The sequence below is a fragment of the Prionailurus bengalensis genome, chromosome D4, assembly GCF_016509475.1.
Source record: "Prionailurus bengalensis isolate Pbe53 chromosome D4, Fcat_Pben_1.1_paternal_pri, whole genome shotgun sequence".
NCBI lineage: Eukaryota > Metazoa > Chordata > Mammalia > Carnivora > Felidae > Prionailurus > Prionailurus bengalensis.
In genome coordinates, this window is record NC_057359.1 from 10,883,846 (window position 1) to 11,172,203 (window position 288,358).

The 288,358-nt window shown below is 45.1% G+C and overlaps 2 protein-coding genes across 3 annotated transcripts; one reads left to right on the forward strand and one right to left on the reverse strand.

Annotated features, from left to right (window-relative positions):
- The first annotated feature begins 38,633 nt into the window (after window positions 1-38,633).
- On the forward strand, window positions 38,634-220,397 carry PGM5 (phosphoglucomutase 5). 2 transcript variants are annotated; one of them, XM_043566588.1, is made up of 11 exons: window positions 38,634-38,973; window positions 59,330-59,492; window positions 66,224-66,370; window positions 69,806-69,931; window positions 73,733-73,923; window positions 74,529-74,683; window positions 148,331-148,446; window positions 165,487-165,622; window positions 169,563-169,746; window positions 184,655-184,789; window positions 218,914-220,397. In XM_043566588.1, the coding sequence occupies exons 1-11, from the start codon at window positions 38,713-38,715 to the stop codon at window positions 219,001-219,003; spliced, it is 1,704 nt and encodes a 567-aa protein (XP_043422523.1). In that variant the 5' UTR covers window positions 38,634-38,712; the 3' UTR covers window positions 219,004-220,397. The 2 variants fall into 2 exon arrangements, with proteins under 2 accessions (XP_043422523.1, XP_043422524.1); XM_043566589.1 differs by lacking the exon at window positions 184,655-184,789 and having other exon boundaries at window positions 38,651-38,973.
- A 4,908-nt stretch (window positions 220,398-225,305) lies between these two features.
- On the reverse strand, window positions 225,306-230,355 carry TMEM252 (transmembrane protein 252). The gene is made up of 2 exons (XM_043566590.1): window positions 230,016-230,355; window positions 225,306-226,197 (listed from the first exon to the last, which is right to left on the reverse strand). The coding sequence occupies exons 1-2, from the start codon at window positions 230,291-230,293 to the stop codon at window positions 225,972-225,974; spliced, it is 504 nt and encodes a 167-aa protein (XP_043422525.1). The 5' UTR covers window positions 230,294-230,355; the 3' UTR covers window positions 225,306-225,971.
- Between the last annotated feature and the right edge of the window lie 58,003 nt (window positions 230,356-288,358).

Consider the following 288,358-nt stretch of genomic DNA (forward strand, 5'->3'; position numbering starts at 1 on the left):
GTACTGCGACCCCCAGTCCGCCTGCGGGCCCGCAGCCGCCGCCCCCTCCCTGCCGCCCGCCCTCGGCGGTGGAGGCAGAAGCATCGCGGCCCCTCGCTGCCCCGCCAGCCTCCGTTTCCTCTCGGGAATCTTGACTCTGCGCTCCAGTTCGTGCCCCGCGCCCCGCACTGGATCTGGACGGCGCGCAAAAGAGTCCTGATGTGGCCAGGATGCTGGGCGGCACCTGCCTGGGGACAGGCTAGGGAGGGGTGGGGAGGCTGGGCTGGGGCAGGACCAGCCCTCAGTTCACCCTCAGGTCAGAAGGTCCGGGCCCACTGGCCTGGGAGTGAAGGTGGGGGCCCCTGCGGGGAAGGACCTGGGGACTGGCGACCCGGGGACTGCGGTGGCTGAACGCGGCGGCCGGCGAGCCTACACGTGTGTCCCTCGGTGGCCAGCACGCCCCGCCTACACGGGTGCGACGAGGCACGTCGGCGGCGGTGACATTCTCTGCGCCCTGGCCCTGCATACTTGGGGTGTCCACAGTGTTTCAAAATATTCATGGGAATGTAGCTAGTGACTGGCTTTCATCTCCAGTCTGCCTGAACCAGAGGCCTCTGCTCCTTTCGTTCGACTTAGAAGCAGTCAGGGCAGAAAGGCTAGAGAAACAGCAGAAACTACGAGAAAAGGAGTAAGATGGAAGCGCGAGGGGACTCAGCTCTCATCCCCTCCCCTCCTCCCCACCCCCAGGATTTAGAAAGAATGTTCATGGGGCGGCGCCTGGCTGGCTCAGTCGGTTGAGCTTCCGCACAGGTCATGATCTCATGGCTCATGAGTTCAAGCCCCGCGTCGGGCTCTGTGCTGACAGTTCAGGGCCTGGAGCCTGCTTCAGACTCTGGGTCTCTCCATGTCTCGGCCCCTCCCCTGTTCATGTTCTGGCTCTGTCTCTCAAAAATAAATAAATGTCAAAAAAAATTAGAAAGAATGTTCAGAACTGCCTCCCCACGTGAATATCTGATTCCAATCCGAACTGTGATCTTACTCTGCAAATGCCCACCTACCTGTAATTTCGACAAAAAGTCGTTTAGGCTTAATGGCTGTTTTTTTTCATATCAGAACGGAAATTATTTAAATGTGTTTTAAGTACTCATTGATTCCACATACACCGCTTGGTTCAAAGGACTTACATAGGTGATAGCTAATAATACCAACATTTGCCACCCTCCTGCCCCAACCCCCCAAATAGACAAGAGAATCCAGTTTGAAACTCAGTTCAAGGCCAGTTCCCTGTTGCCCAACTACTTTCACACAATCAAGGTTTATATGTCAAAATGGATGCTTGTAAGAGAAATACCTGGGTATAAACCTCATTTCTTACACTGCAGGAATATATTTATTGAAATCAGTAATTTTTAAAAAAAATTTTTTTAACGTTTATTTATTTTTGAGACAGAGACAGAGCATGAACGGGGGAGGGGCAGAGAGAGAGGGAGACACAGAATCGGAAGTAGGCTCCAGGCCCTGAGCCATCAGCCCAGGGCCCGACGCGGGGCTCGAACTCACGGACCGTGAGATGGTGACCTGAGCCGAAGTCGGCCGCTCAACCGACTGAGCCACCCAGGCGCCCCTGAAATCAGTAATTAAGAACATTTGGGGATAGTTGTGGTTGATTCAGCTAGCAAAATGGCTTCTATTCCCAAATACAGGCAACAGAACAATGAGATTAAGTTAAATTTAAAACATTTCCTTTTCTTCAGTTACTGTTATTTTCTATGTATAGCCATGTCCATATTTATAGACATATTTATGACCAATAGTTCTTAAAATTAACATGACTATTAATGTTAATCGTCTCTTGTATAAGAGACATTGTGCCATATTTTAAGCAGTATCTATTTTTCCCTTAAATTTTACATCTTTTTGAGATATATACAATGGAAGCTTCCTAACGTACACAAAGTTAGAGAGACTAGTATAATTATCCTCCGTGTACCCCTCCGCCAGGCCAACCTTATTTCATCTTTAACCCTGTCACAGTCCTCTTCCTACTGGGTTATTTTGAATCAAAACCCAAATATCCCATCATTTCACCCATAAATATTTTTGAACATTTCTCTAGAAGATAGGAATTCCCTCCGTGTACCCACAATCCCATTCGCACACCTGAGTGACTCACTAATAGCATCAACATCTGAATTGTCTCAAAACTTGGTTGGTTGCACGCTAATTAGGGGCCAAACAATGATACAAATTAGGATACAAACGCGGGCTGTACCTGATGGTCAATACCATCTCCTGTGTCAGTGAGGTTTTTCCTCATTGTAGTACATTCTTGTTGTTGCAGAAACCGGACAGTTTGTCTTGAAGAACTGGACCTTCAGGGTCTTGTGGTTACTGGCAACATCTTTCTGGTAAGGTCTTCTCCAGCATGTCCTTATTTATGTAGACTTTCGAATGTTAGCAGATAATAGTATTTGTAGAGGGGCAGGGAGTAGTCAAGATGCCTTGAAGAGTCAGCTGTTGAGAGAATACATTTTTATTAGGGGAAGCATGGGTGTGGGAAAGCTTATGGGAAATTTTGCTAAATCTACAGTTATTAAAAAAAAAAAGAGATTATTTTCTGCGGTTGCCTTAGCTGGCTCAGTCGGGGAAGCATGTGACTCTTGATCGCGGGGCCATAGGGTTCGAGCCCCGTGTTGGATGTAGGAGATTGAGTACTTAAAAAGAAAATCTTTTTAAAAAGTACATTTTCCGTGTCCTTAGAGAGGTACAAAATTACCAACCAAATATTTCTAAATCTAAAATTTCAGTCTTAAAAATTTGAAGCCGGTTTTCTTTTGGCACGAATGGAGTTCTTTATGCCTTCAAATTCCAAAGGCATTTTATGCATCAAAATTTTATGTTCTGTATTACTTTGTATTTTAGAATGAAAAGGGGATAACATTCAGTGAGGGCCAGGATAGATATATAATAGAGCGTAGGTTCCGTGCTCATGAGAAGAAAATTCACTTTGGGAGAGTTCTCAATTAAAGGGACTTGGGATGTCAAAGATATTAGATTGGACAGGGAAAAAAATGAATAAGTAAGTTTAATAAAAATGGAAAGTAACCATCTTTTTGGGGGGTTCCTATTACTTTAATAAGTACACACACTAAATAAAATTTCCATTTCTATTCTTCCCTTGCATTTTGAACTTTTATGATCTCATTTGTCTCATTCTGCAGTTATTTGCAGAGGTTTCTGCTTTATGCACTCTCTGGAACCCCTGTGAAGATACAGACCAAATCTTATCCATCTTTATATCTCAAACAACTCACAGCACATTGTCAAAAATACATGTAAAATTAAATCAATTGTATCTATAATATTGATAAGTGTGTAAAAAGGTGTTCGTGTATGGGCATACATTTTTTAATGTTTATTTATTTTTGAGAGAGAGAGACAGAGATAGAGCACGAGCGAGGGTTTGGCAGAGAGGGAGACACAGAATCTAAAGCAGGCTCCAAGCTCTGAGCTGTCAGCACAGAGCCCGACACCAGGCTCGAACTTGGGAACGGCGAGATCATGACCTGAGTCAAAGTCAGATGCTTTAACCGACTGAGCCACCCAGGCACCCCCTGTTTTTTGCCATAATTTTTAAAAAATGTTTATTTTTGAAAGGGTGTTCATATATTGGACTCTGAGCTTAGGTGGAGCTAAGTATTCAAATTACCAACATTGGTTGAAAATTATTATTCATTTAGAATAGATAAGAGATTTTAGGTAAGGCTAGGTAGATCTGTATGTTTGAATACCTTAATTAGTAGGTCGCGTTTCCTAACCATTTGTTACCTGCTTGGTAAGCAGTTGGTGTTTTATATAATGCTGTTGAGTATTTTTTGTTTGCTTCAATTTCCTGATTCATTGCATGCAGCACTTAATATGATATAATATATTGTATCTGTATATGTACTTTGCATTTAATAGTTTTGGAACTGTAATGCTGGAATGGATTTCCAATGGCTACTAAAACCGTTTAAATAACTCCTGCAAGGAAACAGCTTTTGTTTGTTTAAAAAAAAAGACAAAAATTAAAAAAAAAAAAAAACCACCAAAACACCCTAGACTCCTGTTTTCTCAAGGACTAGTTGAGGATAGATGTCTGCGAGGACTGGGGTCCTTGGATGAAATGGATGTTGGTTCTGCCCCTTACTCGCTCTGTGATCTTGGGCAAGCAACTTAACCACTCAAAGACTCAATTTCCCTGTCTCTCCAGTGGTGGCAATTGTAGATTTCATTGTGAGGGTTACCTGAAATAATGCATATATAGTGCTCGGTACAGTGCTTGGTGCATAAATGCTCTAGAAAGGTCAGCTGTTACTGGGTGGTGATAATAACTACGATGTGCCCCTGAGTATTGGTGGAATTTTGCCTGGCATTTTCTTTCTTGTGTCGTGACAGTCTTCACATGGTGGGCATCCTTTATTGCCTGCCATGCATGGGTGGTGTACCTGTTTCTTTCCTGCCAAGAGGTGCCCCGATGCAGGGCTCCTGCCACTGGGGTTCAGCCTTCTGGTGTGAGGAGCAGGCCATGTGTGCCATCACTTCCCAAGGACAGACGTGGTCAGGGACACCCTTTGGGCGAGCTCTCCCTCTTTACATAGAGCGTTGCCCTTGTCTACCCCTTGAGGCCGGCATAGTAACAGGAAGTAACCACAGAACCCCTCAAATTAGAATTCGCGCCTGTGGAGTAAGAGGAGCAAGCTTCTGTTGAATCAGTCACGTGCTTCGTGGCCGCCCGGCTTCATTTTCACTGGATATGCAGGTTTATATTTCCCTCATGCGTCCAGAAAATACTAATTGAGCAGTTACTCCGCGTGTAAGTCTTTTGCTGGGAGCAAGGGATATGGTGATGAGGACAGGCGAAGCCCCGCCTCCAGGAGAAGCCCCGCCTCCAGGCCTCCCAGTGCAGCCGAGGCCACAGACAAGGGAGCGGGCAAGGACACGACCGCGTGACGGGGCACTGTGGGTAAACCTAAGGTGTTATGAGAACACGTAAGAGGCATGAGGGCACGTGTGCAGCCCTGCAGAGGGCGTCAGGTCGCTGCCATCGCTGCCATCGGAGGTGGGGCGACCCACGGGCTCTAGTTTGTCCTCAAGAGTTCCAGTTGGTTCTGGTGGGTTCCAGTGTGTACTTGCCTTTCCCCCACTTCGTGTGCAGCCTTTCTTCCTGTCCGATGGCTCCGTCAGGCTGCGGTAACTTCCAGCCACCACCACCTGCTCTGGACTCCTTCACCGGCTCTCATAATTGCATAAAGTCTGGTCTCTGTAAGAAGTCCTTTCTTCCCAGGGGCTCTGCTTCTCTGAATCCCAACAGATACACACAGATACACTCCCTGATAAGGGAGCATCAGGCAGGCTGACGGGCTGCAAACAACACCTCCCCCTGCCTCCGGGGGATTTGTGTGATATTCCTCGGGCACTCCTGGCTGCCCAAGAACAAAGGAAAGGGGTAAACAAATGGTTAAACTGACTGAGATCACAGTCCTGCAGGACCTAAGTGTCCATCACCCCTCCCTAGTGATGTGGGGAACAAAGGCAGAAGGAAAAGGCAGATAGAACTCAATTTCCTTCTAACCTGCAGCCCATTGACAAATACTTAAGGCTGGCAGAGTACAAAGTTCTCCAGGAACGCCTTACTGTCTTTTTAATGCTTTGCCGGAGGGAAGAACCTTCACCTTAGCTTGACAATAGCTAGGCCTCCAGTATCCTGGGAGTCTTCTTTGGCTGATGAAAATCTCACTGGAAACTTCCCCTGGACTTTTCCTCCTCCCAGCCCAGCCCCATAGTTTAAAAGCAGTCTCTCCTCACGGTCCCGGGGCAGCTCTTCCTGCCCACGGGTCCTGTCCCCATGCTTCAATAAAGTCACCTTTTTGCACCAAATACATCTTCAAGAATTCTTTCTTGGCCCTTGGCTCCGGACCCCACACACCCCACTATCACCCGAAAACCTCATAAACTCCTTATGGAAATGGACCATAAGGAATCCTTTTTCCTCTGGAACCTAGACCAGGGGTCATCAAATCTTGTTTTAGGCATCGTGGGCCATATGTCATCTGCCACTTTTCCTTTTCTTCTTCCCTCCCTCTTTCTTCTCCTCCCCTTCACAACCTTTCAATATGGGAGGCCATTCTTAGCTCACAGAACATGCAAATGCAGCCCAGGGGCAGGCCATCGTTTGCTGCCCCTGGTCTATTCTAGACCGATAGTTATCAAAGAAATGGAACCTCACTCAGGGAGTGATATTTTGTTTTTTGGGCACAATGATTGGGAGGCATTACTGACATTTTTGGGGGTGATATTTAGGATTGAGGAACATCCTGAAATAGACCAGACAGTCCTGTCCAAGGAAGAAAACCACATGTCGTATTTGATTTGAAATCCCCAGTATCACCCCTCCTGCAACGCTCTGCATTTTAGCTGTCACTGTCATGGTGTTTTACAGGTTTAAATGCAAGCATCTGACTAGTTCACTGTCTTCTGTGTCAGTCTTACCTGAACATATGGGAAAATCTTAACCGTATTTCTGAATTTTTTTCTGTGCCTCTTCCCTCCAGGGATTCCAAATACAAAGATATTAGGTTGCTTAAAGTTGTCCCATGGCTCACTGATGCTCTTAATTTTATTTCAGTATGTTTTTCCCTCTGTGTTTCATTTTGGCTGATTTAAAATTCTTTCTTATCTTTCTTCCTGCAATGTGTGATCTGCTGTTAATCCCATCCCGTGTGCTTTTCACTTCATACATTATAATGTTCATTTCTAGAAGGTGCATTTGGGTCTTTTTCTAGATCTTCCATGTCTCCAGTTACAATATTGAGTCTTTAGGTTCTGGAACATATGGAATACAGTTGTATCACTGTTCAAATGTACTTGTAGACTAACTCTATAGTGTAGGTCATTACTGGATTGTTTTTTTTTTTTTTAATTTTTATCCTCACTATGTGTCAGATTTTCTTGCCTCTTCACGTCCCTGATAATTTCTGACTGGGTGACAGGCATTGTGAATTGAACTTTGTTGGGTGTCACAGACCATGAGTCTGGAGTTCTCTCTTGTCCAGCAAGAGAGCAGATGCAGGATTGAATACGAGAGAGGCCAATGTCCAGGAGGAGACAAGAGCCCTGAACAGGGGGTTCATATCCGCATTTATCGAGCGCTCAAGATCTTACACATGTGGTGAGTGTGCAAGAAACAAGATCTTACACACGCAAACATGGAGAAAGCAATCAGACAGTAACCGCTAACTTGTGTGTGTAAGAAGCAGAGGGTCTGGGGGGCAAGTGGAATTCGTGATCTGAGTACAATCGGATATCGATGTCAGATGGGAAGTAATTTCCTGCAGGTGATATAACAAGTTCTCGTGATCCCATTATAATACCTTGCTAGCTAACCTTGGGTGCTTGCGCCCCATGGTGGCAGCTTTCCGCCCTAATCTTTTTTCTAGCCCATTTATGTAAGTAGAACCTATCTCCCCACAGTTGGGTGCTTGATAGTTGTGTATGTCTGTAACTATTGCTGAGGTTCATTCTGTCACACTGTTAAGCTACTTGGAAAGGGTTTGATCTTCAGCTCTTGCTTTATTGGGCACCAAGAAAAGCACCTGATCTGGGGCTGTTTTGCCCCCAACCCGAAGGCAGAATCTATTTGAGTACTCTGCCCTCAGCCTCATGAATGGAGGCTTTCCACTCTGGCTGACTGCAACAGGCACTATTCCTGACCTCCTGTGAACATCCTGCGCTTTCCCTTTAATCCTGCGTGGTTCTTTGCCCAGGCTCAGGCCGTCTTCCCACACGCATGCTCTCATCAGTACTCTGCAGGATCCTGGAGGGGAGGAGTATTCTGGCCACTCTGTGCCGTGCTCCCCTCCCCACTACCTCTGCTGTGCACGGTCTAGCCACCTTGGCCTTCCTGGACTCCCAGCTCTGTCTTCTCGATACGGGGAGACCTCTGTGTGATGACTCCACCAGCTCCCTGTGTTGCGGCCAGAAAACTGCCATGAGACAGTAAGCGAGGACAGTGGGAGGGCTCCCCTATTTGTTCCCCCGCCTCTGGGGGAATCACTGTCCTTTGTCGCTTGGTTCTAGTGTCTGGGAGACTGTTGCTTCATATATGTTGTCTAGTTTTCCAGTTGTTTCAGGTGGGTAGGTGGAGGGGTAATTTTGGTCTCTTTTGCTCCCTTTTGGCGAGAGGTGGAATCATTTACCCAAGCCCTTGTACACCAAAAGACATGCCATTTTATTTTAAGTTACTTTCCCTTTAAATCTCATTTACCTTCCCTCTGGGACATTTACATTGATTGTTTAGAAATTCCATTCTTTTCAGGTTCTATCCTCAATTCTGTTGAAGTAGCCTATGTTAAGCAAAGGGGAATTGGGTGTGAGGAGTAGAATTGCAGCTGTCACACATAGATTACCTTACCATTCACTGTGTGTAGGGAGATAGTTTGGGGAGGGAGAGGGGGTGCTGTTAATAATTACATCAGGATCATGGTCCAAACGGGACTGTCCCAGGCAGCCTGGGACAGATTGGTACCCCACCTCTACTCTATGTCCCTATGCATCATCACTTAATTCCACAGCCTTTACTGAGCCCGCTCTGTGCCAGGTGCTGGCATTACCAAGATCAATTAGGCTGAGTCCTGCCTGAAGCAATTGACAAAGAGGGAGGAAGCAGTTTGTACGATCTGCTGTGATCTGTGCTCTGAGAGAGCACGAGGCACTGATGAAGGCCCAGTGGAGGGAACGTCTAACTCCAGTAGTGGTTAGGGCAGCTTCTGGAGGAAATTAATTTTTTTAATGTTTATTTATTTGGAGAGAGAGAGAGAAAGAGAGAGAGAGAGAGAGAGAGCATGAGCGGGGAGGGGCAGAGAGTGAGGGAGACAGAGAATCCCAAGCAGGCTCCGCGCTGTCAGCACAGAGCCCGGTGTGGGGGCTTGAACGCCCGAGCTGTGAGATCATGACCTGAGCCGAAACCAAGAGTCGCACGCTTAACGGACTGAGCCACCCGGGCGCCCCAGGAGAAGGGTCTTGAAGTCTGCTCACTGGGTACTAGGGATAAGAGGTCGGAGGGAAACAGTGTTCTATGTGTTGAGGCCAAGAACCAAAGGAACTCATGTGTGATTAGAGGGTCATTCTCATTGGCCACATGCAGGGCCGAGAGGAAAGGGGGGTAGAAGGCAGTACTTACAGAAATAGAGTTGAGGGGCGCCTGGGTGGCGCAGTCGGTTAAGCGTCCGACTTCAGCCAGGTCACGATCTCGCGGTCCGTGAGTTCGAGCCCCGCGTCGGGCTCTGGGCTGATGGCTCGGAGCCTGGAGCCTGTTTCTGATTCTGTGTCTCCCTCTCTCTCTGCCCCTCACCCGTTCATGCTCTGTCTCTCTCTGTCCCAAAAATAAATAAACGTTGAAAAAAAAAAATTAAAAAAAAAAAAAAGAAATAGAGTTGAGTATTTAGTGCTCACTTACACCATGCTGGATGCAGTTCTGGGCGCTTTAAACATTACATCTTTACAGCAACCCAGTGAGCAGAGGTACTATTATTATCCTCATTTTACAGAGGAAGAGTCTAATCTGAGATACAGAGAGGGTAAGTACCTCACCCAGGGCCACACAGCAAGTATACGGTAGATCTTGGAACTGAATCCAGAGTCCCTTCACTCGAAACTCCTGAAAGCCAGATGCTGAGAAGCTTTATTATTCTAAGCCAAGCTGTGCTAAAGACAGTCCTGTGGGCAACCGGAAGCTTCCAAAGCATTTGAAGCTGGAAATTGCTTATCTCAAATTGGTATAAGAAAGCTCTCCCCTTGGCGCGCCTGGGTGGCTCAGTCGGTTAAGTGTCTGAGAGAGACAGATCAGGACTGGAGAGAGAGATAGGAATAAAGAGATTCCCCCCCCCCAAACGGGGGTTGTCTTGAACATGTTACTCTGCCAATAAATGGAGCCCTAGGGACGGAGTGGTTAAGGTTTCCGGTCTGAGAGCAAGGAATTAATTTTTGGTGCGAGCCCCAAGGGGCTGGAGCCCAGGTGGAGGGTCCGGGGTGGGGGGGTGGGAGGGGGCGCGGTCAGGTTCCAGGGCGGAGGGGACACAAAGCTGGGCGGGATGAAGCGTGACAAGGCAGCGTGTCCGTGCCTGTTGGAGGTACTCAGTTAAGCGAATCAAGAGCACATGTCGAAGTGAGCAGCTGAAACGACAGCTTGTGAGGCGAGTCCTCCTTTGTGGGGAGAGGATTAGTTCAGGATTCTGGCCACGGGAGCCCAGAAGAGGCGACGGGGAGTCTGTTCGTGCCTGTCACACGGGTTTGGGGGAGCAGTTCCAGCATCCACCAGGAGAATGGGGGAATGGGCGAGGAGACCAGAGGGGGGAGCCCGGCCCTCAAGGGTGCCAGGCCCTGATGGGAGACAAGTCTTCACCCAGCGCTGTTGTGACTTTCCGGGTCATAATGGTCCTAGATGCGGCAATCCTGGGGAGTCGTTATGGCAGAGGGCGGAGGAAAGCACCAAGCCCCAGTGCTGAGATGTGAAGGGGCTTCTCTGAGATACCCCAGGTCGGGTAGGGCTGGTGGAGGCGGGTGGAAGAAGCCACCTGCTCCTTCCAGGTCGGCAGGGACTTGGCTTCCTGGAGAGCCATCTTCAGCAGCCTTGGGCTGCAAGCCTGGGCCAGAGTCCCGAGGACAAACACCGGAAGTGAAAATCACAGCCACCCGTCACATGACAGCCTCACAGGTGTGCTGGGGAGCCCCTCCGGCCTCTCTTCTGCTTCAGCTCCCCTCTGCCCCTTAGTCTCAGAGGCCAAGGAGCCAGGAGGTGGGAGGAGTAATTAGTCCCAACGAAATCTCTAGTGTATTCTGTCCATCCCACGGAGGGAAAAGCTGAGAACAGCGTAAGAATCTTCTCAGAGCTTATTTCTGCCACATCAGTTTGGGGTTCCTAGGAAGGAGCCTTTTCTGCATCAAACTGTTTCATTGTTGTGGGGATCCTGGCCAAAAATCTGAGCAGATGAAAGCCACTGTAGGAGACTGGAAACCCTAACCCTTGATTGGTGTAGAGCAGCTGAGCCCTGCGTTTTGACACAGGGATTTCCAGGAGCTCTCTACGCCGAGAACAATGGTCCCCCACCGGGGGCAATTTCGTCCCCCAGGGGACATTTGGCAATGCCTAAGGAGATTGTTTTTCCCTCCTGTTTTTAAAAATCATGGCAAAATCCACATAAAATTTAGCATGTTGACCCTTTTTCCGTGTATCGTTCGTGGCATTAGGCACATGGACCCTGTTACGCAGCTGTCACCACCGTCCATCTCCAGAACCTCCTCCAGAACCTTTTCATCTGGTCCCTTTTCAAAAATGACTCCACATTCCTTCCTCCTCTCCAGCCCCTGGCAACCACCATTGTACTTTCTGTCTCTATGCATCGGATCACAACCGGGGAAGGGGTGCTGTTAACACCCAGAGAGTAGAGGCCAGGGACGCCCCTCTGCGATGCAAGGGACAGCCCTCACCGCACAGCATCATGCAACCCCGAGTGTCACTGGTACCGTGGTTGAGAAACCCTGAGATCAAGTTCTGTTCACAACTCACAGCTGTAGCATATCGGTCAGCAGGCATCAGTTTTGCCGCAGAGTTTCACCCAAAAGGGTTTGATTTTTGCTCTCACACGAGGCATCCTGAGTCAGCAACCCAGGCGGCCAGAAGTGTGTGACTGTAATGCACGTTTTATGGGCCCCATCAAGTCACATGCCCATGCCTCATTCCAGAGGAAGTAAGGAAGTGCATTTTTATTCTGGGCCCATCGGAAAGACAACCACCACGAAGTCCTGGCAGTTAAAACGAAACTTCCTGGTGTTGCCGTCTGCTGGGTGTGCCGGTGGGCAGCAAGCCCTCCACGGAGTGCCCGGGCTGTGGGTCGCCGGAAGCTGTGGCTGCAGGCGCTGGGCCCAGGGTCCTTGGGCGGCTCCCTTCCTCCACATCTCATGTCTTCCCGTCCTGCTGTCAGATTGGCCTCTGCTCTCCTTCCAGATTTTCTGTTTGCTTCTGTTCCAGCTCCCGTTTGGAGCCTCAGTTGATCTTCTTCAACTGAAGACCCACCTCTTCTTTTAGGCTTGGGATTGTCTCCTTTTTGGCCTCGCATAGTCAGGTCATCCGGGGGGACTATGTTTGGCACATCCTGGTGCTTCCTGGGAGCTCTGTCTTTGCCACTTTGGCCTAAAGGCTTTTACATTACACTGACTTCCTTTCTTTTTTCCATCTTTCTTTCTTTCTCCTTTCTTTCTTTCTCTTTCTTTTTTTCTTTCCTTTTCCTTTCTTTTTTTCTTTCTCTTTTTTCTTTCTCTTTCTTTTTTCTTTCTAACTCTTTCTTTCTTTCTTTCTGTTTCTTTTTTTTAAATAGACTATTTTTTCAAGCTGTTTGAGGGTCACAGCAAACTTAAGTGGAAAGTACAGCTATTTCTCATATACCCTCTGCCCCCCCCCCCCCCCCCCCCCCCCCCCCCCCCCCCCCCGCACATGCATAGCCTTCTTTACTATCAACACCCCCACTAGCATGGGACATCTGTTACACTGGTGAACCTCCACCAGTTAACGTTATCGTTATCACCCAAAGTCCCTAGTTTATAGCGGGGTCCGCTCTCGGTGTTATATATTCTTTGGGTTTCGGCAAATATGTGATGATACGTATCCACTTTATAGTATCATAGAGAACAGTTTCACTGCCCTGACAGTCCTCTGTGCTCTGCCCTACTCATCCCTCCCTCCCCCAACCCCTGGGGACCTCTGATCTTTTCATTGTTTCCACAGTTTTGCCTTTTCCAGCATACGGTGCAGTAGTCTTTTCAGATGGGACGGGCGTCTTTCTCTTAGTCCTATGCATTGAAAGTGCTTCCTTGTCTTTTCCTGGCTTGACAGCTCCTTTCTCTGTACTGTTGAATCCTATTCCATCACCTGGAGGTACTGAAGTTTTCCACTCACCTGCTGAAGGATGACTTTGTTGCTTCCAGGTTGTGGCCACTTTTCAGAAAGTGATTTAGTAACAACAACCCTGAGGCTCAGGCGATTTGGAGGACATTTCAAGTATTTAAAGGAGTAGGTTCTTATCCTCCATCCAATAGGTCATTGTTGGTTTGGTTGGTTGGTTGGTTTTTAAAAATTTTTTTTAATGTTTATTTATTTTTGAGACAGAGACAGAGCATGAACAGGGGAGGGTCAGAGAGAGGGAGACACAGAATCTGAAACAGGCTTCCAGGCTCTGAGCTGTCAGCACAGAGCCCGACGCGGCGCTCGAACTCCCGGACCGCGAGATCATGACCTGGCTGAAGTCGGACGCTTAACCGACTGCGCCACCCAGGCGCCCCTAAAAGATTCTTTTTTTTAAAAAAAATTTTTTTTTCAACGTTTATTTATTTTTGGGACAGAGAGAGACAGAGCATGAACGGGGGAGGGGCAGAGAGAGAGGGAGACACAGAATCGGAAACAGGCTCCAGGCTCTGAGCCATCAGCCCAGAGCCTGACGCGGGGCTCGAACTCACGGACCGCGAGATCGTGACCTGGCTGAAGTCGGACGCTTAACCGACTGCGCCACCCAGGCGCCCCTAAAAGATTCTTAAATGCAGGTGTAATTGACATAACATCGTGTTCGTTTCAGGGGCACAGTGTAATGATTCGATATTTGTCTATGTTGTGAAACGATCCCCGCAATTGTCCCATTGATATCCACCGCCATGTGTAGGCACGTCTTTTTTTTTTTTCTTGTGATGGTATCTTTTGATTCTTGACATCAGCGCATGAGACTGATATTAGCGTCTATGTTTTGCAGCCCAGGAAATGGTGGTCTAGGAAGGCTGAGCAAGATCACATAGGTTGTAATTCGCAGACTTGGGCTTCAAAGCCCCATCCAAAAATTCAAAACTCTTTTTATTACATCCCGCAGCATAAACTTGAGGCAGTTCAGCACAATTTGGAGTCAAGATTTTCCCGCCAAAATAGAAGTACTCATGTTTGCATTTCTGAGCAGAATGTTTATGGCTTCCTGTTTACTCATCACCTCCAGGAGCATTTTGGGCCCTCTGACAGCAGCCACGTACTGAGCCATGACGTTCACTGGGTGATAGTTCTTCCAGGCTTCCAGCTTCCCTAACCCTAGTCTATGCTGTTTTAGCCTCAGAAGGCATATCCCTGATGAGGTTATTTCAGATACAACTCTAGAAAACCCTTCACAGGAAAAAGTGTTAACTATTATGCCCTGCACTTGTATTGAGGGATAGCCTCTAACAAGGTCCAGGGGCAAAAAAATATATGAATGAAAGAATGGGTGTTCTTCAGAGTGGGCGTGAGAGTGATTTTCAGAGGAGGGAAGGAGGAGGCTCACGTGCCAACTTGGGGCAGAATAATAAGGAGCAGGACTCAGTAGTGGAGACCCCAGTGGTGACTTCAGACTTTGGACAGAAAGGACGGGGGCTGTGGGTGGTGATTTGGTATAAAGGTTGGAGGGTTGGAGGGTAGAGGGTTGGGGGGTTGGGGGGTAGAGGGTTGGAGGGGAGGGGGTTGGGGGGTTGGAGAGTTGGGGGGTTGGAGGGGAGGGGTTGGAGAGTTGGGGGCTTGGGGGGAGGGTGTTGGAGGGTAGGGGGTTGGAGGGTGGAGGGTTGGAGGGTAGGGGATTGGAGGGTTAGAGGGGTTGGAGAGGAGGGGGTTGGAGGGTAGGGGGTTGGAGGGTAGGGGGTTGGAGGGTTAGGGGGTTGGGGGATTGGGGGGAGGGTGTTGGAGGGTAGAGGGTTGGAGGATGGAGGATTGGAGGGTAGAGGGTTGGAGGGTAGAGGGTTGGAGGGTTGGGGGGTTGGGGGTTTGGGGAGTGGTCTTGGAGCTGTGTTTGCATAGCAACCATACCATTTCCACTCCCATCATGTGTTTATTTTGGGTGACCCTGGGAACAGGTCACCAGAGTCTCTTTGAAGTTTGTTGGGGTTTCTCTTCTGTTGACGATTCTTTTCTGATTTTCTTTTTCCTTATGGGCTTATGTCATTAAAAAGTCCCCTTCACGGTTTTGGATCCAAGGAGACACAAAGAGTTGTGTTCGGTCTCCCACGTTTCTCCATAGGACTTAGGAGTCTTTTGGTCCTGCTTTGTATGTGGATATTTGTTTATTTCTCTCTCTCTCTCTCTCTCTCTCCTCTCTCTCGGCAGAAATGCCAGTCGGGCCTTCATGGGATTGTGTTGCTGACATCAGGAATGTTTGGACTGGGCTGGAGTGGCCAAAACATGACATGTTCTGAGAGGTGAGTGCACCTTGTTAGGAAAGGGGAGTGTGCACATCACTTAGAGTCAATGGGGCTTGAACAGGACACAGAGAATGAGGTCAGGGACAGATCAAGGACAGATGCCTGAGGAGAGTGAGGCCACAGAGTTCAGGATCCAGATACCATAACCACATCGAGCACCTCAGCGACTCCTGTGCATGGCCAGCAGGTATGGAGTGAGTTCAAGGCTCAAAGCCAGGCCACGCTGGTTTTAAGTCTTGAGGCTGGTGTGTATGTGAGTGGAGTCCAAGCTTCAGGGAGATGGGGTTTGAGGGGAACCACCACACCCAGCTTACTCTAAGGATCAACTCTAGCAGCCTTTGGAGGACTCTGAAAAAGCTCTCAGTGGATTCGTTTTTGGTGAAAACTGTTTGGTAGAATTAAAGCAGGTTGGCTAGTTGGCTGCCTCTGCCCCAGAAGCCCTGTGCTAGGGAGCGAGCTGGTCTCCTTGACTCCCAGCGGTATGATTTTCTCGGGCATCCGACTGGTTTATTTGCAGTGACATGTATCTCCATGTGGCCAAAGGGCCTTGCTTAGGTTTGAATCAAAGGATGTTAAAGCTGAAAGAAATCTAAAAAAATCTTCTAGTTGAGGGCTGGCAAACTGGATTCATTGTGAAGGTCGTCTCTGACAGTTGGTAGGAGCTGCTGAGAGCACGCGGTGGGGTAAGACCCTTGAGTCTCGCCTAGATGAGAAAAGAACCATGGTCTAATTACTGGCGAATTAGATGCAAGAAACACGGCTTTGCCAGGAATGGAAGGAAGTTACGCTAAGGGTGTGGGGGAAGAAAGATCAGACTGTCATAGACGTGGCAGGATGCAGGTGTCCCAGCAAAGTTGGTAGGAGAAGTGAACAAATAGGCAGAGCTAGAAAAAGGATCCCTCGCAATGTAAAATACCATAGCTTTCATCTGAGGGACCTATTTCCTGTTAGGTCTCCACCTCCCCCCCATGACCCTGCTCTCAGCTGGGTCGCTGGGGTTTGTGCTTGCCTCCTGCCTTAGTCGGTTTGAGCCGCTGAAACACAGTCGGTGGTGTAGCTTATCAGACGTGTATGTCTCACAGTTCTGGTGGCTGGGAATTCCAAGATCAAGGTGGATTCAATGTCTGGTGAGTGTTCTCTTGCTGGTTCATAGACCATCCTCTTCTCGCCGCTTCATATGGCGGAGGGAGCTCTCGGGGGTCTCCTATAAGAACACTAATCCCGTGCATGACGGCTCGGTCCTCGTGAGCTCCCCAAAGCCCCGCTTCCTAATGCCATTTCATTGGGGGTTAGGTTCCAACAAATGACCCTCCTGACCTTATGATGCAGAGTGGCAGGAAGTGCCCAGGTTTTACTCCCTGGCAAGGGGAAAGGGCGGAGGCGGGCCTGAGGGACAAGAGGGTAGTTCTTTGGGACAACTGGTGTATAATCTGTTGGACCATCTGTGAAGTTCAAGGCCATGCGACTCTTACTATTTATTGAGCTTTGCCCTTGTTTGCCAACAGTGGTACAGGGATTCGACTTCCTCTGATCTTCCTGAGCCCCCTCCCCCACCATCTCCCCTGGGTTCCACCTGCCGCATTTCCTGTTACTGAATGTCAGTTTGTTTTTAAATCTCATGCAGATTCAGTTTCCACGACCTGCCCTGCCCCCACCACACTGTGGACCCTGAAGTTAATTTTCAGATAGACAATCTGGAACTGCCTTTGCATTCATTCAAAAAGAGGACCAGGTCGGCTTCCAGGCCTTTGTAGAACTGTCACATTACGCCTTGTTTTCAGCCAGGTTGCTGCGCTCCGAGGATAGAAAAATAAATCCGGTAATAGAAATAGCAGTCTTTTTTAAAAAAATGTTTTTTATCTATTTTTGAGAGAGAGTGGGGGAGGCGCAGACAGAGGATCTTAAGCAGGCTCGGTGCTGACATGGGGCTTGAACTCATGAACCACGAGATCCTGACCTGAGCTGAAATCAAGAGTCGGATGCTGAACCGACTGAGCCACCCAGGCGCCCCTAAAACTCTTAATAACTCACATTTATTTATCATGTATCAGCTACTATCTAAACCTTTAAATATAATTCAAACATAACTTTCACTAAGATATATAATGTATATACTTGCATATATCATTTCATTCAATCTTTACGATAACCCTTTGGGGCCAGGACTGTTGTTAACTCTAATCTACTGAGCCTCGGGCCCATTAAGTAGCCAGAGGTTGAGTAGTTTGTAAGCAATGGGGTTCAAAGTGGAGCCCTGTTCTGAGAATGTGCACGTTGGGGACGGTATGGTGAAGTCAGTGTGGCCACAGGAGAAATGAGGAGAATTGACAGGAAGAAAGAAGCTTATACTTAACAGGTCTTAGAGAGGGGCGGGGTCACTGCATGCCGCACAGAATCATGGGACAACCAGCAGGGTCAATTGGGGGGCAGAAGACAGGAGCAAGGGGAGAATGTAGGGCATATCTTTTTTGTTTTTAATGTTTGTTTATTTGTGCAAAGGAGAGAGAGAGAGAGAGAGAGAGAGAGAGAGAGAATCCCAACCAGGCAGCGTATTGTCAAGTGCAGAGCCTCACATGGGGCTCGAACCCATAAACCATGATCATGACCTGAGCCGAAATCAAGAGTCGGACGCTTAACCGACTGAGCCACCCAGGTGCCACTAGGGCCCAGCCTTTACTGGGATTTCTGGTGGACGGGCAAGGCAGCGCACAGTAAGCAGTTTGGGTCTGGCTAATTTGAATAATTTGGGGGGGGGTGTTGGGCTCTAGACTGGTCCCCAGGTGTCTGGTACCTGGCCCTGGGATGATTAAGGCAGAGGAATATTGTTTCCTGGGGTGTAAGAGCTACTTCAAGGAAGGACGGCTCTGGGCTGGTTAGTTTGCAGTCCAAAGGTTGGGCCCTTTGCTATCACTAAGAATTGATAGGACCTAGGACAGGCCCAGGCGCTCTCCTTAGTTAGCATGGCTTTTGATGAGGTCAAAACATCATAATATTCGGGAAGCAGAAAGTACACACGATACAGACCTCAGTTGTCTGGCTGCAGGTCTGGAGACTAATCTGCCTTCGATGCATCCCAGGAGGGTGGCCTGGGTGCGCACACGCTCACGGGGCGGGGGCCTGCCGCCCTATAGACCATCAAAAGCGCCTCGATGGGGCGCTCAGTTGCAGAACGAGGGGAAAGCTTTCTAATCAGGACTGAAGATTTTTGGAGCCGACCCGGAGCTCCAGCAGGCAGATGCTGGCAGGTAAAGGAAGGGCATTCTGGGCAGACTAGCGCCTCCGGGTCTGGGTCAGGGAAGGGCTGAGAGGCCTGGAGAGTGTTACAGGGGGTGAGGAGGCAGAGAGAAGCCTGTGGGCTGGGGTAGGGGAAGGGGGTAGGGGACTGTCACTGAATGCCAGGTTAAAGAGTTTTAGTTTGTTCTGCCTGTCAGGAGGAATAATGCAAGAATGGCACACCCAGAAGGGGCACGAGCGAGAAACCTGGCTCATGCTTCTGCTTTCATACAGGGGGAAACCGAGGCCCAGGGTCACACGGGTGACAAATGGCCACCGTTGCGAATCCGTGTACAGGACGGAGTTTGAGGATCAGGCGGGCCCCTGTGATGACCACTAGTGGGCAGGAACTGGGGACCCATGGGGGATCCAGACTGGGACCAGGAGGCTCATGGGATGCCATTTGGAACTAAGGAAAGAAACTGAGGCAGGAGCTGTGTCGTACCTGGTTGTATGAGGACAGCGAAGGCAGAGGCCCTGGCGGCGCAGCCGGGGAAGACAAGACAAGAGACAGAAGAGATTGAGAGCATGTGGCCCCAGAGAAGCCAAGATGTAAAGGAAGGCTCGAGGAATTTCAGAGTTTGAGCTGGTGGCTCTCATTGCTGCAGAACACCTGACTGCCAGGGGTTGAGGAGAGGAGGGAGGAGACCACACAGGGTGGGGGGGGGGGCGCAGACAGAGATCTCTGGGTGTTGGCGGGAGTCCGAGAGGAGAGGGAGCCCCTGGAGGGAGAGGCAAGTCCAGGACTGTGTCTTCAGGAGGGAGAAGTGAGTCTTGTTCGGTTTGGGGGAATGAGCTCATCTTGCATAATGGGGTTAAAGTTTTCTTTTGCCTTCATCCCTGATTCTTCCTGTCTTTTATCTTTGAAACAGGGATCAGAAAGAATTTGTCGTAGGTTTATGAGGATTAATGGGAAAATGCACTGGGTAATGCTGAGTACGGTGCCTGAAACATTAGAAACACGTTAGTTAACACAGGGTAGTCATTTTTAATATTTTATTGCTGCACATTCATGAAGGGCTCACTCCAGAATCTTGAGAAAAACACTGCTTACCTTTTAAATCCTGGTATCTTACGTTTATCACTTTACGGGGGTACGGTTGATAAATAAATAGGATTTCACATGTTTTGAAAGATTGGGCTGGAAAGAGGCCCCAAGAAGCATCCTTTTTATCGCTCCTGTACATGTGGAAATTATACACTTTAATAATTAAGGGCTATCGTATGAGCCAAATTCCCTCCTCATCGGCGTTGGTGGGAGTTTCCCTCTTGGGAGAGAGAATTTGGTTTTGGGCTTAGTACTCACATCTGCAAAAGGAGTTGAGAGGAGCTAGGACAGGACATTCTCTGATAAGCAATTTGTTTTTGTTTCTGTTTTTTTTTTTTTTTTGTCTGTAATCTGTAATCCAAGATTAGGGTAACTTTTGTTATTTATTTAAAAAAAAATACTTCTCCATAGACTGGAATGATCTTGTTCAAGCAAGGATAAATCAGAGATGACAGACGTTTCTATTGGAGTCGTCCTTCTCTGTGCTTTCTGGTGCAAACTCCATGTCAAAGGGCTGAGGGGCGCCTGGGTGGCGCAGTCGGTTAAGCGTCCGACATCAGCCAGGTCACGATCTCGCGGTCCGTGAGTTCGAGCCCCGCGTCGGGCTCTGGGCTGATGGCTCAGAGCCTGGAGCCTGTTTCCGATTCTGTGTCTCCCTCTCTCTCTGCCCCTCCCCCGTTCATGCTCTGTCTCTCTCTGTCCCAAAAAATAAATAAACGTTGAAAAAAAAAATTTAAAAGGGCTGAAAAAAGGGGGTAGGAGTGAGGTATGGTCAGGAAACCAAAGGACAAACTCTTTTTCTTTTTAAGGAAGACACCTGTGATGCCAGCTAGTGAGCTCGGCCACATGGGGCGGAAAGGAATTAGTTACAGTCCTAAAAGAGGGATAAATGCATCTGGTGTCAGATTAACTCCCAACAAACAGTCTTGCTTCGTCCCAAATGCTCTGACTCAAAAGCATGCTGATTTCAGCGCGAGAAACAGATGCGTGAAGACGACGTCTCCATAAGCAAAGTGTGGTCGTGCATCTTAGGTGAACATAAAGCAACATCGATAGGGCTTAAAAACACGATGGGGAGTGCAAGGATAAGAAAAAAAAAAGACTTATGATAGGGTGCTGTTATTTAATTTAAAGCCACACATGCATGTGCGATAGCCCTACCTATTTTTTTTTTTTTTAAGAAAAGGGATTTAAAAAATTTCTTTTAATGTTTATTTGTTTTTGAGACAGAGACAGAGCATGAGCAGGGGAGGGGCAGAGAGAGAGGGAGGCACAGAAACTGAAGCAGGCTCCAGGCTCTGAGCTGTCAGCACAGAGCCCAATGCGGGGCTCGAACTCACAGACCCGCGAGATCATGACCTGAGCCGAAGTCGGACGCTTAACCAACTGAGCCACCCAGGCGCCCCGCCCTACCTATTTCTACAGAGACACATCATTTAAGGACATCTATGTAATGTGTGAGAGAGGTTGCCTACGAGGAAGCGGGGGAGGGGTGTGGGGATCAGAAATAAAAGGAGAATAAAACGAGAGAGGGGCTTTGCACAGACCGATAATGATAACGTGCTGTGGATTCACTCTGGTTTTATTTTATTATTTTTTTAAACTGTGATTGTAAAAAAGACAACTCTTGTAGCCGGTGGTCTTCTCGTTGTGGCCAGAGAGTCAGTCTGATGCAAAGGTGAAGAAATTTCAAGCAGACGTGCTGTCCTAGTGGCAACGGGTTCGAGGGATTCCTCAGAGCCCTTTGGGACGGCTTCCAGAGGAGAAACAAAGGAACTTTGGTTTCAGCCAAACGTCAGAAGCAGGGCACCGCGTGCAGCGGAACTCCAGGGGGCGCTCGTCACACAAGCAGGATTGGCTTCCTCCTCCGCCTGGGCGAGAACCCTGGGCCGCCTCCTGCTTTTTCGGGGGCTGTTTGGGAGATTTTTACCACTTCTGTTGAGACCTCGTTCTGGTGGAAAAGTTATTTTGTGAGGATGAAAACAAGCGAGGTGGGAACTACCTCATGGCATTTTTTACATGGAGATATTTCACAGGTGAAACACCTTAAATATTTTGGAACTCAGTTTTTTAAATTTTTCTATCCTTAAGATGCTGGCTTCAACCACAGCATGTATATTGGCCTAGGAAAGTTCTTCGAGTGAGTTTCAGCTTTGATCTCCTGAGGACCCTCTTGCTCCCAGGGATTCCCCAAATGTGGTCCTTGGACCGGCAGTACCAATATGGAACTTGTTAGAAGTGCAAATTCTCAGGCCCCACAAGGACCTCTTGAACCACAAATTCTGGGGCAGGGCCCGGACCATCTGTGGTCTAGCAAGCCGTCCAACTGGTTCTGAGGCAGTCAGAGTTCTAGAACCACCGATCTAGACCCCTGTTTTATAAACTTGGCTGTACGGGCTTTCCTCGTTGTAACCCGCCAGCTTTCTTGTAAGCTGAGGAGTTTTTAAAAACTCCTGGGCCAGTTTAAAAACTCCTTACCCAGAATCTCTAGGAGGTAGGGTCCAGATATCAGTATTTTTTAAGTTTCCCCAGATGGTTCGAGTGTGCTGCCGAATTAGAGAACTATTGGTCTACACCTCTCAGGGCTTCTCAACCCTTAACGCTCAACTTGGATCAGCTAAGATCGTGATAAAATGCAAGTTCTGATTGAGTAGGCCTGGGGTGGGGCCCAAGCTTGTGCGTTTTTTTACAAGCTTCCAGGGTATACGGGATGCTTCTGGATTGTCATCCACGCTTGGAGAAACAAGGATCTAGGGAGCAGAGGAAAGGGCATTAACTGAGAGTTAGTAGATCCGGTGTTTGAAGGTGGAGGAGGGAGGACAGTCTTCCCACTGAGATGGCATTTTGAGACCAGAGGACAAAGCAGGCGACTCCATACGGCACACACAGGGTTTTGTTTTGGATAACTTAGAGGGAGGATGGGGCCGGTGACAACCCAGAGCTATACCACTGTTCTCCACAAAGACTGGACCTTGGTCCACAGATTTTATAGGACAAGGGGAGCTGCAGAAGGGAGGGGTAGTGGGTGCACAGGGTTTATGTGCACCTAATTGTGATCTGTGGCACCATCTCTGTGTCAGGAAGAGGCAAGGCTGTGTTATTTTTAACAAATTTATGGAGGGCCAAAGGAAGACTTCCCACCCCCCATCCCGGCCTTTGTGGGTATTTCTAAGATATGTACCTTAATCCCCAAGCGGCCCAGAACAAATAGCCCCAAGAAAGGACATGACCAAGACGGAGGGCCAAAGATGGGGTTGGTATGGGGTGCCTGGGTGGCTCAGTCGGTTAAGCGTCTGACTCTTGATTTCGGCTCAGGTCATGATCTCACAGTTTGTGGGATCGAGTCTCACATCAGGCTCTGCGCTGGCAGCTAGGAGCCTGATTGGGATTCTCTGTCTCCCTCTGTCTCTCTCTGCACCTCCTCCGCTCATGCTCATGAGTGTCTGCACTCTTTCTCTCTCTCTCCCTGAAAATAAATAAACTTAATAAAAAGATGGAGCTGATATTGTCAGCACTCCTGTACCTGGCTTCCCAGTCATGGTTTGCCTTTATCTGGCCGCCATCTTGCTTGGACTGCCACTTGGTTCTCTGGGTAGGTTCTTACCTACCTCAGAGGGATGTTGAGAACACTGAATGAGTAACGCAGAGTTGTTTCCCAAAGTGAGTGCCTGTACCCCATGCATTTAGAGAGAGTGTGGATAAACATTTTAACTCGTTATTATGAGTACCTAGAGCAAATGATCCTGGCCTTCGTTGTATAGTAGCAATAAAGCTACCTTTTAAAAGACACGTCTCTGCACTTAGAAATTGAGACCATTTAAGTAGATAATAGTAGGGGTCATTGACAGCAAAATTACTGAAGGTACGGAATGACTCAAGTTTGGGAAAATGCTGAGAAAGCAGATACAGAAAAAGCAAAGAAGGCTAAAAGAGAGAGAGAGAGAGAGCCCTTGATATTGATGGGTGAAATGAGATTACGTGTTAGATCATTTATGGGGTATGGATTCTGCAACACTCATGTTGCACTCGGGAGTGATAGGCTCAGTATTCAAAAAATATTTATTGAGTGTTTGCTCTGCCCTGGATACTCTTGTGGTCACTGGGGAGAGAGACAGAAACTAATCATTCATGGTCCACAGGGAAACTATCGGAGGATAAGAGGTCATGAAATAAACCAATGTGTACTTTTGAATTTAACATTTCATTATAAAATATGAAAAAAAAGGTCTCACTCACTAACAGCGAGGAGAGCTGTCCCAACACAATACTTCGTTCATGCACAAATCAGAATCAGGGAAAGTCAAAAGTCTCAATTCTGGCCGCTTCTAGTGCATTGGCCACGTTTACCAGACATAGGGAGAGGAGCCAGGCTCCCATACGTGGGCCAATTTCTTGAACTCAGTAAATGGTCTTTGTGTAGTTAAGTTATAAGGATGCTTTTTGACACTCCCTGAGGACAGATGCTCAATGAACCTGAAACAGAAAAGCACTGACTCTGACTCAAAACAAGAATTTCTAAGATTCCTAGAGGAAGAGGCAGGAATGAACCGTAATTCAACCATACCTTATGGCCCTCGGCCTCTGCCCCTGAACATGGGTGGGAATTATTACGTGGCCATTTCCTGTTTTATTTATTTAAGACTTTCGGAACAAATGACTTAACTCTGTCTGGGCTTCAACGTCCTCACCCAGGAAATTAGAGGACCGGGCAGTCGCCAGATGCTCTTTAGATATGACATCTTAGTATCTGTGATATTAAATTTGAGGGGGGGTTGTCTGATGGAGAATATAGGGGGTCGGAGGAAGGGCACATGGGGGGAAGAGGTTATTAAAAGTCTCGTTAGACACTGAATTCTAAGAATGGCATTTTATAATAATATATGTGGGCAAGGTTTAGGATCTTACCTGACTGTAGCACCTGGTGGAATGGGTGTGTTAAAAATAAAAATGAGATCGAGGTGCCTGGGTGACTCAGTCGGTTAAGCGTCCGACTTTGGCTCAGGTCATGATCTCACAGTTTGTGAGTTCGAGCCCCACATCGGGCTCTGTGCTGACAGCTCAGAGCCTGGAGCCTGTTTCAGATTCTGTGTCTCCCTCTCTCTTTCTGCCCCTTCCCCACTCACGCTCTGTCTCTCTCTCTCTCAGAAAGAAATAAACATTAAAAAATTCTTTTAATTAAAAGAAATGAGACCAAACAAGACTTTATTTGAACTTATTCATAATGCCGATTCTTCTCTTCAATTTGAGTGTGTTAAAGCCGTTGAAAATGTGCCCTGAATTGGGTCTGTCTAGGCAAAGTGGAGGTGGAGGCCGTGTCTGATGAATTTAAATAATGTAGTTAATTCACAGAGTGACTTCCTTCACCAATGCACGTATAGGAATGGACAAAGACAAATTCTCCATTTTTACATTGTAGGGTTTGGGGAATTGAAGTGCAGCCATATTTGCTTACACTTCTCCTCTCTGGCTTTGCTGTAACACAGAGGCATGGGGAGGACTTTTCCAGGCTAAGCTCCCTCGCCAAGCCTCCCTCGCCTGTAGCCTGCCATCTGGAGACAGAGGTCTGAGATTTATCTTCCTTTAACCAAGAAGGAGCCAAAGGGAGGATGCAAGTCCGATGGCTTTGTTCCTCCACGTGGAAAAGAAGCAGACTGGGTGAATGTGTGCATGATCCCTGAGGGGAAAGGGTATTTCTTTTTGACCTGGAAACCCTGCCCGCTAGTCAGTTACAAGTTGGAAGAGGCAGTTCGTAAGGTCTGGATTTGTTGGGGTGTTGGGGAGAGCCTTGATTAGAAAGGAAGAAACACTTTATTTATATACACCCGATGGAATGCAGGGTTCCCTGGTCTGTCTTTCCAGGCACCACGAGCCTCCTGATGAAAATCAGTTGTCTCAATTAGGAGTCATTCCTTGTTCCGCAAAACTTGATATTAACATTTCCTCCCCAGGATTTGCTGGCATCTGTGCGTTCCCTTCAAGTGATGACAGACTAATTGCACTGGCTTCCTGTCACCAGCACAGTCTTCCTGCAGAGACGGTGTGGTGGGTGGGGCTGGGGCTCCGGGAGGGGGAGGGGCGGGGAGGTCAGTCTTCCGGATGAGCCAGGTTCCCAGCTGGCTTTTCTTTGCTGACAGGGACGGACTCCGCTGCACTTAACAGCTCTTTACTGTGAGTGGTGCTGTTGGACCATTTTCCTCGTGTGCACTTGCAGTCCATGCCTTCCGAGGCTGATCTGGTATCGAAGGACTGTTCCTTTTCACTGCTCAAATCAACTGGTTTCCTATGATACTCCCTTCCTCCTGAGACTACGTGGACGCAGCTCAGACTCCTTCTAGTTTGCAATCCTGGGTTTTCTCATAGATGTGATAAAAGGTGAAGGCAGTGTAGATGATGTATGTAGTGATGCCTTCTGCACATGCCTGTCTGTTTAAACCCGAGAGGGAAGCTGAGGGTCTTGAGGATTGCCCGGCGGCCGTGGCAGCCAGCGTGTAAATAGTATAGGAGAAATGGGGGAATTGCAGAAAGTCGATTATCATTTATATATAAAACAAGTAAAAATGAAAAAAAGGGGGGGGGGGGAGGGAGCCCAGAAAGGTGCAAGAGAAGGAGAAAAGAAGACTTGCCTTGATGATTAGCTGGAAAGATCATTATGGGCTGGTTAGCTGTGTAAAAGCCATACTTTAGAAAAATTTTTGTACGTATGTACATATTTTATTAAAAATTTTTTTTTACGTTTATTCATTTTTTGATAGAGACAGAGCATGAGTGGGGGAGGGGCAGAGAGAGAGGGAGACACAGAATCCGAAGGAGGCTGCAAGCTCTGAACTGACAGCCCAGAGCCCGATGCGGGGCTCAAACTCACGAACCGTGAGATCATGACCTGAGCCGAAGCTTAACTGACTGAGCCACCCAGGCCCCCCAAAGTTTATTTATTTATTTTGAGAGAGAGAGAGAGAGAGAGAGAGAGAGCAAGCGAGTGCGGTCAAGAGCAGGGGAGGAGCAGAGAGAGAGGGAGAAAAAAAATGAGAGAATCCCCAGCAGGCTCTGAGCAGAGCCTGACTCAGGGCTCAAACTCACAAACTGTGAGATCATGACCTGAGCTGAAACCAAGAACTGAACGCTTAACCAACTGAGCCACCCAGGCGCCCCCTGTGGGTATTACTTTTATAATCAGCAAATAGATTTACTTCCTTTTCTCTCAGGGGCTCCTTCCCTAAGTTACTGACCCCTGGCAGTCCCATTTACCTTCTCCCTCTTCCCGGGAGGGACTGCAGGATAGACTGCTGAGGTTCATGATCCTGGTCCGGGAGGGTTATGCTGTGTAAACGTTGGATCTCTAAGTAGCTTGCTGTCAGAGAACGTGTGTCACATTTTTAAACTTTGTATTCTCTAGTGCTTATTTCACAAGAATATGAAATAAAGACAAGACATTGGACTTGTTAGTATTGTTTCTTTTCTCTGGAGGAGTGAGCCCAGTGGTGGACATAATGGATAAACTTGTTTTCCTCCAGAGCCATCAGTCAGGGTTCTGTGGCCTGAGTATCAGGATGGATGACGAGTGTGGACCAGCATCCCCTGCATAACATACCTGGATCATAAAATCCATACCTGGATTTTTTTTTTTTTTTGCAAGAGCTTTGGTCTGGGGCAATCTGGCAGGAGAGGCCTGGCTACTCCGTTTCCTTGTGTCGCACTTTCGGTGAAATGAATTAGACTTTTAAATCAGGAAATTCGGTGAGATGAGCTAGATCTTTGCACAAGAGCAGTGGAGGATTGCCAGCTGGTTGGGGGTATGCTATGGAAATGTCTTGCTAAATCGGGGTCTGCTGGAACGTCGCTCTCCTGGCAGGCTGTGTTTCTTGCAGGCAGGCTGTGGGCTGCATACAGAATGGAGCGAGCACAGAGCTTAAGCGATGTCTTGCTTGTGGGAAAACCTGGGAATTCAGATGGTTTTCATTAGGAACTGGTTGTGGGCTTTTTCAAGTTAGACTAAAGCGGCATTTTTTTTTTCTTTCTTTTTTTTTTTTTTTTAGTAGGAAAAGCCTCCTCATTCTGTGCCTTTTGTTTCTGGATACTCTTCATCAGGGAGGCAGGCTTTTAGCAGAAAGGGTTGTTAATGGTGGGCTTTGTGCAGCCAAAACCCTACATGGGAAAGATGGTTCAGCCGTGGACTTTAGCACTTTTTACTTGGAAGCTGTTGGTTTTACAATAAGCAGCCAAGACAAAGGCCTTCACTCTGCCTGAAAATGTTGCCTTCCCTCCCAATTGCAGATAACTCAGTGCTGAGACTCACACAGCAATATATATATGTATATATATATATATATATATTTTTTTTTTTTTTTCTAATTGCTGAGTGCTTTTCCTGGTTGTACAAACAACACCCAAATTATCAGGCAAATATTTATCTCAGAAGCAAATATTTTAGGCCATATTGAGACAATCACCCGCGCTCTCCACCCTAAGGCCTGACTTCTTTTTTCCCTCCGTTTGTAATTTCTGTTGGGACCCGCTTCCTGTTGGTTCCATGGATTGGCTCTGATATAACCTGAATGAAGCTCTTAACAGCCTTTTTAGACAAAAAACACAATTTGGCTCATTGTTTCTGAATTCACATATGGCTTTTCTTGCCCGTGGATGCCAGGGACTTTCTTGGATGTGGCTGCGTTAAAGGCTTTGCCATATCAAGGGCTTGAGACACGGGCGGTGGGGGGTGGGGGGGTGGGGGGTGAGGCAGGACAGCCCGGGACTCAGGGTGCAGGCTGGCAGGTGTTAACACGGGTGATCCTGGTTAACTTGAACCCTTCAGATTCCCACGTGGGAGAATTAACTGCCCGGCGGTGCCTGCTCTAGGATAAGAGCAGACCATGCTGAGATCCTAAGTAAAAATCTGAAATGCTGGAATTTCATATGACAAGGGGAGACAGTTTTGGGCAACTTAACTTTCCAAACGAGCCTGAGGTGGGAGTGCCTGCTTCTTCAGATCCTCAAATACGCCCTCAATTTAGTAGATTCATTCCTCTTCCACTTTTCCCAGTATTTGGGACAGTACACGTCGGGGTTAGAATTGAATCCGAGTTTCGCTATTTACTAGCTGTGTGACCTTGAGCAAGCCACGGAGTCTCTCTCCAAACCTCAATTTCATCCTGTGAAATACGAATGATAATGGTATCTTTTCAAAGAGGCTTTGAAGGAGTTTCTGTGAACTTCAAACGGGGCAACACACACACAATGTCTTTGTTCTCATGCATATAGTATATTTTTAGGGATATTAAAAAATCTGGAAATAGTTGTTTGCCTCTAGGGAGTTAAGCCGGGGCAGAGATGGAAAACTCCTCATCGTATACCTTTCTTGACTTTCGGCATTTTGAACCGTGTGAATGTGCAAAATATTAAAACATCCCTAAATAAGTTACCAGGAATTTGATTAAAATAAAGAAAAATAGCACCTTGCTGGTGGCTCTCTTACTTAGTGTAAGCCGCTGATGAGGGCTTCCTAGAATTTAATGACTTAATCCTCGTGGAGTACTGGGTGAGGAAGATGCCCTTGAAGGATTCACGGTTTGGTAGCAATCTTATGTATATGGGAGTAACTTTAAAAGTGTTTTTGTTATACAGTACTTCAAACAAAAGGGAAAATAGAAGTCTTCTTCTATAATTATTTAGAATGTTCTCAAGTGGGGGGCACCTGGGTGGCTCAGCTGGTCGAGCGTCCAACTTCGCCTCAGGTCATGATCTCGCGGTTCGTGAGTTCGAGCCCCGCGTCGGGCTGTGTGCTGACAGCTCCGAGCCTGGAGCCTGCTTCTGTTTCTGTGTCTCCCTCTCTCTCTGTTCCAACCCCGCCCACGAGATCTCTGTCTGTCTCAAAAATAAATAAACATCAAAAAAAAAAAAATGTTCTTGAGGGGTGGCCATGGAACTTCGCATCCACACTGGGGTTGCTGTGAGAGAGAATTGAAGATCAGACCGGGGTAAACAAATGTAAACTCAATGGCCTCCGGCAAACTGGGTCTTGACTGTCCCTTGGAAATCAAGCTTTTCCATAGCTGCTCAAGTCCCCACCTGTGCCTCCTTTTGGCCCATGTTTCCCTGCCCCCCACGGCAGCCATGATCTTGATGTAGATGCACATGCTCTTCAGGGTCTGTGCACATACTACCTAGGTGGATGTCATAAACTGTACAGACTATTCCTTTGTGTTTCGAAATCTACATAAATGGCATCCTGTGTTGTCTCTTTCTTTTTTAAATCAGTAAGGCATTTTTCCTCCTGTTCCTCGAAAATGAAAGGAACTGGACCGGGGCATAATAATATATTAGCTAAGGGTCTTTTGACTCAAAACAACGGAAACTAGTTCTGGCTTGCTTAAACCATGGGAGGATTTATTTTTTTTTTATTTTTATTAAAAAAAAATTTTTTTTACGTTTATTTATTTTTGAGACAGAGAGAGACAGAACATGAACGGGGGAGGGTCAGAGAGAGAGGGAGACACAGAATCTGAAACAGGCTGCAGGCTCTGAGCACAGAGCCCGATGCGGGGCTCGAACTCACGGACTGAGAGATCATGCCCTGAGCCGAAGTCGGACGCCCAACTGACTGAGCCACCCAGGCGCCCCATCCATGGGAGGATTTAATGAAGGATATTGATGCGTCTTAAGTATCTATCCTGCGACTAGAAAAGGGGAGGTTTAGGCCAGCTCCTGGGACACGAGGGACAGGTAGCTATGAGTGTAATCCTCCCCTTGCACGTTATCAACATGGCCAAGCCACAGTGACCCCCAGTCTCTCTATGTCTGGATTCCAGTATTCAAATTCCAGAGACAGAGAATCCAGCTGGGCCAGACATCCTTTCCTGGGCCAGGAATGCAGAATTCTGTAGTAAGTTCGTAACCACTGAGAGCCCATTTCACAGTCCTGGGGCTATTCCCAGAGGAGGGGAAATTTTGAGCTGGGCCCCTGAACCATCAGCGAGCAGGGGAAATGTGGAGATGAGAAGGAGAGCTCTGTGTTTGTTGATCATTGTTTCTGAAAGGAACAAAGGGAAAGGGTTCCCACGTGGGAATTCCCATCTGGCATATCTTGGGACATTTATACGGACTCCCAAATTCTGGATTCTGAGAAAAATCAGCTGAGAAATCAGGAAAATTGGGAGAAGTGTTATGATTCTCCCATGAGAATTAAAGCTCAGTATCCATGTAGAGACCTTACTGGTTTGAAGAAATCCACTGACTCAAGTCGAAAGCAAGAGCAGGACGCACTGACCCATGGAGTCGAGGGTCCAGGTTGATGTTTCTGGGACCCAGGATGGGAGCCATGGGGCTTTTTGTATTTGCTGCTGTAAGTGGGCGTTCAGGGCCCTGTTGATACGAGTCAGTCTTGCTAAGAAGCGTTAAAAAGTTTATAGGCACAATACTTTTTTTAAAGCTTATTTATTTATTTTGAGAGAGAGAGAGAGGGAGAGAGAGAATCCCAAGCAGGCTCTATGCCGTCAGCGCGGAACCCAGCGTGGGGCTCAATCTCATGAACTGTGAGATCGTGACCTGAGCAGAAACCAAGAGTCAGATGCTTAACCGACTGAGCCACCCAGGCCCTCCTAGTCACAATACTTTTTACATGTATGGTATTCTAAGAAATGTCAGGTTTTGGAAGCAAAATATGTCCTCAAATCACCCATTCTAACATTTACCTCTCTGTCATACTCTTAACCTTGCCAGGAGATCCGAGTATTATATTATTGGAATTCTATAGGAGAGAACAGGTGATGCTTTGTGGGGCTAAAATTTTCATTTAAAGAAATGTAACATTGCACTATTTTGGTATGACCTTCTATTTTTTAAATGATTTTTATTTACCATTTATTTTGTGTGCTTTGTAAAAAATGTTTACTTTTGAGACAGAGAGAAAGACACAGAGTGCGAGTGGGGGAGGGGCAGAGAGAGAGGGAGACACATTATCCAAAGCAGGCTCCAGGCTCCGAGCTGTCAGCACAGAACCTGATGCAGAGCTCAAACTCATGAACTGTGAGATCATGACCTGAGCTGAAGTCGGATGCTTAACTGACTAAGCCACCCAGGTGCCCCAACATTTATTTTGTATTAATGTTCATTTCTTTTGAATGTTTTCTATTACCCTGCACTTGTATTAGGTAGAAATCATTTTTATGTTATTGGGTTTCATAATCTTGCCACAATGTATTGGCTCATAGTAATAATAAGCATGTACTTGTCATTATATGTTTTTTAAAAAGGAAGACCATAGAAGCCTTTCATATAATCTGTTCTAGAAACATCCTGCTATGGAAATAACATATATATGCCACATCTTCTTTATCCATTCATCTTCTTTATCCATTCATCCGTTGATGGACACTTGGGTTGTTTCCATAGTTTGGCTATTGTAATACAGTATTTCACTATTAGCTGTGCAAATTCACCCAGACTACCTGGCTAAAAAATCCATTCATAAGACAGGAATACTGGCTTACATGACTTACTTGATATTTAGCCCTATGATGTAGATGGATAAAATAGCTAAAAAAAACCTTTACATAAGAATGTTAAATATTTATTCAGAGATTGGCCATACATTGGTGGTGGGGGGGGGGGGGCTCCTATAACCCAAAACATAAAAAGCACCCAAGAAAAATTCCAAGTAGGCTATGACTGCAAATAACCGTTAGAATGTAATTTTAGTGAAATATGGAACATACATTTCCTTTATAATAAAGACCTAAATTGTGTTTCTTTTTGAAGCCTTAACAACAAAATCCAACCATTGAAAAAGTACAGAGATAGCTTTAGAAAACTTTTTGCCTTTTATAAAGTAAAGGACTTTGATAAGATTTTTTTAAAGTTTATTTATTTATTTATTTATTTTGAGAGACAGAGAGAGTGTGAGTGGGGGAGGGGCTGAGAGAGAAAATCCCAAGCAGGCTCCATGCTGTCAGTGCAGAGCCCAAGGTGGGGTTGGAACTCATGAACTGTGAGATCATGACCTGAACTGAAATCAGGAGTTGGCCACTTAACCCCCACAATTTTTTTTAAAAAATTTTTTTTTTTCAACGTTTATTTATTTTTGGGACAGAGAGAGACAGAGCATGAACGGGGGAGGGGCAGAGAGAGAGGGAGACACAGAATCGGAAACAGGCTCCAGGCTCTGAGCCATCAGCCCAGAGCCTGACACGGGGCTCGAACTCACAGACCGCGAGATCGTGACCTGGCTGAAGTCGGACGCTTAACCGACTGCGCCACCCAGGCGCCCCAACCCCCACAATTTTTACAAGTTGGTCAATTACCATTAAATGCTTTTCAGAGTTGGGGCCAGACCTCTCTCGAATCAGGAAACCACACCTGCGTGAGTTTTCCGTCAACTTCTTGTGCTGGCCTCAGATTTGTAACCTCACTTCAGTATTCCTAGGTGGCCTGTGACTACCTTTAAAAACAAACTCCAGAGGAACTGGAGTTTGCATGCATTAGGCTGATCGCCCTGCTTGCACAGGTAGTTACAAATCATTTAAGGGTCAGTAAAAATAAGTTCTTTTTAGTTTTAAAAAATTTTTAATGTTTAGTTATTTTTGAAGGAGATAGAAAGAGAGAGAGCGAGAGCAGGGGAGGGAAGGGGCAGAGAAAGAGAGAGGGAGACACAGAATCCGAAGCAGGCTCTAGGTTCCAAGCTGTCAGCACAGAGCCCGAGGCGGGGCTCGAACTCACGAACGGTGAGATCAGGACCTGAACCAAAGTCGGACACTTACCCGACTGAGCCACCCAGGCGCCCCAATAAATTCTTTCATCCTTAATACTAGTTCGCTAATTTGCATGTGATGTCATGTTGGATGTTGTGCTGAAAAGGTTAATTAGACATCTGTTCCTGCCTTCAGAGACAGCACTGTCTGAAACAAGGTTAAGAATCAGTATTATAGTAGTTATGATAATATTATTTTACTAATTATTATGATAGCAATAACTGTTTTAGTGATAGAAATAATAATCACCTAATAATTCCAATAAGCTCTTAAGTTCCAGGCACCGTGCTAACCAATTTGCACACATTAGCTCTTTGAATATGATCATCACCCGCGGGAGGTAGGTAGCCTTATGTCCATTTTACAGATGCAGAAACTGAGCTTTAGAGAGGGTAAGCAACTTGTGCAAGGCCACACAGGCTGTCGCCTTGTTGAAGGTGGGACACTGAGTTTTGAAGCTTGAGATGTAAGAAGATAGAGATAAATTACACCTGAGTAAAAAAGACACGTCCCTTTCTGTCACTTTGACATCCCACTTGGTGGCCTTCTAGTGAAGGCAGTAGAGAAGAAGCAGGTTCTGTGGGAATTAGTCTGTGTTATTTCATTTGTTGGGGAACAGAAAGCTTAGTGGAAGGTCGTGCATTTCAGGAGAAATCTATAATTGACTTTCCCCGTGGCCGGAAGCTGTTTGGGCAGATTCACGAGGGAACTGGTGCTTCCTTGGACGTCCACCCATGATGTTTTCTACCTGCTTTTCAGCCTCTTCTCCTGTAGTTTTTGTATTTTTTTCTGCTCTTAGAGTCAGTGAGTCCAGAGCATGTTTTTCACACTCCCTGTGTACACCGAAGTGAACCCCGGCTAAACAGGAATGTGTAACCATCACGGGCCAAATATGGGTGCCAATCTTTCCTGTTAGCGGGGGGTCGGGGTGGGGGGTGGGGTGTATGGAAGAGTAGAACGTATAAAATAAAATTATATATAAATATATATAATTCATTTTAAGTCTCAAGATCACTCAAGGGTATTTTTTTTTAATTGGGCAATTTTACCTGTTCCCTTTTGCACGTTCTGATAAGTTCGTAAATGGAAGAGCCTGATAGAAATTAATCTTTTAAGGCCTCACAAGTAAAAGGAAATTATAGAATGATGTAGCTGGAAGGGACCCCAGAGATCTAAAGTGTTTCATGGAATATTCATGTCCTTGATCCGTTAATAGGTGTTTTGCAAAAGGGCCCCACGGTCAAGTGAAATTTGGAAATGCTAGGTTAAAGTTAAATAGGTTTCTTTCCTGTGGAACTTCACAGTCTCTTTTATTTAAAAAAGTTTTTTTTTTTTCATGTTTATTTTATTTTTGAGAGAGAGAGGGGGAGGAGGGGCAGAGAGAGAGGGAGACACAGAATGCAAAGCAGGCTCCAGGCTTTGAGCTGTCAGTACAGAGCCTGATGAGGGGCTCGAACCCACAAACTGTGAGATCATGACCTGAGCTGAAGACAGACGCTTAACCCACTGAGCCACAGAGGTGCCCCCTGGAACTTCACAGTCTTTAATATGCTAATGTGCTTTGTGAATCTACAAGATAAAGTGTAAAGTGTTTCAACACTTGCTGGACTTCCAAATTCTTTTTTTGGAGGGGGGGGGGGCAAAGGCGGGTCTAGCTGAGGCAGCTAGGGTAGTTGCTATATGAAGTTGGCAGCTGACACCTTTTTGAGAGCAAGGTAGTCCCAAGGGGAAGGAAGGATAGATCAGTTGTTCCTGTTACATGCCTGGGATTCTCAGGGAGATGCCTTTCCCCAGAGGCTCAGAGAAGTCTGAAAGGCGCCTCTAGGCAAATAGGGCTCCCCTTCCTACAATGCAGAGAAGCTCTGAACTCAGCCCAGCGTGGTGACAAGCCCCTTAAAATCAGGGAAGTGTAGGGGCGCCTGGGTGGCGCAGTCGGTTAAGCATCCGACTTCAGCCAGGTCACGATCTCGCGGTCCGTGAGTTCGAGCCCCGCGTCGGGCTCTGGGCTGATGGCTCAGAGCCTGGAGCCTGCTTCCAATTCTGTGTCTCCCTCTCTCTCTGCCCCTCCCCCGTTCATGCTCTGTCTCTCTCTGTCCCAAAAATAAATAAACGTTGAAAAAAAAAAATTTAAAAAAAAAATCAGGGAAGTGTCTTTATCCCTGGACCTAGCCCACTGGGGACAGAGGAAGGGGATGTGGGGGCTGTCGCCAGGCGGTGGTCACAAAGCTAGTCTGAGTCTCTCCCCAGACAAACTGGGCCCGGGAGCTTAGGTCAAGAAGCACCCGCTGAAAAGCTCTCAGAGGTTTTAATGTGAAAAGGTGCCTTGTGACGCTGCAAGAACAAGGCCAAGCATGCAGGAGTTTTAGGTAGCCTGACCATGCAGCTCTGCGTGGCATGCCGGAGGCCCTGGCGTTCGGAGGAAAGCCCTTTGGGAAGCGCTGATCTTATCCACACTGTAACACTTTTATTGGATCCAACTTGCCCGACTCTGCGGACACCTTTGAAGAGATTTCTTTAGTTCCTAGACCCTTTGTGTAGGTTTCAAGGGCAAATTACTCTCTGTATCTTGTATTTCCACTGTCAAAAACCACAGGACAATTCAACCAACACGTATAGAGTATCGCCTATGTCCAAAGACCCTTTACGTTCAGTGGTGGTCTACGAAGAAATACACTAGCTCTTGCTCTACGGGACGTGAATAATAATAGGCAATGGGATGCTGATGGCGATACTGGGAACATCTGACGTGTATTGAATGCCTTTCTGTTCGTCAGGCGCTGTACTAAGTACTTCAATCTTCCCAACAGTTAGTGAGGTGAGGATTATAATAGTTCTTGTTTCACAGTGAGGACAGGGAGGCCAGGAGAGGTTAAGGAATTATTCTAAGGTCGCATACGGCTGGAGGAGAGAAGGCGTCCATGAGAAAGGTGTAGCAGCACATGAAACAAACATTCCTTATAAGCGATGCAAAGAGTCGTATGCATTCAGTGAAAAGAAAAACAAGTTTTCAGTGACTTGATCAGTGAAAGTGTCCGTTCTGTGGTGGACGGTTATGGTTGGTCACCCGTCTCTTGTCCCTCTGGGGAAAAACACCCCCTTACTTTGGAGGCACTGTTTTCATTTTCACTCGGGTCTGGTTATGTGGTTGTACACGTTGCCTTGAGCTGCACCGGTCCGCGTCTTTGGGAACCTGGAGCTTAGAACCAAGGGAAGAGGGTTTCCTCTTGGCTGGTAAAACCGAAGCTTGTCGGAGATGCCCATGCCTTGTCCTCAGCCCTTGGAAGGAGCTGGACTTTGGTAGGAGAAACAACTCTGGCGGTGGAGACAGGGAGCCTTGTAGATCTCCTGGTCGACTCTGAGGCTTGGAGGCTGAGTCCTTCTCTTCTGTACTGGGGCGAAGGACTTACTCCTCACTCTTCTTCTGGGAATGATACAACCCTGCTTGCAAAATAAGCTGTTATTAGACAGTGATTTAAAAAAAAAACCCACACCATAGACATATACATAGATCCTTAAAGGGTTGACGTTCTGTCTGGTGCTACAGCAGAATGGACTCTTGGGGACCCAAAGAAAAAGTAGAGGTGGAAAAAAACCCCTCAAAACAAAAAACCCCAAACAGCAACCCAACTTTGGTATGTAAGGGGACAGCGGTAAAGTCCCAACGGGGTTCAGTTGATGGCTTCAGTGGTTTCCCCGTCACACTTTAATGATATTCATAAAAATGGGAGGAACCATACAAGGACTATTGCAGATGCCATCTCAGCCACTCCCTGGATCTCACAGAAAGCCTCCCTTTTCTCATCTGTAAATTGGGAATGATGTGAATGCCATTCCTCCTTCTTTTGTTTTGAGCCATCAAAGATGCAAAGCTTTTTACCAACTGCAAAACAGCATTAAGCGTGAGCTACTGTTCACAGTTTTTCTCACTAGGATCAAACACTTTCTAACCCTGCAGCAAGTCAAGCTTAGCCCTGGGGCTAAGTGGACAGTATTTGGGGAGGACAAGACGCAAGAGATTTCAAGACAGTAGGTTTAGTGCATGCAAAAGTGCTTGGAGGGTGAAAGGTGATAGAAGCAAAAATAACAAGTGTTCTTCCCTCTTTGGGTTTTATCCTTTTTGTCCGTTCTCCCTTCACTTCTATTTTCTATGGGGTGTTTCTCGGTTTTGGATTTCGGGTGGGCTTTACGGAGGCAAAGCACACCATCCCTAGCCCCCACAGAATGAGAAGAAGCATGGAAAGGACCCGGAACAGTTCCTGGTGCCGCCTTCTGGTCCATTTGAGTTTATGCATTCATTCCTGTGGGATATTAAGGGCTTTCCCCTCCTCCTGTCGAAAGTGATGAATCAGGGTAGGAGCTCAGCTGTGTGGACAAATAGTGTGGGACAAGCCTGTTTCTAAGCAGGAGCGAGGCTCGGGAGGGTAAGAAGAATAAAGAAACACATGTCTGTGTTGCTGTCTTTGCAACCACCACAACAAACAAGAAAAAACCCAACACTTTCCACACTGCAGATTGTGCTGCCTTGAGAGAGCCCAGGGCAAAGTGTGGATGGCTGGGTGGGTCCTGCCTGATTGAAGGGCCTGACAGTATGTGATTCCCTGCAACAAATGGTAGTGGTGGGGTGCACACACACACATACACACACACACACACACACACGCACGCACGCACGCACGCAAGGCTCAGCCTCCAATTTCAGCGCTGGCAGAAGATAACAATTCTCAGTTCGCCTTTCCAGGGTTATTTTTGGCTAGGGCTGTTCGCTGGTGGCAAAAGGTTCAGCCCCCTCCCAGCTCCCTCCCTCGTCCTTGTTCAAAAGAGAAACTTGTGCTCCTAAACTGCCCACTTGCAGGGAGACCGGGAGACAGGGCTGCGGTGGGAGGGGAGAGAGGCTGGGGGGTCTCGGAGAGGTCCCCAAGTCCTGCTCAAGCTCTCACCGATCCCAGGCTGTTTTCTGGCGGAGGGTGTGATCCGGGGAGAAGCGATCGCCCTGGGGGGAGGCTTGGGCCGGGCGCGCGAGGAGGGTCGCCGGGGGCCGGGCTAGGCGGCCCCGGGGAGCGGACTTGGGGACCCCCCCGAAAGCGACTCCAGCTGGGGCACGACACTGCCAGCGCCTCCGGAGCTCCGGCCCAAGAGGGAGTGGGGCAGGAGCAAACTTTCTTGGGGGGTGGGAGCCGAACTCTGCCGGGGCGGCGCGGGGAGGGACGGCTGTCGGTGCCGCCGGAGGGCGCAGGGCCGGCGGCGGCGGAGGGGGGGCCCGGGGCGCGAGGCGGAGCCCGGGCGCGCCGCCAGGCTGGTGGGGAGGGGGAGGGGGGGTCCGGCGGGCGGCAGATTCCCTCCGGCTCCCGGGAGCCGAGGCAGGACCGGCCAGTAGGCGCCATGGAGGGGAGCCCCATCCCGGTGCTGACGGTGCCCACGGTGCCCTACGAGGACCAGCGGCCGGCGGGCGGCGGGGGGCTGCGGCGGCCCACCGGCCTCTTCGAGGGCCAGCGCAACTACCTGCCCAACTTCATCCAGAGCGTGCTGTCGTCCATCGACCTGCGCGACCGCCAGGGCTGCACCATGGTGGTGGGCAGCGACGGCAGGTACTTCAGCAGGACGGCCACCGAGATCGTGGTGCAGATGGCCGCGGCCAACGGGGTGAGTGACCCGCCCCGGGCCGAGCCTCGCTTCCCTTCCGCCGTCCCCCCCCCCCCCCCCCTCCCCATCCCGGGTCCTCTCCTCCAGCGGCCCGCAGCCTCCCCGCCTCCGGGACGCCCCACGGTGTCAGCGCCCACCGCCCCAAGGCCTTCAGGGTTCTGCCTCCGGGGACCCCGCCGCGTCGCCCTGACCTCACCCGGACTCGGAGTCCCGCACCTGCCCGCGGTCCGGTTGGGCCTTCTCCTCCCCAGCCCTTCACAACTATTTGTTCTGACCCGCGTCCACTGCCCTTCCAACCCGCGCTTCTTCCCTAGGCCGGCAACGCAGTGTTTCCCCCCCTTTTTCCTTCTTTTTTTTCCCCCCTCCCGTGTTCTATCTGCTGTCCCCTCCTTCCACCCTAAATTTTGGCTCCGCCAGAAATTGAACGGGAGTGTTGTCTCAAACACACCCGCGGGTACACACACACACACACACACACACACACACACACACACACCAGCGTTGATCCCTGACGCATTTGGCAAGAGTGCACCCTAAAGTTTTTTTTTTTTTTAATATAAGTGGTTTGTGAACCCAGGGGAATTACTTCACTGTTGACTTGATGAGGGTAGGGATGGGGTGGAGATCAGTTTGATGCTCTACAGCCTGGGCTCGCAGTTGTGTCTGTGGGGGTAGCTCCGAATGATCGGAGATGAGGCTTACGATGCCTTCCTTGAAGCAATTCCTAACTCCTCTGCAAGAAGCTCTTTGGCGTTTGACTGCGTTTTGTGTCTCTTCCCCCCATTCTGTGTCCCTCCTGATTTCCTCTCTGTTCTCCCACGACCTCTGCAGGCTTCTTTTGCCATCTGAGTTCTCAGACCTTGGGTTTTCCCTTCTTCTCCCTCCTCCCTTTCTGTCCCACAACTAGAAACACCTTCTGGCATCATCCCATACCCCAATTTCCTCCTTCCGCAACCAGGCAGGGCAGCTTTCCCACCGTGTCTGCAAGAGGGACCCCTCACTGCAGGGGTCTCTGTGGGAAACATTGTCTAAAAGAGTAATTTCAGTCTTGGTGATACGGTCGGGTGCACGTACATAGCACATTTAAGTGAAATCTCTGCCGATGTGTATGGGAGTGTGAACATTAAAAAAAAGAAAGAAACTGAATGGAGTGCCTGGGTGGCTCAGTAGTTAAGTGTCTGACTTCAGCTCAGGTCATGAACTCACAGTTTGTGGGTTCGAGCCCCGCGTCGGGCTCTGTGCTGACAGCTCAGAGCCTGGAGCCCGCTTTGGATTCTGTGTCTCCCTCTCTCTCTGGCCCTCCCCACTTGTGCTCTCTCTCTGTCTCTCAAAAATAAACATTAAAAAAATTTTTTTTAAAAAGACACTACATAATTATCTGGCATTTGGACTCCCTTTTGCCTTCCTGATCCCCTCTGTTTAGCGTTCTCAATTTCTTTCTTTTTTTAATCTTTAGGGCTGTCCATGCTTCATTTTGTCTACTATAATTCCCCTCGCTCAGTGTTTTAGGGATGACGGAAGTGGATTTTTTTTTTAAGTAAAATAACCCAAAAGCAATTAGGAGAAAAGAGCCGAGGGGTGTGATGGGTAGTGGAGACGATGCTGCTGAAGATTCAAGACTTGTATTTCTCTCTGGTTCCGTACTTGGGATTGATGGAAGTTGGCTTGAATCGGGGAGTTGGAGACAGGTTGACGAACGGTCTTTTACTCTGTCGGACACAGCTGTTCCCGTGGAGTGATGGAGAATAATGGGCCTTGGGGGAGCTGTGGCAGCTTTCATATTCTTTCCCGGGCCACTTTTTCCGGGACATGAGAGAAATATCCGCTTATTTATCGCGGGTGAGATTTGAGAAGCTACAGTTGTTGATTTGCACGGGCAAATTATTATGAAGCTTTCTTATTTCTTGGCACGCTTGATGATCAGGACTCCACGACCTCTTCAATGGGTCTCCTCTGATAAATACATTTCATTTACGTTAAGGGTAGAGTTGATTTTAGGAGATAGTGTATGTTAATAAATGGTTAAGATAGAGTCACACTTAACCTGGTGGTTGTTCCGTGGGACAGAATGACAAGTTAAAATACACATATAAGCACCATCTGTTAAAGTATCCGAAAACATTATTTCTAAAATCGGTGGGTATGGGCGAAGGGAATGGTCCACATTTATCAGTGTTTCAGGCAGCCAGTTTTAACCTATTTTTTTCCTCATTTTGTTCACCTTCTTGAGGGCTTTTGCTAAAGCCAATGAATGACCTGAAGGCTGGCCTTCAGGAGAACGGGGGTTTACGAAAAGCCAGATTGGTCTTGAATGATGGGTAATTGATGAGAAGGAGCTTGCCCCCTGACTTGGCCTGCGGAGTTACACTCAGGAATGAGGAGTTTTGATTCTGAAAGCTTTTGATTCTTGCCTTTTTAAAAAGCGTTCACGTTAGACATTCATAATAGGCTAGAAAGATTGTAGAAACATACAATGTATTCTCTTGGAACTGACTTGGATGTGACTGTGTGGGTTGCATTCTCTGTATCTGAAAAATCTTGGTTTTGATAGAAAAAGTTAATTTTACTATACAGTTTAATGTTAAAAAAAAAAACCCAGCAGTTGCTCTTCGATTATATAATTGCTGAAGGGGAACAGAAGTTTGGAATCTCCAAAATGGTGGATGGCACTACTTGTGTTTTAATATACCATCGAGTTTGAAATAGCTTCTCAGACATATACCTATTTAATTTGGGATAAAATTTTTTTTATTATAAAATTATGAAAATTTCAAACTTTTGGAAAAGTGGGGAGAATAGATAAATGACATCTGTATGCCCATACCCTAGATTGTTCACATTTTTTTTCTATATATGTTTCATCTTTTTTTGAGGGCTATTGTACTTTAAAGTATATTAAAGAAAATGACATTTTATCCCTAAATTCAATGTGGATCTGTAAAAACTGAGAACCATTTTCTTGATAGTTACAATATCATTATCATCCCAAATAAAATAAAACATGATTTCTTTGTATCGTTTATTACCCAGTACACATTCAGATCTCCTCAATTATTCTGAAATGTTTTTCATAGCTATTTTTTCAGACTAGTTTCTTCTACTCAAGGAACACACAGTGGATTTGGTTATTTGTCTTAAGTCTCTTTTAATCTAGAAATTACCTCCCTCTTTATTTTTATTTCGTATTAATGAAACTGACTTGTTGAAGAGACTAGGTTGATTGGTTGTCCTGTAGAATGCTCCTCTCCGCCCCCGACCCTTACTTGAATTTTCTGATCTTTTTTTTTTATGGTGTCATTTAACTTTTCACTATATTTCCTGTGTGTGTGTGTGTGTGTGTGTGTGTGTGTGTGCGCGCGCACGCGCGCTAGAAATTAGTTCAAAAGGTTTCATTAGATTCAGGCTCAATATTTTCTTTTTCTTTTTTTCTTTTGCAAGACAGTTTTATAGGCACAGATGTATATTCATGTTATATCTTGTTAGGAAACATTTTCTGGTTGACCCATTATTCATGATGCTGAGATGATTATAGGGCTATTGTGGTGATTGCCTCTTCTTCCAGTATTTTCCCTCTTGAAACTAGCCAGTAGCCTGCAGAGTGAACTTTGTACCATGTGAATATCCCTTTCCTGTCAACTTTTATCTGATGGTTTGAGCATCTGTTAATGATCCTGGCTTGAGTGGTTTATTTCATTAGGGTTTTCAAAATGATTTTTGAATTCTCTAATTCCATCTACATGCATTTAGCTGCATTTTCTTATGAACTGGGCATTTTCCTCACTATTGGGCTATTTGGTTATTCTGTAATATAGTTCCTTCTGGAACAGCAGAACACATGTTTATCTTTCTCTCTTTCAAAAATGTTTATTTTTGAGAGAGAGAGAGAGAGAGAGAGAGAGAGAGAGAGAGACAGAGACAGAGGGAGAGAGAGAGAGAGAATGGGGGAGGGCAGAGAGAGAGCGGGGGACAGAAGATCCAAAGTGGGCTCGCACTGACAGCAGGGAACCCTAAGAGGGGTTCAAACTTGGCAACTGTGGGATCATCTGAGCTGAAGTCAGATGCTCAACCAACTGAGCCACCTCGGTGCCCCTCTTTCTCTGTTTAAATCACCACCTTTCAGAATAAGGATTTGGTGAAATAGCTACTTCTGCTGGTGACACGTGAATTTTGTTTTGCTTTTCCTCTTTTGAATATCACTATGGACTCTTGAATTTGTATACGATGAATTTGAGTGGATTAGTAAATAAAGGAGAAGAGATTTTTTTTAACCTGTTTTTGTAATTTTTATGTGGCTGTGTGAACTTATCTAAAAAGTCCCCGGAAGTATTTTAATTCTCTTTTAAAGATACAAACTGTGTCATACTATATAGAGCAAAAGAAAAATACTAAGTATGAGGAGTAAAGAGCATCATTTAAAAGAACTGGGAAACTTTATTGCTAATTTAAACTTAGTTTGTAACTAATTGATCTTTTATCCTATTTCTTTTTCCATCTGCTTCAGGTACTCTGCAGGGGTTTAAATTCTCTAGGTGTCAATTTATTCTAATCTCATGAAGATTTCAAGAGCTAAATGCAACTAATGGCTACATTATGAATAAATGCCTTTGCCTTCCTCTGGGTGGATCCATGTGTGACTAAGGGCGTCTCTCTCTCTCTCCTCTTTGTTCTAATCTTTTTTTTTTTTTTAAGTCCTAAAATACCTTTAATACTGGACAGATGGCAGCGCTGTGTCTGCCTCAAGACATTTCTGACTTTTTCTAAAGTCTTCTGTCTCTGGAGATGACACTGTGTATCATCGCTGTCCGATAGAACTTTCTATGGTGGCGGAAAGGTTCTGTAATCTGTCCTAGCCACTAGTCACATGTGATTATCAAACACTTGAAATGCACCTGCTGTGACTGAAGAACTGAATCTTACGTATTATTTAATACTGAAATTTAAATTTAAATAGCTACAAGCGGTTAATAGCTATCATACTGGAGAGCACAGCTCTGTCACTTAACATTTGTTTATTTTTATTTTGTTTTTTTATGAATATAATTTATTGTCAAATTGGCTTACATAGAACACCCAGTGCTCATCCCAACAAGTGCCCTCCTCAGTGCCCATCACCCAGTTTCCCTCCCCGCCCCCCATCCCCAGCCCCCCCATCCACCCTGTTTATTCTCTGTATTTAAGAGTCTCTTATGGTTTGCCTCCCTCCCTATTTGTAACTATTTTTTCCCCTTCCCTTCCGCCATGGTCTTCTGTTCAGTTTCTCAAGATCCACATATGAGTGAAAATATATGATACCTATCCTTCTCTGACTGACTTATTTCACTCAGCGTAATACCTTCCAGTTCCATCCATGTTGCTGCAAATGGCAGGACTTCATTCTTTCTCACTGCCATATAACTTAACATTTAAAATCTAGTATTTTTTTCAGCGGAGCCAGACCGTTACAACCAAAAGCAACTTGAAGTTAACTAAAGTAGGGCACCCAGTGCTACCAAGGCATATTTGGCAAACCCAAACGAGATTTCGTCCTATGATAACCACACTCTCTTTTGACTTTAGCCTGGGAGACAATGAGGTATGGTGGAAAAATCACTGTGCCGGCAGCTGGAAGGCTCACTTTCTTTTCCTAGCTCTGTCGTACAAGTTGCAGACCAAATGCTTCAGCCTCTTGAAATACCTAGAAACCACTTGTTTCCTCATCTATAAATTGGGTATGACAGCATGGCTGAATTATCCTGGGAATCAAATGGAGAGCTGCCACCAAAAGCATTTTGTAACATCCGTAGCTTTAAGAAGTGTCAGGGAATATTATTGCGGCCCGTGAATGCATCTCATACAATAATGATTTGACTGCATGTATTGAACCGAACGGCATAGAGCTCTGTCGCACGTTTTAGTCGAGAGAAAATCCTTTTGTTGATCGGCCACACACCGTACTGGCTATGGGATAATCGCCAATGGTAATGGTAATGTTAGCAGTACCGTTCAGCTTACAGAATTCAAGAACTCCTCGATGCCTTGTGAAGTCTTTTAGGGGTAGAAGTTGAAGGGCAGTGGTATGAAGAAGGCTGGGTCAGCAAGGGACTTGGGTGCGGCTTCGAGAAGGTTGCTTACACTGGTTGTGTTTGATTCTAAAAGGTGGTTGTTTCAAAGAATGGGAATGCACCTGCCTTGACATTTCTTAGAACTGTCTGGGTTACAAATTTTGATGTGGCCCCAAAGAAAAAGGAAAATAGATTTGCAAGGGAGGCAGGGTGGGATGTGGCGGTGTGTGGGATGTCCAGAGGGAGGCAAGCCGGTGTCTCAACACCGAAACCTTCTTTCCTGGAATGGATCTGGAAACCTGGGCTGGGCCGGCTTCAGGTCTTGTCTCCAGAAGGGAAACAGAACCGGATGGTGACTGCTCTGCATTTTCCGGTGTTCACTACAGAATAGGTGAATGGAATGAGCTGCTGTGGCCCAGACATTAGGAAGAGCGGGTTTGGGATACACAAGAAAGCCCTCAAGAGACTGCTAGAACTTTATCTTGCTTCCCCTCCCAAATCCCCATCCCTGGGTTTTGGAAGTGGCAAGTCTATTATATGAGAAATAGTAAATTTTAGGGTGTCCTTGGCTCCATCCATCTTCCTGTTCAGTCAGTTCATCCTTGAATCTTTTAGCCTCAAGTCTTCATTCACTCTTTTTTTTTAATGGGGAAGGAAAAGGAATGGGAGAGGTTTTGTGAACAGCTGGGCCCTCCCAGTTGCTGGGGTGGGTTATTTTAAGCTTTGTTGAATGTGTCCAGAGACCCAGATGACATTTTTAACTAAGCTACTTTATTAAATCTTGGGATAAAGCATAATGATGTTTATTGAACACGCACACACACTCACACACACACACACACACACACACACACACACACACCAGCAACATTATGTGTGAAACTTGCCCTATGAATTTTCTATAAAACATCTGTTCTCTCTGAGCCCTTCGTGAACTATGCAAGTTTGGTAGTTTCTGTTAAGACTTGAGGGATAGAAGTTGGAACCTAGTTTTGAGGAATCTAAGCATAGGTATTGGCTTCACTAACCTTAACCTCTATCTTTTGGGCCCTAGCCACTCTTGTGTTAGACAACAGTAAGGTAAGCGAATCCTGTAATAGGATTTGAACAGGATTATTTGAGAATAACAGGCAGGGGGATAAAAAAGTCTGGATTTCCCAGGGATCTTTAAATCGAAGGTAGAAAGCTCAGTGTCCTTTGTTAGCCTACAGCTTTGACAGTTAATTGCCAGCACTCATGATTTGCCCAATATGCCTTTAATGTTTACACTTGCATAGCCAAAGGAAAAGCTTTGGGTCCTTTTATCTGACTTGACTCTCACTGATTACGAATAAGAGGATATCTGGAATATACACAAGGCTTGTTAACATCCACATTTTCTTAAGCTTTAAATACCTTTCATCTCCTATATTTTTAGTGATGTCAAATTTCGGAGTGATGCTTGTATTCGTAGGAAGAGAAAATTTTCAGGAACGCTCAATCTCCAAAGAAATCCTTTCCCTTGGCATAAAGTCACAGAAATTTTCTTTCCCTTTCCAAGTCTCTACCTATAGGTGTTTTGCAGAAATATAATATTTAATTGTTGCCCTTCTATTATTTTCCTCTAAGAAGAGTCCTCTTTTGTGGCTAGGGGTATCTGGTTTTGTTTTTAGGGCTTTCTTTTTTTTTTTAAATTTTTTTTTCAACGTTTATTTATTTTTGGGACAGAGAGAGACAGAGCGTGAATGGGGGAGGGGCAGAGAGAGAGGGAGACACAGAATCGGAAACAGGCTCAAGGCTCTGAGCCATCAGCCCAGAGCCTGACGCGGGGCTCGAACCCACGGACCGCGAGATCGTGACCTGGCTGAAGTCGGACGCTTAACCGACTGCGCCACCCAGGCGCCCCTGTTTTTAGGGCTTTCTAATGGAAAGAGAAAAGTTGAAATCAGAAGACCACAGTTTATTCTATTTGGCAAAAGATGCCACAGAATACTGGGAGGAGAGTTTTATCACAAATGGTTAATATACGTAGCGTATGAAAAGCTTTTCCAAGTTAGTAAAAAAAATTCAGAAAATTCAGAAGAACCATTGTCAACTACAACGACAAACGCCTGAAAAGGACATCCTCATTAATAACTGAAGAAATAGAAACAAAAAAAAATCCATCAAGATGAAAAAAATTGAAAGCACTCAGGGTTGGCGTGAATGTTGGAAAATTGTCATGTTAAATCGACATGTTAAATTGTCATGTTAAATGGGAGTTGAATCGATAAACCTTTTGGCTGGGCAGTTTGGCAGTGTGTGTCAAAAGTAATGGACTATTTATCCAATAATCCAAGAATCCCTTAATCTAAGAATCTATCCTGTAAATTTCCTGATACGAATGTGGAGACGTCTACGTACAAGAACACTAAGAACACTGCCGCTTTTGCAAAAGAGAAACGTGTAAACATTTATATGTTTAACAGGAGAGAACAGGTACATAATTTGCGGCACGGTCACACCATGGATGCGTTAAAATGCATGAACAAAGGAGGTGGACCTATATGGACATGAAAAGGCTGTGAATGATCGTTTATATTCAGTGAAACAAATTAGTAGGGGATCATGGGTAGCATGATGCCACTGTTGGGTAGGCATAGAAAATAGGGTTGGAAGGACATACTCCAGCTAACAGGTAACAGTGAATACGTCTGGGGTATGTGGGTGCATATGGCGGGAGAAGGAGAATCTTCTCCCTTACTACGTCATATACTTCTCTTTACTAAACGATCATCCATGGATGTGCATTGCTTTGGTCATTCAACACATCAGTAAAGAATAACAAAGCAAAAAGGAGAAGCTCTGAGTTTGAATGATGACACCTCCATTTGTAACTTATATGACCGTGGAGAAGTCAGCTGGCCTTCTGGGATTTGCTTCCTCCTTTATCAAAATAGGGAAGGTAAAACCACTTTCTGCACATCTTCCAGGGTGGATGGGACGATTGAAGACGGTAACGGATTATTAGGAGTTATTTATTCACGTAACACAATTATCACCAAACTCTTTCCCTCCGAATAGGATAAAAGGACGTGTGCACATGTACATTTTCTTTTAGTCTCGGTAGCTTTACGGATCAGAAAATGCCTGTTGCTGTGGAGATCACAGTTCTTTGGTAAGGCTTCTACTGGACTTTTGGTACTCCGCCATGCTGCGGGCTAAGGCTTGGGCGGTGACTCCTGAAGTCACCATCCCGTCCCCGCTCCTCGTGTGTGCATACGCCACACACACACACACACACACACGCGCACACACACACACACACACACACACACACACACACACACACACCCTGCCTCGGACATCGAGGTGGCAGCAGCTGTTCTGGCATGGACTTGAACTCAAAGGATTGTTTTTCTTCGCAGGGTCTGTGCATTATTTCGTGTTACGAATTAGCCGAGTCTGGGCCAAGCTTTTCCACACCTTAAACCTTTCTGAGGCTCGCGCTGTGTTAAAGCAGAACACCCCTCTACCGAAGCCAGCTCTTAATCTGCTCGTTTCATGAGGATTTTCCAGCCTAATGGACTGGGCCACGTGAGAGATTACTGAGAGGAACAGACCAGGCAGAGGCTAAGAGACTCCACGCTAATCTGCTGAGGCGTCTGAAAATGCACAGCTGTAGGCACTAGAGATGCGTTGAAGTGTTCGGTCAGGATGTTTGTCAGGGGTGCCTGGTCCTGCAGCCTTGCTGAATGTTTGGTTAGGAGGCATAATCTTTTTTGGGACAGCATCTCCCAAACGTAAAGTGACAGATGCAGACGCGGAATATAATACAGAAGACCCAGCCCTGCTGTCATAAATAACCGTAAATTGTTGAATCTTGCTGAGTTGTAAATCTTTTATTGCCGGGGGTCTTTAGGTCACTGGAACAGAGTATAAGGAGTGGGGGCTCTTAGCAAATGGCCTGTGATTATTTCCCAACCAGACAGAAATGGGTCTGATGGAATTTATTTAACAAGCCACATAAATGCATTTTAATGGATTGTGACAACTACTCTGAAAAAAAAAACCCACATGGCTATAGAGACTGAGTTTTGAGGGGAACATATAGGCACATATACGTGTGTGTGTGTGTGTGTATCTTCATGTATATATATGTGTGTGTGTATATATATACATATATATAATTTTTTTCTGTCTACCTATAAATGTGCCAGATGGAAAGTATTCTTAAGCATTTAGAAAGTTTATCAAATAGCTTATGTGTGTGCACATGTGCACAGAACTCCCCCTCCTCCAAATATGTGTCTTCTTCCCTGGATGTATTCAAGAGGAGAGTAGACCAGATTTCAGAAACATATGAAGCCTGCAGAGACCCGAAGGAGGTGACTTAATGTTCCCAAATGATCTATGTTTCTATGATAATGAATAGAACTTGTGCTGGAGTTGGATGGGCTGAAAGTAAGAAATATAAGTAATATAAATCATACTGTTCTAGGCAGGAATCTGTCTTGCAGGGACAGCTTTCTGCAGTGAGCTCAACACCACGGGTAAGTTAGGAGATCGGCATAGCACATAGCAGGAGACAGTACACGTCAGAGGCACAGACAGGGGCAAGGAAAGAAAAAGATGAAGGTCACGACAGGGGTACAGACATGGTCCTGTCACTCCTTACCACGGGCGTCAGCAGCTTCTCAGTCAGGAGGCCTGGCGGTCGAAGAAAAAAGACTTTGTACTTACGTAGGCAGGTTACAACTAATTTGCTATTTCATTATTGGCAGGCTACATTCGGTTTACCTGATTTTGTAGCGTGGTTTTAGTCCTCAAACGCTTTTTAGTTTCGCATCTAAAAACCTCGGGTGGAAGAACGCTTTTATATTAGTCTATGAAGGACGGTACATTTAAATAATGGAAGACTATATAGACGCTAAAATCGCGTTGTGGAAGAATACTCAGTGACCTAGAGACACAGACGGCAGGGAAGGGCTGCGTATATTAAGTGAAAGATGTAGGTGACAGAAAATCCCTTCTGCAAAAATATGGAACTATGTAAATGAAAGAGACAGAGAGAGAAAGAGAAACGGAGATACCAAGATACAAACAGTACACACAGAACGTTAACAGTGTTCATTTTTAGATTTACAGATCACTCTTATTTTCTTCTTGCTGATGTGTTCTTCCTAAATGTTCAAAAAAGGAATGTATATAATATATAAGTAATTATATATATTTACTGAATTATATATATTTATTATATATTGTATATAATTATATTATATACAACATATATAGTATATAATTATATTATATTATATACAATATATATTATATATACTTAATTATATATATTTACATAAATATATGTAATTATATATAAGTGTATATATAATATATATGTATATATATTATACACTTATACACACACATATAACACATATAACATATCTACACATATATGTTATATACAATGTATATTATATACATATAATATATACATGCACATGCACACATAACACAAACATGTACACACACATGTTATATATTACATATATACATGTTACATATGTATACATACACACGTGTAATATATAACATATGTTATGTGCATATGTGTATGTATAATATGTATATATAATATACATTGTATATAATGTATATATGTATATATATAGCATATGTGTTATATATATTTGTAATTAGAAAACCATTGTAGGTTAGCAAAACGACAAATTCATTCAATTGCTATGAATTACGGAATTCACACCTAAGAATTAAGAAATGGTACGAGGAAGAGGAAGGAAAGCAAGGGTAGGGCCCTGAGTATTTACTTGGTGTCAGACACTGAGCTGCAGCTTGCTTACATTACCTCCTCTCACCCTCCATCCGTTAGATAATAAAACCAAGAGACAGAAGCACCTTGCCCGAAGCCACATAGCTAGCAGGTGGTGAGGCAGTTTGTATCTCCTTTCTTGTTGGATCCCTAAATCTCAGATCATCTCTGGGCACTCAACTCTGCCTTCTTGACCCAGGTAGATCCAGTGGTTCCTATCCTGGTCTTCATTTGGATTGATCACTTCATAAAACAGCAGCAAATAGACCCTTTCTTATTTTATTTTTTAAACGTTTATTTATTTTTAAGACAGAGAGAGACAGAGCATGAATGGGGGAGGGTCAGAGAGAGGGAGACACAGAATCCGAAACAGGCTCCAGGCTCCGAGCTGTCAGCACAGAGCCTGACGCGGGGCTCAAACTCACAGACCGCCAGATCGTGACCTGAGCCGAAGTCAGACGCTTAACCGACTGAGCCACCCAGGCGCCCCGACCCTTTCTTATTTTAGTGAGACAAGTTCTGTACCTTAAGGTGAAGATTTCAGTATTTTCCAAGCACTGAATTACCTAAATACCAGAAGGGACAGAAGTTCTAATGTCACCTCCCCCATATTGCACCTGAGGAAGGCTAGATGGCCTGATTCTCAATGAGCTCTTGAGAAATAGAACTTGGCCCAAACTTCTGGATGCCTGCAACCTCTCTGCACCTGTCCGGAAGTTAGGGACTGAATGCGAAATCCATCTTGGTTCGATTCTAGTGGGCTCTCGTCTCCCCTTCCAGCCCCTAAGTGTGTGCATACAGACTTCCAGGGGGACGGGAAGCTGAGGATGGGCTGTTACTCCCATCTGGTCTCCATGTAACAAAGCCTGTAACTGCATAATTATCCATGTGCAAATGGAGAAGTCCCTTGATGTTTGGATAACCACATCCATGTCTTGAGTTTGTTATTTCTCGAAATTCCACTTAGCCGTCTCCTGCTTCCTCATGTACCGCACTGCACAAAGCCTGGCGGCCCTCCCTGGCAGCTGGGGCTGAAAGGCGGAAGGACGCCCTGCCATCATGGCAGCCTGGCTTTGGCCTTTCTTCATGGGTTTTGGTTTTTGTTTAGCCGAGAAGACAGGAAATATGTCTTTGTGTATCTGGCTTTCCATGCACTCTGGAGATGGCCGTGGCGGTGGCTGTGTGGTCCCGCACAGCACTCGCTCTGTGAACCATCAAGGAAGCTTCTGTTTATTGCTCTTTTTGTGCTCTGATTGCTTCGGGAATTGCAGGGCTGTGACACTGCGAGTGGAGAATATTGAGGAATGTCATGCTTACTTTTTCTTTTCTCGCTTTGGGACTCTTTTTAACAAATGACTTATTTAAGGCTGAAAGGAAATCATCCGGGGGGAGGCATAGTTAAGGGAGTTCGTTCACACATGAAAACAATCCCGTACTCATTAGTGTTACGTGACCGGGGAAAACTCACGTGGCGTCAAAATTCTGCCCCTGCTCTGAGATCCTCGCCTGCGGCTTTCAGCTGCACAGCGCTGCTCTCTAGGACTTTGAGTTAATTAGAAACTGTGAACTCGCGGCTAAATCTAATTTAGGAGAATCGTCGTCAGCGACGATGCTATGCCCATGCAGGGGTGCAGCAGTCCTGCCGCGGTCCAGGTGAGGTTTCAGAGCTGATGGGAGGTACTGACAGCAAGTTAGGAGAACGGACACAGCGAGATGGGTTAAGTACCCGCAGCCGGGAAATGTGGCTAATTGCATGCTGCCCCCTGCTCCACCCTCTCTGTCCTAAGATTTTAGGAGTCCCGGCTCAGTAGGAACAAGTTCATGCCGTGTCTGTGTCTCTGTGTGTCTGGGAAAGCGTGTGTCTCTCGTTTGTCCGTGTGACAGTGTTCACGTGGCTACCTGGGACCCGTACGTGGGTGCCACCTGTTGCGTGTGTACGTGACCGTGCACTCGGGTCCACTTTGCCCCTCTTTCCAAGCGGGAACAGAAGGACGTGTTCCTCGGTGGCAGGAAAGCCCACCCTGGTCCCCCCTCCTCCAGCCAAAACCAGATCACGTGGAAACTGGAGAAAGCCCCGCGAGGGGGGGGTCAGGAGGGAGCAGCAGAATGCCTTGACGTGGACCCAACCCCCCGGGCTGCGGTCTGGGTTTCAGTCGGGAATACAAGTCAGATGCTGCCTCAATGCTGTAAACAAAGCCAACGCTGCTTGTGTAAGTAGACTGACTCCTTGCACTGCAACGGTCTGCTACATTGGCCCGGGGGGATGGGGAGCATTTCTAGGGCTTCTGTTGGAAAGTGAAATGGTAGTTTAAGGGATAACCTGTTGTCTGAAAGGGAATTTGAAGTGTTGGAGGAGGGGGATGCAATTCGGGGGAGGCAGGACTCCCATCTCCATCTTTTAACTTTGAAAGTGAGTGCTCTTTGCTTCAACAACAGGGCTTCCGAAGGCTCTATTTCTTTGATCAATTACTAGCTCTTGAAACCACGTTTTCCCCAATGATGTTTGTCTTGGGATGACTGGTAGAGGCAGAGCTGACGGAAGACGAGGAAACAAACAGCCACGCAGAGCAGAGGGTGAGGTGAAGAGGAAGGACAGAGATGGCGCGATGCGGCCGCCAACCCGGGAATGCTGGGCGGCCACCAGAAGCTGGTAAAGGCATGGATCAGATTGTCCCCTGAAGCCTTCGGAGGAAGGGGGCCCTGCTGGAGTTCAGACTTCTGGCCTCCAGAACCACGAGAGACTCACTTTGTCTGGTTTTTAAGCCACCATGTTTATGGCAATTTGCTACATCAGAGCCTCAGGAAATGAATATAGATTTTACATTTGTTTAGAGATTTTTGGTTTAGTTTCTCACGGCTGCTGTAACTAATTGCCATTAACACGGTGGCTTAAAACAACAGAAATTTCGTCTGTCACAGTTTAGAGGCCAGAAGTCCGAAATCCAGCAGGGCCGTGCTGCCACTGGGGGCTCTAAGGGAGAATCATTCCATGCCTCTTATGGCTTCCGGTGGCTCCCACATTCTTTGGCATTCCTTGGCTTGTGGCCACTTTCCTCTGATCTCTGCCTCTTCCTCTGGATGTATCTTCTCTCCTGTGTCTCTCCTTCAGCGAGAACCAAGTTCCTTCCCCACCATTATGGAACTGGTCCAAATGCAATCAACCCGCCACCAGCTGGTTAGCTGATCACCTCGGGAATGATGCCATATTGGGAACTCAGTGTTGGTCTCTACTCCTGGCAGATCGCACGCCCAGTGGTGGCCGTAGCCAGGTTGGCTTTGGCGAGAGGAAATCTATGTTGCTGAGCCCACGTATAACCTCCCTTCTTGCCACTGTGGCTGCTTGGTTCCTGAGCCCGTCGGTCAATGACACGAGTGGCTGGGGTAAGAAGCTGACCGGTATTCACAGAACAGGTCATCCTACCCACTTGATTTGTAAAGTCACTCCCTGCTCAAGTCACTTTTTAGTGAGCATTCGCAGGGGATGCAAATATCTTCGTGATTTCCCGTGTCTTACCTTAGAAGCACTGTCACTTACTCTCATGTATCTTCTCCAGCCCTTACCGTGCCTCAGATGCCCCCCAACTAGATTTATATTCAGCGTACAGCCCTACCCCATTTTTATGGTATCGGTGGTTTAATGAGCAGGGCTACCTGGGTAAAATTTCCAGATAATCCGAACTTAATCTTCTGTTAATCAGTGATAACCAGAATGTTAAAGGGTGAATTTTTATTCAAGTATTTTTTTTCTCACATGAACGTTCTTAAACAGAATATATAGTACCTTTTCAAAAAAGAAATCATTGAGATTCATTTCAGATATAAAGTTGGTCTATAATCTTGACTACTTAACAAATGAGTTGTACCTATTTATTTTTGTATTTTTTCCAAGTCCTGGTCACAAGGCATATAGAACTTTACATTGTCGTAATAGCGTAACACTTACTTTGTATTCGGCGTTTTTGATTTAGCATTAAAGCATTGTCTTTGTTCCTTCTATACCATTTAAGAAAATGTCATTTGTTATAGCAAGTAAGCCTTTTTAACAGTAAACAACTTTTATTGCCTTTAAACACAGTGGAGAGTTATGTCTCACCCCTGTCAGAGGGTTTTGGCTGTTGAGCAAAGACTCTTGGCTTCCATCTTGTGGCTCTGTCTCTCCTAGAGCCGCGCGTTCACCTGCACGGAGTCTGTGGAAGAGGAACTAGGCACATGAGGTAGATCTGTTTCTCACCATCTTTGGCCCAGAAGGCACAGGCGTTACTTCTGTTCCCTTCTCTTGTTCGTTTATCGTCTGCTGTGAAATTAGTCGTGTGGCCACACTAGATGCAAGGGTGGTCTGGGAAATGTAGCCCCTGGCTGGGGGCTGGAGGGGGGTGCTATTCAGTGACACGTCTGTCCTGTGGAAGCGGATCATAACGTTTTGTGGGCTGTGAACCAAGTCTACCACAGCTGCACAACCTTGGTAATTACCCTTTAAAATGGCTGAGGAATATTCTATATGTTGGTGCATCACGCTTTACGTGATAGGTCCTTCATTATTTATTCTCTCTTATTTATAAAGATTGTTTTTAATTTTTCACTTCTAACGAATACCACTGTAAGAATACACACACATTCCTCTCCCCGCCCCCCCCCTTAAAGATGGTTTCTTTACGAGCAATTCTAAAAAGGTGGGAGAGACAGAAATTTGCGAGCAAAGGTTACAAATGTTTTTCAGAGTCGTGAATCTACAGACTTATTCCTTGAGGGCGGTGACTAGTGTGATTATTGTCCCTGTGTCTTTCCCATCTTGATAAATGACACCATCACCCATTAAGTTATTGAAGGTAGAAATCTGGGAGTGGATTCTTTCCCTCACTGGCCCTTGTATTCGTCGTTCATTGCTGTGCAAGAAATTATGACGCAACTGATGGCCTAAAATGATCACGAATCTTTATTTGGCTCACAGCTAGATAGGTGAGAATTTGGCTCACAGCTGGATAGGTTGTTCTCACCTGGGGACTCTCATGAGGTCACAGTCACATACTCCTGGGGTCTTTGTCATATGAAGGTTTGACAGGGACCGGAGGATCCTTTGCAAGATGATCCACTCGCACAGCTGGCTAGTTGCCGCTGGCTGTCAGTTCCTCTCCCTATGGGTGCTTATGCAGGGCTCCTTGCGTGTCTTCATGACAGAATGGCTGGTCCCCTGTAGAGTGAGTCAACAATCCAAGAGAGCAAGACGGAAGCGACAGTGTCATGTATGGCCTCACCTTGGAAGCCACACACTCTCAGTTCTTCAGTGTTTTACTCACCACGCGGTTCTGCCCTGTTGGTGTGGGAGGGTCTGCGCAAAGACCCCACTACCAGAAGGCAAGGGTCACTGGGCGCCATCTTGAAGGCTGGCTACCAGCGTTCCGTATTTCATTCCAACTACATGTTCTTTTCATTCTCCCTCTTCCAAAATCTCAAATAGAATCTCTTCATTTCATTTCTCCTGTCTCTTGCCTGGTCCAAGACTATCCATACTCAGCTCTGCTGTGATAGCCTTCCACCTGATCTTTCGGCTCATCACTCTAATGCATTCTTCACATAGCAGCCGTTCGTTTTTCCAGTGAATTAATTCAACATATTAATTGTGTTCTTACTACATAATAGGTTTGTTCTAGATTGTCAGAATATAGCAGTGAAGAAAACAAAGACCTTAGAGCTTCTATAAAGCAGGGAAATAAATGAATAATAATGGGAAGTATTAGGTGGTAATATACATACTACAGAAGATTAAAACAGGCTAAACGAAGGAGAGGGCAATAGGAAAATTAGGAATGTGTGGGTGCTGTATTATACAGGTCTGTCAAGGGTGCTGTCTCTGATTAGTTGACATTGGGACAGAAACCCCAAAAGATAGAAGGAGGCAGGCATGCAAATATCTGGGTAAGAGAGTTCTAAGCAGAGGGAAGAGCAAAGACAAAGGCCCTGATCATGCTTGATGTGTCTGAGGGATGGTAAACCAGCCAGTACGGCTAGAGCAGAGGAAGGAGGACAGCGGAGGGCATCAGGTGTTGCAGGGCTTACAGAGGACGTTGACAACTTTGGGTTTACTTTGGGTTGGTGCAAAAGTCATTGAAACCTTTTGCTGACATGATACAACTTGCTTTTTATTTTTTATTTAAAAAAATTTTTTTTTCAACGTTTATTTATTTTTGGGACAGCGAGAGACAGAGCATGAACGGGGGAGGGGCAGAGAGAGGAGACACAGAATCGGAAACAGGCTCCAGGCTCTGAGCCATCAGCCCAGAGCCTGACGCAGGGCTTGAACTCACGGACTGCGAGATCGTGACCTGGCTGAAGTCGGACGCTTAACCGACTGCGCCACCCAGGCGCCCCCCAACTTGCTTTTTAAAAAGGTCGTTTGGACTGCTCGTTCTGTGATCTATTTATTTTTTTTAAAAATGTTTATTTATTTGTTTTATCCCAAGCAGGCTCTGCATTCAGGCGTGGAGTCCATCGTGGGGCTCCATCTCGTGACTGTGAGATCATGACCTGAGCAAAATCAAGAGTCAGACGCTTAACCCACTGAGCCACCCAGGCGCCCCTCATCCTGTGACCTTTTAAAATGTAAATGATATCAGGTCACTTCCACTGCTTAAAGCCTTCTAGGAATTCCCATTGCACGGCTATTATGATCGCCATGTTTATTGCTATTATTGAAATTGACACCCCACTATTCTCTATCACAGAACCCTGCTGATTTCCTTCCTAATACATATCTGACTAGCAAATATTATTATTAGGCTGTTTTGTTTATGGTCTGTCTCCTCCACTTGAAAATATGTACTCTGAGGATGTTGTGGGTCTTTCTATACTAAATCGTCCCAGGACTCTGTTGTTCTTGGAGCTCTTGTGTTTGTTCTTTGCACATTTTTTTCTGTGTCTTCCCTCATTGTCATATTTGGTCGGTGACCTACTTCTAGCAATGCTAGAGTTTGTTCGCAGTTCTATCAAGCTCACAGGTGGTGCCCATGCTGCTGGTCCCTCGAGTAACAAGGGGGTTTGATCACCAAGCTCAACTGAACATTGAAATCACCTGTAGAGCTTTAAAGACTATGAAGCCTTGACCTACTCCTAGATAGGCCAGTATAATTAGTCTGAGATGCCGTCTGAATATTGGTAACTTGAAGGCTTCCTTAGGGATTCTGAATTGTAGTAACATTTGAGAACCACGGGATTAGATGACATTGGTCTCTATTTTAAGACAAAGCATACCGAGTAATACTCTGTAGGGCTATGTGGCTTTCTTTTTTAAAATTCAGCTTAGTAGCTACAGAAAGACTCTGGCCACACCCATGGATGACTTCCAGATCTCTGCCTAGCATGGCCAGATAGTTTCTCCAGTGTCCCAACACACACTGTCAGTGGCAGAAATAAAATTCTTGCCTTCATAAGAGCGGTTGTTCTGAGTGCATTCAAATACACCTGCTGACTACAAGGCTATAGGAAGCCAGGACTCTTCTGTATGAATTTGTGCTCAGGCAGAGAGAAGAAGGGGATGAAGCAGAGAAAACCTACATTTCTTTTTTCTTATAATTTCTAGCATGTTCATGTGCAGAGTTTCTAAGCCAGTAACAAACTAAGAACCTCTTGTGTAGAGGAACCTTCATGAAGGTTCTAAGGTTCTAAGAACCTTCATGCTAACCCTTTGGTCATCAGAACTGGAGGGGCACATGTACCCCAATGTTTATAGCAGCTCTTTCAACAATAGCCAAATTATGGAAAGAGCCCAAATGTCCATCAACTGACGAATGGATAAAGAGGTGTGTGTGTGTGTGTGTGTGTGTGTGTATATATATATATATATATAAAATGGAATACTACTTGGCAATGAGAAAGAATGAAATCCTGCCATTTGCAACAATGTGAAGGAACTGGAAGGTATTATGCTAAGTGAAATAATTCAGAGAAAGACAGATATCATGTTTTCACTCCTATGTGGAACTTGAGAAGCTTAATGGAGGACCATGGGGGAAGAGAAGGGGCAAAAACAATTTCAAACAGAGAGGGAAGCAAACCATAAGAGACTCTTGAATGCAGAGAACAAACTAAGCACTGATGGTGGGGGCGGGAGAGGGGAAAATGGGTGATGGTCATTGAGGAGGGCACTTGTTGGGATGAGCACTGGGTGTTGTATGTAAATGATGAACCATGGGAATCTACCCCCCAAACCAAGAGCACATTGTATACACTGTATGTTAGCTGACTTGACAATAAATTGTATATAGATATAAAGTGGATGTTTCAAACTACTAAAAATCAATGGGGCAGGTCCAATTTACAGCTTAATAGTTGGCTGCTACATGTGGGTGCCCCAACTGGTGTTGGAGATACTGGGAAGGAGGCAATGCCAGAGCTCTCCTTTACCCCTTAACCCAAAGCCCACTCTATGCCTTTTGCAAGTGATTGTGTGTTAACAGAGCCTGGGGCACTTCCCATTGAAATGCCTTTGATCCCGTGTAACTGGATTGATTTTTTTCCTTGGCTGATCTAGATTGGACGACTGATTATTGGACAGAATGGCATCTTGTCGACACCTGCTGTTTCCTGCATTATCAGAAAGATCAAGGCCGCCGGTGGAATCATTCTAACAGCCAGCCACTGCCCTGGGGGACCAGCTGGAGAGTTTGGAGTGAAGTTCAATGTTGCCAATGGAGGTATGTAGTTTAGAGGATACCTTAATCTTCACGGTTTCTGTCCTCTTAGGTTATTGTAGTCTTACAATGACTCTCTGATGGTAGACGAGCAAGGTGGAGAGGAAGTGGCTCAGAAAGTTCCAGTGAGGGATCTGTCTTAGGGTTCTCCAGAGGAACAGAACCAGTAGGCTATAAAGAGATTTATTATAAGGAATTGGCTGGGTTCCCGTTCAACATGACAATGTAGGAATATCTGGTACTCACCTCCTCCCATGGACACACCGAATCTACCGATATATGGAACAATTGCCTCTGAAAACCAAAAACCAAAACCTAAAATCTAGCACAGCAACCCCTTTCCATAGGGCAAGTGAGAGGGAAACCACTTCGAAGTGGGTTGAAGAGGCTGGGACAGGGGCACCTGGGTGGCTTGGTCGGTTAAGCGTCCGACTTCGGCTCAGGTCATGATCTCACGGCCCGTGAGTTTGAGCCCCGCGTTGGGCTCTGTGCTGACCGCTCAGAGCCTGCAGCCTGTTTCAGATTCTGTGTCTCCCTCTGTCTCTGCCCCTCCCCTGTTCATGCTCTGTCTCTCTCTGTCTCAAAAATAAATAAACGTTGAAAAAAAAAATTAAAAAAAAAAAAAAAAAAAAAAAAAAAGAGGCTGGGACACAAACCCACCACCGGTGAAATGATCCACCCTCTGGAGAGAACAGAAAACCTAGAGAGTCTCCCCAAGAAAGGGAGGGTTTGTACTCTACTTTGGGCACCCCACCTTTTAAGACTGGTACTCGAGAGATGCGCCCCCCAAAACATCTGGCTTTGAAGACCATCTGGCTCGCACCCTCAACCTGAGGACTATGACAAACTGAGGGATGGCTCTTAAAGGGCCTACCCACAGCCACACCTGCCCCGGGCCCAGCGAGGGAGTTAGCTCACATGATTATGGAGGCTGACAAGTCCGGAGACTGTAGACCCAGGAGAGCGATGGCAGAGTTCTAGTCTGAGTCCCAAGGCCTGAAAAACAGCACTACTGATGGTGGAAGTTCCAGTCCGAGACCAGGTTCAGGTTCAAAGGCAGGAGAGAACCACTGTCTCAGCTTGAAGCCAGACAGGGAGAGTGACTTCTCCCTTACTCAGCCTCTTGTTCTGTCCAGGCTCTCAGTGGGCTCTCAGATGAGGCCACCGGTAGTGGGCACTTTACACAGTCTCCTGGATGCTAATCTCTTCCAGAAACCCCCTTACAGACACACCCGGGATAAGGTTTCACCAAATATCTGGGCACTGTGGGGCTCAGTCAGGTTGACATATAAAACTAACCCCACAGCGCTTGAGGTGGCCTAATGAGATCTCGAACCTATTTGGTGTTTTGCGCCTCTGTACTTCTTAGCACAGTCAAATGGTTGAATAATTGGTGCTTATCTGATGTGGAAGGGGTCTGGATTAAAAAAAGAATTTTTTAATGTTTATTTATTTTTGAGAGAGGCAGAATGTGAGTGGGGGAGGGGAAGAGAGAAAGGGAGACAGAATCCAGAGCAGGCTCCAGGCTCTGAGCTGTCAGCACAGAGCCCAACGTGGGGCTCGAACCCACAAGTCACGAGATCATGACCTGAGCCAAAGTCGGATGCTCAACCAACTGAGCCACCCATGCACCCCTAGAAGGGCTCTGGAGTTTAAAGTAGGAACTTACTCTAAGTCATTTAGACCATTCCTGTTATTTGGCAGATGAACAAATCAAATCCCCAAGAGGCTCTTGTTCAAGTTCACATGGCTCCTCAAAGCCAGACAAATGAGTTTTTAACATAACTCATAGACTTCCTCTTTCCTATAGCGTTGACTTTGTCTCACTGAAATGCTTATGATCGTTCCACTTTTTTCTTATATTAACAGAAATTTATAGTTTGGAGGTCTTTGTGGGGTGATTTATATGTAGGGGTGAATTAGAAGAACAATTTTAATTTTTTTTAATGTTTATTTATTATTGAGAGACAGAGACACAGAGCATGATCAGGGGAGGGTCAGAGAGAGGGGGAGACACAGAATCCAAAGCAGGCTCCACGCTCCAAGCTGTCAGCACAGAGCCCGATGTGGGGCTCAAACCCACGAACTGTGAGATCAGGACCTGAGCCAGTCAGTCGCCTAACCAACTAAGCCACCCAGGCGCCCCGAAACACAATTTTAAACACATATTAAGTTAAGGAGAATAATAAATGGGTAGCTTGTGTCCATTATTTGTTTTTCCATTTTGTGCTTTTTTTTCCCCTAAAAGATTTTAAGGTAAATTAGAGCATGAAGACATTTTACACCTAGATATTTCTGAATACATCTCTTCAAAAGAAAGACCTATTCCTACATAACTACATTATCAGGCCTAACAAAAATAACACTAATTCCCTAACATCCTCTAAAACGTAATCTATATTGAAATTTTTCCAGTTGCCTCCAAAATGTTATTTATAGCTGTTTCATCCCAGAACAGGATTCATCCCAGAACAGGATTCATCCCAGAACCATGCCTTCCATCTGCTCATCAAGTCTCTAAATTTTAATCTTGAACCCTGAGTCTGCTATTATAGGTGGGTAGGAGCTGATTTTTAACCAACAGCAGTTACTTTTATGAATCTGAAGGCAATATTTATTATTTCCCCCTCCCTACAGCCATTTGGGACATTATCCAAGCAAAGGAACTTCACTCCCATCAAGTGTTTAAAAAAAAAAAAAAAAAAAAAAGACCCGCAGAACACCTTACAAAGTGTCCCGTGATGGGAGAAGCTCTCCTTCATTAAAAATCACACCTAGGACCACATCTAGTCTTGCAACAGGTACTGAGAATTTCAGGAAAAAACAGGCAGTATTCAGGTATTTTATATGCTGTTAACGCAAGAAATCGAATGGGCTCAGAAAATGGGAGTTTGCAGAGAAATACGATATGTAAGTTGCCAAACTAAACAATGGATTTCAAGTAAGCATTTGGAATTTATGTTTGGTTTCATATCTTGTAAGAACACCTCAGTCATCTCGATGACATCCTGTGCGGCATAAAGGGAGAAGATATTATTTAAATACCCATTTTGTAGACTAAATTACAGGAGGAAGTGAGACCTACTCAGCCATAGAGGGAGGGGATTGAGTTTATCATTTAGCCTTTGACTCTATTGAAAGTCCCTCTCTTACACTTAATTCTTCATGTTTCCATGCCTTGGCATCATTAACGAAGCTCACATTCCTGATGGCATAGAGAGATTCAGTTGGTTTCTTCCCACTCAAAGTAGAATGAATTTTACCATAAGTTCTTTTTCGGGAGAAGCATTCACCTCTTTTCATTGTGTGCCATACAGATACATTTTATGGAATTAGTAGGCGCATTCAGGGAAATGGGACGCATCTGGAACTATGTTGTTTTTATTTTATTTTATTTTATTTTATTTTATTTTATTTTATTTTATTTTATTTTATTTTATTTTATTTTACTTTACTTTACTTTACTTTACTTTACTTTACTTTATTTTATTTTATTTTATTTTATCTTATTTTATCTTCTTATTTTATCTTATCTTATTTTGTGTTTAGTTATTTATTTTGAGAGACAGAGCATAAGCAGCAGGAAGGGCTGAGAGAGAGAACCCCGAGGAGGCTCCGTGCTCAGTGCAGAGCCCAACGCGGGGCTTGAACTCATGATGGGGAGGGAGATCATGACCTGAGCCGAAATCAAGAGTCTGACGCTTAACTAACTGAACCCCCCAGGCGTCCCTGGAACTATGTTGCTTTTAAAATGGATTTAGAGCACAGGACCATTGTGAGCATGTTTTTAAGTATAGGGGAAGATGCTAGAGGGGAAATGGAATCAGTAATAAAAATACTGGATGTTTTTTGAATCTTACCATGTGCCGGGCACCATAGTCCGACCTTTACATGCATTGTCTCCCTTAATCCTCCTAACAGCCCGATGAAGTGACTGAGGAATAAACTGGTTTCAAAAACTTAACGCCATGTCACAGAATCAGTAAGCTGTGGCGCTCAATCAGAGCCTAGATTCGGAGAAGAGGGCAGAACATTTGAATAAGAAGGCAAGGAAATGGGGAAGGAAGCAACTCTGAGGGGTGCAGAATGGAAGTCTGGGGAAATAGTTCCTAGATCTATGCAAAAAGAAAGTAAGAAGAAAGGTTGCCTGCTCAGATCATGGGACAAGGATAAAGAAGGGACTTGGAACATATTTTGTAAAAGGTACTCTGGAAAATTTGTTGAGAATTCGTAGGAAGTTGTGCAGTGAAGCAGCCTCATTCTTAGGGGCAAGCAGTCGGTGTTATTTTGTAACTGCCCCCAGCAATGTGTGGGAGTCTGGGAATGGCAGCAGTGGGGGAAGGTGATGGCAATGTCCCAGGGTTGGGGAATGGCAGCGTGGGCTTGGCACGGCCTCGGGGGGGCTTGTACTCATTACGGATGTCTGAGCTGCCATCGGACTATTAGGATTCAAAATCCAGCCTCTGTTAATTACCAGTGATGGGACCTTGGTTAAGGGTCTCGCCCCTTCTTCAAATTTCAGTTTCCCCATTTGGAAAATGAGGATAATAAGAATTCTCCCTTCATCTGCTTTTTGTGAGTGCCCAATTCCATATAAAGTGTAAAATGCGGTATATGTAAATTTCAGTAAAGGTTGGCTCATGTTATTATGCTAACAAAGGTATGGCTCAAATGGTGGACCAGAGAGTCTTGCCTGGGATAAGAGACCACGGAAACTAGAATGGACCACTAGCCTGTGATTAATCAGGTGATGACGAGCATTAGTATAGGAATGAGCAGGTTCAGCAGAGGTACAGAGTAGGGTGGCTGGCAGATAAGGAATTTATGGGCTGAGGACAACCAAATTTGATATTTTTGAAAGGATTTCAAGCGACAACAATACTTCAGGTATGACTCTGCCAGCCATTGGCTAAAATGAAGAGGAAAAGTCATCGGAGTAGATGACGTCAAGGAACTTGGAAGTTGTCAGCAGCTACAGAGGTTGCTGATGAACTGTGAGGGTAACAATGTGAGTGGCTGATAGGCATCATAGAAAACCAACATTCTAGGGGTGCCTGGGTGGCGCAGTCGGTTAAGCGTCCGACTTCAGCCAGGTCACGATCTTGCGGTCCGTGAGTTCGAGCCCCGTGTCTGGCTCTGGGCTGATGGCTCAGAGCCTGGAGCCTGTTTCCGATTCTGTGTCTCCCTCTCTCTCTGCCCTTCCCCCGTTCATGCTCTGTCTCTCTCTATCCCAAAAATAAATAAACGTTGAAAAAAAAATTAAAAAAAAAAAAAGAAAACCAACATTCTAGAAGCTGTTTTCCTTTTGAAAACAGGTGTGCTTTGTCATTAAAATTTGGACTGTTTAAAAGTGAGGGACAGAGCTGGCTATTGTATTAGACAGTGTAGCTCTAAGGATTAGGATAGAAAAGAAATTATTTCTAGATTTCTCTTCAGTTGAAAGTTATAATATAGTTGGGTAATTCATACACAACCCATCTATTGTCTATCGTTTATATTTTAGATCTCAGTGTACTCATTTGATTTCCCAAACTTGTTGCAAAAAATCTAAAGTGACTTGCATTAAGATGTAAAAATTAAAAAGAAAAGAAAAACAGAGGATGAATTGTTGATTTTCTATTCATTTAAAGTGTATCACAACCTAATTGTCCTTTTGATTTTATAAGGAAATGGATCAAATATTTTTTGTTTAAACCTCATTTCATTTATTTAAAAAAGTTTTTTTAATTTTTAAAATATATATATATATATATGTATATATATATATATATATATATTTATTTATTTTTGAAGGCGAGAGAGAGACAGAGCATGAGCAGGGGAGGGGCAGAGAGAGAGAGGGAGACACAAAATCCGAAGCAGGCTCCGGGCTCCGAGCTGTCAGCACAGAGCCCCGATGCGGGGCTTGAACCCACGAACTGTGAGATCATGACCTGAGCCGCAGTTGGACGCTTAACCAACTGAGCCACCCAGGCGCCCCTATTTAAAAAAGTTTTTAACTTTATTTATGTATTTTGAGAGAGGCAGAGTGAGTGGGGGAGGGACAGAGAAAGAGAGAGACCGAGAATCCCAAGCTTAGGCTGTGCTGCCGGTGCAGAGCCCCATTTGGGGCTCAAACCCACAAAACCATGAGATCGTAACCTGAGCCGAAACCAAGAGTCAGAAGCTTAACCGACTGAGCCACCAGGCACCCCGCTTTAACCTCCTTTTAAAAACTTGGAAGTCACTAGAGAGCACGAGTTGGGGGAAATAGTTGACCCTGGTAAGCTGCCTCAACAAGGCAGCAGACCTGGGAGTAGAAGCCATACTTTCTTTCTCTAGATGCACTTAGGAGGCTGCAGTTTAAATCTGGGATCCCTCACTTGTGTCAAGTGCATATCCCATTGATGTCTCATATCCTGAATAAAGCAGATTACATAACCGGGTCTCCCTAGCAGGTGTGAAACTATTTTTAGGGAAGATGTATCATTACTCAGAAGCGGATTCAGACAAACAAACATGTGGGTTATTAGCCTACGTAGAACAGGTGAGGCTGACCAAATTTCCTCCATCATGGATGAATACAGCATAAGGAATACAGAGGCTAACCGAACTGTGAACTGTTTGTCCACTGTTTGGAGAACAAATGCACCTTTCTTTTGCTTGGCGGTGAAGGAGATGACATATCTCTGATTGAAACTGCAGACACCTTTTAAAAAATTTCTTTTGGGTGACGCTCTATTTTCACGTGTTAGGTCCTGCCCCAGATGTGGTCTCCGACAAAATCTATCAGATCAGCAAGACAATTGAGGAGTACGCCATATGTCCTGATCTTCGAATCGACCTATCTCGGCTTGGAAGACAAGAATTTGACCTGGAGAACAAATTCAAGCCATTCAGAGGTAATAGATTATATTTTGAAAAAGAATAGCTCCGTGAATGGGGGTGACTCTATCTTCTGCAGGGGAGGGCACACATTAAAGCGTTTGGATTGTCCATTTGGGGATTGATTTTTGAGAAATAGATGTACCACGACTGTGGTGCACCGAGAAGTCAGAGCAGCCACGATCTTCAGAACTGGCAACTTTCGAAAATGACTTTCTAAACCCAAGATCACTTTCAGTAGAGGAAAAATGTCATGGCTGACTCCGTTATAGCGTTCCAAGGATAGTCTGTGAATTGCCAAAACATGTCTTTGCTTTTCTAATCAATTAAGGCGAAGATGCTGGAATGCCTTAAACAGTTGAGGAGAGACTCAACAAGGTAGTGGGGTTCTTAAAATGGCCCATGGAAGGTAGGCATTTCTTTTCCAAGCCAGAACCATGCCATTCAACTTGATTCAATGCACAAGTAGTCACCTATTCTATAGCAAGTACTGCATTAGGAGATTTTACAAAGGAACTCAGTAAGTACTGAATGGAGTTAGGCAAAGAACAGAATGAAATTGCCCCAGATATCCTATACGGTAGAGTGACTAAAACTTCTGGAGTACTCAGATTATAACCTTTAAATCTGTGGGTTAATATTGAACCGTATAATACCATCAATATCATATATACGCATATTATTATTCCCCTCTCTTTTATCTTACTGCTTTTGCCTAGAAGGCATACAATTAGCGATAAAGCCAACTATTTACTCCTTTAGTGCCCTATAAGCTTGACTACAGTTTGTGTTAAGGTGTTGTCTTTAGTTGACTTAGCTAAAAGGATGAAATGCCTGGCTGACAGGCACATGGCATTTGTGGGACAGAGAAAACCTTGAAATGGACTGTTGCGGGTCACACTGTTAAGCTAACACGACTCCCTTTTTCTTGAAGGATTTTGAGTCCATTGCTTGCTTAGCCAATCGGCAGACATTGACTGAAAGCCACGTGATACTGGAAGCCATGGGGCCTCCTTTTGTAAATCTAGCTGGGAGCGTGCACACGCACACACACATGCACACGCGATGTCTTGACAACTATCGACAAGAGATGTATTACGTGACACAAAATGACTTAAACATGCTTGCGTACATACATTTGGGAAAACTGGACATGGAAGTGACTGGGAAAAACCAGGCGTTACCGTCAGGAAGCAGTTGTTATTGATTTATTGATTTTTGGTTCCTTCACGATTTTTATGGTTGTTCCAGAAACCCCCGTGTCTTTGGTGAGCTCAGAGTCAGGCAGTTGCTGCAGCCCCATTGCTAGTGTGCTGAGTTTTCTCAAATGCTCCGGATACCAGGAGGTGGGCAGAAGAATTCCTTGGCTTCCAGGAAGAATTTGGGGATGAGTGTTTGGGATGATCTATGTGCTGTGTTCTTGCTGCTTTAAATGTTGAGCAAGGCTTGAGTTAATTGGAAACACGTTCATTCCTTGGCATTTCCCCTTAAAGGGTCAAGAGCATGAACTACTTGATGCGAACTTTCAGTTTTCACTGAATTCTACTTCCTTGTTTTTACATTTCTGTTTACCATGTGTTATCTGCTATGAATACCAAGTATATTTGGGCAAGCGGTTCAAGAATTAAAGAACCGGAATGAAACTGCCAAAAATATTCTCGTATCTTATAGAGTGAGTAAGACTTCTAACGTATTTAGGACATAACCTTTTGTTTTATAAATTATTATTTTTTTATTGTGGTAGAATATACATAACGTAAACTTTTCCATCTTAACCATTTTTAGGTCTACATTTCGTATAAATCCTTGATTTATTGTACAAATTAATATCCCCCTCATGTCAAAAGATTAGTCATTGCTTTATTAATTACTTAGTTTATTGTATAATTAATATCCCCCTCATGTCAAAGGATTACTTAAAAATTTTTTTTTAATGTTTTTATTTATTTTTGAGACAGAGACAGAACATGAGCAGGGGAGGGGCAGAGAGAGAGGGAGACACAGAATCCAAAGCAGGCTCCAGGCTCCGAGCTGTCAGCACAGAGCCCGACGTGGGACTCGAACTCACGGAGCGTGAGATCATGACCTGAGCTGAAGTCGGACGCTTAACCAGCTGAACCACCCGGGCGCCCCAAAGGATTACTTTTTAGTGAACACAAACCATTTTGTGTTCATTGAAAAATAATTACAGTATATATGAATGGGCACGCATACTACATTGATTTAAGTGCAAGGAAAAATATTTTTAGATTTGTATTTGACAAGATGATGAGACAGTTTCATATAGAATATTAAAATTCCATCCATTAGGGGTGCCTGGGTGGCTCATTCAGTTGAGCATCTGACTTTGGCTCAGGCCACGATGTCACAGTTTGTGAGTTCGAGCCCTACATTGGGCTTGCTGCTCTCAGCACAGAGCCCACTTCAGGTCTTCTGTTCCCCTCTCTCTCTGTCCCTGCCCTGCACGCACTCTCTCTCTCGAAAATAAATAAAACACTAAAAAATATTTTTAAATTCTATCCATTAAATGTTATGCCTGGATTTACTGAAAATTGTTAAAAGGCGGATTGATAATATCTTACCAGGTTTAATATTTCAGAATTTGAAAAATTTGAAAGACAACATCCATACATTTCAACATAAGTATGAGTTTAAAAGCAGGGCTTATGGACAAATTTTAGTGCCTAAAGAGTCAAATATTTACGATTCTAGGGAAAGTACTTTCTCAGTATTAATTACATGCTGATGGCCAAGTCTGAAAAATGTAATGTGTATCTGTCAAATAACTGGAAACGACTAGTTTTGGATTCCTGGTCATCGGGTGGTAACAGACATTGAAGAACATTCGTGTTTAACGAGGACTTCTAAGTATCTGGCATTCACCCTGAAATTGGGACTGGACTGGGCACACGAGAGACTTCACACAAACTCAAGAATATATCCTTCGTCACCAATTCCAACCCTGGATCTGGTGGTCACAAAGGCATTTAGAAAATAGGGATCACTGAAGTCACTCCTTGATTTGTTCCAAGCCTGCTGAGTCATTATTTGGCTAACCCCCACAGGAGAGGAACAGGGTGTGCCCAGGTGCCTCTTAGCATTGGGGTGTGTGCATTTTTTGGGGAGGAGGTGTTAGAAGGATGGTGGGATAAGAGGGCGTAGTTTTTATCCGAACGACTTTATTTTGTGGTTGATTTTTCGTGTGCAAAGAAGGACGTATAACTTGTACTATTTATACCCAATAATGGCCTGAAAAGTGTGTAGGATCTTGATTGTGCCTTAATTTGTGACTTAGCCTACAAATGGGCGCTTGGCTTCCCACATGATGTGTAGGGTTCTGATGGAACTGTGATCGGAACTTCATGCTTTTAGGGTAGTGATTCTTCTTTTCGTTCCCAAGTATACTTTGTGGCTATGGTCATTGACGTTTCCTTTTGCTTTTCTATCCTTAGTGGAGATAGTGGACCCAGTAGATATCTATCTCAACCTCCTTCGGACCATCTTTGACTTTAATGCCATCAAGAGTTTGCTGACAGGGCCCGGCCAACTGAAGATCCGAGTTGATGCGATGCACGGAGGTAAGTTCGTGGTCTTCTCCCAACTGGTGGCCAAGAAATGTTGAAGAGGCCTCTACCCATGTTGGGTTTCTGAGATTATGAGGAAGATTGGGTTCATGGATATTCACACAATGTGTGTGTGTTCAGATACGCTAATTATATCATCATTTTGGTAAGATTGGCGTCCAGTGTCTACACTATCATAACTCTTAATCCCCATACTCTCCCAGGATCTATATCTTCTCACTTCATGTTCCTGGAGATCTCTGATGTGCTCCCCTCTGCACTGGTTGCTCTCTGAGTTGTTGTTGTCCTTATCATCATTCTAGTAATTCTCTTTACCCCTTTCTCATGTTGACTCTCCTTATGTCCACATCCTTTGTCTTCCATTTTTGTGATTTACCTCCTTGTTTTGGAGGAACAGATTCTCCAGGAGCTCAGAGAGAAACCTGATGGGAACTGAATGTGTTGAGTCATTGCATATCTGAAAATACCTTTTTTTTCTTCTTGTTCTCACGGGATATTTATTTGTCTAGATATAGAAATTTAAGATGGATGTTACTTTCCTTCAGAAGTTTGAGGGCATTGCTCCATTGCCTTATAGCCAATTGTATTGAATTTGAGAAATCTGATGCTATTCTGATTTTTAATCCAGGTATGAAATCTTTGCTTTTTCTTCTCTGGAGGCTTTTAGGGTCTTTGGCTTATCATTACTCTTCCTACCTTTTGTACTGATGGGTCTTAATGTGGGACTATTTTCTTCTATTGTGCTGGGTACTTGGGAGATCCTCTAAATCTTGAAACTTGTATCCTTTAATTCTGGAACATTTTCTTAAATTACTTCTTGAGCGATTTCCTCTATTATTTTCTCTTTCCTTTCCTTCCAGAATGGTTATTGTTTAGGTATTAGACCTAAGGGACTGATTCTTTAGTGTTCCTATTCTCTCCTCTACACCTCCCCCGCCACCCCTGTTTTCCTTTTCTTTGTTTTGTGCTACTTTCTGGGAGATTTCCTCAACTTTTTTTCTAAGCCCTCCCATTAAGTTTTTCAGTTCCACTATCATATTTCTAATTTCCAAAAACTGTTTTTTCATTTCCAAATAATCTCTTTTAAAAAATAGTGGGCCTATTCATGTTTCCTGAGTGCCATACTTTTTAAATGTCAGGTTTACTGATTTATACGTGGTAAAACTGACATCTTTTAGGCATACAGTTTGATGAAGTTTGACAAAAGTAGATAGTCATGTGATGACTATGACAATCAAGATATAGAGAATTTCCCCCACTCTAGAAAATTACCTTGTGGCACTTTGTAATCATACCCCTTATCCTAACCCATAGCTCCTGGAAATCACTCATCTGCTTTTGCCCCTATAATTTTGCCCTTTACAGAAAGCCATGTAAATGGAAGCACAAAATATATACCCCTTTATTTTAGGCTTCTTTCACGCACGTAAAGTTTTGGAGACGGATTCGTGGTGTTGTATATATCAGGAGTGGTTCCTTGTTACCAATGAGTAGGATTCCATTGTATGGATGAACCACAGTTTGTTTATTTATTCACCAGGTGATACGGTTAGGGTTGTTTCTAGGTTTTGGCTTCTACAAAGTTCCTATCAACATTTGTGAACACATCTTTATGCGTTACTTGATTTCATTTGTCTTAGATCTGAGATTTCTGAGTCATAGGACAAGTGCATATTTCTCTTTATAAGAAACCACCAAACTGTTACCTAAAGTGGCTGTGCCATTTGCACCACCATCAGTGTATGAGGGCTTCACTTTTTCCATGTCCTCTCTTGGTATTCTCAGTCTTTTTAATTTTAGCCATTTTATCATATCTTATTAATCTCTGTTAAAATATTGCTGGAATATATTTAAAAATTTTTCTTCTCCTTATAGTTTCTGTTTCCTCCAGGTTTTTCTTTATGCTTTTTGTTTTGATCTCATGTTAATTGCATTTTCCAAAAGTTCGGTGATCCTTGGCTGTCTGGCATGTTTAAGAATGAGGCACTAAAATTTTTATTGGGAGATCGGAGCTCATGTGGAGAGCTCGTCCTCCATGGGCTTTACTCTAAGGTCATTTGTGTGGGCTGTTTAGTTCTTTCTTATTGGGCCAATCATATTCCCCAGAAAAAGATCTTTCAGGTTCTTGCCCTAGCATTCATTATCTGGCCTAGAGGGAATACAGCTTCTCTTTCTAAATAGTTTGAATAATATAGCTGGTTTTGAGCCTCATTGCCTAGGTTGCACTATATGTCCATCTCTGAATCAATCACTGTGGATGGAGGGCATTGATTGGGCACATCTAGGTCACCTTCTCAGCCTTGGGGGAAATGGAATTTAGTCATGTCTGTATTATAAGAACTGAGATGGGGAAAGGATTGGTTCTCCAAAGGAAACCTAAAATGCAAAGTCAAAAGATGTTCACTATTTGACGTTTGCATCTTATCAGTGGAAAATAAATGGAAAGCAATGCTTTACATATATTTCAGCCAACAGGATTGCATGCTGGTCCCCAGATGTGCTGTATGTGTGTGCTCTGGCTCTATTCCCTTTTTTATAATATCATTTCCATTTGGATGACATCCCCAGCCCCATCTCTATGTTCTTTCTTCAAGTCTTCTTGGAAATGCTACCTCCTTCTTGAAACCTTACCTGTGGTTGTTTCTTCTAAGCCGTTAGATCTAATTATTTCATAAGTATACATTGAATAGCACCAGTCTCACTATTGCATTCACTCACCTGTCGATTTCACTCATCCCACCACTGCTTTAAGAGCCCAGTAATGTAGGGACTGTGTGCTTTGCACCCCTTGAATATGTTGCCTTCCATTCTTTTTTTTTCTATTATAATTTTTTTTAAAGTTTCTTTATTTCTGAGAGAGAGAGAGAGAGAGAGAGAGAGAGAGAGAATGAGTGGGGGAGGAGCAGAGAGAGGGAGACACAGAATCCAAAGCAGGCTTCAGGCTCTGAGCTGTCAGCCCAGTGCCTGATGCGGGGCTCGAACTTGTGAACTGCGAGATCATGACCTGAGCCGAAGTCAGATGCTCAACCGACTGAGCCACCCAGGTGCCCCACTTTTTTTTTTAAGTTTTTTTAATTTTTATTTTTGACAGAGGTACAGTGTGAGCATAAGTGGGGGAAGGGCAGAGAGAGAGGGAGACACAGAATCCAAAGCAGGCTCCAGGCTCCGAGCTGTCAGCACAGAGCCCAACGCGGGGCTCAAACTCATGAACCGTGGGATCATGAGATGGACCGAAGTCGGATGCTTAACTGACTGAGCCACCCAGGCGCCCCAATGATGCCTTCCATTCTTAACATTGGGATTCCATGGTAGGCACTCCATAAATGTGTGTTGAACTGGAAAACACCATCCCTTAGCACTTTTTTTGTAAAATATCTTCGTTTTATATGCTACAGTGGTTTACAGTGTCTAATTATATACTTGACAGAGTCAAAGTGATTGCAGAGACAAAGAACATCGTTGGAGCCTTTTAGTGCTTTTGCATATATTTAGCTCAAGTTTTCAGTACATAAAAAGCTGCACACAATGGATCATTATTAAGCAGTTGATTTCTTTCTGGCAACATATTAGAAAAGTTTTGGAGAAAAATATTATGTAACTGCCCAGCATAGTCATTGGCACATATTAGGTGCTCAGTGAATGTCAGCTGACGTATTCCTCTGTGTTGTGTCTCGAAAAAGCTTGGCGAATTTATTTATTCTGTGCTCTTAAATTGCCCGTCTTGTTTTCCCCAGGATAGAAGACATTTGGGGGTTTCTTTAAAGATTTCATATTGCTGCGCGTATCTCTTTTCAGTTATGGGACCCTATGTGAGAAAAGTCCTGTGTGACGAGCTGGGAGCCCCAGCCAATTCTGCGATAAACTGTGTCCCCCTGGAAGATTTCGGGGGGCAGCATCCGGACCCAAACCTGACATACGCAACAACCCTTCTGGAAGCTATGAAAGGAGGGGAATATGGATTTGGAGCGGCATTTGATGCTGATGGGGTAAGTAGGAAAGTTCTCTGCCTGCTCACCCTTTTGCCATGTAATAAGCCCGCCCCTGGAAGCCGGAGAATTCCTGGGGCCGGTCGACCTATGGCGCATTTGAACCCTAACTGGGCTCTGCATCTATTCTTCCGTTTAGTGCTCTTCCATATTGCAATTAAATAGCTTTTGCTTTTCCTAGTTCTAGGTTAGCCTTATGCTGTGAAAAAAGGTTATGTCTTAAAAAAAAAAAATTCATGCAATAAATCTCTCTGTATGGTTGTTTTCGTTGAAAGCGCCACATGAAGGCAACAGCTATTTCAGCAATAACTGTCGTTCTCCATTGTGTTTTGGGGAAAGTGTGAAATAAAGCACACGGGGGCTACGGAAGCTCAAGGTCGTCATCCACAGTTCACCAGGTTGAACACATTGCTAGCTGGCCAAGATCACGGGCCCTCCAGGACTCAGGAATTTAAAAGGTTTCTCATGCCCCCTGTAGCCTCATTCAAGTTGTTGGAGGTTGTTTAAATATAGGAGGGCAGTAAAGAAGCTTGTGCTGCTGGTGGGAACGGGCTGCTAGCAGCAGATGGCTCTGTCTCATCGTTTTCACACATTCTTTCCCACAGGACCGTTATATGATCCTCGGCCAGAATGGCTTCTTTGTGAGCCCTTCTGACTCCCTGGCCATCATTGCTGCCAACCTCTCTTGCATTCCATATTTCCGGCAGATGGGGGTGCGAGGGTTTGGGAGGAGTATGCCCACCAGCACGGCCCTGGACAGGTAAGCAAGGATGTCACCGTGGAAAACGTTACGGTACGCTTCTGACGTCACTGTCCCCTTTGTGGGTAACTGTCCCTCATTCTCCCCTACTCCGGCGGGAACTGATGGAAGTGGGGGAACTTAGAGACGCGTGTAGTGTGCTTGATAGGGACGTGAAGCATCAGGTGGCCTGAACTGGATTCCCGGTTCTGCCGCTGCTTAGCTGCGGGAACTTGACGGATGGATCCGATCCCTGTGTCTCACTCTTTTTTGTCAATCTCTTCTACTTTGGCAATTCCAGTGAGTGCAAAGTATCATTTCCTTTTTTTTTTTTTTTTAATTGAAGTGTAATTAACATATAGTGGTATATTAGTTTCAGGTCCACAATGTGATTCAACAATTATATATGTTACTCAGTGCTCATCATAATTAAGTATACTCTCAATCCCCTTCACCCCTTTCACCCATCCCCCCACCTACCTGCCCTCTGGCAACCACCAGTTTGTTCTCTGTTTTTAAGAGTCTGTGTTTTTTTGTTTGTTTGTCTCTCTTTCTCTCTTTCTTTTTTTGTTTTGTTTCTTAAATTCCACCTATGAGTGAAATCATATGGTATTTGTTTTTCTTCAGTTGACTTATTTCACTTAGTGTTATATCACATTGTAGTTAACATCTGAGGAATATTCCATTTACATATATGCCCTTTCTTCTTTATCCTTTCATCTCTGGAAGGACACTTGGGTTGTTTCTGTATCTTGGCTGTCTATTATAAATAATGCTGCAGTAAATACAGGGGTACAGATATCATTTCAAATTAGTGTTTTCATCTTCTATGAGTAAACACCCAGTAGTGGAATTACTGGATCATATGGTAATTGTATTTTTAATTTTTTAAGAGCCCTTCATACCGTTTTCCACAGTATCTGTATTAATTGACATTCCCACCAACAGTGTGCAAGGGTTCCTTTTTCTCCACATCCTCACCAACACTGGTTATTTCATGTCTTTTTTATTCTAGCCATTCTCATAGATGTGAAGTGACATCTCATTGTGGTTTTGATTTACATTTCCACGATGATCCGTGATGTTGGGCATCTTTTCATGCGTCTGTGGCCATCTGTATGTCTTCTTTGGAAAAATGTCTGTTTAGGTCTTCTGCCCACTTTTTTTTTTTTTTAATGTTTATTCATTTTTGAGAAGGAGAAACAGAGTTGAAGCGGGGGAGGGGCAGAGAGAGAGAAATAGACAGACAACAGACAGACAGAATCCCAAGCAGGCTCCAGGCTCTGAGCTGTCAGCCCAGAGCCCAATGTGGGGCTCGAACTCACCAACTGTGAGATCGTGACCTGAGCCGAAGCCGGACGCCTAACTGACTGAGCCACCCGGGTGCCCCTCCTGCCCACTTTTAATTAGATTATTTGTGTGTTTTTTTGTGTGTTGAGTTGTGTAAGTTTTTTATATCTTTTGAATATTGACCCCTCATTGTATATATCGTTTGCAAATATCTTCTCCCATTCAGTCCATTGCCTTTTTATTCTGTTACCAGTTGCCTTTGCTGTGCAAGAGCTTTTCTTTGGGTGTAGTCCCAATAGTGTAGTTTTGCTTTTGTTTCTCTTGCCTGAGCAGGTGTATCTAGGACACAGTTTAATGCCTATTTGGTTCAGTATCCTCTAGAGAAACCAGTCCTCTGTTGCTTCTATCCTAGGAATCTTTGTACCCTTTGACTCTAAGCAGTCCTTGTGTCAAGACCCTGGTTGAGTCAGCAGCTTGTTGAGAAGCAGATCTTTTAGCAGAGAGAAACCAAAAGCAAGATCTGCTGGGGTGGGGTGGACAGACATCTCTTGAACTGAAGTCACTCTGAGTCTCCAGTCTCCTTGAGTCTTTGCTGTCTGTTCCTACGAGTAGCTGGTTATTTGTGGTTTCATTCTGATGAAGGGTGAGGGGGAAAGCCCTTTGCACAGGCTTCAAGTCAGAAAGATACTGTAGTCCTTAAAACAAAAGCCCCCAATACACATTCACGTCCTGGGAGACTCCTGCCAAGGAGTCCTTCTGTGCGTTGAAATTTTCTCTTTTCTTTTGGTTTAGATTTGCATCATTGTAGTAACTAGTGATGTTGAGCTCATTTTCATATGCTAAGTGTATCTGTTCATTTAAAAAATTAGGTTATCTTTTGTTATTAATTTATAGAAGTTCTTTATAGAGTCTGGATCATGTTTTTTTTGTCAGATGTATGTATTGCAAATATTTCCTCCCTGCCTGTTGCTTGGCTTTTCATATTTTTAATGGTGCCTTTTGATGAGCTGAAGTTTTGATTTTCTTAAATTTTATTTATTTAGATTCAAGTCAGTTAACATACAGTGTAGTATTTTTTTCCGGGGTAGGACCCAGAGATTTTTTGCTTACATACAACACCCAGGGCTCATCCCAACAGGGGCCCTTCTTAATGTCCATCCGCCATTTAGCTCAGAAGTTTTAAATTAAAAAAAAATTGTTTTTAATGTTTTTTACTTTTGAGAAAGAGAGAGAGACAGAGTGCGAGCAGGGGAGGGTCAGAGAGAGGGAGACACAGAACCCGAAGCAGGCTTCAGGCTGTGAGCTGTCAGCACAGAGCCTGATGCGGGGCTTGAACTCACGAACCGTGAAATCATAACCTGGGCTGAAGTGGGATGCTTAACCAACTGAGCTACCCGGGCACCCCTTAAATTTTGATGAAGTTTAGTTTATTAATACTTTCTTGTATAGTTAGTTTATACTTTTTGTCCTCTACAAGAAATATTTGCTTACCCAGAGGTCAGAAAGATGTCTTCCCTATGTCTTCTTCTAGAATCATTGTAGTTTTAATCTTCACATTTCAGTCTATGAAGATTTTGAATTAATTTTTGTGTGGGTTGAAGGCAGAGGTCAAAGTTAACTTCTCCCCTATGTCCTGTTGTTTCAGCCTTGCTCATTGAAAAACAAGTTTCTTTCCCCTTGGTGCCTTGTTAAAAAAAAAACAAAAACGTTGACCATATCTGTTTGGGTCTGTTTCAGGATTCTCTATTTTGTCTCATTGATCTTTTTGCCTATTCTTATGCCAATATTACACTGTCTTGATTATTAAACTTTTAAAGTAGGTATTGAAATCAGGGGAATCCCCCAGTATTTTTTCTTCTTGGCCAAATTAGAAAAATGATATAGCCTTGGTCCTTTGCATTTCTATACCCATTTTATTTTATTTATTTTTAATGTTTTTATTTATTTTTGAGAGAGAGAGAGAGATAGAATATGAGTGGGGGAGGGGCAGAGAGAGAGGGAGGCACAGAATCTGAAGCAGGCTCCAGGCTCTGAGCCATCAGCACAGAGCCTGACGTGGGGCTCGAACTCACGAACCGTGAGATCATGGCTTGAGCTGAAGTTGGACGCTCAACCGACTCAGCCAGAAATCAGACTCAGAAATCAGCTTGTCGATTTCTACCAAAGCCTCTTAGGGTTTGAGGAATGGGTAGAATCTATAGAATAATCTGAGAAGAATTGCATTTTACGAATATTGAAATTTCCAGTTCACAAATGTGGTTTATCTCTCTCTTTACTTAGCAGTCTTTAATTTCTCTTACATACTTGGTAGTTTAACTTCTCTTATGTATGTTTTATCGTTTACTGTAGAGGTCTCACACTGTTTTTGTTAAATTCATTTCTGAGTAAAATTTTCTATGTTTTGATGCTATTATAAGTGGAAGAGGTTTGTAAGTTTAATTTGCCAGTTGTTTGCTGCTAGCAATTAGAAATACAACTGATTTTTTTGTCACTTGAACTTGGATTCTTCCACCGGGAAGAGTCTCTTGGATGCCCCCCATTTTATTTCTCTCCCTCAGGGGATATTGATATCAAGCCCATGATGATAATCTAAACTCAGGGCCTAGCAGTACCAAAGAAGAGGGTGTATTATTCCACATTCTTTCCCATTTACCTTTGCTTATATCCTTCCTTAAAAGCGGGGGCAGGGGGGAAAAAGGATTCAATAAAACTGTAGAGAACAAGGCAAAATGGAACCATCTTTAAACACTAAGGGCTCAGCGTGTAATTACAGAATCCTGATTGCTATGTAGGTTACTTAATACTATGGGAGTGTATTTGATAATATCACCTTCCACTTATACATAATCTTATAATTTAGAAAGAACCTCCGTACATTTGATTTCACTTGATCTTTGCACAAATTTAGTGGGTAATTGGGTAGGCATTACTCTCGCCATCTTAAAGATGGTGAACCAAGTATCAGAGAGGTGAAGTGACTTGTACACGGTTATACAGCTAATCAGAAAGCGACCCAGGATTTGAAACTAGGTCTTCTGGTTTGTGATTGCATCTGCCCAGTAACTACTCCTGGATCAAGATGGTCCCTGAGAAACTAGTTCAGAATATTGCCCAACTCTCCTGGGGGATAGCGAGCAACTTCCCAAACCCTGGCCAGGAGAGGCAGGTTTTTTTCTGGCAACAAAAACCATGTGTCCTCTTTTCTCCCGGATATTTCCTGGTGGTTCTTGATTTCACTTGCTCCCCTCCATCCCCATAAAACTCTGTTTCAGTCAGAAAGGAGAGGCCTTGCTTAGACATTTCACAAAGGGCCTGTTCTGATATGTAAGTGACCATTTAAAAGGATTATTCATGCTTGCTGGTTGGGATCCAGAATTCTGTGGGGCTCTGACGTGGTGATTTGTTTTGGGTATTTGATCTGCTGTGCAGTTCCCAGGTGGATTCTCATAATGGATACTTAATGAGCTCCTTTCTTCTTAGGTGAAATAAATACAGTTTCAAATTTTTGTCTTGGGCAAGGTTTGCCATATAGTTGGTTTTTTTTTTTTTTTTTTTTAATGAATAAAGTCATTGGAATGTGCCCATAAGTGCCAGGACCAGGAAGAATGACAACTGAGTAGCTGAGACCTATTAAATGATGCACTTGCCTAAACTCTTGGCATTCCAGAATAAGGGGAAGGCCTGGACCCTCGAAACTGATGAATTATTCAGGCCAGATTTCATTGTTCACAGATAATTGTTGTTCCCTGAGGGAAGAGTTTCAATGTCTTTAATGTCTACTCTTCCAGTGTCACTAAAACAAGGATTCCATTGACCCCGGAATAATACAGTTTCAGCCTTGAAAATGGCATTCTTTTGGGGCGTTGTCATTCTGAATGTGTCTGATTTGTAGCCGCAGATGACTCTCTGTTGCTGAAATGGTTTTGGTTCCAATGATTCGAGAAGTAGAGCACATTCAAAGTATATTTGTGGCCCGAGACCTGTCTCCACCCTATGCAGAAGTATTAAATAAGCTTCAGTGTCATCATCCTTCACTAATATTTACGCAGAGCCCATCTGTGCTTGGGACGGTGCCGAAAGCCGTGCAAAACAAGGCAAACACACGCAGACGTGAGCCCTTCTCATCAGAGATATTTACAGCCTCACACAAAGCCAGCATCCTTGAATACACGGCGAGGGATCCAGGACTGAAAAGTGTGTTTTGACTACAAGAGAGGCCATGTAGGGTCCACCCCCCATAAATGTGGTGGTGCAGGGAATTCATCCTCCTCTACCTTCTGTTGGCTAAGCCACCCTTGCTGTTCACCATTTACTCACTTAAAAATTAGTTGTTTTGAGAGAGAGAGAGAGAGAGAGAGAGAGAGAGAGAGAGGGAGGGAGAAAGTAGGGGACGTACAGAGAGAGGGAGAGAAAATCTTAAGCAGGCTCCCAACTCAGTGCAGTGCCCGACGCAGGGCTTGATCTCACATCTGTGAGATCATGACCTGAGCCAAAATCAAGAGTCAGACGCTTAACCGCCTGAGCCACCCAGGCACCCCAAGAATTATTTATAAAGGGCCTTTGGTGTCCTAGACATGGTACCTTGCCGTGGGGGAGCTTCTAGCCTGACGGAGAAGACAAGCCATAAGAAGTAAAGAGAAAATTGGGGCGCCTGGGTGGCGCAGTCGGTTAAGCGTCCGACTTCAGCCAGGTCACGATCTCGCGGTCCGTGAGTTCGAGCCCCGCGTCGGGCTCTGGGCTGATGGCTCAGAGACTGGAGCCTGTTTCTGATTCTGTGTCTCCCTCTCTCTCTGCCCCTCCCCGTTCATGCTCTGTCTCTCTCTGTCCCAAAAATAAATAAACGTTGAAAAAAAAAATTAAAAAAAAAAAAAGAAGTAAAGAGAAAATATAAATACAAATGGTAACACATGCTCGTGGGAAACACACTTGGCTCGGTAATAATTGGCAGGTAAGGAGAATGCTGTTTAGATGGGAGAGCCAGGCGAGAACTCTCCGAGGAGGTTATGGGTAGGGCCAAAATTAGAAACATGCAGCTTGACCTGGCTGTGATGCTGGCATTAGAAATAGTCCATGATACATGTGAAAATGCTTATTTTTCAGAAGGTAGTCTACAGATATTTGTTGCCAGTCCCCGATCTGAAATATGTACTGTAGCTTTCTCTTGAACGTATTCAGCGGGTTGTTGCAATCCAGACAGTGTTAATCCTCTAAGTATGCAATTATCGCCTCATCTACAACGGTCTTGGTCTTTACTGCCTCCTTTAAATCTGTGCTCTTCTGTTTCTTAGATCAGTCGTGATGCACCTCAGTAATGGGAGAGAGAGTGATCTGAGCTAATGCCTAATTATTCAGTCTTCCACACGTTGTTTCTGATACAGAATGATGGGAATTATTTTGCTTCAGCAGTTAAATATGTTCAAGTCTATCTCGTATTAAAATAAAAGGAAAAAAAAGGGGGGCGGAAATCCCTTTATCACAGGAGCTATTCCCCTGAAACTCTCGAAAACTGATTTCATCAGGGTCAAGGCAGAAAACAGATGGCGTCCTTGAAAGGGGGATTACTGACGAGAATTTATTAATAGTAAGTTAATAACTTCATGCAGAAGTGTGGACAAATTAAGAAAGCAACAAAACAAAACGAAACAAAAAAACAAGAAGAGATGAGAGGCTCTCCATGACTCAGGACAGTAGAAAGTTGTTAGTTCTCCCAGGACTGAAGCATCAAAGGGAGGGATGAGGGTAACTGTAGCCTCGTGAGGTCTGGGGTTATGGAAGGTGGGCTATCAGACAGGAACTGAACTTGTCAGAGGGGTAGAAATACCCCACCTTGTCTCTTTTTCCACCCTCCAATCTCCTGCTAATGCCTTCTCTTGACCAAACTCCCTGGAGGCAGGAGCACAATCTGTGGCGTTTAGCCTCCAAAGTAGGGCAGACATGGCCATAGAATGAAATGGGTCCTCCATTGGACAAATGATGAAAAGATTGTTCAAGGATGAACATGATGAACCCCACCCGATGCCTGGGGTCCAAAAAGGAGGGAAGAGGATGAGCTGGGGAGTTAAGCAAGTAGAGATTACTACAAAGATTGGCCAGTTGGCTGGTTATGCTGGTTACTCTTGCATCCAAAAGTCCAATTTCCCACTGCTATTTTCAGTTTTCACATCTCATATTACTAGGGAGTTTGAGTGTTTCTTCATATGCTTTGGAGATTTGAGGATTTTCTTTTTATTAATTGCCTGTTCCTGCCCTTTGCTCATTTTTAGAATTTGAGTTCCTCTTTTTTATGGATTTATAGGGGGTCATTACATATTTTAGGTAGTAGATCCTTGTCAGTTTGAAACACTTCTAATTTTCACTTTTTTTCTTCACGCAAAATTTTACCGCTGAGTTCCATATCCAGTTTTCTGTCAATAGATAGCTCTATTATAGGCAGCTCAAATTTAATGAGTATAAATAGCAGCTTTCCTGATTTTCCCTAAAAATTGTTCTTCTTCTTTTTTTTTTGTTTACTCTCTGTGTGAATCACCTATCACCCAAATTATAAATCTTGAAATAATTCTAGACTTATACGTCTTCCTTATTCCCAAAATACCATTAGTCATTGAGTTCTGTCAGAAAAGCCACTTCAATGTTTCCTGAACCGTCCTTCTCTGTCCCTACCTCTACCTTGCTAGTTCAGGGTTCTCATAATCTTCTGCTTGAACTATTGCAAAATCCAATGAACTGTTTTCCCCGCCTCCAGGCTTCCTTGCCTTCATTCACATTCTGGACCACCCCAGTCACAAAGCCATGCGTCTCCTATCCTGGCTTAAAATCTGTTGGTAGCCCCAAATGACTGCACAATGAGATCTCATCTCTGGATTCTAAAGCGTGCGTAATTTCCGGATTATGAACATCTCACTCCTGCCTATATTTTTTTTACCCCACCCCCTAGATGTGTTATGCTGCTTACAGTTCCCCAAATTCGATGACCTCTCACACTGCTGTGCCTTTGCACATGCTGCTGTCTTTCCTTGAGATGTGTTCCCTTCGCTCCACCCATCCCACTTGGTCCTTCCTTCCTTTTCAAGGCTTGAGTCAGGTAACAGCTTACTAAGTCCACCTTGGTACTGTGTTCTCTCCACCCCAAAGCAGGGTATAGAACTTGTTCTTCACAGATGACTTTATCACAGTTGTCACAGGCATGGAAAGCCCATACTTGTCTGTCTTCTGATATCCAGTGAGCCCGCTGAAGGGCAAACATGTTATCCAGTGCCTGGCACAGAGTAGTTCCCAATAAACGCTTCTTAAATGAATGAGGTTCTTTTCCTTTTGGATCCCTTTTATCTGAGAGAAAAAAATAACAGAACTCCACAGATCTAATCACCCAGTTCTCAAAGTTAAGTACTGGGAACTGCCAACACACTTCTGACTTTCGTGCAAGATAAATTCGTTGATGCTATCACCGGGTGGCACAGGGAAGTGTATCTGAACGATAAGAAGAAAATAAACGATGTATAATTACACAGCCTTCTTCGGGTGCAATAGAACTGTGCCTGATTTATGGTTTTCATTTACATTTAGGTAAATTTGCAGTGAGCCAGATTTTTAGCAATGATATAAGGGTATCGATTACAACTTCATCAAGGTGAGATCGAAGGAAGCCACCACCTAGCGGTTATTTCCTACTCACTAATTAAAAACTCACCACAGCCTGAAATTAAGCTCAGGATTATTTATTTCTTGCCCGAGCGAGTAGGATGAGCAGTGGGTTTTTTTCCTAGGACGTTTAGAGGATGCCTCCTGTTACCTTCCTCTCTGCTTTTTGCGTTCACTTACCGGAAAGGAGGCCGACAATGATTGAAAGCTGTTTTTCGGTGTTTCTATGAGTTGATGTCTGGTAAGCACATGATAATCATGTCTACATTTAGTAGAGGGCGTTTATGAATTGGTTGGCTCAAGGGAGAGGAATACGTTGTTAATAGGTTAAGACCGGAAGCTGCCAGAGCTTCGGGGATGGCGGATAAACCACGTTTTGTTCAGTTGTTCAGAGCCATCTCTGGTTTCTGCTGTTTGAGTTGGTGAGAAAAACAATTTGGAACCCGAGTTCCAAAATACACAGTCCTCATCACCCTCCCTGGTGAACTGAAAGACAAGCCACTTTTAGGAGTCAGCTCTCTCTTGCTGTCCTTGCAAGGACTCTTGCCCATTCTTCGGCTTCATCTCTAGAAAGGCACGGTCATTGCCAAGGGTATCCTGCGTTGCATCTTCAGCCCTCCCACCGGCTTGGTTCCCTGTGGCCTTTGGCAGGTCACTTTGACTACTGGTGGACTCAGCAAGTGTTGAAAGAAGCCCCCGTTAACCCCTGGCTCGGTGATTGGAGGCTTTAGTCAAAGATCACTTTAAGCAGGGATTTCACTGCCGTCTCGTCTGGACCATACAGCTAAATGCCATGCAGTTGCGTTGCAAGGGGATTATGGAATTCATGGCCTGCCTTCATCCATACTCTCGATTTTGGTTTTTGGAAGGTGTGTGTGGCTAAATAACCTCATTCCCTTTTCTCCCCCGTGGCTTAAAATATCGATACAATTTTAAAATCAGTCCCATGTATTTCTACAAAGAGGCATGAAGCAACTATATATCTTCATTACGGTAGTATACATACATCATTATACAGCTATATAAATACGTCAAGGCTCTCGGGACTTATAAATTAAAATCGATGAGTTTTATTTTATGTGAAGTATACCTTGATAAAACTGATTAAAAAAATACTCAAGCCCTAGTTATTTCAAAACAAAACAAAGCACTGCCCTTGGATCTTCCTTTACAACCGGGGTCAGAAGTCAACTGTACTTCGCGACATCGAAGCCGGTATTTGCCCTCCTGGCCGGGTTCACGTGACTCAGTGGCCTCGGGAATCTCTGTCCACTGCTTTTCTCTCTGTGGCGAGCCAGAATATCAATGTGCTACCCGCAGTTCTTGTCCTCTTTGGAAAAGACTTAACTCACGTTTAGAGTTGGAGGCTCTAAGATTTCCAGGTCATCGTTCAAATTTATTGGCATAAGATATATATAAGGAAGATGGGATAGCCCAGCATCATTCCGTGCCAAATGCTTTGCCAAAGCTGCCAAAGAAGCCTGACAGTTGGCAACGACTTTAAATGAACGGGGATAATGATACATCATCCTAGGCCTGAAGACTCTTGTGGAGTTCATGCGCACGTACTTTTTGTACGGGCTTTAGATTTCGAAATGGATTTTGTAACGCTAACCAGAAAACGCAGCGAGTTTTAAAATGGGTTTTTAAACCTCAATCTCACAGGATGGCATTAAGCCTGGCCTGTCAGAATACTGCTTATGTGATGGTGAAATATCATCGGTTTTACCGTACCCATCAGGCCAAAGGAACAATAGGATCCAAGAAAGCTGCCCAAAAGTTTTGTCAGCTCAGCAAAGAGTAAGGGGATAAATGCATTTTTATTCCCAGGGAAATCTATGATAGTATTTTATTCAGTTTTCACCAGACCCTCAGAAGTATTTCTCAGGTGCCACTATTGACATTTTACTTATAGGAAAAATAGCATGTTGGGAGGTTAAGCTTCTTGCCTAACGTCACCTATCAAGAAAGAAGCAGTGAAGACTGCTACCAGATTGTCTAGTTTCACATCTCCTAATTTCCTTACTGATCCTTATTATTGACAGCAAGAAGGTAGTCTGATTGTATCTTGAGTGAAAGCCATTTGTGCAGGTTAGGGGGTGTGTTTGGGGGGGGGGTACCGACATTGCCCAAAAAGTAGTAGGTGACATGGACAAGCATAATCAATTTCAACCCCCAACTGTCTTGTGTTTTTGACCTTGAACATCCCTACCGTTCAGTAAAGTTCTGGAAGAAGCAATCCCTGGCTTTAACTTAAGACTTCCAGGAAAATGTTGACTGGAGTTCAAGGTAAGGTTTGAATTTTATACTCTTGCCTCAGGATCTGCTGGAAGTAGTAAGATCAGCAGTGGCCACGCAAAAAAAAAAAAAAAAACTTTTATCAGGTCTCAGCAGCTTTTCTCTGTTACATTCTCTACAAAGTGGGCTAAGTAGATACAGTTCCTTCTGTCTTTGAGTTTTTATCTCACACAGACAACACTGATGACCAGAAACATAAAATATACCCACTAGGGATAATGGGCTCTTTTAGTAAATAATGTGTCAGGAGTTGGGTGTAAGATGTCCGTGCTTAGAAAAAAAAACAAGAAAAGTAATCTTGTTAGCCCCTGTCTATGTGCCCTGTACAGGTGGGGGTGGAATCCAGATCTGGGTATCCATTGATCTCGCTTCTGATCAGGTTTCTGCCTGAGGTTTAGATTCGTCATTGGGAATTCTAAATTCTTTTAGAGTCCTCCATGGCGTCAGCGGTTTATATTCTAGCATGCAGGAAAACTCTTTGATGAGTTGGTGCTTGGATTTAAGAATGCAAGATCTCTATCCGGGACTCACAGAGAGACTGTTATCAGTCAGGATCTTTGTGCTGCCAATGAGAGAAAACTAGCCGAAATGGGGCCTAAATAAGACAGGGGATGTGTTGACCCACATAGCCAAATTAGAGGTGGCCGCAGGTGAACCTCGCTTCAGCAGCTCAAACGATACAACCGCTTGACCTGGATATTGCTGTCAGCTCTGCCTGAGAAGGTATCACTCTCATCCTGGGGCTCCCTGCCTCTGGCTCTCCAGGCTTTCCCTTTGGGGGGAGCAAATATTTGTAGGATTGCCGACCTCATGACCTGACACACCTTGTCTATGAGGATGAAGGTTTTTTATTTCCTGTCTCTGAGACAAAGCTTTTCTGGAAAGAAACAACCGAAAACCTCCTCTTGAATCTTGACTTTGTCTGGGGTTTGTACCACCTCTGACCCTTTGACTCGCCAAGGCCACGAGAAGTGGGATAGGCTGAGAGTCTTAAGACCTGTCCCCTTGATGAGGTGGAGCTGGGAGGACCATCGTGCCTTCCCAAACCAAATGACCAAGAATGGACGCAGCTGTTCTCCAAAGCAAAATGTTTCTCTTCTTCCAGAAGGGAGGAGTAACGGCAGCAGCTTGGGATCCGGTAGATGCAGAGAGGTGGAGAGTAGTGAGGGCACTGGAGTGTGGTTTTGGAAGAACTCAGTGCCTGGCCAAGAACTCAAGGTGCCCCTCTCGTTACCCCCTCGTACCCTGTCAATCCTTGGCTACTTACCAGTAACTGACAATGGCTTTGGAACTGGAATGGCGGTGCTTGCCTATGATCCTTGCATAATATGCTCATAGATTCATCTGTCATTCTTTCTCATCCTCTCCTCTCCTCTCCTCTCCTCTCCTCTCCTCTCCTCTCCTCTCCTCTCCCTTCCCTCCCTTCTCTCCCTCCCTTCCCTTCCTTTCACTTCCCTCCCTCCTACCTACTTTCTCCTTCCTTCCTTCCTTCCTTCCTTCCTTCCTTCCTTCCTTCCTTCTCTTCTTTCTCCCTCTCTCCCTCCCTCTCTCTCTCCCTCTCTCCATCTCTCTTTACCTCTCCCTCTTTCCTTCTTTTCTGACTTCATCTCTCAGTCCTTATTTTTTCTCCCTCCATCCCCTCCCTCTCTCTTTTTAAAAAAATTTTTTTTCATGTTTATTTTTGAGAGAGAGAGAGAGAGACAGAGCCATGAACGGGGGAGGATCAGAGAGGGAGAGGGAGACACAGAATCCGAAGCAGGCTCCAGGCTCTGAGCTGTCAGCACAGAGCCCGACGCGGGGCTCGAACTCACGAACCGCGAGATCATGACCTGAACCGAAGTCGGCCGCTCAACTGACTGAGCCACCCAGGCTCCCCATCCCTCCCTCTCTCTTTACCTACCATTTACTCGGCCATTTTTCAAACTTTTTTTTTTTTTTTAGTACCTGCTGCCTGCCAGGCACCCTGCTGGGTTCTGGATATCACTGTCTTTCTCTGTCAAACTTCATTGGTCAACAAAATTTGCAAATATTCTCTGTGTAAAGTGTTCTCCTGATTTTAAAGAAATTCATGGCTTTAATCTGATGTTAATGATAGATTTGGAGAGTTTTCAAATCATGGACGACGACATATCCTACAGATTGTCTTACACAGATTCTACTACCTATATTTAGGAGTAGGAAGGAGAGAAAGAACATAAGTTAAGAAATGCAAACATGTATGCCTGCCACCGTTTTCAAACGAGCTTATGCACAAAATGGGACATCCTACTTTCTGACTTTCATTGGCCTCTACATTCAGACTTATCCAAGTTTGAATTTGACTCCCCTACTCTGGCTGTGATGGCTCAGTCCATTAAGCGTCTGACTTCAGCTTAGGTCATGTTCTCATAGGTCATGGGTTCAAGCCCCGTATTGGCCTCTGTGCAGACAGCTTGGAGCCTGGAGCCTGCTTCAGATTCTGTGTGCGTCTCTCTCTCTCCCCTCCTCTGCTCACGCTCTGTGTCTATCAAGAGTAAATAAATGTTAAAAAAAAAAAAAGAAGAACGAACAGTGAAGTCTAATGACTAGCCTCCAATTCTTCTACTAAGGAAGTAGGACTAAACCTTGATCAGTGGCTACATTTAACTCCTACATTTCTCGTGTAGATGATAGTAACTGGGTTGTGCTCCTTGCTGTGGGTGCCTCACATTTCACAGTACAACAAAGCTTTTAGAAAAATGCTGTATGAATCTCAAGTTTCTGTAGTTGGTCGTTTTTCAGATTACTCTGTAAGTAATGATTGTTAATTTTCTTTCTTTTTTTTGGTAAGAGTTTATTTTAAGTGATCTCTGCACCCAACATGGGGCTTGAACTCACAACCCCGAGATCAAGAGTCACATGCTTCGCTGATTGAGCCAGCCACGTGCCCCTGGTGATTGTTAATTTTCATTAGGTCTTTTTAACATGTATATCGAATCTTTCAATGAGGGATCCAGGATTAGACCCGTTGCTTTTTGATCATCTGCCTTTTCATTAGTATCCTTTATTTCCTCTTTGATTCTTCATTGACCCATTGGCTGTTCAGCAGCATGTTGTCTAGCCTCCACATGTTTGTGTCTTTTCCAGTTTTTTTTTTTATGGTGATTGATTTCTAGTTTCATATTGTGGTGGTCAGAAAAGATGCATGATATTTCATTTTTATTAAACTTATCGAGACTTGTTTTGTAGCCTATCATGTGATCTATCCTGGAGAATTTTCCATGTACACTTGAAAAAAAATATATGTTCTGTTGTTTCTGGATGGCATGTTCGGTATATGTCTGCTAAGTCCTTCCGGTCTAATGTGTCAAAGACACTGTTTTCTTATTGATTTTTTGCATAGACGATATACCCATTGAGTAAATAGTGTGTTAAATTCTCCTACTATTATATTACTCTCAGTTTCTTCCCATATGTCTGTTGATGTTTGCTTTATGTATTTAGGTGCTCCAATGTTGAGTGCATAGGTATTTACAATTGTTATATCCTCTTGTTGGATTGACACCTTTATCATTATTCATTGCCCTTCTTTGTCTCTTCTGACGGTCTTTGTTTTAAAGTCTGTTTTGTCTGAAACAAGTATTGTAACCTTGGCTTTTTTCTGCTTCTCTTTGCACACAACATCTTTTTCTCACCCTTTCACTTTCATTGTGTGTGTCTTCACGTCTGGTACATATGAAGGTCTCTTTCAGGTGGTTTATTATCATCCTTCAAAGTTGTTATAAAGTGGAAGATCTTTGTTCACTCTATCAAGTGCTCCTTTGGAACACGTATTGGACCCCAGTAATCTTATTTCTTTGGGAGAAGTGTCTTTCTTGGAAAACAGGGTTTCTTTGTCTTCTTTTCTTTTCTTTCTTTGTTTCTTTTTTTGCTTGTTTCTTTATATTTATTTATTCATTCAGGGGGCACCTGGGTGGCTCAGTTGTTTGAGCACAACTCAGGTCATGATCTTGTGGTTTGTGAATTTGAGCCCCGTGTTGGGCTGTGTACTGTCAGCTCAGAGCGTGGAGCCTGCTTCAGATTCTGTGTCTCCCTTTCTCTCTCTGCCCTTCCCCTGCTCATGCTCTGTCTCTCTCTCTCTCAAATAAATAAATAAATATTTTATTTATTTATTTATTTATTTATTTATTTATTTATTTATTTATTTATTTTTAAAGGTTATTTGTTTTGAGAGAAAGACAGTGAGAGAACCAGTGGGAGGGGAGGTGGGGGGCAGGGAAGAGAGAGGGGAGGAGAGGACCTGAAGTGGGCTCCACGCTGACATTGGAGAACCTGGTATGGGGTCAAAATCCTAAACTGTGAGATCATGACCTGAACTGAAGTTGGATGCTTAACTGACTTAGCCACCCAGCACCCTATTTATTTTTAAGTAGGCTCCGTGCCCAAGCGTGGAGCCCAATGCAGAGCTTGAACTCATGACCCTGAAATTAAGGCCTGAGCTGAAATCAAGAGTCTGAAGCTTAACCCGCTAAGCCATCCAGGTGCCCCTCTTTCTCTTCGTTTAAATTTTTTTTTTCAACGTTTATTTATTTTGGGGACAGAGAGAGACAGCATGAACAGGGGAGGGGCAGAGAGAGAGGGAGACACAGAATCGGAAGCAGGCTCCAGGCTCTGAGCCATCAGCCCAGAGCCTGACGCGGGGCTCGAACTCACGGACCGCGAGATCGTGACCTGGCTGAAGTCGGACGCTTAACCGACTGCGCCACCCAGGCGCCCCTCTTTCTCTTCGTTTAAAACACACCCGTGTCTGTCTGTATCTTGGCCAAAACCATTAACACCCCCTGCACGGCTCGAACTTTTTTCTTTATGTCTAATTCTGATGATAGCATTTTTTTGCATTGTATACACATCCCATTAAAACATGCAGTGTGATTTGTGTGCATATTGTAAGTGCTTGTCCATTTTATAATATGTTCAGTAATTCAGTCGAAGGCTAAAATGGTAAAATAAAAGAGACATCATGACCAAGCAAATTGCCCTATGATATACCCATGCATGGGGATGGGAGGGTAGAGGAGAGGTTCACAAAAATGGCTTTCTTTTTTTTTTATTAATGGAACACCAGTGATTTCCATTAAAAAAAATTTTTTTTAATGTTTATTTTTGGGAGAGAGAGAGAGAGCGAATGTGAGTGGGGGAAGAGCAGAGAGAGAGGGAGACACAGAATCTGAAGCAGGCTCCAGGCTCTGAGCTGTCAGCACAGAGCCTGATGTGCGGCTCAAACTCACAAACTGGGAGATCATGACCTGAGCTAAAGTCAGATGGCCAGCCAACTGAGCCACCCAGGTTCCCCCCCTCTCCCAATGATTTCCTTTTTAAACAGCATTCAATCCCACTTTATATTTGTAATGGTCATTTCCTGCTTTTAGAGTGACTTTTTAAGTCACTGCTCTTCTGTAGTCCTTTTATCTGCAAAGCCACTAACCTAATTCCTCTGGTGTGCCAGGGAGAGAGACTTGGGAGGCGAAAAGGCAGATGTTCGTCCCCAAATGGGGTTTGTTTACATGAACCTTACCGGAGCAGTAGGTGCCAGGAGAGATTTGAGAATGAGGGCTGATTTGGACAAGGCCATCGGATTTGTAGAGGAGACTTCCATCTGAGGGCCACCTTCAGAGACCAGAGGCTGGGTTGTGGTTCTTAGTGAGTATGACATTCAGTCAGGGTGGAGATGACTAGAGAGAAAGAGAGAGAGAGCGAGCTCAGGGAGGCGTGGTAGAAAAAAAAACCAAGCAGAACAAAAACAGAAAAGGAGATGCCAGTATGTGAGCATCAGGTGCTACTCACTTTACCACTGATTCTCGTCACTCCTCAAAGCCTGGCTCTCCCCAGCTAGAAAGGAAATGGTCAGGACTGGTATAGACGCTCTTCCCCATAGAGCTTCCAGCTCATTGCTCTGCCTCCCTTGGGGGTAGCCCTTGCTCTCATGTTTTAGGGTAGTAGGGGCTCTGACCACCATGTCTGCAGGTTAGGCAGCTCCTGGAGCGAAGGATAAAGAAGACAGGTGACGGGAAGAGCAAGGATAGATACACTATCTGTCTTTCAAAGAGGTTCACAGAAGTGGGCGCTTGATACTTTGGCTTGTATCCTACTGGCCAGTACTTCAATTCTATGCCCGCCCCCAGCTGCAAGGGAAGCTGGGAAATGGAGTCTTGATTCTGAATGGCCAAGGTGTGCGGCCCACAATCAAGAGTTTTCTTATTAAGAAAGAGGAGAATGGTTGTAGAGGGACAACCGGCAGTCTCTGCCATAGGTTTGGATGATGTTTTAAACATTCTGTGTGGAATATTTGAGTCTGTGCGGCTATAAAATATTTTCTCTAATCCTCGACCTGCTAAAGAATGCAAAAGATGACATAAGCTCTGGCGACGATCTTGATGAGGAGGAAGAAGAGGAGGACGAGCCACCAGAGAAAAGATAGAAGATCTAGCAACTCAGAGCCTAGTGTGAAAAGTATTATTTCCCCCATTTTGTAACTGAGCAAATTGTTACTCGTAGTCAGAGAAACCCACTGACATAACACCAGTCTTTACCTATGGAGTTAGGAGGTGGCCGCAAAGATTGGGATTGAAGCAAGGTGACCTTTAGTTGCAAGTAACAGAAAACTATCCTCCCGATGGCATAAATAATAAGGGAAAAATGTATCTCACCCTTCTAGACATCTAGAAAGGGGTGATTCCAAGGTGGTCTGATCCATTGCCTGCACAGCATCAGCAAGGAACCAGGTCCTGTCCTCCTCAGAGCGTGGTCTTTATCCTAATGAACTTTCCTCATGGAAAGACTCCAGCAATTCTAGCTATTTGCCTGACCTATGACCTAGTCTGATGGGAGAAGAGGGACTGCGTTTTGTTTATGTGTCTTTTTAAAGTCAAAAAAATCTTTTCCGTGAGGCTGTCCAGTCCGGTGTTGATTCTGTTCTACAGTAACTTCATCTTCACTGAGAATAAATGATAAGATTGTGGTTCTATTAAGGAGGAGATCAGTGTGAATGACTGGGTGGGCAATGTCAGTGCCTGCTAATTCATTTAAATTATTTGCCCACCATTAAAGAACATTCTAGAATTATGGGTGTTCCCCTGAAGATGCCACTGACATCAAAGATGTCAGTTGCTTCTTATAGTTTTTTTTTTTTACTTACTCGTCAATAAGCATTTATGGAATACCTTTTCTGGGTCACTTATAAGTGAATATAACTCATGCCTACCCTCAAAAAATTTTATGATTTAGTGAGAAAGACTAAATATCCCGAGTAACACTTACAGTACGGTGTGAGGAATGACTTAATGTGGGCCCTGAGAATACTGAAAGGAAAGCATTGACCTTGGTCTGGATTGGGATCAGTACTTGGGGCTGTAACAGAATTTTTATTGTCTTAGGTTCTAAGTGTTGCTCCTCGGAAGCCCTTGCACGAGTTCCTTGAGAACAGAGACAGATTTTATTCTTTACCTCTGTTTTCCAACCTGTGTATAATCCTTTGACCACAGTAGTTCAGTGTAGTGAGCAGGCATGAGTCAGATCAGGAAAAGAGAAAACATTCTGGAGTAAACAATCCACTGAGAGCAGACAGATGCTACAGCGCGGTGGGAAAGAGCGTGAGGATTCACAGAGACCTGAGTTCAAGTGTGAGATCTGCCGCTACTTAGCTGTACAGACGTACAACAGTTATCTGACCTCTCTGTGCCTTTTTTCGCATCTGTTAAATGAAAATTGGATTACTTTAACTCATCAGGGCGTCATGCTAGTGAAATGGGAAAACACACGTCAAGCCGTCAGCCCAGAGTAAGCATTCAATAAGCATTAGCTATTTTATTACGTAACAACCTAGCCTACCTAATTTTTCCCTCTCTCCTCTAAATCTTCAGTTTTATGGAGTTGTTTGGTGAAGAAAATGCCTTCTCTGAATCACAAAGTCTCTGGCCACTGGAAGCGAACCTCACACAAACGGTGTGGCGTCTTGGTTGAGGGTCTTACAGCTAACAGACGTTTATAGTCTGATTCTGACTCTCTGAATACCACATACTAACTGTTTCCTACATTCTGCTTACTGTGTTCTCTACTTCCTAAAATAGGAACGGGTGCACTGTTGAAGCATTGCCAAACTTTCTTCGCAAGTGGCCGGCTGGATTTTCCTTAACTGATGAGTCACCCTTTGTTGATGGGACCCATTTCCATGGGAATTTCTGGATCTTCTCGGGGCTCACGTTCAGGGGTCTCCCCTCCGCAAGTGATGTTGGGTATACTTAAGCCAGGAGTGTCAGCTGGTCATGGCAGGCACACGTCAGAGCTTCTGTCTCCTCTAACTGGCTTCGGGGACCATTTTCTTAAGAGTTTCTTCCTTTTATAAAACTATGTGCCGCGTTCCATTTATGAGAAGAACACAATATCCCCGGGCACATCAAGTTACTTAGGGATAACTGACCTAACAAATGAAACAAAGAAGTCAGGGAGAAATCTAGCTGTGCAGAGGCCCCTGGTCTTGTGTGTGGCTTGAAGAGATCGAGGATGCTGATGTGTTGTTCTTTGGGGAGAGAGTCACAGTTTGACAGGAAACATCTGCTTTAATCTGCTCCAACATCAACACGATCGATGTGGTAGGAAGCCTGTTGTTAGCGTGCGGGTTCCATTTCTCCAGCCAGGGCTGGGCCTGGGATCAGGGCTGTTTAGACAGGCAGCACGATATGGTCCCATTTGTCAAAAGACGGACACAACAGGCAGCTTTATTTGAGCGTATCCTGGGGCTCTTTCTCTAGTTAGACGGAAGTATTTTCCTTCCAAACCTGTTTGGCTCTCTTTTCATCTCTCTTTCTCTCTCTTCCTTTATGTCTTCTCTCTCTTGGCCCATTTCCATTCTGGGCTTCAATTTTGAGGGAACACTCTTCCTGCCTTCTCGTCCACGAGTGAGATTGGCTTCCTGTGGAGGGTGATTCTCCTCGTGGGTATCAAAAATATTCGGGAAGGAAGCGTACAAACATGTAACCTCTCGCACACCCACGCTCGCAAAACCTGAGCAATTGTCGTCCACCCCTCAAGGTGTACCCTCTTCCTCGCCCCACCTGCAGAATCAGTACCTGGAATTAATGAAAGGTTCTGTTACGTTCGCATGGGAGAATTGGTTTGTGGGGAAAACGGCCTCACTTTTCATTATTTGAAAGAGTAAAGCTGGTATCTGACGCTTAAAATTTGCTTCTGGAGAATTGAGGGAATTCAAAGTACACTCGCCATATCAATGCGTCTGTGATACTAATCACTCAAAAAATTATTACACTGCTAATAAAATGTGAAGTGTAGATTCATAGCACTGAGCCCACGTTTTCTTCACAATCATTTAAAAAATTCCAGTGCCCATAATATCCTGGGCATTGCGAACAGCAAAGGGACACAGGTACTGATATTCTCAACCACAACGACAACCACAACCACAACCACAACAAAACCACAGTCACATCCAGATAAAATCAAGGTCCTTTTATACCCATTCTGGTGTTGATCAACCAAAAGATATTGAAGAAGCCATGTATTCTGTCACTGGCATCCACTCAGACCACCAGCTGAGATAAATCCAGGAGCTTCCAAGGTTTTTTTGTTGTTGTTGTTGACTATGGCAGTGGGCCCAGATGAGAGTCAACGAAAAGATCTGCAGTTGGTTACTTTCTCCCCCCTTCCTCCTATTTCCCACCTAATGACCTGAATGTATTTGTGTTCCAGATGTTGGCCCCGTCCCATGTGGACAAACTCATTTCCTTTCTCTTTCCCACATCTTCTTCCCCGGTTCGGCCGGTATCTGCCCTGCTCTGTTCCAGGTACTGCATACAGAATGGAGGGGAGGTCCGCAAGGAAACGATGAGATACATTCTCTGCCTTCAAGATTCTCAAAGCCTAATGGGAGGTGCAGATGAGTCAACTAATGACCACAGAAATACTTGGTACAAGGCACATTGGTGACACGAGTGAGGAATCAACTTCGCTTAGCATTGGAGGATGCTGGGCAGACAAGACTTCAGAGAGGAGGAGGCGTTTGGAGAGTGTGTTGAAGGTTGAATGGAAGGTTTGGAGAAAAGGAGCTTGTCTGGGGGACAGGAAGGAGAATCGGAAGGATATACAGGGCAGGGCACAGCAATCGGTAAAGGGTGTGAGGCCTAAGTTGTCAAGACACATGCGAAAACTAGTAAGCTTGGTGTTTCTGGAGCATTTGTTGTGGGACTCAGGAAGGTACACGGAAATAAACCAGTGGTAAGGAATGATGTTAGAAATGTAGCCAAATGCCGGGGTAAAGAAAGGCTACCGTATTATGTGCTGGGACCTCATCCTGTAATGGGGAGACAGTTGTCTGGACCTTTGCACATTCCCTGTGAAGTCTTTCCGGCTTCCTGGCCACTTATGTGCTGCTCATTCAAGTCCTAGCACTGTCTAGTGTCCAATGGCTCCTTGCATGAAAAACCTAGGCCACGGATGGAAAACCCTGGGCCAAATCAAAGTCTGAAGGCCCAGGGACCCAGGCCGAGCTCTGAGCAGCATGGGATGTGCTGACGGCCCCTCAGAGAGAGGAGCCAAGGTGTTTTGTTCCAAGAGGTAGTGTTCAGTGAGACCCCGAACCCAAAGACTGGCAGGTGGGTAGCTAACTGGGCAAAGACCTGCAAAGAATTCAGGTGGTTAGGTAAGAGCTTTAGGATTGGAACTGAGCTCACCTGACTACAGTTGGGGCATTCAGAGCATGGTCAAGAACCTGGAGGAATCCCCTGGGCCACAGGAGTGTGGACAGCTAAAGCCATGGCCTTGACCACAGGCAGAGAGGTCACCGTTAGGCACAGGAACCAACTTGGCTTACGATTCGGATTCATCTTCCCACTAAGTTTCCTTCATTTCTATCCAGTTGGAATTAATTGCTCCCTCCTTGGTGGCATAGGGCATTCTATTTATGCTCTTAAGTGATGTTACCGTGCCTTGTTTCATAGAATTTCTATACATTTCTGTGTCGGCTCTTGATTATAAATTTCTTAACACACTTTTTTCAACTTTATTGTGCTTGAAATAATATTTTAGGCAGAGACTACATAAATACATAGATATGTTTCTATTGAATTAAACTTCATTGAATCAATCCCATCCTCTTTTAGAATAGAAATTGTGTTTTCTGGGACCTAGAAACTATTACGGAAGAAGTCAGATTGTTGCTAAGATTTTCAAATAACTGGCTGCCTTAGTCCATTCAGGCTGCTATAATAAAATACCACAGACATGGTGGTTTATGAACAACAGGCAGTTACTTCTCACAGTTCTGGAGGCCAGAAGTCCGAGATCAGGGCACCAGCCAGGTCAGGTGTGAGCCGTCCTCCCGTGTGGAGACTTCTCACCCTGTCCTCAAATAGTGAAAGGGGCTCCAGAGCTCACTGGGGTCTCTTTTATAAGAGCACTAATTCCATTCGTGAATAGACACAACACCCAAAGGCCCCACTTTCTAATACCATCACTTTGGACATGGAGATTTCAACACCTGAATTTGGAGCAGACGCAAGCACTCAGACCATAGTATTGGCCAGTTGAGATGTGGGCTGGTGTGAACTGAGTATTGTCTAAATCCGAAGTGATTGGACCTGCTATCAGATCTGAAATGAATTGTCCGTGCTTATGGGGAGATGGGGGAAGGAAGGAAGGAATTCCTTCCACGACCGCTCTGCCTATCTGATTGCTGGGTAGCCAATGGCGTCCTGCCGTCCCACATACAAAAGAACTGAAATAGGAAGGGAAAATTAAATATTAGGTGAAATGCTTAGAGTCCCGAGGGGTTAGGGTTGGCTCTGTTGGGATTCCCGCGTGAGTGTGTGATGAGAGGTGGTGATGAGAGGTGGTGTATAAATACAACAGCTCCCTTGCCCCTCGGGGGAAGCCTGAGGCACGTGTTTTCACAGGCTCCCAGTGACTGTGCAGGATTAAGCTTCAGTCGCCTCCAGTGGTAACTGGCTTGAGAGCTCGGCCTTTGTTAGCTTTCTTCCCTTCCTCGTCTTACCTCCCTCCTCCCTTACCTGGCCCCCTTCCGCTTCCTCCCTCTCCGCACGGACCCAACAGGTGTGCCCTCGACTCCCTGTTTCAGGATTCAGCCTGCTTCTGGGGAACCCAAACGAAGACATTAGGTACGTTTATTCTCTTTTGTCTCGTTTGGCAAGGATATATTTCAAGGCCCCAGCAGTTTCCCCTTGGCGCACAGATCCAATTATTCGTGCCTGGCTTACGTAAAGTAGGTAATAAGAAAACGAAGACGTGCCGAGAAACTTTCCGTGTGTGTCCAAAAATGTGTCCAGCTTTAGGGCGTTATCTCGGGCCCCTCTAGGCAGGAAATCTGAAAGGAGGTGTTTCTAGCTTTCACGATGATGCGCGATTTTGTTATTTTATGCAATCTACAACCTGTGCAACCCTGTTGAGGCGAGACACTTGATAAGGCTAAGTAAACATCTGCCACAAAGGGAATTTTATCTCAAAAAGGCTATTTCCTTCTCAGCTCCGAATGCTGACAGATTCTTTCTGTCCTCATGGGGCTCGGCAGGTTGGCTGGAAAGCCGGGATCAAATACCAGCGAGAGGTGTAAAGACCGGGCAAGCTCAGGTCCGATGAGTACACCGTTCTTTGGCTGTTTTTCTTCTTGATAAGACAAGAATGGATACGGGTCTTCTGGGTATCTTTAGGCTGTGCGTAGCAAAACTAGATGAAAAAAGTACAGCTTTAAATTAGGTTTAGCAGAGGGTCCCATCAGTAGGGGTCTCCTTGGCAAGAATTAAAAAAAAAAAAAAACATGATAAAAAAAGGGATAAGTAGTGACAAGTCTATTTGGAGGTCCCTTGATGGAAAGCGGGTTGTGCTTTTAGCTTTCAGACTAAGCGTACTGAGAAGCACATGTGGTAAATCCCCCAGAAGCCCCTCTGGCTCCCCTAGATCCCTGCCAAACCCAAGGGACCTTGGGAAGGCAGTAATGAGAGTCAGAGAACAAGGGAGCCCCGGGGAAGGAGTGAAATGCTTGTGCTGTGTCTCCACTTGGGAAAAAATTGGATCTGGGTGATCCTTTTCATGGAATGCTGAGTGACACATCCTCTCGTCCGTCACTCATGGCCACACCCAAAATATATGCCAGATATCTTTGACCACGAAGTTGTATAAGGAAGAGGTATTAATGTTGGGAAAAAAGAACGTTTAATGCCTAATCAAGCAGGAAGAGGCCAGAAGGCATATAAATGCTGCTAAATTCTTTTTTTTTCTTAAGTTTATTTATTTATTTTTGAGAGAGAGAGAGAGAGAGAGAGAGAGAGAGCAGGGGAGGGGCAGAGAGAGAGGGAGACAGAGAATCCCAAGCAGGCTCCACGCTGTCAGCACAGGGCCCAACATAGGGCTCGAACCCAACATGGGGCTTGAACCCACGAACCGTGAGATCATGGCCCAAGTCAAAATCAAGAGTCGGATGCTTGACCCACTGAGCCACCCAGGCCCCATAAATTCTGCTAAATTCTGGGTCAGCACCTCTTTTCAAAACCTATTTACCTCCTCCTCTTTACTTGAGGCCGTATTCCTTTTTCTGGCCATCGGGAAAGGCTTTTTTACTGTGTGGCTGCCCACATCTTCCATGACCTGGGGGCATGTACCAGACCTTGGAGGAAGCCGAGAAAAGCCTCTTAGCTCTGCCTCAGTTGGACCACATCTCTTCCCTGTCACTTCTTGGCTTCTTGGGTTGTTTGAATTTCACTTTCGCTGTTATGGAAACCTCTGGCAGTAACTGTTCCCCGCCTGGCTCACGCTTGACTTGAGGCACACAGTTGCCAAAGCCTGTCTGATACCACCAGGGAGCAGGGAATTTAATTGTGCTGCCTTCGATCTCTCCTTCTTGCTCTGTTTCTGTCCTGATAAGAGCCAGAGCCATTCTTGGGGTCACTGAGTGCCTTTCTGTCCACCTTGTCCTTCTCTCCCTCACATCCCTATGTTACAGTCTTCTTACACTCACCTGCTTGCAGGATCCTGTGTTTTGTCTGCTGGGTTTGACCAAAGGCACCTCAAGCTCACGTGAACTACAGAGGTCATATCAGCCTGCCAACCCCAAGTGCCCCATCTCACTGGGCGAAAGGAACGGGGATGCTTTTTTATTTACCTCTGTGAACTCAGAGGAAGAAGTCCCCTGAGAATTTGCCCTATGGGGTCTCCGTCACCTCCCAGTCTGGCTTCGTCTCAGGCTCGGGCACCCTGGGCTCTGCCCCTGTGCTCAGCTTTCCAGACAAGGGCTGTTATTTTTAGCTCACAGACCTTTTCGTTAACATGGCCCAGCATCGAGGGTGTGAGAGAGAAGCTCTTTGGAAATCAGACCCTGTCACTGATAGCTTGTCCTAGACCGAAAGGTTGATAGGAGAAAGGATGCTTTGTATTCACTTTGTATTCAGGAAAGAAGAAAACCTCGGCCCCTGGGTTACCCCTCCCCCCCCTCCCCCCACCAAGTAGCCTTCTGTTTTCCCACCTGCCCGTTGCTCTGTCCCAATGACTCCCTGCTCTTAATTCACCTGCTCTGTGAGCTGCTGTGCCCTGGGTGCCTCCTCGCTAATCCTGGCTGAGCTCTGGGCGCCAGTTTGAGCCTCAGGCAGTGGTGGGAGGGGACAGGCACCCTCTGCGGGTCCTCCACTCCTCCCTCAGCACCCTCCCCCCACTCTCTCACTCCCCCCCACCCCTCCTAAGGCCCCACAGCCTCCCGGCTTAGGTGTCAGTGTTGAAGGGAGGAAGGAGGTGTTGGGAGACAAAGTTCAGAGGGGGAACCGATACCGTGGGAGGAACCAGGCTATGGGAGCTTCAGGGACCATTGAAAAAGGAGAATGTGGTAAGGGGCAGGCGGACTGTTTTACTGTGGTTGTAACTTTCACTTTTAACACTTACGGGGTGCCCCCTTCCCAGTGCATATGTAGAAAGAAACTTGTCCTGGGGGAGCCTGGGTGGCTCAGTCGGTTAAGCGTCCAAATCTTGATTTCGGCTTCGAGGGTTCGTGAGTTCAGGTTCTGTGTTGGGCTCTGCACTGAGAGCGGGGAGCCTGCTTGGGATTCTGTGTCTCCCTCTCTCTCTGCCCCTCCCCCCCCAATAAATAAATAAACATTAAAAAAAAAGAAATAAACTGTGCTCTGATTTTGCCAGAAAAATCAGCTGAAACATTCTTATCAAATCAATTTGATTTACTACAATGCAATCGATCTCAATTCCATAGCTTTTTATTATATTTGAATTAAGAGGGTGATATAGACACTATGGTGCGTATGTTCAGTTGTCGGAGGGAGAAGAAGGTGAACAGAAGATCATATGTTTTGAGTTGTGTGTGTGTGTGTGTGTGTGTGTGTTTTAAGTTTTTTTAAATTTTTTTTAACGTTTATTTATTTTTGAGACAGAGCGAGACAGAGCATGAACGGGGGAGGGGCAGAGAGAGAGGGAGACACAGAATCGGAAACAGGCTCCAGGCTCCGAGCCGTCAGCCCAGAGCCCGACGCAGGGCTCGAACTCACGGACCGCGAGATCGTGACCTGGTTGAAGTCGGACGCTTAACCGACTGCGCCACCCAGGCGCCCCGTAAGTTTTAAAGTTCTGTGGCTGCCAGTGATTTCCAGTAAATGTATGGAGTACCCATCGTCACACATTTTCTAGGCTAACCAGCAAAATACAGATAGGCGTAAAGATGACCAAGATCCGGTTTTGCTCCTTTTTCTCCCTTTCCACCAGCAGCCAGGTGTCTAGAAGAAAGGCGTCCTGGTTGGGAGGAGCTGGTGGGCGTAGAGATGCTTCTGGAGGGGACCTGGCCATGGCTGGAGCGGGTGTCACTGCAGCCACAGCTGGGCGTTTCGCAGCTGAACTGAAAGAAGCAGTGTTTGACCGGGGCGGGTCCCCTGAGTTCTTCTGCACATCCTCCTCTCAGATACTTGGCTGTGTCTGGAAGCATTTCATGGGAACTAGTATCTATCGCTTTTCTAAATTACCATTTAAATGCTCCCAGTCTAGAAAGGTCTGTCACCCATGTGGAACCTTGCCCTCTGCATACTCTCAGAGCCAAAACAGAGCATTTTCATGGTAGAAATGAGAGAAGTCTTAGGGTCACTTCTAAGGGCGGGTTTTATGTCTCTTTGGAGGTGGCCCTTTCCCCTCCTGTGAGAATTCTGTGAACGCCTGGCATTGTTGAGCAATCGTGTTCATTCTGCTGAGGGCTAGTGTTGCTGGAAGACAGCTCCAGTAAAATTCCAGTTAGGCTGTGATGCTCCATGCTGACTGGTGTGGCTGCCTTTGATCTGGAGTCCCGCTTAAAGACACTTGCCAAACACATGGAAAGTGCCTTGACCCCAGTATTTGGAGCTGTCACTGGTAACAGACCCAAACGAGTCACCATCAAGCTCTTTATGCAAATATACCCCAGAGGAATCCCAGCCATTTAATAGGAATTGGCGATTCCCGCTGTCCTGGGGGTAGGCATTACTCAGCCCTGACAGGGGGACTCTCGACACCCTGGGGTTGTGTTACTCTCAGTGGCCAGCCTCTGAACTGTGGTGTGTTCCAAATACAGAGTCAGAGCTACTTTGTGGTCTGTGGTTTTGTGATCGGGCAAATAGAAATAGGTCACGTCTGAAGAGGAGTCCTCTAACTGTGATTGATCTTGGGGCGCCTGGGTGGCGCAGTCGGTTAAGTGTCCGACTTCAGCCAGGTCACGATCTCTCGGTCCGTGAGTTCGAGCCCCGTGTCGGGCTCTGTGCTGACAGCTCGGAGCCTGGAGCCTGCCTCGGATTCTGTGTCTCCCTCTCTCTCTGCCCCTCCCCTGTTCATGCTCTGTCTCTGTCTGCCTCAAAAATAAATAAACATTAAAAAAAAAAAACCCAATGTAATTGTGATTGATCTTCAGCACAAATGAGGGAAATGGACTCCTTTGAAGTCACGTGGCAGGCCGCCGGGTCCATTTTATCTACGAGGAATAAAACGAGGGGCCCGGCTGACCTTGAACTTACTCACAGTGCAGGCAGGTTAGCTACATGGGAGTTATTATGATGTATTTCAGGAATATTATTAGATCAAATGGGGAAATAGGGAGGCACTTTGTAAGCTGTCATGCACTGCACACATTATTGCCGTGATGAATTTCTTTTTAAATGGGTAGCTTGAAGCCATAAAGTTGGTTAAGAGAGGCTGGCTATTGCCTGTGATTAATTTAGTATTGCCTCGTTTGTCAGTCTGTGGCCAGATGTGGTGACCGAAAGCCTAGAGACATTACTTTGCACGCCTGTGACCTTCAGGCCTTCGCCAGTAGGCGGAACATAAAGCGTGTTGTCTTGATGCCTGAAGAGTCCCAGACTTTGAACCTGACTCTTTGATGCATCCGGTGGGTGCCTTAATCTTTCTGAATTTCCTCATTCGTTACATGGGAACGTTAATGCATGGATTCCCTCACGTGGTGGCTGGGAACACTGCAATAAAAATGCATGGCTGATTTTGAATGGGCCGTGAAACCAGTGTGATAAAAGTGTCAAGTCTTCCGAGGATCTTAGAAGTTCTGCAAGAAGTAAGAGGAACTTGGGATCCACGCTTGGGCCATGCATAGCTTCTTCTCTGGAAGCAAGGCTAAGGAAGGGGAGACGAATGAACAATATGATAGGATGTGTGTGTGTGTGTGTGTGTGTGTGTGTGTGTGCGCGCGCGCGCACGCGCACACACAGGTGGGAACACCTGCGTCCGTGTTGGGGTGCAGAGTCTCACACGTATGATGTTAGATGTGTTACCGCTTTTTTCTTCTGCATTTAGACCTTCTCTGCCCTACCCTTGCTCTCCCCTACGTCTCAGAGAGCATCACTTCCTATGGCCCTGTCTACTTCCTCTCTTACCCTAGAGATTAGGAGCTAGTTCTTGTGAGACGGCAACAGAATCTGGGCTTCTCTTGTTCTTGTAGCCCTGGAGGTTCTGGCCATTTCCTGGTACTGCATATCTCTGGGTGGTCTCATCTTTTCTGTCTGGCTGCTCACTCTTCAGTCTCCTGGGTAACTGGTTCTCTCTACTAAATTTCTTCTGTTTGAAACACCTACAGTTGATCCTGTTTTCTTCACTGACTGATACAAGATGTTTAGCTCCTAGATAGGTATTAGGTGAAGACATGCCTACCAGAAATTTGTAGAGAAGACAGATGGTAGAGAGTTTTAAATGAATGTTGAGCGAACTTATAGTTCTGTAAATTTGGTTACTTAACTTTATTTGACTTTTGAAAAAATTTTTAAATGTTTATTTATATTTGAGAGAGAGACAGAGTGCGCAGGGGAGGGGCAGGGAGAGAGGGAGACACAGAATCCGAAGCAGGCTCCAGCCTCAGAGCTGCAGCACAGAGCCTGACGCGGGGCTCGAACTCACGGACCATGAGATCATGACCTGAGCCAAAGTTGGACGCTTCACTGTCTGGGCCACCCAGAAGCCCCTGGTTACTTAACTTTAAAACAGAGAAACTGTATTTTGAGGATACCCTGAATCTCCTTGAGGTCTTAGAATAAGCAGTTCAACAGAGCGTGGGATCTAATATTCTGGAGGAAATTTTTTTTAAGTTGGCTTAACGAAAGTTTTTTCTCCTTAAAATCCTTTTTTAAAACTTACAGTAACCAACCAGATGTTTTCTAGTGTCTGAGTCTGCCAGGTTCTGGCATATAAAATGGGATAAGATCATTATCATCATGCAATAAACATGAATGGAAGAAACTCAAGCTTGCTTTTACAGAAAGCACATTGAGAGAGAATGGAATCTAAATCTGGGTTCGTTTATATTACACGTACATACGATTAATTCTGAGTTCTACTGCATGTGTTATTTGAACCATCACTTGAATATAGCTTGATAAAATTAAGAGTAAGGTATAATTTCCTAAATTCTCACTCATGGAAGGTCGGGATGATTTTAAATGACTGCATTGTTCAGGCAGTTAAAGGGCTTTCTAGTTCCAAAAGGCGGTTGTAAATGTCTGCTAAGGATTCCTTGGATCTGAGGAAGGTAGTTAAAGGATTGGAGATGTCAGAAGTTCCACATTTGCCTTTCTGTCCCTCAGACCTTAACATTTCAGCTACATCTGTGGAAAGACTTAAAAACATCTGTACTCAGGTTCAGAATGAGTATGAGAGTGAGGTGGTGAGTTTTGACTTAGTTTACGACAATCTGTATTGGGAATGGAAGTGAATAAAGCACTGTTGATTAAATGATCAGAACACCAACCTTAAAATACTAGTGTCTAAGTAAAATTATTCTTAGCCTTTTATAAAGCACTGCACTCTGATTATAACCCTTTTGAAGTTTAAAGCAGGTTGTCCAGTACCTACACATGCTCAGTACTCAACAAATATGTGTCGAATGTATGGACCATAAATAGAATTAAGAATGGGATGTATTCGTGGTAAATCACTGAAGAAAACTAAAGCCATAAAATTGAGACTCTGTAGCAGCAGACAGAATTAGCAATGAAGTAGAAAGTACAGAGAAAGATGACAGGAGAAACCCCTGATTTGTGTCCATGTATAATAAACACAAATGAATTAAGATACCTTGGTAAAATCAAAAGTTCTCAGAACGGAGTTTAAATTTTTTTTAAAGTTTATTTATTTTTGAGACAGAGAGAGACAGAGCATGAACGGGGGAGGGGCAGAGAGAGAGGGAGACAGAGAATCGGAAGCAGGCTCCAGGCTCCGAGCCATCAGCACAGAGCCCGAAGCAGGGCTCGAACCCACAGACCGTGAGATCATGATCTGAGCTGAAGCCGAACGCCCAACCGACTGAGCCACCCAGTCGCCCCCAGAATGGAGTTTAAGTGTTAAAAGTAGAAAGTCAGGCAGAGATATATAAAAAATGATGAACAAAAATAAAAAAAGGACCAATCAGGGTAAGAAAATGTTAAAGAAAGCAGTGAAGATACTTGTTATTGATTTTTGTAACTCATGAATATTTATGTATCACATAATAGCACCAAAATATATGAGAAAATAATTCTTAAATGTACATTTTTTGTTGAGAACCTCTATGGTAGTGAAGGAACTTAATGCAATTCTCCTGACTTTTGGCAGAACAAGTACTAGGAAAAATCTCCCACAACAATAAAATAATGATTTGATGATTGGACAAGCTATTTCGTACCATTCATTGACTCCAAAATGTCTGCGTTGGGAGGTTTTTGGCATCGTAATCTTTTTGGAGGTGGTCTAGAGGAGTTGTCTTGAAACTCCATTTGACCAGCAAGGACTCAGTTTCTGTTCATGTTTGGCTAAGTTGTGGGGAGGGAGTGGAACAGATTGTGGAGTAGGGCTAAAGCCCCTCACCTCCTCCCTCTTGGTGGCTTCACTGATTCACAGATCCTCTCGGTGATCTGGTGCTCCCTCTTCTCCATTTAGGAGAGTTAAAAAACAAAACAAAACAAAACAAAAACGTAAACATGTAGATGAGATCATTAAAGGAGATAAAATAAATCGGCACACGCATAGGAAAATAAGGAATAGAATAAGAACATTCTGCAAAGGCAAGCATCTCAAAGACACGCAGTAATCTGAATCATAAAGAGTGAAAGTTCGAGGCTGGCAGAGCCCCTCTGAAGGCGGGAGGCTGCAAGGAAGAGGACTGGGGGGCTCTGGATGGTACCAGTCTGTAGCAGGGGCACCAGGGGAGGTGACAGCGGTTTCAGGTCAGCCATTTCTCTCGCGCTCTCCTCTTTGGGGGGCTGAGGTCCTTACAGAGCCCTGAGCGTTCCACGAATAATAAGAGACAGCCTGCCTCGCAGTTTTGAGTGGGGAAAGGGCAAGTTCACATACCTAACTCCTCCTCCTCCTCTTTCGTCTGTCGTACGTACATGGGTGGGACAGGGTCTGGCCAGGGAAACAGGACAGCCGTAGGGACACAGAGTTAGCCTAGCTGGGGAACCCTGGCTGGATTTCAGGAGGCTGAGTTTTCCTTTCAGACCCATGCAGCTGTCATGTCCCTGGAGAAAATCAGAAGCAGACATAGTCTGTGGCCGTTTCTCTCCTAACCTCACTTGAGAACCCTCCTTCCGGCCACTGCCCTCCCTTACTCTCACGTCAGGCACTCCTGATCTCGTGGTGAACAGGGATGGTGAAGTGCCTGGAAAGTTTTCCTCCGCAGAGCTGTTGACAAGAGCTGAGAGATTTAGAATAGAAGACTCGGCTGTGCCTGCCTCACAGAGTGTTTCTCAGGACACCACTCATGAGAAATGTTAATGGTGTTCCAAAACGCCGCAGAGGGGTTCCACAGACAAAATAAGTTTGAAGAGGCATGAAATAAAGGTAGCTCTCCTTTAAAACTTTTCACAGCCTCTAACTGGCTGCTGTGATTCTCCAAGAGAGGGCTACAGAATTCAGTCTTTCCCAAAACTTGTTTGAACAAAGAACCCCCGATCCAGTGTACCTGTTAACATCTCTTAGAGCACTAGGGTTCCTTGGGAACCAAATCTTAATCTGAGCCACCAAACAGAAAACAACGGGTTTATTCTGTATTTAATCAAAGGGAGGGTGTTGGTAGAAGTTTTAGAGGGAGGGAGGGAGGGAGAGAGAGAGAGAGAGAGAGAGAGAGAGAGAGAATTCAATTCCATGTAAGAGAAACTTTATTCATGCTTTTCTGCAAAGTAATTAAATGGACATCCTTGAAAAGGAAACTCAGAAACCTAGAGAAGCCAGCTGATTTCATTGTCATAGATTTTACAGAAGGGATTTTATATTAGGAGGGAGGTTGAGCTATTTGATTTTAAAGATCCCTTCCAAATCTGATACTATTTCAAGTTACCATCCCTGCTCAGACCTGTCTTCTGATGTTCAAAATTGACTTTCTTCCATCTTTACCCGAAACTAATGTAATTATGTGATGAAACACATTGCTAGCAAGGCAAATTTGCTGTCAGTCTCTAGCTATTCATTTGCTGTTCATTAAAAAAAAAATGGAAGTTTCTTATTCCAAATAAATAATTAATTCGAGACTTACAATGGATCTTTCCTGAGGATTTTTCTGTATGCTTTTTCTAGTCTAGGTAACCTCGTCCTTGTTTTCTGTCGTTTGGCAGGCAAAAGGGCAAGTTTAGTGACAAGCAGTGAGAAAAAAAAGGAGAACAAGAGGAACGACATGGTAGAAACAGCCGAGTGGTGGAATTGTTCTCAAAAGATGGCCGGCAAGGCTGGTGGTGAAGGGGTCCCATCTGGTTGGTCCAGTCCACCCTGAAAGGGGGAGAGAGAGAGGTGAAGTTGAGAGAAATGGAGATTTCAAAGTGTTACTGCTGACAATGGAGAGTTGAGGGGGGTTTCAGTGGCTTATCTTGGGGAAAGTCGACTTGGAATTTCGCAAATATACATTTGCTATTGTATTTCTTAATATGCCTAGTGGAGAGAAAAAAATCAAGAGAGAACTCTCAGAGAATGTTGGGGCTGGATCACATACTCTCCTGAGCATGGCCCTATTTTGGAGTTAAGATACCTACATTTTAGCAAAGCCTTTCATCCAGAATAGCTCAGTGCTGGCCATTCAGATTAAGTGTTTATCTGTCTGGCACATGGAAGGAAGACCATCTTGAAGCAATTGTGTTCAAAGGTCCAAGAATAGGATAACACTTTATCAATTTTTATTTATTTATTTCTTAAATTTTGTTGACATTTATTCATTTTTGAGAGAGAGAGAGACAGACAGAGTGTGAGTGGGGGAGGGGCGGGGAGAGAGAGAGAGAGAGAGAGAGAATGGGAGACACAGAATCCGAAGCAGGCTCCAGGCTCCGAGCCATCAGCACAGAGCCCGATGCAGGGCTCAAACTCATGAACTGTGAGCTCATGACCTGAGCCTAAGTTGGACGCCCAACCATTGAGCCACCCAGGCGCCCCATCAATTTTTATTGATTAATAAAGGAAAACAAAGGTTTAACTTCCATTGCCAGTAAACACAGGACACAAAAAGTGACAAGGAATGTCTCAAGTGGCTTTCTATAACAGGGATCAAAATGAATTTGTGTTGAAAACAGACTAGGACTCCCATTTTCTTGATTTTCTGTTTTGGATAAACAACCAACCAAACAAAGCAAACAAAAGAACACCTGTTTTGCAGCAAAGATTATTGTAGTTTGCTGTGCTGTGTGTAACCCCTCTATCCGGCCTTAGCTATATTTTAAAAATTAGATTTGCTGCCAAAAGCATTTTAAATTATTTAAGGAAGTATACTGAGGATTAAAAACTAGGAAAAGTTTCACCTGCACTAGCCCAAAACTATTTTCATTCTTCTGAAGCAGAGTAGTATAATGGAAAGAAAGAATTTGAAATTAGATGTCTTTCTTGTGCTTGCATTTTGCACTCTGTCCTTGGACAAGTCACTTCTTCTCCTGAATTTCCATTCTTCATGTGTAATAAACAAACAAACAAACAAACAAACAAACAAGCAAACAGAGAGGCCTTCATTGTCATACTTATTTCCCAGGGTGGTTGTGAGTATCCAGTAAAAAAATGTGTGAAAGAAACTTGTAACCTGCAGATTCCTTATACATACATACATACATTTATTTTTAGCTCCTTTCTGATCTCTGTTCATATATATATGTATGTACATATACATATACATATACATATACATATACATATACATATACATATACATATACATACATATATATAACATTATGGTTGTGCTATAATTTACTAGCTTTCTCCCTGTTGATGGACATTTAAATGGTTTGCAGTTCTCCATTATAATCATACATTGAAAAACGTCTTTGTACATGTAGGCTTTTTTTTTTTTTTTTTTGGACCAATTTCTCCGGGACTAGTTCCAAAGGAGAGATTATGCAGTCAAAGTGAATGAGCATTTTTTTAATCTGTCCTGTTTTTTTGAGCTTTCCCCCTTATCCCCAAACCCCTCCCTTTGCTATCTTTCCTAGAATGTCAGAGAATGCTTAAATGCCTTCTTGAAGGCATCCAGCAAGATTCAGAATCTGCATTTGGGGGCCATATTTCATGCTTCATGCTCTTATCAAGACCACTCAACTATGAGGCCTCCCCCTAGACTGCAGAGGCCTCTGGGGGCAGGATCACACTAATCATTTTTGCATCCTAAGGTGGCCTGGCCTGTCATAAGATCTCAGTGGTTGTTCAGTGCAAATAAACTGAGCGGATGGCTAGGGAAGGATAGGCTCCTTACAGTCACCTGACTTGCCAAAACCTTCATTCGTCGAAGAGTTATTAAAAATGACGGGCACTGGTCCTAGAAACTGGAGATCAAGAGGCACAGGCAGCATAGGTGGTCTCGTCCCCCTAAGAGCCGAGTCCCCAGTGCGAGTGGAGACTTTGGTCTTCAATTTAGTCTTCAATCCAGAGTTAAAAGGTGGAACTGGCGTGACCCGTGTCATGTGATTTCAGGGAGGGCCCTCGCTCTGATCAAATATTTTAATCATCTCCCCTGTCATATCTGTCGTCCTGTAACGGGGATCACGTAACAGAGGCTGGTATGACGCAAGGGGCCTCTGCTATGTTGTTGGGTAACCATCTCCTGTGTCAAAGAACTCCAGACTCTGCTGTAGGAGCCAGGATGTGAAAACAGAGTTCCTTGACACAGCAGGGCTAGGGAGGGTTTCCAAATCCCCTCTGGAGCAGAAAATCCCTGTTTGATCATATTGCGTATCATGAGGCCACCTGCTGTGGGCATGGATGCTGGGGGCCTCTGGCCAATTCAGGCAAGATCAGGGTTCTGAGGTTTTGACTTGTGTATGAATGAACCCATGTCGAGACCTTGGACGTATCCCCCTGGCCCCCTGCTGCACAACTTTGATAAGGAGAGCAGAAATTGAGCAGATAGTTCTGAAAAGTTTTCCTTGGCCTCACACTCTGGGTTGTTTTCCAGCTGATTCCTTGGGAGTCTATGTAATTTATTGAAGGCTGACTGAGGGCCGGTCTTGGGTCTACTATGAAATCTCTCGTAGTGTTGGCTTAGCTTGAAGTCTGAGGGCAGACGCTGTCAAAGAGGGCAGCTCTGACCCCAAATTCTAATTACCGTTGTTTTCTGTGGAGACAAGGTTTTCAGACTCCGGATTGTTTTATCTTGGTCATTGTGCTATTGAGCAATTACTTGGAGGTCACTTTCTGAGTTAGAACGCCACGGCTTTCCTTTTATAATGCTTTGTTAAAGAGCTCCCCAAGCTTGGCTAAGAAATCGTACACTCTTACGTGTGCATTGTCTGTACAGTTGAGTAAAAAATAAATGCTCTTGAACTTACAAACAGGTGAAACTCAATTTGTTAACATTTATGAATTGTTCTTATTTGATCACAACGATATTATCTGCTAGGGGTGCCTGGGTGGCTCAGTCGTTGAGTGCCTGGCTTTTGATTTCAGCTCAGGTCATGATCTTGTGGTTCATGAGGTCAAGCCCCACGTCAGGCTCTCTGCTGATGGTGCCGAGCCTGCTTGGGATTCTCTCGCGCGCGCTCTCTCTCTCTGCCCCTCCCATGCGTGTCTCACTCTCAAAAGAAATAAATATTTTTAAAATGTTAAATATTGTCTGCTCAAGATTGCCACTTAACCAGTGATCATCTCTGGGTCTAAGGAGTTTTCCTGTGTTGCAGAGAGTGTCAATGATCTGCAAATTTTAAATGTCAACCGGGAGATGAATCTCACAGTTGTGTTACATGGGTTATTGGTTTCAATTTCATGTGCGCACATACAGTTAGAATTTTGGTAAGTGTTTGATTTATTTTTGGCCACCCATAGATGGTTTCATTATCCCACATTTATACTGATGAGCACATTCTTTCAAACTTTTCCATTTCAGCTCCTATTTAAAAAGTGCCTGTGTATAATTTTTTTTTCTTTGCCTCTATTGACCGGCTGTCAGGCAGGCATCCTAATTCCCATTTTCCCCGAGCCAAGATCATGTCTTCTGTTTCAGCTGCAAACTAATAACCTGTCAGGAGTATGGAAATGTATCTCTGGAGTTTGTGATTCTGCACAGAATTGGGATTTCCAAGGAGAGGAGACTCTGTTCCGTGCTTCTCGTTTTTTGATGTTGGCTCTTAATGTTAATTCAGATCAACTGCAGGAGACCCTCTGAGAGTTGCTAGTCTGTCTCTTTCCCGTTCTTCAGCCTCACATGCACATACATCCAGTGAAACTGAGGGACTTCCTAGGAGTATTTGTGTTTTGGAGAGAGCTCTCCCTAAAGTCATTACCTCCTTTCTTGGGAAGGTGGCGTCCACGGAGCAGCGCTGGGTGCTGCCATCTCTGTTCCGTACTGGTTGGGTGATCTTGGTCAAATCGAACCTTTCTGTCTTTTGCCTTCCTCATCTGCAAAACAAAGATGAAAATCGTCTTGGTTTCTGTTCTTTGAATGATCCAAAGGAGGGAAAATTTCAGGGTCTGCTCCAGGAATTGTACGGTCATAAGGATTATGTCAGCTTTGTTATGTTTTATGTGAAGCAATACTTTAAAGCATTTAGAACATTCCTCGCCTGTCGTAAGCTTTCAAGATGCATCAATCCATTATGTCATTAAGGATCTCAAGAAAATATTAATTCTCCACCTCTGATCCGAGACAGAGTTCTAAATAAACTAAATGCATACCCACTGTGTGAAGTTTAATTTTTCTTCATTTGTAGAGCAGTCAGTACAATCAAATGTTTTTTGTTTTTTTTTTTAAAGCCAACCAATCAACCAATCAGAATATCAATTCAGATTCTGTAGTGGTAGCGGGACACTTAATGGTACTTCTCACTAACACAAAATGCATAAAACACAAACTTGTATCAGGGAGTTAATCCAAATTTCCAGTTAATACTCTCCCTTCAGGAAATATCGGTCGCACTTATGTCCCACCAAAGACAAAACTCCCTGCCTGACAGTGGTCTTTGTCAGTGTTTTTGAAAGTTAAAACAAGCAAGTGTATTTTATTTTATTTTTTTTTAATTTTTTTTCAACGTTTTTTATTTATTTTTGGGACAGAGAGAGACAGAGCATGAACGGGGGAGGGGCAGAGAGAGAGAGACACAGAATCGGAAACAGGCTCCAGGCTCTGAGCCATCAGCCCAGAGCCCGACGCGGGGCTCGAACTCATGGACCGCGAGATCGTGACCTGGCTGAAGTCGGACGCTTAACCGACTGCGCCACCCAGGCGCCCCTGCAAGTGTATTTTAGAATGAATAGTATACCATGTGGTGAAAGATGTCCCCCAGGCACAATTTTTCTTTAGCTCCTAAGAGTTACAGGGTCTTGGATTAAAGAGCACTCATGCTGTTGTCCCTACATCTGGAGAACAGGCGACAATTTTTCTCAAGCCTTCGTCCGAGAGTGTGATAGCCATCAGTGTTTGAAATCTTTCTTAGACATAATCTGTGTTGTTGCAGTTTAAGGCAGTTTCTTTTTATCCCCTTTTCTACGCTCATCCTTTGAACAAGAGCCCAGTATGGGCGCGAACCTCATGATCCTGTTATGCAGAGAAGAACACGGGTGATCTAGACCACCACTCAGTGTTTGTGTTTCGGGGAGGGGGAACAGTATCTGTGTTGGCTATTGTTGGCTTTATTCTCTTAACACCTCTGGGCTTTATTGGAAAGGCAAAATCCAGTTGAAAAACTTCTGGTGTTTTCTTGAGATACATCATTTGAAACACAGAAACACCCTGAAAAATAAGCATACGTTATTAAAATAACGCAAAAATTGATGCTTTTCTGGGGCACCTGGTGGCTCAGTCAGTTAAGCATCCAACTTCGGTTCAGGTCATGATCTCACGGTCCGTGGGTTCGAGCCCCGCGTCGGGCTTTGTGCTGAGAGCTCAGAGCCTGGAGCCTTCTTCAGTTTCTGTTTCTCTCTCTCTCTCTCTCTCTCTCTCTGCCCTCCCCTGCTCGTGTGCTCTCTCTCTCTCAAAAATAAATAAAAACATTAAAAAAATGGATACTTTTAGAAATATACAATTCACTTTGATCCTGTCTCCAATTTCGAATTTTAACCATGAGATATTCATCTTCATTCTATAGCTTGAATTTACATCTTAGTCTAGCATGGTTTTTTTATAACGTGATTCTTTGGGTTTTATATCCCAATTCTTATACCTGCTGTGGGGTCTGCACAGCTCTCTGTGCAGCTCTCGTGAATAACCAGATGAATGCATTTCGTACTTCTCCTTTCCAGAGTGCTTAATCTATTAAAATAAACTCTACCTACAGATGTTGTCGTTGTTTGTAATCCATTCTAATATATCACTGATGTAAAATGTAAATGATTTAGGGCAAAACTAGGAGAGCATTTATGTAAAGCTTTGTACTTTCCTCCTTGACCTTCAAATATCCTTTTTTCCTCAGTTAGTCCTGATTTCCTTGAAGCCCAAAGGCATGAAATTCATCCATCAACGTTTCTAGAATCAAATTTCCCTGGATGTTATTTTTAATTCGGAGACGTATAGCCATTGTTTCCGATATAAAAATGACTTCAACTTTCTCATTTTTAGGGAAATCTCAGATTTCCTTTCCCATACCTAGACACTTGGTTTTCCGCTATCTTGTCACTTTTATGATCAGAAACAAAGATAGCCAGAAAGTGTGAAAACTTTTAGGTGATTGTTCTTTTCTCATCAGAAGATTACTTTCTCACTTAATTTTTTCTCTGAATTTAAGTTCTCTGCCTTTTGAGATTAATCAGCCATAATTTGCATGTATGCGTCAAATAGTTAAATTTTCTCAATATATAGTTTCTGGCAATCAATTTGACACTATGGCTCTTTTCCTCCCCTTCCAGTTTTATAGAGATCGAATTGACATGTCATATTGTATAAGCTTAAGGTATACACTGTGATCATTTGGTACCCATATATATTGAGAAATGATTACCACGATAAGGTTAAAACATCCATCACCTCACATTACTTTTTGTGAATGTGGTGAGAACTTTTTGTGCATGTGGTGAGAACTTTTAAGATCTGTTCACTTAGTAACTTTCAAGTATACAGTATAGTATCTTTAACTCTAGTCACCATGCTGTACATTATATCCTCAGAACTTACGTATCTTATACCTGGATGCTTGTACCCTTTGACCACCTTTACACACTTCCCGGCGATCCCCAACCTATCTCTGTTTCTGTGAGCTCGGTATTTTTAGATTCCACATATAAGTGAGGTCATACAATTTTTTCTTTCTCTGGCTTACTTCACTCAGCATGACACCCTCAAGGTTCATCTATTTTGTTGCAACTGGCAGGGTTTCCTACTTTTTAATGATTGAATAGTATTCCAGTGCGTGTGTGTGTGTGTGTGTGTGTGTGTGTGTGGTAATTTTCTGATCCATTCATCTGTCATTAGACACTTAGATTGTTTCCATGTCTTGGCTATTGTAAATAATACCGCAGTGATCATAGACTACAGATATCTCTTCAAGAGAGTGATTTTATTTCCTTCGAATTAATACCCAGAAGTGGATTTGCTGGATCATATGACATTTCTGTTTTTAATTTTTTTGAGGGTACCCCATACTGTTTTCCAGGGTAGCTGTACCAGTTTACATTCCCACCAACAGTGTACAAATGTTCCCTTTTGTCCACGTCTGTTATCTCTTGTCTTTTTGATAACAGCAATTCCAGCCGTGAGGTAATGTCTCACTGTGGTTTTGGTGTGTGTTTTCCTGACGATTAGTGGCATTTACCAAGCACCTTTTCATGTACCTGTTGGCCTTTGTATATCTTCTCCAGAAAAATGTCTATTCAGGACCTTTACCCGTTTTTTTAATGGGGCTCTTTGTTCTTTTGCTATTGAGTTGTACGGGTTCCCTGTATATTTTGGATAGTGACACATTATCAGATACGTAGTTTGCAAGCGTTTTCTTTCCTTCCTTACATTCCGTTTCCATTTTGTTAATTGGTTTTGGGGGGGTTTTTTTGTTTTTTTTTGGGGGGGGGCTTTTGTTTTGTTTTGTTTTGCTATGCAGAAGGGTTATAGTTTGCTATATTCTCATGTGTCGATTTTTGCTTGTTCCTTATGCTCTTGGTGTCATCGCCAAAAAAAAAAAAAATCATTGCTAAGACCAATGTAAAGGAACATTTTCCCTCTGTTTTCTTCTAGGAGTTCTATGGTTTTCAGTCTTCCATTTCAAGTGAATTTTTGCGAGTGGTTTAAGATAGAGGTCTAGTTTCGTTCTTTTGCATGTAAATATCCAGTTTCCCCAACACCATTTATTGAAAGACTGTCTTTTCCCCATTGAGTATTTTTGGCTCCCTTGTCAAGTATTAGTTGATCATAATGCGTGTGTTTATGTCTGGGCTCTCGCTTGTGTTCCTTTGGTCCATGCGTCTGTTTTATGCCTGTACCATTATTTTTTTTTATTACCATAGCTTTGTAATATCATTTGAAATCAGGAAGTGTGATGCCTCCATCCCCCCCCCCCCCCGCCTCCCCTGCAAGATTATTTGGCTTTTCAGGGTATTTTTTGTGTTTCTATAAGAATGTTATGATTGTTTTTTTTTTTATATTTCTTTGAAAAATTCTATTGGAATTTTGATAGGAGTTTCATTGAAGCAACAGATGGCTTTGAGTTGTATGGGTATTTTTACAGTGTTAATTCTTCAGATTTATGAGCATGGAATATCTTTCTGTTCATTTGTGTTTTCTTCAGTTTTTGCGTCGGTATCTTGTAGTTTTCAGTACTATCTTACAGTTTTTACTTGCTTGGTTAAATTTGGTTCTAAAGATGTTATTCTTCTTGATGTTATTGTAAATGGAATTGTTTTCTTTATTTTTCAGATAGTTGGTTGTTAGTGTATAGTAACACAACTGATTTTTGCATGTTAATCTTATAGCCTGCAGTTTCACTTAATTCATTGATTAGTTCTAATAGTTTTTGGGTTGATAGTTTTTTTTTGTTTTGTTTTTGGTGGTTTGTTTTTTTTTTTTTTTGACTCTTTAGGGTTTCCTGTATATAAGGTCATATTCCCTATAGAGACAATTTTAATTCTTCCTTCTTTATTTGGGTGTCTTTTATTTCTTTTTCTTGCTTGATTTCTCTGGCTGGGACTTCGGGTACTCTGTTGAAGCGGAGCGGTGGGAGCAGGCCTCCTTATCTTGAGTACGATGGCAGCTGTGGGCTTTTCATATATGACCTTTATTATGTTGAACTATATTTCTTCTATACCCAAATTGTTAAGAGTTTTATCATGAAAGGATGTTGAATTTGGCCAAATGCTTTTTCTTCATCTATCGAGAAAGCCATATTATTTTTATTTTTCGCTATATTAGTGTAATGTATTATACTGATTGACTGACATATATTGAACTGTCTTTGGATCCTAAGGATGAATCCTACTTGATCAAGGTGTATGATCCTTTTAATGTGCTGTTGAATTTGGGCTCCTAACATTTTGTTGAGGATTTTTGCATCTGTATTAATTGGGGATATTGGTCTATAGTTTTCTTTTCTTGTCCTTATCTGGCTTTGGCGTCAGGGTGCCGTTGGCCTCATAAAATGAGTGCTTGGACATGTTCCCTTCTCTTTAATTGTTTGGAAGGGTTTGAGAAGGATTGGTATTAATTCTTCTTTAAATGTTTGGCAGAATTCACCAGTGAAGCCATCTGACCCTGGACTTTCTTTGTTGGAAGGCTTTTGATCACTGAGTCAATCTCCTTACATGTTGCTTGTTCGCATTTTTAAAATATCTTCATGATTCAGTCTCAGTAGGTTGTATGTTTCTGGGCATTTATCCATTTCTTCTAAGTTGTCCGATTTGCTGGCATGAAGTTACTCATAGTCGTCTCTTACGATCCTTTGTATTTCTGCAGTATCAGTTTTAATGTCTCTTCTTGCAGTTTTGATTTTATTTATTGACTCCTCTCTCTTGTTTTCTTGGTGAGTCTTGCTAAAAGTTTATCAGTTTTCTTTATTTTTTCAAAAAAAAACAGCTCTTAGTTTTGTTCATATGTTCTCTTGTTTTCCTATTCTCTATTTCAGTTATTGCTGCTTTAATCTTTATTATTTCCCTCCTTCTGCTAACGTTGGGTTTCATTTTTTCTTCCTTTTCTAGTTCCTTGAGGCATAATGTTAAGTTGTTTATTTGAGAGCTTTCTCCTTTCTTAGTGTGTGCGTTTATAACTAAAAACTTTATGCTTAGAAGTGCTCTGTTTGCCTCCTGTAAGTTTTGTTATGCTTTGTTTCTATATTTGTTTGTCTCAAGACATTTTAAAATTTTTCTTTGGATCTCTTCTTTGATCTACTGGTTGTTCAAAAGTGTGTTGTTTAATTTTCATGTCTTTGTTAATTTTCCAGTTTTCCTTCTTTCATTCACTCATAATTCCATACCACTGTGGAAAATACACTTGATATAATTTCTACCTTCTTAAGTTTGTTTGGACTTGTTTTGTGTCCTCACATATGATCTGCCCTGGAAAATGTGCTTTGTGTGCTTGAGAAGAATGTGTTCTCTACTGCTGTTGGATTGAATGTTCTGTATATATCTGTTAGGTCCATTTGGACCTGTAGTGTTGTTCAAATATGCTGTTTTCATATTGATCTTCACCTTGGCTCTTTAAACATTTTTTTAGTGTTTATTTATTTTTAAGAGAGACAGAGAGCGGGCATGAGCAGGGGAGGGGCAGAGAGAGAGAGGGAGGCAGAGAATCCAAAGCAGGTTCCAGACTCTGAGCTGTCAGCACAGAGCCTCATGCGGGGCTCAAACTCATGAGCTGTGAGATCATGACCTGAGCCGAAGTCGGATGCTTAACCAACTGAGCCACACAGGCGCCCCTCACCTTGACTCTCTTAAAGACAGTTTTATGAGGATCGTAGCTGCCTGTTCTCCTGGAATGTATTAGAGCCTGAATAAATTCCGTCCTTATGTGACCAATGTCAGGGCCAGGTGATATTGAAAGAAACAACCAAAAGCAAATGAAAAGTGGTTCTAAATTTTGCTTGCAGTTCTCAGAGCACCTCAAAGTGGATCAGTGTGGAGTCCCGGCCATCTTGCCTAAGATTCTTATTCCCCGCCTGCACCCTCACTGCCAGAGCCCAGCTAGAGTTTTACTTCTCCACTTTCTCTCTTTTTTACCTGTTGAGTTTGGTCCTTGTAGTCCTACCGCTTTCTTCTTCTTCTCCTGATTCTTTATCGCAGCAACCCAGCAATTAAGCTACCGAGAGAAAAAAAAAAAATCCCTTCAGAGGGTGAACAAAGAGGAGACACTAAGCAGGTAGGGACCAAATTATCTTTGCTGGGGAGCAGAGGCCTCCAGTGTTTATAGGGAGACCAGGAATGCTCAAATAATACTAAATTTTGTCCATGTCTCCAAAGCATTTTTACAAAAAGAACACAAGGATTTGATGCAGCTGGTAAAGTTCTTGCTTTGCTTAGCTTGGGATAAGCTTTCCGAAAGAGGCAACCTGTCCACAGTTCTCGAGCCCGTGGCATTGGAATGTGAGCTTGGAGAAACCCCAGATCATACGTTGATAATATTCTTCTAGAGTTATAACAGATATAGGGGGGGAAATTTGCTATGAAGAGCCTGAATATATTCCATCTCATAAGGCGTGTGGATTTTCCAGGACTTTGCTGTGGTTCTCCAGAATTTCCCTCGAGGAATAGCTAAAGGTGGGAGCTGGTTGGAAAGGAAGTGCTTAAGGAGAGTGAAAATTGGGTTGGAATTTTATGTAAGATGGAGAGAATATCATTTTCTACATCAAAAAGTGTAGAGGTGATGATGGCTGCTGGAGAGCAATATGATACCAAAGCCTCCCTATCCGGTGCACCCCCGGGAGTTCCCACTGGTCACGTGTGAGCTGTTCGTAGGCCAGGAGCCTTTTTTGCGTGCATTTTTCCTCAGATTACTGGCATATCGCATGGGTTATTGTATTATTCTTGTGGGGATCTTTTTCTTGGGATGCTTTTGTTTTTAAAAATCACTTTCTCTATACATAACCACTATTCACAGTAGTCTGTGGCCTTATAAACATTACGCACACAGAGAGATTTAATTTGTGTTTTTTAATTTTAATTTTTATTTAAAAATTTTTAATGTTTATTTATTTTTGACGGGGGTGGGGAGAGGGAGAGAGAGAAGGAGGCACAGAAGCCGAAACAGGCTCCAGGCTCTGAGCTGTCAGCACAGAGCCTGATGTGGGGCTTGAACTCATGAACCATGAGATCATGACCTGAGCCGAAGTCAGATGCTCAGCCGACTGAGCCACCCAGGCACCCCTCCGAGGCCCAAACTTTTAAACTCTGTGCTGTGCATGATGCATTTCCTGACGCATTCAGGTATTTGACTTCAGTTTTGACAGCAATGTGCTCTCACTAGGTAAGTGAACCAGCTTGGAACTACGTATAAATTAAATTAAGTTTCATCTGTATCAGTGACTTTCTTCACTAAAAATATGGTATCATATTTATGCATTACTAACTTCTGATTTTCTATTATTGATAATGATTAAGAACTGGTTGGCATATGAAAACGATTGTAGGACACATTTCACTTTGTCGTCACTGTCAGGTCACATCACTTGGAAATTAAAGTCAAATGAGACATGTCACATACTCTTTGGTGACTTGCACATTAAAGATTCTTTGCAACAGAAATGAATCATAACTTTTGAGATTTTTCTCTCTTTTACTAATTTCCTCCCCTTGCTTCATTTCCTCTGGTTCTTGTTGAAAGAAGAGGCTTTGATAAAGGATACTATATGTGGGGAAAAGGAAGCTTTGCAAGTTCCACGAAATGACATGCCTTAAAAAAGAAGGGAGATTTTAGTAATACTTCGGGAAGCCCGGTTCGTGGGCAACAGTCTATAAGTCGGCGAATATTTATTTCCAAAGGGAATGCATGTTGCTACACACAAGGTTTCTAAACAAGGAATAGTTTTGTGACCTGTGGGAGATCTCTAGGTATCTCAAGGATAGAGACCGCCATTGTCCAAGGGATATGTAAATGAATTTGCACCTGCACGTACGTACGTCTACTGTATATGCACAACGAAATTGTAGAAATGCTACCAGGTTTTCTCTAGACAGGGAAATAGACTGATGCCCTGCAGGTTGACTTTTGAATTATTTTGCTGACATTTAAAAAGTGGGAGATTTTATATAAAAAGCCAGATCGTTGTTGTTTTATTCAAAACCTGCCATCTGGCACTCCTGGGCCTGCATTCTCCCATAGGAGTAGTTGTTTGGGGCTTAGTGGAGGCCGCCTCCAACAAACATGGACCGTCCTGCTCATTCCCTCGTGTCGCAGGTCGCACTGACTGCTTCACGTACGTGTTACTTCTGTGGCCAGGGGAGGCAGTTGAGCTTGCGATCTCCGATTAAGAACCCAGGGTTCCGAAGTGTTAGCCATTATCAGAGTGATCTAGGGTAGGGTCTGAGCAGCTGCGGACGATCTTCAGAAATGCCTCTAACTGCAGGTGTGCACCTAACGTCTCCTGTGGTGCTGCCCCCAAGCCTACATTTTTGGCCCCCACTCCCCAGCTCCCCATGGGGAGTAGATCCAGGAGGTAGGGCATGGAGCCAGGGAATCTGATTGTGTAGAAAACACCCCCCACCCCCACCTTGGTTCTCATTGTGAGTAAGATGGAGTAAACACACCTTATCTACCGTCTCTGCTGCATGAAGCTGTACAGCCTGGGCAGGGTGCACGGAACAGCTGTTTGAGGACTTTGAAAAGCAAATCGGAGCAGAAAGATTGGGGAAGAAGACCAGGACTTGAAGTACCACCAAACTAGTGGTGACTTTCCCTTTTATGTGTGCCTGCTACCTTCCACCTTGACCTCAGTGCAGTCTGAAACCTCGAAGTCGAGACCAGCCTGGATAGAACTCCAGGAGAAGTCGTCTAGTTCAGAGAGAGTGCGCGTGAGGAAATTTCTCTTTTTCTCCCCTTTTCTTTTCTCCGTCTGTGGTGCCACAGCTCCCAAGCGGTGCTGGGATAGCGGTGGCAGTAGCGGTAAGATGGCTGGCGGGGGCCCCTCACCTGAAGTGGTTCTGAGAGAGTAGGGACAAACATCATTGCTTTTTTCTCCCCTCTGCCTTCCCACTGCTTGGCTCTCCTTTCCCACAGAAACAGGGGCAGGCATGGGAAGTATATGACAGAATAGATAAATAAAGCCCCAACTTTCTTGTCAGAGTACCAAAAAGAACCCCAGGGAAGCTGGAAAGTATCAGGGAGATCAAAGAGAGGGTAATTCAGGGGAACTATTGAAGTTGTAGATGAACTACTGGGCTCACTCCTCAGCTGAGCATGCATGGATCTGATCCTAAACAGTGTCCGCAATGGACTTTGAGAACTCAGCTGCACTGCAAAGTCTTTGAAAGCCAAAATTATGTTGGGTCAATTTACTTAAAAGACATAATAGTCATAATTGTATATGCTTCTAATAACAGAGCTTCAAAGTACTTGAAGCAACAACGGGCAGAATAAGAAAGAGAAATAGAGCAATCTAGAATTATAGTTGGAGACATCAGTGATGTTTTCGCAGAAACTTATAGAACAGACAAAAACAGATTAGACAGAAAATCAGCAAGGGTGTGGAAATACGGAATATTATCTGTCAACTGGATCTAACTGATATTTATAGAACACTGTAATCATCAGCGGAATATGTATTCTTTTCAAGTGCACAGATCATTTACCAAGGTAAATCATATCCTGGGTCACTAAAACAAACAAAAATAACAAAATGCAAAAGAATTGAAACCATGCAAAGTCTGTTCCCTGACTGTAAAGGAATTAGACTAAAGATTGATAACAGGAAAGTCTCTAGACACTTGGAAATTAAACAGCACGCTTCTAAATAATCTGTGGCTCAAAAAGAAACTTCTGGGAGCATCTGGGTGGCTCAGTCATTTGAGTGTCCAACTTCTGATTTCAGCTCAGGTCATGATTTCACGGTTCGTGGGATGGAGCCCATGTTGGGCTTTGTGCTCACAGTGGAGAGCTTGCTTTGGGGTTCTCTCTCTCCCTCTCTCTCTATCCCTCCCCCCTCGTTCCCTCTCCCCCCCCCTCAAAATAAAGAAATAAACTTTAAAAAAAAGAAACTTTCAAGGAAAATTAGAAAACATTTTGAACTAAGTGAGAGTGAAAATACAACTCATAAAAATTTGTGGAGTGCAGGTAAAGCAGTACTGAGAGGGGGAATTATAACATCAAATGCTTATATTAAAAAAGAAGACAATTTTGAATTAATAACCTATGCTTCCACCTTAAGAAACTAGAAAAAGGGCAGCAAAATAAATACAAAGCAAAGTGAAAAAAAAAGATAACAGCAGAAATCAATGGTATTGCAACAGCAAAACAAGAAGAAAATCAATAAACCAAAAGCTAATTCTTTGTAAAGATGAATAAAATTGATAATCTAGCAAGACTGACAAAGGAAAAAAGAGAAGACACCAATTATGAATATTAGGAAGGAAAGTATCACCACAGAGCTTTTAGACATTAAAAAAATAAAAAGGGTGCACTACAGACTGCTCTTCGGGAATAAATTCAGCAACTTAGATGAAATGGTTGATTCCTCAAAAACACAAATTCTCAACACTCACCCAAAATGAAATAGATAATTTGAACATTTTGTGGCTATTAAAGAAATTGAATCTGCAGTTTAACATCCCCCCCCAAATAAACCTCTAAGTACAGACAGATACACTGGTGAATTATGCCAAATATTAAAATAAATTCTACACAATCTCTTCCAGAAAACAGAAGAGGATGAAACACTTTCAAACTCATTAAAAAAAATTTTTTTAATGTTCATTTATTTTTGAGAGAGACAGAGACAGAATGCGAATGGGTTAGGGGCAGTGAGAGGGGGAGACACAGAATCCAAAGCAGGCTCCAGGCTCTGAGCTGTCAGCACAGAGCCTGACGTGGGGCTCGAACTCACAAGCTATGAGATCATGACCTTAGACAAAGTTGGACGCTCAACCAACTGAGCCACCCAGGCGCCCCTTTTTAAAACAAATTTTTTTAATCCAAACTCATTTTATGAGGCCAGCATTATTCTGATGCTAAAACCAGACAAATAATGGTGTAAGAAGAGAAAAACGTAGATCAATATCATTCACAAACATATACGTAAAAATCCTTAACAAACTATTAACAGAATAAATTCAGCAATATATAAAAAGAAAAATCTGGGGTTCCTGAGAATGTGAGGCTGGTTTAATACTCATACATCAATCAAGGCAATCTACTATATTAGCAGTTTAAAGAAGAAAAACCATACGCTCATATCAACTGAGACAGAAAATCATTTGACAGAAAGTCAACATCCATTTAAACTAGGAATAGGAGAGAATTTCTTCAATCTAACGAAGGACATCTACAAAAAACCTACAGCTAAAATTATGTTTAATGGTGAAAAACTGAATGCTTTCCCGTTATGATAAAGAACAAGAGAAGTTTTTCCACTCTCACCACTTACTATTCAGCATTATACTGGAAGTAGTTGCCAATATGATAAGGCATTAAAAGAAATTAAAAGATATTGAGTGGAAAGGAAGAGTTTTTATTCACAGATGATATGATTGTACATAGAAAATCCCAAGGAATCCACAAAAAGTCCTAAAACTAATACAGGAAAATCAGAGAATACAAAGTCAACACTCAAAAGCCAATTGTATTTGTTTCCTTTTTTAAAAAATGTATATTCATTTTTTGAGAGACAGAGAGAGACAGAGCTTGAGTAGGGGAGGGGCAGAGAGAGAGAGGGAGACACAGAATTTGAAGCAGGTTCTAGGCTCTGAGCCATCAGCACAGAGCCCAATGCGGGACTCAAATGCATGAACTGTGAGATCATGACCTGAGCCAAAGTTGGACGCTTAACTGACTGAGCCACCCAGGTGCCCTTAATTGTATTTCTATATGCTACCAAAGTTTAGTTGAAAACTGAAATGAGAAAAAAACAATATTATTTACTGTTGCTCAAAAAAAAAAAGTGAAACACTTGGCTGTAAACTTAACAAAACATATAGGATCTATATATACTGAAAACTACAAAACATTGTTTAAGAAATACCTAAGTGAAGGAATATACCATGTTTACGGGTTGGAAGACTCAATGTAGCAAAGGTATCGGTTATCTTCTGATTATGATTGATCTGTAGATTTCATACAATTCCAATAAACATTCCCACAAGACTTTGGGAGATATAGATAGATTGACTCTAAAATTTATATGGAAAGGCAAAGGAACTAGAATGATTAAAACAGTTCTGAATAAGAGGATAGAGCTAGAGGAACCACATTTTCTGATTAGCCAAAAGCAGTAGGCCCTGGCAAAGGGATAAACATATAGATCAATGAAACACAAAACAGAGTTCAGAAATAGACCTAAATAAATATGGCCACCAAAGTGCTAAAGTCATTCCTAGGAGAGACAATAATATTTTCAACATATTGAAAGAGTTGGAATGGTCAGTACCATTAAAAATGGGCAAAAGACTTGATCCAAAGAGGATATATGGATGTCAAATGAGCACATGAAAAGATATTCAACATTATCAGGCTTTAGGAGATGCAAACTGAAACCAGGGTGAGATACAACAACATTAACAATTAGAATGGCTAAAATTAAAAAAAAATGCTGCTAATACTAAGTGCTGGTGAAGATGTATATTATCTGGAGCTCTCATATACTACAAGTGGGAATGCAAAATGGGACGAATGGCCACTCTGGAAAACAGTTTGTCAGTTGCTTGTTACATAGATTATTGGCACGTGATTCTGTAATTCCACTCCTATATATTTACACTAGAGAATAAAACCTTATGTTAACACAAAAACCTGGACAGAGATATTTAGAGCGGCTCTATTCATATCACCCAAACAGGAAACACCCCAAGGTCCTTCAACAGGTGAATGGATAAACACACTGAGATATATCCATACAATGAAATACTACTTGACGATAAAATGGAACCACTGATCAGCACAACACCTTGGATGAATCTCAAGTGATTGTTCCGAGTGAAGGGCGCCTGAGTCAAAAATGTCATATACTGTGTGAGTCTATTTCTCTGGTACAAGACAAAACCATAGAGTTCGTGAAGCGAGAGCCATGGTTACCAGGGGCTGGAAGTAGGGGATCAGTGTGAGTTTGCGAGAATTTCTTGAGACTGATGGAAAATGCTTTGTCTCCTGATTGTGAAACTAGTTACATAAACTCATACATATGTGAGAATCAATAGGACAGAACACACCAAAAAGCCTTGTTTTACTGTAGGTTAAAAACAAGTCAAAATACACGTTTAAAGTTTCACTCTTAAGGTGAAGGTGCTGCCTGGGTCGTATAGCACTTCTCTAGAGCAGCTACCCGACGGTGAGCCTCCGAAGCAGCAGAGTTTTAGAACTTCCCTCCCAGAAGTTAGAACTTATTTTGGAGAATCACAACAAATGACAACCTGCAGCAGGAGACAGGCAATCGTTTCAGAGGAAGAGCAGTAGAGAGTCTGAAATTTTGCATTGCTGCCAAGTTAAACAGAAAACACAAACATTTGTATAGCTTTGTAACAAAAGAGCCATATGTGTTTTGGCAGAAAGACCTCTTAATGGCACTTGTGGCTTTACAATAACTGAGCCTCGCTCCCATTACGTGGAAATTGCACACAGATGTACCGCACGTCAGGGACCGTAGTGCTGCCCTGGGGAGAGGACATTAAAGATAAAACCCAGACTGACAAGGAAGAGAATCTGTCTACGAGTGCAGATGTGGTGAGCCCAATAACTTCTTGGCACTGGATCTTGAGATTGCGTGTACCACTTAAAAGAGCTGTTTGGATTACTTTGCTATTGTGGGTTCATGACTATTTGCGTTTTCAACGGCACAGATAGTATCTTAAGACTTTTAGTCTGGGGATGGGGTGTTCGACGATCAAAAGCAAAATACTTGGCTTTTTGGAATGAGTGGGGTGCTGGGTATTGATGGAGACTGGGTTTCCAGGACCACCCCCCCACCCATCCAACTGCAAGTTCACAGAAACTCTCTGTTTTCAAAAAGGAGATATTTAACCCCAACTTCTCTTTCCAGCAAATAGAATCAAATGCTTATATACTTGCGGTTTGGGGTTAAGGAAGGAGAGGTCAAGTAGGGTTCCTGACATATAAGTAACAAGACCAATTTTAGGTTACTGAGAAAGAATGTACTAGAAAGGGTCAGGGGTAAGTCTCAGAATGAAAGGAAAAGTTAGTCTCAAAACTAATAGGAACATGGATGGCAGGGACTATGGACAATCTCCTCAGAGAAGAGGAAGAGCAAGGAAGAAACTCCATACATTGTCCCCATTTTCACTTTACTCATGACTCAGCGTGTGCTCGGTCTGCATTGGGTCACATGCTCGCTCTTTGGCCACGGAAGAGGGGGTCACCTGGAGTGACATGCGGTGGGGAAGAGGGTAGTTCTGCAGAAGTAAAGTTCTGTTTCCTTGCGAAAGGGCTGGATATTGGACAGGCAGAAAAAACAGTTTCCAGATCACCCCCGGAGAATGTGTGGATGGGTGTGAGTGTGGTGCAGGGAGGGGTGGGGAAGGTGTTCCGTGTGATGGCAGAAAAAGCAATAGTCTAGGGACAGACCTTGGACCAGAACTCCGAGAGGGCTCTGCCATAAACTGGCAGTGAGACCCCGGGCCAACTCAGCCACTCTGCCAGGAGCTCCGCTTTATTTCAGAGGTTGGACTGACTGTTCCCTGAGATCCCTTTCCCTAAAATCTTAGGAGAAGTATACTTTGGGATTGTATTTTTTAGCTGGATATAAGAAAGTGTTTAATTCAATAGGATTTTTTTTTTTGAGTGCTTATAGTAGTGTTTCTCCAATGTTAGAATTTACGTAAGAATCTTAGGGGTTTGGGTGGGTGGAGATATTCTTGTTAAATTGCAGATTCTAAGGCTCTACCCCCAGAGATTTGGATTCACTTAGGCTAAATGGAGCCCAAGAATCTGCCTTTTAAACAAAATGGCCAGGTAATTCTGACGCAGGTGGTCAAGCCTACAGATTTGCTCACCCACTCTTTGGTTCTCAGTCTTTGATAGGGAACTTTCTCGTTGATGCTGAAGATATTTGAAAATGTGTAACGTTGGGCAGTGGATGTGCTCCCGAAAGCCACTGTCCTCAGCCCCATAGACAGTGTGAAGATGTTGGGGAGACGGTGGGCCCCCGGGTAGGGTAGCCAGGAGCTCCCTTCCCCGTGTATGGAGACATAACAACCCAGGGCCCCTGCGTTTTCTCCTCACCCCTGCTCGCTCCTTCTGCCTCACATGCAGCCGTGAGACAGAGCTGTGGGGTAGAGATACTGCCGTGCGCACTCTGACTGCTTTCGTATTGTCTGAACTGTGCGAACTGTTCTATAAATAGAACCTTTTCAGGTGAGGACGTGTATTCAGTATCAGCAGGGCCTGATTTCTAAGTTTCCGGTTTTAAGAAGTTGAACCTTCGGGCTACACTTTTACATTAAATGCATCTCATTTGGGGAGTTACGTTGAAGGAAGCATAGTCTTCTTTGTTTTTTTTTTTTTTGTTTGTTTGTTTTTGTTTTTGTTTTTGTTTTTTGAGTGTTGTCATTTGTACTGAACTTTCTGTCTGGGGATCTCCAAGAGCTTTTTAAAATCATTTGGTTTCATGCACGGTGCTCCATGTACACATGGAGTTTACAAATGGTCAAGGTATATGGCCTTATGTGATAAAAGCCTGAATCTTTTTCTACTAACTTGTACAATATGTCATTAAAAGCTATGGGGGATGCTCAATGGAAGAATTTCTGGCTGGATAGAAGAATTTGGTCATTTGGACCTGCATACACTCCAAATAGATTCAGGGTCCTGAGCAAACGATAGTGAATTACAGCAAGGGTGAAAATAGCTTAAATAGTGGCATAACGTATATTTGGATACACCCAAGAAACACACTTGTGTATTAAATAAAAATAATAAATAGTAACTTGAAAAACAACAATTCTAGGGGGCATTACCTTAGTGTTGAACTTGGACATCATATGATTTATGATGCACACACAGAACACTTTCCTGAGCATTCTAATCTGATACACCCTCTTGTCTTTGTTGGTTCCAGCCTCAGGACAGAGATTGGATTGGAAAACTTGGTCCGGGGCTTCTAACAACATGGCTAAGGCCTTTTGTAGATAGGAGGTGGGAGCTCGTTGGGGCTGACTGGTCCTCTGTCTTATTTCTGTGTTATGTTTCAAATGAAATTGTCCTTTCTTTTAGGTGCTTGATTGGTTGTATATATGCAGTGTGTGTGTGTGTGTTGTGTAGTGGGGAAACAAAGGCTAGGCTAGGAGGGGGCAAACATATGAAGGATCAATTCTACAGGTTTTTATTCTTGCTTTATTTTCTTCTTTCTCTGATACTCAGTTGGCGGGGGTTCTGCATATTCTTTTGGCTTCAAGACGTGTCGATATTTGAGAGAGGAACAAAAGTGTTTATTCTTCAGAGTTTCAAACACACACACACACACACACACACACACACACACACACACACACCTCAGTAAGTATGCATTCTGTTCCACTTGGTCTTGTAAGTCCTTAGGCAGTGAGATGAGCCTTGCACTTTCTCCCTGGCGAAACATCCCCACGTCTCCTGGTGGACATTCCTCCGTTCATGTGCTTCATAAATTAGCAGGGAGGGTGCCATTGTAATACTTGACCATATAAGGGGAAGAGAGGCCCCGCCGTTCTGTGGCTTTGCCCTCATGTCAGAACCGTATATACACTCGAGGCCTTTTAAGGGAACGTGGTGCGTGCGGGGAAAACATCCCCGGGCAGCCCATCCATTTTCCTCGCTACTGCGGACTTGGTGCCTGCAAACTGTGTGTTACTTGGAAGCATAAATCACAGGGGGCTGCTGGCACCGAGCGTGAGGGAGGAAGCCTCAGGGGACCCCGCCTGCTGCCTAGAGCTGTTGGCGTCTTAGTTTTCACCAAACGCCCATCTCACAACTCGGCCTTCCGACCTGCAGTGAGAACTTCACCAGTAGCTCACCCTGGTGTGCATTTGCCCAGCCCGCTCCGGGGTATGCAGCGTTATGATGGGGACAGCGAGCTAACCACGGCCTCCGGAAGGTTCCAGAGGAGTCTCGTCTGGCTGTAGCATTTGGCCTGGTATGGTGGGAGGTCTCGAGTTCAGGGAGAGCTGGCTTTGGACCACAGAACTTTCTCTTCCTAGCTCTGAGATCTTGGACTAGTTATACAACCTCTCTGGGCCCCCGTGTCTTCGTCCGAAAATGGGAAGCATAAGCGGGATGAAATTCACTCAGAAGTGTTTAGCACGGTACTTGGCACGTAGTAAATGCTTACTGATCATTAGCTGTTGTGGTTTTTACTATTAGATTATTACTATTACTGCCAGAAGAGAGCTCTACTTTGGATTCTCACTGCTCAGATCCAGCAGACTTTATAAACAGATTTCCTTTATAGGCAAAGCACATCCAGAAGTGCTCTTAGGGGCCCTGAAGAATGTCTTGGCACCATTCATTGCGTGGAGAATGGCTCCTGGAATCAGGCAGGTCAGGGCCCGAATCCCTGCCAGGCCACTTCCCAGTTTACCGCATTGGATGAGCTGCCTCGCCTCTCAGTACCTCGGTTTTGTAGTCTGTGGTGATAATGGTTGTTTAAAACCAGGCCCTTCGGTTCCCAGGGGTGGAAATGAATCACGTTAGAGCAAAGACAAGGAAAGGGTTTGTTGCAAACCTATAGCGATTCCACGGAAATGACCTGTGGTATTAAGGGCTCCTCAGTGCCACCCGTGAGTGACATAGTGACCCTCGGCTCAGTCTCCCCAGTGGACACCCCAGTCTAGCCTCCAGGCCACCCCTGTAGCAGAGCCTCTGGGCCGGGGTACTTTCTCGGGATGCACAACAAGAATTAGAGCTCCGGGGGGCGGGGGGTTATAATAAAGCTGACCTCGGGGAGCTGCCTGATGGTATCCGTGCGTCACTGTGGGGACATACCCAGCACAGGGTCTGGTCCTCGGTAGATTCTCACCAAATGTGACTCATGCTCCAATCTTGTCCCTTCCTCAGGAGTAAATACCCCACCCCTACAGCGGTGGCACCAAAGAGGGAGAGAGAGAAGAGAGCACTGGTGTCCATTCCGGGTTAAAATCCAACAGGAAAGAAAGGGCTGAGTTGGGGGAGACCGAGAAGGAGGGGCTTTGCAGGGTGAAGGGGCTTCTACCCATCGGTGAGGAGGTTGTCTCCTCTGGTGACAGCTAACTCTACACTCACTCCCTTCTTTGAATTCCACCTTCTTGAGCTTTGTTTCCCAGTAAAGAAAACAGAAGTCCTGCAGGACAGGTCAAAAGGACAGTGTGTGTCCCTTCTGTTCTGGCAGGTTCAGCAGCAGCCGCACGTTAGCGGAATCATCCAGGTCGAGGGGACTTGGGCGAGACACTTAGGGAGGCCTGTGTGTGACCTTCCTCGAGGCCCCTGCACCGTCAGGCAGAGCCCTGGTCCCACCCACAGGTTTCTACCCAGCACCCAGGAGTCCCATGCTGATTTCCTTAACAAACCTGCATTTGTCGGGACCTCCCTTCTTTGCTCGGGAAGGTCAGGGGTTCTCAAGCTGTTTTTCTGTTCATAGGAGGAGCTCCTGTTTCTGCCTACGGTGATTCTCAAAGCAGGTGGGGTTCTGCATGTTAGAACCTCCCCCCCTCCGCTGAGTTTCTGATAATCCTGCCTGGCCATGTGCTGGGCGTTGTCATTCAGAGGACACAGCCCTCTCTGCGGAGGAGGCGGGCAAGGACCTCGGGTGGAAAGGCTGTGGCTGAGGGGTGCCTGGCACTATAGGAGAGCAGAGGATTTCTTCCGGGGAGCACGGACTGTCCCTCACTGCCAAGTTCAGCTATGAGCGCTCCCTGCCGGGGCTCCCAAGATCATAGCCCTTGCGGCTCGCATGCAGCCCTTTCCCAGGAGACCATCTGGGCAGTCCACGCGGCTGGCGAGGAGTGTGGTGGTGGCAGGTCTTGGTCCCGCACAGCCGTCCCTCAGATGCAGACCCCTCAGTCAGCCCCCGTTTCCCTGCAGGCTGTCACCAAAGGGTGGTTGTTTTCCTGGGAAATCCTCAAAAGCCCCCGCTCGCCCCACCCAGGGTGAGGATTGCCACCGTTCAGTTTGTGCTATGTTCCTGGAGGGCTCACTGGATGCCACGGCCACCCCCATCTCTACCTGGGGGGACACCGAAGCTCGCGGAAGTGCGGTGACAGCTGAGCCACAGAGTTAGTGAAAGCTGGAGGCAGGCTTTGAACCCAGCTTGTCCATCCAAGAAGCTCACGCCTGTTCCAGGCACAGCCTCTCAAGCGCTTCCCATGAGAAGCCAGCAAAGCAAGGCCAACTGCTCCAGTAGTGGGTCGTATCAGTAGCCGCCCACGTCCTGAGATGTGGACACCCAAGATAAGAGAGGAAAATCGCTGGCCTGTGAGGGTCACAGAGTCGAAAGGGTAAGAGCTGTGCTTTGAACCCAGGCTTGTCTGAATTCAAAGCCAGCGGGATATGTAACAGGTCTGGGGGGCCAGCTGTTCTGCTCACATTTGCAAGGAACGTTGCCATGGTGACGCACAAGCTGCCTCTCAGCCTGCCAGGGTTCGAGTGCCCGCATCCCTGTTCCTACACGATAGACTCGCATCTGTGTTAACCCTGATGTCCAGTGTCAATGTGCGTCCGGACCCCAATCAGGTAATAGCCCGTGAGGACTTCTTAAGCAATATGTGCATCAAAATTCAGTTATTAACATCAACATCCAGCGTGTAGATGCGTATGTAGGTTAATTGATCACTTTCATTTGCATATTGTTCGTCCTTTTTCTTTTTTATATACATTCTCTTAGAAATAAGAGGCTCCTGCAAACAAGAAACATTACTTGCTATGAGTAAAGACACTTGGGCCCTAAGCGAGACCTCTAATTCAAGATATTCTAGCAGAGGGACCTGAAAATTTGTATCTTTCATAAGTACTCTGGGTGATCGCGATTATTAAGAAAATGTGGGAAGCACCCGCCTCTTTAGAGAGGCTGAATAGTTAAGCCCTAGCAGCCAGGCAAAAGTGGAAGGAACCTTGTCCAAGCTTGTATACTGGCTTAGGCCCTTGGGGACATTATCTGGGCCCCCTGTAGATGTCATCTTACTGCAAGTTTATAGACGTTTCCATCATATGGGAGTCATTTCGCTGCTTATATTTGGACTCCAAATGCACGTTTGGTTTCATGAGGATAAAAAACATCCCACAACTGTCCTATTTCATCTGGCTAGAAAATCACTTACAAGTGAATGATCATTTCTTTCTTCTGACCCTTGGAACGTTGCCTTGAGATTTTCGGAGAAGCTCGGTTGATCGCCTAGTGCTAGGTGAGTGTGTGGGGAGTACATGTACCCATACCTGGTTTTCCAGATGGGCCTAATTAATGGCATTGGATATTGGCAGAGAAGACATGAGCTAGCTGAGAGAATTTGGGGAGGAATGCGCAGAGATAAATTGGTAGGACCTTCTGGAAGCGAGTATGGTATATGCAGAATGTTGTGGGGATAGAGTGCCCGAGAAGATGAAGTGCTGTCCCTGGAACCTTCTTGAGTAGGAAACTACCCATGGGTCTGATGAGTCCCACCACCATCCCTTATCCCCAGCGCGCACACACACCCACGTGCGTGTACATACACTGATACGCACACTCCACGCGCATACATATGTGTACATGTGTATATACACCTGCCCACCCAGACATGCTCACACTGACATACAAGCACACATATGCCCACGTGCCCCAGGGCATTGGCATTAGCATTCTCACCCCCTAGCCTAGGGCCTTCAGTACTCATGGACTTAAAATTACAGACCTGAAAACATTATTAGCTTCAAAAATCAAGAAAACGGCAACCCTGACATGATTGACTGCCTAGTTTAGTGTGTATGAAATGCAACATATTGACCCTTTGTCATCAAATTCAGTCTCCAAGAAATTATCCTCGCACTGGAAAATCATTTGTGGAGTGTATCTTTTCATTTTGAAAGGACCCCCCGAGTGCACATGATCAATGGGAAATGATTGCCAGTGGTTCCTTGAGTAACTTGTTGCCTCGTCATTTCAAAAACAGAATTATAAAAATCCCTTCAAGATGCTTTTGGAGTGAAACGTAGATTTTTATATGACATGTCGATGTGTTTTAGTATGTTGGGTATGATATGAGTGAGGTCTCACACACATGCACACTTCCCAAGTTCTCCCCCACCAAATGCTATTGGGCAGGCCATATGGATGGAGAAATCCATTCAAATCCTTGTCTTCCACTGTTGCAAGACTGTCGTAGGCTTTCAGGTCCACTCTCAGTCCTGTGACCATCGAGGAGCATATGATCTACCCCTTGGTACACCAGAAATGTGATTAAGAGACTTAACAGGTACACCAGGAATGTGATCAAGGGACCTAACAGCAGTAGCTTCTACTTTGCCCAAGTTCACAGGAGGCTGATGGACAGCTGCTGCATACGGTTGCACAGGATGTACACTGTGTAAGGATACCACAATCCAAGGGAACAGTGTTCCTATTGAGGATACCTACGTTTGAATATTTATTACGACAGCGTTTCAGCAGCTGGCATTAAAGTGCTCTTTTCTAAGAAAAGCAGCGTGAGGCAACACTTTGGACAGTTGGAAATGACTGGATCTTGAAGAAGGTGTGCCTTTAGCACAAGGGTGACGCTTGGGCTGTAGCTCTGGACTGACGTAGCCAGTGGTGCTCCTACTGCTCCGTTTATCTCTGTCATCCCTTCACCGTAGGACGTGGGACCTTGACCTACAGAGAATTGCTCCTTTCACACGAGACTGTACCCCCTGGTTCTCAGGGTCCAGAAGCCATCCTGTCTTCTCTTGACTCCACCCTCCCTCTGTGTTGAAGTTTCTCCAAAGTCCCCGCTTAGGCCCAGCAGCGGCCGTCGTACAGAATGGATCCACACACATAAACAATAAATATTCCCGTGCCTCGAACTCTGAAAAGGGAGACAGGCAGCTGAGTGGCCTCATTTCCCTGGGGAGTCTCTGCCTTTCCAATTAATTTCAGGAACTGTGTGTTCTTGCCAACCTATTTTGGTCTCCGTCCCCCCAGAGACGACTAGGAAGAGGCTCTCTGAGGGAGAGTTCATCTCGGCTACAGCCGGCACTGCTTGGGTCGCTCTGCCTGCGAGCCCCTGATTTTCCTTCCTCCCTCCTCTTTCCCCACTGGCTCCCTGGGGGCCGAACCCCAGAACCCGACCGCTCAGGCGAAGAGGGCTTGACTTGCTCAGATACCACAGAGCCCTGCTGTCACCGCCACCCACTCACCATGCCCCTGGGCTGCCCGCCCTCCCTGCTGAGCTCCCAGCTTCTTGCAATCCAGGACCTGGAGGAGTGTCTCTGCTCCCCCGGATGCCCTTCCAACTTCTCATCTCTCAGGCCTCTTTGGGAAGGCATCTTGCTATGAATCCTTGACGTGGCTTGAAATTATTCGACACATTCCTTCTCTCTTGCTCTTCGAAAGTGTTCAACGCGGGGCGCCTAGGTGGCTCAGTCAGTTAAATGTCTGACTTTGGCTCAGGTCATGATCTCATGGTTCATGAGTTCAAGCCCCACATCAGGCTCTGTGCTGACAGCTCGGAGCCTGGAGCCTGCTTCGGATTCTGTGTCTCCTTCTCTCTCTGCTTCTCCCCCCCTCACACTCTATCTCTCAAAAATAAATAAACATTGAAAAAAAATTTCTTTAAAAAGTGTTCAATGAGAGTAAATATCTTTGGAGGACACCCCTGCCACAGTCTTGTAAGGAATATAGTTCTCGGTCCGTCTCACCCGGTGTTTTCCAATAGATGTTAAAAGAAACATCAAGCCCATAAGGTGCTCCTTGTAATCATGAGAAGTGCGTACCTTACTCTGTCTTTGAAGTTTTATTGTGAAATAAGCGTTTCAGTTCTAAGAAATCCCACAAAAGGAAAGAGAGGCCAGTTTTACCGTAATCTCCTACCTGCTCGTAATAAACTAATAGCAGTGGACTTGGTAAGCTGACATACACTTAATTAGAAGTAAGGTAATCTGTCCTTTCAGTCAGCCCTTTGTATGCAATTCCTCCCTGGAAATCCATCCACCGCAACTTAATCTTATCCTGAACTTTCAATGGTCTCATGTACTTGCTTCCACTGGTATTTGAAGGATTTAGGTTTGGAATGTAAATTACGTTTTATATACGTGTCAGAGGAGTCCGTGCACTGGCAACGCGCCTCTTCTGAAGGTCATGGCTCCTGCCAGGCCGCCCCGTGCACCCAGCTCTGTCTGCAGATTCCAGGAATGAATCTGAGGGTGGGGTGATGTTACTTGCCCTGGGGCCGTGTAGTGTTCCTTATGTTCCCCCTCTCGGCTGCCCACACCTGTGTCAACAGTTCCTGTTTTCAACTCTCCTCGAATTACTCAGTTTGAGTGGATCATCTCTTCCTGTTGGGGCTCTGACTGACACAAAGAGTATCCGCACCCAAGTGAACTATGTGTACAAGGGTCTGAAGCCGCATGGTGCTTTGAGGAGGTTCTAGAAGAATACCGGCTTGGTACGGCGGGAGGCTGAGGGGGGCAGGAAGCAGCAGCTGTAGAGGCAATGATGCTGATGGCTGTTGCTGATGTCCATGACCTGCTCTGGGTGCTTGGGGCTTCCCAAGCATCACCCCATTTAGCCCTCCCATTGTTACTCCATTTCACAGGGGAAAGAGCTGGGCTTATTGAGTTTCAATAATTTGGCCACGGTCTCAGAGCCAAGAAGGGCGGAGCTAGACAGAGACTCAGGCACTCGTGATCCAGTGCCCATCCTCCTGTGAAGGTGCTTGGACTTGATCCCTCAGGCAGCCACGTTTGCCTACCTTTCCTGTCTACTCAGCTTTACCTTGGGTCGTGAAACTCATTTCCCACAAAAGGACGTCACCTTTTTTTTCAACAGCTTCTTTCCTCATAACCGTGCGTCATTAACGCCGAAAGAAGGTTGAAGACACAGTGATGTTAGAGCAGAATTTAATGTGGCATGGAGTTTCCTTACGCTTACGGGCAAGATTAAACCCGGTCCTGAGTGACTGGTGGAAATCCTGGAAGAGTAGTGCGTTTCTGAATATGGGGTTCCTGTTAGGTGGGTGACTTCCTATGTGTCCCTTGATGAATGCTGGTTTTATCAGAGCCCATTTAGAGAGAGCTGCCCGATGGCTTGTGCTGACTTTCCCAGAAACGGCAACCCGGGTCATCAATTCGGCCACATGTCAGAGTTCCCCATGAGATAAAACACCAGGAGAATGACTTGCGTGGTCTATTCCAAAACCAGCATGCTGCGCACGTTCCCAGAGGGAACCCCACCAAATCTAAAGGCCTTTGTATCTCTGTGCAGACATCTCCTCCTGGAATTTTGAGTGCTTTGTGTCCAGAAGGTTCTTTGTCTTCCTTCTGTCAAGGAACCAAGAACTAACTCCCTAAAGTGAGCTGAAAATGACAATCTTTGTTAAGAACCATATGCACAACTAGTGAATTCTTCTCTGTGATGTTGACGGACAGGTTTGCGAGAGAAAAGGGAGGGGGAAATGCTTATACTACACAGAATCTAAGCACCCTCTCTTAATTAGAAAGGAAGGAAGGAAGGAAGGAAGGAAGGAAGGAAGGAAGGAAGGAAGGAAGGAAGGAAGGAAGGAAGGGCGGGAAGTTGGTTTTGAGCTCTATGCATACAAGTGGAAAGACCTGACTAAGAATCTTGGGAAATTCCCAGGCCAATTAATTATGGCAGGCTAAGGGACACGGACTTGCTTCCTGCCTTTAGAGGCATAGCTATTGGGACAAGGAAGATCTTCCTAGTTGCTCTGTGCTCTGGTGGCACAGGCAGGTTCTGGATGGTTCTCTGAACCAGGTGTCAGGTGTCTTCATTTAGTCATTTAGTCCCATTAGTACTTCAGAGTTGCAAATACCTGAAACCTTTTATTAGAAGTAGGAATGATATCCCACTAGGTTTTCAATTTGTTCTAGTGAGGGAGAAATAGTAATTGGAATACCAGCGATCTAAGATAATATTGCAAGACAAAAATACACATTTAATTTCTCCTGTGTGTGTGTGTGTGCACGCGTGCGCATGTGTGTGTTTTGCAATCTATGTATTGGGGCCCTTGAATCACAGCTGTTTATTTGATGCTGTATAAACAAATCGGTTTGTCAGTTCCCCTACTGATGGACAGTTGGGTTGCTTATGGTTTTGTTCTTTTTCTCTCTCACCAGCAGTGCCGTAAGAGACATCCTTGATCCATGCCTCCTTGTGCACACACGTACCAGTTTCTCTAAGATAGATACCAGGAGGCTGGCTTGCTGGGTCATAGAGTATTATTAACTCCCCTAGGAATTCTTGAATTGCCCTATGAAGTGAGTGTACTAATTTACAATTCTGCCATCAATGTTTGGGTTTCCATTTTCCTCTGACATTCCCACCTGCACTTGGTATTATTAGATTTTTGTCTTCTTTTTTTGTTTTTTTTTTTTACATGGTAAGTGTGACATTTTGACAATGTCTGTCTGTTTTTAAATTTTCATTTCTTTGATTTACTGTATATTTTCTTGTTGGCCAATTAATCTTCCTTCTCTGTGAATGGCATGGGTCAACTGAGCTTATCATAGTGGTTGTCAGGGCTTCTTTATTTAAGTTGGCTACTAATCCTTCAGTTTCATGGATTGCAAACACCTTAGTCTATGGCTTACCTCCCTATTTTTGGTGTCTTTTACAGATAGAAATTTTTACACATTTTAACTAATTAAATTTATCAATCTTTTCCTTGTATTTAGACCCAACATGTGGAATATTCTGCTCATTCTTCTCTTCTTTCCCCCTTTCATATTGCTCTGGGGATAGATTGCCAAAACTCTTCTGTCACATTTAGACTGAAAATGTTCACATGAACCATTTCAGGGTCAAAATTAGGCTCATGGAACACTGGGGACAAACCATGAGGTCCCTGTGGCACTGCTGAAACTGAATCCAACGTGAAATACCAGAGCAAGGAACAGATGTTTGCTTTAGGAAAACTGATAATGCCATCCTATTTCAGTGTTTACCTCTGCGTGTGGTATTAGCCATGGATGGTGATGTAGCATTTTACAAATACCAGTTTACCCTGGGCTTTGTTCTTCTTTTGGAATGAGTATCCATTTACAGTGTATATTTATTTAATGTCCAAAGCCCAGATGTTCCTTCTCTCCCGTTTTACAACATAGGATCAGTAAGGTTTCTATAATACCCTCCAGGAAATGATGCTAATTGAATCCAGAAGAGAAAAGAAAGAAAAGGTTTTAAGAAAGAGAAGTTTCATTTACGGAGACACATTATCTCCTGGGTTCAAGTTGTCACATGATTTCGGACTACTTTGGGCCTGTAGGAGTGAACGCATTGATTCTAAATCTTCCAACTGTATTACATAGGCATTTTAAAACAGCTTCAGTAAGGTGTCTACATAACCAGGAATTCAAAGCAAAACAAAAATACAAGAAGGCAATTCACTTTTTTGCTGTCCGGGAAGCAATCTCATAGGAATCTGGAAGACTGCTGATGATTGTCTCTCTATGCCTCAGCTTAGCTGGAACTCTTGGGGCTTCAAACTCACCAGCCCTAGCCTTTCAACAATTTTTATTCTTTGAAAATAATTAGAACCAGAACCAGTTTACATCAAAGTGCTCAAGCGTCAAGATTGTAAACAGACACTTGTTAATTCCCAGATACAGGATTCCAGATTATTTACTAGCTTGGGAGTGTAAACCTGTGATTGTTTCCATTTTACATATTTTTCTCTAGGCTCTTTGGTCAATTTCCCAAAGCCAGTTTTTTTTTTCCTTTTAAACAAAGTCAAGATCCTCAGAAATATGCCTGCCTTATGTTTCCTAACAAAATGTATAATCTAATTGAGAAGGATCCTATCTTTCCCCCATAACACTTATCTAAAATGCAAGTGCAGACGTTTCTAGATAAGGCAGCAAAGGCCCTTGGGTTAGGGGTCCACCTTTGTTTTACAATTGGCCAAAAACTAGATGTTTAAAGGGAACATAAGATATGCAGTTATCTCTTGTGTTTTTTTTCTTGTAAATATTCTTTAAATGAAATGTCCATTTCCCTTTGAATTAAGTGAAAGATCCAAAGCAAACAACAGTGATCATGCGGTTACTCTGTAGGGATATTTTGTGGTTCTTAGAGCCCTTCCATTTCATTATTTACCATCTCGTTTGATCTTTACAACCTCTCTGATAGGATGGGCAGGGAAGGTGTGATTTAATATGTGAGTTTTGAGGTCTAGACCAGGCTGAGCTATTACAGGCCTCAGGAACAGGCAGCTCTCTGCTCAAGTTTATATACGCGGTTGAAAAACTTTTGTGGTCATCTTATTATGACAGCCTCCCATTTTATTGTACCTGAAAGTGTGGCTTGTTCCATCCAAAAGGTGAGTGTGAGAGTAGACTTAAATGCCTGTGAGTTTAAGCCCTTCGCCCCCAGGGGCCTTTCGCCAATAGCTCAAAGCGAGGGTTTGAAAGACCAACAAGCTTGTCACAGATCAGGACAATTTTGAGGCAAGGCTTACAGTCCAGAGTCCCAGGGAAACGTCTGGCTGAAGCTACTCTTCGCGCAGCCATGCCTGAGATCACAGTATTACTTGGTTTCCTCCCCTTCTCCGTCCTACTCTTCTAGCCCTTACACATCTCTCCATGATAAATTCCTTTTTTTAAAAAAAATTCTTTTTTTTAAATCTTTATTTCTTTTTGAGAGAGATACAGACAGACAGAGTGTGAGCAGGGGAGGAACAGAGAGAGAGGGAGACACAGAACCTGAAGCAGGCTCCAGGCTCTGAGCTGTTCACGCAGAGCCCGATGCGGGGCTTGAACTTACAAACTGTGAGATCATGACCCGAGCCAAAGTCAGATGCTTAACCACCTGAGCCACCCAGGCACTCCTCTCCATGATGAATTTCTAGTAGAGGAATCTGTGTCTCAGGGCCTGCCTTTAGGGAACCCCATCTAAGACACCTAGATGGCCAACACTCATTCTCTAGATCTCAGGTCAAATGTCACTTCTTAGGAATTCCTAACTAAAGTTCTCCTCCCGCCCCAACTGATGAGCATCTCTTCATGATAGCACATCCTAATAAAATTTTTATATGTGCTGGTTAGTCTTTGATCCTAAGACACATAAGGCAGGAGCCACGTGTGTTTGATTTAACATTGTGTCCCCAGTGCTTAGTATAGTAGCTCAGGAATAATCAATAAAGATTTATTAAATGGGGGGGAAAAAAGAGGACACTTTACGATGGCTATTGGAAAGTAAGGCCTAACTGAATTCTGCCTAATTCATATTTGGAAGGCGAGCAGGCTGCCTTAGAAATGCTTTTAAAGTGCAGACTCACATTAGCCCTTCTTTACCTTCGAGCAGCTCCAGCCGACAGTGCCAGACATCAAAGAAGGGATCTGGGAGTGAACTCATCGACGTGAAAATACCGACGGGCTCATTCTGGGGCAGTTCTGCTAGATGTCAACGTCTGCTAGACATTAACCAGAATATCCAGAATGCTATTAAACTCCATTTTCAGTAGTTTATTTCTTGAGATTATGTAAACATGACCAATTCAAACATGGCCTTGGTCATAAATACTGCAAGGGGGCTTTTTCTTTTAAGTAAATGTTTATTGAAGTATAACGTATGTAAAGAGAAGGACAACTCCTGTGTCACTCAAGGACTTTTCACAAAGGAATATTCCCGTGCAAATACCATCTCGATCAAGCAACAAAGCAGGGACCCTGAAGATCCCTTGTTCCCCATTTCAATGAACTGCTTCCTTCCTCCTCCCTAGAGATAAGGGCTATCCCGACTTCTATCACCAGTGATAGTCACCAGTGTAACTAGGGCCAAGTTAATTAACACGTTCGTCACTGCACATAGTTACTTCTTTTTCGGTGAGAATGCTACTCTCAGAAAATGTCAAGTATGCCATGTGTGTCATGAACCAGAGTCCCCATGCTGTACATTAGACCCTCAGGACTTACTCATCTTGACTGGATGTTTGTGCCCTTTGACCAATGTCTTCCCAGTTTCCCCACCCCCTAGGGCCTGGCAACCACCAATATATTCTCTGTTTCTGGGAGTCTGACTTTTTTCAGACGCCATGTATGTGGGATACCATGTAGTATTTGTCTTTCTGTCTCCGTCTTACTTCACGTAGCAGAACGCCCTCCAGGTTCATCCATGTTGTCACATATGGCAGGATTTCCTTCTTCTTTTATGGCTGGACAATATTCATTGTATATACATGTCACATCTTCTTTATCCATTCATCTGTTGACAGACATGTAGGTTGTTTCTACATCTTGACTACTGTAAACAATCGTGCAATGAACATGAACGTGCAGATATCTTTTGGGGATCCTGTTTTCATTTCCTTTGGGTATATACTCAAAAATACAGATTGCTGGCTCATGTGGTAGTTATTTTTAATTTTTTGAGGAACTGTCGTACTATTTTCCATAGTGACTGTACCGATTTGCATTCCCATCAACAGTGCACAAGGGGTCCCTTCTCTCCACATCCTTGCCAGCTCGTATCTATTGTCTTTTGAATAATAGCCATTCTAACAGATGTGAGGTGATATCTCATTGTGGTTTTGATTTTGCATTTCCCTGATGATTAGTAATGTTGAGCATCTTTTTATATATCCGTTGGCCACTTGTATGTCTTCTTCAGAAAAATGTCTACTCAGATCCTTTGCCTATTTTTTTTTTATTGGATTGTTCGTTTTCTTGTTTTTCAGTTGTAAGAGTTCCTTATGTATTCTGGATGTTAAATCCTTATTGGATATAAGGTTTGCAAATATTTTCTCCTGTTCCATAGGTTGTCTTTTCAACTTGCTGGTAGTTGCCTTTGCTGTGCAGTAACTTTTTGGTTTATGTTGTCCTCCTTATTTATTTTCGCTTTTGTTGCCTGTGCCTTTCGTGTCCTATCCCAAAGACAACTGCCTAGACCAGTGGCAATGATTAGTTTTGCCTATTTTGAACTATGTGTAAATTGAATCATATAGCTTATATTCCTCCATGCTGATTTCTTTAATTCAATGTTATATTTGTGTGATGCATTCATATTTTTCGATGTAGTGGTAGTTTGTTCATTTTCTCTGTTCTGTGCTATTCCTTTATGTGAATATGTCACGTAAACAAATATACCACAGTCAGTACTGATTTGCATTCCTTTAGTAATACGTGAATTCCCAATCTTCACCAGGACTAGGCAATACCACCTTCTCAGCTCGTCTTGTGAGCGTGTCATATTATCTCATTGTGGTTTTATTTTATTATTGTTATTGTTATTATTTTTAGGGAGAGAGAGGGCAAGCAGGGGAGAGGGCAGAGGGGGAGAGAGAGTCTTCAGCAGGGTCCATGCTCAGCTTGGACCCTGATATGGGACTTGATCTCACAACCCTGGGATCATGACCTGAGCCAAAATCAAGAGTCATTCAACTGGCTGAGCCACCCAGGTCGCCCCTTCACTGTAGTTTTAATTTGCAGTTATCTGATCTCTACTGACGTTGAGCGTCTTTTCATATGTTAATTGGTCAATTTAATATCCTCTTTGGTAAAGTGACTGTTCAAGACTTTTGCCCAAGGCTTTTAAAAATGGTTATGTGCCTTTTTTTTTTTTTTTATTATTGTATGAGTCTTTTAAATGTAAACTGCATATAAGTCTTTTGTTGGATATATGGGATGAAAATATCTTCTACTCTCTGCTATTGGGGGCTTTTAAAAAGGGGGCTGGGAGTTCGTTGTGTAGAAATTAGAATCATGAGCCCTCCTTGGCTCTCAAGAAAGTGGACATTTGAAGATAAAGGAAGAGGAACCCAGATCTTGCGCTCTTTAAGTCTATTGCAACTTTCTCAAAGTAGGATTCCAAGAGCAGCTGGGTATGCTTCATGTACTTGATATAATTAATCATTGTTTATTTGCCTATTCTCTCACATGCTACAAGAGTGTCATTAGCCATTGATATTCCAGCAGAGTATATCACACATAATAATGTAGTACTGTATAATTAGGTTAATGGATACTTGAATAACTACTGTGGTCGTGCACTACGCTGAAGGCACAAAAATAGTATGTCAGCATGCCTTCACCTGGTGAGATGTTAGAGCCCTGTTGGGATACTTTTGTATCTGTTATCTTGTTTGATCGCATGAAGGTAGGGTGATGACCAGACTGGTGAAATAGAAAAATATATTCTCCTGCTCCTCAAACCTTTGTTTTCAGTTAGTCATTGCCCTAAGTCTACAAGATCTTTATTTCCAGGAAATGCCTTGGTCTCATTGTGATAGCCTGACTCATTAATAACTGATGAAATTCTCTTTCTCAAAATGACTAATTTAAATAAAACATGCACAAATGACTTAGCTATATTTTTAGGAAACTACCAGGAAAAAAAGTCCAGAAAATAGGGATACTTTGTTCCCTGCCATCCACCCACACTGCTTAAATAATAGATTTCAGTCAACTGAAATCATACAGAATTTATGAAGGGCAAATCTGACAAGGTGCTCTATTATCCTAAACATCGGAGAGCCGTAAAAGGGTATACGATGTAGTTCCTACCTCAAAGAGCTTTTAACACATTGGTGGTGATGGTGGTGAGCGTCTGTGTGTGGAAGAAAAGTTCAAGAAGGTGACAACGCCAACAATGACAACACGAACAAGGCCCCCGCCAAGTGAGAGGAAGCAGAGTCGCAGGAAGCATTACTTTGGATTTATTATAATGAAGAGGAATGGTTGTATTCATTAGGATAATGGAGCCTGCGACTACAACGCTAGTCCCAAAACGTGTAATCCCTCAAACGCAGCGAAAGGTTCTCAGTCATCAAAAGTTAAAGACAGGTGTTCCTGACTGGTGGTTGACTCCGCTCCAAATGGCAAGTTAGAGACCTAGGTCCTTTTGTATTGTGGGCCCACCGTGTTCAACATATAGCTTCCAGGTTTGCTAGGCCTGTCCCCATGAAGCTGGCAGAAGGAGAAAGAACATGGAACACGGGACGTTTGAATAGCCTGATCTGAACGTCACTTCCACTCAAGTTCCATTGGCTGGAACTTCACCATGTGGCCCACAGCTCACTGCGAGGCGGGGGGTCGGGAAGTGTAATCCCGCTGTGTGTCCGGGAGAAGAGATGGGTTTGTTGGTCACCTAGCAGCGTCTGCCACAGGCTTCATGGTGGCAGGGCACTGAAGATCGGTCTTGAAGTGACGTGGAGTATTTTGACAGAGATCCGAAAGCATTAATCCGGGTAAAAGGCAAAGCATGAAAAAGGACGCAGGAGTAGTTGACAACAGCAAAAATGGGAGCGCACCCTCAGAAAATGAGAAATGGTCCGGTTATGAGGAGCTTGGCGTGGGCTGCGTGAGAGAAACTGATGGAACGATAGGTGGGGGCTGTTTCCAACCTGAAGCCGCATTTTTAGAGGTTTGCAACTCATCCCCAGAAGCTTACACCCACCAGGGGGCTTCTGGTTTTGTTTTGTTTTGTTTTGTTTTGTTTTGTTTTGTTTTGTTTTGTTTTGTTTAACTACCAGAACTCAACTCCCACTTGCAGGACAGTTGGGGTTGAGATTGATTTTCTTGCTTTTGCTTCCTACTCTGGCCTTTCCTAGAAAGTGAGTTCTTCTGTTTGTCTCCACCACGTGGTGGCAGCGGCCAAGAGGGGGTGAAGACCCTCAGTGTGAGCGGCTTCATTCTGAGCTGTCAGAAATCTCCAGGGGGGTCTCCTGTGGAAACACCAGTCTAGAGCATGGTATTTGCTGAATGCTGTGTTTGGGATGGATCCCAAGTTCAGTAGAGGGAGGAGGGCGGTGGGGGGTGGGGGCAGGGAATTCCTTTCTTACTCTAGGACACCATCAGCTCATGCTCAGGATCCCGGGATTGAATTACCCACATTGTTATCTTAGCTTGCATAGCTGCGTCTGGGGCTCCTAGTTATGGAAGTATCCGGTCCTCTAAAACTCCAGCCTCAGCCCTCAGCCTTATGACCTCCTGACAGTGATTAATTGGGAAGGGTGGGAGCTAGGGAAATCCTTTCCCCTCCCTTTAGATCTGCCAACTTGGCTTTGAACCTGCAAGAGTGTCTGAGCCGGGAAATGTATGTCCACCCGCTTTTCTTACCCTTATGTCTGTTCCATGCTGCGCATTCTATTTGGCAATCATATGCAGTCATATTTGCTAAATGAACTTTGACCTAGGCTTTACTCTGTGCTGACACTGGGAAGCTTCTGTGTGACTTATTCTACCTCCTTCCTTTAGCTTCTGACTATGAAATTAATGGCTGTGAAAATTTACCTTTGATCTACAGTTTGGGGAGGATTTCTTTCATTGTGCCTACCAGGATATAAGTGTGATTTGTGTATCTTTCTTAGGCCACTAAAAAAAAAAAATACACAACAGAACCTTTGCTATAACCCTGGAACATCTAAAAAGTGCTTCTTTTCAAAGCAAACTTGAAAGAGATTTAGCACAAAATTTTTCCAGATCTTGAACACATCAACTATATTTGGTATTATGGAAAGGAAGGTGTTTGCTTTCCTGTGGCAAGGGTTTCTAGATATTCTGTTTTCTCCAGCTGGCCACAAAGTAAAACCTAAAGAAAACAAAAAAACCTAATGAAATCATGATTGCATTGTGTCCTCTGTCCTTTAGGCATCTTTCTTCCTCTCCTTCACCAAGACACCCGTCCTGGTTCCCGTTCCTGGCCACCTTCTGTGCTTATACCCTTTGAGAAACTAGATCTTGTTAGCGGCAGGCATTTGGTGTTTTTTTGCTTTTTGTTGCTTGCTTGTGGGAAAGATGAAATCCGTTAGGTCACTGGTACAGAACCGGATCATTCCCCAACATACTCTCTGAGATCTGTATGTCTCTTAAAACATTTGGGGCGACACCATGGTATCGTGGACTGGAACGTGAGCAGAAATTAAGCAGAATGTGGGTCCAGATTCTAGCTCTGCCTCTTACCTCTGTGGAATCTTAAACAAAACACGTGACCTCTCTACTCTGCTGAGCCTGAATTGTGACAGCATTGATTAGTTTTAGCTGTCCTTGAAGTGGATGTAAATGGGACGTTACAGTGTGTATTTTCTTGTTCCCCGTTTCTTTTACGTGATATAATGTGTGTGAGATTCATCATGGGGTTGCATGTAGCGGTGGTATGCTCAGTGAAATTTAACGTAGCGCCTTCTATATCACAGAGCCTCTGTCCGTTCTACTCAGTGGACATCCGGGTGGTTTCGGTTCTTCTGAATCGTGATTCTGTGATCATTTTGTGTAAAATCTTGCGTTCGCATTCTGTTGCGCACTGTCCTACACTGGGCTCCCCAGGAAGCAGCTCGGAGAGAGATTTGCTTGCGGGAAGTTTATTCCTTTCTGCCCATCCAGATCAAACGTGTCTTCAAAACCAGCACCTGCCGGGGGGAGTGAGGAAGGGGATTGGACCGAAAGAGAGAGGTTGGACTGCAGTGCGGTCACGACAAAGACCTCAGCCAACCTACGCGGATCTCTGGAGCTGAAATGGCCCTACAGAGTTAGGCCAAATAGGGGCAAGGAGGCTAGACCTTTAAATATCCCACATTGACCAGACATTGGATGTGGACTGACCCAGGAAAGGGAGCATGATATTTTTAAAGTTTGTTTATTTATTTTGAGGGAGACAGAGACGGTGCGAGCAGGGGAGGGTCAGAGGGAGAGGGAGAGAGAGAATCCCAAGCAGGCTCCATGCTGCCAGCTGCAGAGCCTGAGGCAGGGCTTGAACCCGCAAATCGTGAGAGCATGACCTAAGCTGAAACCAAGAGTCAGACGCTTAACCGACTGAGCCACCCCAAAGTGGTGCCCCACTTTGGTGCCCCAAAGGGAGCATGATTTTGAGTGAGACATCTCTCTTTAACAGAGAGTAGGAGACATATCTGTGAGCTGTTAGCTATCAACATTTCTAACAGCTGGTAGAGTAAGTCTTTCGATCCTAAAAGTCCTACAGTGTGTGTGTGTGTGTGTGTGTGTGTGTGTGTGTGTGTCTGTAGATACTGTCCAACAATATTCCAAAGTGTTTGTAACCAACCTCCCTCTCAATTTAGATTCTGAACTCCCCAAGTGGGATCTTACCATAAAGATAAAGGAACATTTATAGAAGGGAAACATAAATGAGAATATTCTATACGTTAACTTAATATTTTCTGTGTTATGGGGAAAGCAAAACCGAGAAACATCGGAATAGGCTATTTGTTGTTTTCTACCTTAGGGCTTAACATCCTGAAAAATGTCAACACTGACCAGAATGTTCCAAAGTCTAGTTATGGAGTTAATAAATTCTAAAGACTTCCTTCTGTGCTGAGAAAAGAAAGGAAAAGAGATATGAATTGACTGTTGCCTTGAATTTAATTTTTCAGAGTGGCCAAATCGATGAAGGTTCCTGTGTATGAGACCCCAGCTGGATGGAGATTCTTCTCAAATCTGATGGACTCAGGACGGTGCTCTCTGTGTGGAGAAGAGAGCTTTGGCACTGGTAGGTTTTGCTGACGTAATGTTACTGGAGAGGGTGCCTATACCCTCTGTGACCCCAGTTTGGAGACCTGTGAGCTCACTGTGAATCAAATGCTAGAGGAAGAGATAATTAGAGGGAAAAAAATCAGAGAAACCTGGGGGGGGGGTATGTGCTATGATACCCTCGTCTCTTCTGTCCATTTTTTTTTTTTTTTGGTTTTTATTTGGGTCATATGTAATTCTACTTTGAGTTTTTTGAGGAACCTCCATTTTGTTTCCCATGGTGGCCGTACCAGTTTCTATTCCCGCCAACAACGCATGAGGGTTCCCCTTTTACCGCATCCTCACCAACGCCTGTTGTTTCTTGTGTGGTTGATTTTAGCCATTATGACAAGTATCAGGTGACATCTCATTGCGGTTTTGATTTACATTTCCCTGATGATTAGTGATGTTGAACATCTTTTCATATGTCTGTTGACCATCTGTGTGTCTTCTTTGGAAAAATCTCCCTTCAGGTCCTCTGCCCATATTTTAATCAGATTGTTTGGGTTTTTTGTTTTTTTTTTTTTTTTGGTGTTGAGCTTCATAAGTTCTTTATATATTTTGGATACTTAACCCTTATCAGATATATTATTTGCAAATATCTTCTTCCATTCAGTAGGTTGCCTTTTTGGTTTGTTGATAGTTTCCTTTGGTGTGCAGAAACTTTTATTCTGATGTAGTCTCAATAGTTTATTTTTGCTTTTGTTTCCCTTGCCTTAGGAGACATATCTGGAAAAATGTTGCTATGGCCCATGTCAGAGAAACTGTTTTCTAGGATTTTTTATGGTTTCATGTCTCACACTTAGGTCTTTAATCCATTTGGAGTTTATTTTTGTATATGATGTATATTTACCCCAAGGAAACGAAAACACTAATTTGGAAAGATATATGCACCTCTGTTTTCACTGTGGCAGTATTTACAATAGCCAAGATATGGAAGCAACCCAAGTGTCCATTGACAGATGAATGGATAAGGAAGATGTGGTGTAGTGTGGCGTGTGTGTGTGTGTGTGTGTGTGTACATCCATCCATCCATCCATCCATCCATACAGTGGAATATTACTCAGCCATAAGAAGAATGTGACCTTGCCTTTTGCAACAACATGGATGGACCCAGAGGGCACTGAGTGAAATTGGTCCATCAGAGAAAAGCAAGTACTGTATGATTTCACTCCAATGTCGAATTTGAGAAACAAATGAATAAAGGAACAAAGATACAAGCCAGAAAACCCTCTAGACTCCTTTTTAAAAAAATTTCTTTATTCTTGAGAGAGAGAGAGAGAGAGAGAGAGCGAGCAAGTGGGGGAGGGACAGAGAGAGAGAGGGAGACAGGACTCAGGACCTCTGCTTAGTACTGGTGTAAGATTCTGGGCCCAGAAAGGTTTCCTAGCCTTTCTCCAAAGGGAGAAGGTTTTTGCTTCAAACCCTATTCCCGTAGCAGCGGATTTTTGCATGGGCTTTCAGGATGAGAAAGTTTGCAACTTGTGCCTCCAAAAGTTTAAGCCTGTTGTTTCCTGTGAAGGAAAGGTTTGGGGAACTCAAAGGGCTTCATGCTTATGTCTCAGAAGCTCCTCCTTACCTGCATGCCTGCACCACCATATCTCTCTCTCTCTGTGTTTCCAGTCTTTTCTGTGATCACCCAGTGACTTGGAAGTGTGTCCCTTGTTTCTGGGGATTCCAAGCCATTTTAAACTAACATGACTAACATGACTATACTTGGCCTTTAAGAATTTTTGAGCCTCTTATGTGACTTCTTAGTTTTTACTTATATGGAGGCATCCTCTTTTTCCTATGCTCTCCCAAAGGGGTGACAGTTTTGTGTCTTGTTTCTCCTTGAAGGGAGTTGTCAGTTTTTGGAATTCACTTTACTTTATTTGCCTTGTGACCTCAGGTTTCTGATGGGTTCAAGAAAAGTTATGGTTTGGTAGGTTTCTGGCCTTTTCTTATTACTGGGATAGGAGTAACATTCTCTTGGAGATTTCTACATCCTAAATAGAAATGCAGAAATGGAACTCCAAAAGTAATTTTTAAATCATTTCTCTCCAGTGGGGCACCTGGGTGGCACAGTCGGTTAAGCGTCCGACTTCAGCCAGGTCACGGTCTCGCGGTCTGTGAGTTCGAGCCCCGCGTCAGGCTCTGGGCTGATGGCTCAGAGCCTGGAGCCTGTTTCCGATTCTGTGTCTCCCTCTCTCTCTGCCCCTCCCCTGTTCATGCTCTGTCTCTCTCTGTCCCAAAATAAATAAACGTTGAAAAAAAATTAAAAAATAAATAAATAAAAATAAATCATTTCTCTCCTATTCTCACCCCTTCCTTAATAGTTTTTTCCAGTTGGGATCCAAAGATCTTTAATTTCGATTTTTTTTAACGTTTTATTAATTTTGAGACAGGGAGAGACAGAGCATGAACAGGGGAGGGTCAGAGAGAGGGAGACATAGAATCGGAAACAGGCTCCAGGTCTGAGCTGTCAGCACAGAGCCCGACGCGGGACTCTAACTCACGGACGGTGAGATCATGACCTGAGCCGAAGTCGGCTGCTTAACTGACTGAGCCACCTAGGCGCCCTGGGATCCAAAGATCTTAAGATTATAACTGATTGATATCTCTTAAGTATATTTTATCTTTTATTTTTTTATGCTTATTTATTTATTTTGAGAGATTGAGTGAACAAGGGAGAGGGAGAGGGGGAGAGAATCCCAGGTAGGCTCCACGCTGTCAGTGCAGAGCCTAATGTGGGGCTCGAACCCACACACTGAGATCATGACCTAAGCTAAAACCAAGAGTTGGGTGCTCAATCACTGAGCCACCCAGGTGTCCCCTCTCTTAAGTATCTTGTAATCTGCATATCGTCCTTTCACGTGTTCTCTAATTTATTAATTGAAGAAACTGGGCCATATGTCCTACAGAGCTTTCAACAGCTTTGATTTTAATGTGGATATCCTCGCTTTTCTTTCTAATTTCTTTGGTGCATATTCATATAAGGAGAAGCTATTGATTAATATGCCTTGTCTCTGAGGTGAAACCACCTTAGGACATTCTATTACTAATAGATATTTTCTTTTCTAGCATTTTCTTTTCTAAAAACTACACTCTCTTGTGACTTTTTTTAAGGTAGACAGTCATATAATCTATGACTGAAAGATTTTTTATATTTTGTTTTTTAATATTTATACCTCTTATGTCATATTCTTATTGCATTAGGTATAATCTTCAAAATTGCATTTTAAAATAATGGTGATAACTCATGACTTTAATGGAAACGGATTGACTATTTTACTGTCTGTTGTGGTGATTGCTTTTTGATGGGGGTAAAATCTTTATCAGGTTTATGTAGATAATTTTTCCCATTCTCATTTTAGTTAGAATCTTATTAGAAACAGCTGTTGGATTTATCAGGTGCCCTTTCAGGACCTAGTGATACACTAATACTTTCTTTTTTATTATGAACGTTATGAAATATCATGATCGAGGTGCGGATGTCAAACCATCCTTGAATTCCTGAGACTAAAGTTCTGTTTGGTCATGCTTGAACAGATTGCTGTAAAACCACGTTAACTGGTCATAATGACAGCACTTCAGGCTATGTTGGGGTTCTGAAGAAGTTTCATCCTGGGCAGTTTTCTTCTCTTACCCAAACTGGTTAGACCCTGAACTAGAAGGTATTTAGAATACAAGTGCTTAAGATCACACCTTAAGAAACTCAGGTCTTTGGTTACATAATTAGAAAGATGCACAGATGATATTCTACAATGCACAAACTTTAAGTGTCCATGATGGAGGAATAGCAAAAATGCTGTGGGAGATGCGAAAATGCTTTGGGACTGGAGGTTCAAAGGAGACTCCAGGAAAGATCTGGAAGCTGGGCTAGTTCTTAAAGAATGGGAAGGATTTGTACACACAGAGATGAAAGGACCGGGCCTTGCCAGATGGAGGGATCGGTGCCAAGAAAGAAAAAAGAGGTTGGAGAGCAGGGGATATGTGTTACCAGTAGCCAGTTGTTTGGTTTTTCTGAAGACATGTTTTCCAAATACGAATCAAGACTCATTTGGGGTCACGAGATTAGTGAAATGTCATGAGCAGCTTGTGAAAAGCAACTGCGTAGGCTAGAAACCTGTTGGAATGCATCGTGTTTAGTAAAGGTAAACGTTTATTCTGAGAAGCGTGTATATATAAACGTGCCCACAAGTATCTATGTGTATGCTTGGTCTCCTTGGAACGTGTGCTTATTGTGGGTCGTGGCCAAAAATTTCTGGAAAAGACGGGCCTGTAGCGGAGGTCAGCAAACGTTTCTAGAAAGGGGTTGGAGAGTAAACACTGAGGATTTTGCAGACTACTGCCTCTTTCACGGTTCCTCAGCACTGCCTCTGTAGCACAGACGTGGCCATAGACAATACATAAGTGGACAAGGAGGGCTGTGCTTCGGTAAAAACTTACGTAGAAAAATAGGCAAATCTCTGATGTGTAGGATGGGTTAGAGGAGGGATTATCAAGAAGCAGTACCAGGAGGAGAGGTGAGGAGGGGTCAGTTTGTGAAGCCTTTCACCTGCCTAGCTTAGATGATGGGGCATGATTCGGCCGGAACTGGGGAACCGTGTTCTGCACTGAAGGGACTTCTGCTCGCAGACACCTTTCAGAGCCCGATGCGGGGCTCGAACCCACGAACCGGGAGATCATGACTTGAGCCAAAACCAAGAGTCAGATACCTACTTGCCACCCACGTGCCCCTACTTGCAGGCACCTCTCGGCAAACTTTGCTCTCGGACAGTTACGCAGATTGCAACTCGTAGGCTGGCCTAGAAGGGGATTTTAAAAGTCTCTCGCAGTCGGGCTTAGTTACCAGTTTTTCCTTTTAAGGAGCATGAGGCATTGCCGCCTCCGTCATTCTTCAGGTTCAGGTGACTTTAGCCTCATTAGCCTGATTTGACAGATAAAGCTCCTGAGCCCCAGAAGTAGTGAAGTGACTCACGTGGGGCCCCCTGGCTTGGAAAATGTCCCCGCTTGAATTACATGACCATTGACCCGAAAGACTGGTTTCCTGCCCTACACTGTGCCATTTTCCACCATGTCGATCAGTCTTTCTGATGAAAGCATTGACGAATTTTATTTTTCAAGCACTCAGCAGTAAAGAACTATTAGGTGGCCTCAGTAGCTGGACCACTCAGTCTTGCAAGGAGAAAATAGCTTCATTCTGCTCTTATTCTAGGCTTTATTAATGCCAGTTTTTGAGAAGCACTGAGCTGGTGTGTCAGAATCACCTGGGAAACTTGCTAAAAATATGTATTTTCTATCTTACCCTTACTTGGAATATCAGGAAGGGTGGGGCCTGAGAATCTGCATTTTAAATGAGTATAGTTGTGTGGGTTTTTTTTACAGTTTGTTTATTTTTGACAGAGAGAGTATGTGTGTGTCTGCATGAGCACGTGTGTGTGCGCACAGGTGTGGGGGAGGGGCAGAGAGAGAGAGAGAGAGAGAGAGAAAGAGAATCCTAAGCAGGCTCTGCACTGTCGCTGCAGAGCCCTATACGGGGCTTAAACTCATGAACCATGAGATCGTGACCTGAGCCGAAATCAGGAGTCAAACACTCAACTGACTTAGCCACCCAGGCGCCCCTGTGATTTTGATGTGCAGTCAAGAGTAGAAACCATGGCTCTCATGAAAACCAGTATTTTTGTTTTCTTCAGGAATGGTAGAAAGAGTATCCTTGATGTGCCACGGGGTGTGGTCCAGGAAGTCTAGAGGCCCCAAAATGTGAGGCTGATGAGTATATTCAAGACCCTTACCTGTCAGTCACAAACAAGCCGCATGGCCTCTCTGACCCTCAGGTCCAGTCTGTAAAAGTCAGCTGATCATGGGAATTCCCTACCTTCCTTGAGACGTGATTTTCAGAAACAAGTGAGCTAACTAAGGGAGGAGAGAGTGACAGATGGAAAGTTTTAGACCTGAGACTGCAGAGGTGCTTCTAAAAGTATCCAAGCTTTCTGGAGTGGAGGCCTTTTTCTGTGTCCCCGGGGCATGGATCTGTGTACCAACTAGGAATGCATATTTCAGTGCCAAGAGAACTTGAAAATATGGATCTGACTCAGGCGCAAGAATGTGAAGCTTTTTTTCCCAAGATGAGCAAGATGTATTCTGAGTGGAAGTTTCCCTTGCCAGCTTCTTGAGCTCCTAGAACTTTCCAAAGTGACAAGCTGGTCATAGGATCGGAGTTCAAGCTTCTCTCCTATGGAAAGGTCCAGATCCTGGACAATAAGAAACCTGTATTTATGACTCTGTCAGAGAACCAAAGTCACTTAAGAAGCCAGACCATCTTTTGTGCTAGGACTGGTACTCGCCTACTTCCTGGGGAGAGCCTTGGAAAACTACTTTATAGAGAGAAGGGGTGCTTTATAAATTCTCAGATCTAAAGAGAAGAAAACTATTAATCTAAATGGCATTCTGGCTACTTTTTTAAAGTTCTGAATTTGAAGGAATCTGGACTTGTTCTCATACACAAAAGGGGACAAATGAAACAAAACTAAGGTCAATAAAACCAAAATTTTGGAAGATTTTTTTTTTTTTGGCATTTGTTGATGAGGTTCTACTGGTTTCCATCATTGACATCAACTTTCTAAAAAGTGATACCATTTTGAGAATGTATGAATTGTTACAGCCCGAAGCATTTTCCCTTACGGGCAACACAGAAGAATCACTATGTTCACGAAAGCCTGGGTGAGCTCCAAACTTGAATACCATCTTGAAAATTACTATTACTTTTATTATATATTTTTAAAAAGCTAATGTCAGCAGTCATACAAATTTGTCAAATCAAGCAATACAACAATGTTTATTATTGCCAAGGAAGCACTCTCTGTGGAGTTTCTCACAATAATAATAATCTCTTTGAATGTGCATTGAGTATGTACTAGGGCATTGCTATGCCTTTTGTGTGCATCCATTCTTGAAGATTTGGAATTGAATCCAGGTCTCCTGTCACCAATATGACTTGTCCATCATTGTCACACCAGCTTTTTCCACTTGAACTTTGGAGTACAGCCTGGTACTCTTGAAGTTGGCTATTTTTACATCTGCTCAGCCTCTTGCAAAAAAAAGGGAGAGACCCAGAGTATGTGTGTATTCCACATCACAAGAAATTTAGAATTTTTGAGATGGGTTCAATCCCTCTGCATGCCATGCAGAAATTCTAAATGCCCCGAGGACAGGGGCCATGACTATTTTGTTCAACTCTATTTCTTTGATAACTGGCAGGCCTTGAGTGTTTGCAGGTTAGATGGAAGGATAGAAAGAGGGATGGAATAATGGAAGGAAGTTAAGGTAGGAAGAAGAAATAAAGGATAGAAGGAAGCCTGGAAAAATGGATGGAAAGTGGATGAATTGAAAGAAAGAAAGAAATAAGGAGGAAACAAAGAATTTCCATTTTGATATTTCTTCTTTGCATTGTTAGTACTTAACATTTTTGGCCTTTTTGAGTGGATATACTTCTGGAGATCTGGGCATTTCTACCCCAAGATTTGGGAGGGTTCATAAAAACAAATGTAGACCACTTGAAAGGGATTGGGGGAGGGGTTTTATGAAGTACAGTAAAATCAGAGTTACGTAACATTTAAAAATAAAGTTTTGGTAATTTCAGTCATCGTGTAATGATTAGCGCAAATTATTAGCTAACAAAGGGCAGAATTCTAGGAAGACTCCTTCCCCAAACCTGTGTTAATGAATGGATTTAAAATTTTAAATAGTATTAAGTATTTGTAATTTGCTTGCTTTACTTACTTATTTCCTGTGTGTGTGTGTGTGTGTGTGTGTGTGTGTGTGGTTGTTGACAGTAAATAGCTGCAAATAGCCACATGTTCAACAGTAGGCTATGTTCTAGCTTTAGTGAGCTTTTGTAAGTGTTAAATTCTTAAATTTTTTTTTTTTTAACGTTTAGTTATTTTTGAGACAGAGAGAGACAGAGCATGAATGCGGGAGGGTCAGAGAGAGAGGGAGACACAGAATCTGAAACAGGCTCCAGGCTCCGAGCTGTCAGCACAGAGCCCGACGCGGGGCTTGAACTCACAGACGTGAGATCATGACCTGGGCCGAAGTCAGACGCCCAACTGACTGAGCCACCCAGGCGCCCCTGTAAGTGTTAAATTCTTACAGCCTTCAACCTAGACATTCTCTGCTCTATTGTCTTACGGTTTATAGTATTGACTTCTTTTCCAGTTGCTTTATGAAAGGAAATGTTCTTTCCCCTAATAGTGGTATAGTTTATAACACCTCCTGGGCCATGCCTTTCCTTTTGTTTATATTTCACACAAGACCTATGTACATCCCAACTCGAGACTGGGTTCACAGTATTGCTGTTGAGCAAATATTGAATAGGTTCAACCGTCTCTTATTAGACAACGATGTTACTTAACATTGTACACTTTCCAAAAGGTAAAATAAGGGCAAATTTTAGTCCATTCCCCATCTAGATGATCACAAACTCTACAATGGGCTGTTTCACTTCGGTAATTGGGACAGGCTGTGTGCACATGCGCAACTCAATCTAGGCCAGACCACAGTGCAGAGGGGCTCTGATTGACATCCCCGAGGGCCTCCTCATAAAGTCTGAAAACTGAAACTCCCTTCTTGCCCATCCACAAACTATCTACCCCTGTGCTGGGAAACAGATCTCCACCTGGAAGGGGAAGAATGTCTCTATCACATAAAATCCTTTTCTTGGGATCTCCCCAGTTCCAGTTGCATTGACCTTTCAATTCATCTTCTAAGCTGATGAAAAGTAGCAAGAGAGGGTGTGGGATGCCTACGTGTGAAGCAGAAGCAAAGGGGTGGACCTCGGAGGCTGTGTCCACACTTCCCGGTGCATTCTGGGACTGAGAAATCACTGTCCCCAGCCACAGATCGAAGGAGTCTAGATAGACCATGGGTTTCTTTTCATAGTGACTACTAAGAGACTTCTAATGAGGGGGCCCATCCCTTGGTATTTAAGATACTGTTCCTAAAATTGTTCTTGGAGGCTTCCCCATCTGCTCTCTAGTAGTTGCTAGGTGGCTCCACTGAGAACAAAGTATAGTGACTATGGTGGTTATGCCCTGTGGTTGCAGACTTTAAACCCTCTGGAGAAATTTCTGGTTCAGCTTGTGACCTGTCAAAGAGTAGTTCCTGGGGAGTTGTGTTGTTTTCATGAGCACTGGTGACAAAGAAAGAGGGTGGGATGTATGAGTTAGCAGATCCCACTGTGCCTTACCTTCCTGTGCTTCTGTGCTCACGTGAGGGAATTGTGTCAGCTGACCAGCCACCATATTGTTAATGCTTTCGCCTCCTCTGGGATGGATGGCTTGACTGCCTCGGGGCACATGTTAATGAACTAGTGCTTGCTAATACCTATTATTTCTTCAGCACCTCCTAAGTGACAGATGCCATGCTTAGGACCTCCTATACATTATTTCACTGAGATTTCTCAACGATGAAGTGGAGACCATACAGTAATTGAGGTTTAGGGAAGAAGATCAAGCCAAAAGCCAATGGCCAAGATAACCCTGACAGAGTCAGCATTCAAACCCAAACTCACTGGCTCCATAGTACCCCGCTGTCCCTGTTTAAGGAAATGCAGAGGCGTCATTTACTCCCATGTGGTTATTCTTTTAGATGGGGATGGCATGAATGTCAGGGGACTTGGGAGAGCGGTGTCATGGGAACAGCACCGCACCAGGAATTAAGACCTGGCTTCAGTCTTGACTCCCCCTCTGTGGGGTGGAACTGCCTTACACAGATGGCTTAGCTTCTCTGGGCCTCAGTTTTTCAATAGGATGATCTGTGACATTTTTTTCCAATGTAGCACTCCGGTTTCTGCTAGCTCGCTAGCTACTTTTAGTGAGGAGTGAATCCGATGAATTAGATCAAGCTACATACTAGGGTCTCACTCGGTCATTCATTTATTCATTCAACGAATATTTACTTCATACCTTCTATGAGCCAGGGCTCAGAGAGTGATGCGTAATTTCAGACACAGTCCCTTCCCTCAAGGGGCCTACTGGGTATTGCCATGATCAGGATATTAGTCAAATGCCCTGCAGTATATTTGTATCAAACACTGTCATTGTCGTCTCGTCGTCATCATCATCATTGTCATCATCAAATATATTGCTAGATAACATTATTGGTGGGGATCTGGGTTGGCCACAGCTCTTTCTGCACCTGCCGGTTACTGCCATCCCACCTTTCTGAGCTGACAGCTGGCTCTTGTATACTGCAGATATATATCCCGACCGGCTTATACACGGAAGAGTTGTGCTGTTCTCCAATTGGTGGAAATTTTAGAGCATTTGCTTTTAAAAAGCATCCATTTTTAATCATGGAAAAGTGATGATTTTTCCATGAGCCTCGCTTTTTGGCAAGATGTGAAAAGCTGAATGTAAGTGGTTTGAAACATGGCGGGGGGGGGGGGGACAAACAACACCGGCCCCCCAAAACCAACCTGTCCCAGTTCTATGGCATGTTTTCAAATCTCCCATTCACCTGCAAAGGGTGTCTCCCCGTTTTGCCTCATAACACCCTCTTTAGAAAAGACAAACCCTTGTCTTTGGTGGATAAAAAGAGAGGATGGGAAGAATTTCACTGCAAATGAGTGAAAACTGCATCCATAAATGGAAAGGCTGAATTGATAAGAGGAGAAAAGCAAAGGGAAATTGGCAACTTTCCCTGACTCTCTAGTGTGAGAAGGAAGAGGTGCGTGTTTGTGTCCCGTATCTTCAGAGGGTCTGCCTCTGCCTCAGCCGTGTGGGGCATTTCCCCTGCTGTGTTGCAGCCCCCAAGGACCACCGTCGTTCCTGGACTTTCTGGTGGCAGTGAAACCCATCAGCGGGAGAGCCAAACTGCCCAGGTCTGAGTCTTGTTTTCACCCCTTAGTTACCGTGTGACCTCGTACAAATGGCCTACCCGTCATCTCTTATTTGTAAAAAGAGCAACTCAGTCGTGGAAATCAGCTCATCGATGTGTGAAGGAAGGTACTGAGTATAGATGGTGCTTGGTGCTCTGCTGTTCTCTTCTAAGAATGGAATGGAATCCGCTTTGTAATCCTCCTTCAAAAGCCAGTGCACATACCTCCCGTCGTCGTTTCTGGTTCCACGAACTGCGTGTGCTTTGGCAGGTGCTGAACCTGCACCAATCCCCAAAACCACCAGGGACCCCTTTGAGCAAGTGGCCTTTCTTATTAGGTGACCAACCATCCCGGTGCACCTAGGACTCAGAGGTTTTTTGGGATGTGGGACATTTACTCTTGTAATCGGTAGAGTCCCAGGCAAACGGGGATGCGTTGGTGACCCCGAAGTTGGCAAAACCCTCATAAGTTTTTCAGACAAAAAGGGCAGAGAGGAGGCATAATACTGAAGCCGAGTCCAGCAAAAGCTACCCGCTTGAGCAAGGCCAGTGGCATCCCCTGAACTATAGACCGGTGGCCTCTTTCTTCGTCACCATAGTTGAACAAAAAGAGGGAGAGGCTTAATTCACTACCCCTAAGCAATGTGTCCCTCATATAGAACTATTCTGACCACTCTTCTTCTAGAGCAGAGGCTCTCAACCCTGGCTGCCCGTGAGAATCACCCGAGGAACTTGAAAAAAAAAATCCTGATGCCTGGATCCCATTGCTAGAAATGCTAATTTTAATGGCCCGGAATGAGGCCCGAGCACTGCTATTTTCCAGAAGTTCTTTAGGTGATTCTGATGTGCAGCCGGGATACAGAATCACTAACCCCTGTTCCAGCTTGGGGCCTGCAACAGGTGCAAAATGATTTATATTTTCCTAATTGACAAATTCAGACTTTCCTGATCTGAGTCTCAGCTGAAATGACTTGATCTGTTGGCAACACGTGTGATGTTTTATTGAGTTGATTTGCCCGGGCTGGGATTTCCGTTTGAAAAAAATTCCTTTGAGATGATTGAGTTCTCTCTTTGTTTTCCCCTTTCCTCTTGTGAGGCCTCTATACTTACCCGTGTACTGCCTGGCTCAAAGTAATTACAGTTTTAAAGCTGAGAAAATGCAAAGTTGAATTTGGGTGGCGGGGGGATAGGGAGATTTCTGATGAGAAAAAAACAAACAAACATCTTTTTTTGTACCAACTTTTGCTGGAGGCCTGGTGGGAAAGAGCTGAGCGCCCTCCTTCTGGTATCCAGGTGGGGATGGCTGCTTCTCTGGGCTTTGGGCTGGGCTGGCCCGGATGGATGAAGGCTAGGCGAGCGATACCTAGGGCTTTGGGAATATGGCTCAAAGCTCCTGGTAAGGTCCTCAACCAGGAGGCCAGGATTCTAGAGGAAGCAGGTTTCAAAAATTGTACTGTTATTATTCAGTGCTAAAAAGAAATGAGCTGTCAAGCTATGAACATTCTTGGAGGAACCTTAAATGCATATTTTTAAAATGTTTATTTATTTTTGAGAGAGAGAAAGAGAGAAAGCAAGTGGTGGGTGGTGGGGGGAGGGCAGAGAGAGAGAGGGAGACGCAGAATCCGAAGCAGGCTCCAGGCTCTGAGCTGTCAGCACAGAGCCCGATGTGGGGCTTGAACTTACTAACCGTGAGATGATGACCTGAGCCAAAGTCAGACACTTAACTGACTGAGCCACGTGGGCACCCCCATTAAATGCATATTATTTAGTGCAAGAAGCCAGACTCCAGAGGCTCCATTCTGTGTGAGCCCAACTGTGTGATAATCTGGAAAATGCAAAACTATGAAGACGGCAGAAAGATTAGTAGTTTGCCATGTTTTTCAGAATCATTGAATGTTCGCCAAGAGCGAACCGTAGCATTAACTATGGACTTCAGGTGATAGTAACGCATGAGTGTATGTTCAACAGTTATAACAAATGTCCCACCGGAATGGGATTGGTGATAGTGGGGAATGTTGTGTTTGTGTGGCAACTCCCTGTACTTTTCATTCCCTTTTGCTGTGAGGTTGAAGGTAGGCTCAAAACTAAGCTTCTGCAGCTTTCCCCAAGGCCAAGGTGGACAGTTCAGCTTCACACCCCCTTGCCCGTCCCTACTTTCTGGTAGTTACTAAAACCTTACAGGACACTCCTGATTCGAGTCCTGTGAGACCCCCATGGAAGATGGTCGTAGTCAGTCTCTGTGTTCTAAAAAGCTATTACTTGGGGTGCGTGGGTGGCTCAGTCGGTTAAGCGTCCGACTTTGGCTTGGGTCGTGATCTCACAGTCTGTGAGTTTGAGCCCCACGTTGGGCTCTGTGCTGAGCGCTCAGAGCCTGGAGCCTGCTTCAGAGTCTCTGCCTCCTCTCTCTCTCTGCGCCCCCCCCCCCCCACGCTTTGTCTCTCAAAAATAAATAAGCATTAAAAAATTAAAAAAGTAAATAAAACACTAGTACTCACCGGAAGAAATGGGATGATTGATAGGTTCAAAGCTCATCACCTCTTCATAAGGGGTAGCGATCCCTTTAATATCCCAAGTAGCTCTTTCATAAATGGAAGTGAACGGCTTCAAATGTGCATTTCTACATACCACCAAAAACTGAAAAAGTTTATTTTTTTCTTATAATGAAAAAATACATGTTTATTGTGGAAATAGGACAGAAGAAGAAAACACCTGCGATTCTACCACTTGGAAGATAACCACTGTCAGTGGTTTGGTGGTCATACTCTCCTTTACCTGCACACATACCCATAGACATATCTACAAACATTTTTCTACAAAAATATACCGAATATTCCTTCTTGGTAAACCGATTTTTTCCATTTGTGAGAATTGGATGAGCATCCTTCTTTCTTCTTCACTTCTTTGCACAATAAATTTTTGGATGGATTCTCCACAATTACCCTGGTGTTTAACAATTAGCATTTATTTTTTTCCAATTTTCCTCTCTTAGCTGCTTTAGCAAATGTCCTTGTGACTGAAGGGTAGAAAAAAAAAAAAGAATAGCTGGGTCCAAAGTTGGGTGATACTTTAAGACTCTTGATTATTATTGCCAAACTATTCTTAATCTTTATTTATTTTTGAGAGAGTGAGAGAGACAGAGTGAGAGCAGGGGAGGAGCAGAGAGAGAGGGAGACACAGAATCCGAAGCAGGCTCCAGGCTCCGAGCTGTCAGCGCAGAGCCCGACACGGGGCTCGAACCCACGGACCGTGAGATCATGACCTGAGCCGAAGTCGGACGCTTAACCGACTGGGCCCCCCAGGCGCCCCTATTGCCAAATTATTCTTTCCAACTGTACACATTTACACGGTTTCTTTGCTGTTATTCCCCCTCCCCTGGTCTTTGCTCATTTGACAGTCCCCGAACATTACCCCATTTTGTGGATTTTGACTCCAGCGAGACTGACCATTTGTTCAGATGTTAACTGTCAGTATTTTTCTCTTAAAAATTGCTCATTTCTGCCCTTCCACACGGTTACCTGTTGGGATTTCTCTTTTTCTCATTGACTCATAAAATATTTTCAAATATGAAGTACACTAGTGTACTTATAAGTAAGCAGTGGGAACATTTCTCCCCTCTGTTTTTACCCTGTTTATGGTGGGGTTTCAGAAAACCGTTTGATACCTGTGTGTTATCTGTATTTCTTGTTTAATTTACCTGTCACTGATATGGCATTATAGTTCATTTGCTTTAAGGAATTATCAAAAGGAGGGTTGTATCCCCCAAACCCTCTCCAAAGCATCCCATGAGCATCCAGAGGAAACACGTATAATTGCAACATCATCAGTGTCTCTCTCCCCACCTCAAAGAGCTACAAAGAGCACAGTTCGTTTTACTAGATTGTTGGCCCTGATGAATTTTGGCGAATGTTTAACTTGCAGGCAAGGCTATCCAAGCCAACTCACCATCTAGTATGAAGTTGGCTACAAATGGTTGAGGTAGGTTTTTTGTTTTTTTTTTTTTTCTTTTCCAATCCTGCTAGAAGAACTTTATGTCTCTTCTCATAAATTATGACATCTTATCTTACTGAGTTAATAGTATCTAATGGTTCCATCTCCAGGTACCGTAATCCAGCTGGAAATGCAAGGTATGCGGAGCCCATGTTTGAAAACAAAAGAGTATTTTTCTCCAGCCAGTAAATAAAAGCGATTTTTCAGCTATAAAAGGACAAAAGGTTTTGAAATGATCCCACTGGGCAGGGTTTCCTCAACTTGTTTTTTTTGGCACTGAGCCATGGAGCTAACCCAGCATCTTCCAGACTTCTTCCATTTTTGTAGCAGCGTGAAGAGTTTGCTAGATAAGACCAGAGTACCCCCCTCCGCCCCCCGCTCGCCGCGGCGTGATGATTCACGCCTCGGCTCCTCTCACCCTAGAAGCAGCTGCAACCTAAAAGTGTCATCAGCAGATTATTGATCAGCATGTAGGAAGAACCGAACACTGATCGTTTTTCCCTTTAAATATCTTCACTGCCCTCTCAAGGTTGTATGTTTTTCTTCTCAAGGAAACGCATTTAACATTTACCACTGCAAACGTAACGAGACGAGTAAACGGCTCATAGCTCCATTGAGAAGTTGTCACGAGTGTCCAACTCAACGGACATATTATCTCATTCTCTTTCCAAGGTTTAAATAGCTCTGGCACATCGGGTCTTCCTTTTTGATTTTCTGTACGTGTTTTCATGGCCCTGAAACCTGAGAGTGCTGTTGTCCATTCTCATCGCTCTACTGTAAGAAGAGATGGTCCTCCCCCTGGTCCCGGTCCCCTTTCTTACGATATTGCTGTTGATAGTGTCAGAGGATGAAATTATATGAATAGTTGAGAGCAATCTGCCTCCAGGTACGTATTAAGGAATCAGAGCTTCGAGCTGGCCAATAGACAAGTGCTTCCGTGGGCCTCTCGCACATTCACCTGGTTCTTTTTGCGTAGAAAGTTACCTGTTTAGCTGGCGCTTCTCTTTCTTGTGAATGCCGCAGTACAGACTGCCTCTCTTTCTATAGCGTAGCCGGTAGGATCAAGCCTCCCAGTTTATTCCTGCATCAGGGACTTTGCGGTTGCTGTCCCTTGGCTTGAAACGCTTTGTCCCCACCTCTCAGCATGGCTGACTCCTTCTCAAGTGTCCGCCCAGATGTCATCACCTCCGCGGAGCTGACCAAGACCTTCTGTGTTCATTTCCTAAGGCTGCCGTCGTGAAGTCTCACAGACGGGGTGGCTTAGCACAACAGAAATTTACTGTCTCACTGGGGGCTAGAAGTCCAAAATCAAGATGTTGGCAGGGTCATCCTTCCTTTGAAGGCCCTAGGGGAGAATCCTTCCTTGCTTCTTTCTGATGGCTGCGTATGTTCCCTGGCTTAGGGTAGCGTAATTCCGATCTCTGCCTCTGTCTTTATGTGACCCGCTCCTTTGAATTTCTCCTGTCTGTGTCTTCTCTTCTTCTAGGAACACTTTTCATTGGATTTAAGTTCCACCTGGATAATCCAGGATCATCTCATCTCAAGATCCTTAATTATATCTGCAAGACCGTTTCCCCAGATAAGGTCACATTCACAGGTTCTGGGTGAACACATCTTTTGGGGACGCCACTGTTAGCCCTACTATAGATAAACTACTACTCTAGATCAAGCAATTCTTGCTGCTGTCGTAGACGTGACGCCATCACTCAGTTTATTTTTCTCATCGCCCTTGTCCTTATTTAATGCATCTGTTCTCTTGTCTGTGTCTCTGTTGCCTGTCTCTACCCACATGAATTCAAGCTTTGCGAGTAACGAGCTATCTTACTCACTGCTCTGTCCCTAACACCTAGACCAATGGTTGGTGTGTTGTAAGGGCCACCAAATATCTACCGAGTGAGCGATCCCATTGGGCAAACGTAATCTCAGCTTGGCTCTTTGGTACTTTTAACAATGTCCAGGAATTTAGTTTATTTTCTGATGTTATTTTATGTTATTTGAATTTCTGTTGGCTGTTTTTGGAAATGCAAGAGTATTGTGGGACGTATATTTATCACGATGGATAAATATGCCCAACCATTTCAACATCCCATTGCTAACTGGTCTTGATAGTTCATTGAGATTTTACTTTTTCCCCAGGAACAAATCCTCAGCAACATATTTCTTTCTCCCTTAGGCTCTGATCACCTCCGGGAAAAAGATGGCCTCTGGGCGGTCTTGGTCTGGCTTTCCATTCTGGCTGCCCGGAAGCAGAGTGTGGAGGAAATTGTCCGAGATCACTGGGCCAAATTCGGCCGCCACTATTATTGCAGGTGAGAAGGGTAAGGACGCTCGGGGGACTATTGTTAAGGAAAACTGGTGGGCTAGAACCATAAGAAGGAGGCATCTTTCAGGACAATCTGAGGAACGTGGGGGCTGGAGCCCCTGATAGGTGCTTGGGGGTCATGTCAAGGACACCCAAACTGGAAGGCACAAGTGTCCCCTCCCTTAGTGACCTTCCTCTGTAATCTTTTCATCAGTGTCTATAAAGTGGGCAGCCATCCCAAGAGAGAATCTGAACTGCAGAGCCTTAAAAGTCCTTTGGTGCCCAAGAGAGTTGTATAATCCGATCAGGGACTTTCCTTGTTGGTTCTCCACCCATAATTATCAAGGCAGGGAGGCAGAGATCAAAGCTGTGAAGGTTAAAATGCTTCTGTGATCCTCTCCTTCCCTCTGCCTTGTTTTCCCACTAATGGTCCCAACAACGAGCTGGTTCCCTCTGAAGAGGCCACATGGTCCAGGAGCCCCAGATTTTGCTAAAAGTTTGTCCCTGTGGAAAGAGATACAGAAAACGGAAGTGCAACCCTGGGAGGGAGGAAGGGAGAAGGTCAATGGCTGAGCACTCAGTGTTGGGAGCCTCTATCGCTTTCCTGTTTTTGAAGTAGGTGAGGGGTCACAGTCTTCTGGCTGCAAGGTTGCCTGCTAGATATGTGTCCCTAGATGTGCTAGGTTTGTGTACCTAGTGCCAAGCTGTGGATTTGGGGAAGCAGTGGCAGAAACGGCTGTTAACTATGGAGAACCTGGGAATGGGGCAAGGGAATCCTTGAGTATTCTCAGAGACAATGTACTGAAAACAGAAATTGTGGCTCATTTGCTTTGTTTATGAATAGTTAACTACTTGGGATGTTTGGTTACGTTTCAAGAGCTTAAGGAACAGAAAGAAAGCTCTAGACTTGCCTTATAAGGTGATTGTTTCTTGTCTTAAGAAGTCATTTAGCTAGATAAATATCAGAGAATAAGAAAGCCTGTGATAGGATTCCTTACAATCTAAAGGATCTTGGTGCTCTGGGAACAGTTGACAGTGTTATAACCGTCTTTGTTCGTGTCCAGTTAAGAAGGCAGAGGTTGTAATCGCCTGAAAACCGCCTCAAATTATTCCTTGTACTATAAAACAAAGACTCTCAAGGCAGGTGGGAATGTGTTTTACTTACCAGTGTTTCTAACAAGTGCCAAAAAATCCTGATTGTTGTGGGCCTTTTTGGCATACCAAGGAACTAATTGGCACAGCAAGGCTTTCTATTGCATGAAGCCGTTCCAAAAAAGCCCAACCTGATAAACTATGTTATGATTGCCAGCCTCTGGCTTAGTGAGATCACTCTGAGTTGGGGATGTGTGCCTCATAATTCGTGCAATGATTATCTAGCTCTCTGCCAGGGTTTTGAAGACATGGTGTTATGATAAGTGTATTTATAATACGGTTCATTTTTGTGTGTGTGTGTGTGGCCAAGAGCTTACATGATAATTACTTTTTTCATAACAAATACCATATTAGAGAATCTAATGCGATGGAGATTTAAATTCTTGTAGGACATTGAATTATGTTTCAGATTTCTGTCCAAAAAGATCACAGAGATAAAGGAAAAGGGAGGAGAGACTAGGTAGAATGAAAAGTAAACCCCTTTTTTTTTTCAGGGTCTAGCAAATGCAGGTTGTGAAACAGAATGACTTCTAGCTGTTTTGTTTTTTGTTTGTTTTGTTGTGTTTTTTGGTGGGGAGGAGAAAATAAAAACAACTTTGGCTTAACTATTTCTGAGCCTGAAGTCGTATGTGAGAACCCAGACGGATTTGCCTCATACGAGTGGACCCCAGAAGGAATTCTCCACTGAAAGATGTCCTTCCTTGAAGCTGTGTTCCTCTGGTGGTCAGAGGGGGTTGTCGGCCGTAGGGCAGGTATGGGGTGCTGGAGTCTGCTTGCCTGTGAACGTTTGGGCAGGCGGGCAGGCTGGTCTGATGACCTCAGCCATAGACTTGAATGTGATCTGTCACAGTAGTGGGTTTCCTCAACTTCGAAATCTCTTCCAGGGCCTCTCTGGTATCCTAATAAACCCTCTTATCCCATCCCCATGCCTCTCTCTGCTTGGCTCGGTCTTCATCTTCCCCCCCAAAAGACTATCTTCAAAGAGAATTTAGGCTCAGTACACATTCACTGCTGAGAATGTTCTGAGAGAGTTCCTGGTTGTTTTGTTTCTGAGGGCGGGGAGGACACAGCTGTATAGGAGGGAGAGAATAAAAGAAAGAGATACAGGGACAGAGGACTCATTGCTAGAAATGGCATCATTCCATGTTTTCCATTTTGGCTAATACCCTGCTGTTTACTTAAAGCCTTGAAAGATCTTGGGTGAAGGAAAAACAGTAACGATGATTCGTGTTCCTTCTTTCAGCTCACTGAGAACTCCCACCCTGTCCCTGTGTTACACAGAACCCAATCGGAGATCCCACCATAGCCAATTGTGCAAAGTTGCACCTCTGAGGGCTTCTTTCTTAAACAGATCCCCCTGGATGTGCCATTAGGTCTCGGTCAAGACTGTCCACCATTGGGCAAGACCCTTTGCGATAGTTACTAAGAATAAAATCAATTAATAGTTTTAAGCAAATGATGTCTGGCACTGGACCACCTACCTGATGTGCATTATAGTATTTAAACACCACAAAAACAAATGAGATAGGTGTTATTTTAGTCTTTTTTTTTTTTTCTAATCACTTTCCAGCCCCATTGTTACATTTGATGTTCTTGGCTAGGAGGATTTTTTTTTTTTTTTTTTATGGAACAATTGTGCTATCTCTTCCAAGTTTCCAAGAGAGTTTTATGGTACGCGGAGCTCCCTTCCTCCTTCTTTCTTGACCTCCCTGGATTCTTCTCCCTCCTTCCTTTCTCCCTTCCCTTCCTCGAATTTTTCATCCCACTACTTAGAAAACACTTACTACTGGGGCTCCTGGGTGGCTCAGTCAGTCGAGCGTCCAACTCTTGATTTCAGCTCAGGTCATGATCTCATGGTTGGTGGGTTCAAGCCCTGCATCTCAGGCTCTGTGCTGACAACGTGGAACCTTCTTGCATTCTCTCTGTCCCTCTCTCTCTGCCCCTTCCCTGCTCTCTCTCTTTCTCTCTCTCAAAAAATAAATAAATGAAAGAAAAAAAGAAAGAAAGAAAGAAAGAGAAAGAAAACACTTACTACTTACTAGAAGCAGTGGAGAACAAAACAGATAAGGTCTCTGCTCTCCTGGAGCTTGTGCTTCTCGTGGGCAAAGGCAGATAAGAAGTAAACAAACATTTCAAACACAGTAAATGCAGACTGGGATCGCTACCAAAAGAAAATATAAAGACCAACGAGAGAGAGGGAGACATGGAAGGCAGCATCTTAGACGGATGGTCGGAGAAGGTCACTTTCTGGAAGTGACACTAAGTTTGAAAAGCGATGGACGAGAATGTGCTAGGTGTTCAAGGGGAAGAATATACCAGGTCGAAGGAACAAAGAACAAGAGCAAAGGCCCAAAGGCAGGAAAGGACAAAGTGTCTCAGAGGCCTGGAGGGGAGGCCCATGTGGCTGTAGCAGAGTGAACGAGTGGGAGAGGGGGGACAGATTCCAGGGGGTGGGTGAGTCGGATCCCCCAGTGCCTCGTGGTCTGTGGTTAGAGTCTTGGTCTCCGTGTGATGGGCACTGGGGAAGGATTGAAAAGAAAGGACGTGACTTGACTTTATTTTTGCAAGATCACTCTGGCTACTGTATAGGGCCTCGATTATGGGGGCCAGGTAGCAGGTAGGGGGTGGAACCAGGGTTGGATTGTAAAAGCCAGGTAGAAGGGCATGGGGACAGGTCTGGGGTGCTTTTCTGTGCGGCTCTTCCATGAAAACAAAACCAATGATGAGATGTCCACCGAGTTTCTGGCCCTCCGATTAGGGTTGTGTTCACCCTGTGTCCTGCCTTCCTTCACCAGGTTTGACTATGAGGGGCTAGAGCCCAAGGCGACGTATTACATCATGAGGGACCTGGAGGCCCTGGTCACAGACAAGTCCTTCATCGGCCAGCAGTTTGCCGTGGGGAACCACGTCTACAGCGTGGCAAAGACAGACTGCTTTGAATACGTGGACCCCGTGGATGGCACCGTGACCAAGAAACAGGTACTTGCCAGCAAATTACCCGAACAGGCAAAGCCAGGAGCCAAAGTGTCCTCTAGCTGGAGAGGTCTTTGGGAATCATCTACTCTGAGTGCTTTTTGATACACACGAGAGCCCTGCAACCTTGGTGAAGGTTACCTACCTGGTCAGTGGCAGAGGGCACAGTGGCACATAGGGCCTTGACTGTCTGTCCAGGGCTCGTTCTACTCGTAACTGACAGACCAATACCACACATAGATACAGACCCAATATCTCCTTCGGAAATGCTTGCAGCCCGCCGGCTGTCCGTCTGGTGGCCATCAGAGATTCAGAAACGTTTCCAAGAGCAAAATACCCCTTTTCCTCGGGGCTCCCAAGCGCAGGGATGTTTCACCTTTTATTACCGTATGCCATTAAGAGCAGTAGGAGCTTAGCCCGATGGGTTCCTAGGGGAAGAAACAGTTGGACAGTATGCCCCACAGCGTCCAAAAGGAAGATTTGTGGTGGAGAATTGCTACAAAAGATAAACTGACAAAATCAACAGCTTCTATTCCGGTCTCATCTTTGTGGATCGTGTAAGAGAAGGTGACCGCTGTTACAATCATTTTTTCTCCTAGGCTTTGTTTATTTCTCGGCTAGGGCAAAAACTGACCACGCTGGGTGCACATTTTAACATGGACAGCCCAGATAAGACACCGAGCGATGTTAAGGAAAGTTCCGCTCTAGAATCCCAAATTCTTGGGGCACCTGGGTGGCTCAGTCGGTTGAGCGGCCGACTTCGCTCAGGTCATGATCTCGCGGTCCGTGAGTTCGAGCCCCGCGTCGGGCTCTGTGCTGACAGCTCAGAGCCTGGAGCCTGTTGCAGATTCTGTGTCTCCCTCTCTCTGACCCTCCCCCGTTCATGCTCTGTCTCTCTCTGTCTCAAAAATAAATAAACATTAAAAAAAAAGTGTTTAAAAAAAAAACTTAAAAAAAAAAAAAAATCCCAAATTCTTATCTTCTTCATTCTTCTTCATTGTTATTCTTCAGTAAATACAGACAACAAAATAAACCAGCAGCTATAGGGTTTGGGGGACTGGATATACTGGTGGTTACTGATATTTTTATTTTGACTAATAGTTCGCACATCGTCCTTGTCCTAAGGTCCCCGACTTGCAGATGTTCCAAAGCCTGATGCTCCCCTGTTACTTTCTTGGAATTCTCCCTCTGGTCTGCTGAGTCTCACGGTGATCTTTCGTCTCTATTAAAATGTGATCAGTTTTCTATTCTAGAAGGCCTTCTGAGGCTGGACAAATTGTTTGCAGTTTTACTTTGGAAAGGTGTAGGGTAGTGAAGATAAGAATGGTCAAGAAGTTGGAAGACCCAGGATCAAATCCTATCGCTGTCCCACTTACCAGCTATAGGACTTCTGGAAAGTTCCTTGAGCCACAGTCTCCTCCTCATCTGTAAAATGTCTGTCTCACAGAGCTGTTTGAGAAACGTGATGGAAGTGGAGTGCCTGGGTGGCTCAGTCGGTTAAGCATCTGACTCTCAGTCACGGCTCAGGTCATGATCTCACGTTCTGTGAGTTCGAGCCCACATCGGGCTCCGTGCTGATGGTGCAGAGCCTGCTTGGGATTCTGTCGCTCCTTCTCTCTGCCTCTCACCTGCTTGTGCACGCTTGCCCTCTCTCTCAAAATAAATAAATAAACGTAAAAAAAAAATGCGACGAAATAAAATACACAAGGCTCCTAGCTATCCTTTCTACAAGAAGTGTACGCTACATTTTTTGTAGTTGTGTTGTGTTCCACACGAGGATGCTTTCTGGTGGACGGGATTGCATCATCTCCAAAATAACATCAATGAATCTCCGGAGATGTGAGGTCAGGAGCCCAGCACATGGGTGGGACCTTGGAGCCTCTAGGTCTCAGATAAATCTTTTCCAGTTTTGCACCATATTTCCTACTTCCATTTTTCAAAGGAACCTCAGAACAAACTTTTCACAAATCCAAGGCTCATGTAGAATTCCAGAGTCGTAAAATATGTGCTTTCTAAATTATTCTTGGGAGGATTTTGTTCCCTGACGAGGAAGGTTTGAAAACGGTTCCCTGAAAGGATTATCTAGGCAACACTAGGTCCTGGACTTAATCTGCTCAGGAGAAGCTTGTCTGTTGACCTAATTTGTTTTGCTGTTAAATTCACTAACGCTCTACCTTGTTCCTTCATCCGTGCACATTTGTATCCTTCCCTTCTTGACCCTTTTTACAGTTCCTATCAGGATAATTCCTCAGCTAGATCTCACGTGTAGATCTCTCTTTATTCCTTGTCCCCTCCCCTGCAACCCTGAACACTGGTTTCCATTTTTACTCTGGAACTTTTTTTTTTTTTTCTTTCCATGCTCTTTCATATTAGCTCAAATGTGGCCGTAAATAGTAAATGCTACCAGGAGCTGCTCTGGGGAGTTTCTCTAGAAACAAAGGAAGGTCGTTGTTCATCTTCCCAGTTTCCAGGACCCCAGAGACTGTTTATCAATTGGTGGCCCTAAGTCATCCTGGAGTTTCTCCGTCGGTCTGCGTTTGGCTCCCTGAGGGTTTTGGGAGACAGTTAACACTCAGCAGCATGACCATTGTCAGTGAGTCACAGATGGTTCTTTTGCATCGCAGTTGGGTTCTGTTGGAGCAGAGGAGGAATTCCTGTGTCCTGGGACTGTTGGGAAACTTCCAGCACTGAGGCACACATCTCCGCACTCCTGGAAGTCCGTAGTCCTCTGAGCATTTGATTCCAGGGATGGTTAAGTCTGGGGCACGAGTCATATGATGTTGGTGCAGAATGGCAGTGTCTACTCCTAAAAGATATACTTGAATTTAAATGAACATGTATTATTTTTAAATAGCCGTAATGCACGTGGGGGCATTCAGTCAGCAGATATTTCTTGAGAGCCTACCAAGTGCATAATAATTGTTTTTTTCTTTTTTCACGGAACAGTTTTCGAATATAAATGTAGACCAGCTTCATTGAGATGTAATTTACATCCCATACAATTCACCCACTTAAAGTACAATTCAGTGGTTTGTAGTAGATTTATAACGTTGTGCGATCATTACGACGGTCCGTCTTAGAACACTGTCGTCACCCCCAAAAGAGACTTGTCCTCTTTAGCTGCGATCTCCATTTCCAACCCTGGCCATCCCCAGTCTCCTTCCTGGGTCTATGGATTTGCCTATTCTGGACATTTTACACAAATGAAATCATACAACATGTAGTCTTTTGTGACTAGCTCCTTTCTCTAAGCAGAACAGACCGTGTGTCAGTATTTCACTCTTCCTGACGAATAACGTCCCATTATGGGGCTAGACCACATTTTGTTTATCCACTCGTCAGCTTGCGGATATTTGGGTCGTTTCCACTTTTTTGACTGTCATGAATAATGCTGCTGTGAACATTCACGTAAAGTTTTCGTGCAAAGGCTCTCCGTTATCTTGGGCGTAGGGCTAGGAGCGGCATTGCTAGGTCAAATGGTGACTGTAGTTTCACCTTCGAAGAAACAGCCATATGGTCTTCAAAGCAAATTACACTGTTTTACATTCCTGCCAGCTGTGTATGCGGGTTCCAACTTCTGCACACTTTGGCCAACTTCTGTTACTATCTTTCTGATTAGAGAACGCTGCAAATTAATCTATCAAATGATGTGCTATTTTAAAATTAAGAGAGAAGAGATTGGATCTCCATACAGACAAACAAACGTTTGCTGTGGGAGGCAGAGGACTGTGGTCTCTCCGGTGTTGGGTCCTGTTGGAGGCAAACAGACATAGACTTGAAGGCTGGCTTTGTCGTCGCCTGCGTTTGTGACTTTGGGCGTATTGCTTAACTTCGCTTAACTTGATGGGGCAGGTGGGTGGCATGCTGGTGATAAATATCATATAGGGTCACAGAGAAGGTTGGAGGAGAAAGTCCTGTAAAGCCCCAGGCACAGCGACTGGTATCCATTTGATATTCAAGAAATATCCGTTGCTTCCCCCTTTCCAGAATCCTCAACTTTGGAGGAAAGGGTGTGAGTGGTGTTCAAGGGTACAGGCTCGAGATCAGAAAGTCTCGGGAGTGAATCAGCTCTGCCACGTCCTTGCTGGGTGATTTTGGGAAGTTTCTCAACCTCCCTGTGCCTTTCCTTGTCTGTGAAAATAGGAATCATAACTGTGGCTCCCTCATCCAGCCATGGGGGGAATTAGATCATACAGGCAAAGCCCTGACACACAGTAACTACTAATAAACGGTTAACTAAAATAAGTTATGTTCAAAGAGCGTCCTTGGGAAAGAACGACTTTGACATCTCACGAGCCATGTTTGATGAGAAAAGCGGGGAAAAGCACACCGAACAGCGTACGACTTTGTAGGGTGTCGTGTGAAGACATGGGAAGGTCTCTTCAGTTTCTGAGTCATCTGTGAATCGATTCAGTCACGTTTCTCTGCCTTCCCCAAGTCTCCCCCTCCCCCATCTCTCCCATCCCACTCGGTTTCAGAAAAGAGAAAGTGTTTTAAAAACAGCTCTGTCTCCTTTTTGTCCTTGGTTTGGGGTCAAAGTCAGGAAACGGACCGTGGGGGGAAAAGAAAAGCCCATGTCACATATATCTCTAGAGATAAAGAAAACATGCTCCTCCGTCCAAAATGAAATTAAAATCCTGTTCTGGTGATAAGCCCTGCCCCCCCTATCTGCTTCACTGCTGTGGAAAATGTTCAGGAAAGTCTGTCCTGCCTGTGAGACCACGTGGAGGCCATTTAAGGAGCAAGAAGGACAGCCCCGAAGTATTTAACTCCTGACATGAATTCCCAGGGACCTCACTGGCCTTCCTGTCGCCTGTCAGGTCTCGTGGAATTTACTATGGCTGCCTCCAAGCGGCTGATGTTTTCATGATGTTGGGCACCAAGAGGAAAGTTGATGCGTGTCTTCCATTAAACAGGACCCAAGAGGAGCTCTGATTTAGAAATAGCAATTTAGCGAGGCATGGTTCAACAACTGTGGTTCATTCTCTCCTGTCCCATGAGGATGTGTCTCTGTTTATTGTCAGGTAAAATTGAGTCACATGAATGAGTAATAATGCCTTCTTCAAATATGAGTGGGAAAAACAAGCCAGTAGCTCCTATGAGAGTAGGGAGTTCAATCCAGTGGCCGACTAACTTAAGAGGCTCCCACTGTATTTAAGAGGCATATAGTTGGGGGAAGGGAAGAGTTGAGGGAAGGGCAGGTACCTCCCTAAGGCTTGACAGGTGGCCCACTCTTTCCTCAAGGATGAGTTCATTGTACAAACATCAAGGTTTTCCATGGTGCTAGGCACTCTTTTCCTCACCTATCGCCATCCCCAGCAACAACATTAGTACCCAGGTTACCTCTTACCTTTATCCTCCCCACATCTTCCTTCTGGCCAAAATCTTCTGGAGTCACCACTCAGTGCCCCCATCATTACGACACTCTCCCAGCTGTGATAGAAGGAATACCCCCCCGGTCCTGGTAGCGTGAAAGGACAACGTGACAGAGGGCACCAGCACTGAGTGACAGCATATTGCCACTGGGGTGGACATCAGTTCAGAACCACGCCCTGTACTGTGAAAATTAACTTTGAAGAGAGAAACCTCGACACCAGGAGCGGAATTTGAGGAACCAGGTCTCTCTTCGTCACCCATCCCACGCCTGTATTTCCATTTAACCAGATCAAAACTCGTGAAATTCCACCAGTGCTGAAGTCATTTGCAAGTCACAGTTCAGCTGATATTTAAAAACCTGATGTAAATCAAAGCATACCGGTTAGCTGATGTGGAAAACCAAATCCAATCTGATTATGTCAGGCTAACGCCGAGCTGATTAATCCCCGTTCGAGTTGTGCAGGCTGAGTGGAAGCATTTTGATGGTGTCCTCAACCTGGAAAAAAAAAAAAGAACCATTTGAAATTAGTTCAGAGAAAAAGTACACTTTGAAGCTTGCTTGCAGAGTCAATTTGCTTTTAGAGGTGTTATTTTAATATGCAGGAAGGTGTCTTCACTTTATCTGCTCAGTATTTAGAAATAATGAAGGAAGTAAATTGGCAGTCTTGAAATCACATTTTAGTCGGGCATTTAGTGCTTTAATATATACTGTGGTGCTAAGAACCCCTGGCCAACAGGTAGAGAGAAGTTTACCAAGCGCATATTTCTGGAGGCATCCTATGAAGGGAACTGAAAAATGTCATCTGGAGAATCTGGGGGCCAGGACTGAGTTCTCTATTTAAAAAAAATTTTTGTTTAACGTTTATTCATTTTTGAGAGACAGAGAGAGACAGAGCATGAGTGGGGAAGGGGCAGAGAGAGAGGGAGACACAGAATCCGAAACAGGCTCCAGGCTCTGAGCTGTCAGCACAGAGCCGGACGCGGGGCTTGAACTCACGAACTGCGAGATCCTGACCTGAGCCGAAGTCAGACGCTCAACCGACTGAGCCACCCAGGCGCCCCTGAGTTCTCTATTTAGAGTTAACTGGTCAACCTTCAACTTTCATCCCATCCTCATCAATGAACCAACTGAGAGGCTGTCGTGAACAGCTTATCTCTATCCTATGCCGCTTGCTGGAGTGAGGTTCGTGCATCCAGAAGTAGAATTTAAGAAATCATTTCAGCCATGCTGGTTACCCCACCTATAGGATTTAGTTGAATCTGAAAGTTAGTACTTACAAATAGTCCTTCTCTGTTGAGTAACAGAAATATTTAGGAAGTGAGGTGTTGTCATTACATGTATCCTGTGATTACATCTGGGTTAAAAAATCCTTTTTCCGTTGCCAGTTGTGATTTTGGAAAAAAAAATCTGCATAATAAATATCTATCCCTTTCCTGCTTTAGTACGATACAGTGAAGATTGTTGAAGTGTGATTCATTCGTGTCTTCATCTATCCATTGAATGTTTACCAAACACCTGCTACATGCCGGGCAGCTTGCTGGGACGTTAAAGATCCACCAGCCTGGGTGGCTCGGTTGGTTGAGCGGCCGACTTCACCTCAGGTCATGATCTTGCGGTCCGTGAGTTCGAGCCCTGCGTCGGGCTCTGTGCTGACGGCTCGGAGCCTGGAGCCTGTTTCGGATTCTGTGTCTCCCTCTCTCTGACCGCCCCCCCCCCCCCCGTTCATGCTCTGTCTCTCTCTGTCTCAAAAATAAATAAACGTTAAAGATCCACCAGCATACAGGACAGTCTAGCAGGAGAGACGAACTGACATGCGATTTGTAATCACTATAGAGTTTATTGAAAGGTATTACAGGGAAAGCGCTTACTTGGGAGTGCATCGTAGGCGGTACTCAGGTAGGGGCTCTGGGGAGGTGATAGTTAAGCTTTGCCCTGAAGAATGAGTGGGAGCCGGCCCGGGGAAGACCATCTTGACAGACTAAATGCCTTTCTTTAATCTAATATCGTTATACCATTGTTTGGCTTTCCAGACAAAGAACTGGGATTTCCTATAGGTCATAGCATTCTCAGCGGGGTGGCACAATATTGTTATTCTCAGTGTCAGTGTCCATTGTACAACGCTGCAGTTTTGTTAAATAAAGACACTTGGGCCTTCTGGTAGGACACCTTGAGAACCATGGGTTAAAAATATTTTTTAAGTGTTTATTTATTTGAGAGAGAGAGAGAGAGGTGAGCAGGGGAAGGACAGAGGGAGAGGAAAGGGAGGGAGAGGATCCCAAGCAGGCTCTGCACTGTGCACACAGAGCCTATTCGGGGGCTCGAACTCACGAACCATGAAATCATGACCTAAGCTGAAATCAGGAGTTGGGTGCTTAACTGACTGAGCCGCCCAGGTGCCCTCCCCATTTTTTTAAATGATTTTTTCAGTTGCTTTTCCTGTGAGTTTGCCTGTTTGTCTTCCAAAGACCAAACACATATTCATTACTTTATTAAGGACTTGTTGGCTGGTTTGAAAATAGGAAGAGGGAGACACTTTCTGGCTCATTCTAAAGTTCTTACTCCTTTGCTTCTGATTCATTGGAGTTTTATTATAATGAAGTACCTTCTCCTGACAGAAGCTGATTGCTTTAGGACTATCTTCTAAAATGCTGATAGAATCCCACTAAGATGTATGATAAGAATCCAAGCATTCTGGAATGAATAACATCACAGTTACTTCCTACTGAAATACCAATGTCTGTTTGCAGTCACGAGGGTGACTGTCACCGGGAAACATAATTATTAAAGGAAAAAACTGCAGACTGTCACAGGAACTCAGGGAGGAAGCGACCCCTGTTGTCTGGGTAAAGTATGTCTGATCCAAAATATCCCAGAACTGGGGCTGGTGTTGAGTGAACAGGGATCAGCAGCCATTTTGGCCAAAGACACGGGGAAATGGGATATGTGTGACCTAGTTCCATTGTTCCAAATTTGATGGTTGGAATCTGGATAACTTTTAAGTCCTCACTCTCCAAGAAGCCCTCTCATCACCTAATGTGGTTTTTTCTGGATGTGTGTTTTAAAAGCGCACCTGCAAAGTCATTTGACCTTGATTTCCCCCCAAATAGTTATTTGCAGTGATTGGTCTCAACGTGTGCTGGTTGGTTGTGAAAAGGCTAGATGAGAATTCCTCCAAAAGTAGGGCAGATGGGTACGGCTGTGCAGTCAGTGCACTGCACAAAGGCACTCAGCCTAATGGGGGAGGAGAAGCCAAAGTCTAGGTCAGCCAAGAAGAAAGATGCTTTTCTATAAATTGTCTTCCTGTTTGCAATTTATATAAGGGTGCGGTGTGGACCAGCTGCTGCCCTGCTCAACCACTTTTGAACTCACGCTTGCAGCTAACTCTATGACTTAAACAAAGAAAAATGGGTCATTCTAGTTAATTTTTTTCATGGAGAGCTATGTCTGTCCCATCCAAATCTTCTGCTTTATAAGCTGCCTGCTTTCTTCTACAAAATGTGGTTCAGATGTTTCACAGGAGTATTTTCACCTTGAAGCCTTCCAGATAAGTCCCTGGGATTTCCTGTGGGAGGTAACATCTGAGTGAGGCTCCGAGTCTCGCTCTTCCACGCCTGTCTTGTCTCCGGCTTCACAGGCCTGGTGTGGCCAACTGACTGTGTATATGTGACGTTGTATTAGATTGCAGGGCCATATGCTGTTTCCCCCTGGAATTCATCCTAAGGCACTACTCGACTTCCAAATCACTGGTGGTAATGGACAGTTCCTCCTTCCCCGCCTGGCTGCAACATGTCTTCGAGTCTCCAAGCACACATCTGGCGGCTCTGCGTGTGTTTAGCAACTCGCAGATTTCCCTGCATTGATTTACACGAGGGCTTCAAAACAAAAAACAAACCCAACATTTACGTAGCCAACATTTATCGGATACCTGCTCTGCTTAAGGCTCTGTGCTCATCTGGGGGACCGTACAAAACACATGAGACAGGGTTCAAATAGTTCACGGGACGCAATGTGGTTCACCCTAAAGTGACAGGCCTGGGGTCAAAAGACCTAATGTTCTGGCTCCTCGATTGGCTCGCTGTTACCTGAAGCGGTCTTGAACTTCCCTTTCTTTCCAGTGAAGGGAGGAAGTGGCCTAGATGACTCTGAGGTCCTTCCTTCAGGACCATAATGGTCTCAATTGACCAACTTAGGGGCATTTAGTTGTCGGAGAAGATAGACCAGTGGGAGTTCTGGAGAAAATAAATGGTAACAGATCCATGAGCTTAGCAGTGATTGCAGAGAACATGGCACAGTTCTTAAAATAAAATTAATCTTAATTCTGCCTAATTTAAAAATAAATGTGCCATAAACTCTTCCCATTTAGGCTTTATTTGGCAATCTTCTGCAAAATCTGGAAGGTTGGATGGCTTCGAGCACAGTACCATTTTCATTAAAAGCTTAACATAAGAATAGTATTTATAGAGTGATTTCTAATTTTCAAAGCACGTTTCGCATATAGTCTCTGATCTGATGCTCACATCAACCCAGTAGGCCTGGCTGTATTGTTTTTCAACCCTTTTTAGGAAACTGAGACTTACAGAGCTTAAAGTGACTTACTCAAGGGGTGCCTGGATGGCTCAGTCCCTTAAGCGTCTGACTCTTGATTTTGGCTCAGGTCATGATCTCATGGTTTGTGGGTTTGAGCCCCGTGTCAGGCTCTGCCCTGACAGTGTGGAGCCTGCTTGGGATTCTCTGTCTCTCCATCTCTGCCCCTTCCCCATTCATGTGCACGCTCGCTCTCTCTCTCTCTCTCTCTCTCTCTTTCTCTCTCTCTCTCAAAATAAATAAACTATAAGAAAAAGTGACTTGCTTAAGACCACCAGCTGAAAAGCCAAGCCAGAATTCCAGCCCTGTTGTTCTCCAGTTGTTATCCCTTTATCATTTCCAAACTGACTTTCTACAAGCGACAAACCAAAGAGGGGCAAATGTGGGGAGAAATAGAAAGCCTCTAGTGACAAATGGAAGCAAATTGGAGGATTTGGGGGTGGAAATACCTGCAAGGGAACGTAGCTCTTTAACCATCTTCCACTGGGACAAAGCTGATATGGGCAAAGCCTCATTCTTGTCACCAAGGCTACACCAACAGGCACTCGGTGGGAAGGAAAATGCTAAGCTGGAGCTAAACGTGCCCGTTTGGTACCCCACTCCGTGATTGAGATTGTCTTAGGCCTCGCTGATTCCAACGCGCAGCAAATTTTGCAGTTAATGGGCTTAGGATTTGTCTCTTGCCACACAAGTGGGGACAGGAACCCACCATGATTCAACTCCATCCATTGTTTTTAGCCAAAACTGAACTTTGCCTTAAAAATGAAGGATGAGTAGATCCAGCATCATTCACAACAGCCCTTCAAGGTAAATATGTTAACCCCGGTTCTCTGATGGAGAATATAAGTGTGTTTTCATTGGGTCTGTGAGTCGTCCTTAAATGTGGGAGGGGGCATCCCAGGGGTGCTCACTCCAGTTGTCAAACACGCAGTGACATTCATTCAGGTGTTTGCAGAGAGCTACTGCGTGCCAGGCATTGTCCTGGGCTATGGGGATAAATGGTGTGAACAAGGACCATAAGGCTTTGCCCTTCCAGAGCTCACCAGCTGACGAAGGACCCAAAGACATGTTTCAGCAGTTCCAACACTGTAGGGTTAAGGCTAGAAGTGAGAGGAGCTCCTTGTATTCATTTGTGCCGGGCCCTGTTTCTTCAGGAGGATTTGTGGCAGCAAAAACGTACATAATGAAGTTGTTAGGACATAAATAAGAAACAGAAATCAAGACTAGGGAAAATATAAATAAGAGTAGAGAGTCAAGAACAGAAGAAGAAAAATTCACAGTTATGCAAGTCATAAGGATCCACTTGGGCTGAACCTCAAATTTGGCATTAAGTGTTCTGGCAGCCATATTGAAAAGGGAACTATGGTTAGTTATTATTGACAGAAGACAAAAAATACCAGTTCCTCAGGGAAGGAAAGGCTTTCCTAACACTTGGCTCTTGAGGAAATGTCTCATGTGGGATTTTATACAATTTCCAAAAATATCCCGAAAGGGACTATAAAAGTGAGTTTTATAAGGCGGATACCTTGTAGACCCAGCAATGAAAGTGAGGATATGAAGCTGAAATGCATTTTTTTTTTAATTTGAGAGAGAGAGAGAGAGCGCGCACATGCGTGCGAATGGGATAGAAGGGCAGAGGGAGAGAGAGAGAATCTTAAGCTGACTCCATGCTCCGTGTAGACTCTGATGCGGGGCTTGATCCCGAAACCCTGGGATCGTGACCTGAGCCTAAATCGAGAGTCAAATGCTCAACTGACTGAGCCACCTACCCCTAAAATGCAATATAATAAGTCAATTTTTGTCGTGAGTAGTCGGTCGGAAGTACATCGATTTGGGTAACGTGTATGTCCAGATGAATCTGTGGCTAGGTGCTAGAATAACTGGAAGAAATGCATGGATTAGACACTCTTATTTATACAAGGCTTCATAATTTTTCTCTATTGGGATTTTCTTTTCTATTCTTTTTTAATAGGAAATTTATTGTCAAATTGGTTTCCGTACAACACCCAGTGCTCATCCCAACAGGTGCCCTCCTCAATGCCCATCACCCACTTTCCCCTCCCTCCTACCCACCATCAACCCTCAGTTTATTCTCAATTTTTAAGAGTCTCTATTGGGATTTTCATAAGCGCATAGATCAAATATCTTCTGGGATAGGATTGAAGGATAATATCTCGTGTTGCGGATCACGTAACGGTTTATACCAAGAGTTAGCAAACATTTTTCTGTAAAAGATAGTAAATATTTTTGCCCTCGTGGGCCAGTTTCTGTCATAACTATTCAGCTCTGCAGTTTTAACACAAAAGCAGCGTAGATAATACGCCGAATGGGGACAGCTGTGTCCCAATAAAACCCGATTTATAAAAATAGGTGGCAGGTCAAATTTGGCTGACAAACGATATTGCCAACCCCTGATGTAACCTACAAATTAAAAAAAGAAAAATTTATGACTGGTATACTTTTTTTGGAATTACAGAACATTTAGAAACTTGGCAAGTCTTGGTCAGTGGCGACTTTGGCCTCATAATTTAATTGAGAGTAGGGGATGCATGCGGGAGAGAACATAGCTCATGTTCAGGGTGCGTGTTCATTAAGTTCATTGGAGGAGCATGCAGCGCTAAAGCAATCCCATACAACTTCACGCATCAAAGTGACACTCAACAGACACGAAACCAGAGTTGTCGCAGCACAGAACTGGGCTGGGTCTAAAATTTTTTTCCACCCATGCAGAGGAAGAGAATTGTGGTGTTCCTCACTTGGAGGTCTCACACAACACCATGGGTTCTAGTAAGATCCCACGGCTGGTTCCGTAGGAAGAAGAGACATTGGGCTAGCCTTTATCATCTTTTCAAGCGCCCAGTCTATTCCAGGACACCCGATATAGATGCTAACCGAAATTCTATGAATACGGCCAAAGCTATGGTTACCCACAAGGAGAAAAATCATAACATGATTTCACTGTAAAAAAAGAAAGAAAAATAAAAAGGCTTAGTTGTGAGCTGATGACACATTTTGATGGTCTGCTATGGCCCGAGTTCTTAAATACCTCCCACTGGCCATATACCAATTGTGTAACGAATGGGAGCTACAATAAAGGGTTGAGTTTAGTGGTCATCAGAAGAGGTGGCCTTGAGTGGTTTGGAATCTACAACAGGTGGTTAGGGCTTCAGCCTTAATATTACTTTAACCGACGTCTGCATAAGTCCTAGTCCTGAGCAACCAGTCACCTACTCATGTGTCCCATCTATGGTGACAAGGGGAGTGCAGGCTTAAAAAGAAAGAACAGCTTCAAAAGAGTATGTAAAACCATGACCGTGGATGCAGTTATGGAACCTTTGGGGCCTTATTGTCAGTTTGGACATAATTTGGTATGTAACACCGATTGGTAGGGGATTGCTCCCTTTACTCTATTTAGAATGTCGTAACTATTCACTCCTCTGGCAGCACAAGATGGGTAAGGAAACGGTTACGGCTCGTTGCAATGTGGTCACAATGTGGTCCAGGCTTACGGAGAGCAAGTACTGTGTCTTGGTCTTCATATACCCAGGGCTTGGCCCAGGACTCAATCCCCAGGGACGATAAAATGTTTGCCCATTGAACGAATCCTGGTTAGTACCATCCTGTTGGCAGAGCTAGTATCATAGAGAGACAGGTTGCCAGGAAGGGAGGGGGCTCCTTTTTGTCACGCAAATCACGGCAGACCGTGAATCGCTCCAAAAGAGGCTAAGGCTTTTTTGGGACTGGACAAGAAATGCCTGCAAAATTTAAAAAACAGAAAGCCATTCAGATGGAATCATAGTGCCCCGCCCCACTGCAGCATTTGGGGGGGGGGGTAAGGCATTAGCAGTCAGATTTATATGGGAGGTATATTTTTAATAATGGCTTATTCTTAGCAACCAAGATTTAAGGCCAGACAAGTTTCAAGGGCAAATGTCTTAGGGCAAATGTCTGATGTCAAAGTCGCCCGAGACTTCTCCTTTTTCAGACATAACAACTGACCAGACTTATTATTTTGTTTCCTCCTCTTCTTTCCTCTGCCCCCTCCCAATATGCTTATTTATAACAAGGGCTTTATCAGTTGTCTTAAGAGAACAAATTTCCTTCAACGCACATTACAATATGATCTTACGGTCGTATTTTTCAAATATCCCTGCCACTAATGAAAACAGATGCACAGAGAACGGAGACAGTCTGAGCCAAAAGCGAATTAATGCTGCCACAGCTCTGCCCCCACACCGTCCTGGTGGCCAGGGTGTAGAGTAAGAAGGAAGGACAGAGCCAAGAGGATGAGGTTGTATGCAGGAACCCCAGAATCCAGCTGAGGCTCCAAGCCTGAACATTTCATTACAGGCCTTACTTGCTACCAGGGAATGTGAGTGCGAGGAAAGAATCAAAATAGATGAACTTAGGGGCGCCTGGGTGGCGCAGTCGGTTAAGCGTCCGACTTCAGCCAGGTCACAATCTCGCGGTCCGTGAGTTCGAGCCCCCGCGTCAGGGTCTGGGCTGATGGCTCGGAGCCTGGAGCCTGTTTCCGATTCTGTGTCTCCCTCTCTCTCTGCTCCTCCCCCGTTCATGCTCTGTCTCTCTCTGACCCAAAAATAAATAAAAAACGTTGAAAAAAAAAATTCAAAATAGATGAACTTAAAGCAAAGGGCGGGGGGGAGGGGGGGCGGGTAACCTTAACACAGGTAATTTGCTTGACTGTCATAAAGAAAGTGCCTACTTCCATTGCATCCAGGGACAAACTTTGACCCCAGGGACATTTATTAAATATCATCCCCTCCTTTTCCCTCCCCCTCTTTCTGGTTCCCACATCTCCCGACCAAGGGAACATGAGCGTCTGTTCAGTTTTGCCCCTAAGTCTCCCCCAGCAATAACCACGAGTAGGTATTAATTGTTACTACCCGCGTATTCTTTGGCTCACTGACCCGTTCTGGGTGTTCTTGGTCTCAGGGCCTAAGGATCATTTTCTCAGACGCCTCACGGCTCATCTTTCGGCTCAGTTCCTCCAGCGGTATGCGGGCCACCATCAGACTGTATGCGGAGAGCTACGAGAGGGACCCCGGCGGTCATGACCAGGAGCCTCAGGTACGAAAGCAGAGCTGTGTCCTCAGCAATATGTCTCGTCGCTCCTGGAAAATTTAGGGAGCTCTCGTGGGCCTTTAGTGGGGGTTATCTGTCTTTCTGGAAAGTAAATTCCATATCGATAGATCCAGCTAGAGGACAGGCTTAGAGTAACTCTAAGCAGATTTCCTTCCTTCCTTCCTTCCTTCCTTCCTCCCTTCTTTCCTCACAATGCTTGAAAAAGAAAATTGGGCTCTAGCCTCTATGATGGGTTTAGACCAGCACCTCCCAAATGACTTCCCTTTCTTGACTATACTGCAGCTTGTTAATTGGGGGTGATATCAAGAGACAGCACTTGTGTGGATGAAGAAATGTTTAGTTAGAGTCAAGCTGGTCACAGTCCTCAGAGCCTTGACTCTGCACATGTAAATAAGGAATCTCCAGGTGTTTGGCAAACTCTGGGCTGGATCCTGACCTTGAGGTGCCAATACAGGTGCTACTCTGGGCCTCCTCTCTGAGACTGCTGCGGAGCCCAGATTCCCTTGAGAAGAAGGTCTGCATTTAAAGTTAGGGAGGCTAAGCTAGGCCAGCCAAGGCTGGGCCACCCTGTGTCTGGCAAAGTCCTTTCCTGTTGTCAACAATAGAGCTAATTAAGAACTCAGAAAGTACGGATCCCCACTGCCACATTCATCAATGCTGCAGGTGACATTAATTAAAACCAGAAAGGACCCACCAGAACATTGGGTACCTCCAGCTATAGTCCTGGCCGCCCCTTGCCGCCTTGGTGTTTACTCCACCCTGGGTTCTGAACCAGAGTCCTTGATAAGGTGATTCCTTGAGATGAAGACAGTGGTTCCGTGCTTCTGTTGTGGAGATGTAGAGAAGCAAAGAGAAACTCACTGCTTCTCATTTTCGAGTGACTCAGGATTTCCTGTGAGAATTTGCTGTAGTTGGGCCCTAGAATGATCTCAGAGAGGGTCTTCTTTCACTGTCAGCGGTTTAGCGCGTTTTCCTTAAAATGGTACCTCTCTCAGGAGAGTCTCGAAGAACCAGATCAATATGGAGCCGTAGATCGTTACACCTGGCCCTGTAGCCAGAAGATCTGTTTGGAGGCAAATCGTCCCAGATGGGGCAGTAGAGACCCTGGAGGCTGACAGCTAGTGTGAGGGTCACCTAGTGCATGAAGCAGCAGAGCAGGAAGCCAGTAAAAGGTCCTTGGCCCTTCCCAGTCAGAATCACAGGCTTTCCATTCAAGGGCGGGCCATGCTCTGCCAACATAATTGGTCAGTGAGTACATTTCACCCAAGATAGTACCAAATCGTGCAAGAATTGGAGGCTCACCCTCTCTTTCCATATAAAACCCTTCTCCTCTCATGTTGGGAAATGAGATTAAATCAAGGGCCTAGAAGTTCAGAGCTACAGACAGGGGGAGGAATGATATTCCTGGCCTCCGCCACTCTGACTCACTCTGACTCACTCTGACTCGAGGCTAGTTTTTCTCAGCATTCTTTTCCCTATTTGCACCAGGTAAGTGGTTATGATATCTGCTGATTTTTATTTATCTCCCACACGGACCGCAGGAATATGACATCCAGGCCTTTAGACACGTGTGAAAACAGTCCTGTGCACAAGCGAGTTTCTCTCTGAGGTGTTACACGCAAGCCAAGTGGTGCTCCGCCTCGCCTTTTCTTGCCCCAAAGCTTCCTTTGAAGCTGGAAACCTCCATAGGCCTGGGTTGTGTGTTAAGTATATGCTTCAGTCTGTGGGTAGAGAAAACGTAAGTAATGCTCGTTCCCACGTAGTTTCCGTTCTGTAGGTTTAAAGAGTTCACCATCGGTTGGGGATTCCTTTCGCTGATCGTGTTCTTCTGATCAGTCATCTAGATGCCCTCTCTTTTCCATCATGAGTGAGGGTCTTCCCAGACGTGGCTCGGTGGGCCTCCCCATATTTACGTCACGATCCAGCTAAAAATGTTACGTTAAAATCGAACTCCTTATTAAAATATCTTGTGTCATTGACTCACCAACTTAAGCCGTGTCGCATAATACATTCAAGTCGAGGTGTAATTTAGAATAAGATTTTGAAAGACATCTGACCCCCTAACGAAGGGGAAGGAGACACCAGCAGGCTCACCCATCACGGCACTGCTGAACCACACCTAGGCCCTTGACGACTTCACTATACCTCCTTATTGCATTGCTTTCCCAGAAGCCCAGCTTCTGCCTTCCAAGAGCTCTGGGAGGAAGAGCCACTGGTCAAGTGTTAACAGAGACCAAAGATAAGCCATGCTCCTCGAGTTATTACTGCTCCGGGGCCTGATGGGCAAAGACCAGCTGTGTTGCTTCCTCAGCTGCAGAGACCTCTTCCCCCCCCCCCCCACCCTTTTAGCTTGTTCCCATTGGCAGCCCAGAAAACAGAACAAATACCCCTTCTCCCACCACCCCCCCACACTTAGACACCCAATAAAGTATCTCTCGAATGTCTAGAGAGCCCATTGATAAACGTATGCAATTCAACAGGTGTTAATGTCTCACCTGCCCTGACTCAAAACCCACCTACCTTCCAGTTAATCACCAGAGGACTAGAGAATTCTCTTCACCTGACTTCTCGGCATCCGGCTGTTTTACTTGGCACGTGGAGAGTTCCTGGTCCGGACATCTCTAAAAAGTTTTTATTGAAGTTCTAGTTAGTTAAGGTACAGCGTTGTATTCGTCTCAGGTGGTAAATGTAGTGGCTCAGCAATTTCATCAGCCGGTGTGCATCACAACAGGGGCGCTCCTTAATCCCCATCACCCACTTCACCCGTCCCCCCCACCCCCACCTCTGGTAACCTCAGTTTGTTCTCCACAGTTACGAGTCCGTTTCTTGGCTTGCCTCTCTTTTTGCGCCCCTTTGCTGGTTTGTTTTGCTTCTGTAGTTCCACCTATGAGTGAAATCATATGGTATTTGTCTTTGTATAATAATTTCTTAACTACGTCAAAAAATATTATTTGTAAAAGTTTATTTATTTCGACAGAGACAGAGACAGCTTGAGTGGGGGAGGGGCAGAGAGAGAGAGAGAAAGAGAGAGAATCCCAAGAAGGCCCCGTGCTGCCTGCACAGAGCCTGACATGGGGCTCGAACCGACGAACCCATGAGATCATGACCCGAGCAGAAACCGAGTCGGACGCTGAACCGACTGAGCCACCCAGGTGCCCCATCACACACACAAAAAATTTTTTTTTAATTTTATCCATCTGTGCCTGGGAACAGGTGGTGAGGGGAGGAGGAAGATGGCAGCCCTGGTGAGAGGAGATGCTTGCCTTGCCCTCGCTCTGTGTCCTGGGTAAATCAGGCAAGCCTCCCGGGCCTGTTTCTGGAAGATCACATCGTTTTGAAAATAGAAGATTCCTTTAATTTTACTGGCCATCAGTAGGCCTCCAACAAGCCCTCAAACCAGCTGGTAATAATTTGGAAAAAGGGATGAGCCAAAGGATCTCAGTTCACAGGTGACCGGAAACAGTCCAAGTGTTTCCATTTTCGTTCCCACCAAGCTTATTAGCAGAACTGCTAAATTAACTGTTTATTTACCTTCTTTCCTTTTCCCTTTGAACCTGAGGGTGGAGTAGCTAACGAACAATAAAAGATCCAAAAGGAAAAGGAAGGAGAAGTTTTGCTAAGGGCTGGATAATCACAGCCTGATAATCAGCTCTGGCTAATCAACACTTGGCTTTAACACTTGGTAGTTTAATTGCAGAATAAAACCACACCCTATCCCACCCCAGGTTTTGGAAGGGGCCCAGTTTTCCCCAACCCTCCTTATAATCAACGGACTTTATGAATTTCTGATAAGCTGTAGATAGAATAGGGACCAATATCTAAGCACCAGGAGTCAAATTGGAATTCGTCTGTCCAACCAAGGGCTGGTTGCCATTTTATTCTACTTGTTCTTATGACTTTATAATCTAGAAATGTTAAGTCCAGAGCCATTTTGTGCTTTATATTGGGAGAACATAGAACTTCTCATCTAAACCAGGATATTTTTGAGAATGAAATGGGGCACTGATAATAATTATGTTGAGAATGTCCCCAGTAAACCAGGATATAGGGTTACTCTAGTTACGTGCCTTCGTGCTATCCTAGATCTGCACATCTCTTTAGAGGTGGGTTCCCGAGGGCACTAGCAACATAAACCTAGTAGTACAAAGGGAACGAACCAGTTGGATCCATGGTTATAACAGAGCAGGACCACTTGGCTGGCTGGCTGGTTGGGAGGGCGGGGGGGGGGGGGGGGGGGGGGGGGGGGGGGGGGGGGGGGGGGGGGGGGGGGGGGGGGGGGGCTGGTTGGCGGTGTGGATAAAGATACCTGTGCCTGGTCCTCCCTCTGAGAGATTCAACTTTAATTGTTCTGGGGAAGGGACTGCATTTTTGAACAGCCTCCCAGATAAGTCTAGTTAGATGATGCTCTCAAACTTCAGTGTTTATTTCAATCACCTGGGGATCTTGTTAAGAATGCAGATTCTGACTCAGTCTGAGGAAGGCCAGGGAGTCTGCCTTTCTAACAAACTCTGAGGTCATGAGGTCATGCTGTGTTGCCGGTCCAGGAGCCACACTTTGAATAGCAGAGTTGGATGAACCGCTAAGCCTTAAAGACAGGTCATTGAATTCTTGACAATTGTAGGAAAAGCAATACCTTTATTGTTTTAAATTTTTTTAAGTTCATTTATTTATTTTGAGAGAGAGAAAGAGTGTGAGCAGGGGGAGGGGCAGAGAGAGAGAGAGAGAGAGAGAGGGAAAGGGAAACAATCCCAAGCAGGCTCCCTCCTGTCAGTGCAGAGCCCAACATGCGGCTCAAACCCATGAACCCTGTGATCATGACCTGAGCTGAAACCAAGAGCCAGATGCTCAACCAACTGAGCCGCCCAGGTGCTTGAGCAATTCCTGTTTTTACTGTGCTCGCGTGCGTGGGGCTCTAGATTTCTCTCTCCAGTAGCCCACTGGAATGAACTGGAATGTCTTCCAGGCACCTCCAACTTGACTTACTGCAGAAGTGGCCTCCTGCCAGCTTCCCTCATCCCTCCTTGCTCCAGAAGACCCCTCCTTCTTTACCTGAGGGAGTCTTCATCTCTCTCAGTAAATGGCAGTTCCGTCCTTCCCAGAGGTTCAGCCAAAATCCTAGGAATCATCCTTGACTCTTTTGTTCTTCCTCCCGTACTTCACATCCAACAGCAAACCCTATCAATGACCTTCAGAGCACAACCAGAGCCTGACCCCACCTTACCACCTCTACCATTTCTCCCCAGGACCAAGCTCCTGTCCTGGCCTCTCGATGACTGCCATTAGCTTCCTACCCGGTCTCTCTCCTTTTCTCCTCTTGCCCACTCCACCCCCGCATACCGAAAGTCTTAGCACAGCAACCAGAATAACTTTTTTTTTAAAGTTAGATCCCCTAATCGCTCTGCTACAGTCCTCCAGTGGCTCCCTGTCTCACTCCGGGAAGAGCCAAAACCCATACCAGGGGATCCAGCCCCCTGCTGGAAATGATCCCCTTCTCCCTCTGACCGCGTCTCCTACCTCTTGCCCTGTGTCTTTCTACCCTCCAGCCCTTGTTCTGTGCACTTACCAAAGACACTCTGCCTCCTGCCGCTTAAAAGTGGCTGCTTCCTCTGCCTGGGGTGCTTCTCCCTCCAATATACCTCTTGTTTCCTCCTGGAGGACTCCCCTGGCCGCCCTATGTAAAATAACCCTCACATTTGCATACCGTTTATCTTTCTCACCCTGCTTTACTTTCCTCCATGGCACTTACCCATCTCACACATATATTCACTTGCTTTGCTGTCTGTCTCTACCAGTAGAATGTAAACACCGGGAAAAAAGTGTGTAAACACTTTGTCAGTGTTCTTCGCTGTTTCCCCAAGCGCACAGAATACTATCTGGCAGAAGGTAAATGCCCGATATAATTTTGCCAAACAAATGAAATATTCAGTGTTAATTACTTCCGAACATCTCAGACGCATTATATCACCTGGGAAGCTGAAGTGTTCTGTGCTCAGTATGAACCTTGGTGCTACCATCAGGTTTTCTCTTAACGCTTGAAAGTTTGAAGCAAATTGTTGTCATTTTTAAGGTCCCTGCCAAGTGCCAGGAACCATTCTAGATACGTTAGATATGCCCATTATTGTGTTGATCGTTCCAGTGCCCGCCCCCCCAGAGTAGAATTATCATCCTTCTTTTTCTTTCTTTTTTAAGTTTATTTATTTTGGGGACAGAGAGAGACAGAGCATGAACGGGGGAGGGGCAGAGAGAGAGGGAGACACAGAATCAGAAACAGGCTCCAGGCTCGGAGCCATCAGCCCAGAGCCTGACGCGGGGCTCGAACTCCCGGACCGCGAGATCGTGACCTGGCTGAAGTCGGACGCTTAACCGACTGCGCCACCCAGGCGCCCCTCATCCTTCTTTTTCAAGTTGGTAAACTGAATCAGGGAGCCATTCATAGGGAGCAGGCAGTTTCTGGATTGGAGAGTCAAACTAGCTCTTCATAAAACCCAGGTTGTCCATGCTAACCCTGAGGTCCAAGGAGAGAGGGTTTCCTCCTACCTCTATGCTTGAACCCAAGGCTGCATCTGGAGCCTTAGTTCAGTATTTACTTACTGAGATACTGTTTTTTCCCTCACACGAACCAATCCCCTGATTCTTAGACATCGGTGGGTGCCCAGCAGTTAAATTCAGTTCTGACACTAACTACCCGGGGTTAGCCCAGACCCCACAGATTAAGGGCTCAGTCCCACAAGACTGCCCCCACTTAAGAAAGGGGTGCCCAGGCTCCCTACAATTCTGTTAGTTAGAATACACATTCAGGGGTTCCCATGATCCCCTCCTCAGCTTTGGTAATTTGCTAGAATGACTCACAGAACCCAGGAAAGCACTTTGCTTACTACTGGTGGTTTATTATAAAAGATACAACTCAAGAATGGCCAAACGGAAGAGATTCATAGTGCAAGGTATGGGGGGAAGGGTGCTCATAGCTCCCATGGCTCCTCCTGGCACACCACCCTCCCTGGACCTTGAGGTGGTCACCAACGCAGAGGCTCTCTGAACCCTGTTTAGGAGTTTTTACAGAGGTTTCGTTAGGTAGATATGATTGATTAAATCACTGGGCATCGGTGATTGAACTTCACCTCCAGCCCTTCTCCCTTCCTGGGAGGCTGGGATTTCCAACCCTCTAATCACCTGATGGTTTCCTCAGGCTGCAGCCCTCATTCTGAAGCCATCTGGGGTCTGTAAGAGTCACGGCGTCCGCATCAAGTCAGGTGTGGTTGAAAGGGACTTACTATGATTAACAAATCCACTCATATCACTCAGGTAGTGCAAAGGATTTGGGGAGCTCTGTGCCAGGAGCCAGGGACAAAGACCAAATATGTGGTTTTTTATACCACACTTATAAATGTGGATAAACGTAAGTGCTCTGAAAGCAACCAGTTTTCCCTCCCTTAATTTGAATTAGCAAGGAACAGGTTTTAAAAAAATCATCTAAAACATAATGTTCTAGATACATCCTCGTTGGGTTTTATACGCAACGGGGCATCTAAAGTGAGGGGTTAAAAACTAGGGGAATAAAATTAGAAATGATATGTGTGATGGGGAAAAATTGGAAACAATGGCGTTCAGAACTGAAAAACATAAATGGATACCCACTTAGGTATTCAGTTTTCATGACAACATGAAAATGTATAGACGTGTGTGTTTGTGTACGTACATGCTTATGTGTGTATGTATGTGCGTGTGGTTTGTATACATATATACATATACACACACAGAGTTTTGGATTCATAGCAGTTAAATATATGTGAAAAACATCACGTTGTTACTTAGAAAGAAAATCTGCGCAGGGATGTATTAATAGCCTTACATGAAGAAAAAGATGAGAAGGCAGTTCATTTTCTTTTTCTCCTCGGAGTTTAGTCTGGATTGCTATAATTTGAAAATATGGAGGAGGGTGGAGTGACGTAGGGAGAGTTTAGAAAAGAAACACGTGGGGGCGCCTGGGTGGCGCAGTCGGTTAAGCGTCCGACTTCAGCCAGGTCACGATCTCGCGGTCCGTGAGTTCGAGCCCCGCGTCGGGCTCTGTGCTGATGGCTCTGTGCTGATGGCTCAGAGCCTGGAGCCTGTTTCCGATTCTGTGTCTCCCTCTCTCTCTGCCCCTCCCCCATTCATGCTCTGTCTCTCTCTGTCCCAAAAATAAATAAACGTTGAAGAAACACGTGGTTAAAGGGTTGGGGTGTAAACTCTGGCCAAGTTAAAGAGCGGGTTCATTTTGCCTGTCAGGGAGGCATGACCTGGAGGTCTTCAGGAATTAAAAGAATAATACGATGCAGAGAAAGATGACCAGCTGTTCTCCATAACTAATGAATATGTAATGTGATGAAATAAACTCAAGCTGAACTGGAAGGGATTCAGCCTGACTGTTAGAACCATTTCTCAACTGTGAGGGCGTCTGCCCAAGTAAGATGGCCGGTTTGTGCTTTTCTCGGAGTCTCTATGACTACACAGATTTAAATAATTTTTAAATAGAGGCAGGCGTGGAAAGGATGGGACAAGGTAATGTGTCAGCGTTTTCTAGAACTTGAAAATTGGAGTTCTGTGATTATTATTTAAAAAAACAAAAAGAAACAAACAGGGTCTGGTCAGGTGGGTTAGATTCCCCTCTAGTGGCATAGAAATGAAATTAGGACAGCTGTGTTTTCGCAAAGCCGAGTCACTTGGAGCTGGATGAAACTTGAGAAAATGACAAAGATGTGTGAGTTTTCTTTATTTCTACTCACTCAGGTGAATAGCCTCCTAAAAAGAGTGAGCGGAGCAGTCCTTTCTCTCCCTAGGTATTGCAGCCTGCACTCGCGCTTTGCTATTCCTCTGGGTTGTTTTCCTTGGATCGAAGAACTGGGATCATCACCTGTGGGTGTGTGAAAAACTCCCTTGGGCCTTTCCCTGCCTCTGCTGGGATCAGACCCCTCTTCAAGGTACTGAATGGGCACTCAAGCCTTGGTGGACAAGCGTGTGCCCTGATGAGAGCTGACTGCGGCTGTAAACCACTCATGGTGAGCCCACAGACAAAGCCTAGCTCGATTCCCCCTTTTTGGCAGTAAGCACAAAAGAGACCCTTCTCCCAAATCTTCTAAGGCCATCTGGCATTGCCATTTTACCCCCAAGAACCTGGTGGCCTTAAGAAGCAGAAGAACCAAAAGGCGTGCCTTGATCCTGGCTTTGGGTCAATTGTAAATTAAGGTTTAGAGACCCAAAGCCCGGAAAAAATTGTATTTCCCCTCCCTACTTCCCCCTATGGAATTCAAAATAAAAACAAAGTTAGCTTCAAAAATAAATGTCAGGAAATCTAACAAAACTTTTGGTTTTTCCTTCTGAGGCTGTTCATTTCGGTGTCTCTGCTTTGCTGTGCCCAAAGCGCATGCCTCACCAGCCATTGGTGAACCTGGCACAGTTTGTGTCCACAAATCGCAGAGTCTTGCTGGGTCTTGTTTACTCAGCCTGAAAAGGGAGCATGAATGAATTTGCCTTGGTTACACAAGTACAGAGGGTCATTGGCCATAACTCCTCTCACCAGATGAATGGGTTTGACAACTGTGGCGAGCACAATCTGTCTTTCCCAGCATCCTCTTTGTTCCAGCCCAGATACACCGCACAAGCAAGTTTCCCTTCAGCAGAAAGCTACCTGAATCTCATCAGCTGGCCGTGATTCAGGCTTTCTTTGAAGCGGTGCTCTTCTTTGGTGGATAGTAAATCATTTCCTTTGCTCATAAACAAAAGTGTTTCTTGGTCAATGAATACTGGCGGTGAAAGTGGAGGTTGCCTGTGACCTTCAGGAGAAGGCTCTGGACTAGACTATGCCCTCAAGCAGTATCAAGAGGAGACATTGCCTGGGCTCGCCACCGCGGTCGTGCATTTTTCCTGGGGAACATACGTTCTGGGTGGTTAAGGGGAGGAATGTGGCTGTTTTAGCTCTCCTGTCTGCTCTTGGATGATTTCAAGTTTGACATCCTCATCCCAGAAAGAGAAACCCTGTTCCGGATGAAGTGAGGGAGTTCTCCGTCCTTTGTTTTTGCCTCCCAGGAAAGCTGAGAGGTATGACAAACTCTGGAAGGGCAGCATTTCAGTCCCAGAATGCTTAGGTCTTAGGAGAGAAAACAACGAAGGGTTTATGAAATTCTTGCTTTGTGGGTTGTGTATGCTTGTTTATTTTATTTTGCTTTGGGTTTTATTTCCAAGCATTTCTGTTTGTAGAAATCATCATGGAAGGTGTTGTTTGGTAACTTGGGGCCTGTGTATTCCAAAGTTAATGATGGGCAGATGGGAGGTAATGAGGCCATGAGAGTGTTTTAATATGTAGGTTTTATTATTTAGGTATGGTGAGGCCAACAGATTAGAAGACAATCGCCACTGAAAAGATGGCGGGTTACCCATTGTTCCCAGGAAGACCGGGCATGCCGCTCCATTCAGGGCCACAGGGGGAATCACCAATTACGAGGCAGAAAGAGTCGGGGGGAAATGTGGGCAAGAGCTTTTATTACCAGACTTAGCAGACTAAGGAGACTTAGGATTGGCTAGTTTGAATAATTTTGGCAGGCTCTGAGGCGGAGGGGCTGTTCCTGGTTGTCTGATACCTGGCCCTTGGGTGATTAGGGCCGGTGGACAGTGGGCCCAGAATGTGAAAGTCCCATAAAGGAGATATTTGGGGATGGGACTTGGGATTGATTGGTCTGCATATGAAAGGTGTGTTCATAGGGCAACTATTTGCTACCTCTAGAAATTAGCTAACCCTGGGAGGAGCAAACCCTTCCACTATTAACAAGGCCACAAGATGTCAAAGCACCACAATAAAAGCCATGTGTCATATGGAGAGGAAAAGACAGAAATACAGTCAATTTTCCAGGTGTTTGGGGGCTCCAGGATTTTGGCCCAATGTCCCGTTGTCCCACCATTGGGCTTTGGAATCAGACACCCTTGGCCTTGAGCCCTTGGCAACTTAATCTGTAAGCTTCAGTTACTTTTCAGTCATATGGGGATAGAAATACTTTTCATTTCGTAGGACTGTTGTGATAATTAAATGAAATCATTTGTACAGAGTGTTTTGGACAATGGCACACACAAAGTGCTCAATAAATGTCAGCTGTTACTAATATTGTTCTTGCCATTATTTTTATTAATAGCAGTGGAGACCAATTTTCTGATCACACGAAGATCAAAGAGTCTCAGACTAATTAGTAATTTGTTTTGTTGGGGTTGTCCAATAGTCCTATTCTATCCAAGACAGGGTACAATTGGTTGGTTGTTCCCGACTCATTTGCCAGAGAGAAAGGATTTGAAGACGAGAGCAGGTGTGAGACAAAGGGTGGGCTCATCGGAGAGAAGATTGTGGAATCTCTGTTGCTGGTCGTAAGATAAGTGCTTGACGGCTTCAGAGTATTAAATGCAAAAACTTAGCCCTACGGAAGAGGTGTTAACAACTTTTCTCTACAAAGGGCCAAATAGCAAATACTTTTAAGTTCTGCTAGCTGTGTTAGTTTGCTAGGGCTGACGTCATAAAGTACCGGAGGCCAGGTGGCTTAAACAATAGAAATTTATTATCTCCCAGTCTTGGAGGCTGGAAATTCAAATTCAAGGCATTTACAGGGTTGGTTTTCATCTAGGGGCTGTGAGGAAAGATCTGTTCTTGACCTCCCTTCTTGGTCTGTGGATGGCCGTCTTCTCCCTCCACTTCTTCACATCATCTTCTCTCTGTGGATGTCTGTGTCCAGATTTTTCCTTCTTATAAGGATACCAGTCACATTGGATCAGGGCCCACCCCAATGACCTCACTCTAACTTGATTGCCTCTGTAAAGACCCTGTCTCCAAAGAAGATCGCTTTCTGAGGGACTGGGGGAGGGTCAGGACTCCGACATGAATTTCGAGGAGGTCACATTAGTCATATGGAACTGTGTTACCATTTCTCAACTGCCATTATAGCACAAAAGCAGCCACAGACAATGCATAAATCAATTAGTACATTTACTTATGGACAAAATTTGGACTTTGTGTACCTTTCACATGTCACAAAATATTCGTCTTCTGATTGTTTTTAACTGCTTAAAAATGTAAAACCCATTTTTGTTCTTAGGCTGTATAAAAACCAGGTGGTGGGCCAGACAAGGACTACAGTTTGCTGACCCTGCCTTATAGGTTTTTAAACTCAGCACACTATTTCTTGTTACATTCAGTGAAGCATACATCAAAATGAGTTTGGCTACACAATACATTTTATAAAAGGTAAATCGACATTTGTATTTGTGTGTGTGTATGTGTGTGTGTGTGTGTGTGTGTGTGTGTGTGCTTATACATGAATTTTCCAGTTTTAAAACAAAGTATCAAATATCTCCGGAAACCCCCAAACTTGACGTTCTGAGATTGAACTCCCTGGCTTTTGGTCGCAATGAAGCCTGAAAGGAAAATGTCTTAGAGCATGTTTGTGTTCGTGAAATCAAGTTCCTTTTTTGGGCTTCAGATTTCGTGAAGCAAGTTTCCTTCTTTTTCCTATCCAAAGCAGTTGCTTACAAATGATTTTCAGATGAGCAGCACTATATTTAGGAAGAGAAAGGAGAACTAAGGAAGAATTCATGGATTCATGGGATGAAAAAAGGAAAGCATGAGAGAGAGCCCTGGTGAATACTTGGAACGTATGGGAAACATGTCCATAAGTGCACAAAGCCAGGAGAACCTTGACATTGTATTTTGGGGCAGAATGGGGCTTCCAGGAATTGGCAACAGGCACTCTTGCACTTCAGATGCTTTATCGGTCATCCTCAAACCCACTCCCCAAAGAAGCCCCACATCCAATAGGAAGCAACAAGTCTATGATTGCTTTTTGTTCCTTGTTTGCTTCTAGCGACAGCCTCAGAAGTTACAGTTAGGATGGCCGGTGTGGTGTTCAACAAAACCTAAGACACTTTCGTGATGATTTACTAAGATTTTCCAGCTGTACTTTTTATACTGCGTGTTTTCTATTGGGTTTAGCCACGTGGACATTTCCATACTGGTGAATCAAGACTCTGGCCTTGACTTACAGTCGCATAGTATATCTCATTTCGATACTGCTCAGAAGTTGCAGGCATCATCCTTTTAATGGATAAGATTCTATAAAAAGTTTAAAAGCGGCTGCAATTTAGTATGTTTCTATCTGCGTTCTAAGCTCTTGATACCCAAAGGACAAGTGGCGTCAGCATCATCTGGTTGCTTCCTAAAGTGCAAAGTCTCAGGCCCCATCCCAGACCTGCTGAATCCGACTCTGCATTTTAACGAGCTGCCCCGGTAATCCGTGTGCACACTCATGTTTGAGGCATCCTACTGCGACGACCATCGGGATCCTTATTTGCCCCTTGACCAGAGCAGAAAAATCCCTCTAAACTACTAGGAAGCCAGGTGATTGGCCTCCGCTGGTCCCTCCTCCTTCCAGAAAATCACAAAAAAGCATAGAACACAACTCAGACAAGTGCTGCAAGACCTTTGAAGACCTGTTTCTGCTTCTCAGAATAATTAACAAAAAGAGAAGCAAGAAAGTCAGTTTCACTTTGCATCTCCATAGAAACCCTGCCTCGCTTCAACTCCACAGTGTTAGACTGTGTTTTCTTCACACGGTTAATATCATTCGAACGGAGAGATTCAAAATAACCCAGGGAGGAGGTAAAGAAAGTTCTAAGTTGATTTTACCAAGATAGGGAGCCTTCCTAAAACTATGGGTAGACAGTCTAGCACTATTTCTATTACTAGGTAAAGGTCAATCATATATATATATATATTTATATATATAATATATATATTATATATATATTATATATTATATATATATATAGTGTGTGTGTGTGTTTATTTATTTTTGAGAGAGAGAGAGAGAGAGAGAGACAGAGCGTGAGCAGGGGAGGGGCAGAGAGAGAGGGAGACACAGAATCCGAAGCAGGCTCCAGGCTCCCAGCTGTCAGCACAGAGCCCGATGCGGGGCTTGAACTCGTGAACCACAAGATCTTGACCTGAGCCAAAATCGGACGCTCAACTGACTTAGCACCCAGGTGCCCTAAGTATTTTAAAATACTTGAGGGTTATATGGCAGCTATGTCTTTTTTTTTTTTTAATTCAAGTTAGCTAACATACAGTGTAGTCTTGGCTTCAGGAGTAGAACCCAGTGATCCATCACTGACATACGACACGCAGTGCTCATCCAACAAGTGCCCTCCTTAATGCCCATCACCCATTTAACCCATCCCCCACCCACCTCCCCACCAGCAACCCTCAGTTTGTTCTCGGAATTGAAGAGTCTTCTGGTTTGCCTCCCTCTCTGTTTTTATCTTATTTTTCCTTCCCTTCCCTTATGTTCATTTGTTGGGCTTCTCATATTCCACATATGAGTGAAATCTTATATCTGTCTTTCTCTGACTGACCTATTTCACTTAGCATAATACACTCTCGTTCCATCCATGTTGTTGCCAACGTCAAGATTTCATTGTTTTTGATCACCATGCAGTATGCCATTGTATATATAACCACATCTTCTTTATGCATTCATCAGTCGATGGGCATTTGGGCTCTTTCCATAATTTGGCTATTGTTGGTAGTGCTGCTGTAAACATTGGGGTGCATTCAAATCAGCATTTTTGTATCCTGTGGATAAACACCTAGTAGTTGCAATTTCTGGGTCCTAGGGTAGTTCTATTTTTAATCTTTTGAGGAACCTCCATACTGTTTTCCAGAGCGGCTGCCCCAGTTTGCATTCCCGCCAGTCGAGCAAAAGGGTTCCCCTTTCTCCGTATCCTCACCAACGTCTGTTGTTGCCTGAGTTGTTAATTGTAGTATATGGCAGGTATGTCTTAAAGGCAAAGTTCAAGAGAACATGTTCTTTTGTCAAACGTGGAAGACATGTTCAGCCACCGCACTCATAAAATGTGTATTAACTGTCCCTAAAGTCCGCCAACAGTCTTTGTATCACGGAGAAGAATCTCTTCGAGTGGAGGGTCATTTCTATTTGTCAGTGGATGTTACTTCTTTTTTTTTTTTTTTGAACATTTAAAAATTTTTTTCATTTTGGAGAGAGAGAGTGTACGAGCTGGGGAGAGGGGCAGAGAGAGAGAATCGTTAGCAGGCTCCACACTCATCACGGAGCCCATTACAGGGCTCAATCCCATGACCTGGGGATCATGACCTGAGACCAAAGAGTTGACTGCTCAACCAACTGAGCCACCCAGGTGCCCATCGAAGTTAATGTTTTTAAAAGAAGCCAAATATCGTTCGCAGATTCTTTAAAAGAAATCCTAATAGTCATAGTCTGGAAAATACTATAGTGAGTATCAATGGAAGAGAGATGTTACTTCTGATTGCAGTGACTTTGGGTGCCTTTCAGTCAAGGAGCTGAGAACACTTCTGGTATTCTTAATCTTTTTAAACAAATCGGATCTTCCATGAGAAAAGATAGTATGAGTTTCATTTTATGGACAAGGAAGCAGAAGCCAGAGAAGTTGTTGTCTGCCTACCAAAGGTCAACCTGTTGGGGTTAGATGCTTGAACACACACTTCCACCCTACTCTTCTAGCAAGCCAGGCTTCCTGCTTAAAGAATAATAATAATAATAATAATAATAATAATAATAGTGTTGATTCCTGTACATGGGCTAGATAGAAAGCTGTGTGTTTCGTGTTCTTTGGTTTCTTATTCTCATCACAATCCAATATGGTAGGTACTTAGCCATCCATGTTTTGTAGGTGAGAAAACTTTGGCCCTGAGAGTTTAAATGACCTACTATATCTAAGCAGTGTGGCTGGTATTTGAACCTAGACTCTGCCCCCCAGAGACCCGGGTCTTAACTAGGGTGCTATACCCAGTGCTGTCAAAAACTTTGGGGATGTGCACCCCAAATAAATTCGAGTCAACGGGGTGCCCACCCTTCATCTGGCATACCGTCGGTGCCCCCCAACCCATCCTCTGAGAATGTTCTCAGATGCAATCCTTGAGCCTCACAGTTCCCGAGTAGTGGGAAGTCTAGTCTAGCCTAGATTTGCTCCTCGTGCAAATCCGCCGGCCTTCCCTCAACGTCTCCAAGCTCCACCTCGTGAGCACGTCTATTTCAGAAAAAAGAGGAAGATTTTAGTTAGAATGTCCTAGATTTCCTGGATAATGTAACCAGGTAAAATGTCTACTCATTAATATCAAAATCATTTCACTGCTTCTGCTCCGTGACTGCTTGTTCCGTGGCAGCAAATTCAGACGCCAGCGAATCCTAGATTAGGGAGTTGAAGACAGTAGGGCACAGCAGGGATGCCAGTCACACCCAGCTCTCTCCAGGTTTTGCCTTATTAACAGATGAGCCCAGCATTGCCATATTTTCTGGATTTTTAGAAACCTGGATTTTTGTCGTATAAAATGTGGTTTTTAAATACTGGCAGGAAAATGATCACAAAATCAACCCAACCCTGTGTGAAGGACTTCTAGTAATTGTGGGCTAGGTGATTCAATCCAACCCTCCCTCTGGACCAAAGAGGCTGAAAGAAACACATAAAAGCATTTTTGGAAAAACATCGGTGACCAATGATCTGATAAAAGGGTAACAGAAATAGGGAAGGAGTTGGGGCTCAGGGAAGTGAGCCAGAACAGTTTCGATGCTAAGGCATTTGCCCGTTTAGGGGAGGTGCTAGGAACAGCCGCTTGTGGAAAATTACATACGTGTCGGTCACGGGCTTCAGGTCTAGGTGGAAAACCTGGTCTATTACCACCTGCCTCTGTTGCCCGGAGGACTAACCAGAGGGTCAGATAAGACGCACACCCGGGTGACAGATTGATGTGTGGCTGAAGGAAAACTGGTTAGAGTTAAGAACTCCCCAAAAGCAGAGATCCTGGCACAACAATGCCCGTTCTAGATTGTAAACTCAAAGGGAATCATTCCAAAAATAACAGAGTACAGATTGCAGTCCCGGGGGTGATAAATCCATGACTCTGAACTGCTAGCTCCCTCAGAAGATGAAGGAAGCCATTCTTAAGTCGCAAGTTACTTCTCTGAGTAATTTCTCAAACAAAATGGCCAGCCGACTATGAAGGATGAAAGGCACTTGAAGAGACAAAGCGATGTGCACAGGAATCGATACACATACAGGATAGAGGGTAAGCAACATGAAAGATACAGTGAGGTCTACCAGAATTTAACTGGAATCTCAAAAGGAGAGGAGAGACTGGGGTACTGGTAAACCTGGAAGGGATAATAGCTGAAGGTTTTCCAGAACCAACGAAGGAAATCAACCCACTGGTTCTAGAAACCCAAGCAGGATAAGTAACGATAAATTCACTTTGAGACACATCAGACTAAGACTGCAGAATATCAAAGACGGACCACAAGGGGAAAAAAACCATCAAAATCAAAGGCACAGTTGTTTGATTGACAACTAATTTTTCAAAAGCGACGTTGAAAATCAGAAGATGGAAATAACTGACAGTCTAGAAAGGATGTTTCTAAAATGAGAGCAGAATTAAGACACTTAGACAAACAAACGCTGAGAGAATGGGCCGCCAGCAGACGGACCCAAAACAAGGTCTCAAGGACATCCTTCAGTTAGGAGGAAAATTATCCTCCATGAAGCCTCAAGCCTGCTGCAAAGGAAGAAAAAGCAAAGAAAGGCTGAAAAGAAGGTCGATTTATACAAACATTGACTGTATAAAACATTAATAATAATGCCTTTGGTGCTGAAAATATTTATCATGTTCTTGTATAACTCGGAGGAAAGTAAAGTTGTAGATCATTATTCAGTTTTGATAAGTCAAGGATTCATCCTGTGATTTCTAGGGAACCATCACAAAATATAAAAGGAAAGCGTTTAATTTACAATCTAAGAGAGGAAAACACAGAAAACACAACTTAAAAATCATCCAAGAGAAGAGGGAAAAACAGGTGGGTCAAAAAGCATGTAGGGTGATAGATTTTTAAATACAAATGTATTCATTATTTCTTTAAATGTAGTTGAAATAAATGCCCCAGGGAAAAGCCAGAGTGTGGATTTTTTAAAAGAGACAGAAGCTCATTAAAAGAGACATATCTTTAAAAAAAATTTTTTTGATGTTTATTCACTTTTCTGAGAGACAGAGAAAGAGAGAGCGCGAGCCGGGGAGGGGTAGAGAGAGAGCGAGACACAGAATCTGAAGCAGGCTCCAGGCTCCGAGCTGTCAGCACAGAGCCCGACGCGGGGCTCGAACTCACAGACTGTGAGATCATGACCTGAGCCAAAGTCGGACGCTTAACCAACTGAGCCACCCAGGCGCCCCTAAAAGAGACATATCTTAAACAACAACAACAAAAAAAAAAAAAAAATAGAAAATTTGAAAGTTCAAAAAAAGTTAAAAGATATACAAAATAATAACCAAAAATCTAGCTCTGTTTATTTCAGATAAAGGTCTAAAGTCTTGCTAAAGGTGAAGAGGGAGTCATCAAAATGATCAAGGGTTTAATTCCCCCAGTTAGACCTAACAATCCTACAGTTATAAAGAAGAAAATGGACACAACTGTTAAGAAGAAATAGAGAGATGTCCAATCACCCTGGAATATTTTAACACCCCTCTCAGGAATTATTGGAACAAGTAGAAAACAAAAATTAGTAAAACTCTAGAATATTTGGACAATATAGTTAACATGCCTGACTTACTGGGCATGCATAGATACTCCCCCAAACAGTATCAACATATAAAGGCCTTGCATGTCACAGGAACACATCTAAAAATTATATGCTGGGGAATGAAATGATACAGAGTACCATCACAAGGGCAATTAAGTGAGAAAGTAGTAACAAAATGGATACAGGAAGCATTTGGTGGCATGCATTTTTAAATCATCTATTTGTGATAAAAAAAAACTTTCCGGACGGATAGGAATCAAAGGAGGGTCCTTTAAGCTCCTAAAAGGTATTAGTACATCTTGGAGGCGGGCTCTCTGTGCTGACTGTATTTCTTGCTAACTAGGGAGGACCATTTGATGAATTCATTTCGAACTCAAATAGGCTGGGGCTTCAGAAATACGACCACCAGCTTTACGTAGAATTCGTGTGTGTAACTTTCACGGGCTTCCCTGTGATTGCTGTGTTTCACGATTCTTTTTTGGTTTCTTTGTTGGCTTGTTTGTTTCACAATTCTTAACAAGGCACTTTTCAAATAGTGCACCTGGAACAGAGAAACCTTGAAAGCCATAAAGACAAATAGATTTCAAACATTTTTGGAAGATGGAAAGGTCCGTCTAGGGTCGTGAGATACAGCACAGCTTTGTAGTTAGAATCAAGGCGCGGACTGGGTTCAGAGCTCAGCTCTGCCGCTTGCTAGCTGAGCTGTGGGACTTTGAGCAAGCTATGTAAACGCCTCCGAGCCTCAGTTTCCTCATCTGTAAAATGGAGATAATACCACCTACCTCATAGGCCTTTATGAAGATGAACTCAATACGCGAATTAGAGTTGTAGCTGGCACATAGTGGATACTCAGTGTCAGCTGTACAAAAATCACTAAAGAAGAATCAAAACGTCAGAACCCAAGGCACAATCTATAGATGAGGGCAAAAGGAAGGATTTCTTCCTCCCAAGATTTTGGCAAAGCCGGTAAATGAGTTCTCCATCTTGCCGTGGAGGCAGTCCTGTTGCCTGTGACCTAAGCCCAGCCGGGAAACAACATTTTCTGGCTTCTGAGCCCGCTGAGGCACGAGCAGGCGTGGATTTGATGTTCGTATGTGCAAGCTGCAGGTTTAGCCGGCGAGGCCTCCTGACGGCCTTCAGTGACAGAGCCCAGCATGCGGGGCCGGGGACGCTGCTGGCAACCACAGGGTCTCTCATTTCATGTTTACAACAACGCTGTGAATCAGGAACTATTCTTAGCATCCCAATTTCAGAAATGAGGCACAGAGAGACTGAGAACCTTGTCTGGTAAGTGCTGAGGCTGGAATTAAACCCAAGCCCGACTGATTCATGCATTCACCCGACGTAGCGTGTGCTCTCCTACTTTGCTTAAGCCTGGGCTGCTTTCCTCCCCTAACGAAGAGTCAAGCAATGGAGCAGCCTAAAGCGCTGTCTAGACTTCTTACCTTTTGCTCTGGTCAGCTACTGTTGCTTAACAAATCACCGACAGCAATGATTTCAGCATGCTCACGGTCCAGAATTTGGACATGGCCCAGTAGGATGGCTTACCCCCTGCTCCAGGATGTCTGGCGTCTTCCATGGGAAGACGAGAAGGATTGAGAGGGACTCATGCGGCTGGGATCTGGAATCTTCTGGAGGCCTCTTCACCGTTTGGCCAGACTTGTACACGCAGGTCTTGGGCCAATGTGGCGAAGCGACAGGGCCTTCTGTGACCCAGCCTTAAAAGTCATGTACCAACACTTGTGTAAACTCTATTGTTCGAGCGAGCTTGCCAAGTTTCAAGGGAAGAGGGACTAGACCCCACCTCTTTTTTTTTTGAGTGTTTATTTTTGAGAGAGAGAGAGGGAGAGTGCACATGAATGGGGGATGAGCAGAGAGAGAGGGAGACAGAGAATCACAAGCAGGCTCCACTCTTGTCAACAGAGAGCCCACCACAGGGCTCGATCTCATGAAGCGTGAGATCATGACCCGAGCCAAAGTCAAGAGTCAGACACTTAACTGAGCCACCCGCGCACCGCTAGACCCCCACCTCCTAATGGAAAGAATTTTAAAGGATTATGCAACTGTGTTTTAAAACTACCCTATTCTTATGCTTCTAGTCGGCTTCAGAGTATCAGGTGTAATATAGATGGCCCCACATCTAAAAGCCAAAGGTGGTTCAGCAGCATAGAATTTCCAAGGCATATTCTTTCTTCCTACCACCTGATTTGGAAGTTGTTTTCGAAATGCATTTCCCACTTCATATCAGCGACTAGTGTTTTTATCGTCAAAATGGACTGGATAATGTCATGGTGACCAACAACTCAAAACTCTCAGTGGCTTAAAACCACCAGTGAAAACGAAGTTTCTTATTCACATTATATATTTTCCACAGCTTGATTGGGGGCTCTCCTCCACGTTGTTTGTCCTCTAGGGTCCAGGCGTCTGGAACATGGCTGGTTGCTGTAATCAGAGAAGCTTTGGCCGAAAGCGAACATGTCTCCCCCACTTAAAAAAAAATTTTTAATGTTTATTTATTTTTGAGAGAGACAGAGATGGAATGCGAGTGGGTTAGGGGCAGAGAGAGAGGGAGACACAGAATCCAAAGAAGGTTCCAGGCTCCGAGCGGTCAGCACAGAGCCTGACATGGGGCTCGAACTCACGAACCGTGAGATCATGACCTGAGCCGAAGGTGGTCGCTCAACTGACTGAGCCATCCAGGCACCCCATGTCTCCTCCACTTTTAACCCAATGGCTGGGAATTGTCAAAAGGCCCCACCTGGCCATAGAAGGACCTGGAAGCTCAGCCTTCTGTGTCAGGGAGCAGAGGAATGCTGGTATTAATGTGTGGCGTCAGTGGCTACCAAAGTGACCGACTACTGGGAGGTTACACTTATTATTTTGAATAATCTTTCTGAGCCTAGACCTATGAGGGCTTTGGAACCAAATATTTGTTAACTAATCTTTTCAAAGCAGAAATGTGAGCTAGCTTGGATGAACGTGAACCAGTATGTGAATACGTTCAGATCTGTTACACAAACCGATTTTAAAAGTCCGACGAATATGTCACATCTGAGGAGACGTGGGAGGCCAGATGGGGTTCCCAGCTGGCTGGGGTTTCATGATCCTGAAGTGCACCTTGAAGAAAAACCCATGACTACCCATATCGAAGAACCACTGGTCTTTAGAAATACCCCATAGTCCTGGCATAAGTTCACCCTGGGGTCAGAAATTCAAATGACAGATAACCCACCGAGGTGAGTACGACAGCCAGGCATGAAACAGAGGGAAGTTGTTGGTTGGAACTGGCATGCCATCTAAAGGCATTCAATTCACATTTTATATATTCAATAAAACCTTGGATTGCAAGTACCTTGCTCTGCAAGTGTTGCGCAAGAGGAGCAAACACTTCTAATAAATTTTAACCCGATAAACGAGCGATGGCTTGCAATACACGTCGTACATGACGCCGAACATCACACGATCGCAACTGAGCCGGTGGTTCTTGAAATTCGCCTTGATATACATGTGCTTTGCATTACGCGCATGTTTGTGGAACTCTAATTATGCTCGCAAACCAAGGTTTCACTGGACGTATATTAAACAGTAGTTTGAAAATGTCTATATAAATTTTGTGCCAGCAAAAATAAGAGGTAACAGAGTAGATTGGGTGGCCGTGGACCTCCGCTTTGCATGCCCCCATGTAGCCTCAGGGGTGGCTTTGAAGGTGCTCGGGTGTTAGTTCCGTTTAGTTACTGGTTTGTAGGATGACAGCAGTGTTTACACAGCCCCGCCCCCACTGGGTGCCATGCTTGTTCTGAGTGTTTCCTGTTCATTAGCTCATTTCCTCCTCACAGCTGCTCTATGAGGTCCAGGGCCCCCTATTCTGTGTAAGGAGCATTAAGGCTCATGGAGGTTACCCAAGCTCACACAACTCACAAGGGGGAGGGCCAGGCACTTTGGCTTCAGAGTCCCTGCTTGTAACTACTTTTCTGGACCACTCCTTATAGACTAAGTAGCACGACACTCTGTTAAGTGTGGTTTTCAGACCTGGGGATGTATCACAGTCACTCCGGGAGCTTGTGAGGACTACACACTCCTTGATTGGTCGGTCCCCAGCTTCACCAAAATGGCGTCGCCATGACAGGAGCCCAGAACGGCATCCCCAGTGATTCCTTCCCTCATCCTCAGGTGACAGTCTTCTGACCAACCTTTGGGAGATTTCTTTGGAAACTTTTAATGGATCCATAAGGATCCAGGCTTCCTGGGATCTATATGCAGAAAGCCAAGCTGAATCCCATTATTGTTCCAACCCTGGGAACCATGTTTTTAAAGACTGATTGATTACCTGGACATTGGCTTTCAGAAGTGGTTGGAACTGAAGTAAAAATAGGAGGCGAATGCTTACAAGGAGAGTCCTTTGAGCAACACCAATGGGACAGTGCTGCTTTTTTTTTTAACCCCTGCTTTCCATCGTGTGGTCGGATTTCTGCTAACAATTCCGTGAGTGGTGATAGCCGGGTGGGCAACTGTAGTTTCCCTCTATGCGGGCAAGTGTGTTCCACATCAGGGAGACCATGGAAGTCTGTCGTGAATATACCCGACGAAGAGAACTGTGGAAGACACAGTAGGGACACTTGAGGAGGGTGGGCAGAAATCATGGTGATGTGAATGAACCAACCAGTCATTCCTTTCACATCCTCCCACGATGTTTTCGGTGACAGAAAGGAGGCTAGAAAGGGAGAGGAGAGGGAAGGAGTGACGGGTGGGGGGCAGTTCTACAAAACGTGAGCTGTCACATCTTGCAGGTTGGTTTGTGTTCGCACCCCAGGACAATGACGGGGCAACGGGACTCTGCCTGATGCCTGGCAGCGATGTCCACAAATGCTGGCCAGTGGTGTTGCTTTCTCCTCCCCGCACCCCCACCCCCCAATCTCCATGGGATTCTTCCAAGTGTGGAGCCAAATGGAGCTCACCTTTGAACAAATAAGAAAACCGTCTTTGTGACTCTTCTGTTTTACTTTGGATCTGTAGCCTAGGGACTCCCTTTCACCTCCTCAAGTCCCAAATCAATGGTGAGAGTGGAGGGGTTGGAGGAGGAGGCTGGGCCTGCCTGGCCACGGTGGTTTCTAACCAGGCTTGTCACTGTGGTCCCGAAGTGCTGGGTTAGTTCTTGCTTCCGGTGAACTTCTTTGGGAGTGTTTCGTCAGCGTCTGTCTTGGGGTGGCTCGCTCTCTCCCTCAGAAGAGAGATTCTGTGGAGGCCTGGCCCATGATGTTGACAAGACAGATGGTTCCCTCGGTGTGGGGCTCAAAATTCAGATTTATGTAGTCATTTTCCACAGTCTCCATTTGGCTAATTTTAGTTCTGTTGTGGATCAAGACAGGTGGATGTGTCAGACGAAAGAGGAATTAAAGTCAGGGCCCTCGTACGGATTATAATAAAGAGCAGAATGTTGGCAGCGTTTGGCATTTTTGCTTAATTTTTATTAGCCAAAGCGTATTTGATTTTATCTTCGGTAATAATTCCTCTTCTCGATGCCCCTCTCAAATGGGCTTAAAGTAGCCAGTCATCCTTCTTACCTAAAATCTGGGCTATTGTAACCCAGGTGGTGTCTTAGAGGGCACCCTCGTACAAACTGGAAAAACCATCTGTGAGAGTGGGTAGGGTGAAGAGGCTTTCTCCTCCCCGCCTGACATGGATAGCATCTTTGTGGGAAGACAGGGGCGCCCCTTTCCCTGGGAAGATGCGGCCCTTGCCGTCTTCTCAGATGGGCTTGGGACGGATTTCCCTCCCCGCTCACCCCTTTGGGCAGGAGCCCTTACAAACCGGCCTTGAGGGTTACAGATCCCTGTCCTTGGCTCTCTCTCTGTTACATTGTGTGTATTCTGGATATATATATTTTTTGTGTTTATTTATTTATTTTGAGAGAGAGAGAGTGCGTACGTAAGCAGGGGCGGGGCGGAGAGCGAGAGGGGGAGAGAGAGAATCCCAACCAGGCTCTGTGCTGTGAGCGCCGAACGCAGGAACCGTGAGATCACGACCTGAGTTGAAATCAAGCGTGGGACCCTTAAGCGACTGAGCCCCCCGCAGGCGCCCCGTGAGTGTTCAGGATTTAAAGGGCAGTGGAATCAGAAACTTTTCCAGTGCGGGGATGTTTTGGAAACAAAGTCAGAGGATGACTCCAAGTTTATAATCCTCACAGGTATGGCTGGCTGCACAACTCCTGAGATACAAGGAATGTCACATTGTCCTTGTATTGCACGGAACAGACGATCTCCAACTTGGTCACCCCTCTCTGAGTTGGCAGGAAACTCAGTAGCTTCACAGAGTAGAGCGTGAGTCCCGTATACTCAAATGGCCATTTGAGGCTCCCTCCCTTTTCCGAAGCATCTAAGACCACGCGGAAGGGACGGAGGCACGGAGAGGGTGCACGCTTTCCTGGGGAGAGTGCAGGCTTCTGTGATCGGCGGAGCTCTCAGCTCTCTGTGGGTTGTCCCCACTGTCTGAGGCACTGCTCTGGGCAAGGGCACAGGCTCTTTTCCCCAGTGGCCCTTGCCACTGCCCACTGCCCTCCTCAGTGTTGTTGCATCCAACAGGGCCCACACCGTCACCATTTCCAGAATGCAGAGTCCTTTCCCCTTACTGTCTTCCCAGACTGGACAGCTTTCTTTTGAAGCCTTCACCCCAGCCCTAGCATCATCTTGGTACTTGGTGCTAATTAGAATCCCTCAAGAACCTATTAACTCTTCCCAAGCAAAGAGGGGTTCCTGGCTTAAGAAATACGAAGCCTGGGGCGCCTGGGTGGCTCAGTCGGTTAAGCGTTGGACTTCGGCTCAGGTCACGATCTCACGGTTTGTGGGTTTGAGCCCCGCGTCAGGCTGTGTGCTGACAGCTCAGAGCCTGGAGCCTGCTTTGGATTCTGTGACTCCCTCTCTCTCTGCCCCTTCCCTGCTCTCTCTCTCTCTCTCATAAATAAATAAACATTAAAAGAATTAAAAAAGAAAGAAAGAAAGAAACATGAAGGCTGGACTCTCCTTTGGGTTGAGGAGGAGGCTATGGGGGAATGGATGGACAGTTTCGTCTCTTCCTAGTGAAGCTTCCTGATGAAGAGGCTGCCAGACACAAGGTTTCTCAGATCATCCACACATTAAATGCTGGAAAGCTCACCTCATCACATCATTTCCCAAACCCGCCATTTGTTTTTTGTTTGTGTGTTTGTTTGTTTTAGCATCTCTAATGGGCAAGACACATACCATGAGGGAAACAGACATACATAAGAAAAGCTTTGCCTTCTAGTGGCTTAGAATTTACTGGAAGTGTGCAGAGGGAGAGAGAGGAGGGCAAACAACTCCACAAACTCCCGTAAATCAAGGCAAAAAGGAATCAGCCGAGAAGCAAGGGAGCAGTCTGGAGAATGGAGGGAGCCTCGCCGGGCGGGGTAGGATTGTCAGAAGGTCTCGGCAAGGCGGCCTCGAGGGATGGGTGAGATTGCACCATGGTCAGCTCACCCCAGGCAGACGTGGAGAAAGAAAGAGGGGTGGGTGGGCTGCCTCAGGCTGAGGGGTCACAGTTTCAGAGGTGCAAAGGTGTGAGACAAGGAGAGGCAGCCGATTGAGGAGGGCTCCCGAAAAGGAAGGGTGCAGTCATTTGCTGTGGCTGCTGTAACTCAGTCCCAGAGACTGGGTGGCTTCAAACAACAGAAATGGATCTCTCCTGGTTCAGGAGGCTGGCATTCTGTGATCGGGGCGTCGCACTCCCTCGGGAGGCTCCGGGAGAGAACCTTCCTTGCCCCCTCCATCTTTTGGCAGCTGGAACCACGTCTGCCTTGTGGCTGTATCCCCCCCACCTCGGGCTGCGACTTGTCTCAGCTCCTCTGTGTGCCTGTATGTGATCTCCATCTGCCTCCCTCTTCTGAGGACAGCAGTGATTGCATTTAGGGCCCAGCTGGACAATCTCCCCATCTCAAGATCTTTAGCTTACTCACATCTGGAAAGAACCTTCCCCCCACCCTGCCACCCCACCTGAGGTCACATTGATAGACTCCAGGGATTAGGACTGACGTCTTGGGGGCTGTTAGTCTGCCCACCAGAGAGAGTGAGACCCAGCCACCCAGAGCCTAACAGCCATGCCAAGAGGGGCTGAGAATGGTCTCGGAGGGATTATCGGAGACTTGTACATCAGGGCGTCAGGTGAACGAGTCCGAGTCCCTAAAGCTCGGTGTGGTGAGGATGAGAACAGTCAGCAGCTTCCTGCAAGCCAGGGGTGGCAGAGGAGGGAGCGATGGGGTGAGTGGGGAGTGGGGGGTCGGGGAGCCACTGTGCAAATACGATCCGTGGGACCGGTAGCTGCTTGCACATGGGAGAGAGAGACAAAGACCCACCGAAGAGCACTTCTGGCCCAGCCTTGGGAGAGATTTGGTGGGAGGGGCTGGTGCAGCCATGAGCTGATCTGGTGAGGAAATTAATTTTGGTTGGCCAGAAGTGTTGTTTTCTAAGGGGGGAAAAAAAAAGCTTTTTTTCTCGCTGGTGGTAGAAAGCTGGGCAATGCTGGTCCCTCAAAATGACCCAAGAGAAACAAGTTGGGTGAGTTTATTTGATCAAAGTGATTTTGTTTTCGTTTGCTTTAAAAGTTTGATTTATTTTAGAGCACCCAGAGACCAAGGGTTAGCTCAAGAAATCCAAGGGTGAGTCCTGTCACAGGGCCAGGTCCTGGAGGCCAGACCTTGAACAAAGTAATAGATCCAGGCCCCCTGGTGGGAGTTAATGGATCTTTCCTTTAGAGATTACTGGGATTCACACCGTTTTGTGTTTTTTTTTTTTCCTTTCTGCCAACTCTTTATTATTTTCCTCTGTTGTCTTTAATCTTTATTTTTCCTGGTTTCTTTCTTTTAATTCTTTGTCATCTTTCCCAGAGTCCCTGCCTTGGCAAAACCATGGCGCCTTATACCCTCGTGGCTAATTAATTCTAACCTCGGGGTTAATTTCGCTCCCACTGGTAACTGCCTCATTCTTTCATTACCTATCAGTTTAATCCCCGAGGGGAAAGAATCTGATCAGCTGGGTTTTGTCCCCTGTTATCTGGAAGGTTGCTGACCAGCCTTTGATGGCAGGGACCCGCTCCTGGTCTGGTCAGCTGTGGCAGAACGTGGAATTGTGTGATGTGAACAAGAACACCAAACTTTGAGGGGCGCCTGGGAGGCTCAGTTGGCTGAAAGTCTGACTCTTGACTTCAGCTTAAGTCATGATCCAAGGGTCGTGGGATCGAGCGCCACGTCGGGCTCCACGTTGAGCGTGGAGCCTGCTTGAGATTCTCTGTCTCTCTTCCTCAGCCCCTCTCCCCCGCTTCTGCTATCTCTCTAAAATAAAATAATTTTAAAGACATTTAAAAAAGAAAAGAAAAGAAAACCGAGCTGGAGCAAAGAATTCGGCAGACCCAGTAATCAGCACCTTGGAGCAGCAGTTGGCAAAGTGTGGGCCCTGAATCCCGAGGAGCAGCATTACCTGCAACTTGTTAGAAATGCACATTCTTGGGCCTTTCCTCAGACCGCCTGGCTCAGGAGCTCGGGGAGGGGACCAGCAGTCTACACGTTCACAGACCCTCCCCGGTGATTCTGATGCACGCTCAGGTTTGAGAACCACTGCCTTAAACCAAGCCCACAGCATGTGGACTAAAACGAAATGTTGGCCTGAAGTCAGGGGTGGGGGGCAGGCAGATCAGCAGGAGCGGGGATGCCAGCGGCCGCTAAGAATCAGGAGCAGGTGGCATTTGTTACCAGTTCCTATCTTATTGACTCTAGAGGGTCCGTATCTTCTGTTGGTCAGGGAGCTGCATTCTCCTGGGTTGTAGTACCTGCTCCCGACCAGGAACTCGAAAAAAGTGCTGTTATCCCCTCCCTCCACCCACCCCCATCCTCCCCACACCCACACCTCCCTGACCACGAAAGTCATGTTCCTCCTTCAAGACAGGTCCAGCGCAAGGTTCTCTCCACAAATTCTGCCAAATCTGACTTCATAAGTGATGTATTTTTTTTCTCCAAAAAAAAAAAAAAAAAATCAGTTAACTGTTTACTTTGAGTCTTGTTACATCCGGATCATTTACGCTTCTCCTGTCTATTGGTTAGGGGTTTGTTTTTGTGGCCCTAATTTACACGCATATGGATCAAAACCACCACCACAGCAACATAAAGGAGGAGGAGATGGGAGAAAAAGTGAAAGGAAAAACCCACTCTGTCCCTCCAGGGAGCACAAACAGGTTACAACCTAATACAGGACAGGGCTTAGGGTGAGGTTAGCTAGATGCACAATTTAAAAAGGCACCCAAAACTCAGCAATCAAAATGAATATTGCAATGCAATATTTTTAAAAATCAACATCAGTGCTGGGGTGCCTTAGCGGCTCAATTGGTTAAGCAGCCAACTTTTGATTGTGGGTTTTTGATCTCACAGGTTGGTGAGATCAGGCCCTGAGTCAGGCTCTGCCTGGAGCCTACTTGGGATTCTTTCTCTCCCTCTCCCTCTCTCTCTCTCTCTCTCTCCCCCCCTCCCCCACGCATACACACGTGTTCTTTCTCTCTCTCAAAATAAATAAACTCAAAAAAATCAAAATCAACGTAATTAAAACCCACGATAAACAAAGCATCCGAATTTTAAGTAGGGACAGCCTCCAATTCCCTCTGCAGCCCAGTAGGCTTATTAACTAAAGATGGTAGGAAATCTCTCTCCCAACCGTCCAAGATGGAGGAAGACATTGGAGCCACACTGAGAGGGCTGTTGGATGGATACATTGCCATCCATTTGCAGCAAGAGACGTACTCACTCCTTGCTCTTGAGCGTAGAAAAACTATGTCAAGCACTTCCGAGAAAAAACAAAGATGTTATATTTCTCATCGATTAAAGGCTGTATGAGCTTAGTCCCTTTATTCATGAAGAGTCACCTCGGACCTTCTAACGCATTCACTTAACCAGAAACACTCTTCTTCTTACTGTCCCTCCTGCTCTTGGTCAGTGCAGATGGCCGGTCCGTCCCGTCTGACCGCTCAACTGAGCTGGGACTTGTCCGGCGCAGTGGGTGACGACCCCACTGTTCCGTCATCCCTCCCACTTCGCCCCTTTCATCCAGTCTGTTTTCCTGGTCATTCCTCGTGTTCAGGATTGTGGGATGGAAAGAGCCGTCAAGGAGGCATCACTATGTTCTTTGCTCAGCCACCAAACAGATGTGTGACCCTGGGCCCAACCTGGCTACTCTCTGTGTTTCCTCATCTGTGACAAGAAGATCTCAAAACTCATGTTCCTCTCTGCCTCTCGTGCTACCTCGGAAATCTCACATGCGTAGGCTTCTAATTTTTAACTCCTTGGCTCACTATTCATTCCCAGGGCCTTTCCCATTGTCTCAGGAAAATTAATCTCCCTTCACTCTTTTTCTTTTTATGTTTTTTAATGTTTATTTTTGACAGAGAGACAGAGCATGAGCCAGGGAGGGGCAGAGAGAGAGGGAGACACAGAATCCGAAGCAGGCTCCAGGCTCCGAGCTGTCAGTACAGAGCCCGACGTGGGGCTCAAACTCACAGACCGCGAGATCATGACCTGAGCCGAAGTCAGACGCTCAACCGACTGAGCCACCCAGACACCCCTCCTCTCTTTTTCATGATGCATGGGGGATGATAGAAACGTTTGGGGTTCACATGTATAAAAGCTGTGATTTCTGAAGAAAACCATGACAGCAAACGTCCAGTGCCCCTTCCACTTGCCCAGGGCACCCTGCACGATGGTCACAGAAGGTCTCTGTCTGCCTCATCATCTTCTTTTTACCAAGCTGATATAGCCGCTGATATCCATTGAATACCTCCTAAGTAGCAAGCACTCTCCTGAAAAGCCCTGAGTTAAACAAAGCTCCTGGGGTGGTAGGTTTGCATGGCATGACCAATTATTCTAGAACGTATATATTTACTTTATACACTCAGGCAAGAAAAAAAGACATTGCTCTATGATCCTTAATTTATGACTTGAAGCATCCATTCCACATTTTAATCTTGGGCATTTTTAGGGACCTGTCCCAGAACTCTGTAGTGTCATACAAACATCTGAAGACTTTCTGGGTTGCTGGAAAATGGGTGAAAAGACCTCAGTAGTGTTCAGTCCATGGTGATCATCACTAATGTCCTTCTTCCCAAACCGTCACAGTCCCTTGAGGGTAGATAACTTCTCAGCTTCTGTGCTGTGTTGGCCTGGATCTCTCTGCTCCAGTTGGGGGCCCCCATGTTCAAGGTCTTCCTCATATGGAGTCTCCAAAATTGTATTTCTCTCCTTTCCTTATGCATAAGTACCACTGAAGCCTTTTTCTCTGACATGATCAAAGCGACGGACAAGTGCTTGATTCATGAGTCTAGAAAGAGTTAAAAGAAGTAACTAAGCGCATATCTTGACCATTGTATTTTTAGCCCCAAACACCAAAGTATATATTTATTGTTCAATATTTTAATAGTGATCTCAGACCTTTTCTCTGAACATGAGCACACTGTGTGCTGGTGTGATTATCTTTCTTAAGAAGATTCCCACTCATTATTCATCAGTAATGTTTGCCTTTAATTTGTTTATAGCTAGCGGGAATTTAAACACACTTGGGGAGCAATCTGAAGAAAGTGTTTTGTACATTTTTTAAAATTTAAATTCAAGTTAATTAACATCCAGTGTAATCTTGGCTTCAGGAGAGTAGAACCCAATGATTCACCTTGTACATATGACACCCAGTCCTCATTCCCAAAAGTGCCTTCCTTAATTCCCGTCACCCATTTAACCCATCCCTCCATTCGCCTCCCCTCCAGCAGCCCTCAGTTTGTTCTCTGAATTAAAGAGTCTCTTATGGTTTGCCTCCCTCTTTTTTTTTTTTAATTTTATTTTTCCTTCCCTTCCCCTATGTTATCTGTTGTGTTTCTCAAATTCCACACGTGAGTGAAATCATTTTCCTCTTAGCATAAGACCCTGTCTTACCATTCTTCACACTTTCTATTCTTCCCTAGTGTTTCGCTGTATCTCCCTCACATTAATTTCTCAGGATTAGCTCATTGCCATTACCGAACTCTTTCCAAAACATTCAACTTAATTTTCATAGAACTCTTCCTGTGTATACTCACATCTCACTGGTTTACATACAGTTTAATAATTGCATATTCTGAACAACAAGCGTAACAGGTATTAACTTATTTAGGAACAAACTTAACTGATTCCTTATAAGCACATAATCCACTCGTTAGAGGCTCAAGTAGGTGAGCAGATTAGAAAGTGATGTACTAGTCACAGCTCCTGTGCTGGTGACCTCATTCAGGATGTTTTACAGAAACAGAAAGCTTAGGTTTGTTTGTCTCCCAGTTCGGTGGAAATCAGTTAAGAGAATGTGGCAGTGTTTATAGCATTGGTTAAAACTGTGCTTCCCTATCACCTTGCCAGTAGATGCCATCACTTAAAGATGTGGAGTTCAAAGTTTTTGATCTCGACCCTCGCAACGATGTGAAGTCAAGTACGTCTTACTTTTTCAGTTCTTGAAGTGTCAAGTTCAATTTCACTGCGTTTTCTTAAATAGACGGGATGTTGGCCCTAATCCTAGCCCTAGATCTGAGGGAGAAAAAAAAGATATGGCATATATACACAAGAGAATATTACTCAGCAGAGAAAAGAATGAAATCTTGCCATTTCCAACAACACGGATGGAACTGGAGAGTATTACACTAAGCGAAATAAGTTGGAGAAAGACTGTATGGTTTCACTTATATGTGGAATTTAACAAAGGAGAAAGCAGAATTTAAAAAAGAGAGAGAGAGAGAGAGAGACAAACCAAGAAACAGACTCTTAACTAGAGAACAAAGTGATGATCCAGAGGGGAGGTGGGTAGGGGGTGGGTGAAATGGGCAGTGGGGATAAAGGAGTGTGCTTATGACGGGGCGCCTGGGTGGCACAGTCGGTTAAGCGTCTGTGTCCGACTTCAGCTCGGGTCATGATCTCACAGTCCATGAGTTTGAGCCCCGCGTCGGGCTCTGTGCTGACAGCTCAGAGCCCGGAGCCTGCTTCGGATTCTGTGTCTCCCTCTCTCTTTGCCCCTCCCCTGCTTGTGCTCTGTCTCTCTCAAAAATAAAACATTAAAAACATTAAAAAAAAATCAAACAAGTCTTATTCACTTGTCACTTAGGACTACCCTGTGCCTACACTCCACTGAGGACACACTGGGCTATTGTGCTTGTTCTCGGGCCCTGGGCATTTGCTTGTGCTCTTGTTGTCCAGTTAGAACACATATGCTCCCTTCATCCCTGTCTCTGTCAGGAAGAGGTGAGGGTTGCAAGTAACAGAATTCTCCTCTCCCCTCTGAAAATGACAGGCTTTATTCTCCTCAACACTGTATCTTTGTTTCTTCCCTTATGCCAGTATTTCCCAAATGTGTCTTTTATTGGTATCCCTGTAGTAGTATTTGTCCTGAAATGGTCTTACTTTTCTTTCACTTCAGTACTTATTTATTATAGAAAGTTTTCATCTATATGAAAAAAAAAACAGTATCCCTTGATAAATAAAAGCTCACCACAAAAATGAATCCAATAAAACCTGCAATGATAGTGCCTTCTATCTAGGTAATGCTTGTCTGAGCCATGCTCTGTTTTGGTTAATGTATTAAAGAGTTTCTCCTTGATGCATTAGGACCATTGAAGAAGAATGGAAAACAGAGTAACTTTCTCACATTTTGTAGGTAACGCCATGTCCGTGAACCATCTAAAATAACTTCCCGTGTCATCTATGTGTATGTGTACATGTCCCACACTCTGGGAAACGATGCCTTACTCCTGTGACCTGATAAGCAGCTAGAGGGCAAGAAATGATTCTCTTCTGCGTGTCCTTTGCCTTTCTGGGGACCTATTGCTTAGGTCTCTAAACCACCCTCCTTCTGGGGGACCTTGAGGAGTCTTGTGAGCCACCATGTTATTTGATGGGAAGAAATGAACAGTTCTTTCTGCGACGCTGGCCGATGGGTTGGTCTTCTTCTCTTGGAACATCAAGATAGTAGGCTTTTCAGGCCTGGGGTCACAGGCTGGAGAATGAATGTTTTTCCTCAAGTTCTGGTGCACGTACATGTTTTGGAGGTGTACATGGTGTCAGGGGCGGGGAGTGTAGCAGAGGAAGACTGTGGCGTTTTCTGAACTTCCTTAATTCACAGAGTTCTGTTCATGAAATGCCCCAATGCTCTGGGAGCTGGGGTGGTAGGTTCACGTCTGAGATCAGCATTTTGGGGGGGCCGGGACAAGACTCTGGAGACCGTCTCCTCCCCAGGGTCCCCGCCCTACTCCCTCCACTCCCCTTTTATGGAAGAGGAACCAGGGTCTGGCAAACAGGTGTCGCGCCAGCTACTGACTCTGCCTATAAGCTACAAATCATACTTGAATCCAGACGCTTGCGACAGAAACCAATCACAGCAGCCCTCCTGTGACTGATGTGAGTTGTTCACAGACTGTTTTTCCTCCTTTTCCAGGCAGTGCTGAGCCCTCTCATAGCCATTGCGCTGAAAATCTCCCAGATTCATGAGAGAACCGGCCGGAGGGGCCCCACAGTCATCACCTGAGTGGAGGAAAGATCAGTGACGAGGGCCAAAAGAGAGCGCTTGGCGGGACATACTTCACCCACGCCTTCTTGCTACCTGTTTGTGCCTTTTACGACTTTGGGGAAAAAAAAAAAGATAATATGTTTATGGGGGGGAGGGGCGGGGGGGAGGAGAAAAAAATCTGTTTTGTTTGGGTTTGGTTCAGTTCCTCCAAATGCAACAGGGGCTTCCGTTGTCTGTTAAAGCTGCACTATCATTTGGTATCCATATTTTAGCATGCAAAGGAACCTCACCTTTTGAGAAAAGAGTTAGCGGGCTGGGAAGGTGTCCATCCTGGCATCTGTGCGCCGTTGCTGTCCGGTGTGGAAAGGTGCTGAAATCATGGTCAGAGCGCAGTGCCAGAACTAAACTGACCCGAAGGCACAGGTGCCCCTGGGCGGAGCTCAGAAGACTCTCCTCGGCGTGGTGGAGGGCTTGGCTCTTCATCCTGGGTCAGGTCTCCCGTGGGGGGAAGGTTGAGCCCCTCATACCGCACCTCATGCCCACAAGCCACCGTATGGCCCCTTCCCCCACCCTCCCATCCCCCCGGAGTCCCCAAGCCGAGTTCTCTCACGCCTTCCAGAGCATTCTGCAGATCACAATGGCACACTTCCAGCGAAGCATATCAAAAGGGTGTTTTCCTCTCTTATTTTGTAAATATTATTTTCGCTATTAAGCTGGCTGCGTTCTTTCCAACTCAGCCAATCCTCGTGCAGGTGGAGAGCAGTTTCTTGGCAGGACTCTGCAAATGAGTGCCTACGGTCCCACCAGCGCTCCCTTGATGCCATCATGTACGGTGACACGGGGGTTTACATTAATTCCTCCTGGGAAGACAGAATACCGCCATGTCCACTGTCTCTCTGACTTTCTCTCTCTCTCTGTTATCTTATAAGGGTCTATTTTAATGCAATCGTTTGGACATAGTTCACATCTTACAGCGGCTGTAGAAGGAGACAATGTGATGGCGTAAAAGTAGGGAATAGAGTACTTACTGGGTGGTGGTTATGGGCCTGATGAGGGGTGGGGGGCCCCTGATGGAAACCAGAAGGTCACAACTGGCTTTCTTTGCCCAGGAGCAGGATATTGCGGCCCTAGCAGCCTCTGTCTGTACTCAGCCAGGACACTCGGTGTGGTGCGTGGGACCTGTTTGCATATGTTTTGCTTCCTTGGGAACAGCACTGTCACTTACCCCGTCGTCAGCACAGATGACGTGATGCGCTTTGACTGTTAAGCAATGTGTTGTTGCTGTAGTCAAGACTCGTGCAAGCAGGGAGATGTTCCCAGTAAGGGATTTGTTTCCACTTTCTATCTCTGCTTCTGTCAGAAAGTCACTAGGACACTTAGTAGCCAATAAAAAAGAAATTTCCTTATTTCAACCTTTTGCACGGATTGTGGATTTTTGCTTGTTTGTTTCACCATATTGGTCACACTTTGCTAAGTCTGTCTTTCAGAACACTCCCAAGGGCTGGCTTTCATTAAATTACATAGATGGAACCAGAAAGGGCAAATTGCTCAAAACTGCCCTTCGGGAGTCAGCAGAAAAATAAATTGGCAACTAGCATTTCATCGTTAAGTATCTTCATTCTGTAATAATGGAGGGTGGCTTGGAGCAGAGATTCTAAAGTTATGATATTTGTCAGCGACGAGCGCAATTTGCCTTAAAGCTTCACTTCTCACTGGCTTTAAGAGGATGCCTATGTCGGCCATGTATTCACTGCGCGGCTCTGTGTGGGTCAACACACCTTGGATGCATTATTAGGCTTACCTCCTAGGTCAGAAAATAGGTAATTTTTCTCAAGTTGCTGAATTTTTGACCATCTCTAAATTCGAGGTTCAAATGTAAATCCTCATTTACAAATTCTGTTTTTTTTTTTTTATTTCTAGCATATGTGTCTGGCACAGCCCAGGTATTCATTCATTCATTCATCCATTCATTCATTCAGCAAACACTGATTGAACAACTACTTTATACAGAGTCCTGTTTTTGGTGCAGCGAGATGTACAAAACATGATTCCCGCTCCTGGGAGTTTGTAACTTGGGAACAGGAGGATGTGAATGTTAGGGTAGAGGTACAAGCAACACGCGTTGGGAACCACAGCAAGGTGGACTCTGAGCTGACAAGACCCGTGGCACTTGAGGGGTTTCCCAAAAAGTGGGGCTTCCCGGGACTTATAACCATTTATGTAGTTTCACCAGGGGTCGGTGTAGCAGAACAAAGACTGAGAGTGGAGAGGTAGGGTGGCTGGAGGGGAGGCTGGCCTTGGGTCCGGTGGGAGGATGGCATGGACGAGTGAGGTCAAGGGAGACACCGCGTTATAAATACCAGGCGGGGCATGGGTCTGGGCCCAGCTATGGAAAGAAGCAACTGCACGGCCACCTGTTTTTACAGAGCTTTCTCTCAGCTAGGTTGCCAAGGAGGAGGTCGTGTAGTGACCCTAGGACACAGCCTTTCCCTCTGGAAACCTGCTCAGTTTCACATTGCCGGGATGTTCTTTCCACTCTGCATAGAATCCAAGCTTCTCTTGCAGAGCTATATATGCATCTGCTCTTGCCTTACCCTTAGGAGACGTTAAAGACAGGAAATCCCTGGTCTCTCTGTCTTAAAGGTGAATCTCCAGTCACCAGTCTTTCTGAAGAATGAATGACTGGAGAGGTCCAAGAATTTTGTGGGGACCCCAGGAGGCAGTCATAGAAGATGCTGTGGATGGAGTGTGGCAACTATGAGGGCCCCCCCTTCTACTCGGCTAATATTGAGGGGTTTACTTGCTACACCATGTGCCTCCAGAACAATGATGAGCAACAGTGTGGATGATCCAGTGGTTCCCAACCAGGGCAGTGCCACTACTTACCCATGGGGTGTTTGGAAATGTGTGTGGATACACGCCAAGGAGGCATTTACAGGGAGGAGACCACGATTCTAAATATCCTGCCAGGTGTCAGCCAGTCCCTTAGAACAAAAAAATTGTTTTGCCTCATTCGTGATTCTTGGGTTTATTAGCTGGCCTTGAGAATGGCAGGCAGCCATTATTAAAATGAGATCATGTTTGAAATCTTACTGATCCAAGGTACAGCCTATATCCAAAGTACTCATGGAACAGATCGTTTTGTGTGACGTTTCAGACTGAAGGCCTTGGACATGACCTGAAGGCTTTCTACACGGGAAGTCTCAGATTGATGGTTGGCCCCATGGTGGCGCATTGGGCTGACAGTTGGCTGTTCTGAGCCAGCGGTCTCTGCAGATAATACAGGCAATGACGGGGCCAATGGTGTGCTGACTTCTGATTGGCCAACCGTGGGTCAGTGTAAGGCATGGGATTTACTTTGACAGCCATATCCATCCGCCATGGCAGGTGCGTGGAAGCTGAAAAGCACCTGGGGGATCTGGTAGCGACAAAACAGGTGACTCCATTTTATTATTTGATCGTGCACTGGGTGCTCTCGGAGCACATGGACATTGACATCTCGGACATTTCCTTTCCCGAGTGGAGAAGGGCCTGAGAAAATCGTGCACCTTTCGAAATGACGTAACTGCCCGTAAATCAGTTCCTGGCCCTTCAACAGTTACAAACAGCAAGAGATTGCCAGAGGCAGCAGAGCTTAGCAGATGCCTTTTCCACCTCAACTGGCCACAGTCTTTATCGGTGGACGTGGCTCATGCAGTTGACAGCCCATCTGGTATGTGAATCAGCCTAACCTGTCATGGAAAATTACAGAACATGGTGTATGCATTATATACCCACATCCTTATCGTCTTTTCATGTCTTTTCATGCCTAGGATGTGCCCTGCAATATAGGGAAGCTGGGGAGATACCTCACCAAAGACCGTGTGTTTATGTAGAATACTTAAGGTATGGGTAGACTTACCAGTAAAAGGAGTTTTGGAGTGGAGAGTTCAAATATACACCTGCTGCATCTTGGATATGCATAAGATGCAGCATAGTTACTATAACCGACCTCGTGATGCACATCTTCTGGGGGGGATGGGGGAGTACTTAAAGTTGCTACTCAAGAGGGATGTTACAAGATTAAAATACTGAAGAGCCAGCACCTCTGAGGATTCCCCTTCCTCGATGGGTGAGTCTACCATTCCCATTTGGGAGGAGGGAAGGAGGGAAGACTGTGGTGGGAGTTTGCCTCTTCCCCGCACTCTTATAGCCTACAGGCCTCCCTTGCCATCCAGGGAATCGTGGTTCTCCACCCATCACCATTCATTTCACCACATACTTAAGGAAGAAGAGGGGATGCAGTGTTATGCCTCCTTGAGTAAATCTCCCAGAGGTGGCCGGTGAATCTTACGAAGCACCACGGAACACTTTTGTTCTGAGTTGCAGTGGGGCTTAATTGTTGGGCCTCTCAAAGGTGAGATTTGTTTGGGGTAATCCCCATGTCCTTGAGGCAAGCTTGCTTCAGAGGACATATGTTTTTAAGAAAGCAGTGAATGTCTATTAGTGGTCCTTATTTTAAGTACAAAATTTATTGCAGTAAAGAGATCAAAACGATTCTCTTAGTGAGTGTGTTTCATGTGACTATCAGAAGTGGGAGTAACCATCCGCTACAAAGCAAACTCTGGAAGAAAGCCCAATGACAGAGTTTGTTCAGGTCAGTGGATGCGCTCAGACTCCAGAGAATATTCCAGGAGAACAATCTCAGTAGAGCAATGGAAAGACATGACAAGAGAGAAATAATAAATTGCGTTGCAGATAAACGATCACCTTCCTGTTGGACAACCATGACTGGCCTTCATATCCAGTTATGCCCTTGATGTCAAGGATTCAAATCACGGATGCCCAAATTCACGTTTCATGTAAAGGGACCAGGATTTCCTTTCTTGTGGCTTCCTGTGTATTTGTCAGGACACGCATAATCTGTGCACTCAGCAAAAAAGGAGAAGAGGAGGCCATGGAGGCCCCATTCCATCTCTACAACTCTTTTCCTCCTTGAAAGATCTTCACCCTTCCCACCACTGTCCAAACCATCTTTCGTCATCGACGGAATGATCAGAGGCAAGGAAACTGCACCGTGAGGTGAGGGCCAAGCTCCTGGGCAGAAAACGTGGGGGGCTTATTTACATTTTAAAAGTGAACCCTATTAGATGTCAATGACAATGAAAAAATTTTTAATCTTTTTTAAATTAAAAAAAAAAAAAAAAGCAAACGCTAAAGCAAGCTTGGCTGCTTCCCCAAGGGCTTTAAGGTAGTGTACCTGCCCTGGGGCTCCGCTCCTGTTAGGACCCACTTTCCGAAGCAGGACAGAAGTCCAGACTGCTCCGTGGGAGGAGGAAAGTAAGACAGGGTTGACCCAGCACAAATGTTTGAAGCGAAAAATCCTCTCACGCCCCTCTGTGGACCCTGCTTCACCCTCCCGGAAACAACTGTAGGTTATCTGGAAAGTTGCTTAATGGCTCGAAGTCTCAGTTTATGTGTCTGTAAAAGGGGACTAGCCACTGCGCCTGTTACCGAAGAGTATATTGAGGGCTAAATCCAAAGCACACAAAAGCTTATGGTGCAGAGCCCATCCTATCAAAGACACTCTGTAATTGTTAGATATTAATCCCAGCATAAATTCCTCACTTGATGGAGGAAGAAACTGAGGCCCGGAGAGAAGAAGATTCTTGTCCAAGCGCCAACACATGAAGCTGCATCTCTCCCCTCCACCCTGCCACCCGACTTGTCCTCTTATATTAAAACATATCATAAAATATAATAAAGCTGAGGAGGAATCAGGGGGGTTTAAAAGAAATGTCCCGAGTCAAAAATGCATGGATCCATATCTTGAGACACAGAGAACTTTCTGTTACGGATCAAAGCATTCCACCATAGTCTCCTTTCTTTCAAAGTCTAGAGATTCACAGGGCGATTTGTTGAAATATACATGTCTATTTTAATGCTTTTCAAGATTTACATCAAAATCTAGATTCATACAACCTATGGCTAATACAGTTTCTTCCCCTAAATTCTGTGCCTTATGAATTTTTTTTTTAATTTTTTTTTCAACGTTTATTTATTTATTTTGGGACAGAGAGAGACAGAGCATGAACGGGGGAGGGGCAGAGAGAGAGGGAGACACAGAATCGGAAACAGGCTCCAGGCTCCGAGCCATCAGCCCAGAGCCCGACGCGGGGCTCGAACTCCCGGACCGCGAGATCGTGACCTGGCTGAAGTCAGACGCTTAACCGACTGCGCCACCCAGGCGCCCCTGTGCCTTATGAATTTTTTAAGTCTGTTCCACTTGAGTGTCTGAGAAATCTTGTCCTCTCTGCTTGTACAACCATCCCGTTTTTAAGATCTTCCTTCAAAATTCTGTGTTCCAGCCATTTTGAAAGCAAATATTACAGTTGCTGTCCACATAGAAACCACACACACACACACACAATTAAGAGAAATTCATACAAAGTAACATTCGTGGCTTCCAAGAGGAAACCTCCCGCAAGGTGAATTATTACGCTGTCACTCTGGTTAATAGGGAAAACGGGGGGAGCTGCAAAGCCAGCCCCCAAAACCTGCAAATTAAACGGGACGATGACCCTTCGTCTCCAGCACACTTTCTTCTTGCAGTTGTTGGGTAATGTACCTGAAAGCCCATGGCTGTCCATGAGCAGCACCTGTTCTCCCCGTTGGGGGCTGGGGTGCTGGAGGGGGTTGAGTGAGAGCTAAAAGCCTCTTGGGGCACAGCTCCAAACGGCAGTCCAAAAGCCCAACTGGGCTGGGATTAGTGCGGATCCTTTGAAATGTGGCTTGCTGTCCACCACACCCTTCCGGGACCCCACGCTGCCCTTGCAGACCAAAGCACGTCCAGGAAACTGTAATGCTGTCGTTTCCCACATCTCCTCGGCGTGCCCTCATGAGGGTCCCCGAAGACCCTTTCCCTCCCGTCGTCCAGTGCCCGCGTTTACTACCAGCAGCCGTATCCCATGAGGGTGCATCCCAAGCACTAGAGAGTATCTCCTGCTTCAGCATCCTGAGCGTCCTGCAAATGGTGTGGCTGTCGCCACCCCGCCTGCCACGGACTCCTCGTAGGAAGGTGGGGCCTCTGGGCGGGCGTCAGGTGCATCCTCGAATCCAAGGCCCATCTCTGTGTACACAGGTGGAGGGACATCCGAGGCCTCTGCCTCTGCCGGACAGGGTTGCTTCTCCGCATCAGGACTCTCTTCATACGCAGGGGGGTAGAAATCCGGCCTGGGGATCAAAATGCCACACACGTACACATGTTATTTAAGTGGTTAACGCCAAAGAGGCATATGCCTGACTCTCTCAAATCACACTGTGTGAAGCCAAACTGTTAAGAAACATTGATTTTGAAACAGATGTACTTCTTCCCTGGCATCACCAGTTTTTTTTAAAAATGTGCTTTTTTTTTTTTCCCAGCAAAACCCTCCTCATCAGCCATGGGATGTGTGACTCTACAGTCATATTTTTCCCAGTGGGTTATTCCGAGTTATTCCCTTCCTCTTGCTCACGGGAACCAGGGGCTTTCAGCTTGGGGTTCTTCTAGAGGGCAGGAGGAGGGGGCCTCAATGCTGGAGCTGCCTTCCACCCAGTTACTTAACTCATCATATCCTTGTCCCCGTGCATACACTCCTCCTTCTCTATGTGGTTGCACTCACTGTCTCAGATCCTCAGAGCCCACAAACTGGTCAGATCGCTATGTTATACACCTGAAACTAACGTAACATTGTGTGTCAACTACACTCACGTAAAACATTAACACAGCAAAACACAAAAAACGCCAGCTCGGTGCAGTCTCCTCAACTCTGACAGATGCTCCCCTCTTTCTTCTCCCTTTTTCAAGTCTCAGCAAGCACGTTTCCAAAAAACATAACGCGTTTCTCAAACTACCTCCACTGACAACTTCATGTAGATTTCACTTGCAGCCCTTTCTATGCCAATAGGCCAACGGCGAAAGGAGCCATTCCCGCCGAAGGTGATGTCTTCATCGGTAATCTTGCCCAACGTTGCTAATTGCTGAATCCTTCTGGCTTCTCCATCATGAATGGGACGGGGTGGGGGTTGGTGCGAGGTGAGGAAGAGAGAGGGTGAGCTTGATGGGTTTATTTATAGCGCGAATCCCTCGGTGCCTACGGGGAGTGTTTGTGGTATGTAACCATAACAGAACAGAGACTGCCATTTGTGGCCACAGCTCCATTCCAAATATTACCAGGCCCAAAGCCAGATGGCTAAAGACGCTGTCTACTGTATGGCATAAATCTCAGCCTTCACTCAGAAGTGTCACAGGGCACACGCATAAAGACACTGAAGACAGAGAGGTGAGCTTTTGCCTGGAGTGATTTGAGAAGCTTCCGGATCACTGCCACCCGCCCCCAAATCCCATCCACCTCTCCCAAACCCGTCCGCCCACACCAGTTCACATTCTCGGAGCCCCACATTCCACCTCTGTAGACTCATCTGCTCTGATGCCTCGGTGTGGGTTCCCATTTTGAATACAAATGCTTCTCAGCAATGCAACGTTTCCTTAACTGACTTACTGGCCGCTCTGAGTAGGCTGGGTACCTATTAGGTGCCGTGGGAAGAGGCAGGTCAATGTGGTGTCATGATAGCCGCATCATAGATGACTAAAATAATTCAGCACGCTGGGGTGTTATGCGTGTGTTAGTAAATTCGAGCTGCCTCCTATAGGCAATCAGTTACTCTTATCAGGGATTCACACTCTCGAGGCAATCATCTAACATTTATACAAGAAAAAAAAATCATCCTTCGAGAAGCATCATCTATGATCATTTCGGTTCTCTTAATCTTTTATCAAACCCAGAGACCTTGCTAGTTAGCATAATAGACATTGGAAATGGGGGTTGGTTATTATAATTTGTATCTTATTAATTAGCATAATGCCAAAAATCAACCATCATGGGTAAAATTGCTTATAATCAAGATACATATGGGGCACCTGGGCGGCTCAGTCCGTGAAGTGTCCGAGTTCAGCTCAGGTCACGATCTCACGGTTGGTGAGTTCGAGCCCCATGTTGGGCTCTGTGCCGACAGCTCGGAGACTGGAACCTGCTTTGGATTCTTTGTCTCCCTCTCTCTCTGCCCCTCCCCTGCTGGTGCTCTGTCTCTGTCTCTGTCTCTCTCTCTCTCTCTCTCAAATGTAAACAAACATTTGGGGGAAAAAAGGATACATGCAGTAGCTAAGATATTTTATTTTTTTCCCAATGGTTTATACTAGTTATTTATTTATTTATTTATTTATTTATTTATTTATTTATTTATTTATTTTCAATATATGAAGTTTATTGTCAAGTTGGTTTCCATACAACACCCAGTGCTCATCCCAAAAGGTGCCCTCCTCAATACCCATCACCCACCCTCCCCTCCCTCCCACCCCCCATCAACCCTCAGTTTGGTCTCAGTTTTTAAGAGTCTCTTATGCTTTGGCTCTCTCCCACTCTAACCTCTTTTTTTTTTCCTTCCCCTCCCCCATGGGTTTCTGTTAAGTTTCTCAGGATATCCACATAAGAGTGAAACCATATGGTATCTGTCTTTCTCTGTATGGCTTATTTCACTTAGCATAACACTCTCCAGTGCCATCCATGTTGAGTAGCTAAGATATTTTAGGTCAAGAAGGCAAAAGAATTTTTTTAAGGAGTCTTGCAGCCTGTGTCTTAAGGATGATGCTTGAGGTTTTATCCCTGAATGGTCCTGTGTTGGGTGGGCCAAGAGTTAGGAGGGTTTTGGTTGTCTGATACCAAACCTCAGGTGAACTGCATTTGGCTATACTGTGGCAACATATATATAACCTGAAATTTACCACTTATCCATTTTAAGTGTACCGACGAGCGGCATTCAGTACAGCCACACCGTTACCCAGGCATCTCCAGAACTTTTCCATCGTCCCAAGTTGAAACTCTGTACTCAGTAAATGGTAAGTCCCTCCTCCCCCACCGCCAGCCCTGGTCACCACTGTTCTGTGTTCTGTCTGTGAATTTCGCTGCATCTCATATAAGTGGAATCATACAGTATTTGTCTGTTTGCGTCTGGCTTTTTTTTACTTAGCATAATGTCTTCAAGGTTCATCGACACCGTAGCATGTGTCAGAATTTCCTTCTCTTTATGGCTGACTAATATTCTGCTGTGTGTGTAGACCACACTTTTTTGTTCCTTCATCCACTGGTGGGCATATGGGCTGTTTCCACCTTTTTGCTCTTGTGAATAAGGCTGCTGGGAACAGTGGTCTACAAATATCGCTTCAGGTTCCTGGTTTTAATTCTTTTGTCTGTATACCCAGAAGTGGAATTTCTGGATCAAGCGGTAATTCTATATTTAAGCTCTGTACTATTCTTCATAAAATGATTGCACCATTTCACATTCCCACCCGCAGTGTATAAGGTTTTGGATTGCTAACACTTGTTTTCCGTGTGTGTGTGTGTGTGTGTGTGTGTGTCTGTGTGTGTTTTAAACAATAGCCATCATAATGGGTGTGAGGTGGTAAGATTAACTGAACTACCTCTGGAATGTTATTATCTGGCCTTGAATCAATCTTTCACGCAAGGTGTGATCAGAACACCCAAAAGTCCATAAGCTGGGACCACACAGAGTTCGTGAAGAGGTGGCAGGACTAATTCTATGCCTGTCTGTTCATTTGTTGTGTGGCAGAATTGGGCCTGGAACTTGCTTTCATTATAACCTGGTAGCCAGGCTGTGGGGGTAACTTAACCACCCCCTGCCTCTAAGGACAGCTCCCGTGATACAACAAAAGAACCTAAGAGTTGGGCCTCTTAAGTTGGCTGACGTAGCTCTTCAATGGGGAAGAGGTGGTTTTTCTGATATAAGTTCCCTCTACTTGACGGATTTCCCCAGAAGCAGCCCCATTCTTCCTAAGGATTAACCCCAAGTAATTTCCCAACAAGAAAGCTCCATTTCTAGACATACAGCCTGGCGGGATGTGGATATTATTCCACTGTGGGATTAGGGTCATTCCACTTTTCCAGAACTCAGCCCCATTGCAACTCCCCTCTGTCCCCTGGCTTTTCAGCACGTACCTGTCGACTGTGGCCAGGGGCAGTGCCCCGTGAGCAAGGTGTCGTCTGAGCACGTGCGTGAACACCCCTTTGCTTTCCCTGGCCTGGCGGTAGGTACTCCAGAAAATTCCACTCAGAAGGATCACAAACCCCAGGGGCAGAAGCATATAGGCCAGGATCAGGTTCCCTCGACAGTTGAACATCGATCCTGAGGAAATGAGGAAGGCTCCCAGGCAGATCATCAGGAAGCCCGTCAGGAGGACAAGGGCACAGAGCACTAGACCGGTTCTGTTCCGCATCCCTGCCCCTCCGTAGCCCTTCCTCTCCCCTGCTTCCCTTGCTCCTCGAGAATGCTTTCATTAGCCAGCTCGAAGCTTTATATGCTCTGGGACCAAGTGGCCTTTGGACAATTAAGTGAAGTAGGCACTTAGAAGCTATTCATTAACCATTGAAAGTAACCGTAATATCCTTGGAGGATTAACCTAAAAACACAGCATTGTGTAATGCAGGAAGGCGTGGCTTCTCACTGCTGTGTTGCTCTTCCGAGCTGGACCCTCGGCCAACCCCAGTTGTTTGAGGGAAGGTCTCCTTTGATTAAAAGGGCACGGATCTCTTAATCCCCCTGGTGGGTAATTCTCCACTAATGCTCGAGAAATTAGCATTCCTTGATGAACTATCTTCTTTGTGGTTTGGCAGGGGATCCTTCCCTGATTTCTTCTCTCTCTCTCTGTACTAAAAAGACATTTTTAAAGCTCTTAACAAGTATGTCGTGCCTCTCTCAACGGAACTCCCTTTATTGCCTTCGCCCTATGTTACTGGGAAAAATTCCAGGAGAAAATCCCGTGGGGATGAACTCCCTGATTCCTTCTCTGTGGATAAGAAAATGAGCATCCACAGGGGGAGGAAAGGGAATTCTGGAGAGAAGGATTGTAATCGGCGGAGCTTTGGGAGTGTGGGGGGGAATTTCCGGGGATGGTTGGAAAAGGTGATGATCTGGTGACTTCTCTGATTCTGGTTTTGTATCTTTCCCACCGTTGGACCCAAACGTTGAGATCGTGGGGTCACTGCTGGTTAACACGCAGGTGTTTGAGAAAAAATGTTTGCTTATTGCTCAACTGCTGGCAACCATGCTTGGCTTAACTTTCCTGCTCTTGCAAGAGGCCACAGGTATTTAATAAAAGAGTATGCCCTAAAACGTGCAGCATGTCTCCGCCACCGCACCAAACAGACAGACGCATGTGAGAAGCGGTGTCTGTTCAATCCACACCCTCCCTTACGTGCACCTTAGGGTGTCACAAAGCATAGTAAAGCCTCTGAAAAGTCCGGCAGTCTTTCTTCCCCTCCGAAGATACATATGAAATGAAATTTGTTTTGGTAGCTGCCGTGCAAAAAATGTTCCCTGTCCTCTCCCCTCTACCTTGCTCTAGGTAGCTTCGCCTCAAAAATGGTTTACGGAACCAGCCTTCTGTTTTCTGTCTGGGGCTCGCGTCTTCCGTCTTGACCGTCTTTGGTCACAGACACCCTGTTCTAGATCTGGCGCGTGCTCCGATTCCTTCCAATTTTATTTGATGGCTTGGCATGTCCCTGCCGAGAGTCTCCTGCCCACCGGGACTCTGGGTCACATTTGTGCAGAGAGATTGTCTTCAGTCCCTCCCCACTGCTCCTCTACCCTGCTCCTCCATTACGATCATTTTCCATTTACTTTCCCAATGGGAAAAGGAATTCTTTGTGCTGTGCCCCGTAGTTCCCTGAACATGCTTTAGCCGTATACCCATCATCTCATGTTACGGGCTAGAAGAAAGACACGGGATCAAAAATGATATAAGACGCTTCCCTATTCCGCCTCCTAAGCTCTACCCTTATTAGCTTTAATATTTGCCCCATCTACTTTCTTCTTCTAGTGTCGCTATTATCCTTACAGTCTGAAAACAACCCTTTTGTTCTCCCTTCTTCCCCAATTGGTCTTGAGGTTTTCAGATTTCCAAGATGGCCCCTGCTGATCCCCGCCTTCTGTTATCTGTGTCCCCTTGAGTGTGGGCTGGACATACTGAGGGTAGGCTGGACACAGTGACTTGATTCTAACCAGTAGAATATGGTTGGGGCGCCTGGGTGGCTCAGTCGGTTAAGCACCCGGCTTCGGCTCAGATCGCGATCTCACGGTTCCTGGGTTCGAACCCCACGTCGGGCTCTGTGCTGCCAGCTCAGAGCCTGCAGTCTGCGTCAGATTCTGTCTCCTTCTCTCTCTGCCTCTCCCCTGATGGCGCTCTGTCTCTTTCTCTCAAAAATAAATAAAGGCATTAAAAAAATTTTTTAAAAATAGAATATGGCTGGCTGTCACTTCTGAAATTAGGTTGCAAAAGATGGTAACTTCATCTTTTTTTTTTTTAATGTTTATTTCTGAGACAGAGAGAGACAGAACATGAGCGGGGGAGGGGCAGAGAGAGAGGGAGACACAGAATCTGAAGCAGGCTCCGGGCTCTGAGCTGTCAGCACAGAGCCTGATGTGGGGCTCAAACTCACGAGCCGTGAGATCATGACCTGAGCTGAAGTCAGTCACCCAACCGACTGAGCCACCAAGGCTCCCCACTAGCTTTGTCTTGCTAGCAGACTTTCTATTGTCCTCATGGCTTATACCCTTTGAAAAAGGGCATGGCTCTATTGGAGAGGCCCGTATGACAAGGAACTGAGGGCAGCTTGTGGCCAACAGTCAGGGAGAAACTGCATCCTGCCGACGATCATGGGAACTTGAAATCAAATCCTTGCCCAGCTGAGCCTTGAGATGACTATATCCTAAGTAACACCTAGTTTGAGAGGCCGCAAAGCTAAGGACCCAGCTTTGTCACACCCAGCTTCCTGCCCCACAGAAACTGTGAGATGATAAGCGTGTGTTGTTTTAAGTTGCTGAGTTTTGTGGCAATTTGTGAGGCAGCAATATATAACTAAGACAGCTCTTTGGGGACAGCCCTTTGTCTCAAAGGGGACAAGCGGGGTTAAGTGATTGCACGGTGTCTGCACACAGAACCCAGCCCGTGAAGGTAGGCTGTGATCACGCTCACCGTTTTTGTTAACATCATCAATACTGTGATTATTGGTGGTGAAGTTGGGTAGGAAGGGGCAAGATCCAGGAGACAGCAGGAGGAGGAAAGGAGTCACTTACTTGATCGAAAATAAAGGGCACGATCTTGGGCTCAGAAAAGTTGAGGAGTTTCTCTGCGGGGAGGTGGGGCATCAAGAAGAAAGACCAGGAATATCTGTAGTTTGTGAAGAAAGTAGAGAGAAAGAGAAAAAAATCAATATGGAAACATGAAGCATTGCTGGGAACCATGTGTCTCCCTCACGACGGTTGAGACGTACTCCCGTAAGCTTTAGGTGGAAGTTATTTTTGTCTATTTGTGTTTACTATTATTAAAGGTGTAAATTATTAAATTATATATATACATATATAGAATCACCGTAATATATGTATTTATATATATATTAAAAAAACTGTGATTCTGCTTCAGTTCTGAACCACATGCATGACTGCTCTCTGAGCATTATTCTCCTTTAATGCCTCAAAAATGGTGACAATGAAATAGCACAGATATTGAGAGAAAGCACCCTGGTCTCCGTCAGTCTGGAAGATGCAGAACCTCAAGCAGAAGGGAGGTTGTGATGACAGAAGAGAAAACACAGGCTGAATCCTCAGGACTGGAGAGGATTTGTAAAAATCCAATAAAGAGCCCAATACCAAAACATCACCTGAAAGATTCAGTTTCAGGAGCTCTCTGAGCCTCTGGCTGGCTTCCTTATGCTCTGTCCTGTCTCCTAGGTCTGCTTTGACCTCCCAGGCCGATGTTCCTGATCTTGTCCACCTCGCCAATCACCCAGCGCTAAGTGTGAGAAGGAGGGGCCAAAAATATCGACTCCATTTAAAGGGAGAGAGACTGAGACACAGATTTCTGAGTCACCCGAGTGGATACAGACGGCTTGGGACTGATGGGAAGAAGAATACACCAGAGGAATATGGGTAGAAGCCCATCTCTGTTAGAGAGATGTTCTGGGACCCAGTAGAAGCCAAGCCATAGTCCTCCTGTCCCGAGTCCCCTTCAAGAGATCCATCCAGGGAGCGCCTGGGTGGCTCAGCCAGTTACGCGTCAGACTCTTGATTTCGGCTCAGGTCATGATCTCGTGGTTGTGGGATCCAGCCCTGTGTCAGGCTCCATGCTGAGCCTGCTTAAGATTCTCTCTCTCTCTCTCTCTCTCTCTCTCTCAAAAAGGAGATCCATCTAGAAAATGTCTTGCTTTTAAACCAGTTTATTTATTCATTATTATAATTCTTAAAAATTCACTCGTCAGCAAAAGCTCCTGACTTGGCCATGGACAGTAAGACGTTATTTGGCCGCCAGCCAAACCATCTTAAAACATAATCACTCTTTCAACACTGTTCCTTTGAGCATGACTGACCCATGAGCACTTCTGAACATTGAGTGCAGCTGAGGTCCAAGCACCGTTTTGCCTCCCATGTCAGAGCCCCCTGAACCCTCACCCTTCTTTCGGACTCTCCTGTGTCATATGTAGATTTTGTGCAGCTTCTAACAGCTCTCTGCACTCCGGCCTTTGTTTACCGTGCACATGGGCCAGCGCCCTTCTCTCAAAAATCAAAAACAGGGAAATTGCATTGTTTTGGATGAGAGGCTAATGGGGACTTTGGAAGGAAGCTAGCTAAGGGTGTGTAGGAGCTGTTGCACAGGAGGGGTCAAGAGCTGGGGGAGAGTGGCCAGATTTCAGAAGGTCACTTTGGTTTAGGAAGTGAAGCTTTGTGGGAGGGGGGAAAGGTGAGCATATGCGTAGCCAGCCATGTCAGCCCGGTCCGATTTCATGGTGGTGATTACTGAGTGATTTCTGGATTAGCCTTTCACACGTGCAGGTTCATTGAGCACTGGCCACTTCCTTCTCCTTGTTTTCTTTGCTTTTGAAACTTTTGCCCCACCTCTCTTTTTCCCCTCACTCACTCAGGAAGATTTGCATGCAGACATTTTTAAGTTGGCAGGGAACGACAGCTTCTCAGAAAATGTGTGGCACCGTGCGGTAAGGTGATATTAGACCGAGGCACAAGGCTCGCGTTCACCTTGGGATGAACCTAGTGAGCGCGAAGGACAGAGAATGCCCAGCAAGGCCAGGACCGGTGAGACCTGTGAGTTATTCGTTTAGGGTACAAAACTTCTGGGGTGCCAAAACGCTTAGGAATCAAGATAAATCGTATTCTTGAACAGTATTTTAAAAACTCAAATTGACAAACTGTGACCCGTGAGCTGGCCACCTGTTTCTCTGAATGAAGTTTTGGTGAGAAAATTGAGTCATGTCTATGGACCAAGGAAGGAGACAAATTCTGTTCTAGAAAGAGCTCAGCTTCCAACTTAACCCAGAAATAAGCCAGAAAAGATTTATTTTCTTTGTGGATCTGTGGAAAACTGAAAAGAGACCCTACTTCTGTGACCATTTTGAATCAGAGCAGAAGGCGAAGGCAGGGCAGAATTGGACAGTCTGCTTGTACACCAGTTGGCATGATGGTCAACTACTTGTAAATATAATGTGGGTTCTGTGTCCCACCTTACGAAATTCTCTTTCATGTTGATCTTCTCTTGAAAATTTTTTAATGTCTATTTATTTTGAGAGAGAGAGAGAGAAGAGAGACTGAGTGTGAGCAGGAGAGGGGCAGAGAGAGAGGGAGACACAGAATCCAAAGCAGGCTCCAGGCTCTGAGCTGTCAGCACAGAGCCCCGTGCGGGGCTCAAACTCACGAACCGTGAGATCACGACCCGAGCCGAAGTCGGACGCTTAACTGACTGAGCCACCAGATGCCCCGTGATCTTCTTTTGCAAACAGTGACAACCCAGCGGCCATGAGCATCCACGGTACTCTGATTATTGTCTCTATGTACCATCCCACCAAATAACCCAACTATCTTGGGAGAAGTGGCTGATTCTGGGGCTCAGGCAGAAGCTCCAGGAGATGTAATGTTAAAGTGGAAAGCAAGGAAGTGAACGAACACTCCAAGAGTTATGCCTAATGGGTATGGGAGCCCCCCCTGAAGAGGTCTCTGCTAGCTCAGGGTTTCTTATCCTCAGAACTATTTACATTTGGAGCCAAAAAATCCTCTGCAACAGGGACTCTTCTGTGCATCGTGCAGTGGTAACCCTATCCACTAGATACCCAGTCACGGAAATCAGCAATATCTACAGACACTGCTAAATGTCCCCTGGGGATCAAAACTGCCCTTGGCTGAGAACGATTGCACTAGCCCAAGATGGGACGATCTGAGCACCAAAATTTCAGAAACGGAAGTAAATTGAAACACAATACATAAAAATCCACAAGTTTATAATATCTCTTCAGTACTAAACAACAATCACCTCTGATTTTTGTTATGTCGTCCTATCTATTCTCTTTGTTCCTTCCCTTACAAACTCTTTAGATAGATGTGGGAGCTTCTGGAAATTTCTTTATCCCTGCCTTGTGTTCTGGAAGCGTCCCTTAGCCAAATGTTCCGGCTCATTAATTTAATATTCATCTGTGCCCGTTTAGATACTCAGCTCAATTTTTAAGGAATGGTGATTATATTTTTAATAATCCAGAAGTCTGATTATCTCTTTCACACGGCTGCTTTTCTGTTTTATGGCTGCAATAATCATCCCAGCGAATAAAATGCTGATGATCGGGGCCAGCTTTTAGGGTGTGCAGGTAGATGATCTTGGTGTGGGAGGTTCCTCTCTACAGCATACGAGATCTGGAAACCTCTCATATCAGAAGCATCTGGTGCTCTTCTTGTCACCTCTTCCCACCCTGTTCCTATTGTTGTATATGTAGATTTATCAAGTTCTACTCTAATTCTATGTCCAGAGTCAGCCCTTCTGATAGGCTAGCCCCCAGGTTCTCTTCCTTCCTTCCATTCCTTCCTTTTCTTCCTTTCCTTTCTTACTTAAAAAAAATTTTTTTTTCCATTTATTTATTTTTTGAGAGACATAGAGAGACAGAGCACAAGTTGGGGAGGGGCAGAGAGAGAAGGAGACACAGAATCCGAAGCAGGCTCCGGGCTCCGAGCTGTCAGCACAGAGCCCGGCGTGGGGCTCGAACTCACAGACTGTGAGGTCATGACCTGAGCCGAAGTCGGACGTTTAACCGACTGAGCCACCCAGGTGCCCCGTTTCCTTACTTTTTTAGAGAGAGAATGCACAGGCAGGGGAGAAGGGCAGAGGGAGAGAGAGAGAGAGAGAGAGAGAGAGAGAGAGAGAGAGAGAGAGAGAATCCCAAGAAGGCTCCACACTCAGCTTGAAACCTAACATGGAGCTCGACCCCATGATCCTGGGATGGTGAACTGAGCTAAAATCAAGAGTCACTCAACCAACTGAACCACCCAGGCACCCCCAGGCTCACTGTCTAAAACAGTTACAAGGCTTTAATGTGGAAGCAAACACCCTGTTGTCAGAACGTCAGCATATGAAGGACATGGGCAGAACATGACCGGCTCCTGAGTTCATAATGCAATCTTTTAATTTACTGACCAGATTATGATTGACAAGGACCCGCCCTACATGCTACAGGTTAACCTTGATCTTGAAGTTCCTCCAGTTAGTGTACAAATAGCTCTTACCTTTGCGGTATCCTGTGACTGGCTTTTTAAAAAGTTTTTATTACTCTGTCAATCCAATTTTCTTCATTTCATTTTCTAGGAAAGCCTCACATTTTCTGATCTTCCATTCTAACTTTTCTTGTGTGACGTTTCAGTAGAATTTGGGGAGGGACAAAAAGCATACAGATGTTCTCAGGCTGCCAATCTGACCCTACCGTTTTTCGGAGTATACGATGACGCGAGTGGGCATTATTTACACAATTAGGATAAAACCATATATGTGATTTTGTATTTCACTGTCTTCACTAGAACAACATGTGCTTTTTGAAAACATTATTTTTATGATTGCACACTCAAGGATGAGCCTTTACAGACCATCCAGTTGGAGTATAATTACTAATTATAAAATATTAATATAAATAATATTATAAAATTTCTTTTGTTTCTTCAGCACTGAATAATAAGGTCCTTGAGGACAGAGAAATATGTCATCCTGAAGACTAACTAAAATGTGTGCCATGTGGCAGCTCGATAAGTTCTCCTGACTCACTCTGATTTTTTTTTTTTTCAGCTGAGTAATCAGAACCAAGGCAAAGACTTGGGATAGGAGATGGAGGGGCACACAGGAAAGAAGGTTCATTTGGGAGCAGAGAAGACCAATATAGGCATTTCTGTCTTCTGATTTGATTTCCCCTTTTCTACTTTTTGGTGCTATTGCAGAAGTGGATCCTTAGTCGGGCTGGGAAATACGGATGTTCAGATTTTCCTTCCTCTTATTAAAGCCCTGGAAATAGGAAGGTGCCCTTGGCACACCATGTGTCTTTCGGCACACATCAAAATACGTATAAAGTATTTCAGAGGGGATGTGTTTCTACCTTACAGGTGTATGAAAAAGTCTAAAGATGGTGTTCATCTACCCAGGTTGCTATTTACTGCCTCAGAAGGATGAGTCATTCTCTGTTTACACTGAGGGACTGAAGTTATGTCTGTTTGCAGCCAGCAGTGTAACCAAGTCGTGAAGATGCCATGACAGTAACTGTAAGCTATCCTGGGGATTGTGACATGCACAGTGTTAGAAACCTTTATTTCAGTGTATTGGGATGAATAGTTCGGGACGCTTGACCAAGTGTTGGAAATCAAGATTAAAAAGCAAAAGGCAACAATTACTCCGGGTTCATCATCAAACCCAGGATACTTTTTCAAATTTTATAAATATAACTGAGATTCTTAAAAGCAGATGATTCCCATTTCCTATCCACACGCACACACACACACACACACACACACACACCCTGGAAAACAAATCCAGGGTCTTATTTTTTTTTTTTCCTCTTTCTTTTTGTCAGTGCCTCTGTTTCTTTAAAATGAGTCACTGGTCGGGGCGCCTGGGTGGCGCAGTCGGTTGAGCGTCCGACTTCAGCCAGGTCACGATCTCGCGGTTCGTGAGTTCGAGCCCCGCGTCAGGCTCTGGGCTGATGGCTCAGAGCCTGGAGCCTGTTTCCGATTCTGTGTCTCCCTCTCTCTCTGCCCCTCCCCTGTTCATGCTCTGTCTCTCTCTGTCCCAAAAATGAATAAACGTTGAAAAAAAATTTTTTTTAAAAATAAAATGAGTCATTGGTGTGTAGCACAGGGGAAAAATGAATAATTCCTTAAAAATAGTCCTATTTTCCAATGAGAAGCTGAGATTTAGACATAAATTACTATCTCAAAACATAGAGTAGTCTCACAGGCTTTTAAAAACAGTCAATAAGGGCCCAAATTCGTTCATATTTTGAAAGATGTATGGAAGAAGGACGGAAGGGACATTTTGCCACTGACCCGCAGGACGGGAATAATTCAGGTGAAATTGAAATCTGTATGATTTCTCACATTTCTCGCTTTTCACATGGCCTGACTTGAAAAACTTATCTAAAAAAACTGTCATTATCACGTATTGAGTTCCGTGTGCCAGGTACCATTGGTTTGCTTTCTTTAATTCTCACAACACTGCGAGATAAATATAAGCTCCAACTGGGACTGGAGGATGCTGAGTTCTGGGAGGGGCAGCGACCGAGGTCACTTACAGCCAGTCGGCAAACCGACGGCTAACTATCCAGTCTTCATCCGACCTCACAGTGCCTCTCTTGACAGCTGACTTTAAGGCTGGCAATTTTACTTGATTAGCTTACAACAGATAAAATTACTAATTGCTGTTTCCAGTGGATGTAAGAAACTTATAGACTTGCAGTATTTCTTGATCGCCTACCGTTTACAAATATCTCACTCGGGACGGGCTAGGCTTTGCTTCAGAGCAACCAACCCTAGATGTCAGTGAGTTTAAATAACAAAAGTGCATTTCTTCGTTCGCTCAACACATCCATCATGGGGCAGCTGGGGCTCCGTTATAAGTTGACACTACCCCAGCCGAGGGAGGAGCTATTGTCCAGAACATTAATGGTCACAATAGCCAAGAGAAAAGACCACACTGATTGTGATTAGAATTTCGGCCCAGAAGCGTCACGCACCATTTTACGTACGATTCATTGGTGGTGATTGGCTACATGTCCCTAATCAACCATAGGGGTCCAAGAAGTGCAAACCGGTCAGGTCCAGAAGATTCTAATAGGCAGAAATATTTGGTGAGCAACACTAACTGTGTCTCACTGGGCACGCAGCTAGGTGCTGGGGGAACACAAAACATAAGATGTGGTCTTTGTTCTTAGAGAGCTTACCGTTGAGGCATGGGGTGGGGTGGGGGGAGGGGAACCGTAATGCACAGAAGCATAAGGGCCAGAGTAGTTGGAGCATCAATACAGAGGAAAGAGTTCATTTTTCATCGATTTAATTTTCACCGTTAATTTTAAATGGCAAGAGCCCAGAAGCCTTTGTAGAGAAGAATACAGATGAGTTTCATAGTTTGAAGGATTGCAGGATTTTAGGGAGAAAACTACCGCCACCAAGGGAACCGCGGGAAAGGGGTGGGCGTGTTCAAGCAAAGATGGGTACACCGGCGGGAAAGCGAGGCTGGTGGGTAAGACAAGCGAGGAAATCGAAGAAAGGAAAAGCCATTTGGAGGCAGATCTCGGAAGTGTCCGTGCCATATAAGGAAAGAGTGCCTTTACATTGAAGCGGCTGTATCTTATCAGAACTCTGTCGAGGACATTTCGGACGAATCCATGTTGTCTCAAATGTATTACTATAGTGATGCAGTCACCGTTCTTAGAAGGGTACGTTCTCGTGCCCGTTTGAGTCAAATCACAAGATCATCAGAGCAGAGCCCCTGGTACGTAACAGGTGCCCAATAACCGGACGGATGAATGAGCAGGAAGAAACCTGAGAGAGACATTCTGCGTGCATCCTTTGAGAGCTGGTCACCTACTGAGTGTCCGCATCTAATTTTGTTTTTTTTTAAAGAAAGAACAAAAATTCCCGAATAGAGCCGCTTGCGTGAAGCCTCCGTAAGATGTCCTCCAATTCTGCATGTTTAATGCGTTCCCTGTCTTCCTTTCTTCAGCCGCAGGTTATGTTAATTCTTAACGTTACCTTTTAGGTTCGATCCTCCAATTCTGTAACCAAATTTGTCTTTTCTCCGAAATTTTTCTAGGCTCTCTGGGCGTCTCAGAATCTCAGAGCCTCCAACTCTGGACGGAACTTGCTACAGGAGACGCTGCCCCCTGTAGACTGGGCGAAAGGAGCTCTACTAAGAAATAAACCAAATTTAAAAAACAAACAACCCCCTCCAACCCTGCCTAGGGCTTTTAAAGAATACAGAACTTTCCAGCAGCCAAGTGGCATTGTCAGCGGTGGGCTAGGATTTTACACCTCGTAGGAACAGAACGGGGATGTGCGGGGATCTGAGGGAATAATATTAATGGCTCGAGTTGGTCCCAGATGGAAGCTCGCTGTGTTTTTACCAAAACGCTGCTCTGCTTCCTTATGCGGAAGATAGAGGCTCTGTTGAGTCGTTTAAGCAAAACCTTGCAAAGCACGCGTGGCCGTCTGGGATTTGCAACAGAAGAACAAGCCAGTGGGAGAAGGAAGAGAGAGAGAGAGCCAGGCCACGGGAGGCAATGTGGTAGACACTATGAGCGTCTCCTGGTGTCTCAGCGCTTCCCAAACTGCTGGTCCAGGCAAGCCACCTGCATTCTCCAGAACGTGCAGGTTCTGATAAGGCAGGTCTGGGGCGGGGCTTGCAATTCTTCATCTCTAACAAGCTCCCAGGTGACGCCAATGTTGCTGGCCCCTGAACCACACTTTAAGTAGCAAGGAGTCAGGGTAACTGCTTCACCTATCCTCTTCCTTGGTCGAGCCCTAAAGGTCAGGTGCTTACCTGCAGTGGGTTCAGGGAGAGCAACTCCTGCTCGGTCCCACCGGGCGAGCATGTTAATCAGCCCAAGCCCATCATGGTGATTCTACTCCCTTTGCCAGTGATTGGCTCGGGACGGGCCATGTGACCCATCTTGGTCAAGGAGATAAAAGGAAAACCGTCGGGGGTGGGGAGAAAGACATGTTTAGAAAGGCCCTTTTTTTTCCCCTTCTTTTCTTTTCTTTTTGCTCTGATAAAGCTTCCCAGGATGGCTGTTTGCCACTTCCTGGTTTTGGAGCTTCCCCGGTGAGGATGGGAGTTTCTGTGCTTAGTCTACAAGTTTAAGGAGAGATCTCCCTGGCCCCTTCCCCCTACCTCTCCATTAGATCCTGTCTTTCTCAGCACCTACCCTCGTAGAGTCTTCAACAATAGAATCCCATGGGGAGCTATTTTGGACCCTCTTTTCATCTCTCATTCTCCGCGTTAGAGTTTTCAAACTGTGGGTAGCAACTCACCGGCACGTCATGAAATCACCGCAGCAGGTTGTGCCCAGCACCGGGAGAAAGAACAGAGTATCCCTGAACGTTCCCCGTGGTAGAGGTAAGATTTGGTCAGGTTCATTTTCGTTGGTGACGTATGCGGGATAGAAAACGTATTTCTTATTCTAGGGCCTCCTCGAGCGTTGAGAACTACAGGTTTTTGCACTCTTCGTTCATTGCTAGGATTCTCAAACCTCTCTCTCTACTTCCGTTTCTACCTGCATGTGTTCTCGGTTCCAAACCTCTGTCTTTACCCACCCACTCACCATGCGCAGTCAGAAAGCTCAGCAATCCACATCGCGAGCTCAGCTCAGCATTATCCCTTTCAGGCCTGCACCGTGCTCCCTCACCACCCACTCCACCCCTCCTCCTCGCTGCTCGTGTGTTAGGAAAGGGCACTACCTTCACCCCCGCCTAGTCCAACTGAATCCTGGGAGTCCTTCTTGGCCCTTCACACCCAACATACTCCCTTTACGAACTTGGTTTATTTCACTCCCGTGCCTCTTTCAACAAGGTCTCTTTCAGATACCTTTCGCCTCTCCCCATGAGTGCCACCCTTCTGATCCCAAGCACTGTCTTCTTGCTTCCTAACTCAACCTCTCCACGTCTTGTCTCACCCCTTGGCAATCCGTTCTCATGCTGTGGCCAGAGGGACCAACTAACCGTGGCACCTCCCTATGAAATCGAAGGGTGAAGCCACCAATCAATAAACTGGTTGGGAAGGAAGTCCATAACTGGTTTCTCATCATCTCCTCTGTCTGGTCCTCACACGTGCCATCTGGGGCTCTTGCAGCCTTTCGAGTGTTCTGTATTGCCTCACATTTGGACCCCTGGAGGTTCTCTTCCTCCCAGGAGCTCTCTTTTGCCATCATCTCTTAATGCATCAAACCTTCCTTGCTTGTTGAAATCGCAGATGGCTATAAACTCTTGAGGAAAGCCTTCCTTGGCTCCTGAATAAGATTGGGTCATTCCAGCATAAAGCACAGCATAATTGGAATTATTTACTCATCGTGAAGTCTTTTTCCCTATAAGACTATATACACTTGATCCAGGCAAGGACCGCATCTGCTCTGTCTCTGCCCTGGAACCATAGCACAAAGCCCAGGGGCTGATACATGGTAGTGGTTCTTTCCTTTTTAAATAGATAAAAGTGTTTAAGACCGTTTTTGGATTAATTATGACGACCAGTTGTGAATCATTTTTACAGAGCTGCCAATGGCCTGAAAGTGGTATGTGGCCAGTTGAAATATCCTGGGAGGTTTACACTTGGTTTGTTTGTTTTTTTTAGTTTACCTTGAGAGAGAGCAAGAACATGAGCAGGGGAAGGGCAGAGAGACAGGGAGAGAGAAAATCCTAAGCAGGCTCCGTATTGTCAACACATAGCCCAATGCAGGGCTTCAACCATGAGATCGTGACCTGAGCTGAAATCAAGAGTCCGACACTTAACCGACCGAGCCACCCGGGCGCCTCTGTTTAATATTCCAAATAAGGGCCATTAACGCCAGCTGAAGGTCAGGTGTGTAACAGAAGCCTATATAGTCAGTGCGAGTGTGATTTTTGCTGCTTGCCAGAGGGGAAGATCCTGGTTAACCCAATATCTATGATGGCTTGCTCCCAAGTTGACCTGTCGGTATTAATCAGAACTCCCATGCAAAGATGTGACTTAGTGACGCCTAAAGGAGTGTGATGCTCTCTCTCGCTTACACTGCCACGGGTCATTTTTCTGTCCCTTGCACCCTCCTGTCAATGCCAGGCCTACCAACAAGTCAGGCCCCTGACTTCTGATCAGCCTCAACTATTTTTCATGCCGTTCGATACATTCTGCCTCTGCATGTCCCCAGGGGATACTCCAGTAATCACCTTGGCCTCGCTTTGAAGTTGAAAATTAAAATGCGTTTTCTCCGGTTGCTTTTAAGTAATATAGTTAAATATTACAGTGTGGTTGACCCCTGCCTCCCCACAACTCCCTTTGACGTGATTCCAACTTGTGCTGACCGGCCTGCTGACCAGAAAAACATGGTTGAGCTGAAGAAGGAGCTGGCGGGGGGGAAAAGGGACCTGTTACACTTTAATAAAAAAGCAATGTCCTGTTCCCAGAAGACTGGGGACGGGCCCTGGAGGTTCACGTACCGCGTCTTGCGGAAACTACAAAGGCCAAAGCTCCCACGGGCCCATCTTGTCTTCAGCAACCAATGCAGTGGTCAGAGGAAGTGGGGACCCTGCCCCGTGCAGGTGCAGAGTTAGGGTGTCGGGGAGGGGTCAAGTCTGGCATCCCCTCACTCCCCCCACCACGGCAGCATCTCCAGCGCCGGACGCCCCAGTCGTGCTCGAGAAGAGAGAGCGCGGGGCCATCTGGCTGCCATTCTGTGCTGCCAGCCTGAGGGGGATATGGAACCGGCATTCATTCCTGCGTGAGGCCCTGGGGAGGTCTCGGCTGGTGGAGAAGTTCAAGTTGTTTGCAAGTCGAGACCTTAGCAGTGTGTTCCGTGCTCCGTCCATGTCAGCTGTGGGGAGACAGAAAAGGCTGAGGTGGCTGCTGCGTCATTTTGGCTTTGGCGAACGATTCTGCCTACGGTTCGTGAGGAAACTCCAGGGGGGTCCTTTGACTCTTAATGACCATTTGGTTTCAGGGGACTACGTAATTGACCTCCACTGAATATTTCACATAGTCTCTTACTGCCCCCGTCTTTGTCCCCGATCCCTGACTCTCGTTCCTTCCAGTTGTATATTTCTTGGTGAGAGGAATGGTTGCCATTATATCCGCAGGCTTCCTGTAGGAGTGCTGTGCTCTATATGTCAGACTAAAGCAGCCTTGACTTACTTACATCCGGGTCCCTAGGGCCAGACGTTGAGACGGCTGCACGCAGCAGGTTTCTGGAGAGTACCCCGGAAGGGAGCGCAGAAGGCAGCGTTCGGCAGGGGAGAAGCTGACCCACAGCAGGAGGGTAGGGAGGGTGTGGAGAGGGGGGGTACGCAGGGCTGCAACCGAGAGGCTTTAGCCAAGCTCCTAGGGAGCCCTGGAGCTGAACAGGCCTCTGGAGGTGCCTACATGGGAGCCAGAAGCCAGGCCTTGGGAAGGGGACTATTGGTGCCCTAGGAAGTTGCCTTCATTGGAGATGGGGCTTCTGGGGCACAGGTGCTATGGGGAACTGCCCATCGGTGACCTTGGTGCCTGCCTGCTATAAGGCTCAATCTGGTCTTCTGACACGTGTGTTGGTTTTTTTTCCCCCACAAAAACTTAGGAGAAGAAGTAAATTTCACAGAGGAGTCCAGACCCTCGGCTTCTCTTGAAAAATGAGAATGAGTGGACCAGTCAGAATCCAGTCAGGAAAAGAAAATCCACACTGTGTGTTGCAACAGCGATTTAATAGGAGGACGATCGAGAGAGGACAAGGGGACCCTGAGATGACCCATATGCATTGACTGCAAGAAGGAGCCTCCGCTCCTGGAGTTGGGGGAATGAGGGGCATAATGAGGGGGTATAAACCCAGGGGTTCAAAGTAGGAGGTTTGGCAGCTGTTGGTACCTGGCGGGGGCGGGGGGCAGCCAGGCTGGGTCTGCAGTGGGAAGGAGAGCTGGCTTCTGACCCCCGCTGCTGCTGGGGTGAAGGCCACTGTTGGGGTGAGGCAGGTGTTCCAACGAGCCAGCAGGAGGCTGAGAGAGCCTGGTGCCCACCTCCTACCGCCTGGCTCCCTCTGGTGCCCCCTACTGGCAGCATCTAACAGGAAGGCGGTTGACCATGGAGCTCGGCCCCCAGCACCATTCAGCACGATGCAGAAGAATGGGTAATAAGTTCCTAACCACCACATCTGGCAATTGGGCATCCCCGGTCCGGCACGGTACCAACCGAGGAGGTGCACCTGCATCCCCTTCTTAAAAAGGGACGGGTACCTCCATTCCCACTGGCCAGGGTGTTGCTCACTGGCCTTCCCAGGCAGGTCCCGGTGGGCATCTGTTAGCCATCCTTGTATGAGAAAACTGTTACCCCAGCTCTGAAAGATCCAAAGCGTTTTTTGAGAAGGGATCCAGGAAGGAGCGTGAGATTGAATGCTGAAAGCTTTAACCGCCTCCTGTACCCCTTGATGGTGTTGTTGGTCCTGGGACCAGATTTCTCCTCTGTCTCCCCGCCCCGCCCCCAGGCACCCTCACCCAGCCCCTCTTGAGGGGAGAGGGGTGTGGGCTTCCCGGTCCTGGTTTTTCTGGAACCCATTGCATCACTTAGTCCTTTGAACCTGTTACTCCTGCTCCTGGTTCGTTCTCAGCGTCTTTTTCCTTTGGGGAGGGGGCTGTAAAGGCCAGGCCGTGTTCTACCTCCGGAATCGAGGGAATTGTGATTCCCTGGGGACCAAAGTCTCCGCTGCAACTATTTGCCCTTGGTGTGGATTTATTTTGGTGAGAAATGATGTAACCAGGGCTTGGCAAAAAAAAAAAAGGCTACAACTTTGCTAGCAAATTAGTACATAGCCCCGAAGCCAACACTTGTTTGGCAAATGAAGGTCCTGGAGCCCAGAGCCTGGGAATAAGGGTTGTAGGTTTTCAGCGCCTGGCAACTTGAAGAGCCTGGAACAGCTGGTTCCCCCAGTGGGGCCGGAGGGACCCGCGTCGGGCTGCCTGTCGCTGCTCACGGGCCATGGAGGCTCAGAGTCCTGACCTGTGTGACCCGAGCGGGAGTAGATTCCGTGGTCCCTTATTTGCCTCCAGTTTTCAGATACTCACCTGTGAAGTTTCCTTCTCTCCTCCACACCTACTTAGGACTCCCATTGGGTGAGCACATTCCTCATGACAGCCCTCCACGTGTCCTTACTTTGTCACTGCCGAATGGGAATTGTCACCCCACCCCCAGCCTGCCTCAGTTCAGCTGAAGCAAGAACACAAGAGACCCTCTCTGTGCATGCTTTGTATCAAGCACAGAACTAAGGTCTGTTAGGACCTGACTTTTTCTGCTTCCCAAGAAGTGACCATTGACCCTCATGATGGGAGCACCTACTATGTACCAGACTTCACGTATGTTATGTCTACATCTCTGAGGTTGTTCCTATTTTCAGATACAAAACTGAGACTCAGGGTGGTCGGGTGACCCAGGTCAAGGAGGGGACCAGACTCCAGTCTGGAGTCGGACTTGAGAGCACATAATAAAGTTACATTTCCAGGTCTTTCATTCGTGAGGATTACGTTGAGGAGAATGTCTCACTCTGGCACTACTCCATGTTTGAAGTTTGATTTTTTTGTTTGTTTTGTCATGGTGTTTTGGTTTTGACCTATTTTTTAATACCTCGGTCACACCTGCTTTTCTCTCCCCACTTCCTCTTCCCAAAGAGCAAAGCTTTGACGTTGGCAGGCAAGAGAATTAGGCTGGAAGCTCATGACGTTGTCTTCCAATTGTCTATATTTTCATAGTTACTTCCTATTTATGGCAAGTGACACTGATCTTCCACTTACGGTTAGAGACCTGGTTTCCTTTCCGAATAGACGTAAGTTAAAAAAAAAAAATCTGCCTTCAATTTAAAAAATGATTCACTACCTGATCACGGAGGTGGTACTTGGTTGTAGCAAGTGTCACGAGGGCATGACCTTGGACCTTTCTGAACGTCTCAGGGCCTCTGTTCTCCCAGAATGAGAACGGGACCTGGTTGCCAAGGCAGCTGTGAGGATTCACAGCCCACGTCGAGGGCTTCAGGTAGTACCTGGGCCACAGTGGGCACGACTGAAGAGCTACACGTGCCCGACGTGTAGAGAAGATGGTCATTTGCTGCTTGTGTGGCTCCTGGCGCAAAGCACGCTGGGAAAGGCATGACCGGCAGGGGCGCCTCACTTCCAAATAGACATTTACGGGTAAAAGCTGTGCCCCGTTTCCCACGGTTCTGTAAACTTGCGGAGTTGGGGGGAAATTTTCCTGGCGCTTACGGTTATTGGCATGCTATTTTTCTTCTCTAATATTCAAATTTTGTGTTTATTACTATCAGGAGCCTACAGCTTTTGAAGTACTTTATTTTTAACACCCATCCCAGCCTGCTGCGGTCTCCATACACCCACAGGACATCGAGAACAGTAGTCAAATGTTGGAGACGGCTTCAGTAATCATTTACCAAGTACAAAGCTCATTAAGAAAAGTCCAGGGACTTGGAGAGCACGTATTTTACTCACAGGGGGCATGATAATGATGAGGGAAGACCTGAGTGTCTTCTAAAACACCCAAATGTCTGGAAATACAAAGTAAAATCTATGGGGAGAGGTGAACCTTTTAAAAGAGCTCCTGGGACCTGTTTTAGTGCTAAGGAGTTTCAACAGGAGTTAACTTTCAACAGCCCGCCGTGTCATTTTGGAGATGAAAGGCTGGTGTGGTGCGTGGGTCACAGGAGATTGAACCAAAGCTTATCTGGGCTCTCAGGTGTGAACCTTTGGTAGTCAAAGCAACAGTTAAGTCCTCAGCTAGCAAGTAAAGGAGCATCTTGCATGATATTTTACATACAGGCATTCCATAAAGACAAGCATACAGAGACCGCATAGTATTCCTATTAGGTAATGATTGGAGACAGTAGAGTTACTTAGGACAGCATGGTCTCCTGACCAGTATAGGCAGCTTCACCCGGGAAGAGAGTTGGGCCCCACCCCAGAACTACTGAATCAGGAACGCTGGGAAAGGTCCTGGAGATTTGTGTTTTAACAAGCCTTCAGGTGATTCTGATGCATACTTCAATGGAGAAACACCAGTTCAGAGGAAAGGCAGTTTGTATTTTACGCACTACACCTGTCTTCAAATAGTTGTGCCATAGGCCGGTCATAGACGTACGTAAACACAGACTAGGCATTAGCTCCTTTATATTTCTTGGCTTTGCGTCCCGAGGAAAATAAATACAATCATCTTCTAGATTAAAGGAGGACAGCTTTGCCACAGTGACTCAGTTCTCTAGGGCAGCCACAGTGTTTTGGAGCCCAGGGCTCGACTCACAGACAGCAAAGACTAAGAATATTCTGATGCTTATTTTAGTACCTTGCGTTGTAGGATCTGACACAGAAGAGGATTTCCTCTAAATATGATGGTCCCTGATGCTCTCCTAGACACCCCACAGCGGAGGCCCTGGGATGTGAAACAGAGGGCACGCTGGAAGGCAAGCAGAGCGTATATGGTGGTGGTGATGAGGGGTGGGGACCAGCCGGGGGGTGGGTGGAGGGGTCCCTTGCTTTGGCAGGGGTGTTGCAAAGAGACTAGGGCTGGGCGCCTACTCCATTGAGCCATGGTTTTTGCCCTTGATGGCCCTTTTCACTTGTTAAAAAAGTGAAAATTGGGGCAGGATTTTTTTTTCCCCTTAGCCGTGCGGGAAGGAACCAGAGGCTGATACTCCCCGTAGAAGGTATTGGTCAATCCAAGAAATCAGAGTAAGTGTAAAAGTTGGCAGTCAGGGGTCAGGAGTTGGGCAGAACTGAACTTGAATGGGATCATGGGAAGAAAATGAGGTGAGGATAGTCCTGCGGTCCACTCATCGTGTTATGAGTACATCAGGTTGGCTTAAAGTTCTGTTAACTCCTACTCAACAAGTATTAAGTTCCAGTGATGTACCAGGCACCATTCCAACAGACACTTGAGGTTTCGTAGTAATCAAAACAGACAAAAATCCCTATAATCATGAAGCATGTAGGTAGCAACTGGCGTCACAGGGAATATTAATAATAAGTCATTAATGATTCAATAATACCATTAATGATTGCTTACCACATGCCAGGCAGTGTCACCATTAGCTCACTTCGACCTACTGCCAGCTGGCGAGGACGTAGTTTGTATGCTTCTATTGTTAGGCCAGCTCTCGCTTTTCCCAGGGTCATTGTTTAGACTATGACTTTGGGGGGCACAAGCCTTAGGAGTACGTACCATCAGAACTAGTGGTCTGGGATACTGTATTTCAACGCGGCTGCTGATACGTTGGTGAATCTCTTCCTTACTGAGCACTGCTTATCAGAAACTGAACAACGCGGCTGCGCATAATGGAATAATAGGTTTGGGTGCTGTGTTGATATAACTAATAGGTTTTAAAAAAATGGTTTTAAAAGGATGAACATCACATGTTTTTATTTCGTGATGTGTCACCAGGAGAACATGAACAGTGAAGTATGCTATAAATTCTCTCAGTAAAACTTTATGAGAAATAACACTGCCTTGGGGTGCCAGGCTGGCTCAGTAGGTTAAGCGTCTGACTTCGGCTCAGGTCATGATCTTGCGGTTTGTAAGTTCGAGCTGCGCTTTGGGCTCTGTGCTGACAGCTCAGAGCCTGGAGCCTGCTTCGGATTCTGTGTCTCCCCCTCTCTGCCCCTCACCTGCTTGCGCTCTGTCTCTCAATAATAAATAAATGTTAAAAAAAAATTTTTTTTAAATAATACTGCTCAACTGACAGGGGTTTGGTTGAAAATTCCAGCCAGATGGTGATTACTAAACACAAACCAGCAACAAACAAAAACCCTTATAGTTAAACATACGTATACTTTCTTGTGTAAAAATTTCCATAAAGAAATGTCTATACATAGATAGGCCAGCCTCAAGTGCGTGTATGACAACAGTATTCCTAAATACCAAGTTTTTCAGAAATTTTTAACTTGTATCAAGTTGATACAAGTTGAACTTGTATCAACAATTTTCAACTTGTTCTTACTGTTTTCATACCCCTACACCTAGAGTTGGCTATGCTAAACTCAATTTATTCATTCGCCTGGCAAATGATAATGAAGCATCTACACTGTCCTTGGTGCTGGGGACAGAGCAGGAAACGGGACAAGGCCATTACCGTCCAGTGGAAAGACAGAACCCCGACAAGTATACCTCACGCATTCAGCGTTACAGGAAGGAAACCCACGATACTATCACAGACTTGAGTCAGGAGAGTCAGGTGTGGCTCTTGGAGGGAGGGGGCTTTTGTCCGGGATGGTGCCAGGTCCCCCAGACAGGCAGTCAGCATGTGGCTGGGAGAAAATTAGCCTATTGAGGGGGCATTTTTGAGTTCATGGGGAGTCAAAGACGTCCTCAATGCGCAGACTCTTCCGGTTGCTTCTTTGTTTCCCTTGCGAGACTCAGAACCTCTTGAAGGCAGGGACCCAATCTTGTTTCCTTCTCTCTGGCATCCATTACAGCATCTGATGCACCTGTGTTAAAGGGATAACTAGCTGGGGATGTGAGCAAGGTGTTTGGCCTGTCTGTCCTCACGTGAGAACAGAAAGCCACTTGGACTCCCCATTGTCCCAGCCCCTATTCTGCTTCCTAACAGGGGATCTGGCTTCTTGCCACGTTCACGTTTCCCTGTCTTTCCAGGGCTACGCCTGGCGAACACTTCTGTGCAAGAGAGAATAAAGCATGGGGGTGAAGGGCTCAGGCTTTGTGGCCAAGCTGCTTGGGTTCAATTTCTGGCCCTGTCACTTACTAGCTGTCAACTATTGAGCAAGTTACTTAACTTGAGCATGTCTCACTTTCCCTGTCGGTAAAATGGGGTAGTAATAATAGTTCATCATAGGTTGATGAGGTTTGAATGTATTAATGAGGTGCTTAGCATAGTCTCTGATGCGTAGCAGGTGCTCCATAGGAGACCGATGGTGCGCTCTCCTGCACATTAACCGCAGGCTGTCCTTGGCCCCCTCAGCAAGCTCTAGACTGCCTTCCCTGCTCAAGGCCTGCATCTTCGATCCCCGATCGTCTTCCTTCACGTGGCTGCTGGCACCTCTTCCCCCCGGTTGCCCCCCTGTGATTCCCCGCAGCCCAGGAGAGCCAAGTCCTGTCCTTACACTTGGAGGCCTAGACAAGAGAGAGAACGCAGAGGGTACCTTCCCCCTCTGGCGTAGGTAGGCGCCCATCTTAGGGTTGACTTCTGAGTAGGCTCCTGGCTTGGTCCTGGCCTTTTCCATGTGACCAGAGACAGCTGTGCCCAACCACCCTCTCCAGGTGTCCCCACATCTCAGAATCTGGCTCCAGAAAATAAGACCACGCTTTTCTCTCTCCCTAGGCTAAGGTCCACCTGGAGTGTCAAGTCCTGCCTCTGCATTGACCCCTCCCTGGGGTGGATGAGAGTTGAAGCATCCCTTCCATTGGAAAAGACAAGCCCCCGGGGTGCCTGTGTGACTCAGTTGGTTGAGCGTCTGACTCTCGATTCTGGCTCAGGTCATGATCCCAGGGTTGTGGGACTGAGCCCGACATCAGGCTCCACACTGAGCATGGAGTCTGCTTGAGATTTTCTCTCTCTTCTCTTGGTCTCAAAAAAAAAAAATCCCAAAAAGACAAGCCCCACTCCAACCATAGGGATGTGGGATATCTGTAAGGTCTGACGAGACGTTAATGTGTCTGATGTGGAGACTGTCATGGGAAGCGTGGTCCTAATTGTACACTGGTTACCACCAGGGACACCACCCCCCTTCAGCTTCTACTCCGCCATCTTTCTCCCCAAATTTTACAAAAACCTTAGGGTCCCGTCTCATCTGGGGTCCCCTTAAGCCAGGAGAGGTTGGGGTCCAAGAGGCCCAGGTGCTTTTCGAGGATTCAGAATTCCTTGTTCTCTCTAGGACTATTTTAGCTATACCGCACTTGCCGAAGACGTGGAGCCTTCTTCTGGGAATTTAACTCTATTTATAACATCGTTTCTATGGGGGAAAAAAAAAGAGTGTTCCAAGTGACAATCCGTTTAAAACAGAATTCTTAGATCACAGCCTTTTCATTGCTGGAAGCTTGCTGGTAACTGTTCACGTGTAGAGATGACATTGAAGTTTTTAAAAATTGCATCTAGAATAAACAGAACGAGGAAAGGGCAGGTGTGGCTTCATGCCTTTTTTTTAAGAAACAATGTTGATTTCAAAAGGTCACATCGTTTACTGTTTACAGGCCACCGAATTAAAGTCTCTGTGTGTAGCATTTTACTCAATCTTGACAATAATCCTTTGAGATGTATCCTAAACAATCTAAGCCCATTTTTGATGCTTAGGGGCTGGTCGCTTTCAAACCCCACCGGGTTCCTTACCCTTCTGCCCCACATCCTGACAAGCTTGTAAAACAGCCCTGGTGTTCCCTCCTTTGGCGCTGACCAGAAGGTTAAATCATGCAACGTCAACTTGCAAGGGGAAATCCTCCCCAGCCCTCATCCTCAGCAAACGCTAGTTGCAAAGGGGCATCCTCCCCCCTCCCCAAACTCCAAAGCCAGCGTCCTTTCCCTGCTCCCCTAAACCATTCCTGTACCTGCTTGACTACCCACCTTACTCTCCCCAGAAAGCCCTAGAAATCCTGTGATTCAGAAACCTTTTCAGAGCCTCATGGTGTCTGTGGAGCATCATCAGTCTGAACATGGAAACCAGATTTTGAGTGAGGGGTCCCTCTCACCTCTGACAGGTGACCGCAACAGGCAGACACAACATTCTCTGTCGTGCAGATGAAGAAACTGAGCCTCCAAGATGAAATTCCTCACCAAAGGTTATAGAACCAGGTAATAGTGTCTTAACCAGTCCGTTCTTTTCCCCCTTCAGGTCAGGTGGGTCTTATCTTTGGAGAATTAGTCGACAAAGTTGCACCGAGGTCTCGGACCTCTTGCTAATATTTAACACCTACCTGTCTCCAGCCCTTTCTGCGCATTCACTCACAGTGTCTTCTCCCAGCCTCTGTGAGGTTGTGTCCATCGTTACTCCCGTTTTTATGGATGAGGAAGCCGTGGACCCGCGCACTTCACTAAGTCACGCAAAATGAACTGAGATGGCTGTGCTCGGACTTGAACGCCAGCTGGCTGGCTCAGAAAAGGTACTCTCACGGGGCTGTCATACTTCTTCTGCGTGTACAAGTAAAAAAGCTGACGATTAACCCAGCGCCCTGGGTTGTATTCTTGCCGCTGCTTAAGTGGACAACACTTATTTAAAGGAAACCCTATCTTCAAGACCCAGGCAGTGGCTTTATTAGAGCTCTTGGATTATCCACACATATTCACCCAATACTGTCAACTTCTGGAAGGAAAAGCTAATACTTTGTTGTCTAAGACATCCCTCTCCCCTGTCCCCAGTAACTAGGAGATGGCTTTTTAGACAGTGGGGGTCAACAAATGCCATTTAAATAGCTTACACTCAGTGGATGTTGCAGACTGAATTCTTGCAATGTCCCCTTCCCCCTAAATACTGCCCTACACCTCATTAGAAATGGGCCCAGACTCTTCACCAATTGCCATGGAAACTCTCTGGGACTCGTGTTCTCCCTCGTGTGCCATCTTTTGACTAAATGTAAAGGAAGGAAAATAATCTGTAATTTCTCATAGGAAGGAGCCCCAAATTCACCAGGAAAAGTGTATATATTTTTAAACCATCTGCTTTCCCTCTGGGCTTTCCGGCAACTTCTCTGCAGCTAATAAATCGTATGAAATTTTTCATGGCTGATTCACCCTACGTGGCTAGTGGCTCTAGAAACCCAGTTATTTGGAATAGCAGGAAAAACTATGAATCCAGGGAAATCAGCATGGATCACAGCACTGAGAGTTGGCGCGGATGTTAAAATTATTTCAGTCTGTGTATTGGAGGCGAGGTTTGCTGCTTTTAAATCTTGGCCCTGACTTCCTCTCCCTCAAAAGCCTTGGCCCAAGAACTGTGAAATTCGCCCAAGAACAAAGCTAGCTAATAATGCAGAACTGTCAGAAGATAAAGGAGCCTGTGAAGGATTGTTCGGGAATAAAACTTCACGTGATGGTCAAATAAGCTCGTTCCTCTGAGGAAATAGACCAAAGCCGGAGGCTGAAGCGTTTGACTAGGCTTCATACTTCATTCAGTTGGGTGGTTCTCATTCTGTGCTCTGAGGGAACCCTGAGTTCCCTCCGATTTCCCTCTGGAGTTGCCAGAGGAAAGAGGTGAGCACATTCATCCCTAGATTCACCTGCCCAACTTTCCCAGAACGCCTCTGCATTTATTTGGTTTCCACCCGAGGATTCTCATAAAATGGATTTTAGCAAATAGTCTGAGAAACGCTTGATGTCATCCAGCTCCTTTTTTTTTTTTTAGACTTGAGGCCACAGAAAGCCAGGAAGGTATCTGCTAAGACCTCAGAGATCCTCAGCTATAGCTGAGACCAAAACCGTTGTTGGAGTCCCAGATCGGATCCTCTCTTGCTGGTCATTCTGGCTGGAACTATGACCTCAGCACACACCTGCCAGTCAGAGATTGAGTTCTGAACCATTGTACTCAATCCCCTTTCTGGAATTCATTCTCTCCGTCTACTAACTTTGTGCTTCTCTGATGTATTTTCAACTGGCCAGTTGTCCTCGCTGCCTAGTATAGATTTCTCAGACAGCATCCTCTTGGCTCTTCGGGTAGATAAGTAAGTAGGTGTTGATTTCCTGAGAATTGCCGGTGCACTGTGCCCTGGGAGAAATAAAGCCTGCCGAGGCATATCCGCAAAGTTCTGGGCTTTAATATCTCCAAGAAATATGTGACCCACTTCAAAGAAAACACTGTTTTTATTCATGGGGTGGGAAAGATCATGAACTTCTCTCTTTGACAGAAGTTAAATCGCTGGGGGGAGCCTGGGTGGTTCAGTCAGTTGAGCATCCGACTTCAGGTCGGCTCATAATCTCGCGGTCCGTGAGTTCGAGCCCTGCCTCGGGCTCTGGACTGACAGCTCGGAGCCTGGAGCCTGCTTCAGATGCAGCATCTCCCTCTCTCTCTCTCTCTGCCCCTCCCCTGCTATGCTCTGTCTCTCTCTCTCTTTCCCAAAAATAAATAAACATTTAAAAAAAAAAAAACAAAAAACGTTAAGTAGCTACATTCATCATGTCTCCTAGGAGAAAAAGATAATAAAGGAGAAAAGCCTATCATGTCTTTGTTAAGTGCAACAGGCTCCAGCTGATAGCATTGGTATTGGAAGAGACCATGGAGGTCTTTGTCCTTCAGGGAATCTGTGGTTTCCACTCTCAGTCCTCATCGTCACCACTGCTGCCATTCTTTGAGCACTTACTGTGGCAACCGTGCTAAGCTCTTGACCAGCACTGCCATTTAATCTCTGTAATCACTCTGGATATCCTGATTGTCCCCATTCTTCAGGTATGGAAACTGAGATTCACCGTGGTGGAATCAGTGCCACAGTGCTGCACAACTACAGGGGACTGATTCACTTTGTTCTCTATGGATGGTGACTCCCAGCCTCACAGAGCTGGTAAATGGCAGATTCAGGAATCATGGCCAGGATCCTAAGCCCATCTTCTAGCCATCTGCTTCAGAAATCCTACGTGTCCTCAGACCCTGAGTCCTGCAATTGACAATTATTGCTGTTGATAATTTGTTGATAATTATGAGTCAAGAAGGAAGGAAGTTGGCCATTAAATAGTGGGTGTGACCCAAGACAAATTCTCAAGGAAATTTTATTCCTTCTGGTTTTTTTTTTTACCCCCAATATCAAATAGTTTGTTTCATGATAAAATTTTTTAATTTTTATTTTGGTATAATTTCAAACTTAGAAGTTGCATGAAGAGTAAAGAATTCCCAAATAATTCTTTAATTCAGATTCAATAATTATCCACATTTTGTCACATATGCTTCTCTGGCATCCTCTGTGTATATGTGTGTAATATCACACATATATCACATATAATTATATACATATACATTTTAGTTGTCCTTAGAGTGTGGTCTCTGGGAATCCAAATCACCTGAGTATTGGTTACAAATAAAAATTCCTGGATGCCCGGGTGGCTCAGTTGGTTAAGCGTCCAACTCTTGATTTTGGCTCAGGTCATAAACTCACTCAGGTTATGATCTCCGTTCATAGGATCAAGTCCCGTGTCAGGCTCGCATTGACCCCAAGGAGCCTGCTTGGGATTATCTCTCTCTCTCTGCCCCACCCTCCTGAACTCATTTGCTCTCTCTTTCAAAATAAATAAACTTACAAGAGAAAGAAGAGAAAGAAATGCAAATTCCTGGATGTTACCCCAGAAAGGCTAAACCAGAAATCCTGGAGGTGGCAACCTTAATAGCCCTCCAGGGGATTCTGAAGTTCACCCAAGTTCAAGAATCACTGTCCTATGGAAGAACACTTAGTGGGGGATTGTTCCCAAGTACTTGCCCTTTTTCTCATAAAAGGAGAGAAGTTGGGAAAAGTTGGGAGGCAGAGCTTAGTGTTTTGAGGGTTGATGATGACATTTAAAAAAAGGTTGAATTATTCTCCAGCCCACTGTATTGATTCACATAAAGCGGATTCTATACGCTGAGGTTAGTTCTAGGACTTCCTGTTTTAATAAAGATTCAAATAGAACTTTACAAATTATTGCCTGGAACGGGTTCATTTCTGTGTACTTAATCTCTCTGAAACTGTTCTAATCTTGCTGCTCATACATCTACAAAAAAAAATCTTAAATACAAATATGTTTACCAAAGTGGTTTATTATAATTTTTAGAATATCCTCTTTCTAGGGGCGCCTGGGTGGCGCAGTCGGTTAAGCGTCCGACTTCAGCCAGGTCACGATCTCGCGGTCCGTGAGTTCGAGCCCCGCGTCGGGCTCTGGGCTGATGGCTCAGAGCCTGGAGCCTGTTTCCGATTCTGTGTCTCCCTCTCTCTCTGCCCCTCCCCCGTTCATGCTCTGTCTCTCTCTGTCCCAAAAATAAATGAAGGTTGAAAAAAAAAAATTAAAAAAAAAAAAAAGAATATCCTCTTTCTAGAGAGCAGTTAAATAAGGCTGTCAAACTTTGAACTGACAGTGAAATCAACCACGGAAAAGTCACATTTCACATTTCTCTCTAAATGATTGAGGGTTTACAACCTGCAAAGTGGATATTTCCAGCTTCAAAGTGTGTGTATTTTCAGCCAGAGCTTGAGTTTTAGAATTGGTTAGTATGATTACCAACAATTATTTATTTCTGTAGTCAGGGTCAGTTACCGGTCACCAGATAACAGGCTGATGGTGACTATGTATATACAGTAAGGGATAAATTTCCATAGAAGGAACCCTAGGAAACATATCTTTGGGCTGTTAAAGTTTGTATAGATCTCTGTGAAGTAGTCCTTTTTAGGAAGGTTTCTTCTTTGTTAATGTGACATGAACTGAAATGATAATAAACAGCTTAAATTTCAAAGTCCAGATGATCCATTTCAGTAAAGAAGCAGGGGGGGGGGGAGGAGAGGGAGGATAAGGCAGAATTGCGGGCAGTTTCTCAGATGGGCTTAAAATGAAATCTGACCTTGTGTTTAGAATTTGTGTGTAGGGAGGGGGAAGGGAGTTTAATATTCATTTCCTGGGACTTACAAGCTATGGAATTTTGACGATGTTTATGTTTATTCTGAAAACTACAGAGAGCTCTGTCTCAACAACATTTCAGGCACCAGAGACAACAAACGAGCAAAGGACACCATGTATTTTGGGATTCTTACGCCTCCCTTACCCGCAAGGTAACCTTTTTGGAAACTGACGGTTCTCAAAAATCTTGTAATTTTGATACTATGTCTCCTCCCAAGAGTCCTAGCCATCAGTCATGGTTGAATTCTTGCCACCTCCCCTCCTACTACTGCCTGAAGCTCTCACCCCTTTAACATTTGGCAAAGACTCTCTCCCTAACTTCAGGCCTCAAATGCAACACAAGAAGTCCTACAGCTCATTGTATCACATTTCTGATAAGTGATCCATGAGAATTTATCAATATAGCTTTTATGGCAACGTAATCACAAGGGCTTTGAACTTGGGATCTAGAAATCTGAATTTGAGTTTGGGTTTGGCTACTCATTAGTTTGTAACCTTTGGGTCGGTGCTAAAGCTCATTATCCACACCTGTAAACTGCGGAGGTTGGAGTAGGTGACCTAGAAAATGTCCTTGACTACTTCTATGATCTCTTTCTTCTCCTGGTTTATTGAGATTGTAATTGACATCTAACTGTGTAAATCTAAGGTGGACTTCCCTGTGTTGTGAAGTGATTGCTACAATAAGTTTTGTAAACCTCCATCATCTCATATAGATAAAAAAAATTTTTTTTTTCCTCGTGGAAGTACTTTGAGGAGCTACTCTTTCAACAATTTCCAAATAAATGATACAGCAGAGTCAGCTGTAAGTGGTCATGGTGTACATTACATCCCTAGGACTTAGTTATCTTCCAACTGGAAGTTGGTACCTTTTGACTGCCTTCTTCCAATTCCCTTTCTCGTCCCCTCTGCCTCCTGCAACCACAAGTTTAATCTCCTTTCCTGTGAGTTTGTTTTCTTCCTTTTTTCTTTTTCTTAAGATTCTACATGTAAATGCGATCAGACAGTATTGGTCTTTCCCTGACACCTTTCACTTACCATAATGCCCTCAAGGGCATTCATTCATGTTGTCATAAATGGCGGGACTTCTTTTTTATGGCTGAATAATATTCCATTGTATATGTCTGCCATACCTTCTTTATCCATTCAGGTTATTTTTTTGACTTGGTGAGGGAAGATAATGCTCCTTTGAACATAAGGGTGCATAAATCTCTTTGATACAGTGTTTTCATTTCCTTTGGATATATTCCCAGAAATGGGATTGTTGGACCACCTAACAGTTTTATTTTAAATGTTTTTGAAGAACCTCCATACTCTTTTCCAAGTGGTTCTCTGAGTTTACATTCCTGCCAACAGTGCGCAAGGGTTTGCTTATCTCTACATCCTCACCAGCATTTGTTACTTTTTGTCTTTTTGATGGGGGCCATTCTAACAGGCATAAGGTGGTATCTCCTTGTGGTTTTGATTTGCACTTCTCTAATTAGAGCAACTTTTCATGTGTCTGTTGGCCATTCGTGTATCTTCTTTGGAGAAATGTCTATTTAGGTCCCTTTGCCCATTTTTAAAACTGGATTATTTATTTCTTTTGTTATTGAGTTATGTGAGTTCTTTATATTTTGTGTATTAACCTTTATGACATAGAGGGTTAGCAAATGTTTTTTCCCATTCCATAGGTTGGTTTCCACTTTGTTGATCATTCCTTTTGCCTTGCAGAAGCTTTTTAATTTGATCTGGTCCCATTTATTTTTTATTCTGTTGCTCTATTTTAGATGTCGTATCCAAAAAATCATGCCCAAGACCATATCAGGGACCTTTCTTCCTTTGTTTTCTTCTGGGAGCTTCATGGTTTCTGGTCTTGCATTTAAACCTTTAATCCATTTCAAGTTAATTTTTTTTTTAATTTTTTTTTAAATTTTTTTTTCAACGTTTATTTATTTTTGGGGGGACAGAGAGAGACAGAGCATGAACGGGGGAGGGTCAGAGAGAGAGGGAGACACAGAATCGGAAACAGGCTCCAGGCTCTGAGCCATCAGCCCAGAGCCCGATGCGGGGCTCGAACTCACAGACCGCGAGATCGTGACCTGGCTGAAGTCGGACGCTTAACCGACTGCGCCACCCAGGCGCCCCCTCAAGTTAATTTTTGAGAGTGGTGTTAAGATATGGGGCTAGTTTCATTCTTTTTCATGTGAATATCCCATTTTCCCCAGCACCATTTATTGAAGAGACTGTGTTTCCCTGTCGAGTATTCTTGGCTCCCTTTCAAGTCTTAGTTGAATGTCTATGTGCGGGTTACTTCTGGGCTCTTGATCCTGTCCTGTTGGTCTGTGTGTCTATTTTTATTCCTGTGCCCTTCTGTTCGGATTATGATAGCTGTGTAATATAGCTTGAAGTCAGCAAGTATGATGCCTCCAGCTTTCTTCTTTTTCATGATTGCTTTAGCCATTTGGGGTTTTTTGTAATTCCATATAAATTATAGGATTTTTTTTTTTTTACTTCTGTAATAAATGAAACTGGAACTTTGATAGGGATTGCATTGGAGCTATAGATTGCTTTGGGTAATATGGACATTTTAACAATATGAATTCTTCAAACACATTAACATGGGATACCTTTCCATTTCTTTTTTAAAAATTTTTTTATCGTTTATTTTTGAGAGACTGAGAGAGACACAGTGTGAGCATGGGAGGGGCAGAGAGAGAGGGAGACACAGAATCCAAAGCAGGCTCCAGGCTCTGAGCCATCAGCCCAGAAGAGAGCCCGATACGGGGCTCGATCTCACGGACCACGAGATCGTGACCTGAGCTGAAGTCGGACGCTTAAGCGACTGAGCCACCCAGGCGCCCCTCCATTTCTTTTTTAAAAATTTTTTTATCGTTTATTTTTGAGAGACTGAGAGAGACACGGTGTGAGCATGGGAGGGGCAGAGAGAGAGGGAGACACAGAATCCAAAGCAGGCTCCAGGCTCCGAGCCGTCAGCCCGGAGCCCGATGCAGGGCTTGAGCCCACATACCGTGAGATCATGATCTCAGCTGAAGTTGGGTGCTTAACCAACTGAGCCACCCAGGCGCCCCCCCTTTCCGTTTCTTTGTCTTCGATTTCTTTGATTGACGTCTTGTCGTTTTTAGTGTAGAGATCTTTTACCTCCTTAGTTAAATTTATTCCTAAGTATTGTTGTTTTTAATGGCATTGTAAGTGGGATCATTTTCTTCATTTGTCATTTTCTTCATTTTCTTCATTTGTCAGATAGTTCACTGTGCATGTGTAGAAGTGGTACTGATTCTTGTATGTTAATTTTGTATTCTGCAACGTTGCCGAATTTGTTAATTAGATCTAACAGGCTTTTTGTAGAGTCTTTAGGTTTTTCTACATCTATAATGATGTCATCTGCTAATAAACACAATTTTACTTCTTTTTAAATCCTGATGGCTTTTATTTCTTGACTCATTATTTCTAGAACTTCTAGTACTATATCGAATAGGAGTGGTGTCAGGGAGCACCTCTGTCTTGTTTTTGATATTAGGGGAAAAGCTTTCAACCTTTGACCACTGAGAATGATGTTAGCTGTGGGCTTATCATAGATGGCCTTTATTACATCGAGTTGCATTTCTTCTATACCCAGTCTGTTAAGAATTTTGATCATGAACCGTTGCCGAATTTTGCCAAATACATTCTCTGCATCTGTGGAGACTATCCTATGATTATTTTCCTTCACGTTATTAATGGGATGCAGCAGATATATTTGGGTGTGTTCAACCAACCTCAAGTCCCAGGGATAAGTCCCACTAGATCAGGGTAAACGATCCTTGTATTGTGCTGCCGTATTTGGTTTGCTAGTATTTTATTGAGAATTTTTAATCTACATCATTGGGGATATTGACCTATAGTTGTCTTGTAGTGTCCTTTCCTGACTTTGGTAACAGGATAATGCTGGCCTTATAAAACGAGTTTGAGAGTGTTTCCTTCTCTTCTTTGCGAAGAATCTGATAAGCATTTGGTATTAATTCTTCTTTAAATGTTTTGCAAAATTCACCTGTGAAACCATCTTGCCCAGACCTCTTCTCTGGTGGGAGATTTTTGGCAACAGATTCAACCTCTGTACTAGTAATTGTTCTATTTAAATTTCCTATGCCTTCCTGATTCAGTCTTGGTAAGGTGTATGTTTCTATGATAGCCTTGTCACATTATGTCCCAGGAGCAGCAAATGTCAGTTTAAAAAATAACAAAAAGGATTTGAAAGGGAAATCAACATTTTAAAACCCAGTGTACCAGAAAGTGTGCTGAGTCTATTCCTGTGGATCATCTAATGTAATCTTTACAACAACTGTGCGACATGTTTTGGTTGTATTTCCATTTTATAGATGGAAAAGTGAATTCCAGAGGGGGTAAATCATTTCTTACTATTTCATGGGTTTAAAGGGACAAATCTATCATTTAAAGTACTTGGGTTTTGGGGCGCCTGGGTGGCTCAGTCAGTTGAGCGCCTGACTTCAGCTCAGGTCGTGATCTCACAGTCTGTGAGTTCGAGCCCCGCGTCGGGCTCTGTGCTGACAGCTCAGGGTCTGGAGCCTGCTTCGGATTCTGTGTCTCCCTCTCTCTCTGCCCCTCCCCTGCTCACACTCTGTCTCTGTCTCTGTCTCTCTTAAAAATAAACAAACATTTAAAAAAATTAAAGTACTTGGGTTTTAGATCAAAGAGGTTTGAGTCTATATATTTGTAATTAACAGAAGACGACTTTGAGTGGTTATCATATGTGAGTTTGTGAATATATATTTCTATACATATATTACTTAGAGATAGTTGAGAAAGTAAGGCCAGGTTCTACAACCATTTTAGACAGTGAGAAAATTGACACGGAAGAGATACGTAACTTGCTTAAAGGATAAATGGTCTCGTAGTGGAATTGAAAGGGAAGAGATTCTTCTTCAGCTTTAAAAAAAATTTGTTTTAATGTTTAATTTTGAGAGAGAGAGACAGCAGGAGTGGAGGGGGTAGGGAGGGGGCAGAGAGTGAGGGAGACACAGAATCCAAAAGCAGACTCCAGGCTCTGAGTTGTCAGCCCATAGCCCGATGCGGGGTTCAAACCCTTGAACTGAGGGATCATGACCTGAGCCCAAGTCGGCCGCTTAACCAGCTGAGCCCCCCAGGCATCCCAGGGAAGAAATTTTTCATAAGGCTCTTCTGGAGTTTGAGAAGAAGCCAAAGGTTCCACAGCGGGAAAGGTAGAAGTTACCCATAAGCAGTCTTTTAGACAGAACGAGAAAAATGTATACTCTGTATTAAGCCTTTCAAAACCTGCAGTCATTTAAGAAGATGGAAATGAGCCTCGAGTACTATGCAGATGACCTCACCTTCCTGAGAGTCCTAACAGGCATGTATAAGTTCCATGGTTCAGGACATTGACTGCATAAGCATCAAAAAGCAAGGCTGACTTGTTCCTTTATGAAAACATACCATTCATTTAAAGAAAGTTAAAGGGGCGCCTGGGTGGCGCAGTCGGTTAAGCGTCCGACTTCAGCCAGGTCACGATCTCACGGTCCGTGAGTTCGAGCCCCGCGTCGGGCTCTGGGCTGATGGCTCGGAGCCTGGAGCCTGTTTCCGATTCTGTGTCTCCCTCTCTCTCTGCCCCTCCCCCGTTCATGCTCTGTCTCTCTCTGTCCCAAAAATAAATAAACGTTGAAAAAAAAAATTTAAAGAAAGTTAAAATCTTCTGCAAATCATGCCTGACAACAGGCGTCACCAAAAAAAAAAAAAAAAAAAAAAAATGTGTCGGAGTAAATGCTTCCAATTGAAGTATCCTGGCCACTGAAACTTACCTGCCCATTGCCCCAGACCCCCGATCTTTGCCAAGAGATGGGGGGTTCATTTTGATTAATCAAGTCAACAACCCCACACTGTTGAGTTCACCAGTGTTCTATGTCTGTAAGTGAGAACCGTCCTGGGAAAAATGCCCAAACCTAATGACTCCTGGGAATTTAATTTGCGATTGTTGAATTATCACCGTTTTCCAAAATTTCAATAATGGCTGCTAATGCCAACAGCTTTAGGGCTCTGTAACAAACCAGCAGGGGAGATATTTGGGGGCATTTTGGACTTTCTTTTACCACTGTTCTCCCGAGGGGCAAGTCTACGTTAATTCTACCTCCAGCAGCGAAATGCTGTCTAAAACCAATGTTAACTTTAGGCTCACTGGGTTCTTGTTTGAGGCTTAAGAGGCAAGGTGAAACCCTTGAAAAATTGTGCTTTGAAATATTTCTTTTCTAATTGTGCTTTTATGCACACAGTTCAACAAAGCGTCTAGTTCTCTTAGGGAAAGAACCATCCACATAAACCAAGATAGTAAAGCTGCTTTTTTTTTTTTTTCATTTCTGCTTTTATTTCCTTCTTTCCTCCATCTGTGGAGTGAGTCAGCACACCATTTGCTGGATGTTGGATGGCACAGAAACATAGTATCTGTCCACAGGAAGTGCATATTTGGCTGAGTAATACAGGTGGAGAAATAAATAATTACTAAAGTATGTGATAAATTCATCTGACGGCGGAGGGGGGGGGGTGGTTTTGAGACGATGAGGCATTGACCCAAGGGAGGGAGACCAGAGAGGTGAGGAAATAATCATGGCAGTAGGGTTGCGTGGGTCAGTCAAGTGAAGACTGGGAAGAGGAGGAAAGAGCAGAGACTATTCTCCTGGGGACTGAGATCCTATCTAGAGCCCTTAGGTGTTCTCTTCACGTGGCCCAGAGAGAATCTAGAGAACACCTGCCAAACGTGGTCAGGGTGGTGTCCACGCTTGAGAGAGGGGGAGAGGGAGAGAAGGGAAGCTTATGGTGGAGGGCCAAACCACTAGCTGGGTAATAAACAGGTTAGGGAGGGGAACTGAGCGTCCGGAAATGCGAAGAGGAAATTAAAATGTCTTCTACTTTAAAAAAAATTTTTTTAACTTTATTTTTGAAAGAGAGAGAGAACGCACACCCACAAGCAGGGGAGGGGCAGAGAGAGAGAAAGAGACCCAGAATCCGAAGCAGGCTCCAGATTCTGAGCTGTCAGCTCAGAGCCCGACAAGGGGCTCGAACCCACACACCGTGAGATCCCGACCTGAGCCAAAGTCGAACGCTTCACCGACTGAGCCACACAGGCGCCCCAAATCGTCTTCTACCTTTTTATCTCGATTGTGAATGATGAGCCGTGATAAAAATGGATTTTTATCTTTTACGCACAGCAATCGGCAGATAGAGCATTCATTTATGGATCCTTTGTTTTTGTTGTTGTTGTTGTTGTTGTTGTTAAGCCAAAGTCAATGAAGTGGTTATTTGGCCACATTTGAAAGTTTGGATGATTGAAATTTGCCATTTGCTTCCAGATATGTAGTGTCTATACTCCCTCTCCCAAGGGGGCCACTCTGAGTCACCCCCACCGTGTAAGACACCAGGGACAGAAATGCACTCATGCACTCTGCATATGCAAATATGGGGGATAGTGAAATATATCTGTAAGGCCTACCCTTGCCTATCATCAGACCCCTAGAAGAGAGGTGAAAACAGGTTTTAAGCACTAACTCTGGCCTCTCGACTAGGGGGCCTTAGAGAAGTCTTCTAAGGCTGTATCCAGACTTAACACAGATGCCTGCCTTGATTGATAAGCAGTGCGCGTTCGTTGGGGACCCTGTTACCCCTTCCAGCTTTGCCACAAGTCCTTTCGTTTTCCAGGACCTCAATGTCTTCACAACTAAAAAAATAAAATAAAAATGGAGGGGTGCCTGGGTGGCTCAGTCGATTGGGCGTCCGACTTCGGCTCCGGTCATGATCTCGCGGTTCATGAGTTCGAGCCCCGCGTCGGGCTCTGGGCTGACGGCTCAGAGCCCGGAGCCTGCTTCCGATTCTGCGTCTCCCTCTCTCTCTGTCCCTCCCCCAACTCTCACTCTGTCTCTCTCTCAAAAATAAACAAACATAAAAAAAAGGTTAAAAAAAAAAGTGAAGGCTGGGTTATTTCTTGCAGCCTGCCTTAAAAATTTGCACAATGCAGAGAGTACTTTTTCTAGGACGAATTCATTTCTAAGTAACATCTTGTACGGTCCAGTAGAAAAGGACCCTGGCTATTCCATTTTAAGAAGAAGCAAGTCACGTTAAGCCTTAGTCTGATGGTACATTCTATTTTGTTAAAGTGGCATTAATAATTTGACAGTCAGAGGCAGTTCACTGTGACCATGTTTGGGCACAAATACGTGGGATGTTTATGGCCTGAGTGGAGGTTGTGGATGGGCTAGGGCCTTCCCCGCTGCCACTTGGCCAAGCTTCTCATCTGTCTGCTCTTTCCTTATATGTCAGCTCTGTTCCTTTGTTTGCTCTACTGAACCACCTTCGTTTTCACCTCGTCCCCTGGAGTCACGAGGGGGCTGGAGTCCTGCCTTGCTGGAGGTCAAGGTCTAATTCTTATCATTTGGGTTTGGTGGTAGATAGAACTGTTGGAAGGTGGGTGGTTAGATGAGGCAAAAGGTTACAGAGAAAGAAAGGTCTAGATAGAGTTCTCAAGGCAGTGGCTAACATTGGCTCCAGCCTGGTCCCGGGGAATGAGGAAGGTTCGGAGGAGTCTGAAGGAACTGAGATGCCTATGGATATGTCTTCTCCAAATTGGGCCTCCCGCAAAGCGTATTTGGGGGGCACATCCTATAGGCTCGTTCCTCAGGGCTTCTTCGGGTTTGGGAGAGCAGCAGGGAGGGAGCCTGGAGGTGGTCGTCCTCAACCCTGCTGCACAATAGACTCTTTAGGGAGGCTTTTGAGGAATACTGATGCCCAGTCCCTTCCCCCCAGAGATTCTGGATTCATCGGTCAGGGGGTAGGAAATCGAGAATTCATTGATGGGCATATTTTTGAAACTCCCCCAGGTGATTCAAATGCACAAGATTGAGAATCACCCCTCTAGGACCTTACCACCACATTACCTAATTTAAAAGCTGTCCGGGAAAAACTGGTCTACCTCCCGGGGTAGACACCAGTGGCCCGGGGTTAGAACTGGGACTGCTGATGTGTTTTGTTTGGCCAGCCCAGGGTTAAAACAAAAAGCACGCGAGCAAATGAAATTCCTGAATTCGGATGCCTTTTCAGGCGGCCTGACATTCAGCGGGCTTCTTAGAATTGTTGTTCTTTGTGTGACTTTTGCAGGCATTTGCTTCTGCAGCTGCTCGGCTGCTGAGACCAATAGACACACAGCCAGTTGTTTCCCTCTGATAGTGAAGAGTGATACTGGCCCTGGGGGTGCTGGTGGCAGGGTGGGGGAGTGGAGGGGTGAAGGAGAGGAAGAGGAGGAGGGTGATAAGAGGGTCATCAGAAACCTGCAATCTACCCCAAATGATGACTCCCCTTTCCCTCCGGTTCCCACCATACAGCCACACCCCAACTCCATGACAGGCTACCCCCAAGGAGGAGGAGTTCTCATGGGATGGATCAATTTTAAGGACATTAATTGAACCAGATCCGACACCGAGTCGGATCTGAGCAAGGCCTTCCAAAAGGTCATTGCTACAGGCTTCCTTGAGCGGCTTTGGTTAGCAATGAGACCTATTCCCCAAGGTCAAGGTCAGGTGCAGGGACCTCGCTTTGTTGCAGAAAATCAGAAAGCATGGGTGGACTCAAAATGCTTGAGGATTTCCTACCCGCTGCGGCGTTGGTGACTATGTCGAAAATCTCTCTCTGGAAAACTGCTAACACCTTTTGTCACAACCTTTCGACACAGGGCACTAATCCATTTCTAGCCCCGGTTTTCTGCCGCAGATGCTTACTTTGATTTTCCCGGGAACAGAGAGGTTCTATCATGCAGCCCGCTGCCCTCCCCCCCCAAATAGCGCTCTTCCAGATGCAGAGCAGTGATGCCTTGGGTGGCAATGAGTGGTTGATGGGCCTGGCTCATTTGCGGTTCTATTCTTCTTCGCACTTGTGGGCGGGGCCAGGAAATCTCAAAATTCCCTTGGCGTTAGCACATTACTACTAGTGGTTAAAGCTCAGGAGGAAGAATAGTGTGGATTGGTTGTACATTTTCAAGCTGCGAAAACCAGCCCACGTGCACGATCAGCGCTGCTATTTCTGCTTCCTTTAAAATGCTGTTACAAGGATCCGATCAGTTGTCTTTTTTTTTAAGTTTACTTCTTTATTTTGAGGGAGAAAGAGCATGTGCATGAGCGGGGAGGCGCGAAGAGAGAACCCCAAGCAGGCTCTGTGCTGTCAGTCCAGAGCCCGGCGAGGGGCTCGATCCGGTGACCCTGGCATCACGAGCTGAGCCGAAATCAAGAGGACGCTCAACCGACTGAGCCACCCAGGCACCCCTCAGTTTTTGTCCTAATCAGCGTGCACCTGTCCACAGTGAAAGAGCACATGAAACACGTCGTAATTCAAATATGGCGGAGAGGGAATGGCCTCGGTTTCTTGCTGGAGCTTCAGGCACTGTAGCACCTCAAGCTTCCGGGGCCACTCACCCTGTGCCCTCAAGTACTGGAGACTGGGCAGAGCATCAGGAGGCGCTATCTCGCGTCTCCTTGTTTGTTTTAAAGGGTCTAAAACAAATAAGACCAGAGTCCCAAGAATCTCACGTGGGTGATGATATCTACAGCAATTTATGCCCAGTGTTCTGGACTGGACAACACGGGGGTGATACGTGCCCATCCCTCCGAGTCACGCATTCCCACCACAGCACCGTCCGTGCTGGGGGTCCTTTAACAGAGAAGAAAGAAGTGTATCTTGATTTGGACACAACTGCCTCACTGTAGGCAAACATAAAGTTTCTCCTAAATAACTTTATACATTTCACCTAAAATAAAGATCGTGAATGGGGAATCATTCCGGCTTTCATCTTTACTCCTTCCTCTGGCATCACAAGTAATGACGTCTTTCCCTGTTCCTGAGCAGCGAGGACAGATCCCCATCTGATTTGAGTTCGGGGGTTTTCCTCCGTCCCTGTGCTCTCTCCATCATCACGCAAATGTTTGATTGCCATAAAAATTCATAAAATTATTGCCATAAAGATTATTTTTATGACTGCTGCTGACATGCCTACTTCTCCTCACAGGATGTTTATATTGATTATTTCTCTCTCTCCCCTCCCCCCCCCTCCCTCCATGCTGTACTGACATCACCTTCTCATGCTGCCCTTTGTATGGACTTCAAGGGTCCCATCGCCTCTTTGGTCATCTCCTTGTTAGCGATATGCTTGGTTCCATGTTAGATCCCATACTGTCCACGTTTATGCGAGGTTCGTGACCTCATTGGTCACACCTTTTTCTCAGGCCACACTTGTCATGCACTGACGATTCCAGCTCTTTGGACGGGCTGGCAGTGACTCAGCCCTGCTGTCGCAGCCATGAGAAAGTTTGTTGCCCTAACCCCCTTGTCCTGGGTCAAGAAAATTAGCTCTCTCTTTGGGCGCTGTTTCTTTACCATAATCTAATCCGCAGAACATGAGGTAATTGAAATGTGAATATATATAATAAGAAAAATGATGGTCTGTGTCTATACTCAGGGACTTTGGGGGGCCTTTACTCTTTCATCGATGGACTTGTCACATACTTAACGAGAACTCTAGGGGACACCCCGGATGCCCTCCCCTGATCCCCACACATCCTTGGCTCTGTGTGCCATACCCAGCTTTTGTGAGCTTCCCTTCCCGTTCCAGCTTTGCCTTTCCCCTGAGCTTTGGCCGTGACTGCTGACGTTACCTTGCCCATTTAGAGCGTTGAAGCGCCTGGGAGTTTATGACCCACGGTCCCCTCCCTGATCTCCGCCACTCAGTGACTGACTGTGCTGTGGGAGGGAACATTGAAAACACCAACTTCCGTGCCTCAAGAAGAAACAAACTCTGCGGTACGGTTTGGGCTCTCAGGCTCCCCGAGGGACCCAGCGAAGACTGGGACTTTTCTACTTGACATGGCTTCTGCCTCTGTTCTCTGGGGCCTCCCCACTCTCTTAGCAGTTTCTGCTGGGAACTGGTCCTTAATAAATTATGGGCATTTCCATTTTTGTTTCAGGGTCTGCTTCTAAGAAAACCCCATCTAAGACCAGCATTTTTGTGTGTGTTCCAGACACTGTGATTTCTAGTGGAAGACGCTGCCATGAAGAAATTATAAGCTAAACAGGTTTTTGAATCTTACTGGACATCCTGGATCTCTCTCGGAGTACATGACGTGCCAGTCAGGGGTCTGAAAGGAAGAGATGGCCTACCCAATTTGGGTAATTTAATGACAGTTGTGTTGAAGGACTAAGTGTGGCCAGGATGTAGGGCTATCACAAGGAACAGGACACCGTCCCAGAGCAGATAACAACAGGCTAGCCTTACTCCCTCCTACGAGAAAAGTCTGCCTGACCCGAGTTGTGGCCTTTGGTCAAGGGACAGAACCAGACCACGGGACCACAACAGGAGTCCAGAGTGGGGACTCAGGATGGGTTAATAAGCTTTTCAGTGCTCATGGTGTGTAATGGTCAAAAGCTACTTAAATATAGGAAACCACTTTTAGGGACCATCTGATGACAGCTCGTGGAACTCCTGGTGGCTTGTGGGATGCATTTGGGAGATACTATAATAGAGCGCTGTTGGAAAATAACACCTTAGGAATCACAGCATCTTTTTGTCTGTGGAATTTCCCTGTTTCAGATATGCCCCCTTCCCACCGCCTCCGTCCAAGTTATCTAGGTCTTTTGCAAAGAGGGGAACAGGTCAGGTCTTTGGAATCTCTTCCCTTTCTTGCCTAAAGGTGAATTCTAACAAGCTATGGTATCTCGTTGCTGATTCCACAGCAGATGAGAAAGAAGGTGGGCGCGCCATGGTATTAGGGACGGGCGGCAAAATAGGGAGCCGACAGGTGAAACGGGGTAGAAAGAACTCTGGAAGGGGTGCAGGCTGCAGGCAGATGGCGTCCGGACCACCTGCTCCGCAGCGGAGAAAAGCAGAACCGTACTCAGACCTCAGCCACTTCGCGGCACTCGGTTGCTCTTACGGGCACAGAGATGATTTTTACGGAGAAAAATCTGAGACCCAGAGAAAATGGTTAATGTAGGCCGCTGTACCCTGTTTAAGAAGGCAGCGAAGGGGGGCCCCTGAGTGGCTCAGTCGGCTGGGCGTCGGACTCCGGCTCAGGTCACGATTTCATGGTTTGTGGGTTCGAGCCCCGCGTGGGGCTCTGTGCTGACAGCTCAGAGCCTGGAGCCTGCTTCGGGTTCTGCGTCTCCCTCTCTCTCTCTCTGCCCCTCCCCCGTTTGTGCTCTCTCAAAAGTTAATAAACATTAAATTAAAAAAAAAAAAAGGCAGTGAAGAGTGTATTGAACCTTTAAAAACTGTTTATCTTCCTGGTTAAATAGTACTCATTAACGTTTGCAAATACTGTGAGCTCAGGATTATGCTAATATAATTATTATATTCTCCTTTAATTGTCAAAATGACTCTGCAAAGTCAGAACGCGGATCATCAAAATGTTATAGGAGGGAAAGTGAGGTTTTGAGAAGGTAAGCCCGGTGTCTACATAGCATGTGGCACAACCATTCCGGAAGCAGGTCTGTCTGATCACAGCCGGCACCTTTAATCTCTTTTTTTTCCATCCGGGAAACCTCACGAGCAGTTTAGTGGCCCAAGGCTTACCTTGTGAGCTCTCTGGGGCGTTCCCTCTATCCACATACCACGTCTGAAAAGTGGGGCAGCGTTGTGTTTGTTAAGCTGGCTAATTTCAAGAGGATGTTCCTAGGTAACAGGATAAATAGAACAACAGAAGGTATTTCATCAAAAAATACGTAAAAATCAATCAGCCCCAAGGAATGCAAAGTGATTCGGTTGTGCGTTGAAGCAATCTCTGAAGGGGGTAAAAGCCACAAACTCCAGCGGAGGAGACTCTGTCTTTGTCAGTCTTCTAGATTCTTCCGTACAGCCTCAGTCTCTGCCTCCTGCCCTCCACCAGAGAGCGCTGGGTTTCCCGGGACGGTCCCAACGAGAGCCCAGAGACAGGATGAGGCAGGACATGACCACTAGAGGGAAGCAGTGAGGCCCTTATGCTTCATTTTTCTGAGGGATTCAACTTTGTGGGTGTTGATAATGTCCTCGTTTTAAAGACCGTTTCATCCAAGACACATACTTTCTCGTGTGTGATCGGCGTCAAAGAAAAATGTGCTCTGCACACCGTCGGGGTTCACCATGTGCATCTCAACAGGCTCGGTCTGATCTCGGCAGGTAACTTCGAGGGCCACCCCAGGTCCAGCCTACTTGGTAGAAAAGGCATTTTCTTCTGCCCGAGTTTTGCAGGATATATTCAATCCATTAACGTTAGCCCCAGTTCATGTTGATTACAACATGTCTGATTCTTGTCATTTCTTTGTTGAGGGAGTTGTGGTTAACCCAGAATAGAGGCAACAGGAGGTGTCAAGTGTGGACAGAAGTCGCCCACGCACTCCCCAGATGCGTCACGTGAGTCACCTGTGTTCTGAAGGAACCGTACCGTCTAATAGCACCACCTAAAGACTCTTTTGGAAGACAGCAGAATGCTCCATTGGGGTGTGCTTTGAAAAGAGCTCTGTAGTTATTAACGTAATGACAATAATGATTCCTCTGGTGTTTATTTTTCGAGTACCCTCTTGGTGCATGTGGCTCAGAACACATCGCTTGAATGGAGACACTTAAGGTTGTTACACAAATAGCAGTGGGAGATTGGAGAAGGTTCAAGATGTTCTTCAACGTGGAATTATAAGCAGCCATTTTAAATGATGCCGAGGAGTAGATTTATCGACAGGGAAAGGTAGCCACGATGTCTTAGGCTTTGTAAAGTAAGTTCTAAAACACTCTGAGCCTGTTTATGGAATGTATATTTATATACATACGTTGAAAAAGTCCGGATGTTGTACTGATTGTCTCTGTATGGGAGACTGATAAGTGATATTTCCTTTCTATTTTTCCCCTTTTTGCTTAGCTGTGTTTTGGGATTTTTCTACCTCACCATGTATTTATATATCTAAGAGTTTTAAGTTTACCCGAATGCATGATAGCGTTTCAAGGGATTGTCTGATCTTTTTACCCTGGATATTCTCATAATCGTGTAATTTTCACCCCTCTGTCCTTCTCCTAAATCACCAGGCTGAATTAAGAGTGGGCCAGGCAGAATTACTGCTTTCCCATAATGTTATACTGGCTGTCTCTTGCTTTCAGAAAGCAGTGCTATGTCTCTGAAGTGTCCCTGCTCAAGGCTCTCGCTCCTTAACACCACCCCGGTCACCTTACCTTTCCAATTTATTCTCCTTCCAGAACTGTATATATATATATTTTTTAACTTATTTTGAGAGTGAGTGAGCACAAATGGGGGAGGGGCACAGGGAGAGGGGGAGAGAGACAGAGAGGATCCCTGGCAGGCTCCGTGCTGTTAACACAGAGCCCAGCATGAACCTTGAGATCGTGACCTGAGCCGAAGTCAAGAGTCAGACGCTCAACTGACGGAGCCACCCAGGCGCCCCAGGGATGAGAGTTTTATTTATTTATTTATTTTTTTAATTTTTTTTTTCAACGTTTATTTATTTTTGGGACAGAGAGAGACAGAGCATGAACGGGGGAGGGGCAGAGAGAGAGGGAAACACAGAATCGGAAACAGGCTCCAGGCTCTGAGCCATCAGCCCAGAGCCCGACGCGGGGCTCGAACTCCCGGACCGCGAGATCGTGACCTGGCTGAAGTCGGACGCTTAACCGACTGCGCCACCCAGGTGCCCCATGAGAGTTTTAAAAGTATATGTGAGCATACCTTTCCCTCTAGAAGCACAGGCAAGGCTTGCCCGGAAATGGCTCTTGGCTCCTGACGTCACTGCTGATGCAGGAGAGCAGGACAGGGTGGTCTGGGCACGGCACATGCGGGGCCACGAGAAGCCGGTCCACTGTGCAGGCCCCTGGTGGAAATGGGGTGCCCTGGGGCCTGGCACACGTGCCCTGCCCCAGGCTCTCTGCTGTCCTGCCTGATGGACGTGGGGCTCCGCAGGGCACTTGGAAGATGGCTTCCCCTGCGTCCTCCCCAGACCAGCCGACAGAATTTCAAGTGGCCCCTGGAGACTTCCTGTCCCTGTTTTCTGGCTCTGTCCCACCACCTGACCGGTGACAATGCCATTGTGTTCGCTCTCCACACTCCTCCCAGCCCACCTCCCCCCGGGCCTCCCCTCAGTCAGGCTGCGGGGGTCTCCCTGGGATGTAGGCGACTGGTGAGGACGGTCACGAACACTCCTGATTTGGAGCTCCTGATCCAGCCGGGCTCAGCCGCTCACACTGTGTGAGAGGCTTGCCCTCTCTTTCCCCCCGTTTGCGCGTCATTACCCCTGCCTCGAGCCCCCTGCCTTAATTCCATGCCAACCCCGGCCAAGATCTCTCTCTCCCTTCTCGACCATCCTCATGCCCAGAGCATCTGGGTTACAGTGCTGGTTGTTACCAGCGTTCACGTCGTCCGGGGCACACAGGCCTTATAGCCAGGCTCCTGGGTCCTGGGCGTGCCTTGACCACCTGCAGGCTGCACGACTCTAAGCTGAGGACTCAACCTATGAAATGCAAACAGTCGTCACACTTACCTCATCGGGTGCTTGCGAGGATCGGATGCATTAGGTCCTCGTTCCTGCTACGCAGGAAGAACTTCCTAAAGGTTCAGCGTTCTCTGGATAGCTCGTATGTTTCCATTTAGTCTCTTTTCATTTAACTTTCTATGGTCTACATCTCCTTGAGGAGGTTAGGTGAGCTGTCTGCTGTGCCTTTTTGTGGTCTTTCTAGAAGCCTGCCAGTAACGCACACGCAATCGGTGGTTTGTAATTATTTACTGTTTGACACAGGATATGAATCGGCAACGGCGGGGTCTTGTGGTCTGCAAAATAGATCATACCCATCTGCAAGTCGTGGGTCAGTGTGCCTCACTTTCAAAGGCAACCTGTTTCAGATAGGCTTTGGTGCACAACCAACTGTCCTACAATATGGCAGCCTAAAAATAACGATTCATCATTTCTGAGGGTTCTGTGGCTTGACTAGGGAGTTCTGCTTGCCTAGAGAATTGGGCTGGAGGGGCACCATGGTTGAAGGTCCAAGATGGCCTCACTCATGCCTCACAGTTGGTGCCGGCTGTTGGCTAAGCTTCTTGGTTTTTCTAAACATGCTTTTGAATCCTCCAGGAGGTCAGACAGGACTTCCTCACAGCAAGTAGGAGGTCCCAGGAATCCAAGAACGTTACAGTCAAACCTACGTCAGACTCAAGGTCTGGGCTCTGCAACTTTTGGGCTTACTTTTGTCCTCTTCGGTCGATCAGAGCAAGTCCCAGAAATAGCCTCCACCACTTGACGGGAAGAGTGGCAGAGCCATTTTGCCACAGAGGCGTAGACACAGAGAAGCCTGATCCGTTGGAGGTCAGTGCGATGGCCATCGACCTCATGTCCCTAGGAAGAGTTTGGTGAGCTTGTGAGATGACAACCTTGATAACCTTTCTTTGTTGGGCTTTACAACCCAACAAAGATATTTGCAAGCATTTGCTGTTTTGACATTCACAGCCATGCAAACTTCCTGCGAGGCAGGAAAAAGAGGTATTACCGTCTTTATGACATGGACTGGGAAGCCGTAGTTGTACAGGTTCCCCCAACTCACATAGCCGGTTATTAACAGAACTGCACTAATATGACTCTTGGCTTTTTTTAGAAAAATGCTTTCTTTATTTTGTGATAGCGTGCATGCGCAAGGGAGGGGCAGAGAGAAAGGGAGAGGCAGAATCCCAAGGAGGCTCCACGCTGCCAGTGCAGAGCCTGATGGAGGGCTCAGTCTCATAAACTGTGAGATCACGGCCTGAGCAGAAATCGAGTCGGACACCCAACTGACTGAGCCACCCAGGTGCCCTGACTGGTACCTTTTCTTATTATGAAATATTTGTCGCACGCAAAGTGTGGACGATGATGAAAACACCCACCCGTGTAACCACTACCTAGCTTGAAGACCAGGATAGCAGATACTCCTTTGAAGCCCCCTGTGCCTCACAGCCCAGCCCGGTCCCCTCCATTTCTACATAACCGCTCTCTGGGATGACGTCCATCTTGAATTTGGTGTTTATCATTCCTGCGCACTTTATAAATACATCTTTTATTCAGAAATAGTAGCTACTATTTTTCAGTGGTTCTGAGGCACACTTTTTTTCACATTTTAATATCTCTGACATCAGGATGCTCTTATAACTAATGACGTTTTGCAACAGCTGTCGCCCAGGTGACCGCGGCAACACGGCCATATTGCCTGCACATTCTCCAACATCCAAGGTGTCAGGAAAGTGCTTGCAGAAAATTCTGGAGACAGTAAGAGGGCACTTAGTTTACCCTTAGGAACAAAATGGTCGTGAGGAGAGGGTGTGGGAGGTGGCGAATCAGAAATGTTGAGCCATGTTCCAGGAGCAGGAATCTGAAGGTTACCTATACGTAGCTGCAGAGATAGTTTAAGAACTCCGTGCCAATGACTGTTCGTTCTTCTATGGATTCTTTTCAGAAATGTTGTATCCCCAATCCTCGGGCCAGATGGAGAATTTATTGCATGGCAGAAACACAGATGTCAGTAACAGTCAAAAAGACGCAGAAGAGGGGACGCCTGGCTGGGGCATCTGACACTCGATCTCGGGGTCGTGAGTTTGGACCCTACATTGGGCATGGAGGCTACTTAACAAAAACAGTTTTTTTTAAGAAGATGCAGAAGAGTCAGAGTTTAAATATGGAAAAGTTTCAGGAATCCCTTAATTGAGTCCACTTACATTTTCCTTTCTTAACGCATGCAAAAAAAAAATATCTGGTAAAAAAAAAAAAAACCCTCAGATATAATGAAATCACAAGAGATAAGAAAGCATTTTTTGTCCGTTTCATTTTCGGCATTTTTTGGTCTTAACGGTGCACAAAACAATGGCATCTCTTAGAAACTTTAGCTACAGGGTGTCCAGTTGAACCTGTATTTCTGCTAACCAGATTGCTCAACATTATGCTTCTGAGATTTTTCAGTTTGATAAACGTAGCCCCCATTCATTCATCTTAACTGCTCTACAAAGTTCCCTTGTGTAAGTATGGCATGTTCTATATGTCCATTTTACCCATTCTCCTGTTGATGGGCCCTTAGATTGCTTCTAGTTTTTGTTTTTTTGGTTTTTGGTTTTTGGTTTTTTAATTTCAGACAATACAGTTATGAGCATCTTGTTCGTACCTTCCTGGGATCAGAATTTCTGCATCCTGGGGCAGACACATCTTCCACTTTACTAGACATTCCCTAATTGGTCTCCAAAGTGTTTGTCTGATTCATCCCACTAGTACTGTTTGCGAGGTCCCAGTGCAAGAAAGCCTTGACTGGGTTCCCAGTCGCCTCTCTGAATCCTTACAACTCGTCCCCCCTACATAGTCCAAGCAACCCCTAACACCACAGCAGATCAAGCCACGAGTCCGCTCCAAACCCTCCGGTGGATTTTCACTGCGCTTCCCAACAAGATCACACGGCTTCCCTGGCCCTAACTTAGCTTTGCAGCCTCTTCTTACCCCTGTGTCATACCAGACCCGTCCCTCACATTACAATCCAGCAACTTCATGATGTTTTTAGTTCCTCGCGCAAGACCTGCCTCTTCTCTCCCCCCAACATCTGCACACGCCGTTTCCTCTCTGGAATGTTCTCTCCGGTGAAACCACACCTGCTCCACCCGCCTCCCACTTTGGCTAATTCTACTCAAACTTCCCCAACTCTTCCTCCTCAGAGCCGCTAGTCCGTCCCCGTCTCTTCCCCCTTCTAGAGCATGTGCCTTTCCAGTGTACAATGTAGCATATTTTACAGGAGCTTCCCCGATGTGACATCCTCGCACAATGCTGAAATCACCTCTCATTTTGACCTCCCACTAGACTTTCAGCCCCCCCAAAACGGTGATGGAGGGGACAGTGTCTATCTCGTTTACCGCTGTCTTCTCACCTAGTAGATAGTTTACGTGGTGTTGAATGAATATCGCATTTGTTGAATAAAAGCATGAATCAAGTCAGCTCTGGAACACCCAAGTCATTTGGCCCCTGGTTGCTTGCATAGCCTCCCCTATAGGTTTCCGTGCCATGCTAGAAATTTCTTCCTAAATCTTCAGATTACTAGCGGAGAGCCAGGTGGGTTGCCCCAAGCCGCTAGGAAGGGGAAATAGCAGAGAAGAAATTTGGAATTTGGGTGTCAAATTACGGAAGTTCCTTTAGGCTCATGGCAACTGACAGCCTTCTAAGCAGGCTCTCGCGTCGAGGCATGTGCGCGTACAAATCTGTAATGCATGACGGGGGAGGGAAGCAAGGAGTCCTCTGGGGCAGTCCTGTGTGCCGTCACCTACAATGCACAGCTTGGGTGATGGAAGGCACATCTGGATTTGTCTGAGAAGCAATTAGCCCTGCTATAAATAGGATGGAAACAGAATGGAGAAGGTTGAAGTTAATATAGAGATACTAAAAATAGTCTGCGATGATTCTGAACGAACGTGCTCTAGTTTTTCGGTGTTTTCTAAGGCAAGAAAGGAGTTTGACAGATCCCGACAGCCCTCTCCTACAACTCAAGGAAAAGGGGGAAAAAAATTAGTTTTAAAGATGTCTATACTGACTGTGGGTTTTTGGCAGAATAACACAATCCTGAATTTAGGAACCCGGCATCTTCCTTCTGGGTGAGGCGACAGAGGCTGACATCTCCTAGCTCAGCGGCTCTTACTCTCTGGGATGAGTCCAAAAAACCAAAAAAAAGAGACACATGTGGCTTGGCTCCACACGCACAGTTTTCTGATTCACTCGGCCCAAGTGCGGCAAGGAACGGACGTTTGTAAAAAGTTGCTGGAATGATAGACAGGAATGAAGTCCTGATACTTGCTATGACCTGAGGGACCCTCAGAATGGGCAAATCCATACAGACAGCAGATTCATGGTTGTCAGGGGCTGGGGGGGAGGGGTAGTGGAGAGTGGCTGTTGTTGCATGGGTGTGGGATTTCCTTTTGGGGTGATGAAAACAGTTTGGGGCTAGATAGGGGGGGATAGTGGCACAACACCAACAGTGGAACTAAGTGACGAAGAACCGCGTGCTTTAAAATGGGGGGCGCCCGGGTGGCTCAGTCAGTTAAGCATCCGACTTCAGCTCAGGTCACGATCTCATGGTTCGTGAGTTCGAGCCCCGTGTCGGGCTCTGTGCTGACGGCTCAGAGCCTGGAGCCTGCTTCGGATTCCGTGTCTCCCTCTCTCTGTGCCCTTCCCTCACTCGTGCTCTCTTTCTCTCTCACACAGATAAATAAAAATAAAAAACTAAAATTCCTAGGTGATGTTGAGACTGCTGGGTCAGGGACCACACTTTGAGAACCACCGACCCAAGCTACAGGCACAGAGAGGGGAAAAGACTGAAGGAGGGCTGAATTCTGAAGTGAATGGCAGCCTCTATGCTTTCCCCCAAGCAGGTCTGTGACAGAGAACTCCAGAAGCCTGAAGCGCGTTGTGACCTTGAACTCTTTGTTCTCGGTTTGGGCGTGGACCCAGAGGTGTTGGCGTCTTCCACACTCCCAATTCAAGCCCCGGGCCACCTAAGCAAAGGAGGTACTTGAAAACCACTGTTGCCCTTGTTAGCTGCTCACTTACCTTGGGCTACAAAGAGGGATTTATAGTGTGAGGGAACGTTGCCCAGTAGAGAAGCAGAACGTTTGGATGTGGTCACCAGCGTTCTGTGAGGCTGACCTCACGAGCTGGGGAAGGAGAGGGAATCATTCTGGTCCTTCTCATGGTCCTTCTGGCCCCATATGTTCTGTGCCCAAGAAATATAGACAAAGACCATAGCTGCTCACCACGCCAATCGATAACTATTGTACTTTCTGCTTGTTTCTTCGAAGGAGCAAATGTGTGTTGTTGTCTCTAGACCTTTGATCTCCCAATCTCCCTTGCTGGAACATCTACTCTGGTCCATGTACCCATACTATGGGGAGTAACGGTTGCCAAGGAGCTAGGGGTTGCTGGGGGTGGGGTGACTACACCAGAGTGGGGCAAAGAATTTGGGCGAGGGAATGTAATTAATTGTTCTACGTTTTGATTCTGGTGATAGTTTCATGATGGCATTCACTGGCCAAAATTCCCCAAATTGCACACGGAAAAGGATGAATTTTATGGCATGTAAAGTATACCTTCATCAAAAAATAAAAATAACCCCCCCCCCCACCCAGTATCACAATTCACTTGTTCTGGGTTGGAGCCCAGGGATTGTCTCCTAAAAGCTCCCCAGGTGGGAAATATCTGCTTCTGTCCAATATGGAGTGACAGGCACCAGATTTTTCCTTCCCACCTGAGACAGCTTAAAAAAAAAAAACTAACAGCCAAAATGCACGAAACAGTAGTTTTCAAGTCATTGGACACCAACAACCAAGGACAACGTTCCCTGCAGTGGAAGGGAGATAAATTATTTATTGTCTTGATTTTAGGGATGGCTTCATGGATGTATACATATATTTAAATTTACCAAGTTGCTCATTATTCATATGTGCGGTTTATTGTACATCAGTTATACCTCAATGAGGGTTGTGGTTTTGTTTGTTTGTTTTTTTGGGTTTTGTTTTTTTTTGTTTTTTGAGTTCCTGAGGAGATTCCAAGAGTATAGATAGGTAAAGTCAAGAGCCGTCAGCCCAAACATATGACCTTACTTGGCCCTGGGATCTAACCTCCTTTGTCCTAATCATTTGAGCCCAACGTAATGTAGTCAAAGAATATGAAGTATTAAAGTTCATGAGAAGACATGCTTTGCTTAAATGGAACTCATCTTGGAAAACAAGTTGGCACTTGCAGGATTTTTTTTTTTTTTTTTTACTAATATTTTTTGCTAATGATTCTTCTGAGAGCTCCCTGGAAAGAAAGAGGAGCTCGACCTTCTCTGACGAATTTTTAAAGATGAGGACAAAACACGTTAATAACGACTCCTGGGCAATTACAATGTGTATTAAAAGCCGTAAAACTATTCAGAACATTTGACTCAGAATTTAAGCACGTAGGAAACGGGCTCAGTTAATACTATAATACTATAGTATAGTATACTATAATACTATAGTATAGTATTATACTATACTATAATACTATAGTATAGTATTATACTATACTATAATGCTATAGTATAGTATAATACTATACTATAATGCTATAGTATATATAGTATATATATATATAGTATATATATATAGTATATATAGTATATAATGCTATAGTATAGTATAATACTATACTATAATGCTATAGTATAGTATACGGTATATACGGTATATATACGGTATATATGGTAGTATAGTATTATACTATACTATTATACTATAGTATAGTATTATACTATAATACTATAGTATAGTATTATACTATAATACTATAGTATAGTATTATACTATAATACTATAGTATAGTATTATACTATAATACTATACTATAGTATTATACTATAATACTATAGTATAGTATTATACTATAATACTATAGTATAGTATTATACTATACTATAATAGCAAAACACTATAATACCATACTCTAATACTATAATCGCAAAACACTATAATACCATACTCTAATACTATAATAGCGAAACACATGAATGAACTCTGTGTCCACACAAAGGAAGTTGCCTGGATTATGCTGTGCCAGTCAGAATAGCGTTGGTCCGGTTAAACGATGCTGTGAAAGAACACCTGATGACAAGAAAAAGTCTGTCCGATAGGATGCTTTTGGTTCCAAGAAGCAGAAGATTTTAAATAGCACGAACCGCAAAGCTCTTTGTCTTATCCTGGAACAAGATGCCCAGTTTGGGGATGGTTGCAAGGTTGGTGAACTCAGAAGCTTGGCAAGGAGCAGCCGTGCTGGTTCTGACGATCTTTCTTTGCCCTGGCTGAACCTCTCGGGCCCGCTCCCTCACCTCTTACACCCGCAAAATGGGCTGCCCTGGGTTCAAATACCTCCAGCCGTGAAAGGGAGAAGTTTCTTTTTGCAGGGCAGTTTTTTTTTTTTAATTTTTTTTAATGTTTATTTATTTTTGAAAGAGGGAGAGAGAGAATGAGAAACACAGCGTGAGTGGGGGAGGGACAGACAGAGAGGGAGACACAGAATCCGAAGCAGGCTCCGGGCTCTGAGCTGTCAGCACAGAGCTGATGCGGGGCTCGAACTCACGAACTGTGAGATCGTGACCTGAGCCGAAGCGGAACGCCTAACCGACTGAGCCACCCAGGCCCCCCTGTTTTTTGTTTTTAAGAACGTTTTCCAGGAGCTCCCCGAAGATTTCCCTCATGTCTCTTTGGCCAAAATAATGTCACACTCATTCCCAAGCCGATCACTGACAAGACCAGGGGAATGATCAAGAGTGGCCTAGACCTATTAAGTTTCATTCCCTCAGGCTGGAGAAGATCCCAGCCTTCCCTCGGGCACAGGGCTGCCCTATATCTGACCAAAATCGGGGCTGGCTGGCAAAGCAGAAAGGAGAGAAATGGCTATTAGCTAGGCTAACGGCAGGTAACACAAACAGTGAATGTGATAGAGTTCCATTTTTAGAAATAAAAGTGAATATAGATCGGCCCAGAAAAAGAGAAATGCTATCCAGTTGTAAATGTTATCATCTCCAGTTGGTGTGATTACAGAGAATATTTGTTTTTCTTATGTCTGCTTTTCCTTTTGTCCCCTAAACTTTCTGTGATGAAGACGTAAGGCACTTGAGCAACACCAAAAACCCTCCAGAAATGTTCTTGTGAAGTATTTACAGCCGTCACCAGGGCTTTTTGAAAAGTAAATTCGAAGAGCAGTTATGTAAGATCAAACCCAGGGCATTCAGTTGAGGTTGGGCTCTGTCTGGCGCCTGGGACCTCTTGCACCCACGGCATCTCTAAGACCCTGAGGCCCCGCAGAGATGTCAGCAGGTCTACTTGAGGGGGCGCCCCCTGCTGGCTGGAAGACTGTCACCAACCAGTTCTCTTCACCAGCACAGACCAGATTCTTTTTTTTTTTTTTTAAATCTTTATTTATTTTTGAGAGAGAGAGAAATAGAGCAAGAGGGAGACACAGAATCCTAAGCAGGATCCCAGCTTCCAGCTGTCAGCACAGAGCCCTACACGGGACTCGAACTCACAAACTGCCAGATCATGACCTGAGCCGGAGTCGGATGCTTAACCGACTGAGCCACCCAGGCACCCTGCGCAGACCAGATTCTAAGCCAGTCCTCAGAGCCTGCGGGGCAGAGGAGTTACTGTAGACCAGACTAGAGAACGGGGTTACCCAGGGACTCCCGTCCCCGCCACAGCAGGAAGACAGGACCGGAAGTTTGGAAATGGAATGCATGAAAAAGAAGACGAAGAAGCAGCGAGGTCACTCTCTGCCCCCCCCCCCCCCCCCCCCCCCGAGCACACTTCCAGTGACTTCACACGTAAGCACGTGCATGTTATGGCCACGTCCGACTGGAATCGTATCCCGGTATATCCTAAGCATCGCCAATGGTCACTTCTCAGTCCAGACCTGGGGCTCCAAGGGTTGAAGGAGACCCAGAATGACCAAAGTTGGCCAATACTGAGAAAAGGCATTCAACAGCCAAGGCGTCCCATGACATTCTACATTGAGTCACCAAACCTCTGAGCCTCTGTCTCAAACCCCGCCAAAACTGGCATCTGCATCCAGCCCACCGCTGGGGGAGTTAACAGCGGTGGCCCCAGGGGCAAGCAAAGACACCAGCTCTGGAGTAACTCAGACCTCCGCTCCTGTCAGACTCTACCACCTCCTAGTTGTGCAAATTTGGAGCAGCTCCTTCACCTCCCTGTGCCTGTTTCTTCACCTGTAAAATGGGGCTGGGGCGCTTAAGGCATGAAATGAGCTGGCTCATGCAAGGTGCAGCAAACCTCCGCTCTGCGTAAGCCAGTGAGGACGCTGGAAGGGTAGCAGTTGCCTGCCGTTCACCTCTTGCAGCTGCAAGGAATCCCCTCTCGCCTCCTCACCTTGGGCCCTGAGCACAGAGATTAATCAAGTGCTCTGGGGCCGGGACTCGGGGGCTGTCAGATTCACTTTTCTGAATCGAGGTTTTAATGGACGAAGATCCCAGGGGCTTGCTCTTGCCGAAAAGGAAATGGTTCTTTGAAAATTATACCCAGCTACCTTCACCTGCTCACAGCCGAACCACCCGAGGCTGGGGAAGTGAGCTCTGGCTGTGGGGAAAAAACAAATGGGCGGAAAGGAGAACGTAGGTTTAAGGGCAAGTCCGTCTGGAAGGATTATGTGGGCGGTGGGAGGGATGAAACCAGAGAAGGAAGAAACAGAAAGCAGCCAGGGCTAGATAGTGGAGTGAATCCTCTCTCTGGGAGAAGCTATAACTTGGATTCCTTTCCTTCAGAAACGTTGATTCCTTGGCTATTCCCCATGAGAGGGGTTAGCCCAGCTCGGGGAACGGTGCACGGGAGCTTGGGGTGAGGTGGATAATAAGTTCTCTGCGGTGAAATTTCTGGACCACCCAAGTGCTTCATTCATTCCACATAAAACCTCTCAGTCCTGCAGTAGACGCACAGGAATCTCTCTCCAGTGGGGAGAGTATTCTTGGTTGCTTCTCTGGACACCGAATTCTGGTTCAACAGCTCTTGAAACTGTCCCGATTGGGGATTGGCGGGGTGTGGGAGGGAGATGTGGAGCATGTGAAGATGAGAACTCTCAAGGTCATGTTTACTTACCTGCATTGCATAAACTAAAAGTGCCCCCCCCCCCAGCTCGCCAAGCTGTTACGAAATGCTCCATGACAAAATGTGGCCAATGTGTCAGAGTCTTGTACTTGCCCCCTTTTCAACCTAAAGTATTTTGATGTGTTTCCGGATTTCACTCCTCAGGAAGAGCCGCCTCCTAACCTGTCACCTGCTTCCCCTGGCTTGTGCCTCCCCGTGTTTAAATAATCTGCTACCACCGAATTTCTTGAGTCATCAAGCTAAGGCATGATCTCATCTCCTACTTTGCAAGGTGAAGATTTAGCCCTTGGCTAATTCCCCCTCACCCCTGGCCCACCTCTATGTGGCAGTTAGTTTAAATTTTCTGATTAAATGGAGAACAGGAAAAAAAAAAATTCTTACAGGCATGTTAATATTCTTCCTGCGGAGTCAAATAATATACTATGATTTTATGTCCTTGCTGTTTGCAAAATTTTCTTGTTCTTGGAGTTAATGATTATCTTATATTTTAAAATTTCCCTTGTTGGGGCGCCTGGGTGGCGCAGTCGGTTAAGCGTCCGACTTCAGCCAGGTCACGATCTCGCGGTCCGGGAGTTCGAGCCCCGCGTCGGGCTCTGGGCTGATGGCTCAGAGCCTGGAGCCTGTTTCCGATTCTGTGTCTCCCTCTCTCTCTGCCCCTCCCCCGTTCATGCTCTGTCTCTCTCTGTCCCCAAAATAAATAAACGTTGAAAAAAAATTTTTTTTTAAATAAATAAAAATAAATAAAATTTCCCTTGTTTTTGGTTTTTGGGTTTTTAAATTTTTTTTTAATGTTTACTTATTTGGGGGAGAGAGGGACAGAACATGGACAGGGGAGGGGCAGAAAGAGAGGGAGACACAGAATCTGAAGCAGGCTCCAAATTCTGAGCTGTCAGCACAGAGCCCATTGTGAGGCTCAAACTCCCAAACCACGAGGTCAGAACCTGAGCTGAAGTCCGACGCTTAACTGACTGAGCCACCCAGGTGCCCTTAAATTTCCTTTGTTATCCAGCTACTGTTGTTAATTCTTAAACTTGCCAACAGAATGTACTTTCCCACCAGCCCTATTTTCCACATACATCAGGTTTCCTTCCAGTTAAATATTGTTCCTGGCTAGGTTCCCCTGGAGCCCTATCTTCCTGCTCGAGGCCAGCCAGAGGCTCCCTTGGCTCTGCCCGGACATCAAACTGGGGCTGCCCTTCTCACGAAGTCCTTCTATCTTGAGTTGGGGTCCCCTGTTTCCTAACACAGTCATTTTGGTAGAGTACTTTCAGAGAAGGGATACAGAAGATGTAGAAGTTTTGTGAAAATGACTGTATTCTATCTTCATACTTGGTTGCTAGTTTGGCTGGGTATAGACTTTTCCTTCAGAATGCTGAAGGCATTGCTCCTTTGACATATGGCTTCCCATGTTCACGTTTGGAAAGTCTCATGCTACTCTGATTTCCAATTTTGATCTATTTCTAGGGATGTTCTCTTGATCCCTCCAAAGGGGAAGAATATATTGAGCATTTGTCATACGTTAGACACTGTGTTAGAAGCTTTACATACTCTCGCCTTGCTTAATCCTCACCAAAAATAAACAAAACCTGAGATAGAAATTACTTTTTCTCCTTTCACATAGGGTAACTGAGACTCAGAGAAAGTAAGTGTATTGCCCAACACATGGGGCCTGTCATTACAGGGTATACTATAATGAGGACTGCAGAATCTCAAAAAAAGTTTCTCCTGTCACGCATCCTCCATGATTGTCGGTGAGCTCTGCCTGTCACAGGCACTCACGGACCCCATTTCCGGAAGCTCTGACTACACACGTGTTTCCCTAATTGATGCAGCAGCAGGAAGGGAATGTGGCAAATCTCATAATGGTTCTTACAGTTTGTGTCTGGAAGTAACACGTTTCATTGGCCAAAGCCTGTCACATGCTATACTGTATGTTCAAAGGCTGTGAGAGTATTTCCAGAAGAGAATTCTTTCCTGGCATTTTTTTCTGAAATGCTCCCCCCCCCCCCGCCCCCCCACCCCAATTCCAAAGTCCCAGTAACATTTAGCCAAGAAATTGGGAAAACAGGAAAAAGCTGTGATTCTCCTGTAAGAATTAAAATATAAGAATCAACCTAGAGATGTTACTGGTCCAAAGGACTCACTCGTGGCAAGGTGAAAGCAAGACCAAGAAACGCTAATGTGTGGAATCAGAGGTTAAGGGTAACTTTTCCAGGAACCAAGGCCAGGAGCACCCCAGAAGCCAAGAGCATCTCATGAGTCAGTCTTTCTAGCTGCTATTGCTGTGGAATAAGTGAATCTTCATGGCTCTGTCTGCTACGTGAGCCATTCTTACACGTAAAATAAATATCAGTAAGTTTGTATGGATAATATACTTCACATGAGTCCTATGAGTTATGTTCTAAGAAATCAGTTTTGGAAACAAAATATATCCTTAAATTGGTAATTTCAACACATGATTCTACTTAGTGCTGTTAATTTTGGTAGGAGATCCGAATGTTCTGTTGTTGGAACACAACCCAGCAACACGCACTGGTGTTTTCCAGTGTTTGAATATTCCCTCCAGGCACAGGTCTTCGTAAACACTTCAATGGAAGAAACGCAAAGGGCAGATGATGTGAATGTTGTGGAAAACTCTGACAGGAAATCAGAAACTGAACAAAAATCTGCGTTAGTAAAGCAATATCTGTTTCAACAGCAAAATCAAAACCAGGGCAAGAAGATAAGAAAAATAAATATTTTTAATTTTCATCATTAAAAAAGGAAATAAACATATGAAGAAGTAGGTACTCTAGAACTTGACTCAAAAGTACTTTTGGATGCACTCACTCCTAACAGTTAAACAAATGTGAAGGCCAAAAAGGAAATTGGTCAGGCAATTAATGCCTGTGTCTTCTAAATTTTCCTTTTAATAGTCATACTTTACAGAATTATATGTTGCGTTGTATTCAATTTTTATAGCAATTTTCATTTGACATTTATCGTGTGTATTTTTCCCTTCTTTTAATATGTTCTATTGTCAAATTTCTG

Bases quoted from the DNA above. Each gene is read 5' to 3' on its own strand.
- TMEM252 (XM_043566590.1), bottom strand. From the start codon at position 230,293: ATGCGGAACAGAACCGGTCTAGTGCTCTGTGCCCTTGTCCTCCTGACG. The intron at 226,198-230,015 runs GTACGTGCTGAA...TTTGATCCCCAG, and splicing joins CCCCTGGCCACAGTCGACAG to GCCGGATTTCTACCCCCCTG.
- PGM5 (XM_043566588.1), top strand. From the start codon at position 38,713: ATGGAGGGGAGCCCCATCCCGGTGCTGACGGTGCCCACGGTGCCCTAC. The intron at 38,974-59,329 runs GTGAGTGACCCG...TGGCTGATCTAG, and splicing joins AGATGGCCGCGGCCAACGGG to ATTGGACGACTGATTATTGG. The intron at 184,790-218,913 runs GTACGAAAGCAG...CTCCTTTTCCAG, and splicing joins GTCATGACCAGGAGCCTCAG to GCAGTGCTGAGCCCTCTCAT.